Source organism: Acinonyx jubatus, chromosome C1 (genome assembly GCF_027475565.1).
Source record: "Acinonyx jubatus isolate Ajub_Pintada_27869175 chromosome C1, VMU_Ajub_asm_v1.0, whole genome shotgun sequence".
NCBI lineage: Eukaryota > Metazoa > Chordata > Mammalia > Carnivora > Felidae > Acinonyx > Acinonyx jubatus.
The window spans coordinates 95,765,732-95,976,903 of NC_069381.1; the positions used below are offsets into that span (position 1 = coordinate 95,765,732).

Consider the following 211,172-nt stretch of genomic DNA (forward strand, 5'->3'; position numbering starts at 1 on the left):
TGGCATATTTTATTTCCTTAAATTACTGGGAGTGGGGTTACAATTTTTAAGTTCTTAATATAAATTGTGCCCAGTTGCCCACCAGAAAGGTTTCCTTACTATCCTTTCTGCAGAGGAGGAGGGTATTAGAATACCTTGAAGATTCCTTAAGTTCAAATGAATGTAAGCATGTACATTCAGGTACACGTAAACACGTGGCAAATCATCTTGTGTTAAGTTCATAAATATTTACTACAGCTGTGTGGGTAAGGCTTAGCTTGAGTTCCTCCAGGAGCCTCTAGCTGCCTCACTTCTCTGCTCCCCAAAGGTGACTGGGAGAGATAAGGTAGTCTTCAGTATCAGGGCCCCCAGATTGGCACTATCTTCTAGCAACAAGGGAGCCAGTCCATTCTTGGCGTGTGATGTATCACACACATTCCTTGAAATGGAATCTATATGAATTCAGATGGGGGAGTAGAAGCAAATGGCTTTGAGGAATTTAGATGTTGATGGCATGTTTGTGTTTTAATAACGGGGAAATTCCATACTATTCTCAAGTAAATTTGTCCGGCTTATAATAGAGATTGGCAGTTGCCTTATTCATTCAGTATCTCCATAGTCTCAAAGAAAAGTGCTGCATTAATTATACCTAGAAGTAGCCAATTTATTTTTAGAATCTAAGGATGACCCCACAGATCTGAGATCTCACAGTTGGGCTTGAAGATACCGGGAGAAAGGAAGTTCCCTAGAGATCAATTAGCTGTTTCATGATCTGTGGGAAAACACGTACTTTTCCACAAGGAAACTGACGCTAGCTTAAGTCCCTTTGGAGAAAAAAAAATCTGCCTGGCTGGCTTTGAGGGACCATCTCTCACTCCTGATACAGACTCCCCTTTGTGGTTGGAAATGGGAGATAAGTGAGTCTGCTTATTCAAGTAAAGGGATCTGGACTTGGGTTCTCCATGTCAAGACAATTCCCAGGGAGACTGGTTCTCTGTATTCTTGGAGTGCTCCTTAAACAGGAGAAATTCCATCTGGGGGTCCATGCTACCACGAGTGAATTGCTGTCAGTTTGTTACCTGCCTTCCACCCTTTACCCTCCCCAATCACTACCACAACAGGGTGTTTTGTCTTGAGTTCATGGTGCTTCCCACTTCCTCCTCCATGGAACACCCCACTACATTGATACAGAATAATTCTGCTTGCCATTATAATCTTCTAAATTTACAACTCCCTGTGGAAATTCTCAGAATGGTTAAGCTTATCTTTATTTTTTTAACATTTTATTTTTAAAGTTTGTTTTGAGAGAGAGAGAGAGAGAATGAGAATGACGAGCAGAGGAAGGGTAGACAGAGAGGGAGAGAGGATCCCAAGTAGGGATACCCCTGACTCAGGAATTGAGCCACCAACGCATCCCAAGCTTGTCTTTATTTTGATCACAGTGCTTTCATTTAACTATGCCCTTCCACCTTGACCATCTCATTCCTGGGTGATTTGTCTACTTTGAACACATCCTTAACCCACTGGATCACAGAAAGCTCCCAGAATCTTGGGCTTGGTTCTTTTCCCGGCCAGATGGCTTGCTGAATCATCTTTCAATCACACAAAACTTCTGGCTAGGCTTGGGTTCGTCTTTCCCTTATAATATTCACTTATTTGATTTATATTGATCTTATTTGACTTATATTGATTTTAATATTCACATATTTATGACACAATTGTATTATGGCTATTTTACCAATTCTGAATCTTCCCATCAATTTTCAATAATTTGGGGGAATGGAGAATGAAAAGTTTGTTCCCAGTACTATAGTCCCATTCTTAATGTGCTTACTATAAAGTGTGCTTTTGGGCAACAAAGAACATTGGGGGAAGGTCACTCACCCTACTAACCAGGCTCCATAGAAACAAAGCATCAGGGAGGGACTAGACTCCTGTACATAGGGAGTCAGGGATAGAAGGTTTGGAGAAAACCTGCTAAAAGGTTCTGAGCACCCAATTCCTAAACTGGGGGGGAGGGGTGCGCCGTCCTCCACCAACCACAATTCTCCGATACCTGCTGGGTGTCCTGTAATTCAACTCAATTCTGACACTCTCCACGTGAAAATAGCCTCCAATCCCACAGGTTAAGGGTTCAAGACTACAAGACTGCTCTCCTCCCTCTCAGACACCAATTGCAAGCCCAGGTTGTCACCTGTGCTTCTGACCACTGGCTGTCAATCGGAGGTTCCAACGACTCCTCCTTGGATTTGGATAATTTGCTAGAGCAGCTTGCAGAACTCAGAAAAACATTTTACTTACCAGATCACTGGTTTGTTACAAAAGACTATAACTTAGATGGGAGAGATGTTTAGGGCAAGGTATGAGGGAAAGGCAGGGAGTGCCCATGCTCTCTGAGCACACCAGTCTCCCCAAATTCCCACGTGTTCACTTTCTCCTTCACAAGTATGTCTTCACTCTGGATGACTTCAACATTCCAGCCTCTCAAGCTCTTTGACCTCCTCATCTCCAAAGACCTTATTTCCTTCTTCCTCACCACCCTGTCATTAACCAGAAATTGTACTACATCTGAAATCTCGATTTTAAACCTGCTTTTCGCCCACGTTATTTGCTCAAGTACCTCCATTGTCAACGCCAGCCCTCTCTCAGCTTCACACCCCCCCTTGACCTGACTGTATCCCATGGTCCATCGATACAACTCCCTTTATCTCTCTCCCACTCAGGCAGACTTGCCTTGAAAAACTCCAATTCTGAATAAATTATACTATCTGCTCTTTATCTGCACTAGAGCAGCTAGATTTTGTTGAAGCAAGCCCTCAACCAGGCTGGCTGGTTTCATTTTAAATACATGACATCATACATCAAAATGGACTTCCATTCTACTGAGCAATCCTATTGTTTCTTTAGTGGGCTTGGTTTCCTATTTTCCCTCTTTGCTTTCCCTCCCACCCACACTACCAACAGGATTTACCAACGGTAAATCCTGTGGACTCTGCCTTGAAACATATCCCAAATCTTCCTTTTCCTCGTCTTCACCTCTACCACCTTTGTCCAAGCAGACTTTGTTTCATGTCTGAGTTATTGCAAGAGCCTCTTCAACGTTCTCCTTGCTTCCAACATCTGCCTCTTCCCCTGCAGATACACGGTCTCGTACCCACAGCAGGCCTGATATAAGTCATCCCGTGTCACTTCTCTGTTCAAATCCTCAAATGTCTTTCCAGTTCACTCAGAATAGAAATGAAGTTCTTACAGGGGTCTCCCTGGTCCACATGACCTGCCACCTTCTCTCCTCTCCTAGGACTCTCTCACCCTTCGCTTACCCTGCTCCAAGCCTGCTGACTTCCTTGCAGTCCCTCGTGTACCAGGTAAGCGCTCACCTCACTCGTTTCCTCTCCTTACAGTGTTTTACATCCAGATACCATCCAGATGGTTCCCTTACCTCATTCACGGTCTTGCTCAGCGAGACTATTCTTGGTCATTCTGTTTAAAATTGCAACCACCTGGTCAGCCACTCCCTCTCTCCCTTCCTCGTTTTTTCTCCATAGAGCCCTTACCACTTTCTAACACTCTAACAAATGTTGAGATCTTATTGAGGTCACTGTGTACTGTACTAGAATGTAAACTCCAGGAGTGGTTTTTTGTTTGTTTCTTTTGTTCACTGTTGCATCCATAATGTCTAGAACACATAGCAGGTTCTTTTTTTTTTTTTTTTTTTAATTTTATTTTGAGAGACAGAGAGAGAGAGCATGCACTGTGGGCAGGGAAGAGCAGGGGAGGTACAGGGAGAAAGAGGGAGAGAATTCCAGGCAGGCTCTGTGCTGTGGCTCCATCCCATGAACTGTGAGATCATGACCTGAGCGGAAATCAAGAGTTGGACGCTTCATCAACTGAGCCACCTGGTGCCCCAGGCTGTTCTTAATAACAAACATTGGTTGAATGAATAAATTAATGAATCCAGTCAGGTTAATGGGGTTTTAGGGTGATGGTGGGGTTCAGAGCCGATGGCCAAGAAAGAATTCTTGAAGATGTCTTTGGTGCAAAAAGGTGATTTTATTAAGGCATGGGAACAGGACCCGTGGGCAGAAAAGAGTTGCATTGGGGTTGTGACTGATAGCTGATTATATACTCTGAGGTTGGGAGACGGTTACTGACAGCCTAAGTCTCTAAGGAATTCTGGAAGCAAGGTTTCCAGGACCTTGAGGGGCTAGGTGTTGTTAGGAAAATGCCATTTATTACCATTTAGTAAAACCTGTTATGAGACCCTTCAGATGTATATCAGGGGACCATAAGCTTGGAGTATGACTGCAGCATATCTTGGGGGAGTTGAGATAAAGGAAGTTTCCAAAAGAATTTTTTTTTTTCAACGTTTATTTATTTTTAGGACAGAGAGAGACAGAGCATGAACGGGGGAGGGGCAGAGAGAGAGGGAGACACAGAATCGGAAACAGGCTCCAGGCTCTGAGCCACCAGCCCAGAGCCTGACGCGGGGCTCGAACTCACAGACCGCGAGATCGTGACCTGGCTGAAGTCGGACGCTTAACCGACTGCGCCACCCAGGCGCCCCTCCAAAAGAATTTTTATATGTTAAAGTAGACTTACAGGATCTTGAGGGGTCAGGGTAATGTTAAGCCAAGATTCCCTTTTGCTCCCAGCAAAGTGTCATCATCGAGGCAGCTGAGCTCCTAGAGGAAGGTCACTCTGCCTGTTTCAAGGACTTGTCAATGGGCTGTAGGCAGTCAAGGAATTTAATTTTTCATTTGCCTTTGTTTCCCACATCACCACGGCAAGCACTTAAGCCCCCTTTACATCATGATGAGGGTGATATTAGGGCTCCAGGAAACGGAGTCTATAGGTTTCTGGAGATTAGGCTATGGAGAAGATTGCCTTTTTCTTGCAGTTTACTGAGTTATCCATAACTTGAAGGAGACTCCTGTCCTGCATGACTGTGATCTCTATCAGTCAACCATCTGCTTTCTTTCCTTTCCCCTGTTCTGGGCAGCCAGCTGGGAGTGTCCGAGGAATATCACACATATCCTAGCTGGGGGGGCGGAGGGGGAGGTTGGGTGCTGTTAGCCTGTACTTTGCCCTCATCTTGCCCCCACCCTCCCTCATCAAGGTGAAGACCTGGAGGGTAGCATCAGTGCAAAGACCATGTGATGGGAATGAGTTTTGTGTCTAAGGAACATTAAGAAGAGTGTGGGTCGGGGTGCCTGGGTGGCTGAGTCAGTTAAGCATCTGACTTTGGCTCAGGTCATGATCTCGTGGTTCATGAGTTTGAGCCCTGAGTGGGGGCTCTGCGTGCAGAGCCTGCCTGGGATTCTCTCTCTCTCCCTCTCTCTCTCTGCCCCTCCCATGCATGTGCACATGCTCTCTCTCTCTCAAAATAAATACATAAATTTAAAAAAAAAAAGAAAAGAAAAGAGCATGTGTCAGAGGGGGAGAAGAGGAGTTCAGAGAGGAAGGCAGAAGTGGGGTCAGAAGTGACTTATGGGTTAAAGTAAGAAGTTTAGGCTTTAGTCTAAGTGTAAGCTACTGGAGTGCTTTAAAGTAGGGGGGAGATATTATCTGATATATATTTTTAGAAGCAACAGATGGAAAATGGGGCAAGAACGAAAGCAGGCATGCCAGTTACGAAGGGCTTGCAGCTGTAAGAGATACTGGTGAGCTGAACTGGGGTTTCTGGAAGAAAGGGGATTTGCATTGTGTCTGAACATAAATTTATTAGGGAAACCACTTTAGCACAAGCAGCTACAGAAAGAAAGACATACCTTTGCCTCCACCAAAGCTTTCACAAAGGAGAAGTATATATATAACTATATATATACACCAATGAATATATACAGATATTTGGGGGGAATAAAGAAAGGGAGAAAAAAAATGAGTTTATTTTACAAGTAACTGGAGTATTTTTTGAATCAACACTATTTCCTATAATAGACATGTTTTGTAACTATGTACTTAAGAGAAAGAAACATGTTTTACTTGCTTTGGAGTCAACACAAGCCTTGGGATTAAAGGTTATATTTTCTGAGAGACTAGGGCTCTTCAGTTGAAAAAAAAATCATTTTGTAGAGAATAGTCACTTTCTAAATTATTTAAATTATTATAAAGCTTAATAAAATTTTATTGGGAATAACATTAGTCCTGATCTTTGAATATCTGCATCTATGAGATCTAGAAGATAAAATGGAGGATAGGCTACAGTCAAATTTAGTCTGAATTGAACCTTTTTGATTAATTCACCAAGTTGTAATATTCTACATCCTTACAGAAGAGCACCAGAATGAACAGGTAATTTTTGGTTCATGAGAGTACATTCTCTCTCTGTAAGGCTCCTAGTCAATATATTCATAACTAAAACCTGCACTCCCTTTTGATCAAGATAGGACTGAAAAATCTATATTTATTATATTCTATATAATATTTATATTATATAGTCTATATTTCACTTCTGTCTGTGAGATCAGAAAGTCTGTATCCGTGGAGATGAATAGTAGTGGGTTCGGGATATTTTTTGAAAGTAACATTGAAGAAACTTTCTGATGGAGGGAATGAGGAAGGTAAGGAGAAGGTGTTTATCATCTCCATTTAAGAACGAGGAGCACCTGGGTGGCTCAGTCGGTTAAGCGTCCGACTTCGGCCCAGGTCATGATCTCGTGGTTCGTAAGTTCGAGCCCTGTGTCGGGCTCTGTGCTGACAGCTCAGAGCCTGGATCCTGGTTTAGATTCTGTGTCTCCCTCTCTCTCTGCCCCTCCCCTGCTCACGCTCTGTCTCTCATGCTCTTAAAAATTAATAAACATTAAAAGAGAATGAGGAAGGTGACCTTTATAAACATGCCTACTATCACACCCTAGTTACTGGGAGACTCTGGATTCCTACTGACATCAAGGCTCCAAAGCCCATGATTTTCTTCTGTACTGGCCATTCTGGGAGCACTGAGGTTGGTCAGGCAGAAGGCTATTTCATATCAGAGAATTTACCCTTTCGGGTTTTGACAGGGCTCCTCCTCCTATCCCACCTCCAATGGACAGAACCACTTACTAATCCCTTGATGACAGCTTACAGATTTTATAAAAGTGAGTTTCCCAAAGTAATAATAAAAAATAAAGTTAAATTCACAGCCAAAGATGAAGATTGTTATTTTGAGATTTCCAAAACTCCATTGTATAGTTAACTGAATTCTGATGCTTTGACACTGTGAATAAACACTCAGTAATTTACTCAGCCAAATAGTTACTGGTACTGACCACATATCAGGAACTGTGTTAGGCAAGGGATACTTCATTGGGGCGTTTTTGATTTCTGAGTCTGTACGAAGTGCAAAATGACTTAGCACAAATTATATTCAGTGATTGAATTTCAAGTTCCTGTCCTGATTCATAGCCTTCTCCCTTGTGGGTCTCTGTGTCCCTTCCCAGAGCATTTGTTTTGGCTTTGGCTTTGACTTAGAATCGAGAATACAGAAAGAAATATGGAGTGCAGGTGCTAAAAGCTTGTGTAACAGTTGGTCGAAGGTGAGAAGCTACAGAATTTTGGGGGCAGGATAATGAGAAATGACAATGACTCAGGGAAAGCGACAGAAAAGCACTATCCCTTGGTCTTGCCGAATAAAGTGTTGGTATATGGAGAAAGTGAGGGAGTAAGATGGTCATGTGTAGATAAAGGGGGAACCAGAAATCATTAGGGGGGAAGGAGGGTCTGAGGAGGAGTAGACACAGTTGTATGAGTATTTAAGGCACGGCTCTTCTCCCAGAAGTCTCTGGATTGACCCTTGAAAATTAGGAAAACGAGGGATCAAGTCTCTTGCTCATTATCTCTGAATCCTGCAAATCTCCCACCCCCTCCTTTTTTTTGAAGTGAAGGTCATATAACACACAATTAACCATTAAAAAAAAATTTTTTTTTTGTTAAATTTTAGAGAGAGAGAGTGAGGGCGGGGGGAAGGGCAGGGGGATAGAGAGCCCTAAGCAGGCTCCATGCTCAGCACGGATCCCGATGCAGGGCTCAATCCCAGGACTCTTGGATCATGACCTAAGCTGAAATCAAGAGCTGGATGCTCAACTGACTGAGCCACCCAGGCGCCCCACAATTAACAATTTGAGAGTGTACAACTCAGTGGCATTTCAGGCATTCACAATGTGGTGTAAGCACTACCTCTCTCTAGTTTCACCTTCCCTTTCTTTCCATTGGTTGTATTGGACTCTTTCTCTTTAATCCCACAGCTATGGCCTTCTTGCAAACACCCCTTCCACCGAAGCCATCATTTCTGCTGGGGCCCAGTCCCCAAAATGTCCTCTTTTGATACAAAAAAAAATAAGATTAGCAAGACTTACACCTGAGAGCAGGGAAGCCAGGTCCTACCTGCCATTGCATTATTCGGCCCGGCAACCAACCCAGCTTTAGTGGGGGAGACGCTGGGGAAGTTGAGAAGTGTGGGGGGCTGTGAGGGCACCAGGCCTTCTAACAATATAGAGGAGAGACTTTCTCTATAAAAGGAGGGTACTCACCTGATTATCCTAGGCGGATTGCTAACACAGGTGGGTACTTGACTTCTCAGCTTTGTACACGACACTCATCTTCTCTGGTTTTAGTTTCTAACCCCATGGCTCTCAGGCAGGCTAGTAAATACCAATAACTTCTTTCCAAGGAGTACCTGTCATACTTAAGAGCTCGTGCCTCCTGTATATGATAATATAATGGCATATTTATTCTTCTGTTCACATTTTGCATGAAAAAGGTAGAGAGTTACTAAAAACAAAAAACATCTGGGGCACCTGGGTGGCTCAGTCAGTTGAGCATCTGACTTCATCTCAGGTCATGATCTCATGGTTCATGAGTTGGAGACCCACACCAGGCTCGTAGCTGTCAGTATGGAGCCTGCTTGGGATCTCTCTGCTCCTCCCCCACTCACACTCTCTCTCTCAAAAATAAATATTAAAATAATAAATTAAAAAAAACCCAAGTAACATCTCACTGATGGCCTAACCAAAATAGTGCTGCTATCTTCTTTTAAGTCCCTGCTCAGTCAATAGTGATACTTCTAGAAGCTTCTGCAGTGATCTCCAGACAGTTAACTGCTATATTCCTCAGCACTTGTAATGCCACTTTGAGGACCAATCTTGAACTTGTTATAATTGTTCCTAATTTATCTCCTTAATTACATTGAGGACCCAGAGGTCATGAGATGTGCTTTATGCACCTTTTTATTCTGTCTAGCTCAATGCCTGGTACTTATATGCAGTCAATAAATCCTGGAAGGAAATGTTTTAAAAAGGTCCTGTTTAGTCCCCATCATACATGCTGGATTTGCCTTCTATGAAACCAGTTAAGGGGCCAGAACAACCTTTCCTGGCTCCTTCCTGTGGGGAGTAGCAAAGAGAGCAATGAAAATGATTCAGTTCATGATTTCCCAGATGTAGCCAAAGTAGACAGCATGGACCCAAGCAGCTTCCTTGGATATTAAGAACTGAATATGGGAAATGACTACAGTAGATTTTATCACCCAGTTGGACCAAACCATCCTTCCTCATTTGTTAGTCACCACTCATATTAGGAAAAATCCCTTGTAGAAATCACATCATTTCTGTCCCCACCATGCCACTAAAATTGCTCTTACCAAGATCAGCAGTGACTTTCTAATTGCAAATCCACTGGCCACTCTTACATCCTTATTCTCCTTTACTTCTCAGATTGGACACCACCAATTAGCTCCTTCTTCTAGAAAATCTCTCCTAGTTCTCTCCTATATTGCTTAAGACTAATTTTTTTTTGACTGCAAAGAATAGAAAACTTGTCTAATAGTGTTGTTGATACACAAGAACATTTATTTACTTAAAAAAAGAAGTCCAGAAGCAGTGGACAGTTCCAGGTTCATTCAGAAGCTTACCTATGTCATCAAGGACCCGTTCTTTCTATCTGTCTCCTTTGCTGTCCTCAGCACGCTGACTGTGTCCATCTTTGTTTGCTATCACATTTATGGTCACAAGATGGCCATGGCAGCTCCAGGCCTGGTGTCTTTGTTCCTTTGTCTCAGCAAAAAGAGAGGCAGGAGCAAAAGAATTTCTTCTGTGAAGTTCCTGTCTTTTTATACAAAAAGAAAAACTTTCCTAGGAGCCTACCAGTAGGCTTCCCTTCCTATTTTGTTGACCAGAACTGAGTCCTATACCCACCCCTAGATTAGTCATTGGTAAAGAGAAATGGAATTACCAGGACTGGTTTGGTCCACTGTGATTTACCTCCTGATTTGGTGAAAGGAAGCCACCTTTCTTGAAATCAAAGGATCTTCCTTCTATCTGTATAAAACTGGAATTCTATTAATATGGAAGATGTAACATAGGGAATGGCTTTTGGACAAGTGTGACAGAGACTGGCCTAATTTTTCTGAGTCATGTCTCCTTTCCTCTTGGCCACACAGAGAGATTTTGTCATCTCCTAATCTCTCTAGCAGCATCCACGTTCCTGAGTTCCCACCAATGTAATGTGTGCAGAGTAGATCTATGTGTTTGCTACCTGCAGGCCTGGCCTATAAAAACTTCTCACACAAATAATCCATATTTTCTCCCCCCCCGCCCCTTTTTTTTTCCCGGCCAGATACAAGGCATCCAGTGGAGAAATCCAAGCCTCCCAGAAATGGTGAATTTGCAAGGATCAAGACTAACCCAGAATATCTCACATTCAGACATGCTAAAAAAAAAAAAAAAACAGTTTGAAAAGGTACCCATTGACTAGATCTGGAAAATTTTAGCACTCAAATAAAGTACATAAGGAATTATAAATTATTGAAAACCATAATCCATACACCTATGTAGCATTAATAGACAACTAAATTAATTAATTAATGAGAGATAAGGGAGGATTGCTACGAACAAGAATCATCAATAGACGTTAAATCTAGGGGAATCTGTTTAACAAGAAGCAGGATATTTGCATGGTCTAAGATTCTCCCCACAGATTGCTTATTACTAGGAACAAAATAGTAAGTATCCCGTGGGGGAATCAGACACCTCAACTACCAAAATTATTATCGCCCAGTGAGGGACAGTGACATCAGCTGACTTTGGGTTTCATATCCTGGGAAGGACACAATATCAATTATGTAATATTCTGGCCAGGAATGGATAACCGGGATCTAATAATGAATAAATGTGAGACAAACTATAAAAATAACCATTGTGGGGCGCCTGGGTGGCGCAGTCGGTTAAGCGTCCGACTTCAGCCAGGTCACCATCTCGCGGTCCGTGAGTTCAAGCCCCGCGTCAGGCTCTGGGCTGATGGCTCAGAGCCTGGAGCCTGTTTCCGATTCTGTGTCTCCCTCTCTCTCTGCCCCTCCCCCGTTCATGCTCTGTCTCTCTCTGTCCCAAAAATAAATAAACGTTCAAAAAAAAAGAAAATTAAAAATAACCATTGTAAAATGAGGAACATTCTATTGTCCAAACACAGGGGACAGGCTGTACTCTTCAAAAATATCAAAGAGAAAAGCTAGGGAATGGGTGCAGATTGAAGATTACAGAGACAGGCGATGTATGATCTTAAACTGGATCCTATATGGGAAGGGGGAAAATGGTAAGAATGATGTTATTAGATTAAGTGACAAAACTGGGAATATGAATGGTAGATTAAAGTATTATATCAATGTTAAGTCTCCTGGAATTGACAACTGTATATATGGTGTATGTAAAAGAATGTACTTATTCTTAGGACATTCAAGTATTAAGGGATAAAGGAGCATGGTGTATGCAATTTACTTTCCTTTTTTTTAAATAATTCTTTTAAAGTTTATTTATTTTTGAGAGATACAGAGAGACAGACTGCGAGTGGAGGAGGGGCAGAGAGAGGGGGAGCCACAGAACTCAAAGCAGGCTCCAGGCTCTAAGCTGTCAGCACAGAGCCCCATGTGGGGCTCGAACTCACAAACTGTGAGATCATGAACTGAGCTGAAGTCGGAGGCTCAACCAACTGAGCCACCCAGGCGCCCCTGCAATGTACTTTCCAATGGTCAGAAAAAAAAAACGTGTATGTATATTGTCTATCTGAGACTGCAATTGTTAAAGCAAAAGGGGCAAAATATTAATAAACAAATCCAAGTAAAGGATTAAGGATACAGGAGTACTCTTTTTACTATTCTTTAACTTTTCCGTGTGTTTGGAATTATTCCCAAATAAAAAGCTTTCTGGAGACTAGATTTTAAAGGTCATTGAGGATTCCCTCTCGTTTCAAAGGATTTTTGCATGTTTGGCCCCCCATCCTTTCCTTTGGGCCTTTACTCTCATATGGTTTTTCCCTGTTTTAGAACTGTTGGCTTCTGCTTGAAGTCTCTTTTCTTCCTGGCCCCTTGGGTTCACTACTTGTTCTGATAGTTTGACTAGCTTTTTGATTAAACTTTTCTCATGACACAGCCTTTTGGTCAGCTTCTCCTAGTTGGCCTTAAGCTCTGCAGCTCCTGAGCAAGTGACTTCTTGCCTGCAACACTGAATCTAGGCTCTAGGCCCAAGGGGAATGTTATACCCTAGGTGAGATTTAATGCTTCCAACTGGCATCGGCTCCGTCTACTTCTGTGGCTGCATTGATTCTGTCTGGGAGGAAATAGTTCTCAATCTGCCCCCTTTCTCTCCATGTTCTCTGCTTGACCAAACCCTCATCATAGCTTATTTTTATTTTAGAGAGAGCAAGAGAGTGAGCAGGGGAGGCCGGCAGAGGGAGAGAGAGAATCCCAAGCAGAAGTCCAACAGAGGGCTCCATCCCACGACCCTGGGATCATGACCTGAGCCAAAGTCAAAAGTAAGTAGGATGGACACTCAACCAACTGAGCCACCCAGGCTCCATCACTGTAGCTTTCTAATTAGGATTTCTCTAGTGTTACACATTCTACAAGACCAGTGCTCTAATCCCTGAGCTATGGAGCCTTATCCTTAGTGTTACACATTCTAGTTAGCCATCCTCCAGCCACTAGCTCTCTCTTTAAAGCACAGGTTCCTTCATATTACCTGTCTGATTAAACCTCTAATTACCTGTCTGATTAAACCTTCATTGCCTTTAAAACCTGATTCAGGGGGCGCCTGGGTGGCTCAGCAGACTCTTGAGTTCAGCTCAGGTCATGATCTCACGATTTGTGGTTTCAAGCCCTGCGCTGGGCTCTGCGCTGGCAGTGTGGAGCCTGATTGGGCTTCTCTCTCTCTCTCTGCCCTTCCCCTCTCTAAATAAATAAATAAATAAATAAACTTAAAAATCTGATTCAGTTGAGGCACCTGGGTGGCTCAGTCGGATTAAGAGTCTTGATTTTGACTCAGGTCATGATCTCACAATTCGTTAGATTGAAACCGCTCCCCTCCCCCAACCCCGGGAGGTGGGGGAGGCTCTGCTCTTACAGGGAGGAGCCTGCTTGGGATTCTCTCCCTCTCTCTCTCTCAAAATATATAAATATTAAAACAATAAAATCCAATTCAATCTACCTTACTAATTCCACATCATGCCACTTCTCTGCCAAATTGTAAGCCCTTTCAGAGCATGGACCATGTCTTTCTTTTTTGTATCTTTAATTTCTAATACAGTCCCTGGCACACAGAAGATACTCTATTAATAGATATTTGCTGAATGGACAAATGAACCCTAACTACATTAAACTTTGACATTTCTTTGACCATTTTATGTTTAAATATCTCCTTCTCCAAAGTCTTCCCTGGCTCTGTCATTCAAGTCTTATATATGTCTCCATGCATTTTTTTCCCCCCTCACTAGACTGTAAGCTAAAGGAAAAGTTCATGTCATATCCATTTGGCATCTGACCCAGTATCTAAGAGAGTTCCTGGAGTAAAGCAGGTATACAATTTGTTGGATGGATAAATGAATGATATTAGAGAGGGGAAAAAAGCAGATTTTGAGAAGGTCTCCATGCAGTGAGGCAGGCTGAGGAAATGGCTTGAGAACCATGGAAATAGACAAGAATAAACAAATAAGGCACAAGGAAGTCAATTAAGTAGACAGATGACGATGCAGAATTAAATGATTAGAATAAAGTGGGGGTCAATCAGGAAAGGCTCCTTAAAGCTGAATTTTGAGATGTGTTTGAAAAGAGGAAAGGGACATAACTTGAGCGAACAGGGGCCTAGAAGCAGGTCATGGAGTTTGGTTGAGCCAAGTCATGGTGAGCAATTAGTGTGTGTGTGAAGTCTGCCTTTTGAGCACGATCAGTTTCTACACCAGAGCTCAAGTTCTGCCTTTTTCCTGGCTCCCCAAGCGGGCATACTTGCCCACTCTCTCTATTTTGATGTTTCCCAGGTCAGCCCAATGTAGAACTTTATGTTCTCTAAATTCCCTGTGAAAATAAGCAAACAAAACTGCCCCGTGAGATTGAACACTTGCTAACCTTGGTCCCCTAGGGAAATAAACGTCCGGTTCCCAATATAATAGTATTGCTCCCTGTGTTGTTAAGCCAGAAAAGAAAGCCTAACATAGGAACTTAGCATTATCACTTCTTCACAAAAGTATGAACACATTTTCACAAAAATTCCTTTTTTTTTTTTTTGTTTTGTTTTTGGTGAGGAGATGAGGATCCAAAGAGGTCAAAAACCTATAAGTGAGATCTGAGAAGTACAGTGTAATAGGAAAATCTTAACGTAGCCACATCTGTCCACCTCTTCAAAGAGTATATGCAGACACCCCTTGTGCTGACCAGTCACTTTGTAAGGCTCAGATCATTGCTGCCTCCAGCACTTGCGGGATAGAAAAAAGTAGATTATATTATTGTCTCTCTAAAAATGGTCCCTACTTTAGGAATAAGAACATATTACACAGCGGGAGGTACATCTGAAGTCCTACAGTCTCTTGACTCTGGAAGACGGCAACTCTCTTTCTGTAAGGATAACCTAGTTTTCAGTGTCCATTTTTTCAGAATGCTCTGTGCCCAACGCACCTCGTTTCCTGAATACCCAGCCTTACCACCTCCTGGTAGAGGCAAGAAGAACATTACCGTAGCATTTGCTCACAGCTCGTTTTGAGGTGCTGGGTCCAGAGCACAGCTGCTCTTTCTCACCTCCTAATGCAAACCCAGGTTCCTAAGGCGGCAGTGGAAGAGCCTTAGTGAGGGGCTCCTGATGTACGTGGAGGCTTCCAGATCCCGTACATGGAGGCCACTCTGCTAGAACGTCTCTAGCCTGCAACGAAACGTTAAAGCCTAAACTGAGGTAATTCCTCACCAGCAGGGTGGCTTCCCGGGTAGGCAGTGCCTCCCTGCGCGCTGCCCAATCTCTGGGGGTGTCACACTAGACTGTGGTGATGTCACACTGGCTGGGATGACATTTTACAGCTGGACCCCCCCCCCCCCCACCGCCACCAAGCACCTTTAAATCGCCGCGGAGTCTGCCGCGGGGAGGGAGGGGGCGGGCAATCCGGCCCCCGCACTCGATCCACGCTGGCTCCCCACGGAGGTCCTCCCGGTCCCACTCCCATCTGTACTATGTCGTCGTCCTAATCGGCCCGCTCCTCGGCACTTCCGCCTCAGTAGGTGTCATGGCGCGGGGTCGGTGAATGGTTCCCGCGGGGCGGGGCCGCCGGAGGGGGGGGGGGGGCGGTCGCTCGGCGCTCGACTCGTCGGGTCTGGCGACAACGGCGGCTGCGGAGCCAGGGGCCCGGCGGTGGCCCCGGACGGCAGCAGAGGCCGAGGCGGGAGCGCGCGGGGCTGAGGCGGCGGCGGCGGCGGCGGCCAGGGGCCGGGCGGCGGAGCGGGCGGGAGGCTGAGGGGGCGCCCCCCCGCGGGACAGGCGCGGGGACGGCTCCGGGGGGCGGGGGCCGGGGCCCGGGCCGGCTCGCGCGGGGGGTATGATGACCCGGCGGCGGGGCCCCGGATCTCGTCTCCTCCGCCGCCTCCTCACGGCAGCCCCAGCTCGCGGCTGAGAACCAGACCCACCGGCGGTGAGTCGGGCCGGGCGGGAAGGGGCTTCGGCGGGAAGCGAGCTCCCATCCGCTCCCCGAGGCGGGGCCGGCCGGGCCGCGGGGCTCTTCGGGGCGCCCGGCCTGCGGGGGGCGCCTCCCTGGGCGCGCCCCCACCCGGGACCCGGCGCCCAGTCCTGCGGCCCGGTCGTTCGCGGCCGCGGAGGGGCTTGCGTCCTCGGGAAAGCGCGAAGGCTCCGGGTTTGTTTTCGGGGCAACTCCCCCAGCCTGCTGCCACTTCTCTTCGGGGCGTGTTGTTGTCCTTAGATGACAGGGGGCCGCCTTGCGCCTCCTCACCCGGCCGGTTCCCCCCCCCGCCCCCGCACCCCCCGGCCGTCGTGGCAGGTTCCCAGCGTGTGACTTGTGCGTGTGCATTTCACAGCTCTGCTTATCACCATGGTTTTGGGTTATTTGTGCTCTTTGCGACCAGAAAGCGGTGCCTGGAAAGGACGGCAGTGGTGGGGTGGGTGTGGAAGCTTTTTCTGTCCTCTCCGCTTCTGTTCTTTAATCGTTAGGTTTGTAATTTGTAATGATGGTGGAGACTACGTGGGACCAGCCCACCTAATGTGTGTCTGTGCAAGGCGGATCTAGAGGTCTGGCTCAGAGGGAAACTTTTGCTGTCGCCGCTTTCCCAAAGCTTTCGTTAAAAAAAAGAGAGAGAGAGAGAGAAGGTGAGGAAACAACCAAAAACTCTTGGGTAAGGCCCGCACTTTCATAGGTCTGTGGGAAAGAGGCCCTTTTTGTGTTTAGCAACCAAGACTTGGGGCTCGGTCTCCAGGAGCGCTGGTCCAACCTCCAGTTTGTTGTGGTGACAAGTCGTGAGCCTTGGCCTGTGTTTATGCTGGGCGCGTTTTCTTTCCTGTTTAGGTGGGGGAAGGGGGGAGGGGCTCGAGAAGGGGAAAAAACAATCCCAAGCTCCAATTGTCTTTCCTCCGCTTAAGCCTCGACCTCAGTTGTCGATGGACTCGTTTTGAGGCCGCCCGAGGTGCTTTTCCTTAGTGACACTTTGGGAATTCTCAGTGATTGCATCAAAGTATTCATTTCAACTGTAAAAATTCTTCTGCCCGCTCTATCCTTTATCTTATTTGTTTCTTAGTAACTGATGAAAACAGCAGCCTGGCTTCCTGCTCTTGATGAAGTGGGGTTAAATTAAGTGGCTGATGCCCTCAGCGAAACCTACAATTTTGTTCTTGTTTGTGTAAAGCTATTTTAGATTCCTGGTCTGGGGGGTGTGTGTGTGTGTGTGTGTGTGTGAGAGTTAGAGATTGTAGAGAATTCAGATCAGTACCAGTTTTTATTTATGTAGGTCTAACGCTTTCTGTAAAACATTACAAAATCTAACAAGTCCTATTACTTAATAATTGTTATTTAGCTGGTGATTTTGGACCTCCCCACGTAATGGGTTCTGGGTTCTGTGTTACAATACTGGTATCCTTCGCTTTAAGATACTGCTCCTTGCTTGAAAGATATTCTGGTAAAGTCACTTGTGGTTGGGACTGAAGGCAGCCAAGCCAGTAAAGCATCTGATGAGTAAAATGGTGATTGAGATCTTGTAAATGTGTCTACTGGTTCTAGTTGGTAAGTAGGACTTTTGCTGTGATTCTCATAAATAGTTTATACTATTTTTGGATATTATAGGTTTATGGACTGTAGAGTAAGTTGATTGGTAACTCGAGATTGAAAACCAAACCAGAACTCCCTCCTAAAAGAAAAAGAAGATAATCTCAAAATTCACAGTTCTCTGGAAAATCGAATTTCTTCATTCTGTGGTTTTGTTTTCATAAGCACAGCTTAGTCACTGGTTGTGTTGGGAGAAATCAGGGAGCCAGACCTGCCCTGTAAACTTCTTACACTTGGAACTTGTGCAACTTGTTGTTGGTTATATATTGTAACCGGTCCTTTTGTAATTTGAACTAATTTTGCAAACATGAACTTCCTGATCTGTCCTTTTATTTTCATTTTCAAGACTGCATAAAGCAATTCATATTTTTTTAGTTTTTTTTTAAAGTTACAGTTATTAATTTCTCCCTAGTCTCTTCCCTTACATTTCATGCCATTCTGAACACAAGTGATCAAAATCATTTTTCCTTCAAGCGCTACCTCAACAGTCACTGATTTGCTTTTTGTTTCCTTTTTTGTTCCTAATTTCCCAGCTCCCTACATGACTTAAGTATTTTTGTAGAGCATAATTTGGCTCTTTAAAAAAACTTACATCCTGTTTTTATATTTCTCTCTCTCTCTCTCTCTCTCTCTCTCTCTCTTTTTGGTTATATCATCTGAGCAATATTCTAAGCTCTTTGAAGATAGGGAAATGTGTGTATTTCTTTTGGAATCTTTAAGGGCACCTGGTACAGTGCTTTCCCAGTGTTTAGTGGAAAAGAATCAGAAGACCTGAATTCTTTGCCAGCATTGCTACTCATTAGCTCTGTGTAAAACTTGTCTGCTTTTCTTGGGTCTCCTTTTTCTCATCTTGGAATTAGGGGGTTTTGGAAAGAATCTTGTAAGGTCCATTTTAGCTGTCAGACTCTGTACTATTTGCTAGTGTCTTCTGCTTCTCAAATACATCTCCTTCCTAGAAACAGTTTTTCATTTTTCCACATTCCCTGGCATACTGGTAAAAGTTATCTCATCTGAAAGAACTTGTTCTCCCTTCCATCTGCCAAACTGTTGTTACCTTATTTAAATCCTGTTTTCCTTAGGCCTTTGCTGACGGATCTAAACAGGGTCATCCCAGCGTTTATGTTCCATATTCATCTACGCTGTTAATTTGACATTTTCCTTGTGCTTGAAACTCCTCGAGGTATAGCTTTCTTCATTCTAAACTTTATGGGACTTGTAGACTGTCCTGTCATACATCAAGATCAAGATTGGTACTTTTTTACCAAACACAAAAAAGACTGACTTTTCTTTGGTTCTGTTGCTATAGATTCATCATTTCAAATAAATAACAGAGCTGTTGAAATTTAGGAGAAGATGTCCTGCTTAGAAGGAAAGTACCCATCAGCCAGTTTACCAAGATATTACAAAATATTGATTATATGGCTGTAAATTACGTAGAATTGTAGAGTTAGTCTTTCATCAGCTAACACCACTTATTCCACACCCTCTCTTTGCATACTGGTTGGGGAGCTGGCTTGTTGGTTCCTTCTCAAGTAAAGTGCTACAGGAAAGGGGTGGGGAACTTCCATTCAAATGGTGTCCTTAGGGTTTCAAGCTTATTTTTTCCTTTTGTATCACTACACTTAGAAAACTAATCTATATATTCTCTTGTAGGCAAGGGACCATAATTTCTGTCTCACTTGAATATTGCTCTAATTTAGAATGACACCTGAGATCCCCTTATGTTTACATATGGAGAAGTATGTGATCTCTTTCTAGTCATTCATCCTAGCAAACATTTGACACATACTATATGCTAACCATTGTGATAGATTCTGGTGAAAGAAAGAAAGAGAGAGAGAGAGAGAGAGAGAGAAAGAAAGAAAGAAACCTTCTGTGCTACTGAGAATTGTCCTCATGAAACTTGAAGTTTGGATGTCAACTTGGGAATAAATAGTCATACTTAGAATGAAATTTAGGGTGACCTCATGAGTTAATATGTGATCTGACCCTTGTCTGCCTCTTTGGGCCCTGCTTCTATTATTTTCTTCCCTGTTCTATTCCATCCATACTGGATCTCTGCTTCAAATAGGCCAAGAATGTGCCTTGGCACCAACTGTTCTCTTTCACTGGGGTGGCTCCTTCTTGTCAATTAGGTCTTAGTGTAAGTACTACCACCGTACAAGGCCTTCCCTGACCACCAAATCTAGAGTATGTCTCCCCTTCCCACTGTCTCTATCATATTACTGTGTTTTCATCATAGCATTATCACTAGCTACTATTTTCTTGGGTGTGTGTGTGTGTATTTGTCTTCCCAGCAGAAAGTAAATTTTCCAAGAGATAAGGGAACTTGTCCATCTGGAACACCACTTGTTATCCCTAGTGTCTAGAAAAGTGCCAGGCAGACATATTAGGTACTCAATACATGTTTGTTAAGTGAATAAATGAAATAAGTAAGTACAAGTGTGGTGAGTGGTAAGAAGTGGTAGAGAATGCTATGAGAGCCTTTACCAGGAAACGTAAGCTAGTATGAAGTGGTCTGGGCAAGGCTTTCCTGAGTGTATTTGTCAGCGTAAGGCTGACTAAAATGTACATAACCTAGGAAAATAGTTTTTCTCTCATGCAACAGCCTGAAGTAAATGTTCCGGGTTGAACTGAGCATTCGTGGTGGGCAGGCGGCTCTGCTCTGATCATCCAGAGACAGTTCTTTACATCTTACTGCTCTGCCTCCCTTGGACGTGGTCTCATGGTGGAACCTGGGTCTCCATAGGTTCTTGCTGCTGGAAATGGAAAGGAACACCAAGAGCTCACCCACACATCACTTTCTGTTGGTGAGAGGGACTGGTAAACACAGCCATGTGCCTGGGGTGAATGAGAGAGTAGATTTTGATCCAAACCAACATTCTGTACCACACTGAAAGAAGTGAGGCTTAAGCAGAGAGACTAAAAGGATAAGCAGAAGTTAGAAAAAGAGAAGGCTAACAGGCAAAAACAAAGTTCAGAGAGGGAACGTTACGTGTGAAGGAACTAGGATAGGGGAAATTTAGCACTGCTGGAAATTTAGAGATTTTGGACTTTATCGTAAGGTTTTAAGCAGGGGACGGATTGGCGCTTTTTAAAACTTCAGTTGTAAAGAATGAATTGGGGGAAAGGAGCTTAAAAAGGAGGCTTGAGAGTACCATTTGGAGGAGGCAAGTTAGGCTTAGTCCAGGATTGTCAGCAGGGGTGGAGAGAAATGGGTAGAGTGGAGAGAGAGAGATGATATTGCAGTGAAGGAGTTTTCTTCCCAAACCTGCTTGCTTTACTTTCACAGCTTGTGTTTTCTCACTTACCTACTTGAATGATATGAATATTCTTTACATATCAGCGTGCTCGAGAATATGTACATCTGTGTACATGTCAGCCGAGGACAAGTGCCTCAGAGGCAGGCAGTCAACATACAGTATTGATTTTAGGTTATTTTAGGTCACCAATTGTTAAATTGTATCAAAGAGGCAAAGATGATACTAAGTGAAAGCAGTAGGAATTTATTATTGGTGTGGAAGATGGAAGTTACCTGAAGGGTAAAGACAGAACTCTGACAAATGATTATCTTGGTTGCCATAACCAACTGTTTCATTCATAGTTATAATATTTGAATTCTTTACAGTAAGGGTACCTACCTGTGCTGCCCATAATAAATGTTGCTAAATAGATGGGACCATGTCAGGGAGTGAATGGGGAGGCTGTTAATTTTACTGCTTTTGAAAGCCTTGGGTTCTAGCAAGACTCAATTCTGTTTAGCAATTAATACAAGCATCAATAGCTTTTTGCTTATTAGTTCTAGTTCCCAGATTAATGCAGTGGCCTAATTTGTCATTATATTCAGATGGTTAAATACTTGAAAAGTCAGGTATGAAATGAAAAGACTAGTATTAGAGTCAAGAGGTAGGACATTTTCAAGAAGTTAGAAGTAACTTCTATTGGCAGCTGTTCTCATGTGAATTGAGAATATTTGTAACTTAGCAGAGTCTGATACATAGTAAGTTTTCCACGGATGTTAATCCTGTTCCATATCTTCCTTTGGGAGGTCTCACCCTAGGTTGCTTCCCCACTTTGCAAAGGCAAATTTTATGGAACATAGTATCTTTATCTTATGTCTAAAAATGGCTGCTTGTAGCTGAATTATATAAATAAGAGTGTTGATTTTTCTAGGCAATTTTGATTTTGTATCTTCTCCTCACCTAGTGCTTGTTGAGGTCAGGATGAGTCTCAGCCACACTGGCATGATATTGATTACCATACACACATGCTGTGAGGAAGGCCAGTGAATTTCTGGATTGTTCTTTCCCTGTGGGTAGACATAGAAATTTGTCTTACTGAATAAGACTTATATTCATTTATTTATATACTTAAACTTTCAGAAAAATTTCCTAGAGCTTGTGCTTTTTGCAGTGCTCAATGTGAAGATTTGAAACCACCAGTATCTATTATTTTGTGTATTGAGTGAAAGTTGTCCATAACATTACTCTGGTAAATGTAATATTTTAAAAAATATTTCGTTATTAATGTACTTTCAAAAATTTGGCAATTAAACTTCATGAATTCTATTCAGTATTATTACTTTAGGCTTCCATATTCTTAGACATAGCTACAAACTACAAATTTTGTATTCAGATTCTTTCATTAAATATTTTTAGGTATATAAACTTTGTGCTCCTGTTTTTTTATTTTTTAATTTTTTTAACATTTATTTTTGAGAGACAGAGACAGCATGAGTGGGGGAGCGGCAGAGAGAGAGGGAGACCCAGAATTTGAGCAGGCTCCAGGCTCTGAGCTCTCAGCACAGAGCCCGACACAGGGCTCGAACTCAAAAACTGTGAGATCATGACCTGAGCTGCAGGTGGACGCTTAACCGACTGAGCCACCCCGGCACTCCTGTGCTCCTGTTTCTTCATAGATTATTAAAATTAGTAGCTCAACAGATACACAGTGGAAAACAAATTTCAAAAATTTGCTTCCTTTCATTGTTCAAAAATTGGCTCGTTTTATGATAAATATTCTTGCATAAATTTTAATAGGTAAATTTTGTAAAGGTATTACTTTGTTTAACATTTTTCTTCTATTATAATTTGGTATTATGTCAGTGATATAGGCAGAACAAGATGACTTATGAATTCCTAGCTGTGGAGTTAAATTGCACTGACTTTAACTTTTAATTTACACTTTTTTGTCTTCAAGGTTCACGTAAATTATGGAAACTCTTGTTTAAGGTAAATCCAGATCACATTTTAGAAATTGAAGGCTGAGGATTTGTTCTTCATTCCAGCTGTCTAGTCCAGTGCAGATGGTTTTTAGTTACATTCAGTCACAAAGAAATGTACACATTGCTTTTTTATGTCTGTAACATCCTTTGTCACGCTTCCTTCCTTTCTTGTGTGTGTTTATTCTCTTATGACTGGTAAAATTATGCTATGTGTTTCGGAGTGGAAACTTCCCCTGTATCTCAGAGACTGCACACATAAAAGAGAGGGATATTTGAAAAATAAAACCAAGCATTTGAAAATCTTGCAGTTTAATGAGTGGTAGGGAGTAGATAGGAGGTTGGTAGGTAAGAGTCAGAATCATCCAGTGAATACTGCCTGTCTGTATATTGCCAGAGTCTCGTAGTTTCTGGTGATGTAAGCAAACATCAAGACAGATATGGTACCTATCATGCAACTGTCCTGTAGCTGGGAATGTAAGTAACATTAAATAAATAATTTCAAGTTGTAAGGGAGGAGCAGGATGCTATGGGTGTGCATGGTGGGAAGGATGGTGGTGTATGTGTGTGTGAGAGAGAATGAATGGTTTTCCCAGAAGAAAATCTTCAACATATCAGAGGGCCTTCCAAGAACTGGAAGGAGGGCAGCATGGCTGGAATGGGAGATTTTGGAACACAGGAACCAGATTTTTGTAGAGCTTGTTAAGGCAGATTGAGGATTTTGGATTTTATCCACAAAGCAATGGAAAACTTTGGAGGCAGGAGGAGGAAGGTGGTTAAGAAAGAGAGAGCAGTCATCTGATTTGCATAATTTAAAAACAAAGATACCCAGAGTGCATTCAAGATTAGTTTGGAGGCTCCTGGCTGTTTGAACTAGAAAGGTCCCAGTAGGGGTAGAAAAAAATGGCTGATCTGAAATATACTTAGGTGGTAGAATCGGTAGGGTTTGGTTATAGATTAAAGATGAAGTAATAAAGGGAGAAGAATGAATTCCAGACACTAAGAACTGCATATGTATTAAATAATTTAATTCTCAGAGTAACCCCATGAAGTAGGTATTGCTATCACCAATTTACAGATGAGGAAACTGAGACTCATTTCCTCTCTGATTTTTGGCTTCAGATGTTGTATATATGGTGGTGTCTCATAACTGAGACAGAAGACTGGGGGTGGGGTCGAGGCTCATAAATTTAATTTTGTACATGTTAAATTTGAGGTATATTCAAGATATCCAAATTGCAGTGTGGGATTGTTATTTGGAAATAAGAATTTGAAGTTCAGGAGAGAGAAGTCTGAGTTAGAAATAAAGATTAGAGAATCTTTTGCAGATGACTAACCCTGGGAAGTAGTTACTGAAAACGGGGGAAGTGTGGACAAGAGAGGGAGGACTAATGTAGAGCCTGAAGGCATCTGAGTGTTACATGGTCGAGAAGAGAGAAGATAAATATGAAATGGCTTATATGCTATGTCAGTGGTTTGGACTTTATTCTAAAAGTTTTAGCTTTGGGAGTCTTGGGGTTTATTGAGCTTGAGATATTTATGGATGTTCAGGGACAAAAAGCTGGGCTTTTCTCACCCCCTTTCTCCATATTTTTTGTGAGAATTACTTCCTGTGGTTCTTCAGGAGATCCTCTCTATAGGTTTCACATCATTTGATTACTTTTTTCTGATCATTTTATCAGTGGTCCTCTTATATTGTAGTGGGCAGAGCTAAACACTATTAAAATAGTGTATGACCTGAGCAGAGTAGATAGCATTCACTTTGTCCAGCACATTCTGGACACTATTTCTATGAATGTAGCTGAAGATTGAAATAGCTTTTGAGGGGAGGGGAACATTATCATGTAATGTTTCTCTTACCAACTGAAAGTGTTTTTCGTATACGTATGCTCCCGCTAAGCCTTGTATTTCTTATCCTTGTGCTTTGTGGTAGTCATATTTTTTGGACCTAAGTAGGATTCTGTATTTGTATTAAATTACATCTGCTAGATTTGTGTTGTGGTTTCTACCCTATTGTGATCTTTTTGGACCTGTTCCTTAGCAATATATTGAGTATCCTGCCCAAATTTGGTTCATCTGTAAATTTTATAAGCATGCCATCTATGTCTAAATTTAAAGAATTGATCACAAAGCTAATCAGGGGGTGCCAGGGTGGCTCAGTTGGTTTAAGTGTCCGACTTCAGCTCAGGTCATGATCTCATGGGTTTGTGGGTTTGAGTCCTGTGTTGGGCTCTGTGCTCAGTGCTCGGAGCCTGGAGCCTGCTTCAGATTCTGTGTCTCCTTCTTTCTCTCTGCCCCTCCCCTGCTTATGCACGCACGTTCTCTCTCTCAAGAATAAATAAATAAACATTAAAAAAAAAATAGAAAGCTAATCAGGGCAGGAGTGAAGACAGCTGTGGAGTGAGCTCTGGGGCCATAGAGTCTGGGTTTGAATACCTGTGCTGCCACTTAATGGTTGTGCTATTTTGGGCAAGTTACTTTAAACACTCTGTGTCTTAGTTTCCTCATCTGTAAAGTGGAAATAATGTTAGTATATTCTCCATAGGGTGAGAATTAAATAAGTAATGCATGTGAAGTGTTTAGACTACTACTTGACACATAGTAAGGGATCAGTCATCTAAGCTGTTGTTATTATTATCATGCTCATTATTTTATAAACCATCATAGATGTTCATGCTCTTTTAACAATATGACCTACTATTGCTGAGTCTCAAAGAGTGCTTACGGTTGTGTATTTAGACCAGAAGGTTGAACTTTCTGTGCTAGGAAACATGTTTTAGAAAATGTGTGAGATGAAGTCTTAGCCAGATAGTTATATTTTACTTGTGGTTTTTCTAAACTGAAAGTTTTCTTATCTATTAATTGAGGAGTTGTATAAAATTGAGGATCTGATTCTTCCTGTCTCTCGATGTAGGTATGGCATCACAGCTGCAGGTGTTTTCCCCCCCATCAGTGTCGTCGAGTGCCTTCTGCAGTGCGAAGAAACTGAAAATAGAGCCCTCTGGCTGGGATGTTTCTGGACAGAGCAGCAACGACAAATATTATACCCACAGCAAAACCCTCCCAGCCACACAAGGGCAAGCCAGCTCCTCTCACCAGGTAGCAAATTTCAGCATCCCTGCTTACGACCAGGGCCTTCTCCTCCCGGCTCCTGCAGCGGAGCGTATCGTTGTAACCGCTGCTGATAGCTCGGCCGGTGCTGCTACGGCAACCTTCCAAAGCAGCCAGACCCTGACTCACAGAAACAACGTTTCTTTGCTTGAGCCATATCAAAAATGTGGATTGAAAAGAAAAAGTGAGGAAGTTGACAGCAACGGTAGCGTGCAAATCATAGAAGAACATCCCCCTCTCATGCTGCAAAACAGGACTGTGGTGGGTGCTGCTGCCACGACCACCACTGTGACCACAAAGAGTAGCAGTTCCAGCGGAGAAGGGGATTACCAGCTGGTCCAGCATGAGATCCTTTGCTCTATGACCAATAGCTACGAAGTGTTGGAGTTCCTAGGCCGGGGAACATTTGGACAGGTGGCTAAGTGCTGGAAGCGGAGCACTAAGGAAATTGTGGCTATTAAAATCTTGAAGAACCACCCCTCCTATGCCAGACAAGGACAGATTGAAGTGAGCATCCTTTCCCGCCTAAGCAGTGAAAATGCCGATGAGTATAATTTTGTTCGTTCTTACGAGTGCTTTCAGCATAAGAATCACACCTGCCTTGTGTTTGAGATGCTGGAGCAGAACTTGTATGATTTTCTAAAGCAGAACAAGTTTAGCCCACTGCCACTCAAGTACATCAGACCAATCTTGCAGCAGGTGGCCACAGCCCTGATGAAGCTCAAGAGCCTTGGTCTGATTCACGCTGACCTTAAGCCTGAAAACATAATGCTGGTCGATCCAGTGCGCCAACCCTACCGAGTGAAGGTCATTGACTTTGGTTCTGCCAGTCACGTTTCCAAAGCTGTGTGCTCAACCTACTTACAGTCACGTTACTACAGGCAAGTGGCAAATGCTAAAAAGCGTATCTTAGACTAGAGATCTGTCTTTATACTTAAAGGTGTTACATAGGGCTACATATAACAATGAATTTATGTACAGGGTCCAAGATAGAATACTATGTTTTACTTCATACCCCTGTGTGGCATTCCTATATGTAACATTATTTTATTTAACACTGGAAAAATTCAGTTTGATTCTGAAGGTTGTTTCTAGTTGAATGAATACTAGCATCTGGTCCTTTTTTAGTAAGTGCCATTATACCCAATTTTCCCATTCTAAAGAGTCTTTAAAAATATAAAGATGTTCACTTATTTGTAATGAATTTGGGCATATGCTGCTACTTTTTCCACATTCCTATCTTGGCAGGTAGGATGCCTTGGGAATAATTCCAGGTTTTTTCATTCTTATACATTTCCTGTCTTGTGTAATTTAGAGAATTGAGTTTGTTGATTACCAAGGGCTCTTCCTGTTTTAACATTCTTTGTAATAGTTTGAACTTTTTTGGTTATGAGCTTATTTGGTTATCCTAGAATGTCCTTGACCCAAGTGCCTTATACTTCAGTGATTTCTATTTCCAGATTGGTACTTCTAACAAAGCTACCTTTTTAATATATAGTAATTATTGGGACAGTACTTAAAGGGTGGTATATACAATGTTGTTTGTGCTGTTAACCAAGGAGAATTACTGAAAGGAAAGGGGGAAGTCTTTTGAAGTGAGCTTTTATTTCTCAGTACATCATTTATTTGACTAGTTATTAATTTTAAGTAATCTGATAATTTTAGTGATCATTCATTAAATACAGATTTTCCACTCACCCAGTCAAGAAGTGAAACAATAAACAAAAAATAGGTAATCCACAAAACATGTTTATCAGGAGATATGTCCAACATGTCAAATGCCTATATGAAATTTTGAGTAAATAGAAAGTCTGAACTTAGAAGTTTATATTGTGTATGAAAGTAATAGAAGGGTGTTTTAACCATACAGGGGCTCAGAAAATATGCCATCTGCATATTTTTTTTTCTAATGGTGTAAAATCTGCCTAACATGAAGTCTACCATTTTAACCATTTTTAAGTGTACCATTCAGTGTCATTAAGTACATTCACAATGTTGTGTAACCATCACCACTATTTCTAAATTTTTTTCGTCACCCAAAACAGAAATTCTGTAACCATTAAGCAATAACTCCACCTTCCCCCTTCCCCCTGGTAAGCTCTATCTGACTTTCTGTCTCTGTGAATTGGCCTCTTCTAGGTACTGCATGTAAGTGGAATCATGCAATATTTGTCCCTTTGTTTCTGGCTTATTTCACTTAGCATAATGTTTTCAAAGTTAATCCAGACTGTAGCATGTATCGGAATTCCATTCCTTTTCATGACTGAATAATATTCCAGTGCATGAATGTACTACATTTTGTTTATCCATTCCCTTGGGTTTCCACATTTTTGGCTATTGTGAATAATGCTGTAGTGAACATTAGCTCTCAAGTGTTTAAGACCCTGTCTTCAATTCTTTTGGGTATATAGCTAGAAGTAGAACTGCTGGATCATATGATAATTCTGTTTAATTTTTTGAGGAATCACCAAACTGTTCTACAGCTACACTATTTTACATTCCCAGTAGCAATGCATGAGGATTCCAATCTCTCCACCTCCTCATCAACACTTGTTTTTGTTTTCTGGGGATGGGAGGGATAATAGCCATCCTTATGTGTGTGAAATGGTATTTAATTTGCATTTCCCTAAAGATTAGTGATCTTGAGCATCTTTTCATTTACTTATTGGACATCTTTGTATCTTCTCTGGAGAGATGTCTGTTCAAGTCCTTTGTCCATTTTTGAATTGGGTTGTTTTTTTGTTGAGTTGTAAGAGTTCTTTATATATTCTGGGTATTAATCCCTCTGCAGATAGATGATGTGCATATATATTCTCTCATTCCATGGGGTTGCCTTTTCACTTTGTTGATGAAGTTTGCACAAAAGTTTTAAACTTTGATGAAGTCCAGTTTGTGTGGTTTTTTTTTGTTTTTGTTTCTCATGCTTTTGGTATTATAGCTAAGAAATCATTGTCAAACCAGTGTCCTAAAGTTTTTTCCCTTTTGCTTTCTTCTGAGCATTCTATAGTTTTTAGCTCTTATAAGAATATAATATAGACATAGATAGCTCTTGTATTTTGTTCTTTGATCTATTTTAAGTTAATTTTTGTATACGGTGTAGGGTAAGGATCCAGTTTCATTCTTTTGCATGTGGATATTCAGTTTTCCTAGCACCATTTGCTCAAAAGACTATTCTTTCTCCAGTGAAAGATCTTGACACTTGTCAAAATTCATTGACCACAAACACAAGGGTTTATTTCTGGGCTCTTTTGTCCATTGGTCTGTATGTCTGTCTTTATGCCAGTAGCACATCATTTTGATTACTTGTAGCTTTGTAGTAACTTTTAAAATCAGGAGTGTAAGATCTCCAGCTTTATTCTCTTTTAATATTGTTTTGGCTATTTGGAGTCCCTTGAGATTTCCATATAAATTTTAGGATGAATTTTTCTATTTCTACAAAAAACCTCATTGGTTTTTGAAGGGTTGCACTGAATCTGTAAATCACTTTGGGTAGTAATGACATTTTCACATTACATCTTCGAATCCACTCTTCTCTATTTTTATCTTTTCCTTTTATAACTTTGTAAAACTATGGTATTTCTTACTTGAGAGAGATGGAGTAAAGAAATTCCTAGAGCATTGGTTTCTGGTTTCATATTGCTCTAGGCAGTTGGGCTAATTTTGAGAATCTCTCCTCCATTTACTGATTCACTACTTGGAAGATTTAGGTTCTGATTACTTTTTCTTTTAGTTTGCTCCTTTGAGTAATCCCACCACTACCCACTCGTGTGTATTTGCAGAAACACTCTACAGGTCCACTTACAAGCTCAGTTCTGCATCTTGTTGGGAGCCTTGGGGAATTAGGAGGGAGGGCACCGCTGTGGGGTGGGGGCTGATGGGCTCTTGCTTCTTGATCTCTTCTCTAATCAGGCCTGCAGGTGTTCTTTAACTACTTGCCTTGGCTTGTAACGAAAGCAATTTTAAGATAGAAGAAGAGTGATAGAAATAAGAATTATTTTGTGAAATAATTTTGATGGCATTTTCTCTTGAGGGGCAAAGATTTGAGGGGTACATAGTTCTGGCTGCTTAGCGTTCTCCAGTAAGTAATTCGTTTGAATAATTTTCAGTGTTAGGTTGCTGTCTTTGCCCCTTTCCCTGTCCTTTTAAATTCAAGCTGCGATTTGAGTAATTTGGTTGTTTTGTTTTTGGAAACAAATAGGATTTTCAAATTTTTAAGTCCACTGGTGATTACTCTTCAACAAATCATCCTGCAAATCCATTGCATTTAATTGCTGAGTATAGGAGTAATTTTAAATGGAGCGAAGTTTACCCCTTAAAAACAGGAGTTCTTTCTGTGTATTACTGAGTAATTAGTGTGCATACTGAAGTCCAATATCCAGGGCTTGACTGCATTTAGGATTTAGCAGTGGGACTCTTCTGTTTTATCGCAGCAATACTTGATAATGAACCCAAAGCCAATGGAATAGCAGCTCGGGCATTCCTTCTTTATCATTAATTTTATCCACAGTGGTATTCTTCATGTTGCTTTTAGAGGCTATTACGCCCTCACCCTGTTATCTTTCAGAAAACCTCTGTGAAATCCCTTTGGCCATTGAAGCATCCTGGCTCCAAAGCCAGCCTTCCCCTTCCCCTCCTTTTTAGTTTACATTGCTTCATCTTGCTGATAACATGCCAAAATATTATCAGTTGACAAACTTTTGCCACCATCCTGTCTCTGTTAGCAGTGGGCATGGCTAAATGCCTTAGGCAGTGGAAATAATATGCTTTATTTCCTGGCACTTTAAACGTAAATGTAGACTAATTTCAAGAAAAGTTGCTGTCTTTGGGGCTTGAGTTTCAGGCACAAAGGTTTGCCATGCCTACAAGCTCAGTGCTTTTCCATTCTGAAAAATGGAAAACTGGCCTTTATTGAAAGTTGAGATCGCTGTATTTGTTATATATGGAAGGACAAAGTCTAGAGAAGGAAAGCATATTTTCAGTTTATCCTAGACAAATAAACATACTACAGGTTCACTAAGCCACAGATTCAGGAAGTTAAGACTTTATGTAACATATCTGATCTGATAAGTAAGTTTGATGCCTCTGAGATGGGCAGGAAGAAACAAAGAGTGTTCATGAAAATGAGCAGAGAATAATTACTGCTGTTAAGTGAGCCTACCCACAGCTTGCTCTGGGTTCTAGTAAATTAACGCTTTATAACTTTGGAGGAATTTTTTAGTTTAAAGAAGTTTGAAGTTGAGAAATCAAAAGATAGGGATTGCTATTTCTACAACTTGGTTACAGTAATCAGAGCCTGTTTAGTATTTGTTTTTTAAGGATGGGATGTATTTTCAAAGAAAAGACACTCACCACGTCTAAAGTACAATTAATGCCATTTTCCTACAAAAGTGAATATTGTCAGTTTGGATTTTTCCCTCTCTTCCCTGTGTTTCTATAGATAATCTTAAAAATTAAAAAAAAAATTTTTTTAACATTTATTCAATTTTGAGAGACAGAGAGAGATAGTACAGCGGGGGAAAGACAGAGAGGGAGACACAGAATCCAAAGCAGGCTCCAGGCTCTGAGCTGTCAGCATAGAGCCCAACACAGGGGTTGGACTCACGAACAGAGAGATCATGACCTGAGCCGAAGTCGGACATTTAACCGACTGAGCCAGGCACCCCTAAAAAAATTTTTTTTAAGTTTATTTATTTAATTTGAGAACGAGAGAGACAGCGTGAAAGGGGGAGGGGTAGAGAGAGAGGGAGAGAGAGAGAGAAAGAATCCCAAGCAGGCTTCACAGCACTGTCACTGCAGAGCCTGACTCGGGCTCGAACTCGTGAAACCGTGAGATCATGACCTGAGATGAAACCAAGAGTTGGACGCTTAACCGACTGAGCCACCCGGGCGCCCCTCTATAGGTAATGTTTTTTACTGATCAGTTGTTAGAATGTCAGAGCTAGAAAGGGACCTAGAGAAGTAATTATCTCAGTATCATTATACAGGTAAAGTAGAACCAGAATTTTACTGTCTAGAGTTCTTACTGAGGGATTGAAAAATAATGGAGGCCAAGGGGAAAGATGATACAGTAATGAAGATAGCACCAAGAATTATAATCTGAATTCAGAATTTAAAACATTCAGTCTTTAGAGAAGTACCTGCTTTAAATGATGCTGTTCTGTTCAGTAAAAGAAAATAATTTCAATCTTTTTGCTTCTTAGAGTTTAGGTCAGCCAGCATTTCTAGTTTCTAATGGTAGTGAAAAGCTCTCAGTAGACTGAGCAGCCTTATTTTATTTTTTTGCTTTTTTTTTCTTTTGGTACTCATCTTTTTGTATGGTAGATGGGGTAGAATTACTCTTTTAGTGAGTTTTTGGTAAAAATCCTTAGCTGCTTTTGTTACTCCAGAAGCAGAGTGAGACTAAATGGAAAAACTGATTCCAGCCAGTCTTTAGGGTTTTTTTTTCTTTTTTCTTTTCTTTTCTTTTCTTTTTTTTTTTTTTTTTTTTTTTTTGGTCTAATGGAGCTTGGGGTCTGGAATTAGTATTTTTCTTAATTTCTCTGAAACTTTAAGCTTTGGAAGCCTAACAATTACCACGTATTATTGCTACTTTTTTAATGAAGTAAGTTGTTGGGTAGCCTGCCCCTCCCTGTGACCTACCTTTGGATTTTAAAATGTCTTCCTGGTATAGTGAGAATGGCAGAATCAATCTGCTGCTCTTCAGTTGATGCTTAGGAATGTTCTAAGCCCAGTTTTTATTTTGGCACAAAGCCATTTGCACTTTCCCTGCCAGCTATTTTTGGCACTGTCATGAACTTGGAAATTAACGATTCTGCTCACTGAAAGTAAAAATTTTGTCCCTTTTCAATTTTAGAAAAGCTTTTATGTTTCTGGATAGTCTTACTCTCTAGTTTATTAATGCTGTTAAATGTGTGCCATCTTAAAAACATGCTATACTGGTTGGGGTTTAATTAAACTCTGAAACTCTGTCAGTAATATGTGGCTCTAGCCACCTGCAAAGAGTATCCCCTTTGAAGGTTGTTTCTTTGGTTCGCAGAACCACAGTTCACCTCAAATAGCATAAAAACAGGTGATAGTAGTCGTTCTATCCATAGCTGTCAAATAGTGGAAGTCTCAGCAGGCTCGGATCATCCTTCTGCTGTTTCTGTACAAGGGTCAGGAAAGCCTCTAGACCCTATGGAGTCCTCTACTTTACCTTATTTTCTAAGGGCTACTTACTTAGAAAAGTACTTGGGGAGGATATTCTTATTTTAGGAAATATCTTTATACTCTGCCTGCTCAATCCTCCCTGCTCCAGAGCAACAATAAGCACATATTACTTAAAAGTGAAGTTGGGGAAACCTATACATCCCATGAGGGTTCATAGCCTGTTAGATGGAGAGATCTGCTGAGGGGTCTGGAGCTGGTATTCCCTTACACATTCCAATTCTGTGACTTGTAAGAAGGAAAGGAAATTATTTGGAGATGATGATAAAATGTTTAAGAGCTCAAACCTTACATCCACACTGCCTGGCCTCCATCATTTTGTAATTATGTGGCCTTCGGTGAGTTACTTATCTTCTCAATGCCTAGTTTCTTCATCTGTAAAATGGAAATGATACTTTATTACATAGAATCTGATACACCATTGATTAGAAAAAGAAACATTATTTAGGTCCCAATAAGAAAGTAAAAGCACTGCCAGTGAACTAAAATACATCATCATTTGCAAGAATCTTCTTGATTTCAGGGATGTTAAAATATGAAAAAAAACAGGGATGCCTGGGTGGCTCAGTTGGTGAAGCGTCCAACTCTTGATTTCGGCTCAGGTCATAATGATCTTATGGTTTGTGAGTTCAAGCCCTGCATCGGGCTCCCGTGCTCCACGCGGACAATGCGGATGCTGCTTGGGATTCTCTCTCTCTTCTCTTTCTGCCCCTCCCCCACTCATGGTTGCTTGTGTGCTCATTGTCTCTCTCTCAAATAAATTTAAAAAAAAAGTGAAACAAGCATTCATCTTAGAATTGATGACTTAACATTAGTAATACCTACTTCCATAGGATTTTTGTAAAGGAATAAGTGACCACATTTATGAAGGGCTTGTTAGAACATTTAATGGCACAGAGTAAGCACTATATAAGTGTCATCTATAATTATTATTGATATTAGTGATACATATTATCATCACCCTCCCCTTAAAAACCCATTTATCTCATAATTTTAGTCGTGGTTGGAAAATGCCATGTATACCATCAAGCCAAATTGAGTTATATAGGTGGGTATGTGCTTAACTCTTACTTATTTAGAGACAGTACAATATACTCAGTTCTGGGGCCAGATAGCCACCATACAGATTCTAGCTCTGCCACTTATTAACTGTGATTTTGGGCAAATTTTTTTTTGCCTCAGTTTCCTCTATAAATGGGGATAATAATTTTACCTTGAATGTATTCATACATATAAAGCTCTAGGCTTATGGTATTATCTTCGTTTTCTCTTTAAGGTTCCCTAGCGTTAGGTTTTTCACTTGGAGCATTAATGGAAATGAATATTCTATAGTGCTGCCAACCACTATATTTCTGTAAAGGCATTTCTGTTACCAAGGGGTATTTATTGATCAGGTCATTTAATTGATTTTTCCGTAATTAAAAAGGTGCTAAGAGTAAAAAGAATAAATCTGGGATCCCTTATCTGAAATCTGTGATTTCAAAATTCAGAAAGCTCTCAAAATTAAAAAACTTTTTCTAAGTTTGGTGTATTGGCAAAATCTGACTTGAAACAATGTAAGGCCGGGGCGCCTGGGTGGCTCAGTCGGTTAAGCATCCGACTTTGGCTCGGGTCATGATCCTCGCGGTTTGTGAGTTCGAGTCCCGTGTCGGACTCTGTGCTGACAGCTCAGAGCCTGGACCCTGCTTCCGATTCTGTGTCTTGCTCTCTCTGCCCCTCCCCTGCTCATGCTCTGTCTCTCTCTCTCTCAAAAATAAATAAAACATTAAAAAAAATTAAAAAAAAAAAGAAACCACATAAGGCTGCTTAAGGTCTTTATTCACCAACATGGTATGACTATTCATTGACTTCGGTACAGAAGTATTAATGTGTTTGATTTGAGGGTGCTTCCCTAAACTCCATTGGGATTATTATGCAATATGTAGTTTATGCATGATAGTACCTTTCTGAAATTTAAAAAAAAAAAAAAAGTGAATTCCAAAACACAGCTGGCCCCAGAGGTTTCAAATGATGGATTTTATATCAAAGATAGTTTTCAGTTTCTTTAAATCAGTGTACCTTTAGCTGATACTAAAACGGGACTTAGTCAACATAATTTCCCCAGATAATGTTTATTTTTTAATTTGCTATTTTTGTTTTTGCTAGAGCCCCTGAAATTATTCTTGGATTACCGTTTTGTGAAGCTATTGATATGTGGTCATTGGGCTGTGTGATAGCTGAGCTGTTCCTGGGATGGCCTCTTTATCCTGGTGCTTCAGAATATGATCAGGTAAGAGTGTATACTTGAATAGAAAGCAAGTATTTACTAATGAAATAGATTTTAGAGGAAGAGAAGTACTTACTAGTGAAGTTTTTAGATATGGAAAGAATAGTCTAATTAGAAAGGATTTTTTAAGGATACAATTTTCTCTACCTGCTTTTTAGTCTGATGTTACATTCGCAATTCAACAGTTAAGAAAGGTTCTTATTTCATATTACTTTGGTACCTTTCCAGATCTGTGATGATTTATTAGAGAGACTGACTTTGGTTAATAAATGTGTCTTGTGAGTTTTTAAGATATGAAAGTAAAGAAGGATGAGGAATAGGAATTTTAAGAGTGACCTTTGGCTCACTCAGAGCTGTTACTTCCTTTTATACATGCCATATGCTGAAGTACTCTCTACAAATTGAAACACATTGGGCCCTGGAAGCTGTGATATATACTGGGTCTCTGTAAAATACGATTTAGGAGGGAAATCATAGGAGTTGAAAAGTATTGGAATAAATGGTCTATATCTCAAAACAAAGGAGCTTTAGAAAATATGCTGCAATTTCCCAAGGAGCTGGTCCTAAGGGGAAATGAAGGGAAATAAATTGTAAATTCTTATTTCTTGTTCTTTTAATAAAAATGGTTCTAACCACTATGCTGTAAGCTCTTTGAGGGCATAGACTGTTTCATCCCACTAGTATATCTTCAGCTTCTGGTCTGTGTCTGGCACATAGTAAGTACATGAGGCTTTTTAATTTTTTGTTTTAAAAATTTTTTTTAATGTTTATTTATTTTTGAGAAAAGGAGAGAGAAACCGAGTGCGAGCAGGGGAGGGGCAGAGACAGAGGGAGACACAGAATCTGAAGCAGGCTCCGGGCTCTGAGCTGTCAGCACAGAGCCTGACGCAGGGCCTGAACCCATGAACCGTGAGATCACGACCTGAGCCGAAGTCTGGTGCTTAACTGACTGAGCCATCCAGGCGCCCTTGTTTATTGTTTTTAAAGAAATAAATGTTTATCTGGAATTATTAAAAGGCAAAAAGAACAAAACAGTGTTTTTCCCTATTCAACCTAGAATTTTGATTCCTTGATCCATTTTAGATTCACCTTCCAAAAATTTGACTCTTTGGGCACGTCTTTGATTGAAATATAAAAAATGAATTACTCATGTGATATGTAACTAGTTATATTGAACTTTGAAATTTAATCTCTCTTGTACCTTGTGAGAAAGAAGCCAGCTTTCTTATTTTACAATAAAAAAGTGTGAAGGAGATTAAGTGAGGCAAAAACACAGTTGGTTGAACTAAACTATTGATTCTCCTTTTTGAGAATCCGATGAAGTTACGGATGTGAGTCTTCTCAGAAAAATTTGCATATGGTATTTTGAGTACAAATTTAGGAGATTCATGGATCCCTAGTTAAGAAACCTTACTCTGAGCAGTCACAGTCATGAAAGTGCCATCCCTAGGCCAGCCTTCAACTTTAGTAAACAGATTGGTACTGTAAATTTTCCTAGGAAGTAGAACCAACTAAAATTAGATTTAAAAGCTACGGTACGCCTGAGGCTTTTTAAAATAAAGAGATGAACTGGTAGTTTTGAGGATTTTTGCCCAGTGTGCATAGATGTGAAACTGTGGGTGGTAGGAGGAAGTCATTTTTCCCATGTTGAATAAATGGGATACTGCTGTTTTAGAGCAGGATTGAGGATAGGTTATCCTGATGCATCTCTGGTTATACAAAAAGATTTCTGTGGCAGGGTCTCTGTTTTTCCAGCCAAGTTTCTTTAAAACAACTTTATTGAGATATACTTTGTATACCATATAAGTCAGTCATTTAAAGTGTACAACTCAGTGATTTTTAGTATGTTCACAGGGTTGTGAACCATCCCCATAACCAGTTTTAGAACATTTTCATCCCTCTGTAATGAAACCCTGCACCTAATTAGCAGTCAAAGCCCATTCTCCCTTAACCTGTACCCTCTCCTGCCCCTGGCCACCACTAATTTACTTTCTGTCTCTATAGACTTGCCTATTGTAATTTATCATATTTATTACACACAATGTGTAGTTTTTTTGTGATGGGCTTCTTTATTAACATGTTTTCATCCGTGCTGTAGTGTGTATCAGAATGCCGTTACTTTTTTTTTTTTTTTTCAACGTTTTATTTATTTTTGGGACAGAGAGAGACAGAGCATGAACGGGGAGGGGCAGAGAGAGAGGGAGACACAGAATCGGAAACAGGCTCCAGGCTCTGAGCCATCAGCCCAGAGCCCGACGCGGGGCTCGAACTCACAGACCATGAGATCGTGACCTGGCTGGTCGGACGCTTAACCTACTGCGCCACCCAGGCGCCCCAGAATGCCTTTACTTTTTATGGCTGAATAATGTTCCGTTGTATATATGTTCATCACATTTTGTTTATCCATTTATGTTTTGATGGATATTGAGTTATCATCTTTTGGCTATTGTGAATAATGGTGCTATGAACACTGGCATACAGATGTTTAAGTTCCTATTTTCAGTTTTTGGGGGGTATATAGCGAGAAGTGAATTACTGGGTTATCTGGAAATGTTATGATTAAACAAACTGTTTTCCACAGCAGTCATATCATTTTGCATTCCTACCAGCAATACACAGGGGTTTCAATTTCTCTACATCCTTGCCAACACTGGTTATTTTACTTTTTTCTTTTCTTTTCTTTTCTTTTTTTTTTTTAAAGATAGCAGCCATCCTTATGGATGTGAAGTGACCGCACAGAGCCCACTGGGGATTGATTCTCTTCTCTCTTTGCCCTTCCCTCACTCAAGTGCACCCCAGGGGATACCTGGTTTATCTCCTCTAGAGAAGTTTACTTAAGTCCATTGCCCATTTTTGAATTGGGCTATTTATTGTTGTTGAATTGTAGGAGTTTTTACATATTCTGGGTATTGATCCCTGATTAGATATATAATTTGCAAAACTTTTCTCTCATTCCTTGGAGTTGCCTTTTCACTAAGTTGATAGCATTGTTTGCACAAAAGTTTTTAATTTTGATGAAGACCAGTTTGTTTTTCCTTTTGTTACTTGTACTTGTGGTATCATATCCAAGAAATTATTACTAAATTCGAAGTCATGAAGATTTCTCCTGTGTTTTCTTCTGAGAGGTATAGTTTTGTCTCTTGCATTTAGATGTTTGAGCCATTTTAAGTTGATTTTTCAACATAGAATAAAGCAAGGGTTCACTTTCAGTATTTTGCATGTGGATATTCAGTTTTTCCAGCACCATTTGCTACAAGACTTCTTTCTCTGCTAGATCTTAGCAGAGAAAACTAAGATCTTAGCTAGGTCTTAGCATCCTTATCAAAACTCAGTTGACCATAAATACAATGATTTATTTCTGGACTGTCAATTCTGTTCCATTGATCTGTATCTTATATCTGTCTTTATTCTGGTACCACGTTGTTTTGGTTACTATAGCTTTGTAGTCGGTTTTGAAACCAGGGAGTGTGAAGCCTCTAACTTTGTTCTTTTTTAAGATTGTTTTGGCTATTTGGGGTCCCTCGTGATTCCATATGAATTTTAGAATTTTTTTTCCTGCAAAAAAAGTCATTGGGTTTTTTCTTGTTTTTTGTTTTTTCTTGTTTTTTTGTTTTTGTTTTAGTAGTGAGTGCATTGAATTTCTGGAAAGTATCAGCATCTTAACAATACTGTCTTCTGATCCATAAATGTGACCAGATTTTTTTTAGGTTTTCTTTGGCACCTTTTTGTAATTTTCAGAATATAGGTTTTACATTTCTTTTTTTTTATGTTGATTTATTTTGAGAGAGAGAAAGTGCGCACACATCTGGGTGAGCAGGGGAGGGACAGAGAAAGAGAGAGGGAGAGAGAGAATCCCAGGCAGGCTCTTTGTTGTCAGCACACAGAGCCTGACTCGGGGCTTGATCCCACAAACTGTGAGATCATTTCCTGAGCCAAAATCAAGAGTTGGACACTTAACCAGCTAAGCCACCCAGGCACCCCTACATTTCTTTTATTTCTAAGTATTCTGGGGTTTTTTGTTGTTGTTTTGTTGGCTGTGGTGAATGGAATTATTTTCTTAATTTTGTTTTCAGATTGTTTCTAACGTATAGAAATACAGTGAGTTTTGTAATTGATCTTGTATTCTGCAACCTTGTTGAACTCTATTACTAGTAATTTTCTTTCTTTTTTTTTCTTTTTAAAGGTTATTTATTATTATTTTTATTAAGTAATCTCTATACCCAACATGTGGCTTGAACTCACGACCCCAAGATCAAGAACTGTATGCTCTACTGACTGAGTCAGCCAGGCACTCCTCTAGTAGTTTTCTGATAGAACTCTAGTTCTAATAGTTTTGATGGATTCCTTACAATTTTCTAACTATAGATCATGCCAACTACAAATAAAAGTAGTTTTACATCTTCCTTTCCAATCTGGATTCCTTTTTTCTTTTCTTGCCTAATTCCTTTGCAATGAACCACTAATACAGTGTTGAATAGAAGTGTAAGAGCTGACATCCTTGCCTTGTTCTAAGTTTTAGGGGGAAAGTAGTCTTTCACTATAAGTATGATATCCACTGTGGATTTTTCATAAATACTAGAGCTGAGATTATATAGCAAATGTTCGTGAGTCTTTAAATATTAATTAGTTAATAGCTTCAAATTTGTTGGAAACATTTTAATTGTTTAAGATAACAAATGACATGGGAATGCAAGCTGGTGCAGCCACTCTAGTATGGAGGTTCCTCAAAAAACTAAAAATAGAACTACCCTACAACCCAGCAATTGCACTAATGGGTATTTGTCCAAGGGATACAGGTGTGCTGTTTTGAAGGGACATATGCACCCCATTGTTTATAGCAGCACTATTGACAATAGCCAAAGTATGAAAAGAGCCCAAATGTCCATCGATGGATAAAGAAGATGTGGTGTATACACACACACACACACACACACACACACACACACACACAATGGAGTATTACTTGGCAATCAAAAAGAATGAAATCTTGCCATTTGCAACTATGTGGATGGAACTGGAGGGTATTGTGCTAAGTGAAATTAGCCAGTCAGAGAGAGACACAAATCATGACTTCACTCATGTGAGGACTTTAAGAGACAAAACAGATGAACATAAGGGAAGGGAAACAAAAATAATATAAAAACAGGGAGGGGGACAAAGCATAAGAGACTCATAAATATGGAGAACAAACTGAGGGTTACTGGAGGGGGTGTGGGAGGGGGGATGGGCTAAATGGGTAAGGGGCACTAAGGAATCTACTCCTGAAATCATTGTTGCACTATGTGCTAACTAATTTGGATGTAAATTTAAAAAAAAATAAAATTAAAAATAAATAAATAAAAATAAAATAAAATAACAAATGACAGTAATACTTTTTGTTTGTATAAATGTAAGACTTGTTTTTGCTGTATTATAAGCTATATGAAAAGTAATATCTGGATGATAGCTTCCCATTCTACTTTCGCTTAATTTAATTCTGTAATACTAACATTAAAAAAATTTTTTTTAATGTTTATTTATTTTTGAGAGAGAGAGAGAGAGACAGAGTGTGAGCAGGGGAGGGGCAGAGAGAGAGGGAGACACAGAATCCAAAACAGGCCTCAGGTTCTGAGCTGTCAGCACAAAGCCTGATGCCAGGCTCGAACCCACAGACCATGAGATTATGACCTGAGCCAAGGTCAGATGCTTAACCGACTGAGCCACCCAGCCTCCCCTGTAATATTAATATTTTAAAATATTTTTAGTGTTTAAGTGCATTACTATAGAAAAAATAGAAAAGATGCGGTAGGCCAGGAGATAAAACTTTCAATCTCTAGTAGTTCCACCCTTCAGAGGTAACACTATTAGGATTTGGCATATTTTGTGTTTAAATGTATAATTTGTTGATTTTCATCATGTATTTATGGATTACCTACTTTGGACACTGGGGATACAGTGCTGCATAAAACATTGTCCTTGTCCTCATGGAAGCTATAATTTGATGATGAGAGATATTAAGTAAACAATTATATAATACTTTTAGGGGCACCTGGGTGACTCAGTCAGTTAAGCGTCCAACTTTGGTTCAGGTCATGATCTTGCAATCCATGAGTTCGAGGCCAGCGTTGGGCTCTGCTAACAGCTCAGAGCCTGGGGCCTGCTTCGGATTCTGTGTGTGCCTCTCTCTGCCCCTTACTCTCTCATGCTCTGTCTCTCTCTCTCTCAAAAGTAAATAAACATTAAAAATATTTTTAATGATTTTATATATATAATAAATACATAAATGCATAATATATAAATATATAATTGTATAATATGATTGAGATCCCTCCTCCCATTGCTACTACCCTACTCTAGGCTGTCTTGTTAACTTGCCTGGGTTACTAGACAATCTCCCTTTATTCTGACCTCTCTCCAGTTTTTTTACAAAGTGATTTTTACAAAACACATTTGATCATGCTACCTCCCTGCTCTTCAGTGGGTTTTTATACTTTTAGAATAAAGGGCTGAATCCTTCATATGGCCTCTGAACCCCTACATGGGTTGTCTTTCCCCTTTCTCTCTCCTTCTCTAGATTGATCTTACACCATTTCTCCTTGCTTTTCGTGCTCTAGCACCAGCGGCACCATTTCAGTACTGGTTAAGAATATGCTTTTTTCTAGCACAGGCCCATGTACATACTGTTCTCATAGTCTGGAATTTCTGTGCCACCCATTCATTTCATCTAGTCAGTGTCTACTCATTTATTAGCTCAAGTGTTACTTTCTCAAGGAGCTTTTCCTCACCAGTCCTCCATCTAACTCAGGTTCCTTTGTGATGTATTTTTATAGAAGTCTATTTCTTTTTTTCAGAATGCCAATTCAAACTGGAAGTTTGAATATCCGGTGTCTGTCTCCCTCACTTGACTGCAAGGTCTATGAGAGCAGGAACCGTGTCTGTTTTTAAAATCACCAATGCCTCGCTCAATAAGTACTTACTAAAAGAATGAATGAATATATGTGCTATATATAATTCTATTCTACATAATAAACTTATGGATATAGAGGAACATATCTATTTGGTCATATCTAAGACACTGTTGATTGAAATATACACATTTTTCTGTACCTCTAAGAAAGAATGCTGCCAATTAAACCATGATAATTATCAGTTGTAAGATATATCTTGATTTCAGAGATGTTAGTGTAAAAAAATATGCCTCTTAGAATCAGTGAAATGTAATAATTTTTTTAAAAAGTGAGATTATTTCATTTGTAATCTGCTTTTTCTACTTACATTGTGAAATATCTTTATAGGTCAATAACTATACTTCTTTGTTCGTTTTAAATGTCTGTGTAGTATTTTATTGCATAGATTTTATCCTGGATTTAAAAAAAATTTTCATCCTTTTTGTATGCAAAAGAAGTTCACATTTAAAATGTCTTTGGGGCACCTGAGTGGCTCAGTCAGTTAAGCGTCTGACTTCAGCTCAGGTCATGATCTCATGGTCCATGAGTTCAAGCCCAGTGTCAGGCTCTGTGCTGATGGCTCAGAGCCTGGAGCCTGCTTCAGATTCTGTGTCTCCGTCTCTCTTTGCCCCTCCCCTGCTCGCACTCTGTCTCTCAAGAATAAACAAACATTAGGGGCGCCTGGGTGGCACAGTCGGTTGAGCGTCCCGACTTCAGCTCAGGTCACGATCTCACGGTCCGTGAGTTCGAGCCCCGCGTCGGGCTCTGGGCTGATGGCTCGGGGCCTGGAGCCTGCTTCTGATTCTGTGTCTCCTTCTCTCTCTGCCCCTCCCCCCTTCATGCTCTGTCTCTCTCTGTCTCTCTCTGTCTCAAAAATAAATAAAAACGTTAAAAAAAAATTAAAAAAAAAAAGAAATAAACATTAAAAAATTTTTTTAAATGTTCTTATCTACATTAAAAAGTTTTTTTTTCCTGTTTTGCTAATGCTGTATTAGCTTCCCATTACATAGTTCCCACAGATTTAAGAGTAGTATCCTGCTGTTTTCTGGTAGGTAGGCCAGATTTGGCAGATAGGCCATAGTTTGCTGACCTGTGCTTTACACTGTTAAAAAATTGGCGAGGATCTCCAAGAGCTCTGTGTAGTTTATATCTACTAGTATATAGTACAGTAGAAATTAAAACTGAAGATTTTTAGAAGGAGTGGTGGGAAGTAAGATTTATTTCCTTGCTTACACGTTTCTAATTTCATCTTAAGTATAGCCATTCAAATATGGAAGAGGTGGTAAAAAAAAAAATTGCCTGTTGTAACACTCTCAGTAGTGAAGAGAAAAGCAAATCATCTCTTCTATTGCTTTCTTGAGTCATGACAATTGTGCAAGCAAACAAATATGAACAATAAAACTGGGAAATTTTAAAAACATAAGTATATACAAGCACGTTTCATTAACCATTGGAGCAATGACACATCCTTCTAGAAATCTCTATACCCGTAAGAAGGGAATGAAAGGCAGATAACTTCTTAGTATTATTTTAAAAATAGTTTTTGCTTCATGGACTCCCTGAAAGGATCTTAGGGACCCTCAGGGGTCTCCAGACAAGACTTTGAGAACTGCCAGCCTTGTTCATAGTAGGTGTTCAGTAAATGTTGATTGAGTGACCACAGTGCCTGCCCTCTAGTGATGTAGGGATAGAGAAGCTAAATGAAGTATCTAAGTTTATGGTGTGAGAGAGAAGTTCTATGGCAGTTTAGAATAGGGACAATTGACAGGAGCTAGAGTAGCCCAGAAAGACATTTATAAAAATGTTTTCCAAATCTTTTAAATTTGATAATGTATCAACAAAGAAAACAAAAAAAACTCCCAGTGGGTGATCCATTGAATAGTTTGTTGAAAATTATTCTCTTCTGTCCTAGAAATCTCCTGATGTTTTCTGAACTTTGTATCAGAAGTCAACAAGAAAGCAAAAATGGTGGGGCACCTGGGTGGCTCAGTTAAGCATCTGACTCTTGGTTTTGGCTCAGGTCATGATCTCACAGTTTTGTGGGTTCGAGCCCCGCGTCGGGCTCTGCGCTGGCAGCACAGAGCCTGCTTGGGATTCTCTCTCCCTCACTCTCTCTCTGCCCCTCCCCCACTCGTGCTGTCTCTCTCAAAATAAATAAGTAAACTTAAAAAAAAAAAAGCAAAAATGGTTACAAACAAAATTTTCAAAATGGAATTTTCCTGGTAAGTGACATATAGTAACGTGGCAATAACTGAATAAATATTTGGGAATTAACCTGTGAGTGGGTTAGCATATTTATGTATTTACAGATGAATTTCATTTGTATTGACTTGGCTAGAGCAGTAATGTCTTTGTGTAAAAGTTTTTAATATTTCCTCTTTCCACTCTAAATCAACGTTTTAATGATTTTGATGTTTCAGATTCGTTACATTTCACAAACACAAGGCCTGCCCGCTGAGTATCTTCTCAGTGCTGGGACAAAAACAACCAGGTTTTTCAACAGAGATCCAAATTTGGGGTATCCGCTGTGGAGGCTGAAGGTCTGTCTCCTCTACTATACTACTCATTCCTGTACTCCTTACTCCCAACTTTTTAGTTATTAAATTCTTGAGGTGGAGGAGGGAAATGGGGTGGTGGTGGTCGTGATGGGAATGTATGTTTACAGGAGGAAGTACTTGGAAAAAATTATTTCACTGTACACATTTGATCCGATCCTTAGTTAAAAAATAAACTGAACGCCTGTTCACTTGTCTAAGGTTATTTTGCAAATGTGAACCAGCAGCTGAGAAGGGAGTATAGAGAATAGTGCTTCCTATTGAGTCACAGGAAGAACTAGAGTAACCTAGCAATGACTGTTTTTTAGAGAATTCTCAATGGATGTGAGAAAACATAATTTTTTAACTCCCCACATTAAGGCCTTACATATTTTCTTGATCCAAATACCTGTTTTTTACTTCTGACCCTATTCCTTTAACTTGAGAGATCTCTTGAGTAATTTGTGTAACCCTGTGAGTCTCCCTCTGAGTCTGTTAAATAGTTAGCATTTGAAATAATTTCATTTGAATGTAGCTTTAAGGGAAAAATGATAATGTGGCTTCTTCTATGACACCCCTCAGGAGCGGTGCTACGTCATTGTTTCCACATTTAATTTAGCACTGTTGAAGGGGTAGTCAGGTATCCAGGTGCCATCTGTCCACAAGAAGATTTTCTGGTTGTAAATTACTTCCATGTTTGCCATCTCTGGTTGGCAGGGTGACGATAGATACTTGTCTCTTTGTATTCTGGTTTTAATTTAGAACAAAATGTTAGAGTAGTATATGGATGGAATTAAAAAAAATTTATTTTATAGACACCGGAAGAACATGAATTGGAGACTGGAATCAAATCAAAAGAAGCTCGAAAGTACATTTTTAATTGTTTAGATGACATGGCTCAGGTGAGTATAGAAAATTTCAGGAAGCCAGACATTTATGTATCTCTTTAATCAGAGACACACTTCTGTTGATTAATTATATTAAAGATAGATTCAATCTGTTATCTTCTAGTATGTTTTCATTTTTTAGAGAAAAAAGTTCATTAATATTCTGCCATGTATTAAAAGAACATTGAATTTTAACCAAGGACACTTTTAAAATTATTTCTCCTTTGCTTTTGCTTTAACTGGTCTTGTTGCCTGTCAGTATTTTGAAATACCGTTTCTGAAGGTTTCTTTCCTATTTTCTCTGTTAAATACATACTTACATAAGAGCTAACATTTGTTGAGTGCTTATTATGTTCCAAATTCTGTTTAAACACTTTATACTTACTGTGTTATTTAATTTTTTCAACAATAGAAACTTATATATTTAAGTAATAATAATCGCGTTTGTTAACTTGTCCAAATTTTGAATGAAAAGACTTCATTCAGCTTTATTCTACCAACAAACTCAAACGCTACCAAATTGAAGATTTTAATTAGACTGCATAGGAAGAGCTTCCACTTGTGAAAATGATTATACTATAATAAAAAGGATTTCCTCAGGTTTTTCTCCTAGATCTGTATGTGTCTATCTAATCTGTCATGCAGATGTTTAGTGTCAGCATTCAAGATTAAGTGATGAAGTATAATGTTTCTAAATTTTCCTTCGAAGGTGAATATGTCCACAGACCTAGAGGGAACAGACATGTTGGCAGAGAAGGCGGATCGAAGAGAATATATTGATCTGCTAAAAAAAATGCTAACAATTGATGCAGATAAGAGGATTACTCCTCTGAAAACTCTTAACCATCAGTTTGTGACAATGACTCACCTTCTGGATTTTCCACATAGCAATCAGTGAGTATAGTCTGGGGTACTTGTCATGATGTGGTTCTGTGTTGAGTTACCGTCTTACAGCTTAAATGGAGTGGTCACATGTGAGTGGTACTCCTGGTACTTGCATGTTTGGCTCACTGATGCTTTCCTTTCTCATTGAAAAATCATGAGATTAAAAATAAGATGTATGATTTTTTTCTCTTTATGGTTATAAAAACTCTTGATTCATTTTATCTAAATATACTTGGGTAAAAATGTTGATCCACATTCATCTTGAGTTGTTTGTTATCTGTTTAAATCTCAGCATTCATTTTACTGAATCTTTAATCTCTTTTTCAGTGTTAAGTCTTGTTTTCAGAACATGGAGATCTGCAAGCGGAGGGTTCACATGTATGATACAGTGAGTCAGATCAAGAGTCCCTTCACTACACACGTTGCCCCAAATACAAGCACAAATCTAACCATGAGCTTCAGCAACCAGCTTAACACAGTACACAATCAGGTACTTAATAAATGATTTTGGAAACTCAAACCTAAGGAAGGGTAGAAACTAGTAACAGTACAGGTTGAGATAAACCAATCTTTGCTTTGGTGATCTTGTTGCTTCTTATGAATTTCTACTTGGCAAAAGTGATGGAAGACAGGGTAGACTGATAATACCTACCAGTCATGCGTTGCCAAAAATTAGATACACAGGCCTAATCCAGGCCCTCATAGTCTCAGGTTGTCCCATAAATGGACCCTAGCTATTGTACTACTTACTGCTGTTAGTTGTACTGACTTTAGCCAGATGACAGTCTTTCTCTCTGTTGGAAAGGTTTTATATGTCTCGTTACATGTATTGAAGGGTGTTTCCAATAATTTTTTGATGCTGTACATCAGATCCTCAGAACTTATTCATCTTGTAATTGCAAGTTTTGTACCCTTTGACCTTTCACCCATTTTCTCTCCCACCGGCTACCCTGTTCCTAGCAATCACCAATCTACTCACTGTTTCTATGAGTTCAGTTTGGTGTTTCCAATAATTAACTTTAAGAGTGGTTTTGCATTCGTTTGCCAAACAGTGATACTTACATTTGTTTGTTATTGAAGGCGTAAGCTTCCTAATTTCTTAGCTAGATCTACTTTTAAAATGAGATTTGGTGGTATCTCACATCCAGCAACTTTTTGCACAGAAAGAAGAGATAAGGGTTTATACAACCTCAGTTGGTACAGGACCATTTTTTTAATCTTTGTTTTCTTCTTCAACCTTACAATATGCCTTAAATTTAGAGATTGGGAAATTTTCTTGAGCAGAGAGTTATTTCAAAGACAGTTAATATTACATTTAAAACTTTGTTTTAAGTTTTTCTGGGCAGATTCTGCACGTGTAAAAATGTTGTTATTTCCATTTTATACCAGTATACAACTGTAATCCTTTTGTTTTCAGGCCAGTGTTCTAGCTTCCAGTTCTACTGCAGCAGCTGCTACTCTTTCTCTGGCTAACTCGGATGTCTCACTGCTAAACTACCAGTCGGCTTTGTACCCATCATCTGCAGCACCAGTTCCTGGAGTTGCCCAGCAGGGTGTTTCCTTGCAGCCTGGAACCACCCAAATTTGCACTCAGACAGATCCGTTCCAACAAACATTTATAGTATGTCCACCTGCTTTTCAAAGTAAGTGGGGGAAACTGTTATATGAAACCCACAGATCTTGCTGTAGACAGTTCCTTATTGGGTATCTAGTTGTTTAGTTTTGATTTCTGACAGGTTTAAACTCTGACTGTGAAGATAACTGAAATTAACAAAGTGTATCTACCCTTTTTACATTGATTATTTATCTGACTTTGGTACTGTCTGACACATTACGGGAGTTCAGCTAACATTTTCTTATTTGAACTGCCCTGATATCAATTTCTTGCCCATTGAGACCTTCTACCAATGTCCTATATCTTGTATAAGCATGTATCTCTCAATATGCAGGAAATATTAAGCGTGAAGAAATTTGTTGTAAACAGAAGTTCTGTTGAATCTTGTTTCCTATATCATTCCATTATTAAATAAAATTAGCCTTCCAAATAAAATATAATTTTATTCTAAAATGTAAAAATTATGTTTAAGAATGCGGAAACCTTGTGAGTTACATTCAGAAATAAAGAGCATTATTTACTGAACTGAAAAATTCTACAAGTTGAAGTACTTGTGTGGGGAATGCATTAGGATTATCTGCTTCAGCTTATGAATCATACTGTTCCTGCAAATTCCTACCAACAGAGGAACAGAATAGCTGAAGAGGGAGGCTCTGACCCCATGTGTTGCAATAAGATTTAAATTTTCACATTCCTATCCTTCTTCATTTTTTTCATTGTTCTGTAATTCAGTCTGTCCAGTTCCTTTTTTCCTGAAATATGGGAAATGTGTTTATTGATCTGCTGAACCATTTAAAAGGGCACATTATTTTAGGGATGTTTTCTGACGACACACTTGATTTTCCCAACAGAAAGTCAGAAAGTCAGGTTTATACCCTGTGGAAATAAACCAGGATTCAGGCTTCTTATAGCACTTTACATAAAAGCATTTTTATCTTTTTACTTCAGTTCCTTATTGACTGTGACTCTCTTGTTTGTTTGGTTTCTGACAGAGTCGGAGCAAGCAGAAGGAAAAGAGGGGATAGGGGAGACTGAGAGATTACCGGGAGGACAGGAGAGCAATAGCGATGTAAACCAGGGAGAAACCACAGGGAGAGCGGAGGAGCAGATTCAAAACCCGTAAATGCAAATTTAGCCTAACTTACCAAATTATTTTCTGTGTATGCTGCATAGTAGTAAATTCTATACTTTGGGTTGTCATATGTTGAGTGATTCTTCTACTGAATTTAGCAAACTAGCCACATTCCTCCCCCTCATCTTTTCCAAAGTGAATCTCATGGGAACAGTTTTCAGATGTGGGACTTTGAAGTTTTCTGCTGCTTCTCAGATGATATTTATGACATGAGGCAGAACTTCTTAGTTCCTTTGACACAATGAAATATAAACTGGGTATGGAGGGGAGAAGTGGTATAACTACTTTTGATGTAATTAGGTAAGTATAAGCTTTGGAAATTTTTTTCTCCTTAGGAAGTCTAAATAATCTGAGGAGCTAGGTAGAGCAAATTGTAAAATTTCCAAATCAAAGGGTTTTTAAATTAAGGTAATGAGGATGATGATAGTTGATACATACTACTACATGCCACATAATGTTCTGACTGCTTCTACATGTATTTAATTCACCCTCACAAACAACCCTAGGAAGTGACCCAGTGTCATTATGTCCGATTATACATGAGCAAATTGAGCATGATTCTCTCATCTGCCTAAAGACTTAATAACTAGTTAGTGGTGGAATTGCAATTTGAACCCAGGCGGCGGGGTTATGCACCTGGGGTTTGAACCCAGGTGGTGGGGTAGCTTACGCATTTTGAAGTATTCTGTACCACCTCTCAGTATTTAAACTCTGCTGTTAAGAGTTGTCAGTTGATTTGCACCCACAGCCGTATGCTGGATTCTGCCCAGCAGTCCTATATTCCAGGTTGCCTCCTTTTCTTTTACCATCTGCTCTGTTATAAGATGCTATACTTAGAGAAAAATAGACCCTCATCAATTAGACAGTTTTATTCTTCCTCCCATACTTTCCATGGATTTTTATTTAACAAGTTGTATTCATCAAAAACAAAACAAATCAAAACTTTAATCATTTCTTAGTTCAGGGTTCAGGGAGAACCTTCCAAAAGTGTTACTTTTAGTAATTGGTTGTTTCCACTTGTAGTTTCCTGAAGAAGCTAGTTTTAAACTAGCTTAACTGCTGTGGTTTAGCCTAAATTACAATAGCAATCTGTTACTTATTTAGTTACATTTGTAGGTCAGTACTATAAATATTACTTTCTGTACTATTCTGATTGCCCAAAATAGATCTACGTTTTGCTCAGTGGTAACTATCATTCTGTAATTTTGTCCCCTTTACTTCATTATTCTGGGACTCCTAGGTGAACTTCTATCATGAACATTTCTTCCTAAATTTTACCTCCTTTGTTCCTGCCCAGTTGTAGGAGGTCTATGACAATAATGTTGTCTTGTAGTGTTGTGGGAATTTAGACAAGAATTTTGATGTTGCTTAGCTTTCCTATTAGATAGCATAGCCTTAAGAAGAATGGCTGGCAGATTTTTTTAGGTGGATATCTGGATTTGTTACCTTTTATTTTTATGTAAGAAGCACTTTTAAAAAAAAGTTATTGTTAAGAGTGTTTTAATTCTGATTTGACTTGTCTCTCTTACTTTGTGTATTCCTGGATTGTGTTTTCCAGAATGAGATCTTCTAAAATACTTGTAAGTCACTGAAATAGAAAATTAGAAGGCTTGCTGAAAACCTACAGTGTTAGAGTTTAGGAGTTATGCTTATTTGGCATCTCCATAACAATGTTGAGAGAAATTAGCGATGGGTTAGAAAATGTCACTGAAGAAGATCTCTAATTAAAATAACATGTTTGTGTCCCCACTTAACAAAAATGCAGGAATTAGTGAATTAGAGAAACTTCCATTAGTGGGTAATAGAAACTTAAATTCTCCACATTGAGGGTTTTGGTAGGGCAGGTTTAAAAAGCTTTTTTTTTAATTTGTATTTATTTTTGAAGGAGAGAGAGACAGAGCATGAGCTGGGAAGAACAGAGAGAGAGGGAGACACGGATTCCGAAGCAGGCTCCAGGCTCTGAGCTGTCAGCACAGAGCCCGACACTGCATGGGGCTGGAACTCACAAACTGTGAGATCATAACCAGAGCTGGAGTCAGACACTTAACCGACTGAGCCACCCAGGCAGTATAGGGCAGGTTTAAAAGGAAGTTGAAGTGTCTCTTCTCAATGCTTGACAAGAAGGAGAAATATCTTTGCTTCTGAATGAGAAATTCTGATTTGTAGAAAGGATTTATTCAGCATTTGTGCTCAGAGCATAATGAATAAAAAGATAGATATGGTCACTGTTTTAAAGGCAGCAAAAAGTTCTTAATTTTCTTACCTCTCCATAGTTAGTTGCAGAAGAGCCTTACTAAAAAGCTGTCAATAGCAAAAGTAGATTTCTAAAATAAGTAGAAAAAGTGTTTGTGTAAACCAAAATGACTCCTTTTTAATATTTTTTATCCTGGGTTATAATTTCTTCAGTCCACATACCAGTTAAAGATAAAATGTGTAAGTAACTTGTTAACTGGGTTATATTTTCTGAGGAGTAAGGTAAAACATCTTCAAAGGGTAACTCATAACTCAGGTGATAAATTTTTGAGCTTTTCGTATTTTTTCTTAACTAAGAGTCATAATTAAGCAAAAGTTAAAATTATATTCAAGTCATTGCTTTTAATAAATTACATTTAAAAAACCCAAGTTTTTTCCCTCCCCCAATGAATTAAAAGGTGAATGCAACTTAAGTATAGGTTTTTTGTTTGCTTTTGCCTATGCTATTAATGGGAATAGGATGAGTATTATAAGTGTTGTAAGGTAAAAAATAATTTTAGAGTTCCCTTAAACCATCCGTTCTTGTATCAAACATTTTCCCATTAATTTAACCTGAAGGGAGCCAAACCAGTCTCCCCTTTCTTAACTCCCTAGACTTCTATGAAACTCCTTTGTCTTCAGTGTGTACAGCTAACCTGGGTGATGGATTCTTTGAACAGAAAAGCTAAAAACAAACAAACAAAAGCCCCTAAACAAACAACACCGCAGACCCAGCAAAGCAGTTTAACTGTGGTGGTGTTTTCTACAGCTGGACTACAAGCAACAACAAAGCATTCTGGGTTCCCTGTGAGGATGGATAATGCGGTGCCGATTGTACCCCAGGCGCCAGCTGCTCAGCCACTACAGATACAGTCGGGAGTTCTTACGCAGGTAAAAGCCATAGCAGCTTGGATACTCGATGTTGCTGAAGCACTACTGAGAATCAGATATTTTGTCCTGGAAGATGGTATTTGCTTTGACTGTAAGATCTTTCTTGGTCATGATTCAGTGGACTTCAAGTGAAACCTCTATAATAGAATGATGACTCATACCTAACACTATTGTAGCTCTGCTGGTGTCTTCCTTAGATTTATGTGGATAAATACCCAGACCTTGAGAAATCATGTTCTGAGTGAATTGCCTCAGATTCTGTGGGATGAAGTTAATTTTTTGTACATACATAGCAACATCTCGATTCTAAATACGAAGCATTCCCCTTTGGTTCCCTTTAATGTCCCCTTCGCTCACTCTTTCAGAATTACATCATGGCGGAGAGGCTGGATCATATCAGGATGCCTCTTCGAGTATTACAATTCCTTCATTCTGTGTGTTTAACTAGGCTGTAGAAAGCCTTATTAACACTTTCTACGTGCCATGGAACATGCAACTAAGACGGGCAAGAGAATCACGAAATATTCATACAAGCAACAGATACCACATTTTCAATTTTCTATGTGTAAATGTTTGTGGCCCATGACACACAGGAAATCTGGAGGTCCAAAACCCTTATTTTGTGAGGAGGAAGAAGGGGAATTCTTAATACGTGCCTTTGTTGATGGAGTTTTAACTGATCCTCTGAATCTGGCCCAAGAAGGATTCCCATACTTTATTGCTTTAGGCCACTGACATTTGACCCAGTGGGCTGACGCTGTGCAGAGCTGAAGGGGAAGGCTGTGTTTGTACGTGCATTTTAGGTGATACGAAATTCCTACTTGTTGGTAATATCTTGGGGGGAGTGAGAAACCCTTCTGAATCCAGATGACCTGCCTCCGTGTTTGTTTCACTCACCTGCCTAATCTACGTTTCAGGGAAGCTGTACACCACTAATGGTAGCAACTCTTCACCCTCAAGTAGCCACCATCACACCGCAGTACGCGGTGCCCTTTACTCTGAGCTGCGCAGCCGGCCGGCCGGCGCTGGTTGAACAGACTGCCGCTGTACTGGTAATTCCCCTCACTTGATTGTGTTACTAACGGAGTTTCTTTGGTTTCTTTCTTTCTTTCTTTTCTTTTCTTTTTTCTTTTTTTTTTCCTGTTTGTTTTTGTTCTGTTTTCTTCTGGTTTTTCTCATTTTTCAAACAAAAATTTTTTTAACTTAGTCTTTGCAGAGGGCATGGAAGCATGTGCCATCTTGTGGCTGTGTTCTTGCTACATCTTTAATGTCTCATTGTTTTCCTCCCCAACATTTCCTGAAGCACTGTTTGACTCTGATACTCAGTGTGGCTCTGTAAGGAGCCAGGTCCCTTTATTCTTCTTTGCCAGCCTAGTGTGATAAAAGCTCTTGGTGTAGCCTCAGAAGAGCTTCAAGACTTATCTGTTTTCTGCCCTTTTATCCTCTGGTCCCTGAGAATGAAGGAAATGGCTTTTAGTTTGGCTCAGCTACAGGTATCCGGATGGCCAAAATTTGAACTCCTTGGCAAGTTAGCTTCCTTCTTTATTTGCTATTTTAAGCTTCTAAAACTTTTGTGCACGTAGAAATGTTTAAGATGCTCTTAATGTATTGCTTTACCAGTTGATGTTAACTTTCCTAATATGAACATACGAAGATAACTCTTTTTGCCACTTGTGATCCGTGTGGCAGCTTATATTTTCCATGTAAAGATATCCCCTTTAGAATCTTTTGAGATATTTCATTTGTTGGTTGAGATTAAAGGTGAGCTCATTTTTAGGAGTTTATGGAGAAATTAATTACCTTACAAATAGGTCTTTATACAAAGGCAAAAATATGGCTGAAAAACTTTATGCAAATACAAGACCTTTGTTACTAAAAGTCCTGGGGAAAAGCTATTAAATACAGCAGCAAATGTAGTAGTATGGGGCTTAGAGATAGGAAAAACAAGTAGGACTTTGAGGTGTATTTCAGGATTTGTAACCTTTAGAGTGATCTTTGGATGTGTTTTGGTTTATTTGGGGGAGTTAGAATTGTTTATTGGACATCCGGCATTTCATTACTTGAAATTGAAAAGTAGGAAGGCTTTTGAAAACCTTATCGATACTATTGAATACTGATATCTACATCTTTCAAAGTGGCTTTACATTTCTTTTGTTGTTTCTCAAGGATTCGTGTGAGTGTAAACACTTCCAGAGACACACTTTGGTTGTTGGAGTTTGTTTGGTTTTTAGTTTAAAAGTCTTTGTCCACTTCCACATGAATTATAGCATAAGCATAAAACCTGAGTGCAGGGAAGTTAGATATATTTCCAGCTTGATTGATCCAAGCCACTGGTTTTAACTTGCTCACCTATAGTTTTGAGAATGTCAGTTGATACTTCTCCTTTGCTGCTTCTCTTAAGTTTGCACTAGTCATTTGCTAAGCTTTGCATATTTTTGTTCTTCCTCTGTCAAAACAGTTCGTCGCTTGGAACGCCAGATTTCTGCCTCACGTTGGAATGTTATTTCTTGCTCTGTATTAAACTACATGCTTTGTCTTGTGCAGGTGTTGGCTTATGGAAAGACGCATGGTGTGACTTAACATACTTCTCTTATTTTTTGTTATGTTTTATTTTGTTTTAAATTCTGCTTATGATAGCAGATGTGTATGCAGTTTCTCTGCTTTGAAGGCTTCTTGTTTGGAACCGGTATTTGTAACAAGTGGATCTGTTACTTGCAGAAATATTTTTAAAACAGTGTGTTGATGGCCTTGCAGTTTGAAATTCAAGAAAAGAACCATATGTACCCAAGCATTGTAGGTGATTGTACTGTAGAATTTGAGTTTAAAAAGGAAACTTTCAAATCTGTTCCCCTTTTTTTCAGAAAATGCCAGAATTTCTGTAAGAAGTTCAGAAAACATATTTGTTGCTGTCTATGGCAAGTGCTTGTTAAAAACTAGAAATGATGTATTTTCTTATAGTGATTAGTTTTTATGTTGAAGTATGTTTCTGCAGATGATACCTTAAACAGTATATTTTAGGTAACTATTAAGAACAAAATATGGTGCTCTCTGCATCTATTTCATAAATATTTTAATTGCTGCCTTATTTAATTTATCACGTGGCCGTATATGATGAAGTTAGCCTTCTTTTGCTGGCATAAGCTTGTTGGCCAAAGGATTTTGGCCTTTGGTCATCCACATCTGGCTCCATTTTCCAAGTTCTACCCTTTTAAAAAGGCACAATTTTCCCCTCTGTTTTATGGGTTGAATTGACCTCATGTCTTAACTGATTGGCACTTAAAATTTTTAATTCTTATTTTTAATCTCAAGGGAGCTGTCTTAACTCTTTCTAGGGATATTGTTAGAATCGTTGGAAAAATGATACTCCATCGTTTAACCAGAGCTTACCTCTGAACTTTTGGACTCCTTTGCTCTACAGTATAATAGGAACTCTTAACCACAGGGATCCTCTTTTCTTTAATACCCTGGTGGTCATGTTATAGAGGTGGCTGAGAGAAAGCAACATGTTCTCTTTCCCTCTTCACAAGACTTGTAACCTTGAGCCCCTCTGACTTTTCTTTTTTGATCTCTGCAAGTTAACAATCTACAAGCAACTTCTTTAAAGATATGAATTTTTCTTTCATCTAAAAAACAAAAGAAAAAGCCAAGAATGCGTCAAGTCTGGATCTTTTTGTGTGTGTTTCCTTACAGCAGGCTTGGCCTGGAGGAACCCAACAAATTCTCCTGCCTTCAACTTGGCAACAGTTGCCTGGGGTAGCTCTGCACAACTCTGTCCAGCCCGCAGCAGTGATTCCAGAGGCCATGGGCAGTGGCCAGCAGCTCACAGACTGGAGGCAAGTATCCTGTGTTCCTCCCTGGGATATTTGCAAGCGTAGTTCCCTTAGGGTAGGAGTGCTTGATGATGACTGGGACGAAGATAAAAGAGAGATGTATCTTTGTTTCAGATTCTTTAAGAAAAGAACCTTATCAGTCTCGGAGATGGGGTAATGAGAAAACTTTGAATACAGGAAGACAGTAGGTTCCGAGATCAGGAATCGTTTACTTCAGATTTAAAGACTTACGCAATAAGAAACCATATGGTGAAAACTTAGAGCCTTGTAGTCCAGGTGCCCAATTTTAAAAATAAAATGCAGCTCTGTTTGGTTGTTTTAATTGCTTTTAATGCCTGTTTGGTCCTCATGTCCCAGTGTTTTAGGCATTCAGTCTTCTGTGTGTGTTTCTGTTGATACAGGAATGCCCACTCTCATGGCAGCCAGTACAGCACTATCATGCAGCAGCCGTCCTTGCTGACGAACCATGTGACGCTGGCCACTGCTCAGCCCCTGAATGTTGGTGTTGCCCATGTTGTCAGACAACAGCAATCCGGTTCCCTCCCTTCAAAGAAGAATAAGCAGTCTGCTCCAGTCTCTTCTAAGTAAGTCTGTGTGAGAGCTGGTGGTCAAAATCGCCAGTACGAGAGAGATGCTGCCAGCATTTAAAGCGCTGTGGTACAGATGCTTGTGGTGTGAAGCAGCAGGTAGCTGCCATCTGTGCTGGAGCTAACCTTTCTGCTTGGACACGCGTATCAGGTGTGTCCTGGATATGCAGAGCCTCTCTCTGCTGCCCCTCTGAACCCAGGCCTTCTTTAGGCCAATGTGTCTGTTTTTCTGGCCACTCTACAGGGTGAGATTTAACCATGGGCATACCCAAAATGTGTGTTGTATTTTAGGGTTGTTGTCCCCGGAAATCCTGACTAGAGCGGTTAGTTTGTTATTGGAACTTTTGTAGTTAAGTGTATTGGCTTAATGATCAGGTAAAAAAGGAATCAAAAAGCAAGCAAGCTGGAAAGAGTTCTAGGGAAAGATGGATAGTTTTGGGGGTCAAGAACTGAGCGGTCTTTCTTGTGACCTTTTTCCACAGGTCCTCTCTGGATGTTCTGCCTTCTCAAGTCTATTCTCTGGTTGGGAGCAGTCCCCTCCGTACCACATCTTCTTATAACTCTCTAGTCCCTGTCTCAGATCAGCATCAGCCAATCATCATTCCAGATACTCCCAGCCCTCCTGTGAGTGTCATCACCATCCGCAGTGACACTGATGAGGAAGAGGACAACAAGTATAAGCCCAATAGGTAAGTAAGATAGGTAAATGGTTCCCTGGCTCAGTGGCTCCTACCCTTAAGTCTTAGACTCGTGGCTCCCGGCAGGTGTTTGGGCTATTGAAAGGAAGGACTGAAAAAAGGTATTCGGAAGCATGGCCTTGGACGCATGAGTCAGAACACTCAAGTTTCCATAACTGAGCATCATGTTGTCTGACATGTCGTTGACATGTTCCAAGACTGAGCGTCAGTCTTTCAGTTATGTTGGCTAGAAAGTGGATATTAAGTTGCTTCATATTCAGCTACTCTGGTTTGGAATGCACATTATACCATAGCCATGATCCCCTGCTTTTAAGGACCTTTAGAGTCTGAAAATAGATGCCATAGCAGAAGCATATAAACAACAGTGAAACAAACCAGTAGATAGGAAGTTATTTGTAATTTCTTAATCTGCAAAGGCCTCTTTGGAAGAGGTGGAACTTTGAGTAGGGCTGCCTTCTTTTTCTCCTTCTGCCGTATGGTCTGAAAATTGAAGAATATAAGTACCAGATAATTTCCTCTTATCTCAGCACCTTAATCCAAGTTCTTAACTGGGCAGTTAACCAAGAGAGAGTGGATACGTTCAAGAACTGCTACATGCACCTCTCTCTTAGTGCTAGCAGAGTTAACTGCTCTGATTGTTCTATATTGCTTTCTTCATTGGTCCTTTAGTGTTAGAGGAGAGAAGAGAGAATAACCCCGTGTTTCCCTGAGGAAGTAGGATTCACACATGACAGTAACTTATGAGACTTTACAGAGTTATATATAAATGAAACTTAAATGAAATTAGAGAGCGAATTTAGAATGAAGTACTTCAAGAGAGCTGTTTACACATGGTATTTACAAATGGCAAGTGGACTTGAAGTTTTGAAAGCGGTTTCTGAACTGATCTGGGGAAGAAAACTAAACTTTCCAGTGAGGAAAAGTGGCCTTATAGTGGCAAAAATTACATAACCCAGCAGGATGGCTTTGACTGGAGCCAAGCCTATTGAAAAAAAAATCAGGAAAATTAGGAAGGTGGGGTTCAGTTTGTGAAAGTACTTAAAAAAAAAAAAAGTGTGGTGAGAAGTTTGACTAGACATACTAAGGTACCATTTACAGCCTAGCAGGATGCTGTGGGGAAGAGTGGTGCCTGAAGAATACTGTGGAGACAGTCAGGAGCGGAAATGGCTAACGGGCCGTGGAAGAGGTGTAGGAGACGTGTGCTGGCATCATTGTGTCCCAGCTCTGAATCCTGGCTCTACCGCTCATCACTGAGTGACCTTGGCCAAGTGTCTTAATCTCTCTGTGCTTCAGGTTCCTCATCTGCAAAACGGGGGTGATAGTACCAACTTCATAGAAGTGTTGTGAGGATTCGGTGAGACAGTATGTAGAGTGTAAGCATAGTGCCTGATGCATGATAAGCACTCAGAAGTTTGCTGCTGCTAGAATTATTCTACTGTCATAGTCGTCGTCATCATCATTGTCATCATGGGAGGACCGGAGATTATCAAAGAAACACTGCCAGAAATGGGTTGAATTTTCACGTATTTTCTTCTCCTCAGCTCTGGCCTGAAGGCAAGGTCTAATGTCATCAGTTATGTCACTGTCAATGATTCTCCAGACTCTGACTCTTCCTTGAGCAGCCCGTATTCCACTGATACCCTGAGTGCTCTCCGGGGCAATAGTGGACCCCTTGTGGAGGGGCCCGGCAGAGTTGTGGGGGATGGCGCTGGCACCCGCACCATCATTGTGCCTCCTCTGAAAACTCAGCTTGGTGACTGCACAGTAGCAACCCAGGCCTCAGGTGAGCATCTTCACAGCTACAGTTGAATTCTCCTTTGACGTGTGTACCCTTAATACGTTGCTATGACCTACTTATGCCAATAGCAGAGACCAGTTACTTAATTCAGAAATCAGTTGCTTGTTGTGTGAAATTGTTTTTGGCAATCAGTTTATCATACTATGTTTATTTTGTTTGGATTAACATAAAAATGAATTTTGTAGTCCCAGAAATATACTCACTGTTGGTGGGAGAAGGCAGACCAGAGCCATTGTATGGCCAGAAGAATTAGCAGGCAATGTTTTTTTTTTTTTTTTTGCCACAGGTAATTTGAATTTGACAATCCAGTGTGACTAGGAACTGATAATATTAAAAATGACTGCAAAAGATCTTTTAAGAAAATGATATGTACTTAGATCTTTTCTTACCCAGTGTCATAGCAGTGATACTTTTGTGGTTTTTATTATCAACCTAATTTCCACCATCCTTTTTGCAGTTAGGTGCTGGGCTTAGGCTCTCTGGTCCAGTTATCAGGTAAAGCTAGTTGTAACAGCAAGCCCCACATTTCCCTTGGGGACATAATAGAAGTTCGCTTCTTCCTCACATGACTTCCCAGTGCTAGTGCTCCTTCTGGATGGGCCTGTGGTGAGTTAAGGATCAGAGCCCAGAAATCCTCGGCCTCCAATGAGAAGGAGAAAGAGTTTGGAGGAGGGACCCACATTTCTTTACCTCTAGCCCTGGAAAGAGTGGAAACTAATCACATGGCCCCACCTAGAGGCCAGGGGGCCCGGAAAGTGTAGTTCTTGTCTAGGCAGCTCTAGACAGGGGCAGCTCTCTACACCAAAGGAGGGGAGCTTCAGTTTTTGGTGCCAGTATAGCCATCAGCGCTGCACTTACATGAGTTGGTGACTTACTGTGAATTATGCTACTGCCGGAGACATAAACAGGGTTCAGCAATAGGCAGCTGTCCCATTGCAGACAAGGCAGAACTTCCTGATGCCAGGCTACTGAACAACATTGTTAGGAGCTCTTTACACTGTTGGGTCCAAAGAATATAGGCTACTCCACAAATCCTTGAGTAAATGCTCCAGTGTTCCTGGTGGGACCGCAGAAGGAAGCAACAGGTTGACCTTGATCTTGCTTAAAGCTAACTGCCCTGCAGTTTCTTAGAATTTGAAGATAGTGAGTGCCCAAAAAGATCTAGACTTGTTTCAAAGCCCCTTTGACACCTAAATGTCCTAAGTATTACCAGCATCTTACTCAGCTTCCGATTGTCATGTCTGTACTTGTTTAACCCCTTCCTCCATAAGACTCTAGGCCCCTTGTGGGTAGGGACCATGTCCTACTGGTTTTTGTATTTCCAGTAGTGCCTTGCACATTACAGGAGATTAGATAATATTTACGAAAGTGAGCCTTTCGAAGACCCTTTATGGAGCTTTGTAGCAAGACAGAAAAGAAATGGGTTGTATGGTTTTTGTTTCTCTGGTGTAAATGTAATTGAGGAAATAAGATATACATGAAACCTTAACTCTTGCAAACTTTGTACAAACCTGAACTGATTAACGTGGTGCCATCTGAGGTTTAACTCAGCTCTGCCGAGCAGATGTCTACTCATAACTAAGTCAGGTCTGATCTGTTTTTAGGTCTCCTGAGCAGTAAGTCCAAGCCAGTGGCCTCAGTGAGCGGGCAGTCATCTGGATGCTGTATCACTCCCACAGGGTATCGAGCTCAACGCGGGGGGACCAGTGCGGCACAGCCACTCAACCTTAGCCAGGTAAGCGCTAGGGGCTGCTGCCTTCTGTTTGGGGCCCTCCCTATTGTTACTCTCTGGAGAACCCTGCTTCTGGCTGGACTGCTGAATAAAGCCAGATGAAGCCCCTCTTGTGTCAGTCAGTTTGGTGTTCTGTGGCCTGCGTCATACCCGCGTGTGCTGTGTCTCTATTCCCTCTAGAAGTGTGTTGATGTACATTCCAGGTTTTCTGTTGGATTTTGCCAGTCTATCCTGGAAGCTTAGAGAAATGTCTAGCATTCAGAAAGCTTCGGATACTTTAGTCCGTGCCTAGTTCTGTACTACCACATGCTTTGAGACCAAATTCTCTTCCTTTATCTCCCAGGTCATAAATAACCTGAGCCTCACACTGATTACTTGAGGCAAGAGACAGTGAAAAACTGGTTCTAGTCCTATGTGTTGGCTTGAGTCTGGGATTTGCTTCCTCCCCCCGCCGCCCCCCCGCCCCTACTATCCGATTCTCCGATGCAGCGGGGAAGGGCACTATTCACTCTTTCCTCAGCTAAAATTCCGGTGCTTGTATGATGTCTACCAGTGGTGAGAAAGTGTGTATATGAGGGGGTAACTGTGAGTGAGTATGTGTTGTGTGTGTGAGAGAGAAAAGCACATGCAAGTGCAAATGTAAGTTCGAGTTAGTGCATGTGTTTTAGGCTCCACAAGCCAAGAGGGATATGAAGAACTTAGAGGAGAACAAAAGAAAACAATGGCAAGAAAGAAAGGTTAGGAAAAATTCAAATTCACTGGCGCCAGAATAGGGTGAGTTGAGTCAACAGGTACTGACTTGCAGGAGCGGGTAACCCTGTGACCTCTCGATCCCCCTCCCCCCCCCCCCCCCAACCCCTTGCCTCTGTCACACTTAAGAGCAGACTGCTGCTGTCTGGGCTGGGTTAGGATCTGTTCTGCTGAGAGGTGGAGGGATGAAGGCTGACTTCTGACGGCATTGCCAGGCTGGGAGATTCTGTGCTGTGGCAGCCCAGGAGCAGTACAGGTTAGAACCTCAGCTCTCAACTTGGCCTTTGGTGCTCTGAACCAGAATGACCTCAAGGTTCCTCACTCCCTTCTTCCTCCTTCCAGAACCAGCAGTCATCGTCAGCTCCAACCTCGCAGGAGAGAAGCAGCAACCCTGCGCCCCGCAGGCAGCAGGCGTTTGTGGCCCCGCTCTCCCAAGCCCCCTACGCCTTCCAGCACGGCAGCCCGCTACACTCGACGGGGCATCCACACCTGGCCCCCGCCCCTGCTCACCTGCCGAGCCAGCCTCACCTGTATACGTATGCTGCCCCCACCTCTGCTGCTGCATTAGGCTCCACCAGCTCCATTGCTCATCTCTTCTCCCCCCAGGGCTCCTCAAGGCATGCCGCAGCCTATACCGCCCACCCGAGCACTCTGGTGCATCAGGTCCCCGTCAGTGTTGGGCCCAGCCTTCTCACTTCTGCCAGTGTGGCCCCTGCTCAGTACCAACACCAGTTTGCCACCCAGTCCTACATTGGGTCTTCCCGAGGCTCAGCCATTTACACTGGATACCCACTGAGTCCTACCAAGATCAGCCAGTATTCCTATTTGTAGTTGGTGAGCAGAGGGAGGGAGGTGTCATGGCTGCCTGTTCCTGGCCCAGAATCTTTAGTAACAGGCTATGATGAGCTCCTCCCTTATCCCCTCTTGAAACTCCTTAGCCAGCAACTTGTTCTGCAGGGGCCCACTGAAGCAGAAGGGTTTTCTCTGGGGAAACCTGTCTTCGTGTTGACTGCATTGTTGTAGTCTCCCAAAGTCTGCCCTATTTTTAAATTCTTTATTTTTGTGACAGCATTTTTGGTATTTGGAAGAGTTCAGATGCCCATCTTCTGCAGTTACCAAGGAAGAGAGATCATTCTGAAGTTACCCTTTGAAAAATATTTTCTCTCTGACTTGATTTCTATAAATGTTTTTAAAATGAGTGAAGCCCCTCTTTATTTAACTTTGTTTTATTGTAATTGCTGGTCAGAGGAAAAATGCTGATAGAAGGACTTGAAATCTGGTAACAAGTGAGAAAAGAGAAATCGATACTTTGTACTTGTTTGAAAACCAAGACTCACTTGCCTGTTTTAAGCGCAGCGCACCCAAGTCTGCATTTGACTATCAGGCATTTCTCCTCAAAATTTTACCTTTCTTTATGGGACATTAGACTTAACGGCGTTTCAGTTTTGTTTTCATGTCACATTAAACGTACTGGGCAATTGTTATTTTTGCAAAACTGGTTATATACGGCTCTCTGTGTTACTGTTGGGATTCTCTCGGTTGCTCCTGTGTTTATTTTAAAGTGTGTTAAAAAGGCAGCTCACCATTTGCTGGTAACTTAGTGTGAGAGAATCCATACCTACCGTGAAAGCACTAGGTGTTCTTTTTAAATGAAGTACCATGCATTCTTCTTAAGTTATTTTTTAAAAGTCCTTCTCTCTCTGATTCAGCTTAAATGTTATTATTGGAAAAGCCATTACGGTGGTTATTATTGTATGGTGGTGATTGTCTTATTATATGCAAAATCTCTTTGTATTATGCGAGACTGGTATTGATGAGCTTTGCCTAAAGGTTGTTGGCATCGGTGAGCTTTGCCTCAAGATTAACATGAATTTTCAATAATACACCTCTCTCTCTTTGCCTCATCTCTCCCTTCTGTTCTATGTGATTTATTTGGGGAGAAAGCTAAAGAATATGAAACCAGATAAGAACGTTGTGTATAGCTTTTATACTTTAAAGTAGCTTCCTTTGTATGCCAGCAGCAAATTGAATGCTCTCTTATTAAGACTTATACAATAAGTGCATGTAGGAATTGCAAAAAATATTTTAAAAATTTATTACTGAATTTAAAAATATTTTAGAAGTTTTGTAATGGTGGTGTTTTAATATTTTGCATAATTAAATATGTACATATTGATTAGAAAAATATAACAAGCAATTTTTCCTGCTAACCCAAAATGTCATTTGTAATCAAATGTGTAGTGATTACACTTGAATTGTGTATTTAGTGTGTATCTGATCCTCCAGTGTTACCCCGGAGATGGAATTGATGTCTCCATTGTATTTAAACCAAAATGAACTGATACTTGTTGGAATGTATGTGAACTAATTGCAATTATATTAGAGCATATTACTGTAGTGTTGAATGAGCAGGGGCATTGCCTGCAAGGAGAGGAGACCCTTGGAATTGTTTTGCACAGGTGTGTCTGGTGAGGAGTTGTTCAGTGTGTGTCTCTTCTTCCCTTTCTCCTCCTTCCCTTATTGTAGTGCCTTATATGATAATGTAGTGGTTCATAGAGTTTACAGTGAGCTTGCCTTAGGATGGACCAGCAAGCCCTTGTGGACCCTAAGCTGTTCACTGGGATTTATCAGAACAGGATTAGTAGCTGTGTCGTGTAAATGCATTGTTGTCCGTTTTCCTGCCGACATTGAAAAATAAAAACAGCAGCTTTTCTCCTTTACCACCACCTCTGCCCCTTTCCAATTTGGAATCTCAGCTGGGTTCTCACAGAAGCATTTTCCCCATGTGGTTCTCTCTCTCACGGTGCATTGCCACCTTGCTTCTGGGGGAATTTGGGAAGCAGGTGAGAGGAGTCAAGCCAATATAAAAATATGTGATTTTTTTCTTTTTCTTTTCTTCTCTTTTCTTTTCTTTTCTTTCAGAGTATGTGCAATCACTTTTAGAATGAGATTTTTTTTTTTCCTTTTCCCATGTGGCAGTCCTTCCTGCAAATAGTTGACATTCCTAGTAAAATATTTGCTTGTTGAAAAAAACCTATAACAGATCTGTTTATACCAAAGAGCCTGTTGTATTGCTTACCATGTCCCCATACTACGAGGAGGAGTTTTGTGATGCCGCTGGTGACCGGGAACTCACAGAAAGGTTTCTGAGCCGGTGAAGAATATTAAGAAGGAACCAAAGCCTGTTCAGTCATCAGGCTGTTGAGGTTTCTTTTTAACAACTTGTACATTCTTGGGGCTGTGAAATTGTCCTTGTACTCTCAGCTCCTGCATGGATCTGGATCAAGTGGAGGGTCCTGGGGATGGGGATGTTTCCTGCCCATAAAAGATTTGGGGGAAGAAGGTTAACTCTGAGATGTAGAAGTGTTCCATCTGAATTGAAAATTTTGTACTGGAGGGCTAAGTCTAGGACTGGTTCCTTGTAGAGATGGTGTCAGGAGGTGCAGGATGGAGATGGGAGATTTCATGGAGCCTGGTCAGCAAGCTCTGTACCAGGCTGAGCACCGAGGAGCTGTCAAGGTATTTGGAGTTTCTTCATTGCGAAGAGTAAGGGCTTCCACGATGGGGCATAGTCAGTACAGCCTACCAGGAACATGTTGGTGTTTTCTACTTCCTCTTTTTTCTTTTTTCCTTTTGGTCATTCTCTTGAGCTGTGTTTGCGCCACCGTATTGGTGAAGATACCCAAGCAGTTTGTATAGTTTCCGTCACTTAGCGTTATACGGTTTTCTGGTCAACGTGTGTGATCTCTGTTTCCTTTTTTGCCAAGCACACATTGATTTTCTTGCTCAAAGGCAGATCTGGTTTCTAGTAGAAACATGTTTTGTCCCTTAGCTTTCCTCTACAAGGGATAAGATTTGTTGTTTTTGTAACAAATGAGATGCAGGAAAAAAAAACAAACCACAAAACACTCCACTCCTGCCCCCCTGTCCAGTAAGTAGTTACCAGTTAAGATACGAGTCTCATTAACTTCATGGGGAAAAGACAATAAATACCAAGAACTTGTAGGGTTATCTTAATCACCTTACTAGCTGTGTGTGTGGCTTTAAGAATTTTAGAAATTTTCAGCCTTAGTCTGCAAATTGGCATTTCAGATTTACCAAGATAAATATCCATCTGTGTCTGCTGAATGTATATGTGCTCAATGTGGCTTTAGATTCTGTCCCTGGGGCTTATTAACATTGCCAGCCCTGACAGGGCGGGGGGAAGCCCTGCGAATTCGGTGAGCAGCCCGCCTGGGTTATAGCAGCCTAACTTCAGACCAGCATAAGGCTCTAAGTCCTTTCTGAACTTTGTATTTCCAGCTTCTCCCCTTCACGGTGAGAGGGAAAGCGGGGACGGTCTAAGTACAGCCACTCTGGGCTCATCGGGACACTTGATCACTCCAGAGCTTAAATAGCTTCCAGGAGGGGATACTGCTGTCAGTGCTCAGCTCAGATACCAGCCCCAGGAATAAAAACTCCATTTCAAACAGTTCTGGCCATCCATCGTCCTCCACTAGAGGGGCTCAGCTCGACTGCCCTTAGCCAGGCAAGCACAGTAATGTGTGTTTTATTCAGCATTATTATGCAAAAACCCACTGGTTAGGTTGGTTTGTTTTAGGATAGGAAATGAAATTGCCTCTCGGTGACAGGAATGGCCCAAGCCTGCTTCCTTATTTTGGTTTTTGGTTTTTGGGTTTTTTTTTTGTTTTTTTTTTTTTAACTGATGGATGGTGCGGCATGTCTACATGGTCGTTTGTTGCTAAACTTTATATAACGTGTGGTTTTGATTCAGCTTGAAAAATAATCTCACTACATGTAGCAGTACATTATATGTACATTATATGTAATGTTAGTATTTCTGCTTTGAATCCTTGATATTGCAATGGAATTCCAACTTTATTAAATGTATTTGATATGCTAGTTATTGTGTGCGATTTAAACTTTTTTTGCTTTCTCCCTTTTCTGGTTGTGCGCTTCCTTTTACAACAAGCCTCTAGAAACAGTTTCTGAGAATTATCGAGCTATGTTTGTAATGCAGATGTACTTAGGGAGTATGTAAAATAATCATTTTAACAAAAGAAATAGATATTTAAAATTTAATACTAACTACGGGAAAAGGGTCCATTGTGTAAAACATAGTTTATCTTTGGATTCAATGTTTGTCTTTGGTTTTACAAAGTAGCTTGTATTTTCAGTATTTTCTACATAATATGGTAAAACGTAGAGCAATTGCAATGCATCAATAAAATGGGTAAATTTTCTGATTCATGTGGCTGTTTTTGACTTCTGTTTAGAGGGGTGCAAAGGGGATGAACAGACGGCATCTTTGGAGTGGCTAAATGCGTTGCATCCGAACATGAGTGGCATGTTAGAGGCAAATCCGTCTTTCGTACAAACCTCCACGACCGAGGCAAATCGGGGCTTGGCAGGAAACACTTTTCACAAATGGAGTGTCCAGGGCCCTAACTTAAGCTCGTCTGGTTCTGGCCCTTTGAAAGAGGCAGAAACTTCTGACACGGGATAATTAAACTTTGTTTCCTAGCGCGTTCCACCAAACATCTGAAGTATCATTGCTGGAGGTCAGAACACCACAAGAAGATGCTATTTTTCCCTCCTTTCAAGCTGCACTATTAGAAGCATAGTCCTTTTGGAGGGGGAGCCCTTCTGATTAGATCTGCCTTGATGCCAAAGTGAATAAAATTTGTCTAGATTTGTCTAGATTGATCACTGCAGGTCTCTGAATATATGCTGTACTCGTTTGATTTGTTTTGACACATGCGTTTCAGGCCACATCGACCGTAGAGTGGCCATTAATTAATTGTGGGGTCCTGTAGTCATGGTTGGGAGATAGAAATGAGACACATTTAGGGTTTTGGACCATAACCAAGAGAAATGATCAATAGGCTGTTCTCTCCCATTAGCAGGGAAGTCAGATACATTGATTTTGATTTAGACTGCAACATCTAGATTTTTCAAATTTTTTTTTTTCCTGAATAAATGAGCATAAAATGAGTGTGAACTCACTGAACATTCCCCAGTTTTGGTAAGAGAATACACCTGGAAACATTCAGGTAGAAAAGAAAGGCCCTGCTGTCGATCTCACTTCCAGATAATCAAGGATTAATTTGCTGACTTCTCAATGATCTGGGGTTTTTTTGTTGTTAGTTGTTTAAATCTCAGTGATATTCTCTTACTTAAGCTAAATGAGAGAGTTGGGATAACCCCTTGAGTGAGTGGGTAGTCTCTGGGTTAATCTGTGTTTAAAAAAAATTTTTATTAATGTTTATTTATTTTTGAAAGAGCGAGAGCAGGGGAAGGGCAGTGAGAGAGGGAGAGAGGAGCAGAGGATTTGGCTCCAGGCAAACTCCAGGCTCTCAGCTGTCAGGGGGGCTCGAACTCATGAACTGTGAGATCATGACCTGAGCCAAAGTCAGATGTTTAACTGACTGAGCCACCCAGGCACCCCTTAATCTGTGTTTTAATTATGAACACCCCTGTAAATTCAATCCGCTTGGCTTGCTTTGTGGAAAAATTTCCACAGGAGGTGAGGTCTAAGCCATGGTTTCCCTAGGAATCCCGTGATGACACCAGGTGCTTATCACAAGATGGCGCCAATGAGCTATAGAAGAAGGTGGACAAGACTTGACCACTGTGATCTTTTTCCCCCCCACCTCTTCCCCTCCAACCTCATCTCCCCTGCTCCCAGCTTCCACTGAAAAGGCAGAAAACAATCCATGCTATTATCGCTGGGCAAGGAAAAGATTAATGAAGGATGTTTCTTAAGAAGCCAGCACTGGAAGGAAGCAGGCATTCTGGAGCAGAAACAGAGTTTGCCGAGTGTACTCTGGGACCCCTGCCTCCCGCTGCTGGCTCCTTTTACTGGGTGACTGCTCACAAGGCCTCTGCCCTGGGGTTTCATCTCCTTCCCCTCTCCTGGTGAGCCTACAGCCTAGGCGAGAGGTGGTTAAGGCTTCTGGCTGCTTTACCATAGGGCCATCTGTGTTTGATCAATCCAGGCAGAGAGGAGGGGGTGGGGGAGGTAAAGAGACTGTGAAAGCATTCCAGAGTAGTGAGAGAGATCCGAGATCCAGAAAGGGAGAAGGCACCGCCCCCACCCCGCCTCCGAAGCTGACCGGCGGGCTTGAGTGGAACAGGCACAGGACTGCACGCTCCTTCTCCTGCTGCCATGGGGCCCTGCACGCCTCTCCTCATCTTGTTCCTTTTGTCACGGCTGCGACCCCTTCAAGGACAGCAGCACCACCTTGTGGAGTACATGGAACGCCGACTAGCCGCCTTAGAGGTGAGTGACTCCTTTCTCTCCTGGTCCGGGCGGGAAGGACGCCACATCTCCTGTTGAGTCACCCCGCGTGTTACGGATCTGGGGATGACAAGATGGGGCTCTGGAAGAAGCTACAGAAAACTCTTATCTTTTACTAAGAATATCCTTGCAATTGCAAGCCCTCCTCCTTCCCCATGTCCACAGAGCAATTCCCTGTGGACAAGCTCCCTGTCTTTTAAACAGTTTGAAGCCTCTGGTGTTCCCAAGTTGAAGTCTGTCGATTCCCGAGGGAAAACTGCACAGTGGAGCAGAGACCCCTTCCTGCCCTCACGCACTTAGGCCGCCCCAGAGGCTCAGATGACTCAGTGGCGCTGCTCACAGAGAACATGGGCTGGAGGACACGAAGCGGGGCTAGGGGCCTAGGTGATCTGAGCCGGGCGTTTTACACATTTAGCATCTCTGAACATCTGGTTTCCTTTCTGTGGGGGTTGCAAGGGAGTTGATGCCTGTCTGAGTTTGTGCCTTTTCCCGTTCCTCTCTCCCTGGTCGGGCCTCTCCCTGCCTGGGAGTTGTAACCCCTCAGCCTCTCGTCTGGCCTCCATCCCTGCAGGAACGGTTGGCCCAGTGCCAGGACCAAAGTAGCCGGCATGCTGCTGAGCTGAGGGACTTCAAGAACAAAATGCTGCCGCTGCTGGAGGTGGCCGAGAAGGAGCGAGAGGCGCTCAGAACTGAGGCTGACACCATCTCGGGGAGAGTGGACCGGCTAGAGCGGGAGGTTGACTATCTGGAGACCCAGAACCCAGCACTACCCTGTGTGGAGGTTGATGAGAAAGTGACCGGAGGCCCTGGGATCAAAGGCAAGGGCAGAAGAAATGAGAAGTACGATATGCTGACAGGTAAGCGGTCCAAAAGCAGGCCCCTAACACTCTCAGAACCTGTATGTTTCCTTGCTGCTTCCCCTTTTCTCTCCTTGTCCCCCAGTCCGCTTTGGCGCTATCTTCTGGAATCTGCTCTGGGAAATCTCTACAATGAATGACAGGTCCATTGCAAGAGTTTCTGGGGACCCAGGCCTCGGTGGCTCCCTTTTTCCTGTCCTCTGTAAGAGTGGAGGCATCCACTGGCAAATGCCCACTGTCCTCCAGATGGCCCCACCCCGGGGTGTTCCTACAATGGGCCTCTAACTCTTGCCTGTATTTCCTTGCCCTGTGCTTTTCTCCTTCCAGACTGTGGCTACACAATCTCTCAGGTGAGATCAATGAAGATCCTGAAGCGGTTCGGTGGCCCTGCTGGTCTGTGGACCAAGGATCCAATGGGGCCAACAGAGAGGATCTACGTGTTAGACGGGACACAGAACGACACGGCCTTCGTCTTCCCGAGGCTGCGGGACTTCACCCTTGCCATGGCCGCCCGGAAAGCTTCCCGGGTCCGGGTGCCCTTCCCCTGGGTAGGCACGGGGCAGCTGGTCTATGGTGGCTTTCTTTATTATGCCCGGAGGCCTCCCGGAGGACCCGGAGGGGGAGGGGAGTTGGAGAACACTTTGCAGCTCATCAAATTCCATCTGGCAAACCGAACGGTGGTGGACAGCTCAGTATTCCCGGCGGAGGGTTTGATCCCCCCATACGGGCTGACAGCGGACACGTACATTGACCTGGCAGCCGACGAGGAGGGCCTCTGGGCTGTCTATGCCACTCGGGAAGATGACAGGCACTTGTGTCTGGCCAAGCTGGACCCACAGACGCTGGACACAGAGCAGCAGTGGGACACCCCGTGCCCCAGGGAGAATGCCGAGGCCGCCTTCGTCATCTGTGGGACCCTATACGTTGTCTATAACACCCGCCCTGCCAGCCGGGCCCGCATCCAGTGCTCCTTTGATGCCAGTGGCACGCTGACCCCTGAAAGGGCGGCACTCCCTTATTTCCCCCGCCGATACGGTGCCCACGCCAGTCTCCGCTATAACCCCCGGGAGCGCCAGCTCTACGCCTGGGACGACGGCTACCAGATTGTCTATAAGCTGGAGATGAGAAAGAAAGAGGAAGAAGTCTGAGGACCTAGCTTTGGGGTTTGAATCTCTCTCACCTCCACACATTTATATCCCCACACCATTTCCTGCTTCTCATTCTCCAGATGTGGGCAAGTTGTGGTTCCGAGCCCATATTGGCAGCCAATGGAAGCCAGATTCTCACAGCCCCTTCGTTTCCTGTGGGACTTTAGATCTTGAGAAATCCTTTCAGAGCTAAAAGAGAGAAGACCCTAAGCGTTCGCTCCTCTCCTGCCTTACGTCAATGAATTTCGGACCAGAGAGCACAAAGACCCAGAGCTCTGACCCTTGTATGGGGGCCACCCCAGCAAATGAGCCAAAAAGTATTTCTTGCCTCAGTGTGAGTCCGGGCACGTGGGGTGGGGTGGGGTGGGGGGAAGGTGGTTGGGGGGGTGGGCAGAGTTCTGGGAGGGGATTTTTCAACTCTGCCCTGCCTCCCTTCTCCCCTTAGCACCCTGGAGAACACGACTTTCTCCACGTCGTTTTGTATTGCAACATTTTGCATTAAAAGGCACATCCACTGCTCCCTGCCTGCGTTTGTTTGGGGGTAGCCCTCAGATCAAGTTTCTCCCCATGACCCTCCATTTTCCTCCTCCACCCCATTGCCACTCCTTAAGCCACAGTAGGGACTTGGCTGGGCTTCCTTGCTGAGGGAGAGGGGACTTCTCCAGTTACAGATTTTACTGTGAGGCGCCTGGGGAAGCACAGAATCCCGCCACTTCAGGAGGCTGGGAGAGAGGCTTCTCTCCACACCCACCTCTGATCCACGGCGGCCCCTCCCAGAGCCCAGAGCCACTCTTGGTGCCCCACCCCTGGCCGAGAGACTGAGGCGAGGCGGGCAGAGCTTCTAATTCTTCTAGTTCTCAGAGGTTTGGGACCAGAAAATGGATTCTAGTCGCCTTGGAGTGTAGGGCGAAGACCAGAGCCCTGAAATGTGTTTCCAGAAGGAACTTTTAGTCTCATTTTGGAGGTGGACTCTGTCCTGGCCCCAGACCCCACTCCCCTCTCCAGCTTGGGGCGGTCCCCAGGGCTCGGTTACACAACCCAGCTTGCTCCCAACCGCTCTGATTTCCCTGCTGCCACGGCGTCTGCGGTTTGGGCAAGGAGGAGGGGCGATGACCATGCCCCAGATGTTAGTTTTCCCAGTTTCCCAACACAGCCCTCTGGTCACCCCCACCTACCCGCTGCAGTCCTGGAACCTGGCTGGAGTCTGTCCAGGAAGTCCTGGACACCTAACCCTTTCCTGCCCTGGCCACTGGCTTGGAATTATAGAAGGCCATCTGGGGAAGGGAGAGGGAGCAGAGGAGGAGAACCCTGGGTTTTGGACTCCTGCCTCCAGGAATGTGCTGAGCTCGGGGCCAGGCCCCACCCAGCCTCATGCCCCCATTCAGCGCTCAAGGCCATGTACGTGTGATGGACAAGACCTTGTTGCCTTTATGGGGGGGAGCAGGCCTCAGGAAGCTCTGGGAGTCCTCACTGTGGGGAGGAGAAAGGAGCACATCTTTTCCCTGAAGTGCACCCGCTCCCCCACCCCACGCCCAGGATAGGGTGGATCAGCCAGGGCCCTGTGATCCTCCTTTTGTCTTCTTTTCTTCTCTCCCCGGGGCAGAGCTGCCCCTGACGTAGGTTGGTGAGGAAGGAAAAGAAAGGCAGTGAAGCACCTCACAAAGGCGCTATTGTGGGGAGCCCGGGGCAGGAGGGGGGCTCTCTCCCATTCAATTCTCTCCTAATGTGGGGCTGGCAACGGTAATCACCGCCTGTCACACACGGAGGGGGCTGCCCACGGAACATCTGGCTCCTGCATGCGGTGCACAGGGGGGCTGTGGAGGAGACGGGGAGTTCTCACTGGAGGCCTGGGGAGAGGGGGTCCCCGCCCAGCGGAGGGGCAGCGTGGCACTGTCGCTGTGTGTGCGCGTGCGGGTGCACCTGGGGAGGGTGGCCTCCTTGCCCGCGTGACACTGTGCGTCAGTGTGATCGGAAGCTGCCAGGGGCTGGGGCCGAGTCTGTGGAGTTACCTTGCTGGGGTAGCAGACATCAGGAATGGCTTTTGGAGGACCCTGAGGAGAGAACAGCTCTGAGACGGCGTGTAAATGACATCAGCCCGAGGAGCAGAGTTTAAAATCCTGGTCCTTCTGCCTCCCGCGTGTGGGCACCTGTCTTTAGGGGCATCTTTCTTGGCCTGAATCCTCAATGAGAAAGACAAAAACAGCCTTTTCTTTCTTTTTTTTTTTTTTTCTTTTGGCTTAAATTTTCTTCAGAAAAGTTCACTCAGACTTTTCTGAAAGGGCAGAAATCTCCGGGGCCTTGTCATTTATTACTTTTTGCTTTTTTTTTTTTTTTTTTTTTGGCTCTTGTACAATAGCTAGTGCTATTTTGGAAGCGTTTTGGAAGGTGAGTGGAACTGTGTGGGCAGATCCAGTGAACTGTCCAGATTCATTAAACTAAATTATCTGCTGCTCAAGGAGAGAGTCTCGGCAGCTGAATCCTATCATCAGACACCAGCCTCACCGCCCCTTGTCGGACCCTCCATAACCCGTCACGTGGCAGAGACAGGTGTGACCTCTGGTTTGGGTTGAACCAAAGACAGTGGAAAGCAGAGGTCCTAATGGTGGAGAAGGGACTAAAAGCTCAAAGAGTAGCTCCACATTTGCTTCCAACACCCGGCCCTACGACGGTTAGCGGCCCAGGCCTCCGGGTACAGCTGTCAGCCCAGATGGGTAGTCTAGACGTTGCCCCCATCACAAGGCCGGGTGGAGAGGGCTCCCCTTCCCCTACTCTGGCCCCCAGTCTCCTGCCCTAACTCCCAAGCTCTCCGCTCTGTGCTCAGTATCTTCTCCTCCCTGGTGCTGGTCTTCATGTCTGCCTGCCGGAGAAACCAAAGTGATCGTCTTGCCATTTTCATCAAGGATAAGCCAACGTTGCGTGAGCCCTGGATGGCGGGGAGGGAAGCGCAGAGATGTGAGGATGAAGCAGTTGATTCAGGTGTCGGGGCTTCCTCCGGGACAGGGCTGTGGGCTAAGCAGGAAGCAGAGCCCTTTGGCTCGTCCTCCCCAGGCTCAGTCCCTCTCCTTGTGCACACGCCCCTTCCTTCCCTCAGGCTCCTGGGATCCTCCCCCAACAGTGCTCCCATTCTTTACCTGTTCAGGTCAAAACCCGCTCATTTTGAGAGCTGCTGACACTCCTGATAGTTCTCCCAGCTTTCAGGATGGCTCTCTTGAGGACCCGCCGTCCAGCCTGTCTCTGGCTGCCTCTTCAGGCAGTGGTCTCCAGTGCAAGAGCTTTTCTGTCGGAGGGCAGGCCAGGGGGTCCCTCCACCCTTAGCCCCTATCAGCAGCTGCCGCCTCTCCTCCCTCTTCCTCCGCCCCAGCAGCCTGGACGCTCTTCCCTTGCTACCCCCCTAACCCCCACCAAACCAACGTTGATGAGCTCTCCTCTGCCTGCCCTTTAACTTCTGCCCTCACGATGCAGAGCTTAAAAGATTAAATCTTTATTTATGGATTTAATAACGCCACAGAAGACTTATAAATGCGAAGCCAATGTATTACTTTAAAGGGCAGACCTCTCAGCACCGTCTCTCCAGAACATGGGTGCTGACAATATCTAGAGCTGGACACCTCTCCAGAGCACTCCAGCATGACCTTTGGGGGTCTGCCCAGCCACCCAAACTCTGCCTTCTCTGAGAATGGACACCCACACTCCCTGGCCTTAGCCTTGTGGCCCCAGGGGAACAAATCACATTGTCTCCTGGGGACTTAGAATGGCAGCTCAGAGATGTTAGATCTGAGCAGGTGTTTGGAAGCATCTTCGGCCCTGCTACCTACCAGAGGCAGCGAAAGCCAGACTACAGAGAGGAAAGATGAACAGGGTGGAGACTGGGCGAGACGGCCGCTGAGTGATGTCCCCCCCCACTCCATCCCCCCTGTGCTCACAATGCACTTCTAGCCTGGGTTCTGTGAAATGCCTGACTTCTTTAAAGAAACACTCCCTTTCTTGTTTGTTTTTCTTTTTTTTTTTTTAATTAATGTTTATTTATTTTTGAGACAGAGAGACAGACCGAGCACGAGCAGGGGAGGGGCAGAGAGAGCCAGAGACACAGAATCCAAAGCAGGCTCCAGGCTCTGAGCTGTCAGCACAGAGCCTGACGCGGGGCTCGAACCCACAAACCGCGAGATCATGACCTGAGCCGAAGTCGAACACTTAATCTACTGAGCCGCCCAGGAGCCCCACGTGTTTGTTTTTCTTTTCTTTCTTTTTCTCAAGTTAGTATGAGTGGGTTTCAATTTCTTACAACCTAAAGATGATGCCTCATCCTCACCTTACCTCACCACCGAAAACACTCACCTGGTCTAGACTGCTGGGCAGATGGCCTTGACCCTCCAGGATGTTCCTCCCCGTCCATGACCCAGAGGACGCACCAGAACAAGGAAAGAACCTGTGCAGGCCTGTGATGCCTTCTCCACATCACCTTCCAGATGGCAGGGCAGTGCCCCTTCCCTGCTGTGTTCATCCACGGTGGGCTGTTTCTGTCTCCAGCGGAGCGCTGCTGGCCCAGTGTTCTCTGCGGCAACCCTGCATGTTAGAAAGAGCACAAACTTTAGAGTCTGGTGAGCTTGGAGTCCGAGCTCCTGGGATCAGCATCAGGCTCTGCCACTTACTGCTGTGATACCTCCAGCAAGTTACTTAATACTCATCTATAAACTGAAAATATCTGCCCAATAGGATTGTTGCTGCGAGGATGAGAGGTTATATACATGGAAACTCTTTAGCAGTGTGGACAGTCAGTACAGAGCTCTGAAACCCCACTTCCTTGGGGAGGCTCTTGGAACCTGTTCCACGCCCACCCAAAAGGGTCAGGTGCCTCTCCTTTGGGCCCCGATTCACCTGGACACATCCTCATTGCGGCCCGCATCACAATGTATTGTATCTTGCTCGTCTTTGTGTCCCCGGGACGTAACACAGAGCCCGGCTCATAGATGGGGCTCAGAAAAATACTAGTACGGGTTCCCCCACCCGACTGTGAACCCTCGGAGCTCTGGGCCTATTTGTCTCCCAGCTCGGGACCTCACGCAGGAGGGGCACATCCCCAGCAAGCGGTTAATGTCCTCGGCAGCATCTTTCAATTCAGTTGGACAAAGACAAGCTACAGATAAAAACTGAAGGCAGTCTCCTTCAACTACAGATCACACAGGACTTCCCACAGTGACAATTTCTCGCTCCAGCATCTAAGGGGAAAGTCTCAAACTAGGCCAGTGCATCTAAGCCCTGTGGCCACAGGGGAGGAAGGCAATAAAACCACAGAAGGTAGTGGGAAGACCTTTCTTGTTCAGCATCTGGTTCCTGGTGAGGGCTCTGGAGTAGGTTATGCTGCTCACCCCTCCCCCCCCTTCCCCCCCCAACTACCCAGCCTGGCCCCTGCTGCTTGCCCCTTACTTCACCCCTGCGAGCCTCCGTTTCTTCACTCCTAGAACGTGCGTCATAGTACCACTTCACAGATTATTGTGAGAAGTAAATGAAACGAGTCTTGCAAAGCAGTGCGCCCCATGCCTGGCACATAGTAGGTGCTTGGTAAGTGTCGTTATTGTTAGCAATGTCGTCATGATTGCAGGAGAGTCTTTGCAGAGAGCAATGTGCTCGTGCATTTTGTCTCCTTTGATCTTTACAACAATTCTGAGATAAGCTGGTCTCGGGAGCCAACGGGTTTGTCTAAGTCCACAGAGCTAATAAGTACTGGGGCAGAACCTATGGCTTGGAGGCTGTGGGAGGAGTGGAACCAGCTGGGGCTCTGAACTCAGGCTGAGTTCGAATCCTTGCTGTGCAACTCCATAGCCAGGTAAGCCTGAGCGAATCCATTCTCTGGGCTTCAGGGAATATTACCCACCCCGGAGGCATGGATGAGCCCATGTTTTAAAACAGCTAAGAGAGCATCCAGGATAATAAAGATGCTTAACCCAAGCTCATTCCCCGGGGCCGATTCTTGCTGTCTAATCATGGGGAGTGTGCTGGTGGCCATCTCTGGTGTTACAAACCATTTGTCTGGATCCAGTGGCTCTCTGACTGCCTTCTCTCTCCATTTGTACATTGTCTGTAGAAAGACATGCCACCTGTTGCCCAACCATAGATCTCTGCATTACTGGTAACAGCAGGGTTGACAGATATCCTGCGCCTGCCGTCAGAGAAAAAAGCAGGGTGTATGGAAAAAGCACCCCTTTTTCTCTGTGCTGAAATAACTCTGCCAGCGGCAATGTGTGTGTTTGGTGTTTAGTTGTCTTTCTTCTCTTCTCTTCTCTTCCCTTCTCTTCTCTTCTCTTCTCTTCTCTTCTCTTCTCTTCTCTTCTTTTCTTTTCTTTTCTTTTCTTTTCTTTCTAAACACAGTACTCCCAAGCTGCCTTTTTCCTTCGACCACATTTTCTCTCAAAGATACCTTTGAGCTGTTTCATAGCTGTTCAGCATGTGTCCCTGGTAGACATCACTATTGACTTTTTTGACTTACCTTGCTGTTGATCTTGACAGATCCTTCAATGCCATTTTGGTTGTATTGGGTCTTCCGGATATTTATTGCTGTCCAGTTGCACATGGTTTTTGTTCTGTAGCTGCTGAATGTTGTATTCCAGATGGGTAAATCCATGCACTTGTCAGATGCATGGACTGTTCTGGACTGTTCTCCACCTATTTGGCCTGCCCTTTTGGAGGAAGGAAGATAGTGCAGAGAGAGCCCAGGGGTGAGGAGAAGACCCTTCTAGTGGGTGTGATTGGTCCATGGGGCTGACTGTCCTGCCTCTCTGCTCCTCATCAACTGTGTGACCTTGAGCCAGACACTAACCCCTCTGAGCCACGGTTTGTTCATTTGCAAAACAGGATTATGGGACCCGGATTACCACCTCTTAGGATTGTTGAGGTTCAAGCCCTAATACATAAAGCTTCTGTGTTGGGATCTCTAGGAAGGAATCTTAGGAATCACTGAGTTTGGCTCCCTCATTTCACAGCTGAAGAAACTGAAGTCGAGAGAGCCTTTTGAAGGCAGGGAATGTACCTCATCCATCTTTCTATCCCTGGATCCAGAGTCAGATACTTACTAGGTGTTTAATAAGTACCTTGTAAATGAGTTGAGTGACCAGCTCATGATTTAATCTCTCTCGGTGACTCTGTTGTTATCAACATCAATTCCTACTGTGCTGCTCTGCCATGATGCCTTCGGAACCAATTAGGCTGTAATAGAATGTGGCTACTATGCTTTTCCGCTTAATGTTTCTTCTCTTACCTCTCTTACTGCTACCTATCGGTTCTTCCTGGAGAACTGGATTGGATCCCTTAGAGGAATCGGCATCGCTTTCTAATTGGCTGTTCTCTCTAGGCTGGAGCAAGAGTGAAGGGCTTTGAGGGATTTAAAGTTGGTACCTTTATGGGAGTCACAAGGAGCATTGCAAAATATTCCACAGACCAGAAGCACAGCCTCTTTTAAGCTGGAAGTTGTCTAAAGTCATCTGGTCTCACCCGCTAAAGTCATGCAAGTATTTTCTAACTCACTGCACCCTTTCTGGTGCCTTCTACGCATGGCATGACTAGTTTACTCAGTGAAGCAGGTGATGGTAGTGGCTGGTAATGGCCGAGGAATGCACTGGCTTCTATCCCCTGGAATCTCTATCCAGTGACCTGGATTCTTAAGTACTTTTCTCTCCCAGCGTAGGGGAGGTAAACACACATAGATGTGGATTTCTCCTCTCGTTTCTGATTATGACCTAGTGAATTCCCTTCTCTTGTTCTCTCTGTCCTTGCCAGCCCTCCTGAGTCCTGATCAAGGTGAAATATTCTTTACTGTTATAAACTAGTAAAGGTATCCACACTAGTTTAATAATAATTCAGTAGGTAAGGGGAGACATAGGGGAAATGTTAGTTGTATCATTGGATTTTAAATTGAGATAGGAGTAATCTCATTTAGACAAATTTCAATAATCAATTGAAAGCCTGTAAGTTGCAGATAGATTACCAGCCGTAAATTGGGATTTATGTTCTGTGGGTTTTTAATGAGGGCAACTCAGGCAGCTCAGCACTTGAACTGATTCACGTCTGGAAAGCACCAGCTGGCTCAGCCTCGCCGCGGGCAGTGTAGCAGAAGGGCACGGAGCAGACATCAAGTTCAAGTTGTAGGCAATATCAATACCTCCCTCCCGGGGATGGTGTGATGACTAAATGAGATCATGTATGTGAAAGGGTTTTGTAAATCATAAAGCACACAAATGCCAGCCGCTCACAATACCTGTTTCAAAATTAGCATCAGTGTCTCGTGTCTGTGCCGGGTTTTGGGTAGACAAGGAACAGGACAGACCAAGGAGCCTATCTGGCAAGAAGCAAAGGGATGCTGTGCGGATGAACAGTCGTAATTAGGGGAGTTGATTATTACAAACAAAGGGAACGTGTAAGTATCCCAGACTCAAAAAGGGGATATGAAGTCTATCTTACCTGGACCCTGTATGGGATTGAACTGCTGTAAGTGGTCATCAGCAGGCAGGAAATACAAAGCCAAAGAAGGCATTCAGAGTGCATGGTTCGGAACACCACGAGAGAGCAGAGTGAAGCCCAAAGCCTAGTTCCCGGAGCAGGAAGAAAATCAGGGTGAGATGCAGGTTGGAGTCAGGAAGGCCACTGAGAGACGCTGAAGTCTGAATGCTGCCCATGTGAGAGGCAACATCTGTGGGAACGCTTCAATGTCAGAGCCAACTGGGACAGATGATTGATTAATTAAAAATGTTATGAATATTGATGCAGTATTTACTATGTCCTACATGCTTATTTACAATATTGAATAAGACAGATATGGATATGTCTTCACAGCCTGGGGACCGGTGGGATAAAGGGATGAATAAATAAACAGGCAACTATGTTACACTGTGGTGGGATTATGGGATAGGAGGACCTTCTGTCCTAGCCTTGCCTGGGGGAGGGGTGAGGCAGCTACTGGAGGCTCCTCAGCCTGAGCCGGAGGGCCACCCAAGCAGGCTCCTCCCCACACCATTGCCACTGCTGTTGCCATCACTCAACTGGACCATTGCAAGAGGCTCCCGATTGATCACCTTCTCCAAGAGTCTCTCCCGGCTCCCACACACGGAGTCAGTCACTGTATGTCACTATTTGTTAATGGACCCATCCCCCCGGATTAGCTGTGAAACTGCCCCGTCTGTGGGGAAACAGCCCCTCGAGAGCCAGGACAGGAACTTCCCCTTTATGGCGTCAGTACCTAATGCTCAGGGAGTGCTTGTGGAAAACAGGCATAAAGGCCCACAGAGAGAAAGGAGGGTCTTTACCGTCCAGGGGGCTGTCCTCTCCCCGCAGGGATGTTCTCCAGGAGCTGGAGAGGCAAGTGCCCCAGACACGGGGTTTTTTCACAGGTGTAAGCTCTCCAGAAGCAGCCGCTCCTCTCTGGAATGTGGAAACGTGCCAGAGGCCAGCTGCCTGAGGGCCAGAACCCAGAGGCGATCTTTTGTTTTGCACGCCATTTTCTTTGCAGCTCTTCCGGGGACCTTGCTGCCAGCCCTGCATGCCCTGGGGCCCAGATTCTCTGGACACCCCCACAGTTCACATGTGCTCTGGGCTGTGGCTTCTGCAGGGCACCCACCTCTGGGGCGGGCCACCACAGAGAAATAATAAACAGCAGCACTGCTTCCAGAGCCCTCTGCACCCGCAGGGCACGGTCTCACTTAACCCTCGAAACTACTGGTCCCACCGACAAGTATTTAACGAGAGCCCGTTTGCGCTGGGGGTCGAGAAGGACACGGTGATGCATTTTGTGCTTCAGGAGCTGACAATTCAGGTGAGGTGGGGGCACGGGGCGGGGTTACAGGTAGGATGGTGATAATAAGGCGCACGTTTCCCTCAGCTCCCTAAGACTGCATGGGTGGTTGACATTTAGTACCTTGAAGGGAGGGTGCTTCATAAGAACTCCAAGGAGGAAGCGGTCATACTTCCATGAGGGAGATTTGAAGAGGCGCCATAAAAGGGGTGACGTGTGAGGTAGGCCTTGGAGGGAGGGAAGACTGGACATCAAGAACGTTCCGGGAGGAAGGACTAGCGCGAGCAGAGGTGTGGACTATGAGAACATAAATTGCCTCCAATTGTGCAACAGGTTTAAATCAAAAAGGCTTCAGGGATTTTGGTTGATATCAGGTTTATGCAGGCAGGTACTATGAAGTGTGGCTGCTCCAAAAGATGGTACTTCTTAGGCCGAATTAGTAGAAGCCCAGCATTAGCGTGCTGGGGGAAACAGTCCTGTGTCACTCCGCTGTGGTTAGGCCACAGAAGCAGTGTTCCCTTCTGCCCTAGGGGAAGACGATATTTAGAGGTGCTATGACTTATTAGGCACCTGCCATGTGCTAAGCTCCTGTGAGATGTCTGCATGCATTCTTTTTTGTTTTCTTTCAAATTTTTATTTAAATTCTAGTTAGTTAACATAGAGTGCGCTATTGGTTTCAGAAGTAGAATTCAGTGATTCATCACTTACATACAACACCCAGTGCTCATCGCAAGTGCCCTCCTTAATATCTACCGCCTATTAAATGCACCCTCACCCTCCTCCCTCCATCTTCCCTCAGTTTGTTCTCTGTCTTTGAGAGTCTCTCATAGTTTGTTTCCTCTCTTCCCCCACCCAGTGTGTTCATCTATTTAGTTTCTTAAAATCCACGAATGAGTGAAATCATGTGGTATTTGTCTTCCTCTGATTGATTTATTTTGCTTAGCATAATACACTCTAGCTCTATCCATGTCATTGTAAATGGCAAAATTTCCTTCTTTTTGATGGCTGTGTAATATTCCATTGTACATATATATATATATATATATATATATACACACACACACACACACACACACACACACACATATATATATATATATCTTCTTTGTCTAATCATCTGTCAATGGACATTTGGGCTCTCTCCATAGCTTGGCTATTGTTGATAGTACTGCTATAAACATTGGGGTACAGTCATTCTTTTTTTTAAAGCCTAAACCCTTATTTATTTATTTTAGAGATAGTGAGCGGGGGAGAGGGGCAGAGGGAGAGAGAGAGAATCTCAAACAGGCTGCACACTCAGCATGGAGCCTGACATGGGGCTCAATTCCATGACCCTGGGACCATGACCTGAGCTGAAATCAAGAGTGGGATGCTCAACTGACTGAGCCACCTAGGTACCCTGCATGCATTCTTTTTATCCCCAACAGCAATCCTGAAAAGTAGATGTTACTATCTTCCACTTTACAAGTAAGACAACTGAGGCTCCAACAGGTTGTCATGGGCCAAGTTCATTGGGCAATGGAGTAGCTCACACCCACTGAGAAGGCCTATGGGAAATAAGAGCCCTGCCTTCAAACGTCAGAAGGGTCACCATAAGGAAAAGAGATAATACTTGGCCCCAAAGTGTAAAAGGTGCTCTCAGTACAAGTTAATTACACAAAAGGAGAGAGTTCCTAAAAGAGAGAGGAAATTATAGTCAGCCCTGTGCCAGAATGTTTTGTGTTATCTTTGGTGGTAGTGAGCTCCCTGTTCCTGGAGGTGGTAAAGGCTGAATGAATGTTGGATGGGGCTTTACAGAGGATGCAAATGTGAGAGGAGTGGAACCAGATGCCCCTTACAGTGTTTTCCAATATTCAATCTTTGTTCCACTTTTCAGCAAGATAAAAAAAGAGGAAAAGTCAAGAGAGAAGAGATTCAAAGAACCTGGGATGGCTGGCCATAGGGCAAACTTTCACATCCTGCATGTTAAGAAATGAGTGGGCGGGGGGGCACCTGGGTGGCTAAGTCGGTCAAGCCTCTGACTTCGGCTCAGGTCATGATCTTGTGGTTCGTAGGTTTGAGTCCCATATTGGACTCTGTGCTGACATATCAGAGCCTGGAGCCTGCTTCACATTCTGAAGAGAGGCAGATTCCCTCTCTCTCTCTGCCCCTCCCCTGCTCATGTTCTATCTCTCTCTCTCAAAAATAAATAAACATAAAAAAGAATTTTTTTAAAAAATGAAAAACAACTATTTAAAAAAAGAAAAAGAAAAAAAGAAATGAAAGGGGTCCTTCTGGTCATTGGGTGAGGAGTAGAACTGGATCCCTACCCCACCCCTGACTTGGCTCAGGTGAAGTCTGAGAAGCTAGAGGAAGAAGAAATTTAGTGTGTGCATTTCTGCCCAAGCAACTCTGCATCCATTTTTCACAAGCTCTGGCTCAGGCAGGTGTCTGGCTTAGTTTGAATCTGATTTGTTTGCATTTCTGCAGCAGGCGGCTGCTGGGACTGGTTGCAAAGGGAGAGATTTGCTTTGCACATAATTTAATACAAGGGTTAGTTAATGAGTTTGCTCCCCCTCAGAAAAGGGAAATCAACATGCTTCCTCCAACCTTGCCCTTGCTTGGTCATTAGCAGGGATGCTGCTCTGTGAGCCTTGTTAGATTCATGTGATCACAATTCACGGGTGATTTACTGGAACTCCTGATATTAAAAAACCTCGGAGAGACATGTGGAATGAATAATGCTCTGTAGTGAATTTGTTAATGAATTTCCTTTCTGCTCCCCAAAAGAAGGGACTGGAAAAAAAGGGGAGGGGGGATCTTGGACCAGGGAAAGACCGTAATACTCCGCAAATCAAGGTTCTTGATGATTCTGAAAAGAAAATAATCAAAAATTGCTTTTTAAAGAAAATACTTCTGTTCTCAGTAGGGACTGTCATTAATTTCAGGGTAGAAAATGGGTTGGCATCTTTCTGGTGTCCTTAAAATAGAATAAATAAGCAGTCACCTTAAAGGGAAAAAAAAGGAGGTTTTGATCCAGGGTTTAAGTGATCTTGGTTGGCTTCTGATTTGCATATATATATATGATAAAGTATGCCACTGTCCCAGAGGTTGATTGCTGGGAAATTGGACTCATGAAGAATGAAAATCTGTTCAGCAACAGGTGAGGAAGCAGTGGGAGCTCCTGCCAGTTCCTCCGGACACGGTGCAGGTCTGCAGACCCTCACCTGTCATGTCAGGTCACTGACTTGGGCTGGCTTCCCGGACATGAGACCCCTGCACTGGCACAGGGCTCCCCACTCAGAAGGTCCCTGCACTTCGTTTAATGCTCGGCTGTTGCTGTCTCAAAAATCTTAATGTTTGAGAAAGGAGCTCCTTGCTTTCATTTTGCACTGGATCCTACAAATTATTTAGCTGGCCCCACCAATGATTCTTTCCTCGATCAATGACCTGCCCTAATGTTCACCTGCCTTTTCCAACTCTGGCTTTTCTCAGGAGGCAAAGTAATAAGAACTCTGCTCTGTAAGTATGTGTATTGGATAAAGTATGTGGCTGTCTTTTATTTTATTTATTTATTTATTTATTTTTAATATATGAAATTTATTGTCAAATTGGTTTCCATACCCAGTGCTCATCCCAAAAGGTGCCCTCCTCAATACCCATCACCCACCCTCTCCTCCCTCCCACCCCCCATCAACCCTCAGTTTGTTCTCAGTTTTTAACAGTCTCTTATGCTTTGGCTCTCTCCCACTCTAACCTCTTTTTTTTTTTTTTTTCCTTCCCCTCCCCCATGGGTTCCTGTTAAGTTTCTTAGGATCCACATAAGAGTGAAACCATATGGTATCTGTCTTTCTCTGTATGGCTTATTTCACTTAGCATCACACTCTCCAGTTCCATCCACGTTGCTACAAAAGGCCATATTTCATTTTTTCTCATTGCCACATAGTATTCCATTGTGTATATAAACCACAATTTCTTTATCCATTCATCAGTTGATGGACATTTAGGCTCTTTCCATAATTTGGCTATTGTTGAGAGTGCTGCTATGAACATTGGGGTACAAGTGCCCCTATGCATCAGTATTCCTGTATCCCTTGGATAAATTCCTAGCAGTGCTATTGCTGGGTCATAGGGTAGGTCTATTTTTAATTTTCTGAGGAACCTCCACACTGCTTTCCAGAGTGGCTGCACCAATTTGCATTCCCACCAACAGTGCAAGAGGGTTCCCGTTTCTCCACATCCTCTCCAGCATCTATAGTCTCCTGATTTGTTCATTTTGGTGTGGCTGTCTTTTAGAAAGGTGGACAATTTACTGTTTTTGTACGCTGATTTAAAAATAATGCGTGTTGCGGTGCCCGAGTGGCTCAGTGTCCGACTCTTGATTTTGGCGTGGGTCATGATCTCAAGGTTTGTGAGTTCGAGCCCAGCATCGGGCTCTGCGCTGACAGTTCAGAGCCTGCTTGGGATTCTCTCTCTCTCTCTCTCTCTGCTCCTCCCCAACTTGCACTGTCTCTCTCTCTCAAAATAAAAAGATAAACTTAAAAAAAATAATGCATGTTACTTGTGGACAATTTAAAAAGTACAAAGAAGAAAAAAAATCATCCATATACCCCCCCACACACACAAAATATCTTTCCAGTCTTTTGTGTGGTTTTTGGTACAGTTTTTTAAAATTTGTTTTGCTTCTTTATATCATTCGAGATGGTGTTTTGGAAAATGCTTTTTAAAAATTCTCAATATGGCATGCATATGAACTTTTCCCCATATTTTTTTTCTCTAAGATTTTATGGTATTCCAGTGTCCAAAAATACTATAATTTATTCAATCCCTTCTGTTGGGTCATTTATATTTATTACGGAATAACACTTCAAAGAGAACACTTAAAGATTTAAGACGAAACAGATTGTTTTCCTGGGGTAGATTCTTAGAAGTCAGACTTAATAAGAACTTTGGCACACATCGCCAAACTCTCTCTGGGAAATGGTTCCAATCTACAGTGGGGAAGGGAGGAAGGAGGCCCAGGGAGGGGGTAAAAGAAATAACAGAGGACAAGGAAGCCCCGCCTGTGTTCTTGGGCTCTGTGGGTCAATAGTTGAGTTTCTTTCTTTCTTTTTTGTTTAATTTTATTATTTTTTCTTCTCCAAATGTTTATTTAAATTCTAGTTAGTTAACATGCCGTTGAGTTTCTCTTTAGGTTCTGATTGCAGACACTGCAATGACTTTGAGCTGGTTTCTCCACTAGACCAAAACTCCTCCCTGGCAGAGGCTGGTCCCAGGTTTTCTGCCCCCACCAGCGCTGCCCCAGGGGATCTGCCGGCCCCAGGGAGGGGAGCTCCCCGGAACTGCTTCCGCTCATTACTCAGGCACTGTGTGCCTGAACATTTTAGGGTGCTAGGCTTGGCTTAATGTCTGTACTCTTTCCAAAGCCCATTGGGAAGAGCAAATGACATTCCAAGCTTGATAGCCTCCACTAAGGGTCTCCAATGAGAAAACAGAGCTTCAGAGAGGCCGCTGCCCATGGCCCTTTGCAGCCCCATCCTGCAGGTAAAGGATCTCCATTCGTATTCGCAGAACGAGCCTGCCCATATCTGTCATGATCATTTAGACTTCTGTTTAGGATTTGGGGAGGGGAAATGGTGAGCGGTTAGTGTGTTTACTACGGAGGCCTCAGCCTGTCTAAGTGGGGGGAAGCTGCCATATGCTGCAGATGGGGAGGAAGCTCTCGAGATCTCTTTGAAATGCAAGTTGGGAAATCTCCAGATGTTTCCACTCTGGGTCTGTGGCCAGGGTGACTCCCAGAAACAGGATCCTGCCAGGGGAGAGGGGAGGCGAAGAATGTGTTCTGGGCAGCGTGGGGTTGAAAAGGCATTTAGAGAGCGGCTGTTCAGTGCACCCCAAGGGATCCTCAGCCCCTGCAGGGTCTCAGGCTGGGAGGGGGGCCCAGAGGGTCCTTCTTTATGTTTAATTGCGTGGGTCTCTGCTTGGAAGACCCCCTCTTGCCTTGGCGATTTTTCCATTTGCTGGAGATAGAAAATTGCTCAGTTACATTGTTTTCCCTGAACTTCTTTCTGCCGCTGCCCACAGTCAATTTCCCCCTCTGTCTTGTGCAAGGCCCTGCTGGCTCCAGGGTCTAGTGGGAGGTTGCTCACACCCGTGGGCTGGACCCACACCAGGCTGGAATTGCCAGGGGGCAAACCACTGGCCTTTGGGCTGCTCCTCCCTAGTCCCTCCCGAGTGGGAAGAACAGAAGGCTCTGTCTCTTCAGACCACCGCAAAGAATGTCCCCTGGAAGGAAACCACACTGCTGGCCATGGAAGTGGCCTCTGCCTCCCCCTGACTTTGGCTCCGCCCTGAGTCCGCTTGGTAAACAAAGGCTCCTCAGACTGGGGTCTGTGGACGGTCTTAGCTTCGGCACGTTCTTCAAGAACTGCTTTAATATTGACTTCTCGACACGATAAGCTTTACAACATTTTTACTCCATTTATAAAAACAAAGCTTATTTTGAGCCAGTATTTTTGTATATGCGTTTTCAGGGATCCTATGAGAGGTTCCCTCCTTTAAGTGAGACTCAACTTCCAACAGTTTGAGAAATACTACACCATGCCTCGCATGATTACAGCTGCCTTTGTTAAGCCCTTCATCAATGACAAACCCCGCCTGGCCGCTCATTTAACTCCCTCAACAGTGCTCTGAAATAGGCATCACCCTGACCACCACCCCCATTTTCCAAAAAAAGGAGAAAAAGGCTTAGCAGTAAAAGAACTGGCCAAGGCCACACAGGCCAGGAAGTCAAGATGCAGAAATCCTATCCCAAAGCCTACACACTCTTGATTTGGTTAGAATCCCTCCATGAGAGGCATCATTCTAGGTGCTGTTGTGTTGATTCCAATGTTCCTGGTCAGTTTATAACCCGGGAGGGATTATAACACGGGTATACACATAACTAAGGAAGGTCGCACTGTGATAACTGCTCAAAATGGAATGCGAGGAGGTGCTTAGGAGCAGAGGAAAGATGAATTTTAGCTTTAATGGGTTGGGTTAGAAGAAGATAGGGAAGAGATCATTTGTTTTTAAGCTAAAATTTAAATGAGCTGCTACTGCGTGCAAAGAATTGTGCCGATTGCTGGAGATACAGAGATGAAAAGGGCACGTCCAGCCTTCAGAGAACTCTCTAGGGCAGCGGGACGAATGGGTGGGCAATGAGAAGAACGTTTGGAAAAGCGCTGGAGTGGAGATAAGCGCAAGATGGTACTTTCTGGGGAACGTGGATGCTCTCGTCCCCCTCCAAGGTCCTTTGGGAAGCACGGGAGCAGTCAGCAGAGAGGAAGCGAAGGGGGATAAACTCTGCACGCAGAGATAGCAGCTGGAGCAGAGGGTCAGAGGCAGGGGCCCATACAGGCAATTAGAACCTGTTCTATATTATTGAGGGCAGGGGGTGCTCCTTGGATATTGACTGCAGAAAGATTAGAGAGGTGGGTCTAACTAAGCTCAAATTACAAAGTTTTAAAACCTCACCAAGGAAACTGACATTTTCTGGCAACAATGGGGACCTACCTGATAAACGTGTTAAGAACGGGAATGATGTGTGGCCTGCAGAAAGCTGCCTCGGGCAGCACTGCCAGGTGGGGCAGGCAGGGTGGAAGGAGAGTCTGGGAAGACAGATAGGAGGCTATGACAGTAAGGCAGGTGAAAATGGGTAAGTCTCAGTTAAGGCTTCCCACTGCACTCAGAGTAAAGACCAAAAGCATTACAATGACCTACCAGGCCCTCACAGGCTGATCCCTTATTTCTGTGACTGCATCTTCCACTTATCCTTTCCTGGTCCAGCCCCACATTGACCTGCTTAGCTGCTCCTTCAACATGCCTAGCACACTGACCTCAGGGCCTTTGCACCTTCTCTTTCTTTTCTCTGCGATGGGTTTCCTCCAGGTTCACGTGGTTCACTCCCTTATCTCCTTCAAGCCTTTGAAATTTTCTTTTCAATGAAGCCTTTCAAATAGTCCCTCCACCTTCTACTCCTATGATTTTTTTTTCCATCCCCCACACTTTATCTTTTACTTATCTATTTTCTGTCTCCTTCCAGTAGAATGGAATTTCTTTGAGGGCAGGGAAGTTCCTTAAGAGAAATATTGCTCCCTGCTGTCTCTGAGGTGTCTCCTCAGTGCCTGGCACATAGTAGGTATCAATAAATATTGGCTAAATGAGTGAATTACTGAATTTATGGGTGAAAGTAAAAACTTATGAAGGTGGAGGCAATAGCAGTGGGGCTGGGAAAAGAGGAGAGATGGAGAGAAATCTAGGAGACTGTTCACGGGACCTGTGATTACTGAGTATGGTGGGAGGGACGGGAGAGGGATCAAGAATGACTCTCACATGTCTGGCTCCGGCACGGGGTCAGTGGAGGGCTACCGCAGTGGTTTTAAACTATGTCCGGTGGACCTCGGGGGGTTTCCTGGAGCCACTTCAGAGGCCAGAGAAGGGAGGAAGGGGGGGGGGCACTCCAACCAGAGACAATCTGTGTTTCTCTATTTGTTTTTGGCTTCCTTGTTTTGGTTTGTGTGAGATAATAGAAAATCTGTACGTTGATCTTTGCCCCCAGTTCCTGACACAGGGGCGCCTGAACCCTTGCAAATTCCTCAGCGATAAGAACACCAGCAGCATCTTTTGTTGTAATGAGGTCATTCTGTGTGGCCTCCTGGACGGCTCCTGGATGGGGGCTGGTCACCAGAAAGACTAAGTCGTGATTAGAAGGTTGGAATTTTTCAGCCCCACCCCCCATTTTCCAGAGAGGGGAGAGGGGCTAGAAATGGAGTTAATAACTGATCATGTCTATTTAAGGAAGCCTTCATGGAATACCAGTAGTGTGGGCTTCTGCCAGAGAGCTTCCAGATTGGTGAACACATCCATATACCAAGAGGGTGATGCACTCCGACTCCATGGGGCAGAAGCCCCTGTGCTATTCTCCTAGACCATCCATTTGGATGTCCCTCTCTTCCATTTGGATGATAACCCATGAAAGGGTTATCATACCCTTTTTTGATAAACCACATAAACGCGAACTGTTTTCCTGAGTTCTGTGAGCACTCTAGCAAATTAAACCTGAAGAAGGGGCCATGGAAGTCTCTGGTTTGTAGCTGATTTGTCAGAAGCACAGGTTGTCAGAAGACAACCTGGCATCTGAAGTGGGGTGAGGGCAATCTCGGGGGACCGAGCCCTTAACCTGTGGGATCTGATGCTATCTCTAGGTAGATCACGTCCGAACTGAGTTAAACTGTAGGCCACCCAGCTGGTGTTGCAGAGAACTGCTTGGTGGGGGAAATGCCTGCCCCCCCCCCCCCATCTGTTGTCAGAAGTGTTCTGAGCATGGTAGTCCTATGAGAACGAGGAGATACATAAGAGGGAAGACTAGGAGGATTTTTCCAACTCAGTTTGGTTTTACTTCTAAAACACTGAGGTTACGGTTATTGAGTCCTTACTATGTTCTGGATATTAGGCAAGGTAAGCATTAAAAACTGGATTATCACATTTCTTCTTCATGACAACTTGATGAAGGAGACACCAGTCCTTTAAAGAAATGTTTTTTAATGTTTATTTTTGAGACAGTGAGAGAGAGAGAGAAGGAGTGCGAGTGATAGAGGGGCAGAGAGAGAGGGCGACACAGAATCCCAAGCAGGCTCTAGGCTCTGAGCTGCCAGCACAGAGCCCAACGTGGGGCTCGAACCTATGATCTATGAGATCATGACCTGAGCCAAAATTGGTCGCTCGACCCAGGCATCCCAAGGTGACACCAGTCTTATCATCCCCTTCCTACACATAGGAAACTGAGGCAGAAAAGAGATGAATTGACTTGCCTAAGGTAACCCTGCTGGTAAGTGAAAGGCAGTGTGATTCGGGATTAAAGAGAGACAACGGGCAATGTGTAGACTGATGGAGAACAAAGTTTTACCTTAATTACCTGCTAAAGCTCTCACATGTGGAGCAAAATGGGGTCCTTCGCCAGGAGCACCTGCCCCACAGGGCCTGAGACTCAGCCAAACGCGTGTCCTATGGGCACAGGGCTCAGAGCAGGAAGGATGGGCGGGAAGCAGAGGAGGGGCGGAGCCTGCCTGGTTCCCTCCCCCCCCGAGCCCATCCGCCAATCAGGAATGGGGGCGGGGCCAGGAGGGCGGGGCGGTCGCTCAGGTAGGTCCCTCTGCAGGTAAGGAAACATCTACATTTGGAGGCAGCCAGTGTGAGGGAGGGTGCGCTCCCGTGTGAGGGTGAGGTGCCAGGTGGAGACCGTTAAGTAAACTTGGAGAGAGCCTGGCCTGAAACCTGTGGAAACCAACTGCTGGGAGCGCAACATCACCCGTTTTTGAAGACCTAAAACACAGGACCTAAACCAGGGTCAAGAAGGCAGCCTAGTCAAAAAGAAATTGGTCTGTTGGGGACTCTGGGGAGCCCATGCACCATCTGAAGGACAACTGCTGTCCTGGTTTAGTCAATTCCTGCCACCAGGGAATGTGGGCTCAGGGTTGTCTCATTTTCCAATAATAATTTTAAAAAACCCTAGAAATAACTATTTTTGTGTAAAATTCTCTGACAATGTTGCCAACATTAAATGTTGCCAACCCCCCTCCCCCAAAACACTGTGCCGTCCAAACCAACAATATCAGGGGGCCACATCTGGCTTGCAGACCCTGATTTTTGTCCTCTGACAAGGATACTTAACCTCTTTGGGTCTTGAGAATATGATGAAAACTATGGTCTTTTTTTCAGGGGGAAAAATATGCCTGAACAAACACCAAAAATTGTGGATATTCTTTGTTGGGGTCTTTGAACTCCCAGAATCATTCTTTTCTTTCTTTTTTCTTTAAAAAATTTTTTAATGTTTATTTATTTTTTGAGAGAGAGAGAGAGAGAGAGAGAGAGAAAGTGGGAGAGGGGCAGAGAGAGAGGGGGAGACATAGAATCCGAAGCAGGCTCCAGGCTGCAAGCCGTTAGCACAGACAGAGCCCGACGCATGACTTGAACTCACAAACTGCGAGATCGTGACCTAAGCTGAAGTCAGGCACTTAACCCACTGAGCCACCCAGGCGCCCCCAGAATCATTCTTTTCTTAAAGGCACACTTTGTAGAGTCAGAAGTGACAAGGGTTGCTTGTGAATGGATCTGAGGCCTGAGAAGGTACAAGCTGACCCAGCGGTATTTGAATGAGGGGTGTCCTATATCTGAATAAGATGGCAGAGTTTGGTGGGGTCAATACTTACCTGTACACCTTGTTCATTACACTCTGTACCCACCTTTCCTCCTCAGTCTTGGTTAATTTCCTCTCTGTCGTTAAGTATGGGTCAGGAAGGTTGGCTAAGGGGGCAGAGAAGGGGCTGGGAGTCTGGGACACTGGCTTGGAGGAGGTGAAAGAGCAGGTATGGAGGAGGTGAGGGAGGCTTGTTGTACAGGGAGCTTTTGAGCTGGACTTCAGAAGGTTGATAGAACTTTATTTTTTATTTTATTTTTTTAATTTTTTTAAATGTTTATTTATTTTTGAGACAGAGGGAGACAGAGCATGAATGGGGGAGGGTCAGAGAGAGAGGGAGACACAGAATCTGAGTCAGGCTCCAGGCTCTGAGCTGTCAGCACAGAGCCCGACACGGGGCTCAAACTCACGGACCGTGAGAACATGACCTGAGCTGAAGTCGGACGCTTAACTGACTGAGCCACCCAGGCGCCCCATGGTTGATAGAACTTTAAAAGAGAGAATGAAAAGGCACCTGGGTGACTCAGTTGGTTAAGCGTCCTACCTCAGCTCAGGTTATGATCTCATGGTTCGTGGGTTCTAGTCCTCCATTGGGCTCTGTGCTGACAGCTCGGAGCCTGGACCCTGCTTCGGATTCTGTGTCTGCATTTCCCCCACTCACATTCTGTCTCTCTCTGTCCCTCAAAAATAAATAAATGTTAAAATTTTAAAAATAAAATAAAAGAGAGAATGAGCAGTTTTCTGCTCCTGGGCAAGGAGGAGGGGTGTGAGATTTAAAGTTGGAATGCCCTAAATGCCAAAGCTGTCTGCGTGTAGGCCAGGTATTACATTCAAGACGCTCTCCTTCCAGCCACGCATGTGTCCCAGTGGGGCTCCTGAACTTTCCCACGTGGATGACAGCCCATCTCCAGCTCAGCCTATTAAATAAAGAATGTGGATCTGCCCTTAATTGGTAACAGGGTGGAGCTGAACTACATGTACTTGTCAGCTAGCATAACATTGAGCTCCCAGCAGCTCAACATTTATCAAATGCTCGGTTGCAAAAATTGCATTAATGGAGGCAAAAGACATGCATTCCCACCATTCATCTAGATTCCCTAGGTCTTATCCATGGGTAAATCAGACCTTCAGAGATCTTCAGAGAGCTGAATACCCAGACACATTGATCTTGGTCTTTGGTTGGCTAGCTTTTTGGAACAGGGCTTTACTGCTATGCCACTGTCCTAACAATGATGTACTTATAAGCATGTTAGGGATGAGGTTCACTTCATTAGCAAGTTTCTACTTTTTGAATAGTTGTGTGGCAGGCTCCAGTGATCCTGGCCTCCTGGTGACTCATATCCTTGTGTGGTCACCTTTCACAGTGAATAGGGCTGACCTGTGTAGCCAGTAAGATATACCTGGAAGAATGGAGTGTGACTTCTGAAGCCAGGTCATTAAAGGTACTGTGGCTTCCACCAGGATATTTCCTATACTGCCCACTCTGGGGGAAGTTGGCCACCATGTTGTAAGGCCACTCAAGCACCCCTGTGGAGAGGTCCATGTGGTGAGGCAGGGAGGCCTCCTGCCTACAGCCAGCAACAACAGGCCAGCTGTGTGAGTGCCATCTTGGAAGTGGATCCTCTGGCCTCAACTTCCATAGCTTTTTTTTTTTTTTGGTACTCACTTTCATACCTCTAAATAACAAGCTTCTACAGTGACTTCCTGATTTTTCTGTTCTAGGCCTTATCTAATGACTTCCCACCTTTTCATTTTTACAGTGAGAAATACAAATAACCTCAAAAGTTAGAGACTAAATAAAAAAAAACCACTGTCTCTCATAGTCATTTTCTTCTCCTCCTCTTAATCTATTATAGCACAAATTTGATCAACATTTATGTTGATCTCTGATGATTACATTATTAAGAGTGCAAAAATCCTATGCATGGCAGTTACTGGTTTTACTTTTCTTGTACTTTAAAAACATACTGGGTATTTTTAATAATTATTGTCCTGTCATTATGCTTAATTTCCATGAATTTTTCATTACTTCATGCTGAATTTCTCCTTCGTTGTCTAAACTTTGCAATACTTTCAAACATATCAGGTATTCCATCCAGTTTCCTCCCATGGAGACGGCTGTTTGGAGACAGCTCCCGGAATGTTCCTGTGCTCTCCAGGCCTGCTGCATGGCTAATACCCTGGGATTTTCCTTTATTCTCATGCTGGAAGTTCCCTTTGCCTCTCTTTCATCCTGAATTCGTTTGGATTTTTAATACATTTGTTTTTATTTAAAAGCACACTGAATTGCATACCTCATGTTTCCTCTTTACATTAGTTGCCAGGAAGCTCAGAACTCACTCCATGACCATTTAAAATAAAGTGTGCAGAAATGGATGGAATGTACTTTTGGCATTTGCACCTTACTCTTGGATTTCTCCTATTTCTTCTAACTTTGCTTTTTCTTCTCATTTATGATCTCATTAAAAAAAAATCTTGTTATAGTCAATATATCTTTGTTAACCACCTCAAATCCCTTTACCTGAGACAGACAAAAACTAGAGTGTCAAAGTATGGAATACCAGAAAACACTCTTGAGGAAGAGCCAAGAATCAGGGGCAGAAATGGAAGAACGCCAAAGCCAAAGGAGCAGGAGTAAGCAAAAAATTGAGAGGTAGTTCCGGAGTTGGGAGGCAGAGTAAGTGAAAATGGGTTTAAACCATAAAGAAGTCAGGAGAGTGTCCCCACAACTTAGCGAGGATTCTCAGCTTGCCTTTTGGTCCATGGAAGCATTGCATTGAGGATAATGAGATGCGGATGTCTACATTCACTACAAGCTGGAGTCCTTTGTCTGGTCCCCATTTCTCCTGGCTCCGGGCCTCTGGCCCTCCCTCTCGCCTCTTGGGCACCTCTGAGTTCTTGCCCTTATTGGAGGAAGTTGGGGGAAGAGGAAATGAAGAAATGGAACAAACCTCACAGTGATCTCAGTAACAGACGCCAGCCTTATTTTACAGGGAGCAGGGAGCTATGTTTGCAGTATCATTTTAGGAGAGCTGGGAAAGTCACTGCATCTCGGGGAAGGGGTAGCCCTTTTCTAATCCATGGGAACCCTTTCAGCTGTGCCCTGCACCCCATGCCTTCCCCAGGGGCCCCTTCCATCAATTTTGTCTTCTCTCCTACATCTGCAGCCTCTTCCTCTCTTCCACATCCCTTTCCCCCTGTAGATACTCAAGTTGTTCTCATCCTTGGAAAGTCCCATCCTTAATTCCCTTCTCTCTCTCCTTCCTTCCCTTTCGAGCACGGTTCTCTCTCCTTCCTTCCCTTTCGAGCCAGATTTCTGGACTTTTCCACACCTGCTGTGTCTACTTTCTGTCTTTGTTTCTCAATCTGCTGCTGTGTGGATCCACTCGTTGTTACCAGTGACCTTTTGGTTGCTTTACTGATTTCAGTCTTCATGTTATTTGGCCCATTCACACTACTTGCCAACCCTCGCTTCCTCCTGCTTGAACCACCCCCACCCCCGCCCTTGATTTCTAGGACTCGCTTACTCTCTTCCCCAGTATCTTCTGTTCCTCCCGCACGGATTCCAGTTCCTCCCTCCCCTTAAATGAACAGTCCAATCTTGGCTGCCTTCTCTTTCCACCCCTAACCCCTTCCCGATGTGTCCATTCCTTCAGTGGCTTTACATTCCAGTGCTGCCAAATGCACCTATTTCCATCCCAGAGCCCTCTCCCTCCTTGCGTGCGTGTGTGTGTGTGTGTGTGTGTGTGTGTGTGTGTGTGTACCAGCTGCACCCTATACCTCACCCTCCCCAAACAGAATCCATTGCTTGCCCAAGCCTGTCCATCTTCCTGGATATCCTATCCTGAAAATGGAATGTCAGCTACCTCGGTTCCTGACCAGAGGCTGCGACATCATCTCTGACCCTCTCTCAGCTTCCTCTACCCCCATCCCCAGCCAGACACCAGTCAGCATACTCCCGGGTTCTTCCTCTTACTGTCTCACAACCTCAGTCTCTTCTCTCCATCCCCGTGGCCACTGCCTCAGTTCAGGCCCCCAGTTCCCCAGGGGGACTCCCCTGGGCTCACTTGTCTTCACCTCTGTCAGGCACTGGCACTCCCAGTGTAATCTTCCATTTCCTGGTCTGTAAACCAGGGTGCAGGAGGGTAGGATCTATTTTTTTAAAGCTCTCTAATCCTAGTAACTGGCACAGTTTGGCCAGCTGTAGATGCCTAACAAACGTTAATAGAACAAGCGAATAGAACGAGCGACAAGGCTGCCTTGTCGGAGAAAGTGTTGTCAATACTCTTCACAGAGCTGATGCTTAGGAAACAAGCTTCCCCCGCTGGAAATCCCACTGGGTTTCAGTGTCCTGAAGTTACTTGATATGAGGATCAGATGTCACACACTGTCACTACTCGTCCATGAAGAATTCTTGCCATTCGTTCATTCATCCATTCATTTTATCCCCGTTCCTTAGTACTATTACCATTCTAATTTGTTTAATGTTGAATCTTTGAAAAACATGCATGATTGTTTTGTGAGCATGTGTATTTTTAATGTATGTGAATTGTTTTGTGTTATACAGCTCATTATGTCTTTTGCATTTTTTTGTTCAGGGCTATGTTTTGAAGATCCAGCCACGTTGCTATGTGCACAGGTAGCCTATTATTGCTTTTAACAGCTTTATTGTTCTCCTAAAAATGAATATTTTAACAGACTTTTTTTTATTCCCATGATTTGTTTTGTTTTGTTTTTGTTTTTTAATTTGATCCTCATATCAGCAAAGTAAGGAAGTCAGGACAGGTATTGATATCTCCATTTTACTGGAAGGAAGTTGAGGCTCAGAAAGATTAAGCAACCTGCCAGAGTCACACAGCATTTTTGCGGCAGGACCTGAACAGAGTTCCCTGTCCTCTAACCCCGAGTTCAGCGTATGCTCGAGGATAGCACTCCTTTCTCAGCATGAAAGTGGCCATTTCTGTACCTAAGGATGTTGGAGATCTGAGCTTGCCCTGATAGTCAGGGGCAAGAGGGTCCCTGGGGCAAACCTCCCTGGGTGTCTCAGCATTTCTGCTTCCTCAAAGTCAGATTGAAACAAGTGTCTGGGCAGCTGGGAGTGGAGGCAGGGAGGAAGACACTATAAAAGGGCAACAGCCTTTTTTTTTTTTTAAACGTTTATTTATTTTTGAGACAGAGAGAGACCGAGCATGAATGGGAGAGGTTCAGAGAGAGAGGGAGACACAGAATCCGAAACAAGCTCCAGGTTCTGAGCGGTCAGCACAGAGCCCGACGCAGGGCTTGAACTCAAGGACCGCGAGATCATAACCTGAACTGAAGTCGGACGCTTAACCGACTGAGCCACCCAGGCGCCCCTGGCAACAGCCTTTTGAATCCGTGTGGGCCAGGATTGCAATGTGATTGCTAATTATGTATAACGGACTCTTGCCTCTTCCTTCTTCCATTATTTCCCTGAGCCACTGTTGAGTTACCTACAGGGAAACGGCCCCCCTCTCCACAGCACAGTCACTGGAATTTACCCCATCTGCCCCCAGCCTCACTGCCTCTGTCTCAGGTGCAGGTGTTTGGGCTGCAAGTTCTGATAAGTGATATCTGTGCTTGTTACTCCAATTAACGAAAATGATGAAAGACTATAAGTGAACCTCCCAGAAGAAGCCAGGTGAGCCCTCTGTAGATACTACCTATGAGGAAGAGTTTCTAGGGGCTCAGGCCACTGCCTTTCACCCTGTCCTCTCCCCATTGCTGAAAAAATACATAATTATAATCCAAATTAATAAGCACTGTTTACAAAGTTTCTATTACTTCATCTAATACATCTCTAACACATGTTAGGGATGAGAAAAATCAAGGTTCAGAGAGGGTAAATAACTTTCCCAAGGTCACACAAGCAAACGCGTAGCCCAATTGGGGCTCAGATCTAGATCCTCTGATCACAGATGCTATGCCTTATCCACTACACCCTCTCAAGGGCAGAAGTCCAGTTTTTCTGTAGGAGCATTCCAGGTTGGTGCCTGAGAATGACAATGATCCCCTAAAAGGAAATTGCTCACATCTATCCAGTGAGTACCCTAAAAGGAACAACAGTACCATCCATCATTTAGCAACTATGCCCTGAGCCCCCACTAGGTGTGCAACCAGCTCTGTGTAGGTGACAAACTTTCAGGTCTCCTTCTGTCTGCAGAGTAACAAAGCCATCTCGCAGTGAATCATAGATGACTAATTAAAACGCATGCTGTCCTGAGCTCCCTGGTTCATTCTTTCCTAAGCCAGGCAAGGGTGGGGGTGAGGGCAGAAGATGGAAAGAAAGCAGAGAAAGAGCAAAAGAGATGAACAAAAGGAATGGAAGGAAAGGAAGGCAGAAAAAGTGAGAAGGGAAGGGAGGAAGGGAGGAAGAGAGGCAGGTAGGAAAGTTTACCTAATTTTTAAAATAAAAACAGGTAGACCCAAGTCTCTAACAAATTAACACTTACTAGCATTTTACAAAGAGCTCTCAGGTGTGTGGTCCTCCTGGGCCTCCTACAAGACCTTGTGTTTTAAGCAAAATTTATTATCCGACTTTACAAATGAGGAAGCTGAGATTCTTGGAGACTAGGGATGACTTAACCTTGAAGATAGCTTAGCACTGGAAAGACCTTGAGTTTTGATGCCCAACAGACCTGGATTCAAATCCAGATTACTTGTGAATGATCAACCTGGCCTTTATCAAGTTACTTAGCATCTCTGAGCTTTGGTTTCCTCTTCTGGAAAAATGAGGATGATAATAGCACCCGTGCCTTAGGGTTATTCCAAGGATTAAATATGATATTGAAAGAGCTCTTTAGAGGATATCTTGTTTCTGTATTACTATCATTACTATTCCTACAGTATCTGGAAGAACTATTACTTATTCACATCCAACAAATGTTAGTTCCCCCTACATAACCCCACGCCCCTACTTCCCTATGGTATCGTAGCTAGTGGTTGTTGGAGGCAGGCTGGCCATGGCTTTGGACTTTAGTGCTGGTATTCTTCCACAGTATCTTGCTGTCCATCTTTCTATTTAGAACCTTAAAAATGCAATTAGACCATACTATATATCTCCGTGACATTAATATTCTTTCCTTTTCAAAAAGGATGCCCAGATACCTTAAGATCAGTTCTTTGGAATATCCATTTATCCTCTGCTGCTTGGGGAGGGACCTGTGTGCCATCTGTATGATAGCCTAGTATGCCAGGGTGTGATGTTCTCTCTAATTATTTTTAAGTTTAAGTAGACAATCAATTCTGTAGAAACAATAAACCAGGAAGTCTGAAAATAATGGGAAGCTTAACGTCGAAATTAATCTTAAGGCAGAGTTAATCAACACACAATCATCTCTGTGCTACATGGTGATTAGGTATAAATGAAAGCTATTTGTGTAAATGAAAATAGTCAGTAATATTTTGTGCAATCAAACAAAGTACTTGCAGGGGCGTGTAGGAGTGAGCAGCGGCCCTGAATGTGGGTGGATAATAAAGTTACAGCTCCCAGTGTCTCTAACTTGCTTGAGGAAAGTGTTAGCCACCAAGTCCCTAAAGGTGCTTACTGCAATGCCTGGCACTCATAAGTGTGCAATATATGTTCACTCCTCCTCTTCCATGTCTATTTCTTCTTCTTTACCTACCCTCTTCCTATAATAATAATAATAATTATTATTATTCCTTAGCCTTAACTAACACGGTCCCAGGACAGCTACTTTAGTTCCTAGTGTTGGAGAGCAAGTAACTATGATCGAGGGGCTTGGAGACCCCTGTTCAGACATTTGCAAAGAGGAAAAAACTACTCTGGAAAAAATGATTTTAGAATTCATTAGAAAGTTCTAGTAACAAGTGATACTTTCTCAGGTAAAGAGAGCAATAAATAAAGAGCAAGATTATAGTAATTTTTAAAAACTCAGTGGATGGAGTTATGGGAATAGAACAGCAACAATGGCGAAGTGAAAAAGTGGCTCAGTTCATGCAGGGTGATAATATGGTGTAGATAGTGTGGGGGATTGCTTCCTGTTCCTTGGTGACCCTTAGTCTGAGAATCCTCCCAGCCTCGCCCTGTCTACTCATTGGGATGTGTTGGTATATGTTCACTTGTCCAGGTTTGGAGTGGCTGAGGACTCTGGTACTTGACTCAGGCTGAGCCAATCGGACTCTTGGGGCTGTCATTCAGGGACAGTGAGCTCCTGTGTGTAGCTTGAATTGGTAACATATAAACCTGAGAGTCAAATGATGCCTGTCAGGTAGAGAGAGAGAGAAGAATGGAATAGAGGTACAGAGAGAAGCAGAGATGATGGTCTATGAGATCCTACAGTAAAAGAGAAATGGAAAATGGCTGACTGGGTCTCTCTCTGTGGGTTTTCCAGCATCTGCTTTGGATTCTCCAGACACCTAGGTCCACTTCCCAATCTTGGGTTCTGTGAGAACTCGTATATCTACTTGATCCGTTTTCCTGTTTTCGTGAAGCTAGCTCAAATGGGTTTTTGTTATCTGCGACCAAAAGAACCTTACCCAAAACACCTTGCTTAGTCAGATTGCTTTCCCAACAGCTTTCACTGAAGGAAGAGGAATTTGTATAGTTTTGTTGAGAGATGATAAAATAGACCCTGCCCCTTCCTTCTTCGAGGCTAATGCCAAGCTTAACTTTCTTTAAGTCATTTTGCTCCTAGGTGTCTAGGTGGCTCACTCGGTTAAGTGTTCAACTCTTGATTACGGCTCAGGTCATGATCTCACGGTTCATGGGTGTGAGCCCCATGTCTGACTCTGTGCTGACAGTGTGGAGCCTGCTTGGGATTCTCTCTCCCTCTCTTTCTCTGCCCCTCCCCAACTTGTACTCACATACATGTGCTCTCTCTCTCAAAATAAATTAAAAAAACATGAAAATAAACACATTTTTAAAATCATTTTCCTCCTTCTCTCTCCTGGTCTGAAGAATTAGGTCAGAATGGGAATAGGTGAATATTGTGGCAGTGGGGCAGGGACAGGATAAAAACAGCTGTATTGGAGACTTTATGTCCTGGGTAGTGTTGAATACTCACATCTCCAACACATGTTGTCACTACTATCCCTGTTTTTCAAGATGAGAAAATTGAGGCTCAGACAGGGTAAATACCTTTCCCAAGGTCACACAGCAGAAAAGTAGGACGATTGGGAATCAGATTTAGATCCTCTGATCGGTGACTGTACAGGACTCATCATCTAAATCTCAGACTCTCATCTGAGTCTCATCTGACTCTGCTTCCTGCAGACTGTTCAAGGGTCTCCAGGAACCTGCTGCCACAGTTCTAGCCACTGGACCTGGGTAACCACTGTTCCCCACCAGTGGATCTGCAGCTAAGAACAGCTTTTGGAGGGGCTTAAGAGTCAGTGGGCCAGCAAAAACAAAGTACTAAGGGGAGTGAATAAATCAGTTTGCAAGAAATACAAGTCTACTTTTGCTTATTACAAATAGATGCAATGATTTTTAGAATAACACCAAATATGGACTTCGTTAAAGAAAAGTCTTGGGGCACCTGGGTGGCCCAGTCGGTTAAGTGTCCATCTTTGGCTCAGGTCATGATCTCACTATTCGTGGGTTTGAGCCCCGTGGCGGGCTTGGTGCTGAAAGCTTGGAGCCTGGAGCGTGCTTCAGATTCTGCGTCTCCCTCCCACTGCCCCTCCCTCACTCACAACTCTCTCTGTCTCTCTCTCTCTCAAAAACAAACGTTAAAAAATTTTTTTTAAGTCATTAGTTTTCTTCTATGTCCCCTGTTGCAGGAAAACTCATTTCTCCAAGTAGTTTGCAGTGGTAAGAGACACAGAATGAGTGACAAGGGGATCCAAATGTGTTCTATGTGTTGGACGTAATTAAGAATCCAGAAAATATTTCCATATGGGAGCTTAGTTAGGACAGAAAGTTACCAAATTTGAAGCATGTGTGTGGAGGATGAATCTGTCCCATTGAACAGAGATTTCCTCTAGAGAAAAAATTGAGGACCAGTTTTCTGAGTCCCATCCATGTACATGGTGTGGAAGATTTCTGCATTCAACAAAATCCTGGGACCGCCCAGAAAAGTCTATATTCAAGACGATTAGAAATGATAGAAGAAAAGTTTCTCTGGTCATCCAACCAGCAAACATTTGGTGAACACCTGCTTGGGCCAGAGCACTGAACTGGGAGCAGAAGAAGACATGAGAAGGTCATCAAAAGCTGTGAGCCCACTTTGAGAACTTAACGTGTCACTTATGTATCCAGGCAGCATTTATGAAGTACCTGCTATGTGCCAGACACTGGTCTAGGTGTTGTGTTGGAAGAACACGGTGAACCGGGCTAGATGAGGTCCCACTGCCATGGAGCTTAAATTCTAATGGAAAGAGACAAAAAACAAGCAAGAACAGAACGGAATAGAAAATAAACATATATGCTAATTTTCAGAGAATAAAGAAAATAAAACAGGGTAATGGGATGAAGCAAGGATGGAGAAAGGGACTATTTTAAATACGGTGGCCTCTGAGGCCTGAGTAATGAGGAGGCAGTCAACTGAAGCTCCGGGGGGAGCATTTTAGGTGAAGAAGACAGTGCAAAGCTGAGGGATATTTGAGGACCCCAAAAGCTAGCAGCACAGCTAGAGAGTGACAGGCGGGGCCTGAGCCTCGCAGACCACGGAAAGAGTCAGGTGTTATTCTAGGTGTAATCAGAAGACTTTGAAGGGGGTTGGGCAGGAGAGTAATAGGATCTACTTTGTTTCAAGATGTGGAAGGCCATTCTGGACGCCTTGTAAGAGAATGGGCTCTGGAGAGCAGGAGAGGAAGTTACTGGAAGGGACACTAGTTAGGCTACAGAGGAGGGGTAATGGTGGCTGGAACAGAGGAATCATCATCTAAAGCTCAGACTCTCATCTGAGTCTCATCTGACTCAGTCTGCTTCCTGCAGACTGTTCAAGCATCTCCAGGAATCTGCTGCCACGGTTCTGGCCACTGGACCTGGGTAACCACTGTCCCCCACCAATGGATCTACAGTTCAGAACAGCTTTTAGAGGGCTTACAAGTCAATGGGCCAGCAAAAACAAAGTCCTAAGGGGAGTGGAGAAATCAGTTTCCAAGAAATACAAGTCTACTTTTGCTGGCAGTGGGGCCAACGAGACGTGAGTGGATTTAACATGCAGCCTGAGGGGACAGGACTTGCCAGATGTTCCTAGGCTGGGGAGGGGGGGGGGGTGGCTGCAGGAATGGAGGAGGACTCAGGATTTGGGCCTGAGCAAATGCACACAGCCACCAACTAAGGCTGGGGAGAAGTGGGTAGGAGATGTTGTAGTGGGAAATTGAAGAAGAAGTTTGGAAGGAAAATGATGAGCGCCATTTTGGACATGTTACATTTGATTTTGATGTGCTTTTTGATATAGCGTGGTTGGACAAACACATCATAAACAGGCAAGACAACTCAAGTAGTAGAGAAAGCGTGGTATCCACCAGAGGCCTTGAATATATAAAATCCCCTTAATACTTCAGACCCTTCCAACAAAGGGTCCTGTACCTCAGAGCTCCAACGATTTACCAGATGATTGTGGGCTTGTGCTTAACTCCTAACTTTATATTCTCCACCTATAAAACATAGATAAAAACAGCATCAACTCCATAGAGTTGAGGTGAAGATTAAAAGGGATTCTGCACATAGAGTACTTACTACAGCTCTTGGTGCATGGTAAACATTCAATAAATATTAGCCCTTAGTAACTGTATTGTTTTCTTAGGGCTGCTGCTAACAAAGTCCCACCCACTGGATGGCTTAAAACAACAGAAACGTATTGTCTCACAGTTCTGGAGGCCAGGAGGTCTGAAATCAAGCTATCAGCATGGCTCTTCTCCCTTTTGAAACCCATGGGGGAGAATCCTTCGTTGGCGCCTCTAGTTTCTGATGTTTGGGGGCAGTCCTTGGCTTGTAGATGCATCTGCCTCTGTTGTCACAGGCTGTCTCTTTCCTGTCGGTTTCCTTACAAGAACACCAGTCATTGGACTAAGGGCTCACCCTTCTCCAGGATGATCCCACCTTAACTAATCACATCTGCGGGGACCTGATTTCTCAACTAAGGCACAGAGGCTGGGAAGAGGGACAGCATTCAGTCCATGACAGTAGTATTAATAATATCACTGAGAAGTTACTTCCATATCTTGGTAGAGGGCCATGCCAAACAGAGTCACTTCCGATCAGTTCTTCAATTCATGTAATGGTCTTTGTCTCTCAGAAAGAACTCGATTGTGTGTGGTTGGCATTTGGACAGAAAGCGAGTTGAAATATTCTATTCGTACTTAGAATCGTAGAATGACTTCGTCTCACTGCTTCACCTTGTGAGTGAGCCAGCCAAAGCCTAGGTGACATGATCCTGGCAGGGGGTGCATATCTTCACAGCAGACATGCTGAGTCTGGGAAGCTTGGCTTCTCTCTTCCAAGCTGATGTTTCCCTCTCTGTACTCGTTCGGTCCTGTACCCAAATGGCAATGGAACCTCACTACCCTCACCCCTTCCTAATCCCATCTCCCCATCCCACCACCACACCAACCTAGAATCCAAACCTATCTCCTTCTCCAGCTGGATTCAGGGCACTTGTTTTTCACTTCCTGTTTGAGTCTGAGGACGTTGTCTGAGGACAACTGAAGGTTGTAAAAGATAAAACTCTAAACAGATGTGGTGGGTTATTATGACTTTATTCAAGCAACTCGCTCTTTAAAAAGCAATTCTCCGGGGCGTCTGGGTGGCTCAGTCAGTTAAGTGTCTGACTTCTGCTCAGGTCATGATCTCGTGGTTCATGAGTTCGAGCTCCGCGTCGGGCTCTGTGCTGACAGCTCAGAGCCTGGAGCCTGCTTTGGATTCTGTGTCTCCCTCTCTCTCTCTGCCTCTCCCCTGCTCATGCTCTCTCTCTCAAAAATAAATAAACATTTAAAAAAATAAAAATAAAAAGCTATTCTAGTGTAACAAGACAAGCTGGCATAAGAAGTTTCCCCTAAAGTGATGACTTAAATGTCATACTGATTAGGAAGCTTTCAGCTGCAAGTAACGTGACATCTGAATACAAGTGGCAGGAACAGTAAGGGGTCTGTCTCACATAATGAGAACATCAGAGCGAGGCAATTCAAAGGGTGCTTAACTTGGTATTTTAACCAGTTTAGGAGGCCTGAAGCGGCTTCTCCAGAATCCTGCTGGCTTTTTCCTGTGGTCCCAAGATGGCTGCAGCAGCTCCAAGGGCACTTGCGTTAATTGTGCCTTTCTATTTTCTGTATTTCTGATGCTTTGACCTCTCAGAGCCGTGCTGACCGTGGGGAAGACGCCCCTCGCAGGGCTAGCTACTTCCTAGAGATGGTAACCACCTCCACGCACCTGTGAGGATGCCTTTCACATGCAAACCGAACAATCCAGACCCCACACCCCAACTGCCTCCTCTATCAGACTCTCACAGTCTGGGCCACCATCCACCTGCCCTAATCACCTCAGCACCAGGTTCCAGGCGACTAAGGACTTCCCTTAGCCCTCAGAGCCTTGCCGAAATTATTCTAACTGACCAATCCCAAGGCCGCGTACTCTACCCCACCTGTTCTGTCCCACAGAAAACCACAGTCAAGGCTCTTGTCCATATTTTCCCCTGCTCCCTCTCCCCCCCACCCCCAGACTGACCCTGGTGCTTCCCCATGTGTCACGGTGTGCTCTGTCCTCTCCCCTAAGAGCTTTGAGAAACACACTGTCTTTTCAATGACAATTGTCCCTGATCTGTTGGCCTCACCATACCTGCAAAATAATAAACTTGGATTTTATTTATTTATTTTTAAAATGTTTATTTATTTTGAGAGAGAGAGCACTTGCATGGAGGGGGGAGGCAGAGAGAGTGAGAGCAAGAGAGAGAGAGCGAGTATGTGTGTGTGGGGGGGACACAGAGAGAGGGAGAGAGAGAATCCCAAGCAGACTCTGGGCTGTCAGTGAGGAGCCCAACGTGGGGCTCGAACTCAAGAACTGAACTGTGAGATTATGAACTGAGCCGAAATCAAGAGTTGGATGCTTAACCGACTGAGCTACCCAGGTGCCCCATAAACCTACATTTTAAAAACAGTTATATCCTCACATGATAAGTCCAAAAGCATAAATGAGCTGGAGAATGAGCACCTTCCTAGAGCACAGGGGAGGGTGAATATTAGAACTAGAGCAGAGTTCTGATGACAAAGGCAATGGAGGGATCTTGGCTGTTGGGTAGGCAATCCACACTGTCACAACCCTGAGGGAATACAAGTAAGAGAAAGGTCAAGATTGGGTCAGTCTGATGAGGAAGACTTTCTGGAGGGCATGGGCTTCAGTGAGATCTAGGAGTCCTAGATGGACTTGATATGTGTGGCATATGGAAGTGAGAAGTCAGTAGAAGGAAAGGAGAAACAGAAAACAAACGAGCTGCACCTTGATGATGGTGGTAGACACACGTACTTGATGTGCAGAGTGGGGTAGCCTTGGCCAAGGATATTGTTTGAAGATCCCAGCTGGCCTGCAGTCCTTCCTTCCTTCCTTTCTTTCTTTCTTTCTTTCTTTCTTTCTTTCTTTCTTTCTTTCTTTCTTTCTTTCTTTCTTTTTCTCTCTCTCTCCCTTCCCTCCTTCCTTCCTTCCTTCCTTCCTTCCTTCCTTCCTTCCTTCCTTCCTTCCTTCCTTCCTTCCAAGTATAGTTGACATACAATAGATCCTGGTCCTTTCTGACTTTAAGTCACTTGCCTATGGAATGGAGAAGGATGGCTATGCCATCAAATAAACCAACTTGGCTGCAAGGAGCACCAGCACCCATCCCTGCTCAGGAGTCCTGGTTTAAAGATGCTACAAGACGTCTGTGACAAGGAACAGTGGGTCATAAGATCTATTTCTGCCTGCTGCCTATGACTCAGGGGATGACTCAAGATGAATCTCAACCCGTCTCTGAGTCTCTGGCCCCCATCTGTGCAGAACAGAAGACCACATCAGTATTTCCCTCCGGCAAGGCTGCCTGTCCCTGCTGCTGACTCTCTTCAACCTTTCGGGCTCTTTCTCCCCCTTTCACTTCCCCACTTTGTTTTTCTTTTTCTCCTTTTCCAAATAGCACTGCTCTGAAGCAAGCCAGGCATGTGTCCTGGGGATGGCTCTGCAGGCTGGCCCTGAGCTGCGGGGGCAGGCTCACGAGGGCTCCCTCCATTTGCTGGATAAATAATGTGAACTTGAGTGCTGGCTCCTGCGGGCGGGGGCAGATTTCCATTTTGCTGGGGTCAGCTCCCATTCCACTAGGGAGGTTTTGAATGTTAATAGGTATTTCTCTCCTGGTGCCCAGCTCCTGCTCTGTTCTTTACAGAGCACCAGTCCAAGAGAGGGGCCTTCTGCTGGAACCCTACTGAGAGACTATTACTCTTCTCATTGTTTTTCTTACAAATTAGTTTCTGGCTTTAATGGCTCTGGTTGCTGAGCAGACTTCGAAAACTGGGGCGGAGCGTGGGGTGGGGTGAACTGGAGGCCTGCAGGAGTGTGTGGCTTGGGATTTAGGTGGAATTAACTCTCACTGGTTTCTTGGAGACTTGGGGGATAGCAGTGGGCTTTGTCTTCCCTTAGAAGGAATTGTGTTTCTGTTATTGTATGTTTAAGGAATTTTAGCACTGGTAGCCCTAGAATACAACAGACTGAGAACAAAGATCTCAATGGGATGTGGGGAGTGTTGCTCAGCTGTGGGAGGGTTTGGAGTTAGAGTCAGAGCTGGGGTTTGAACATTACTTCAGGGCTGTCTTGTTTAATCCCCCCCCCCCCCCCCCCCGCTGCTGGAGCATCAAAGGAAATAATCCAGGGACGCACTGGGGCTAGGAATGTGGGAACAAGTGAATGCAGGGTGGGCGGACAGGGACAAAGTTGAGAATCAACTGGAGGACAGTGGGGGCCCAAGGAGGTCACACGTCTGTGAGAAAATTGGTTGGAACTGGTAACCTGAATGATTCATTTTGTGTTGAGGATGTGTTAGTCATGTCTGCAGCGAGCTGGGACGAGAGGTGACCTGAGGCTAGAAATTGCGGATGAGTGGAAGATCCCACCAGGGCCTGGAGCTTCTGTACAGCAAGATGGGAGTGGATGGTGGGGTGAGCAGAAAGAATAACAGCTATTATTAAAAGAGAAATTTGGGGATGGGAGAAATTATACTGAGGAGCTGCCGTGAGTCTCCTTTTCAGTTAAATGGAGATGTTTTGGAATAAAAACAGGCCCAGAGTGGGCAAATGGTCCTTTAGCATCACAAGGCTGGCGTAATTACTCCCAAAAAGTAGGGTCAAAGTTGTGTTTGTGGGAAAAAAACGCGCCTTCCTTATGTATCTCAGGCCTCAGGCTTTGGAAGAAAATTAATTTGTGCTGTAGCAAGGGGTGTTTGCCTTTAGGTCATTCGGGGAAAAGCAGCCTGCAGCATTTGCTGGGGGACAGAAGCTGGAGTTGAGACACCTATCATCTCCTGCCATCCCTCCCAACCCACCCAGCCGTGCACACAGTTCTCAGAGGATGAGCAGAGCGCCGGGGAGAGGAACACTCACTGACAGACTGACAGACGGCAGTCAAGAAGAGAATGGCCTGAGTCTGGCATCGCCCCACGGGAGGGGAAGGCTATCCCTATAAAGGAAAGGCTTAATGGGAGCACATTGTGGGAGGCTGAAGTGGAACAAGGGAAAGAGAGAACTAGGAACGTTCTGCCAGGGATGTTCGACTATGCCTCCTCTTATGTGCAAGTGATAGGAGCTATCATTTCTTAGACCGAGTCTGTTCTAAGCTCCTTTTTTAAAAATTCTTTTTTTAAATGTTTATTTATTTATTCTGAGAGACAGAGAGGGAGAGAGCACACACGCGAGCATGGGCAGGGGAGGGGCAGAGAGAGAATCCCAAGCAGACCCCACGCTATCAGTGCAGAGCCCGATGCAGGGCTCGATCTCACAAACCATGAGATCATGACCTGAGCTGAAATCAAGAGCTGAACACTTAACCGACTGAGCCACCTAGGTGCCCCTGTTCTAAGCTCTTTTAAGTTGATGGTCTCATGTAACCCTCACCCCAGTCCTAAGAGAAGGTACTATCTCTGTTTTATAGATGAGAAATGAAAGGATTAAAAAAGTCCATACGACCTGCCCAAGGTCATTCCACTAGCCAGTGGTGACACCAGGATCTACCTCAGGCAGTGTGAGCCTAGAACTCAACTCTCAAACCCTGCACTGTGCTGGTACAAGGAGCCAGAAACAAAATGGTTGCACCTGCAGTGTGCGGGGTCTTTCCAGCTTTGCACACCTTTGACAAATAATGAATTCAACTGCCATCAGAAATGTAGCTATAGGGCACCTGGGTGGCTCAGTTAGTTGAGTGTCCAACTCTTGTTCTCAGCTTAGGTCTTGATCTTAGGATCTTGAGTTTGAGTCCCGTGTTGGGTTCCATGCTGGGCATGGTGGAAAAAAAAAAAAAAAGAAGCAGAGACTGACAAAGACTGGTCAGGCCATAGTAGGAAAAGGAGAATCCTTTTAGCAGTCATCTGACAGCCTGGTCTTCCACCTTGCTTGCCTAGACAGAGAGGATGAACAGATGACAAGTCTTGGAGATTTGGAGGGACATGTCCCATGGGTTACCTCGCTGGCGATGGTGGTGGCAGTCTCCCACATCACATGACAGCTACTGAGACTCTGCTCTGATGGTGGCCCAGGACAGCAGAAGAGCTGAGCCCACCTTGGCACCCATGTGTCCATTAAATCAGCGTTCTTCAGGCAGCTGTATGTGACAGAAACAGGCCAGGGCCAAGGCAGACCTTCCAGAGAACAGAGTGATGGACACCTGGAGGAGAATGGTGGAGGGCCTCTGTTCATTCATTCATTCGTTCAATCAGAAATGTTCATTGAGCAAGTACTCTGAGCCAGGTACTGTGTTACATGGTAAAAATACATGACTTGGTTTATGCCTTCAAGGTTTTAATAGTATAGATAGACAAATAAGCCAAATTCAACTGAGTATGAAAAGTGGGGGAGCAAGTACAGTGGGCCATCTTGGGCTAGGGTGAGGTCAAGGATAAGTTCCTGGAAAAGGTGATATTCAAGCTGACACCTGAAAGTGAACAGGAGTGAGATAGGCCTGGGGTTGGGGGTGGTGGCAGGAAAGATGAGCTTTCCAGGTAGAACCAATAGCATGTGTAAAGGTCCACAGGTAAGGCAGAATGTGGACAATCTAGTTCTTTCTGGTTGGAAGCTGATGTCAGGGGAGCTGAGCCAAAGCAATACCATGAATGGCTTTGTAGACTTTGTCAAGGAATGTGGACTTTCTCCTGGGGCAATGGGGAACCCCTGAAGAGTCTCAAGAATGAGAGCAATGAGATCAGATATACTTAGCAAGATTACTCTGACTAAGGTGTGGAGGGTAGTTTGGAGGGAGTCCAGTTAGGGGGTTATTGAAGTTTTCCAAGCAAAAGATAATGGTCTGTGACCCTCAGGTCTGTGTAAAACACCTCAAAACCAGGGGAGAAATCTTTTGGTGTGATTTGAGGACAGGCCTTCCTTTCCCAGTGTCCAGAGATCAGGGCACAATCCCTAAGTGCCAGCACGGGCAGCTGCAGTTTACAAACAGAACAGCTCAAGGCTAAAGGTGCCCACAGTGAGAGAGGAGATTTGAAAGAAGGTTCCCCAGAAGAGACCAAAATTTCCATTAGATGTAGAAGAGGTGTCAAAACAGATTTTCTGGGGCTCAAGCCAAGTGGCATGGTCTGCCATTCAACCAGATAGGAAGTGCAGGTGAATTTCTAGGATGGGAACTGATTCTCCTGTGGGACCATCTGAGCGGGAAGCGGGGACCGGAGAGCCACGGAGCTGAGGCCACAGCGGTTTCAGGGACTTTATAATGTCCCTAGATTTGCCATTTAAAAATTCGGTTGGATTGCTTTTCTGTAGGAACTAGCAATAAAACCCTGAAAATACAAAGGGTTATTACTTATTTTGCGTGCAGGCTGGTAGGTGTGACTGGTAGGCTACACCCTGCTGGGTGTGTGTGGGGGGCGGTTTGTGGTGAATGGCAGTTTGATAGTAGGTGGTAACTGCTGGAAAGACGAAAAATCAGTTTGGGGGCCTGAGGAAGAGGAATTGTGGTTGTTTGAAAATATGTCCTCAAATTCTTTGACATTCTGTGCTTCAAAAGTGGAGTGCTTCCTGTCCCCTTGCATGTGGGCCAAACTGAGTAACCTGATCCTAATGCCTAAAATGTGTCAAAAGCGACAGTGTGTGACTTCCCAGGCGAGGCCACAGAAGGTGTCATGGCTCTCTTGGCATTATTCCCTCAGGGGAAAGCCAGCTACTGTGTCTTGAGAAACTTCCAGCAGCCCTGAGGAGAAGCCCCCGTGCAGAGGAACAACTTACCACCACCATGTGGGTGAGCTGCCTCAGAGGTGGCTCTTCCACCCTCGCCCTCAGTCACACCTGCAGATGACTTCAGGTTCCAGCTTGCCAGTCATCCAGGTGAGACCCCAGACCCCAGAGGGAGATAAGTCATTCCTGATGTGTCTTCTCTAAATCATGACACACAAAAACTGTGAGATAATAAGTGAAGGTTGTTGTGTTACACCATTCAGTCATGGGCCAGTTTGTTGCGCAGTAACAGATCCTGATACAGGGACGAAGATGGCCTGGCCTGGGACTTAGAGGTGTGGCTCAAGGTTTAATTGAAGAGAGGATCTTTTGTTCCTTTACAGTGGGCTTCCCCACCTCAAAGCTTCATCTCTGTATTCATTCACACACACATCCATCCATCCATCCATCCATCCATCCATCCATCCATCCGTCCATCTGTCCATCCATCCGTCCATCCATCCATCTCTCTGCCCATCCATCTCTCCATCAATCCATCCATCCATCCATCTCTCTATCCATCCATCCATCATCCATCCATCCATCCATCCATCCATCCATCTCTTCATCCATCCGTCCATCCATCCATCCATCCATCCATCTCTTCATCCATCCATCATCCATCCATCCATTCATCCATCCATCCATCTCTTCATCCATCCATCTGTCCATCCATCTGTCCATCCATCCATCTCTCTGCCCATCCATCTCTCCATCCATCCATCCATCCATCCATCTCTCTATCCATCCATCCATCCATCATCCATCCATCCATCTGTCCATCCATCTGTCCATCCATCCATCCATCATCCATCCATCATCCATCCATCATCCATCCATCCATCCGTCCATCCATCCATCATCTATCCATCCATCCATCCATCTCTCCATCCATCCATCCATCCATCCATCCATCTCTCCATCCATCCATCCATCTGTCCATCCATCCATCCACCCATCCATCCACCCATCCATCCACCCATCCATCTTTCCATCCATCCATCCATCCATCCATCCATCCATCCCTCCCTCCATCCATCCATCTCTCCATCCATCCATCCATCCATCCATCCATCCATCCATCTCTCTGTCCATCCATTCATCCATCTTCCCACCCACACACCCAACCCTCAAACCACCCATCCATTCACAAAACATTTAGAGTATAAGCTCCAGACCAGAAAGAACTCTGTCTGCTTTATTTGTTTTCATGTCCCCAGTGTTTAGAGCCATGCCTCGCACATCGTTGGCACTCAACGTGTATTTGTTAAATACAGAGAATTCATTGTTCCCCTCCTCAGAGAGTTCTCAGTGTAATGGTAGCAGACAAGATGTCAGTAATTGGAACTCAACAATGTTATGGTAGAGATAAGCACGGGGTAGGGTGGAGGACAGAGGAAAGGCCGGTACCTTGGAGTGACAGGTGCACAGTGGAGTCAGGAAAGGCTCCAAGGCCTGAGCTGAGTTTTAAAGGATGAACAGAGTAGCCCAGGAAGTTGAGGCAGGACTGGCGTGAGAGACAGTGGACCATCCAGAGAGCAGCAGAGTTCTGGGTGTCTGGAACTCCTTGGGCCCTTTGCCTGAAAGAGTGAGGAGTAGTCAGAAGGCACAGGCATGGGCAGCCAGCCACCTGACCTGGCCGGGGCACTGGGTACAGCCTCTTCAGGGTAGTGCTGGACCGTTAAGGAAATTCAGCCTCGCTATGGGTATCTCCACCCCACCCACACCACCGGCTTATTCTCGTCCTCACCTTACCTTCTATTTTCTCATCATTTTGGTCTGCTCACAATTTCAGTTCATTTTTTTCTGTGTGCTTAACACACAGTCACCCTTCAAGATCCAGTTCAAGAATCATCTCTTTTATGATACATAAAAGATCAATCTGCCCCTCTGGTAAAACTGACCTATGCTTACAGCCTCAGTTGTGCCTTTCATCCTGTCGATTTCAACACACACCACAGATGGACCCATTCTGTTGGCTTTCCCTGGTTCAAATTCCTCAGAGAGAGAAATCGATTGGTCAGTCTTATTTAGTTACAAGTTACTAGCCACCCTAAAGTTTAGCTGCTTTTGGGATATGTTGTGGCCTGAATGTTTAATGTCACCTCAAAATTATTTTTTAATGTTTATTTATTTTTGAGAGAGAGAGAGAGAGAGAGATAGAGAGTGAGCGGCAGGGCGGGGGGGGGGGGGTTGCAGAGAGAGAGAGAGAGAGAGACAGAGAATCCCAAGCAGGCTTTGCACTGTCAGCAAGGAGCCCAATGCGGGGCTCAAACTCACAGACTGTGAGATCATGACCTGAGCCAAAACCAAGAGTCGGACGCTTAACTGACTGAGCCACCCAGGCCCCCATCACCTCAAAATTCTTATGTGGAATCCCTAATTCCCAATGTGATGGTATTTGGAGGTGGGGCCTTTCAGAGGTAATTAGGCTTCGATGAGCTCACGGGAGTGGGGACCCCATGACGAGATTAGTGTCCTTATCAGAAGAGGCCAGAGCTCACTGGCTCTCTCTTTCCCCACCATGTGAGGATAGAGTGAAAAGATGGCCATCTGCAAGCCAGAAAGAGAGGCTCATCCGGAACCCTGATCTTGGACTTCCCAGACTCCAGAACTATGAGAAGTAAATTTCTGTTGTTTAAGCCGCCCTGTCTGTGGCATTTTGTCACAGCAGTCAGAGCTGACTAGGACTGGACAGGTGTCTGTCCTTGGCCCGATCAGCTATGGCACAGGGAGGCGGGCAGGGCTGCAAAGTACGAGAAGAGCCCCCTAGGGCAGCCTCTTCAGCAGAGTCCAAGCAGGGAAAATTCCTTTCGGAGGGGTTCTGAGCTATGAGAGTACAAATGGCAGGCAAGAGGTTTTGGATCTTGTAGCAGACAGCTTTTGGTGCGTCGTGTTCACCTCCCCTTGGTCCACCCCTGATTTCAGTTGCTGCAGTGGTGGATGTTCTGTGCAAGCTCAAGATCACTGCTCTACAACAGGTCCCGCCTCCAGCAATGTCCACCTTCTCTCTCTGAGCGGCTCCGAGGCCACAGGAATTCTCTGCTGGGGGAGGAACGAGTGGGTAGTGTCCCGCAGGATCCCTTCATCAGGGGAGGGGCTGGAACTGGGGGATAAACGCTGGAGCCTCCTGTCGTACAGGTGGACAGTTCTGGGAGTGACTCAGTAAGGGGTCTTTGCAGAACTGAGCCCCGTTGCCTTCAGCAGCGGTGGCCCACGGCAACCACACGTGGGCTCGTTCTCTTTGTCTCTCTCTTCCTGCTCCCCCACGCCTGCTTTCTGGACAATTTTATAAACCGTCTGCACCCAAGTCTTAATCTTATGCTCTGGTCTCAGGGAACCCGACTGAGATTTACTCCGAAGGCAATAGGGAGAGCCCTTGAAACGTTTTTTTCCCCCCTTTCTAATAATAATCCTCTAATGAACTCGAGGCACTCTACCGAGCAGAGAGGTTACAAGTACAATACACTGTGGTCCTTGAACCTCAGGAGCTTATCACCTCCTCCTCCTATAACCTTTTCAGTGTTTTTATTTCCATGATCTCATTTGGCCCTCTCAGCAACCTTTCCAGAAATGTAGTGCAAACATCATTATTTCCACCTTATAGAAAAAGCAAAAGGAGGCAGAAAGGTTAAAGCAGTTTGCAAGGTCAGATAGCTAGCACATGGCCTTTTAAGCAATTAAAATCTGTGGCTGGGTTTATAAATTATCATAGGTACTCAGAGAAAATATAATGTTAAAAGCAACACATTTGCCATAATTTAATTATTCACTTGCCTTCATTATATTTTCTTTGCTTTTACTGTTTCTTCTCAACTTTCCAAATATTGTACTGGCTGTTAATCAGTGCTATATAATTTCTTCTGTGAAATTAGGTCAATGTACAACGTGTTAACATAACTTTCCTTTTATAGTTTAAACAACATTTTAGTAAAACTGAATCTTAACAGGAGAAGAAAAAAAAAAAACCCTTTGATTACCACTGCATAATTGTAAACAGAAGGAAACGATGGGATTTGCATTTTAGAACACCCTGGTCTGAGGGCAGCGGGGAGAGACTGGAGGGGCAAGATTCTACGTTCCCTCTCTAGGCAGTTCCATTCCTTTCTGTGGCTTTAAATAACATCTGTGTGCTGATGACTCACGCATTTACATCTCTAGCCCCAACTTCTCTTCAGAGCTCCAGATTGGCAGATCCAGCCCTTAACTGTCAGCTCTATTTGGATGTCTCACAGGAGCTCAAACTTAGTGTGTCCACAGTAAACTCTTGGTTTCCACTCTTCCCCCAAAATGTCCCTTTGAGACTTCCAAGTAGAGATGTCAGTCAGAGGGCGTGGTGAGTGGTATCGCCGTAGCCCCAGGGGCTCAAGCCAGAAACCTGGAAGTCATTCCGGATCCCCTCTCTCTCACCTTCTGTATCCAGTCACTTAGCAACTCTGGCAAGCTATGTATTTCCTGAATGTGTCTCAGATCTGTTTACTTCTCCCCATCCTGGCCTCCATCACCTCTTGCCTGGAGCAGGGTCGTCGCCCCCTAACAGTTGTCTCTCCTTTCTGTTGAAATAGGGGTGAGGGGAAAGCGGAAGTTTTCCCTCTGATTGGCTTCATGCTTCCATATGGAGCCACCTCCACGAGATGAACAGTACTGGCCTCTCTCCACCATCTGACTGGTGAGTTTAGGGACTGGAATAGTCCTGAGAGAATGGCTTAGCATTCTCTCAGATGATCTGCCTGGCTCAGGAAGGCTGTATTCGTCTTCTCATGCTGTGTAACAAATTACCACAAACTTAGCAGCTTCACACAGCACACACATATCATCTCGCAGTTTCTGTGGGTCAAGACTCTGGGCGTCGTTTAGTCGGGACCTTCGTGTAGCTTTGGCAAAGTCGCAATCAAGGTGCCAGCAAGGACGTCTTCATCCGGAGGCTCAACTGGGGAAGAATCGGCTTTCTTTGGGTTGTTAGTGGAATTCATGTACTTGAAGTTGTATGACTGAGAGCCTGGCTTTTTGCTGGCTGTCAGCTGGAGACCATCCTCAGATCCTAGGGGCTACCCACATGTGGGCTCCCTCAGCAAGGCTGCTTATTTCATCAAGCCAGCAAGGAGAATCTCTCGATCCAGCCTGCTATGATAAAGTCTTATATAAGGTTATGTAACCATGGACATGCTATCACCTTGGCCATAGTGCAACCTAACTGAAATCGCATCACCTTTGCCACATTCTATTGGTTAGAAGCAAGGCAGGTTCTATTTGCACACAAGGGAAGGAATTACAGAAAAGCCTGGTTAGGAAGAGACAGAAAAGCACTGGGGGTCACCTTAGGGTTTAACTGCTACAGAAGCATGTGCCGTGTTCTGCTTCTCCACCGGGAGGTTTATAGAATGGCCCCTTATAAGGGAGCCGCTGTCATACAGAACTGCCTGGTCCTGAGGGGTTAGGGGTTGGTAACTCTGTATAATTCTTGGACAAAGTATGAGAAGGCTCATTGTTGCCACACCTAAGCCACCTTCTCCAAACAAAAAAACAAAAATTTTATCAGTTATGCAGATGCTATTTTGATTTCCTATTGTATAGGTGACTCTAGAGGCTCTCACATAATTCAGAACCCAGTTGGAGGATAGACAAATGTTATGTTTCTACTCCCTCAAGCCCAACATCCTCACCATTCTATTTTCCACAGAGAAGACAGATTGATCTCTTAAAAACATAAATTATGGATATTAGGAAGATAACAAGAAAATACTATGAACAACCTCATGTCAATAAATTCAACAAGTCAGATGAAATGGACAAATCCCTTGGAAGACACAAACTATTGAAGCTCTTTCAAGAAGAAATAGTCTTATATCTATGAAATATATTGAATTCATAGTTACAATTTTTTCTACAAAGAAAAATTCAGGCCCAAATTGTTTCGCTGGTGAATTCTACTAAAAATTTAAGGAAGAAAGAATCTCAGTTCTATACAAACTCTTGCATAAAACCGAAGAGGAGGAGCTATGTCCCAACTCATTGTTCGAGGCCAATATTACTCTGAAGCCACAGGCAAAGAGATTATGAGAAAACTATAGACCACATCCCTCATGAAGAAATAGGCAAAAAGTCTTAAAATTGTGGCAAATCAAATCTAACAGCATATAAAAATGATAGTAAAACATGGGGCATCTGTGTGGCTAAGTCAGTTAAGCATCCAACTCTTGATTTTGGCTCAGGTCATATCCCAGGGTTGGGGGATCGAGCTCCAGTGTGTAGACCGCTTGGGCTTCTCTCTCTCTCTCTCTCTCTCTCTGCCCCTCCCCTGCTTGTGTTCTTTCTCTCTCTCTCTCTCAAAAATAAATAAGTATACTTAAAGAAATGATAGTAAAACATGACCAAACATGTTTTGTCTCAGGAATGCAGGGTTGGTTTGCCATGAAAAAACCAGTCAATGTAATTCACTATATTTACAACCTGAAAAGAAAAGCCATATGGTCATCTCAATAGATGTAGGAAAACTCTCAAAAGCCAGGAATAGTATAAAACTTTCCCAACTTGATAATGGGCATCTATGAAAAATCCAGAGCTAACATCATACCTAATGATGAAAAACCAAATGCTTTCCCACTAAAATTAGGAGATAGTAGACCAGACAACACTGTTAATCGGCTTGATCTAATTACATTTATAGACTATTACACCCCAGTCCTCTCTCACCACTTCTAGTCAACACTGTAGAAGTTCTGGCCAGTGTAATCAGAGAAGAAAAGAAAAGAAATAAAAGGTGTACAGATATTAGAAAGAAATAAGTAAAACCACCTTTATTGTCAGGTGACATGATTGCCTATGTAGAAAAGAGCTACTAGAACTAAGTGAGTTTAGCAAATTTGGAAGACACAAATACACAAAATCCAATGTATCTGTATACACATTAGCAGTTAACAATCAGAAAGTGAAATTTATAGAAAACAACACCACTTACAACAGTATAAGACATGAAATACTTAGGGACAAATCTGAGAAAAGATGTGAAGGATCTGTAAGCTGAAACCTATAAAGCGTTGTTGAGAAAAATTAAAGAAGACCTAAATAAATGCTTTGCTCATGGATTAGAAAACTCAATATGGTTATGATGTCAGTTTTCCCCAAATTGGCCCACAGACTCAATGTGATCCCAATCAAGATAAATTCCGGAAGGCTCTTTCTTTCTTTCTTTCTTTCTTTCTTTCTTTCTTTCTTTCTTTCTTTCTTTCTTTCCTTTCCTTCCCTTCCCTTCCCTTCCCTTCCCTCCCCTCCCCTCCCCTCCCCTCCCCTCCCCTTCCCTCCCCTTCCCTCCCCTTCCCTCCCCTTCCTTTACCTTCCCTTCCCTTTCCAGAAAATAATGAGTGGATTCTAAAATTTGTATGGAGATTCAAAGGATCTAGAATAGTTAAAACAGATTTGAAAAAGAAGAACAACACTAGAGGTCTGACAACACTGAGCTCTGATACCAAGAGCTGAGCTACCACAACTGCCCTGTTTTTGATGACTTCTTCAGCCTGCTTGGGCTCCAAAACTGCACATTGGCCCACCCCTAAGATCAAAACCCACCTCATTCCTCCCAAGCTCTGATACTCATTCTGTGATGTCCCCATTCCCATGTGACTATCCTTCTCATTCCTCTCAGGCTCTAAACTCTGCCACAGGTCAACTTTTTATCCAAAAGCTCCCTTCATCAGTTTGGACACCCACTGCCCCAGTCAAAGGAGGGACCTGGAGACTGGGAACACAGGCTTTAATCAACATTCTTGCAAGAGTGGGTGTCTGATGGGCAGGCACACTCAGGGCAGTTACAGCAGACAATTCATCTCCTAGCGTGAGTTCCCTCCCCTGATTCCTCATTGGCTGAGTACTACATTGGTTACAGACTTACCCAGAAGTCGCCTATGCTCATGTACGGCAAAAAATAGTCTGATTGGAACAAATGTAACTTCCTTGAGGTGACACAGACTCTGGTTCTTTGGCGCATGCTCATCGCAAAGCCTGTGAAAAATAAGCCTGTGAAATGGAGAGGGGGAAGAAGAACCAGGAAGTGGGGTGTCTAAGGGTTTGGGACTCCATTGTGGGGATGGGGGAGGTGTTCTAGACAGCACAGCTTTTATCTGGTATTTCTGAAAATGAATCATCTCATTTACTTCTCACACTGCGTGGCTGTGATCTCAATCAGTTAACCATTTGTTTTTCCCTTTCCTTTGTTCCTGGGCAGACAGGAGCGTCTGAGGAATGTCAGACGTATTCCACCTTGGGGGGCAGGGGTGTTTGTTAGCTTGTGCTTTGCCCTCAGCTTGCCTTATGATCCCTCCTTCATCAATTAGGCTCTAATTGTTGTATCCATTTTATGAAAAATCTGTCCACACTGAAAAGGATTGTTCAGGTTCAAACCTGAGTACCACTGGCCACTTTGGTGTGGTCTCTGCACAAAGTAAAATGGAGTAGAGAGAAATGAGTAGGGGGAAATAATGAGCCATAATGAGTAACCCATAATGAGAAACACATATTTCTCCCTACTTATTATGGCTCATTATTTCCCCCTACTCATTTCTCTCTACTCCATTCTTTGTAAAACTTTTTTACTCTCACTCCAGAATCTTCCAACCCATCTGGCTTCTTCTGCACTCCTCCCTATTCCACCCCTTCTTGTCTGTTTGTTAAGGTTCTTTAGATATCATCCAAGCCAACTCAAGCTAGTTTAAGTCAAAACGAGAACTTATTCCAGTCATGGAATCCAAAAAGGAGTTGACCATTGAGGTGCCTGGGAATAAGGACAACTCTAGGGGCTTACCATCAGATATTTGTGGGTCTGTCTTCTGGAGCAGAAGTCTTAAAATTTTTCACTGTGACTCACTGAAGAGGAGCGAAAACCTTGAAAGCTTTCAATTATTCCCAATTTCCAGAAGACAAAAGTCAGTGCAGCATGAATGATCACTGTACTAATAAAATTGCCAGGGAGAATATACATGCATATGCATATACAGAAGCATGATGATGCCATTTGAATTATAATGCATAGTTTTAAAGTCTAATTATTGAAAAATGATAGGCCCAAAAGATCACCACACAACCACCACAATAAACTAAGCTGGTAATTATAAGCTAAATAATCAAGAAGCCAAATTTACATTTATTTATAATTAATGTAATTTATAATTAATGACCAATGTAATTAAGCCATTAAAACCCACAGTCAGTTCTACACAACATCGATGAAGCACTGATGATGAAGTGTCATTACCCCAAATTGCAGGAATCCCAGTGCCCTGTGTGTCTGTGCCGTGAGAGCATCCCATCATTGCCAACTTGGCCCGGCAGACCGCTTCCTCAGCACAACGTCAAATTAGAGTTCTCAGAACATTCTTCTAACAGTCACTTGAGTTTATGAATCCTAAATTGTAGCAACCCATAACGACCCATCTGCTAGATTATTAGAAAATAGCCCCTCATTTTACATAAAAATTAATGGCATTACACAGTAAAGTCATTGCAAAGTGCAAGCCAAAGGGCTTGCACTTTGGGTCTGTTAGAGGCTCACCAGGGGCTCCCGTCGTACCTTGGGAGTCACTGCGCTGGGAATCGGCCATGATTTCCAGCCACGAACAGCTCATCTTCCTCCGATCAAAATCTCTAAATCCTAAGAGAGATTCGAATTGGCCCAGCTTGAGCTAGCTTGAACCAGGTGTCCACCCTAGAAACCAATCACCCGTGGGGTTGGAGAGCAGGGAGCAGGGCCTCTCAACAGGAAGTTGTTTTGTTTGTTGCCACTGCCCTGTGCACGTGGAGGTCAATTCCCACAGAAGAGAACTCCACCGATGATAGCATCCACTAAAATAGCAACAACAATCAAAACTGAATCGGGGTCCGGGTGTCTGGGTGGCTCAGCCGGTCGGCTCAGATCACGTTCTTCCGGTTTTGTGGGTTTGAGCCCTGCTTCGGGCCCTGTGCAGACAGCTCAGAGAGCCCGGAGCTTGCTTCAGATTCTGTGTCTCCCTCTCTCTCAGCCCCTCCCCTGCTTGTGTTCTGTCTCTCTTTCTCTCTCAAAAATAAATAAACATTAAAAGACCCCAAAAAACCCTGAATCAGGGTCATAGACTTATGCTGCCTTGGACGTCCAGAAAGAATTGGAATCTTTGTTTAATCAGCCTCTAGGTAGCTGGGAGAAAAATCTAGATTCAGTTCCACAGAGAGCAGTAATGTAAACAATACTTCTAGGCAATACACACTCTCTGTGTAAAAATGCTCAGTCTCCCAGATTCTGGAGTCTTTTTCCTATTCAGCCCTACTTCTACCGCCCCCTTGGAATCAAGTGGCAGTGTCCCTGGTTTCTGGAGTCTTCAGGACTTTATCTCTGGGCCCTGATTCTGGTTGCCGCTTACACTGCTAAAGCTGGCAACTAGAAGAATTTGTGATCTTGTCTCTCAGCCTGGGCAGGGCCCTACATTACTCCTTGGCTAACTCGGCCTCCCTTTAGAGTTACTGGCTGGGTGGAGGTCCTTCTGAGTTTCTATCATGTTCCCCACCTGGCTCCCCAACGCTGGGGGTCCCTCCCAATCTTCTCTAGACCCTCGCTCTGCCTGACATAGCTACTTGGTTCTCATTAGCCATGCCTTGCCACCTGAGGTCTCTATGTCCTTAGAGCTTTTCACTTTCTGGATGTTTCAGAAGGTCAGCCCCAACAGTTGGTTGTGTGTGTGTGTGTTGTGGGGGGGTATGTGGTGCGTGTGTGTGGAGTGTGTGATGGGTGTGTATGTGTGTAAGGTGTGCATCGGGGGGGGGGTAGTTTTCTCCTTTCTCTCTTTCTCACCTCCTCTTCCCATAATCCCTTCGGACTGAAAAGAAAGGCTTTTATCACTTTCTGTCTGACATATCCCTCATCTATCACAGAGAGAGCTTTATGGCTCCATTGAGACTCTAAGAGCTGGTTTTTGATATGCTTAAAGAAGAAGATAAAGGAATTTTGAAAATGATTATTGAATACCGTACTTGTTACGTCCCAGGCACTTTCTAACTACCTCTAAGTGTTACAGTGCTTGGTATCTAGAAGCAATCCAATTTGTTGAATGCATGCTTTATGTATATTAGTGGGTTAAATTCTCAAAACAATCCTCTGAGGTAGGTACTATTATTACTCCCATTTTACAGATAAGGAGAATAAGTCATAAAGAAATCCACTAACTTGCTCAAGGTCACATAACTGGTAAATGGCAGGATCTGGATTTGAGCCCAAATATTGTACCTCGGAGTCTGTCATTTTAGCCAATTGGCAATTATAACTCTCTCAAGACGGTAGCCTGGATCTAAAGATAAATGTCTTGCTGAGAAATCTCATTTTAAGTGTCAATAGCAGAATATTAATTCTTTATTTCCTTTTGCCTTCTTTTGTGACAATTTAATCTTTCTGCAGGCTGATGGGTGCTTAGGGCTAGCAACGGGAAGGACAGATCCTCTGCAACAAAAGAGGAAAGCACATTAATAACTTTTCCAAATATTGCCTTCTCGCTAGTAATAAGAATAATGGTAATAAGGGCATAGAAGCATTGAAAATAGTAATGTAATGGGGAAATATAGATGGTACCTGTCTAAGCACTGGTTTGGGAAATGAGCTCTTGACCAAGCAGGCATACTGCTAAGATCTTCTTGACAAGAGCTACTTCTGAAGCCTTGAGAGGTCCTCCAGCTACCTGGCTGACAGATCTGTCCCGAGATGATGAGATCCCCTAGAACTGTTAGGGGATTCACCTCTCACCCAGGACTTTCTGACTACGTGGCCTCTCAAGGCAAGAGGATGCACTCAAGTCTCTAGCCTGACTGACAGTTACATTTTGCGTGGTGAATAAATAAATGGGTTTCCTGCCCTGATGAGCCTGGGTAGCACAAACTGCCCCTGGGAGATAGCCCCTATTTTGTTCTAAAAAAAAAAAAAAATCAAATCACTGAACCAACAAGATTGAGGGCCAGACATGGAGAGTGGTGAACTGACCGAGACCAATGTCCTGCACGGGACCCGTCTGGGCAGTCAGGAATTCCTAGGGCTCACCCTCTCTGTCTCTGCCAGAATCTGACACCCCCTAAAAGACAAGGCAGAGACAAAGGCTTAACTGGGAGATTTTACTGGAGAGTGGGGACCGGAGAGACAGCCTCAGTGAGAGTCAGAGGGAGTGGAGCAGGGATGGAGAGAGCGAATTCAGAGCTGATTCGCACTGCCAGGCATGCGGCCTCCTGGTGGCCTGACTGTGTGGGGGCTGTCGGTAAAGCCACTGACAGAGGGGTCACAGCTGTCTATCAGGAGGAGAGAAAGAGAAAGCACTTACCCATCAGCTTCCATCCTCTCTGGTCCGTCCCTCCACCAGCTGGCCAAGGTTAGCCCCCCAGCACATCAGGTTCCCCGTCACGTGGGTAGGGAAGTGCCAGCTGGGAAGCCAGCAGTGCTTCGGTGACAGCTATCAGGTTTAGCCTGAAGACGGTCTTAGGCCACAGAGGACTGATGACCGCACAAGTGAGGGTAAGGCCAAGAGTTCCAGAGAGGTGTGCCTGCGGTACCTGCCTTCCTTGAGCCGCCACCACCAGTCGTGTGAGCTCAGGAGGGTCACTGGAGGCCTCAGGGCTTAGAGTCCTCATCCATGAAGGCAGGGGAGCAGGAGTGGGGTGGGGAGACGAGGCAGTAGACTCCATCATTAAAGCCCCTTGGACCCACGCTCCACAGAGAACAGAACTTCCAAACGGGACCTGAGGGAAAGGATGGGCCAGCTAGCAGACTGGCAGGGAGGAAGGAGAAGGCCTCCTGGGGAAGGTGCGTCTGGGGAGGGAAGAGTGGGGGGCAGTTGAGACAGAAGAGGTGCAAAGGCTCCCAGGATGTGGGGACAAGGAAAATTCAGTTTGTGCACAACAGCAGGTGACTTGGGGACTGAGTGGGGATGGCAGCCTTTAAAGGTAGAGGCTTTGAAGACATGTGGTGTGATAGAGCGGGTGGGTGTCTGTGCCCTGATGCCAGCTCTGCTGTTGACAAGCTATGTGACCTTGGGCAAGTGAAATGCCAGGCCCCAGGTCTTTATCTGTAAAGTGAAGGAGGTATCTTAGGGCTCTCAGGGTCCTTTGCTCACAGCAGGATGGGTCAGAGCTGAGGGGCCTCACTAGCTTTGCAGCTGACCCAGCTCTGGGGGGTGGTGCAGTCCTTTAAAAAAATTTTGTTTTAATTTATTTTAGAGAGAGAGTGTGTGCAAGTGGGGGAGAAGGGCAGAGGGAGAGAGGTAGAGAGAGAGAGAGAGAGATGTAGAGAGAGAATCCCAGGCAGGCTCCATGCTCAGTGCGGAGCCTGACATGGGGCTCGATCCCACTACCCTGGGATCATGACCTGAGCTGAAACCAAGAGCCAGACAGCCAAGCGACTGAGCCACCCAGACACCACTGGGGGCGGCCTTTTTACCCCGCAAGGACGAGGAGTGGTCATCTTACTGATGTGGCAGGCAGATATTCAGGTGTGGGGCCGCTGATGAAACAGCAGGGTTTCTACAAAGAGCAGGGACCCCTGAGGGGAAGCTGGACTAAGTAACAGCTGGTACTGGGGACGTGAGGCTGGGGCTATTTGGGCCCAGAGAGCTGGCTGGGCTCATCCTCTGGAGGAAGACTTACTTTTGCAAGCGAGACAGAAGGTAGCCAGTCCTTCTAGTGGCTGCTGTAACTGACCACCCAAGATTCAAGCTCTCCTTCCATGATGTAGAGGCACTTCTGGCATGCGGCTATCTGGCCAAACACCATAGTTCTAACCCACTTGTCTCTGGCTGGGCCCAGAGGACTAGCTGTGGCCAAAAGAACCTAAGGAGAAATGATGTGTCTCATTTCCCAGCTGAGGGGACTGATGATCACTGTGTCTCCTCCAATTTCCTTCCCTTCCGCAGCCTCTGAAGGCTGCGTGTTAAAGATGGCACCATTACAGTAGGGCCGGAGCCTGGATCCCTGAGGAACATTGTTTCCCCAGGAACATTGTCATTGGACTTGTCGGGAGCAAGAAATAAACTTGCATTGCGTTAGTGCAATCATATTTTGGGGTCATTGTCATGGCAATTAGTCTATCTGCTATAGCTATACTAGAAACTTCCAATAAACCCCAAGGCAAAGCTCAGCTATTTGGTGACCCACCACTTGGGGAACCTAAGATTGAGCCCGCTCATCAGCCCTGGGTGATATTTATTTTATTTATTTATGGAGAGCGTACCACAGGGCAGACCCTTTGTCCGTTCTGGGGATGCAGTGTTAGGATGACAAAATCCACAGTCCTGTGAGGCTTACGTGCCGGTGGAGGGAGACAGATAACAGGCTGGGGTGGGAGGAGTCCATTCTCTTGGAATGACTTAGAGGATCAAAACATAACTGCCTTTGCCTTCCCCTGCCCATAAAGTAAACTCAGCGGTGGTGATTTTCCTACAATAGAAATGTGCACAGATCTCACGATTATTCTGTCCACGCCTGGGTTATAGACAATTCTCCTGCCTCTTTAAGTTGTAAAACAGCCTCAGTTTAAGAACTGGAATTTCAGGTGCAAGATAAAAATGGAACGTTTCAATTTCACCCAACGGTTGAACTAAAACCTCTGAGTTTTGACCTGTTGATGGCTTCCTGCCTGCAAGGAAAGGGGCGTGGCCAATTCCTGCTTTCTCTTCCTTCATCTTCTACGCAGTCTCAACTTCTCATCCCTTCCTAGCTAGTGTTCTGCTCCTTTCAGGGCAGGGGTTGTATGTGTGAGGGGCAGGGGTGTGTGTGGTAAGGGAATGGGGCAGTTCTTTCTAGACTGGGAGGTTTGTGTTCTTTGAGTTTGGCAGATGTTTAAAGCTTACTCTTTGTTTGGAGAGTCCAATCAATGCCATTCTTTTGGCCCAGGAAGATGCATCTTAACTGTGAGGGGTTATTTTCTACTCTTTCGTAGCCTCTAGGAACCTGGTCTTCTTCCTCAGCTTCTTGTTGCTGGAATGGATCACTGAACCTTCTAGAAACCCCCACTGGGCAGAACCCAAGGCAACCCCTCTCTGATTTTTCTCTTGTGGTTTACATGGGTCCCCGGGAAACACTCGAGCATCTCTCATTCCAGCAGGTTTTGGAAGTGCGGACTGAACCCAGAAGAACACCCTCTATCCTGTTTTCCCAGACTAAGCACCTTAGTTTTCTCAGGTGAGAGTCAGGCACGAGTCCAATATCTGACACCTCTCCTCCCCTCTCGCCAACCTGAGAGGATGCATAGGAAGCTCTCTGAGTGGTCCTCTAAAACCTCTCTCTGGGCTTGGGGGTGGGGGGTGGCTCTCCCCATCTTCCCCTTTCCCAAGGGTGGGAGGAGTCCACTCTCTTAGTGACTCCTCAAAACTCCTCCAACAACTCCTTCCAAAGAAATCCTCTACAAATCCTTCCTTTTTCATTACCTTACCTCTTTTTTCATATACTTCATGTGGCCGAGAGAACCTACAATCATGGAAACGTTCTTGACCATTTCCTTGGTAGATTTTGTAGACGATTATCGAGCTTTGAAATTTCACATCTATCGTCTCTTGGTGTTTCAGTGGAAACTTCTACTTTAATGTCGTGTTAACAGGTAAACAAACAAATGACGGGGAAGGAAATTGAAAATAGTAATCAGCTGCATGAAGAAATGAGGTCGGGTTGATGGGACAGAGAGGCCCAGGGAAAGAAGAGCTAATTTAGAATGTGTGATCTGAGAAGGCATCTAGCTCTGAGAAGGTGGCAGTTTGATCTGCGGCCTGAAAGACACCAGTTTCGCCAAGATCTGGGTATGTGTGTGGTGGGGGGGTGGGGGGAGACAGCATGTCAGGTGGTGGGTACAGCAAGTGCAGAATCCCAGGTGGGAATGAGTTTGGTGTGTTCAAGGAAGGATCTGGGGCTGGACTGAATCAGCAAGTGACACAGAACATTGGAGAGGTGGGCAAGACCCAGATCCCACAGGGCCTTGGATGTGGTAAGGGTTTTGGGTTTTAGTCTAACTCCAGGGGAAGCTACTGGAGGTTTTTGAGCAGGGAATGACCCCCAGGGAATGACCTAATCTGATTTATATTTAAAGAGAGCAATCAAAGGCATTGGAAGAAAGGAGGAGAAACTATTATAGAATAAAAGAGCCTTAAAGGACATAATGAGGGGCGCCTGGATGGCTCAGTTGGTTAAGTGTCTGACTTCCGGCTCAGGTCACGATCTTATGGTTTATGGGTTCAAGCTCCATGTCAGCACCAAGCCCGCTTTGAATGCTCTGTCCTCCTCTGCCCCTCCCCCACTTGCTATCTCCCTCAAAAATAAACATCAAAAAAAAGGACCAAATGAAACACAATGTATAGACCTGAAACCCTGCCCCATAGGGTTAATGAGGTAAAACTCACCAGCGAGACCCCCCACCTGACGCCTCCTTCTTCTTCATAGAAATGTTAACCTTATCTGTTGGAGAAAAACAATGGAAAGAGCCTAGATTAGTTTGAGCTCAACCACATAAACCTGCACGATGATGGACCATGACTCTCGGAACAGTTACCTGTACCTCATTATAATATCAAAATCTCTGCCCAAGGAGGAGCACAATTTCATTAACATAACATAGGTTGCATGCATAGGCGTGTTTTCTGCCTGCCTTGACTTGTGGTGAGAAAACTCCCCTTTCTGTCGGAATATCCATCCTAACCCTAAATAAAAGGAACTGGTTCACCTTTTCTCCCGAGAGTCACGCTCTGCATCTTTTTATTTGCTGCAAACAAAGTTTCCTTTGTGGGGATAAGCCCACCTGGTGTAGTCTCTGTCTGTAACTCACAAAAGAGCAAACTCACATTAGTTGGGTTACAGACTGGGGCGCCTGGGTGGCTCAGTAGGTTAAAGCAACTGACTTCAGCTCAGGTCATGATCTCATGGTTCTTGAGTCTGAGCCCCACGTAGGGCTCTGTGCTGACAGTTCGGAGTCTGGAGCCTGCTTCGGATTCTGTGTCTCCCTCTGTCTCTGCCTGTTCTTGCTCTGTCTCTTTGTCTAAAAAACAAACATTGGGGTGCCTGGGTGGCGCAGTCGGTTAAGCGTCCGACTTCAGCCAGGTCACGATCTCGCGGTCTGTGAGTTCGAGCCCCGCGTCGGGCTCTGGGCTGGTGGCTCAGAGCCTGGAGCCTGTTTCCGATTCTGTGTCTCCCTCTCTCTCTGCCCCTCCCCCGTTCATGCTCTGTCTCTCTCTGTCCCAAAAATAAATAAACGTTGAAAAAAAAATTTTTTTAAAAATTAAAAAAAAATTAAAAACAAACATTAAAAAAAAATTGGGGTTACAGACCTAGTTTGGATCCTTATCCAAACAAACTACTTGTGAAAAGAGATCTTTGAGACAACCTAGCAAATTTGAATACGTACATGGTATCAATTGATATTAGATAATTATTGTTAATTTTGTTAAGTGTGATAGTTGCATGACTCTTAGGTTAAAAGAAAGTCTGTATTAGTTGGAGATGTATAATGCACAGGGGTTTAAGGGTGAGACGCCATGATATCTAAGATTTGATTTGACGAATCCTACACGCACAGAAGTCACAGAGGCTTTATTATACGTTGCTCTCTACTTAGGTATGTTTTTAAAAGTGTATATTAAAAGTTGCAAAGAAAATAATTTGGCTGTGGTGTGGAGAATGGGTTGCAGGGGCAAGAGGGGAAGCAAAGAGAGCAGTTAGGAGGCAGTAAATCCAAAGAGGGGAGAGTGGGGGTGGTGGATTAGAGCAGGGTGGGAGGGTGCGGGTGCAGGTGGAAATAAAGACCCAGAGATTTTAGAGACAGAGCCAACAGAACTTGCAGAGCAGGTGTGAGGAAAATGGGAATAGCGTGGGTAAGAATAATGAGAAAGTGACTTTGGGGACAACGAGGGTGCCCATCTTTCCACACCACTACTTGCATTCTCAAATTCATCCCCATGAGACTGGGAGTGGCGAAATGGGGAACTAAGTCTCTTCGGATTATTTCTGTCTCATGTCAAATTTATGTTCTTGGGTTTGGGGCTGGGCTGAGCCCAAGTTAGCAGCGCAAGTGTGGGGAGCTAGCAAAGAGGCAGGCAGAACAGGAAGACTGGCTAATGCGTCTGGAATAGTTGGGAATTCTGTAATTCTACACAGTGGGCAATGGGAAGAAATCACTTCCCACTAGGAGTTGTAGTCCTAAACTGTCAGGTAAAACATTTGGTTTACCCATCCCTGGAATGAATGTTTTTTTTCCACACTAGGGCCACACTACTGCATTTCAGCAGTAGAGCCCAGAAACACAGATCTCAAATTGACTCTTGGTTGGATCAATTATGCAAACACCCGTTTAGCTGCTAGAACACTAGGGAGCTTTGATTCAGCCACAAGGGCTGGTCCCAGCAAATGAACTCCTGACTGCCTGCGATCTGCCTCGAGGCAAAGCTGTTTGTGGGTAGGCATTTGTTTCTGGTGTCCCTCTTTCCTTTTCCTTTCTCTACAACCAGTAAGACAAATGGAGATGTGCACCTGTCCCTATGGATCTATCAACGGCTTGGGTTTTCTGGATATGATCTTGTCTAATGGGGCCAGCCCTTTTTCGCCTGTGTGTTTCCACCTATGTGTGAAGCAGTTTTTGTTGTTGTTGCTAAAGCAGTCTGATGTCCTGGCACTGAAATACACACGCACACACAAAGTACAAGGTGCTCTCATTGATCGTTAAGAGCAGAGGCTCTGAATGGTGCTTGGAATAGAGTTGGGACAGTGTTGAGTGGGATGGCCAGACCCCAAGGGCAGCAGCTGCTTGGCCTATTCTGTATTCTAACATCCTACTCGATCCTTGATGGCCTCCCTCCACTTGGCCGTCCTTGTCATGTTGATCTCTAGAAAATCAAGTCACCCTGTACCTAACTTGCCCTTGGCCAATAATTTTTAGCTGCTTATTGAACTGCTGGTGGTGTATCTAATCCTTGCTCAGCTTATCCATGTGTGCTGCCATTAGAGGACGCCATAAATCATCACTTAAGGACCATAATATCCACTCTAATGGTTAGAACACAGAGTCGCCCTCTCCCTTGTGACCCAGTGGCAGCGGCAAGCTCCTGGAATAGATCCTCTATTGTTTTCTTAACAACGTCAGTCTTCGGAGTTAGAGTCTCACATCTCCCTACTCATAGCGCATTTTTCTTTAGAACCTGCTCACTCCTGTGCTTTCTCTGCCACCAGAGACTGGCACCTGCTTTTCAGCTGTCACTTAAGGATACTCCGTTAAGAAGCAGCCCTAGCAACCTGCCCTCAGACGAATCATTTAATGCGTCTGAATCATATTTCCTTCTCAGGTAACTAAGAGTAACATTCTTCCCTTCCTCCTTTCTCGGCATTGTGCTAGGGCCGGAGGAGGCGGGGGTGGGCAGAGGTTGCTGGAATGACCCAATGAGACGTGACTTGCGAATATCCTTTACAAGATACAAGACCCTGCACCAAGCTAGCAATCGTAGTAATGAAGAATTGTCGGCAGGAGTTGGGACGTATACATACAGCAACAGATAAGCATGTCTTTTTTACTCAACAAACCTGTATCGAGAATGTGCCAAGCACTGTGCTGCATACACCTAAGAAGATAGGTGCTTACAAGCCAGAGTGATAAGATCTATGGTAATGCCGAGTCCCTGATGAGAGTGCACAGAAAATACATCTAACCTGGACTAAGAGAGTTCAGAGGAGACCCCCCCCCCCCGGAAAAGGTGTTGCGCATGTGCAAACCTGAGCCAAAAGAGAGACTGGAAAATCGTGGCTTCCGGGAACTGGGAACTGTCTGGCTCTTAGAGTGCAGTCAAGCAGGAGGGTTGGAGAAGTAGGTAGAGTCTCAGTTATGGAGGGTTTGGGACATCGGGGCATAATTGAAAGTTCTCGCTAGAGGCATGATCAGCTTTGTCAGCAAACCATATGGGGAACATTTCAGAAGGAGGAAAGACTGCCTGAGGGAGATCAGTGAGAAGGCTACTGGGATAAGCTGGTTAAAAGATTTTAATAGCATGATCTAAGATAATGCCGGAGGGTTGAAGAGAAGTGGATGGGTTTCAGGGATATTCGGGAGGCAAAATCAATGACGTTTGTTGTCGAATTTGATATGGGGATGGGAGTAGAAGGGATGGTGAAGGGTGACACCCCGATTTCTAGCTTGGATGGTGGTGCCATTCATTCAGATCAGGATTAAGGAAGAAGGATTGCCATATACAGTGATCATTTTGATGTGGGCAATGATTCGTTTTCCGGGCCTATGGATTCCATGTAGAGATATACACAGTATTTGGATATTCTGCCATTTGTTCCGTGATGCTCACCTGCCCGTAACTCCAGGAAGGGACAGAATTACAGTCCACATGGGTCTCACATGACTGCCAATGCTGACTAGACATGTAATACAGGTCAGACACAAAGGCAGTGAATACAAGGGCTGACCGGTAAGTTTTTGTGTGTGGTCTGACTCAAATGAGTGAGTTATGCAAATCAGATTGTCTCTGTTTGCCAATCAGATTTTGCGAATCAGCTTCAACCAAGCCACCGAGTCTTGTCAGTCATTAATGGACATTGGTGTTGGAAAGTTTTAGAGTCAGGGGGTTGTGGTAGCAGCCACTGGGGCCACATGTCAGTTGTTGAGAGGGTAGTAAATGTTTAAATGTTAAATAAGCTTGCATTTAACTTTTTTACTTCAGTTCTTTTAAGTGTGTAACCAGAGAAGTCACAATTAGAATAGAAATTGGTACCAGGAGTGGGGCTCAAACTGATAGAGCCTCAACACAGGAGACTAGCTATGGTATTATCGAGATGATATACGATAAAAAATTGTTTTCATTACAGGATAGGAAATTTGCAGTCTGTGATTTTGGGTGGAAAAACAACTAATTAGGTCGGCATCTGCTATCCCTTGAGACTCAGGCCATATGCATACCAAAGGTGAAGCTTTGGGAGGCTTGATGCCTGAATGTAAGGATAATGAAGCAGATTATTTATTGCTTACAACCTTAGATAATGGCCAGCAGCAAAGAGACAGTTTCTGTCAAGAATGCCTGTCTGTGAGCAACTAAGAAAAACAGGGGGATTATGTAACCCTGGTGCAGAAAGCCCATTTTGCCTGTAGCTGGAGCTCTCTGATTGCTTACAACCGAGTCCAGAAACCAAACTGTGGTCTTGCCAAACTGTGGTCTGGTCCTAATTTTCCGCCTCATTGAATTTCTAGTGCCAAAGTTAGAGCTCTGATTGACAAAGATGGATGTCCAGGCCATTGGAAAAGAATTCTTTGGGAGGAGGAGTTGCTGGGGAACATGACGCCCCTCAATGCCCCTCCCAGGCATTTCTCACTCCATCTTCCCCACAAAACAAGGAGAATCTTCCCACTGAGAGGCAAGTCTCACAGTGAGGGTGGGAGTACGGATAAGGAAGACAGAGGAGGAAAGACATTCCACTTGAGGTTACAGCCTTTCTGTGCCATGAGGCATCGGCTATTAAGAAAAGGACAGTCAGATGAAGAAGCTAATCCTGGGTTCTAAACAGCAAAAGATTTGGGAGCCTGGTCCTCAGGATTCATTTGGGCTGTTAAGAATAGGCGGTCTTCTAAGGACATTGGCTTTACTGTGTCAGCCAGGGGTCCTCTGTTGCTATAGAATTTGACAAAGGCTTGGACCAGGAGCCACTGTGTGGTTCTTGCCCCAGAGATCTCTTCTTGCCTCTATTTTTCTTTTCTTTCCTCTACTTTTCTGAGTGATTCTCCCCCGCCTCCCCCCTCCCCCCCACCCCGCAACACCCTGTGCTGTCATTCTGTTTTTGTCCGTTGCAGGATATTGGGGGAATGGCAGAGGTTAAATTTACCATTTCATTCATAGATTATAAGAAAGTGAGGGGTCATGTTTGGACAGGACCCCTCAGAACTGGAAGAGGAATGGACAGAACCTGAATATTGTGGATTCTGAGGCCAGCAAGCAACCTCTACAGCAGCCTCGGGACACTCACTGACTCTGAATGAGGAGCAGAATGTGACTTTCCATTCTGTCAGGGAGACGCATGATTTATAGTTGTAAATGACTGTAAAGTTGACTTATAGTTGTAGATGTGATCAAGTTAGATAAGAACATTCTTGAAAATATCTGAATAGGGGCGCCTGGGTGGCTCAGTCGGTTAAGCGTCCGACTTCAGCTCAGGTCAAGATCTCGCGGTTTGTGAGTTCGAGCCCCGCGTCGGGCTCTGTGCTGACAGCTCGAGCCTGGAGCCTGTTTCAGATTCTGTGTCTCCCTCTCTCTCTGCCCCTCCTCACTCACGCTCTGTCTCTCTGTCTCTGAAAAATGAGTAAACCTTAAAAAAAAGAAAAGAAAATATCTGAATAGGGAGAAAGTTATCTGTGCCAGGCAGAGCAAGCAGAAGAATACAATTGACAGGCTTTTATTATTTGTCCTGTCCAGTGAGACCACAAGGGACAGCTCTATATGCACACGAGCCCCTCCCTCTCATAGAGCCAATAGTTGGCTCTCTATTGGATCTGCAATGGACACCTAACCCTGGGCAGCCATCCTCTGACTCGTTGTCTGGATCAAATGGACAGACTCATCCAAGAAGACTTTTTCTCCCAACACTTGAACCAGGAGACACGGAGTCTATTGCCACTTGCAGTGGGCTCTGGGCTTGGGTCTTAAACCCTTGGGGGCTGATAAGTAGGTAGAGGTAGGTGGTGGGGGGCAAGAGAACAGAGCAGACCCTAAAGCCAGGGAGACAGAGTTGCTGCTTCCATTCTTAATGGGTTGGCCTGGATCTCAAGTGTAGATCCTCTCAGATCTGACAAGGTTTTACTTTCTGTCCTTGAAGTTCATTGGATTTCTGCCTTCTTACAATGAGTCTCAAACTGTAGTGGAAAGCTAGAGTTCAGGAGAGAGATCTGGATAGGAATATGGTTTCCAGACCCATCTACATTTCCATGGGATGAAGACTTTGGGAGTGGATGAAGTTGCCCCAGGGAATGTATAGAGGGAAGCAGAAAATGTTGCCATTCTGCTCGTTGTAAATACATTTCATGCTTGAAAAGACTCTAAATGCATGTATGTATTATTTTACTTACCCTTCTAAACAACTCTGTGAGGTAGCTGGTATTACTATCCTGATTTTACAAATAAGGGCAGGTGATAAAAAGGATGAAGTCCTGTTGCCCAGGTCACACAGCCTTAGCAACAGCAGCAATGGGTCCTGTCTTCTGGCTGGTCCATTCTCTCCTTGAGTGGGCAACACTTGGTAACTCGAGGAACCGGCATTGCCAGATATTTGCAGAGAAGTTGGTGAGAGAATAAATGAAATGAGGGACATTTATGCCCAGAGCCCCCTTGTTTCCCTTTGTGGGGTTCTTCCTCCCTGGCCCCAGTGACCAGCCTACTGCTCTATAGCACCTCTTGGGGAGACCACTGATGCCCCATCATCAGAGCAGGGAGGGGTCTGTGCTCCAGTTATCCCTCCCAAGGTCAATTCCCAGTCCCCCAGGGCCATATTTAATGCTCCCAAATTCTACTGGTTGGGGGTGGGTAGTGGGGGAGAGATTTGCTAAGTAGTATTTTGTGGAAAAAGGGTTACATGATCAGATCGTTTGGGAAATCCCAAGTTAAATAAACACAAAAATTCCTTTATTCTTCTCAGAGCATTAAATGTATTAATGTGCATCTCCCCAAGGGGCATATCATTGGAAGAATTTCCCAAACTTACTTGACCACAGAATGACTTCTGAAAGTGGTGGTGTTCAAAGCCATCATGGGGAAGGGGAGAAGGACAATACGGAGGTAGGAGGCTGGAGGCCTACAAGAACATCTCATGCCTACCTTCAGGGTTAGCAATCACCTACTCCCTACATGCTAGGGCTGGCCTTGACTGGAAATCTCCACTGATGTGTGTGTGTGTGTGTGTGTGTGTGTGTGTGTGTGTGCATGTGCGTGTGTGTGCGTGTGTGTACGTGTGTGTATGTGTGTGTTGAGCAAGTGTGTGTGTGTATCCATGCATCCATGCACATAGGCATAATTCCTGGCTCTCAGCTCAGAGGCAGGAACCAGACTGATTTTTAACACTTAGTTCTTAAGGTCTCTTATCCCCTAATATTTGTTCAGGTCTCTTTGAGGCCTCTTTGTTCAACAAGGCATACATAAGGCCTCTCTTGGGCTCTGGTTGGTTGGAATGTGGCGGGGCCAAGTGGGGGGCTTATTCTTCCAAGGCCAGAAAGGAGAACTGGCCAAGTGAGGAGGGCACTTGCCCTACTGCCAGCCCTGACCCCTTGGGGCCTCTCTCTTGGGACTGCCCTGCCTACTGAGGATGGGTTGGGAGAAGCCTTTGCAGAGAACTTCTCTCAAATTGACACTCTCTGTTTATTTTTGCACCCCTAATTACCCTTTCAACTTGCCATGGCTTATTTTTAGAGGTTTCCCATCCACCTCATTAACAGCTCGTAAGAGTTCCTGTCTCATATTTCTACCGTTTATACCCTTAATTAAACACAGCGGCCTTTGTTATCTCTGAGTAGTGGCCTTGTTAGAATTTAAATAGGATGCCTTGCATATTGGTTAACTGCTTTTTAAGCATTCCGTCCCTTTCCTCCAACCCTTTTGTGTGCCACTGGGATATCTAGAGCCCTGTCTCCCGGGGGCTCTCTCTGTTCCCTTTGGTTATTCTTTTCCTAATCAAGGGCTGGTGTACAAGAAGCTTTGGGTTCTGGCTGCTCTGTTTTGTGGTTTGGCTTTGTTTTCTTTATTTTTTTTGGTGGGGGGGAACCCTTGGCCTCCTTCCTCTCCCCCTCCTGGAGTTACCAGGGAAGAGGTTGGTTGGGACTTTTTCAAGCTTTGCCATCCCATGTGTGACCAGAACAGCGATAGTTAATTAAATGCACACCAGGACTCAGATCCCTGACCTTAACACCTGCTGATCCTCCCACCTCATCAGGAAAGCGCTGCCTAATTACCTTTTCCTGCTGGCCCAGTTTATTTTCAAACCTTCTTAGTGGGACTGGCCAAAATATTGAAGGCATCCATCATCAGAGGCACCCGATCCCAGGTACCACCTCGCAGAGAGAGGGAGGCCGGCATGGCACAGCGACAGCTCTCTGGGGACACAGTGGCATGGGCCCAGGTTGTTGGGATAGGAAGGAAGATATTTCCCCAGCAGTGTCTGGGGGACCTTGGAGGAACCTACGCTTTAGGTAAGGAAGTGCAGTGGTCTGGCCCTCATGGCCTGGGCTCAGTCTGCCTGTGGAGCTCACAGCCTCTCTGGCAAGAGATAAACATGTTGTTGCACTGATGGCTCAGGGACAGCCGGTGGGATGCAGGTGGAGGGGGTGCCTGAGCCCTGCGGAGTCAGGACAGAGCAGTTAGGGTCGGAGTCATCTAGGCTGGAATCTCAGCTCTCCCCCTTGGCTTTGGGCGATCGACTTGACCTCTCTTGCTTGTTTCCTTATGTGTATTATGAAACAGTACTTATGCTACCTACCTCATAGGACTGATGTCAGAACCAGTCAGGTCGTGCATGAAAAGAACCTAGCATGGAGACTGACACATCACAGTCACTTAACGGATGACAGCTGCTATGATTAATGTTGGTGTTATTGGAAAATAGTGGTCACTGCAGTCCTAAGTGGCCACTCTAGACCATAGGTGCAGTGTAAGGACTTAAAGAACCTTCCAAATATGCATTCTCTTTAGCCCATTTCTCCTAGAAACAACCCTGGGTTCTGTGGATGGTGTAGGATGATTCTGGGACACTGTAATGATGTTGATTTTAGCCTGTAGGAGAGAGAGGTCATCTACTCATTCATTCATATTCCCAATTTATCCAAAAAACATTTATCAAGCACCTACTAAGTGCCCGACACTGTGCAAAGTACAGTAGGGGCATCAGCTCTCAAGTGGCCTCTGCCCTTTTGGGGAAGACCCTCCCTATAATGGACATCAGAGTGAAACGTCTTCTAAAAGAAGAAATGAACACTGGATTTACAGGACAGAGAAGAGGGAGCTGACCTGGGACAGTTAGAACTCAGGGAAAATGAGGGAAGGACATTTGAGCAGGAACGTGAAAGACCAGAAAGGTTTTCAGGGGCAAAGGAGGGGTTAGAAGAATACTCCAGAGCAAGGGAACAGCGTGAGCACAGGTGTTTGGAAATGCTGCCTGTGTGAAGAGAGAAGGTGAATGGGTAGGGTCATGTGGCACTGAACCAGAATGCCATAGAAAGGAAACTGAAGGAACGGGGCCAAAGAGAAGGGACAGTGGACAAAGGCTCCAGAGAGCTCGCTAACTAGGACTGTGTGAACACAGACTGGGTCCCCACCTTTCATGACCAGGGGACCCCTCCCGTTAATTTACCCCCATAGATCTCGTTGGATTTCAGCCGTGTGACAAATCATATTTTTTTTTAATTTTTTTTTTCAACATTCATTTATTTTGGGGACAGAGAGAGACAGAGCATGAACGGGGAAGGGGCAGAGAGAGAGGGAGACACAGAATCTGAAACAGGCTCCAGGCTCTGAGCCATCAGCCCAGAGCCTGATGCGGGGCTCGAACCCATGGACTGCGAGATCGTGACCTGGCTGAAGTCGGACACTTAACCGACTGCGCCACCCAGGCGCCCCAAATCATATTTATTAATATCCGTGAGGCTGTATTGAGGTAAATGTACAGTTTCTAGTAGTTCTTTTAAATTTTTAAAAATACTTATTTGAGGGGCGCCTGGGTGGCTCAGTCAGTTAAGCGGCTGACTTCAGCTCAGGTCATGATCTCACGATCTGTGAGTTCAAGCCCCACGTCAGGCTCTGTGCTGACAGTTTCAGATTCTGTGTCTCCCTCTCTCTGACCCTCCCCGGTTCATGCTCTGTCTCTCTCTGTCTCAAAAATAAATAAACGTTAAAAAAAAATTTTTTTTAAGTATTTATTTGAGAGAGAAAGGGAGTGTGTGAGTAGCGAGGGAGTAGAGAGGGAGAGAGAATCCCAAGCAGTCTCTGTGCTGTCAGTGCAGAGCTGGATGCAGGACTCGATCTCACAAACCAGGAGATCATGACCGGAGCCGACATCATGAGTCAGACGCTTAACCAACTGAGCCATCCAGGCACCCTAGTAGTTCTTTTAAGTTCTTTTATCCAGGATCCCTGGATAATCTGTAAATGTCACTTTGGGAACCAAGGTGGGTAGAGAAGTCAAGGAGCAGAGCTATACAGCCTCCTTAGTAAATGCCTGCAGTCATCTGGGTCCAGAGGTGAAGGGGCAGAGGTGTGGTTGCTGAAAGTCAGGACGGGTATGAGACCGACTGGGTGGGATGGACAGGAATTGGTGAGTGACTGGGGCTGAGGAGAGGGAGGAATAGAAAACGATTTGGAGGCCCTGGGCCTGGTGGTAAGAATATGAGCGGTGCCATCACCAAGAGAGGGGGCCCAGGAGGGCTGGCAGCCAGAGGGAGGAGAGTTGAGAGTAGGCCGCGCTGAGTTTGAGGTCCCCAAAGTCACCCACCTGGAGTTCTCCCACAGGAACTTGGGAGCTTGCGAGGCATCTCAAGACATTTTCTCATGGCAGGAAAACAGACTCAGCTGACCTCCCGTCCTCAGACCCAATGCATAGGACTAGTAGGTGGGACTAGCACCCCTCTCACCCTCTGCTCCAGTCAGTCCCTGATTGCAGAGACTTCCCTAAAATTCTCTAGGATCTGTCCGTTGGAAAAGACTGGGTTAGGGAGAGGGGTGGGGGTGGGGGCTCTGGAAGAGGTGCCAGGCCGGGGCAGCACTCCCACTCCACCACTGCCTCCAGTCCCTGCCTGTGCCCAGTCTGAAGTCAGCTAGTTTAGAACAGATGCTCACAGTCATGATCAACCTGTTTGCCTCGGCTTTTCCTCCGTGGTGACGCAGAACAAGGGTGCAGGGAGGGAAGCAGATGGCTTGCCCTGCTGCAGTAGGGACTGAATTGCAGTGTCATGGGTGGGGGGGGGTGGTGACTGTTAGGGCACCGGGCAGAGCTCCCACCTTGGGTGCCTTTGCCGCTAACACCCCCTCCTGTTCAGACTGACAGTATGTGGTCCGTAGGGCTGCCGGACAGATATCCAGGGTGGGAATACACCCACGCCGAGACTGCCCAGGAACACAGCCCTCAGTGACTACCCACCGTGTGGAATTCAGAATATGGTCACCCTGTGAGCCGGGTCTGGATCAAGGTCTTCATGATTAGGAACAACCGTCCCACTCCAGGTAGAGCCAAATCTCAAATCCTGGGACCAACTGTTCCTCAGAGCCTGGGTCTGGAATTTACTGATATCGGAATCATCCACCAGCTTGTTGATGCACCCATGCCTAGGCTCTACCCTTGGTGCAGTACACCAGGATCTCTGTGGTCTGCAATTGACATTTGGAGCAATGGCTCCAGGCGGTTCAAGTACGCAGTAAGGTTTGAGAGCCGCTGCTGGAAACCTTCGCCATTAGCGTTATGCTTGGGCTTCTAGAAATTATTTTCTCAACCACACACTTGCCGTTCTGAATCTGGATACCTGACTGTGGTCTTGGCTCACGTGTTCCCTCCCAGGCGGCAGGTGCTTCCTCTCTAACAGGCCCACTGCAATGGGGCACCTGAATGTGTAGGGTGGTGGGAGGGAGCCAAACAAGGAAAGACCTTCGATCCTCGCCACGGGTGGAGGACAAGAGCACGTGTGGAGACAAGGCAGGGCATACCGGGGCACATAGTATGGGCCAGCAGCTGCTTCAGGACTGTGGTGGGGGTCTCCCCTGCCCCAGGCTGGGGAGGCTTTTCCAGGAGGTGGCCTTAAAGACTGAATGTTTATGTTTATATTTCCCAGGGGAGAGGAGGGCATCCTGATTAAAGAATCTACATAAGTAAAGCCTGAGGAGAGGCGGGGTTGCCTTTGGAAATGGCAGTGGGGACCCATGAGGCAACCTGAACGCCAGATTAATCCATTACCAGTTTCATGTAAAGCAAAGTCCTTGATAATATTTAACATTTTATGCAAGCAGTAATCATTCCTTTCCCCCCAATGGGCAAAAGGGGAGTCAGTAACAGTTTCTGAGTAATGGTGGAATGTATTCTAAAGGTGTGATGATAATGAAACTACCAGGGAAGTGAAGACTGGCGTTTTAGGGGCTGAGAAGTAGTTGTCTAGGGGCCAAACCTGATCAGTATGCCTAGTGGGTTTTGTTTTTTTTTTTAATTTCAATTTGAATGTCTTTAGATAGAGCTTGCCCCCTCCGGTGCCCACAACCTGCCACTCTACCTTTGATTTACAGCCTTACACATTTATGCCACCTGCTTAGCCCCTGACGTCTTCGTGTTTCCAATCGCTAGATGGGCACAGAGGCGGGAGAGAAGTGGGAATCCCAAGCAGTGGAGACTATGGCAGTAATCTAGGAGGGAAGTGATGGTCTAGAGTGGGGTCAGTGAGACAACACAGAGAAAGAAAGAAATGTGGCATTGTGGCGCACGCAGGGAGAGAAGGGAGTCCAGGATTAAACACGTGGGGGAAGGCTACTGAAGTCCAAAGACAGCAAGAGAGCCAGCTGGGCTGCAGCAGGACGTCCAAGGGCCTTGTGTATGGCAGGTGGCAGTTTGGTGCTCTGGAGAGTAATGGCAGCTGGGGATGGATAGGCAGCAGCTGGAAGTCGTATGGGGCTGGGGGGTGGATGAAATTGTGTAGACAGCTGGGGGGAGGCCAAGGACTGGGCCTGGGGGCCTTTCCTCTCTACGGGTATATGCCTAAGAGTTGGGGTGGTTGCAAAACTGGCTCCGTGATAGACGCCGGAGTCAGGAGAGAACCTCCAGGAGGGAGGGCGAGCACACAGGAGACGCTCTGCGAGATGGACTGTGAACACCTGCTTGCTGTACTGAGCTGTGGCTTTGTGTACTGGTGGGAGGGCCAGGGGGGATGGTGTCCCTGTGGTTTGGCTCTGCTCTAAGCGAGAGCACCCTCAGGTGGTGGGGCTCCCGTGTTTGACTTCGCCCCGGGGGCTGCACAGACCCCCTGCGCAACCTGGCTTTGAACCGGACCGTGGAAGGGTGGCTCTCCTCTGACACGTCCCTGTGCGTTCTCCGTGCAACTGGGGTTGGCCAAAGCTGAGCTGTCGCCGTTCTGGGCTGGCTCACCCTGTCCTGCTCCCAGGCAGCCTAGAACGCCGTGGCCCTCCTCTGCTCCTCAAGCTCTGCGAGGTAAGCGGGGCTTGCAGGAACTTTCAAGTCTGCCTCGGTCACTCAGACTTCCACTGGCTGGTTTTCCATGTGGGTTTTAACCGCTCCGTCTCCTTGTACCTTGGTGCCCATAAAGTTGTGGACACCGGCTGCTGAGCTGTGGATGACGGTGGGAAAACCCACTTTGGGGGTTAGAGATGGAGTCTGGGATGAAAACTACTCCGTGCTGCTTGGCTTTACATTCTTCCCCAAAGCGCAAATCCAGCTGGTTTTTTCCCCGGGTTTGTCTCTGAGCAGTAGATCTGGTATTTATAGAGGACCGAACCGAGGGCCAATCAGCTCAGAATGGAAATTCCTGAGCCTGAAGTTCTCTGGAGGAACTGGCTTTTGGCTTTCCCTCTCCCTGGAGTTCAGCTAAGGTTTTCTCTTGCAAACTTGTAAGCTCTGAGGAGTTTGAAGAGGCCTAAATGGAGGATCTCCATGAAAACACGGACTGTCCTTCTCTTGGCATGGACACCTGGTGTGCTTTTCATAGTCAGTGGCAAGAAAGTGGGCAAAAGGCAAGGAGAAAGGAACCCGGGGCTGGGGGCCAAGGGGGAGCTGAAGCGGCCGGCTCTCTGAGGGTGACGGGCATTGTCTCCCATTCCTTCGGCCTCTGGGACCTCCCGCTTCTGAAATTATGTGCCCGTGCTAACCCACTGGGCAGCAACCAGAATTGGTTGTTTGCACAGACCTTCCAGCTGCAAGGAAAAGGGATTGTGAGCTCTCTGACATTTCAAAAGACAGCTGGAATGAGTGAGATATCAACGGACACATTCGTTAAATGTCACCACTTTTGTTTCTCCTCAACGCTCAGTGCTTACGTTGTTCTAAATTAATTACCCAGCCACTTGATTTATTCTGTACATCCCCCTCCCCGCTCCCTCCCACCCTCTCCAGGCTTGGGAGCGGCAGGCAATGCAGTGTCACTCCCTTTGTTCTCAAGTTACTCAGCTGTGAAAGGTGAGCAGGCCTTCAAGGAGGGGGAACGGGGTCCGGGCGACGCTGGCGCCTGCGGTTTGCTCCCGGGCTGCAGACCCGAAGCTGAGCCTGACCACCGCAATCGATGCAACTCCACCTCTGGCTTACGGATGGGGGAAAGAGGCTCAGAGAGGTTGAAAGACCTGCCCAGGTTAGACCGGGCTGAACCCAGATCTTCTGGCTCTGGAGTTTACCAAATGTGATGGTGGTGAAGAGATGACTCTGTCCTCACGTGGCACATCTGGTAGGAGGCAGCACGGCACGTCGGGTAGCCACTGGGATGGAAGAGAACGGAGAAGACAGTTCTACCCTTAGTTTCCTGGCCAGGGAGAGAGCAAGCTGGAACATCAGGGAAGCCACGGGTTCAAGACCAGGAGGCACAGGAAGAGCCTCTCTGCGTAAGAGATCAGGCATGTTTGGACCATCTGGAAGAGAGAGTTGGCGGTCATTTAAGGAAGACAGTTGGGAAGCTCTCTGGTTCTTTGATTTCACAATCCATTTTAACTGTGCAGTGTCATTGTCAGTAATGTCTCCAGGGAGATGAAGGACTGTGGTCCCAAGGGGCAGTAGGCCTTCCCACCGTGATTAGCAAATCCTCTGTCATCTCAGAGACTCGCGTTTCCAAACACACTGAGAATTTCTAGCCATGGGTTTCCATTCCTCATTGTCGCAGCCCGAAGGATCCCCACACACCTGGCTCAGACATAGACCGCAAGGTAAAGCGACAGAGAAAAGAAGAAATGCTACATGTCTCAGGATGCCTGAGGCACCTGCCCACATCGGTGCTCTGCGTCTCTTGGGATAGTCCTTGATGTGTCACCAAACTCCCCCAGTCTGTGCAGGAAAGAGAGTCCCCTAGGGTAAAGGAGTCACACACCTCCCCAGTCTGCCCCCCGGTACTAATTTACTGCCAGTGAGCTGTCCTCAGCTGGGGCCTCTGCAGGAGGCTCACCCCTCTGGTACTGAACAAGAGAAGACGTAAGAAAGGAAGAGAGCTGAGCTAGCCCGGATGCGTTCCTATTTGTAGAGTTCCTCTGAACCCTCTGAGTTCTTCTATCTGTTCTCTCCCGTGGCAGCTCACCGTCGATTTCCCTTTTCATCAAGTCTGATGGCACAGGCTTTGTTTGGAGCTGCGTATCATTGAGCAATGAGCCCTCTTGCTGTTTCTGAGCTTCCCAGTGGAGCTGCTAAGTTACAGCAAGCTTTCACTCTTCCTGGCATTGTCCGACACAGGACACGTTTATGAGGTGACTGACTGGGGTTGGGTGTGATGAGCGGACTCCACAATTCTTTAGCTATTCCCGGAGGAGGAACTGATGTGAAGGATCAATGCATGTGCACGAGTGCTGGTTCACAAAGAGGCCACTGAAGGGCTCTCTCCAGGAAGGAACGAAGTTGAGGTCTCAGAGGATACATTTAGGATTGCATCATGAAGGGCATATGAATAGACAGATGGGTTAGGCAAATCTTCTCCAGGCTTACCACATTTAAGAGTAATTTTCTATTTATGTGTGTGTCTCCCCTGAATTGTGAGCCCCTTGAAGAGCTGTGTTTTATTAGAGGGCAGTTGACCATCATGCTTAAGCACGTGAACCATGGGGTTTAGTTATCTGGGTTCAGTTGTATGACCTTGGCCAAGTTTCTTGACCTCATAGGGTTAAAGAGAAAATTAAATGAGAATGGATGGAAGGTGCTTAGGACAATGCCCGGCATATGAGAAGTGCTTAGTGTTTGTTAGTTGTTATTACTAATGTGTGTGCCCTCAGCCCTAACATGTTATCTGATGTATACTAGGTGCTCAACATGTTAATTGAGTGAATACCTACGTGCATGCAGGAAAAGAGATTAACCTGCATTCATAGGAGTTAGTGCAGCTGAAGTTCTTGAGTGTTCTGGGGCTGAGTAGGGCAAGAGAGAGAAGTCGGGCTGTGGGGTTGAGTTTGGTTAGCAGGTTGGGAGTTGGTCCAAGACATCTGCAGTTGGGGGAGATGAATTCCACAGGAAATTGGCAAGAATTGGGTAAAAGGTCTGGTTAGCCAGTTACACCTCCATCACCATGCTTGGTCCTGCACCAAGTAACAAAACATTTGTTTATCAGCCAAACCCCAGAGGTAAGAATAGGTTTGTGGACAGAATGTTAGCAAATGGCACCTTACAGGTGACTCCTATAGGACACTTTACAGTGCCCTCAAAAGTTGGATCCCTGTTAATACTACCTAAAGGTATGTATTGATTCAGTGCAAGCCCTATCAAAATTCCATTTTGGGGGGCATCTGGGTGGCTCAGTCAGTTAAGTGTCTGACTCTTGATTTGGACTCAGGTCATGATCTCTCGGCTCGTGGGTTCGAGCTCTGCACTGTCAGCATGGAGCCTGCTTGGGAGTCTCTTTCTCCCTCTCTGTCTCTACCCCTCCCCTGCTCATGCACTCTCTCTCTCTCTCTCACACACACAAAACAAGCTTTTTTTTTAAATCCCATTTTTTTGTAGAAATAGATTCATGCTAAAATTCATATGGAATCTCAAGGCACCTTGAGTAGCCAAAACAATTTTGGAAAAGAACAAAGTTGGAAGATTCACACTGCCTACTCCAAGACTTCCCACAAAGCTCTAAGTAATCAAATTAATGTGGTACTAGCATAAAGGCACACATATAGGCCAATGAAACAGAATAGAGAGCCCAGAAATAAACCCTCACATATATGGTCAAATGATTTTCAACAAGGGTGCCAAGGTCATTCAATGTCGAAAAGACAGTCTTTGCAACAAATGATGTGAAAAAACTGGATATCCATGTGCAAGAGAATGAAGTTGGACTCTAATCTTACAACCTCTACAAAAATTAACTCAAAATGGATTGAAGACCCATGAAGACCCAAGTATAAGAGCTAAACCCTATAAAACTCTTAGAAGAAAATATAGGGGGAAAGCGTCATGGGATCGGATCTGGCAATGATTTCTTGGATATGACACCATAAGCACAGGCAACAAAAGAAAAAGTAGACAAATTGGACAACTTCAAATTTTAAAACTTTTGTGCATCATAGGACATCATCAACAGCAACCCACAGAATGGGAGACAATACTGTATTGGTAAATCATAAATCTGACAAGAGATTAATACCTTGAATATAGAAGAATCCTAAGAACAACAACAAAACAAATTCAGAAATGCGCATTGAATCACTATATTGTGCGCCTGGAACGAATATAGCACTGTGTGTTAACTATACTGGAATTAAAATTTAAAGCTTAATAAAATAAAATAAAAAAACAAGCAAAGGACTTGAATAGACATTGTGCAAAGAATATATACAAATGGCAAAAAAACACATGAAAAGATACGTAACATCGCTAATCATTATGAAAATACAAATCAGAATCACAATTAGATACCACTTCACACCCATTAGGATGCCTGCCATCAAAAATACATAAAAAAAATATAACAAGTGTTGGTGAGAATGGAGAGAAATTGGAACCTTTGTGCACTGCCTATGGGAATGTAACATGGTGCAGCCACTATGAAAAAGGATAAGGCAGTTCCCCAACATATTAAAAATAGAATTACTACATGGTCCAACAATTCCACTCCAGATATATACCCCAGAGAATTGGAAGCAGAGACAGGAAGAGATGTTTGTACACCCATGTTCACGGCAGCATTATTCACAAAAGCCAAAAGGTGGAAGCAACCCAAATGTTCACTGACAGATCAATGGAAAAACCAAATGGGGTATATCCATACAATAGAATATTATTCAGCTTTAAAAAGGAAGGAAATTCTTGACACATATTACAACATGGATGAACCTTGAGGATACTCTGCTAAGTGAAATAAGCCAGGCACCAAAGGACAAGTATGACATGATTCTACTTATACGAGCTGCCTAGAGTGGTGAAGTTCATGGAGACACGAAGTAGAATGGGCGTGGCCAGGGTCTGGGGGAGGTTGGGATGGGGAGCTCTGTTTAATGGGCACAGAGCTTCAGCTTTGCAGGATGGACAAAGTTCTGTGGATGGCTGGTGGTGATGCTTGCACAACAGTGTGAACATAATTAAAGCCGCTGAATCGTACGCTTAAAAAGGGCTAAAAGGGTAAACTGAAGGTAAATGTATTTTACCATGCACGCACACACACAAAAGGCAAGCACAGACAAGGGGAAAAAAAGAGGCGGGTCCCTGCGAATGTGGGTGAAAATAGACTTGCGAATCAAGTTAGGTTCAAGCGCTTTGGATTAACTTGTGAAGAATCGTTTTATGAGGCCTTGATTGATCTGTTTTTGTTCACCCGCAGCCTCATCGATCAGCTTTGCTTGGGCACACCTCCATTATTATTCACGTCGCTTTCTTTTTCCTTGACCTCTAAATCTTGATGGTTCCCGAAGAAGCCCTCTCTGAGACTCTCCTTGTCTGCTTGTACCAACGTGGCCGTGTCAGCCTCCTGTCCACATCTCATTTGGGTGTGTAAGCTTTCTATAAATTAACATCTCACGCCCGACCTCTCTGCCAAGCCGCATCACCAACTATGGCTGTCGGCTGCACATCCCTCCCGCATCTCAAATTCAGCTGGCCAAACCAGACTTATCGTTTTCCCTTGTTCTGCAGAGTTTCCAGTTTCTATGGAAGCCTCCATCATTTTTCTGGTGCCTCAAGTGTGAAAGCCTTCAACACTCTTGAATGCCCTTTTCGTCTCCCTGCCTTCCAGATCTGCTCAGCTGTCCGCCCTGCCATGCTGTCCATCTGTGTTCCCCATGTCCCATACAGGTGCCCCTGTCTCCCTGTGTGTGGCCTAGGCCTACCTTGGCCCTTCGCCCCCTCTTGGGTGGATGGCTGCAACTGCCTGGAAGCCCCTTTGCCTCCAGGCTCTGTTTGTGGGCTTGCCACAGGCTTGCCGGTGGTGCTGCTGTGAACCAGCCAGAGGAAAGTTGGGGGAGGCCAGTCCCGTGCCCTGCACCAGGGCATCAGACATCTGGATGGGGCTCACTGCAAAGAGGGGTGGGACACGGGACAAATCCTGAAGTCCTGAGTGGCCTGTAGCTGCAAAACAGCCTGAGGCGATGAGGCTGGGCGAGGGGATGAGGTGTGGCAGCTAGACAGATTCTTGAAATCAGGCAAATCTTGCAGTTCTGGGTGATCAGCCCGTCTGAGAGCGGAGGCCAAGCCAGCAGTGGAGGAAGGAGGGCAGCGAGCCCACTTTGTGGAGGCAGCTGGCAGGAAAAAGGCAGGGGCCAGGTCTAGAGCCTGGTGGTGCAGGGCTCAGAGTAGGGGAAGGGAAGCCTCCCCGGGCAGGCATCCAGCGTCTGGCTGGGGCTGACCAGCACCAGCAAGGTGGCGGCTGTGCTCAGGGGTTCCTTGTCTCCCCCAGATTCAGGTGCTTGGTGGCCCTGGGGATTCCTCAGCTCCGGGCCTTCACCAGTATGGACCCCTCAGCCTGGAATGTGCTCCCCCCTCACGACCTCCACATCCCCAAATCCTACCCATCCTTTAAAGCTCTAGATCAGATGCCCCTTCCTTCTCGAAGCTGTCGTTCTGCCGAGCTATGATATTCTTCTGTGGCCACAGAAGTCCACACCTCTCGGGGCGCCTGGGTGGCTCAGTCAGTTAAGCGTCCGACTTCGGCTTGGGGTATGATCTCACAGTCCGTGGGTTCAAGCCCCGCATCGGGCTCTGTGCTGACAGCTCAGAGCCTGGAGCTGCCTCGGAGTCTGTGTCTCCCTCTCTCTCTGCCCCTCCCCTGCTGTCTCTCTCTGTCTCTCTCTCTGACTCAAAAGTGAATGGACATAAAAAACAAAAACAAAAACAAAACGGAGTCCACACCTCCTGTCCCGCACACACCACTTTCTACCTTGGACTATAGTTACTTACATTGCCAGTTTACTAGACTGGAGCTGTTTGTGGGCAAGATTCCAGTCTGAGGCTAGCACAGTTATGTGGCTTAATATAGTCCTTGATGTCATTTGACAATGAGTAGACTATATCTTCTCTTTATGAGTTTCTCTGAATCAGATATTCAGTAGCTGTCACCCCCCACGGGTCTGCTAACCTCACTGTGGTCATCCTGAGTGCGCACCGATTATTTCCAGGTCTTCATCCCCTTGGCACTTGAACACCTATAATTTGGGTGGCCACATGAATAGTTCTGGGCAATGAACCGTGAAGGAAAGGGACATGTGTCACCTCTGGGCCAGAGTGTTGAGGCCAATAGGAGAGCCTTCAGAGAGCTCTTTTCCCTCAGGCAATGTTTGAGATGTTGGCTGCTCTGGTGTCCCAAGTTCCCCTGAATACCTCCGATGAGCAGAACATTCCCCCCAACCCCTTGCTGACCTGTGACGGGCATGGAACACGAATGAGAAGTAAGCCTTTGTTGTTTCCAGCCACTGAGGTCTGAAGGATGCTATGGCTGCATAACCCAGCCCGGCCAGCCAGACACATTTACCCCATCGCTTGATCTGCTCTAGATACGAGCCAAGCTACACATCACCGAACCCCGCGGCTGACAGGTGACCTGACGGGAGGCAGAAGCCAGGGGAGGCTGTGCGTTTAGGAAGCAGAGTGCTTCTCTCAGCAGTTCGGCTCCCTTGGTGGCATCTCACTGCAGAGCGCCAGTAATTCAGATGCGGATGCGCAGGAAAGGACAGTACCTTCCACTCTCCTCTCTGTGGGCTGCTTCCTAAATTAATTAAAAGCTGGGGGTGAGTGGAGAGGATATTCTATTAATTCAGAATGTTCTTTTAAAAATTTCCAGCCTGCAGTAGGATTTTTCTCCTCATTCAGCCAAGTGGTGTTTCATGAGAGTAAGCAGGATTCCTCTCTGGGTGGGCGAAAGCATGGCACTTTCCAGGTTCGAGCGTGCAACCCGCTTCCCTGGGCATCTGGAGGGGCCGTTCGCTTGTGGAGTTGAACAGCTCAGGAGACAGCACAGCCCCATGCACCAGATGCTCTGGGAGCCATCAGCCTGACAAAACGCAGGTGTATTCCAGGCTCTTGGGGTATGCAGGGATTCCTTGGGCGGAACAAAAACCAAACAAGCCCTACCGCTGTACCTCGGACGGAAGGGAAGTGGTTATCTCTGTGAAACAAAGCTTAAAGGTAAAAAAGCTCTGCAGTGTCCTGTGTGCATGCAGACGGCTAAACCTCAGGAACATACAATGACAGAGAAATAGGGGAGAGACGGATATTTAATTGAATAAAAACTCCAGGCTGTGACAGGGGCAGGGAGACACGAAGCAGTAATGAACAACATAATTTTTTAAATGATGATGCAATTAGTTAACATCCTGAATATGTGAAGGAAGGGGGAGAGGCATCTTTTAGCCCAGAAACACTGCTAAACAAAGAAGGGAACTTTGCTTTAAAACAAAAACAAAACACTTCTATATGCAAAAGGCCCTGATTATCATGACTTGAGCAAAGCTCAAAACGCCAAGACAGGAAAGAGGTTTCTCCTGGCAGAGAAGCTAACAAATGAATCAACTTTGTATTTCATTTTGTTCTGAAACTTGTAATTCATTTTATTCTCATCCGCGAGGAAGAGGTAGTGGGCTAATGACGTTGGCAGACATTCAGGTTCATTCATGCTGTGGGTTGAGGACTAGTCTCCCCAGAAGATGCTTGGGGGGTGAGGCTCCTGCTGCTGAGAGCCTCCCTAGCCTGGGCTTTCCAGGCTGTAGAAACTTACCAAGGCTGCGACAGTGGAAGTGGCAACTGGGTCGGTGGTGGGGGGCAGACCACAATCTGCTCAGGAAACCATCTCCCAAAACCACGGGGAGGTTCGCTTGTGTGGGTCAGCTGCTTGGACATAAAAGGAATGTCTGAGAGCAGTCACTATCCCACCCTTCACACCGATCACACTCCCTCCTCCGAAAGGGTCCAGTGGTCATTCTCATGTGCCTAAGGGTTATGAGGATGGCAGCTGGACATGTGTTTTGAGCTCACTTCTGGAAGGAACCTCTCACACTAATTTCTGGGCTGTGACCCAGGAAACTCAGCTGTCCCCTTCCTAGTTGCAGGACCCACAGCATCTGCCCAGTGATTGAGATGGCCCTCTTTATGGAATCAGTCTAGAGTCAAGAGGCAGAAGAAAGTTTATGGCCTGTTGGAAGTCTTGTCATGACAAGAGGTTTTTTGTCCTTTTTTGTAATGACATGAGGTTTTTTCTCCTTCTGGAAAGAACATCCAGCCACAGTACTGCCCGACCAGGATGGCCTATCAATCACAAGACATTTGGGGAGAACGCTTATCTTTATACAATGACTCACATTAGCTCCTAGCCTAAGGCTCAGTACAGAATAGAGTTTGGGTTTATCTGCCTTTACTTTTATGGCTGAAAACTTCTCTGGCCACAATATCCTGGTCATCCTCATGTCTAGTCTGAACTCTGGGTAGAAGACACTGCCCAAAGTCATATCAGCAGAGAAACCTGAAAACTTGGCTTAAAGTGAAGGTTACTTTATTGAGTTTCTGCTCCTAAAGCACGTGACATATACAAAGAATAAGACACAAGGTGTGTGAGTAGCTTTTCCGTTCTTGACCTTCCCAATGGCAGAAGAAGGGGCTCTTCAGCAGACTTGCCTCTTGAAAGTCACACACACACGACTCTGGAAGTTGGCATTGTGTATTCACAAGATACAGTGGCAACTCACCTCCAGGAATTTACCAGGGCTATACAGACTGAGATTAAGCAAACCAACTTGAGTTATAGGGGGTTGGTGGGAAGGCCACTAGTAACTCAACAAAAACGTACTATGACAATGCAGAACACTTGAAACATTTTTTTTTTTCCTAAACTGAATTTGGCCTAAAGTAGAGGTCTAAAGGAGAAAAAAACCGAAACCTTCACTACCACTGAAACAAACACTGAAGTACTTAGTAATTTATAGAACTAAAGTTGAAGATGAACATTGTCCCAGAGTCAAGAGGGGGTGGAGGGCGCTGAAATACTCTTAAGTTGACTTTGTTTCAATCAAGAAGATTCTCTTCAGAGAAAAATGGATTCCAGCTCTGACTTGGATTAAAACTCCCCATTTTCCAAAGAACATTTTATCCAGGTTCTTCTCTGATCTACTGAGGCATTTGAAACAGTTGCTTGATACTTCATGGCATTTTAAAGCTATGCATAACACAGAAGTCATTCTGGAACCTGGGTGCCTTCTTTTCTTTACCATGAAGGTTATTTCTGAGAACAAAGATCTGTTTTCAAACAACTGTGGTCATTAACTGTGGTGTGCCAGAAAACATAGGGCATGTTTAGTGTCGGCAGAATCCTTCCTAAAGAAAGTGGCTAAGTTCCCATGAGGAATCGAGACATTCATTCAATGCATGAGGAAAGTCAACGAGGAAGTGGGGGAAGGAGCCCTCACAACCAGCGGAAGGTGCACAGACACCTTGGAGCCCCAGTGATTTCAGCGCAGGACCAGGAGTCTTCATCTCGGTCTGTGTCGCATCAGCGAAGAGTTTCCAAGGGTCATAACTCACCTCGTAAAGGCTCGTGGCCCGATCTGCACCCTTCGGCGGGCCACTGCAGAAGCAGCCATTCTTCCAGTCTGCTTCCTTCGTCTCCAGGGTTGTGGAGCTTGGTGGAGACACAAAACTTCAGGAACTCAAACCACCTCCCCCGAAAAGGCGACTATTTTACATTGTATTTTATATGAACCAACCTCTGGGCTCTCCACTCTTCTTTCTTTCCTACTATTTCCCCCTTCTTTTCTTGGCAGCAGATCCATAAAAAGTGAAAACCACAGAAAACATCACCTTGGGAGACAAAAACGACTAAGACAGGTCCAGCCGCTCGACAAATGTCTTGGCCTTGACCTACACAGGAGCGGTTAAGACTCGTGCTACCGCTGCCGCTGCTCCTGCGTAACACTGTGTTTGGACAGTTGAACAAGTGCAAAAAAGAACGTCGCGGAGTCCCCTCGGTGTCGCCCGGCCGCGCAGCTCATGGTGTGGGAGGTGGTTTCGGGGACGGGCAGGAGCTCTCACTGTCAAAGCTGGCAGCCCGGCCCTGCCACTGCGGAGAGGGGAGAAGGCTGGTTATTGATCGCCAAGGGGGTTTGCATTTCAACTTTCAAAACTTCTCTGGCCCATGCACTGAATTCACCTTTCCCGGCTTTTCATAAGCTTTCTGGAATTTTGCTGTCAGCCATGCAAAAACAGAAGGAAAAGAGCTGTAGGGCTTCTAGTTTGGAATACCTGATTTTTAGAAAAGACCTACTGCAGAGATAATTAAAGCTTTCTCCACTGTGCAGTGTGTGTGTGTGTACGTGCGTGTGTGCGTGTGTGTGCGTGTGTGTTAATGAGGTGCTATGACTGGGCCATTTCTGAGTGCTTCAGCCATTTCTCACACTGAAAATCAGATTATGTTAGCAGCAAAAGAGGCAGTCTACAGAGTATGCCCTTATTGCCAAGAACCCATGATCATGAATTATTAGCAATTTGTCTGGGGGCTGTTAGCACAGCTACAAACCTGATATTGCTTTAGCTCTGTGCTCTCTTTCTTAGGCTTAATGCTTCCTATGGGCATTCGCACCCACCTTGTGAGGAGGTGGCAGTGTGAGGGGGGCAGCCCGTTCCCCTTTCTGGGGCATCCCCTTCCTTCTCCCATCTCACAGGTTGCCCCCTCTCAGCCCCACCCTGCCCCTGCTGTCAAAGTCGGTGACGTAATGAGGCGTAATGGAGTGAAGGAGAGGGCTGAGGATGAATGGACCCGCGCCTGAGCCATTCGACCCTTCCTTCAATTGAAAAGCCAGTCATTCTGGAGCAATGCATTCTGGGCAAAGATCTGACCCCGGGCATATTGTTGACCTGTCTTGCGGCTGTGTAACTTCAAAGTGAGGCAGTGTCCACTGCTCATTCCATCTTTCTTGTGAGCTGGGAAGACCCAGACCTCTCCCAGGTGCCCGTGGGACAGTGCTCCAGAGAGTCAGGGAGGGAGGGGGTCGAGATGGCCCTTCGGCACTGAAGTACAGCCCTTCCACTTCCCCCGAACTTTGGGGGTCTCCACCGTGGAATGATGGGCCGAGTAGAAGCTATGCTGTGCATTTATGCATGAACGGGGGGCGGGCTGGGGAAGGATGCAGTTATCCCCACAGCACAGCCATTTCTAGATAGAGCTGAGCCGCCTGAGGAGCAGACCATTTGCCAGCCAGCATTTCCTACTGGAAACCCACCGTGCTGAGGAGAGACCCAGACCAGTGGAGAACCTCCATGCTCCCAATTCTACGGAAAGCCCCTGCCACCTTCCCTGGACTTGGTCACTTAGTGCTCCCTGTGCTGGCTAACCAGCAGATCTTCATGACTAGCCAAACACCGGACAATCCGGTACTGATGACCACTGCCACGTGTCCTAGATCTGAGTGAGCTTAGCATGCCGGACCTGGAGGCAGGCCCAGGGGGTCATCCAGTCCGGAATCTCATCCTTGCGGATAACAGAATCAAGACACAGAGAAGTCAAGACACAGCTAGTCAAGGGCAGAGCCAGGATGTGAAACCAGGTCTCCTCATTCCCAGCTCGGCGTTCTTTCTGCTCCGTTCCGCCACCGCCTTAGCATCTGGCCACACCAGGGGAAGGAGATGCGACTTGTGAGAAGAAACCTAACCTCTTTGGGTCCATACCGGGTACTTACTCCTAACTCCAGGTGGTAGTCTCTCTGCTTGCAGCATCCACGTGAATGAAATCACAACCGAGGGTTTCCCTGGTGAAATATTTTAAATACATGAATGCCTGGTTGTTGAGCCCGCTGTGACCTCTGACTCAAGTGTTTCCTAACCAGAAGGTGACACGAGATGATTACTAATGCTTGCATTTGACACACCTTTACTTTAGGAATTGTACTCTTTTCTGCCAGGACTTTTGATGTCGGTGCAAGGTACATTGTAATTGCCGGCTTCTCCCCTGGGGAAGCATGCCACCTAAACAATCTGATTGGTAGGCCAGTTCAGAGGAGAAAAACGAAGTGGCTACACAGAGTACCTTTTTTTCTCTATGTAATAGCCCAAAGAGAAGTCACACAGAGCGTAATTGTTAACCCGGGACAAATGAAGAAGGCACGCTCGCTCCCCTGCCAGCCCCTGATTTTTTCTATGAAGATAAACAGAGGAGGGAGATGGGGTCCGTGGACGATGGGAAAGTGAATGGTTCTAGCAGGCTTATCATGGCGGCTCTGAAATAGCAAAGAACTGACCCTGGCACACAGGGCGGCTGTGTTCCAGTAAGCCCTTTTATTGTTCTGAAATGGGTCACGTTCCAACAGATCTAAAAATCTCCGGAAGCTGATCTAAACTTGGTGCTCCATGATAAAAATGCCTTGGAGAAGGCTGCTGGTCAACCCGGGCTCTGTGTGTGGTGAAATCAATGATACGCAGCACCGGGCAGGAGTGCTCAGAGAGAAGAGGGCCATAGCCCCCGCCAGAGAAGGATGCTCGCTGTGGCTTAATCAATTTCTACTCAGGAAAACATCCCAGCAGGGAAAAATACCTTTTCAGTTAGTTTGTTCCCCTCAACCTTATTTTAAAACCCCAAACAAGCGAGCAAGTATGGTGCCCTCTTGTTCTCATTAATAAAAAAGGAACGATCACAGCGCTTGAAACTCTTCTAAGAAAGGTACAATATAAATAGAGAGCGCTTTACAGAGACGATGCCATTTATCTGCCCGGGAGCTGGAGAATAAGATTTCTTTATGTACTATAGAAATGGGAGAAACAGGTTCCAGGGGCAAGGTTCTTGCTCAGTGTCTAGCACAGAACCGAGGAGGCGAGCTGGGAGCTCTAAGGATGACTGAGAGGGATAAACGTTCAAGTACGATGCATCACGTGAGCCCAAAGAGGGTTTACTTCATATCTACCTGGTAGGCTTTTAGATGCATTTTTGTTAAAGATTCTCAAACTGTGGGTGCTAAAAGTGTAGGTGAAATCCTAAGTTGCCAAGATGAATGTCATTTTCAGCTTCTTCATACAGAGAACTGATCAGCTGAGCGGAAAATGGTAGGATAATGAGTGGGGGAGGGGCAGTCTCGGGAGCTTGGTGTGTGAGGTCAAGAAAAAAGTAAGCCCAAAGGATAGGAATCAATGTATTCTCTTTTCGTTTTCCATATACTGTTACTTTCCCTTCACTGTCTCATCAAATATTCATTTTCAAGGGCTTGATTCCACTTTATCTTTCTTTCTTTTGTAGTCTGGACTAGTGAGTCAGGGTTTTCAAAGAAACGGGACTTGGAATCAATTCTTTGGCTTAATTAGGTTGTATTCATCATGGAGTGATTCTGGAACCGAGTCCCGGCACCCTCGTGCCACTCTGCACCCACCCCAACTCCAGCCGCCTCCGGCCGGTTGCTTCCGGTTTGCGTGGACAGACCAGCCCAGTTATAATGCCGGTTATCTTTCTGAGGTGGTGCAACGGGAGGGCTCACTGGGTCCACTAGTGATCATTTAAGGGTCCGAGTTTCCAGAAGAGCAGAGATGACAGGAGCCTACCGCCTCATTTACCAACCCGGAAACGGGAAACCAGAAGAGGCAGTGAGTTGCCTGAAGCCCTGCAGCCCGTCAGGGACCTCTCAGCTTACATGTCCCTCCCCCTAATCCATCCTGAACACTTCAGTGTACTTATTCTACTCAATGTATCTCCAATGGATTTAAAAATGGGGGAGGGGGCAGGGCACCCTCCCTTGGTTGATTCAACCCTGCATTCAAGTGAGGTACCAGGTGTGGTCTCTGGGCACCTACTGTTCTGTCTAGGAGCTGCCTCCTGAGTAGGCAGAGGCTGGTCGTGGGTACCGCACACACACCCTGTAGACAGAGCCTTCTGGATAAGAGGAGGCAGAAGATCTCCTGGGGGAAGGGAGCCGGGGAGGTGAGGGATGGGACTGGCCTCAGTCATTTAAGCTTCACAGAAGCTGTGGTAGAATCAAGGAAACCACAAGACAGAAACATGAGGCCTCAGATGACCAGGAACTTTGTGTCTATGACTTACTTCTCCACACTGGCCTTGAAGGCACGCCTACCTGAGTAGGTAAATCAATTAGGTTGGCTCCTAGAACCTTCTATCCCCCACATGATTCCACATGTCCAAATCCCCTCAGCTCCCAGTCTCTCTTAAGACACCTCATACTGCAGGGGCGCCTGGGTGGCTCAGTCGGTTAAGCATCCACTTTGGCTCAGGTCATGATCCTGAAGTTCATGAGTTCGAGCCCCACGTCGGGCTCTGTGCTGACAGCTCAGAGCCTGGAGCCTGCTTCAGATTCTATGTCTCCCTCTCTCTTGGCCCCTCCCCTGCTTGCTCTCTGTCTCTCCATCTCTCTTGAAGATAAATAAACATTAAAAAAAAATTTTTTTTTAAATAAAGTCATCAGGGAGAGAAAATACATTTACAGTACTGTACTGTATTTGTATATATAAAAAAAGTCCACACCTAAGTGGACCCACACAGTTCAAACCGTGTTGTTCAAAGGTCAACTGTACTGTTTTTAAGGTGACTGCTTTTCAGCTGAGGGGCCACGTGGTGTAAGGGTTAAAGCTTTATTTTTTTCATTAGATTTTCCAACTTTATGCTCTAGACTTCCTAGGCTTGAAGGCTAGGATGAACAAGCAATCACCTGCTGTTTAGGATATGAAATGGGTATGAGATACTCAAAATGAGGCTTAAAGCTCGCCTGGCGACCCCCGCATCTCAACCCATTTGAGAAAAAGCAGGCCTGGGAGCCACCAGGGTGATACATAGCAGGATCTTACATTGGCAGAGTTTGGCGGAAGGGAAGCCAACTGTCAATGTCACTGGAAGGGACATTTTCTTTGCAGTTGAGAGAAATGATTGGCTCCAGATTATTATATAGCAAGGCCAAAGGGGCCAAGATTGGAGCCCAGGGCTCAGGACTCCTGGGCAGTGCTCCATCCATCATATCTCTGTTAGGATGCGGTCACACAGTGTGCCGCCTTGAAGCCACACTCCGTCCAACAACGGGAGAACCGGCATTCGTGGTGGCAGGATCTGATCTCTGGCCATCTGCATCCAGACAATGAAGACTGCCTTGGGACCACCTGGCTAGAGCCTCAGGGAACCTAGTGCTTCCACGGCCACGTTCTGATCTCAGCCTCTTGGGGCTTTCTCCCAAAGGACTGACTCGGCCCCGGGGGCTTCGTGAAAGCATCCTGGGCCTGGCACAGTGGAGCTGCTGGGAAGGCTTCCTCCAAGTTCTAATTTTCCGTTTAGAACTCAGTGTCGCTTTCAATATGCTCGACATCAGAGGCTTTTTGTCAGGCAGCTTCCCACTGTCCTCCTCCATTTCCTTCCTGCCTGTTCCGCACTGGGTGAGAAGCACGTAGCCCCCGCACACCCCGGAAAGGACCCACGAAGGCGAGGTCGTACAGCCGCCGACTGCCATTCTCCAGCCCACGCTGCCATGCGGCAAACTTGCCAAGGGCCAAGCGCGACCTCACCCACCTCTTTGAAGGATTTCTTTACCTCCACCAAGCAGTGCCAGTGTGCAATGGGCTTCCGTGGGTACGCCAGCATCTCGTTCCAGTGGTCCCTGCCCAGGCCTTCGGCATTGATCCCCACACGACACACTCCTATGATCTCATTGTGGCCCACTCTGAGGGAGAAACAAAGGGCCTGGTGCTGGTGACCAGACACGCTGTCAGAAAGGGGGGTCCTGGGGGCTGGGATTCTGCCCAGCAGATCTAACTCAGAATGCTGAGCTCTGAAAACAGATGCTTGGCAGGGCCTCGGGGTGCCGGCGGCAGTGAAACTTTGCCCACCCTCCTTGGGTGGACACTGAATCAGACAGATGAGAAAAAGGTGACAAACTGCTGGGCAGATGGCCGGACTTTAGGGAATGGGAGAGTTTAAGTCTCGTCCCTTATTGGACTCTGCTAGGACATCACAGCCTTGCTTGAGATCTCAGCATTTGGAAATAAATCACCCCTCTCTGAGTACTCTTTCTCCATACCCCCAAAGGCTAGAATGTGATTGATTCACTCAGCAAGAACATCAATCACCACTCAACTATGTTCAGCGAGCACCTACTATGCCTGAGAACTTGTGCTAAAAATCCTGGATGGAGGGTTTACTGCATGTTTTTTTGTTCTTCCTTCAGCTAGAGTGACACCTGGAGAGAAGGTGTCATGGTGGCTGGGGTGGTTGGAAAATATTTTTGAGCCGACCCTGACGGAAGAGAGGATTTGGATAAGTGGAAGAGAAGAAATATATCCAAGAAAGGGGAAATTAAGTAGGATAAATATGTTGGGTCCAGATTCTGGAAGGCCTTGAGAAGCTAGGGGAAGAGCCTATATAACAGGAGCCATTGATGGTTCTTGAGAAGGGTAGGTGCCAAAGAAAGTAGTCTTTTAGGAAGGCGTGCTTCTAGTGTGTTGGCAGGATTGAGCCAGGGCGTGATGGAGGCAGGGGGCAGCTGGGACGCTGCACAGCCATCCCTGAGTGGGAGTGGTAGCAGCACCAGAAATGGAGAGGAGGGAGGCATTTTAGAGGACAGATGACAGGACTTGGTGGCAGGGGGAGCAACAGGAGTAGTCAGGGGCAAATTCAGGGAAACTAACGGGTAGATTGGCCCTTGATGGAAATGGGCCCTGCTGGGAAGCAAAACTTGAGCTTCTGCTCAGGGGAATCCACACTCTTCCTCAAACTTCTGCACCCTTCTTGGGTGGAGCCATATTTGAGGCCAATGGGATCCCGAGCCCTGAACCACAGGGTACAAGGTCAGGACACCCTGTGCTGCATTGGTGTGGGCGTGAGGGGCAGCGAATCGTGGCCCTCTGGGACCAGCACCTACCGATCGTAATCCATAACCGAGATGAGCAGGTTGACTTGATCCATGTTCTCTGGGGGGATGTCAAAGATGATGGCTTCATTGTAGACAGGGTTGAGAGTGTTCTTCTTTATGGTCGTTTTCTTCTTCTTCAGTCTCCTCCCATCACAAAGCAGGGACACTTTGACATATGGATCTGTGCCAGTGGAGGGGTGATGGGAAGGGAAAGGGGCATGTTAGGGAGCATGTTAACCAGATGTCCTCGAACATCATTTGCAGCAGAGGGACGGAAGCCACAGACCTACTGTTGCTCATAGATGGTATCAGTGGGTTGTTAAGATAATTAAACCACCTTGTATTTATGTAGCACACCTGTCTCTGAGGACACTTCGTGCTTAATAAACACAGAGTCTTTAGCGACCTCAGGATTATTGGGAGAGTGCCTAATGGACTTTCACTAATGGTGAAGCTGGCCTCAAATCAGACAGGACACCTGCCCATGGGTATGCAGATCACGGCCCTAAATCTCAGCTCCGTGATGGCCGGCTGGCTCCAAAGGGTGGTGAAGCTGAACGAGGCACTCGGTTCCTTTCCCCGACTTGGAGTCCTTTTCTCTGGGGGTTTGTCAGCATTATTAGCCAAAGGATAAGGGAGTAAAAATAGATGTCGATGACACCCAAGGAGTAGCAGCGTGTCAGAGTAAATGAACAGCGACAATCACAACGCTGGTCCTGTCCTCCCCACCTGACAACAGGATTATGGGTCTCATTGTCCCAACAAGCTCATTTCCAGCTGGCATCAAGAAAGGCCCTGCTGTCTGCTTCCCCGGAAGCCCCTTCCTGCCCACTTCTGGGCAGAGGAGGAGGATGGGGCTGTGGCGGGGGCCGTGAGTAAGGCGGCTTCCTGAGATTCGGGGCAACCAGTTGACATTTCATTTCTCAGGGGGATCTTGGATTCTCTCCATCCCCAGAGGAGATGTCTTTTTACTGAACCTCCATGTGTCTCCCATCCCTGTCTCTTCTTTCGTTTTCTGAATAGGTATTTTGTGGTCATCCTTCTACCCTGAAATTTTCCACTCATCCAAGTGAAGTGACACCTATTGTATCTCATAGCACAGGTGTCTTAGACACCATCATAATTGTTATTTATGCCGCACAGCTCAAGAAACGGGAGGGCAACTCACAGGTAATAACAGCTTTTGAGACGCTGATGTGCCGAGACACCTTCTTGCCCAGAAGCCAGGGTTCATGTGAATCTGTCAGCAGCTGTGGGCCAACCAGCCACTGCCTGGCGCCTTGATGCACAGGCATGCAGTTCTATCTCCTGGGCACCTGAGCACCCACCAGGCCCTCAGGCTCCCCGGGCATCGCTCAGGGGGCAGCTGGGGCACCTCACCATGCAGAAGCTAGAGAGAGCCGATTAACCAATGTGACAGCGGCAGCTATGCCTTAACCTTGGGGGCACTTAGGTTTATGGGGGCTCTGGGGGGACCATGATTAAACAGTAGGTGTTTAATCAACCCACTGTCTCCAGTGGCCCGTTTGGAAGGGCCCTCTCTTGGGGATGTTTTCAGTAAAAAGGAAGGCAGAGTTCCTAGAACCTCTGTGAGACAGCTTTCTGGTTTCTATAGGCTCTGTTGTCTAGGGATGTGCCCAGGACAGTGTTCAGGTCCAGGCGGTCAGGTAGGAAAGCTTGCCCCAAGACCTGTCATTAACGTGGCAACTTCTAGACTCCATAAGGTATACACTGCCCTGGAAAGTGTCTTCAGGCTTGAGGCTGTTCAAGTGCTGGCTTGTTGCCTGCCACGCCCATTTCCATGTACCTCCTAGACAACAGATTCCCATGTCACCAGGCTTGGAAAAATATGGCAGAGCCACCTGTCCCAATGGCCACTAGGCAAATGCTTATTACCGACTGGGAGATTCTCAGCTTCTTTCCCCAACTCTGTTTACCCCTCCGAGGTATGTCCATTTACAAATTTCAGTGGGTGTATTTCCCTTGAAGAAATCATCAATCTTATGACCGTCCAAGAGGCTAAGCGGAGAGATGACTGTTCCTTTGGATTCTCTGGGGCAAAAATTTGTGGCTTCTAGTGGAGTGCTGGCTCCACAAGACCTTGGAAGTTGTTTCCTCTCTAACAGCCTCTGATGTGCTGTGCAGCTGAGGGAGAGAGCATGAAGGCTGGCAGTGTATTTCAGCCTCGTTGTCGTGAGAGCCATCATAGTCCAGCATTTACCAGACACTGTGCTGAGATTTATGTACATCATGTGTTTTAAACTTCCCCCCACCCCCATAAAATATTTATCATCTTCACCCCCTTTTATAGGTAGGGGAATTGAGGCGAGAGAGATTAAGGAACTTGCCTCAGGTTTGAACCTAGGTCTGTCTGTCTCCAAAGTTTACATTTTAAACCACTAGACTCAAATCAGTACAGACCGGATGTGGTGGAGATGGGTGGGTTTTGTGGCATCCGGACCCTTATTATTCTGTGTTATTTTCATTGTCATCATTGCAGTGTATGGGCTTAGAGAATTGGTTCATGACTGGTTAAAATCAAGGAGAATAGGAAGACCCATGGGTTCAGGGGTCGATGGCATAGAAATCAAGAACAGGCAATAAACTCTATTTGCCCCCTGGTTTAGTCCAATATCAAAGCAGTCTGAGCTGACGGCAACCTCAAACTCATCCTCAAAAACAGGAGATCTAGGCTGAGAGGCCCCTGCCACGTATGCCCCCACGGTATCACCTGCTGACAAGGCTCCTCATGCTACATATTCATTCAGTCACTCATTCAAAGCATATTTATGCAATGCCTATTGTGTTGCCATGCACCGTTCCAGACATTTGCTTACATCTGTGAACCAAATAGACAGAAATCTCTGACAAAAAGAGGACCCCTGAATGTTCCGTGTCAAGTTGAGATTTAATGCCAGATTCCAAACCCAGGTGGCAAAGGGGGTCAGTTGCGAGAGGGGGATTAGGATTTGGTGTGAGAAAAAAATCTCTCCCCCACAACCTTCTGATGTGGAACGGCCGTTATGATTACCTCAGTGGCTTCAGCATAAGCTCTCTCTCTAGCACATCAATTTAATTACACCGGAGAAGATAGTGTGGGGACTTAGGCAGCAAAATCCTATTTCCCTCAGCAGGCTGGAGAGTCCTCGGTGAATTCCTGTCCCTGGCACGCACTTATTTTGATATTAAAATGAAATCTACATCGGCTGTATTTTTGGAGGAAGCTGGCTTGCTGGGACCTAAGAGCTTTTCACATGTCGGGAGAGGCTCTTTAAGCTTCTCACCACAACTCCCACCCCCCCCGCCCCCCACCCTGCGAAGAGCAGTGGTAGCTTCAGTGGAAGGAGAGGCATTAGGGTGGGTGACATCTTGGGGAGCTTTTGGTCTGGAAGACATGAGTGCCGCCCAGAGACAGTGGAGGCTGGGAGCAGAGGCTCCGAAGGATTCAGAGCGGCAAGAAGTACACATTACTTCAGTGTTTTCCAACCGTCTTTCCTCAAAGCCTCATTTTTCGGGGTCTAATACCTCATCTTCTTCTACCTACACCAGGTTGCACCTGGGCACAGATGTTTGCGGCTGGACCGTCCCCTCTTTATGGCCCCTGTGACAATACTAAGGAGTTTTCCAGGAAACAAATAATTAATGGATAAAAGCGAAAATCTCCCGTATACTCCCACCCAGGTTCAGAGGCACCTCTGGAGTGGTTTTCCACTGGAAACCAGATTCATCACAAGCGCCTCTTGGGTGATGGGTCTTGGAAAACAAGCCTTTTCCTCCATTTGTAACTCTGAGCGCAGCTCAGACTGTTCTGTAAGTCTGCTCTTTGGGACACTTCACCCCATTTCGCTTCTCGGGCTAATTTGAGCAGATGAGGGAAGGAGGCTCCTGGGACCCACGCTACTCCTCTGCTTTATCAAAACTCAAATACCTTCTCTGACAACAACGTTGTCATGGGAAAGGACCTGTCTCTATAGCTGCCCCAAGCAAGCATTTCCTCGGTTTCTGGAAGAGGACTCATGCTTCCTGCTCTACTTAGCAGCTCTCCTGGCACTGAGGCTGGGGCCAGGAGCCCTGCAGGAAAAACTCAAATACAAATGCACTTTGCTTTTCAGTGGCCTCGCTCCTTTGACTAGGTCTTCGGGGCCGCCACAGGGCTGTGCGGACCTCCAAACATTTACACACTCAAACTTGACATAACCCTTCAAAGTCCTGGGGCCTCCTATAACTAGAAAAATTTTCCTTATTTATTTTTTTTTCTCCTACTGTGTTTATTCCTTATTCTCTGCCTCCTGAGGGAAAGAGCGATGGGAGTAGCTAATATCTACTGAGTGCTTATTGCGTGTCTGGCACAACTGTAAGGACTTAACATGAATCAACACGTTTATCCTTCAAGCAAACTGTGTAAGTTCTTTTTTCAGATTAGAAAATCAAAGCATTGCACAGCAAGGGAGTGGCAGAACTGGAATTCAAGTCCAGAGTTGGGGCTTCTCTTCTAAGAACACTGACGGTTCCGGGCACCTGCGTGGCTCAGTAGGTTGAGCATCTGACTTTAGCTCAGGTCACAGTCTCAGGGTTCATGTCGGGCTCTGTGCTGACAGCTCAGAGCCTGGAGCCTGCTTCGGATTCTGTGTCTCCCTCTCTCTCTGCCCCTTCCCGCTCGTGCTCTCTGTCTCTATCTCTCTCTCAAAAATAAACATTTAAAAAAAAGAACACTGATAGTTCTCCCTTCTCTCTAAACACCTTTCCAAGTCCTAATGTCTGGGTGGCCGGAAGGCCACATGGCAGACCACTTGGGTAGGAGAGGTACCTGAATAGCCTGTAATGTCCATCGCCTTGAGGTTCCGACATTTGATCACTGTGAGGGTGAGCCTGCCTGCTGTGGGCAGGTAGCACAGCGAGAACATGATCTCTCCCAGGTCCACGCTTTCCTGCAAAGAAGCAGACGAGAGGGCAGATGAAGGGTGCACAGGCCCCTGGGAAGTTGCTGCAGGCCACTCTGGGGCCCAGGAGAATGTTCTTCGAGGCAGACTGCTATGTCTGTCGGACCCGAGGGTCTGGCCTCCATGCTGGGAGTAGCTGGGACTAAACGATCACGATATTGCCTCTTCAGTAGAATTTGCCCCCTTCATTGTTCCTTCTGAACTCTGCTCGGATTCTGGAAGGACCTCAGGGTCCTGCTTTGTCCTGACTGGCCCTGCATGTGCCCCTCAGCTGCAGCCTCGGGACCAGCAGCCCCTCTGTGGCCCGGCCCTGTTCCCTTCCAGCTCGCCCTTCTGAGTCACTGGTCCCCTTGACTCCGCACCCCAGCCCCTTGCCTGGCTCGCGGTCGTGACTGTGTCCTGCACAAGACCCACCTCGGCCATCCGGTGCTCTCTCCCAGCATGTCTGCTTCCAGCCCTCAGCTCAGCTGTTCCTCACCAGTCCCTCCACTTCCTCGCCTGTCTGGAGACCCACCCAGCTCTCTCGCCTCCAGGCCTCAGTGTGGAAACACAAGGGATCGCGACCTCACTCTGGCCATTCTGGCCTTCTGGGAATTCTGGAATTCGAGCCCAGAGCTGGCCATGCCGCAGACCGAGGGGTGTACACTCCCCGTCCCAGGTTTGTGCCAGGTCTTGGATCCACCTTGTCCTTTTTCCTTAAATGTGGTCATCCTTCAAAAACGACCCCAGGAGAGTACACGCTCTGCTGTCTCTCCTAGGGGTCCTAATCCTAGGAAGTTTCTGAGCAACAGGGAAGAGGAAAACTTCAAACAGGGTAAAGACGTCTGTCTGTCAGTTACATAGTTCTTCCTGGACTGCTTCCTCTTCTTGCCCCCCACTTGATGAAGGAGAATGCTGTTGCTCTGAAACCTGCCCTGAGGCCCTGGGGCTGGCCTGGTGCCCCCCCCCCCCCCCCCGCCCCAGGTGGAGGAGGAAGGCAGGGTTTGGGGGGGTGGCTCTGATCTCAGATGGGGCCATCCGCTCCTTCAGTCATTCGTTCAGTCAACAAATGTTCGCTGAGCACCTGCTGTGTGCGGGGTGTTGTTCTGGGAAAGAACAAAATGCACAAAAACCCCTGCCCTCACGGAGCTTACATTTTTACTTGGGTAAAGGACAGGAAACAAAGGTAAATAAGTCAGTAAAAAGTACCAAGGAGAAGGGTGCCCGGGTGGCTCAGGGGGTTGAGCATTCAACTCTTGATTTCGGCTCAGGTCATGATCTCACAGTTCGTGGGCGTGAGCCCTTTGTCCAGCTCTGCGCTGACAGCTTGGGATTCTCTGTCTCCCACTCTCTCCGTTCCCCCTGCTCCCCCCCCCCCCCCGGTCATGCACGTGTTCTCTCTCTTAAAATAAATAAAAACTTAAAAAAAAAAGTATCAAGGAGGAAAAAGTAAGGCAGGTAAAGGAGATAGTTAATGTTCGTCGGGGAAGCCATAGCTCTTGACGTTTTAGACAGGCTGGCCAGGGAGGGCCTCCTTGAGGAGGGCACTTATGAGAAGGAGAGCAGTCAAGGATGACAGCAAGGCTTTTGTCCCTTTTGACAAAGAACTCCCCTTGACTGTGCACTCCTAGAGACACCTGATACCTGGGCCCAACTGGAGAATAACGTAAGACACTCCCAACCCCTTCCCGAGCTTGTGGGCCCCATGCCCTCCTCTAGATGGAACCTTGCCCTAGCCCAAGATTTGTCTTGGTAATTTTACTCGCCCCACAATTAAATCCCAGAGTAGCAGAAGGAGGGGGTCTGGCTGGGGCAGAGCTGGACACCCTGGAGAGGCGGGACCCCCTCCAGCACACAGAACCCTGTGGCACCAAGGACCCAGCAACCCCAGACCAACACCCACCAGCTCCTGTGTTTGCAGGAACTCTGCAAGGCAGGGAGTGCTGTCACCATCCCCTCCACTTCGCAGACGGAGAGCTCAGGGTTCAAACTCCCATCTCAGAGCTCTGCCCAGGCTTACACAGCTGGTGGGAGATACAGCGGGACTCCCGACTCTTAGGAGAGTGCTCCTTACACTCACTCCATCCTGGAGCACCTTCCAGCTCACTGAGGAAGCACCTCAGGGTGACCCTGGGTCCTCTAGACCTTACACCACAGCTTCCTGCAGCTGTCCATTTGTTTGTCAGTTCACGTTGACCAAGAACCTGCCGGAAGCACTGTGCTTTGTGGAGAGTAGAAAGTCCCCCCCTCAACACGCACACAGTCTAGTAGGGTGTCACCAGTTAAAATAAGGTGCCAGGATCCCCACCTCCCTCAGGGGCGTCTCTTGTCTCCCTAGCCCTCTAGTCCAGGGAGGGAGGGAGACACAGGAAACGGCCCTGCGACATGGTGTCGAGGGAGCGTGATGGTCCCCTCCTGCAGCAGGTCCCCAGTGCACCTGGCTGAAAGTCCTATCTCTGACCAAGGCACTGAGGTACGAGGGGGCCCCCAGTTCTCTTCATGTCCCATATAACCCTCCTCAGTTCATTCCTGCCCAAAGCTAGAGAAGCCTTTCCGACTCAGCGACAGCAATGAGAACTAACACTCCTGCATTGCTACCATGTGCCAAGTCCTTCAAAGCCAAATGATCTCAGGAAGCCTTGCCACAGCCCTATGAGGTACGTGCTCTTATTATCCCCACTGCAAACAGGAGAAAAGGACTGTTTGGTGAAGTTAAGTAGCTTGCCCGAGGTCACATGCCTAGTGAGTGCTCTGGTGCCAGATTTACACAGATGTGCTGCTGCTCAAACACCCCCAGTGGCTCCCCTTGTTCCACTTCTGGAATCAAAGCCCATCTTCTTAGCTTGCATTAAGGACCCTCAGCAACAGGGTCTTGTCTTACTTCCTCACCTGATTATTTCTCCCTATTCTTCTAGGCCGCTCCCCCTGCTCCACAAGACTGGTGGGCCTCTTCTTGTCTCTGTTTGGACAAACCTATGCATTTTGCAGGGGTCCTCGTCCAAGGTCCAGCCCACAGAGAGCATGTCTCACCTCTGCCCCCCCCCCCAACACACCCCTGCAGCACCTTCTGCCCCTGAGCCCCTCAGATGCATTACCAAGTCCCCCCTCTGCTGCCACCGTGCCCTCCCACTAGCATCTAGTGACCGGAGGCCCTTTGGGGCCAGGCTTTGCTTTACACCTACTCGAGCTTCAGAGGTGGCCAAGCATGAGAGGAGCTGCATGAATGCATGTAGAAACAGATGGTTGTATCTCAGCCAGGAGAGCCCCAGACAGAGTGGTCCTCAGTGTCAATGTTACAATCAAGGCAGGGCCTGAGAAGGAATCCTGTGGCCCCTCTGAAGGGAGCAGCTCCCTTACGATGTAAAGTGGCACTTTCGAGGGCTGTGTTGTTTGGGAGAGTCCAAGTGGATTTGTTTACGGCCTGGGGTGTGGGGCATCTCTCATGGTAAATGGAATAATTTGGGGCTCTATGCACTGGTCCCAAGGATGGCTCCTTCCTGGGGATCACCAACCCAGCAGGGTGCCCCTCTTCGGCAGGGGTGCTCTTTCTTGACAGGACTGTGGCAGCTGGGGAGCGTGCAGAGGGCTGAGTTTGCGGCATGCTGTGGGGGCCCCTAACCCCAACCGTGGTCCCTGCTCCCAACTGTGAACTTCCTTCTCCATCACTGGTAAAGGGAACGGGCCAAGATCCCCCCCATGACTTGCAGGAAGAGAGAAAAGAGAGGCCAAGAAGCTAGTTCCAGGACCTTCTGCTGTGGGTGACTGAGCCTCATTGGGCCTGACTGCACATTGGCTGCTCTTGGCTCAACGTATCAAGGGAGATACTGTTCCCCTGCGCACACACACACACACACACACACACACTGCAGAGGACTGGCTTATCTGAGATATGAAAATAAATAGGTTACTTTTGAGTAAATAGAGGGATGGGGGCCAAGCAAACAGAGTCAGCACCTCCTGGCAGCCACCTCCCTCTCTGGAAAGCTGGGGCCCCAGCTTGGACCCTCGGGCCACCTTGCCAGATCCTGGTTCTGCCCCACCCCCTTTCTCTGGAGGCTTCAGCCCCAGATCCTATGCTCCCCGCCAGCCTTTTATCCTCATTAGTGATGCTTGAGACTTTGGCTTTAATAAAACCAGGGTGACCAGGGGCTGTGGAACAGCTCACACTTTATTGTTTTCATCTTCACTTGCTGTCAGGGGAGGCTGCCTTAGGGCCGCTGAATGGTAATGCGCTCCCCAGTGATGGAGAGGTCACTGCTGTCCAGAAATTGGCAGAGACCGACTTGGCTCTCTTGACTACTAACCTATGGGCCGATAGGGTGGATCCGGGCCCAGTAGCAGCTGGCTTTAAGTCCTGGTGTTTGGAGGGAGCAGACCTGCTGTCAGCATAGGGAGAGTCAGGGTGTGGGCTCCTGGAGAAGTCTGTCCTTAGGTGCAAACTGTCTGGGCAGTAAGATTCTCCAAGTCCTGTCCACTGCACACCATTGCTCTTGTCTGCAACAGCTCACTGAAGATTCCCTTCCCTTTGATGCACTCACATAGCCCCAGGCATAGAAGAGAATTCCTATCTGTGGGCTGCCCTGGGGAAAAGCACAAGTCAGGAGACTCCGGCTTTAATTCTTCAGCCACTAACAAGCCACAAGAGCTTGGGCACGTCATTTCACATCTCTAGGCTTCAATCCGTAAGATGAGATGATCGTTCTAAATGTTCTAGCCTTCGGATCCTTCCCTGCCAGCCAGAAAAGACCAAGGATTCACACTGAAAGACCTAACATCAGTATCGCCACTTGGGAGGGTCCAAAGGTGCCTGACTGTGTCCACTGCCGGCCTCAAGGAATCCAGCAACTTTGTTTTGAGATCCAAATGCTCTCATTCCTTCAGTCCCTGCTGCCCCCATGTGTTTTTGTCCTTCTCCAGGGCTACCCTCCTTCTCTTCCTCCCAAAGAGGCAATGAGTGGTGTCAATGCCTCCACGTCTGTCTTGGGAATCCAGGCTGGGCAGAGTAAGAACCATGCTCCCCCATCTCTTAGAGAACACTTCTAGTCTCTTAATCATTAAGTGCCTTGTCTGAATCTCTCATCATCAGCAGAGAAGCATCCGCTACCCTTTCAGGAAAGCCACAGGAGACCTAAAAGGATCTCTGAAGCATGGGGCAGGAAGTGCTGTTAAGCTACCCTTGGGCAGGGGGGCCTGGAAGAGAGACAGGGTGGAAGCCAATCTGGCTCTGATGGGTAGAGAATAACATCTAGTGAGCAATCCCTCTGCGAAGGTCTGAGGCTTGGAATTGGTGGGGGAATCAGGGACGGAGGAGGGGGAGAGCTGAGTCAGATGTGGAGGCGGGCACTTGGGGCTGGGCCATCTCTTCTGGGATCTGCCCCCAAAGTACCACAGACCTCCTCTTCCATAGCCCATGTCACCGCCATAACTTTCCTGTTGCTTGTGGGGATTATGTGACGAATCCTGTGTTCTCTTTAGATTGTGGGCTCTTTGGAGGCAGAAATGGTCTAGTCTTCCTCATCATCATACCTGCCATGTCTTACCCAGTGCCTGATACACAGTATGTGCTCAGTAAATACTGGCTGATGAGCACAAGGTTGAGAATATGGATTTGGAGTCAGGCAGCTCTGGGTCCAAACTCTGGCTCTGATGTTTATGAGCAGTGCGGTTTATTTAAGCCTTTCATTAAATTGAAAGTCTTTCAAAGTCTCAATTTCCTGATCTGTACAATGGGGCTAATAACAGTACCTTCCTCTTAGGGTTGTTGTTAATATTAAATGAACTAATTTGTGTAAAGTGCTTAGCATGGTGCCTGGCACAGAGTAGGCTCTCAGAAAATATTAGCTGCTATTATAATTATTACTTCTATAATTACAAATATGATAAAGACCTCACAGTCTTGCGGTAGGGACAGGGGAGAGAAATGTTGCTTTGATCAGTGTTTTAAGAGAGGTGTGGGCAAGATGTGGGGGAGCGGAGGAAGGAATAATAAACTGCCCAGGGTTATAGGTAGACTGCCCAGAAGGGGTGATATTCCACAGGGTCTGGCAAGTGAGCAAAAGGAGTTTGCTGCAGAGAAAAACAAGCGAGGACATTCCAGGCAGAGGGAGGCAGCGCGAGAGTGTCTGTGTGTTAGAGGGTGAGACGCAGGGTGGGGGTTGGAATAGCCCAGGGCAGGCTGGGAACAGGGCAGGGCCCTGCCCATCCGCCTCACGGCCCCCACTTAGGAGTCCGCCCTGGCTCCTGCCCCACTTAGTCTGCAGTGTCACCTTCCATCCAGACACCCACACCGGAGACCAATTTCATGGGTGTCATTCGTTGGTTACCCACCTACTAAACGTTCACGGATATGCGATATGAACGTACAGGGTCCCAGCCCTCCAGGAGTCTGTATTCTAGGAGAGGAGCCACAAAGAAACTAAGCAAGAGAGGCTCCGAGGGCGGTGAATGAAACTGTGACATGATGGGGGCTGGGGGGGCACTTTAGACAGAGTGGCTGGAAAGGCCATCAGACCGGAAAGAGGGAAGGGGTGGCCAGCCACGAGGAAGACGAGGAGACCGCGAGGCATGCCGTGGGTCTGGACACACTGGTTCGGGGCAGCTGAGCTGGAGAGCAGCGGGGACCAGGACAGGGCAGGGGAAGAGTTGGGGGGGAGCCAAGGGAGGCAGGGCGAGATCTCAGAGGCCTTGAAAGATGTTTACATTTTATTCCCTGAGAAAAGCAGAGACCTCAGGAGGCTTTGGAGAAAGGAGCGCAGGGGGAGACAGCAAGCCAGAGAGCAAGCTTACACGCCCTCCTGCAGGATCCATACCCAGTTGTACACGCTGTTCTGCCTTCCAAGTGTCCCCAGACTCTGGGGCCTCTCTTCCCCTCCCCTCTGCACAACCTTCGCTCTGACCCACGCCGCCTCTCGCCTGGACCTCCGAGCTTTCTGACCCCCACCTCCACTTGCCTATCCTCTGATATCCCTCCTTGCTGTAAATGGGGGGCCATTCGCCTGCTCCGAATCCTCCAATGGTTCCCCATTTCAATCCATTCTGGAACTGGAAAACCTCTTCTTAATCCAGAAGCACAAATATATACAACAGATAAACAGTGGCTCGGAGCCTGGGCACACAGGGCTCCTACCTTCAGCCCCTCAGCCTACCTCCTTGAGCTTCTGGGAATCAGCCTGAAAATCGAGTAGCAGAATCGATTAGCAATCGATTAACAAAATGCAGAATCGAGTAGCATTCAACTTTCTTCATGATTTGGCCCTTGCCTTTTTTTTTTTGTGCCAGCCATTCTAGTTCAGGTGCCGTAATATGGGCCAATCTGTCCCAAGCGCTTAAACATATTAAGCCATATAATCCTCATGTAAGCCTACAAGATAGTCACCATTATTGTCCCCATTATCTACACGGGGAGACTGAAGCACAGAAAGGCTATGCAACTGGCCCAAGGACACACAGCCAGTAAATGGCAGAGCTGAGGTCTGAACCCAGGCAGCCGGGCTCTAGAGCCCACAGTTTTAGCCACCCCACCATCCTGCCTCCCCATGACTCCCTACTTCCCCAAACCCTCCAGATGCTTTTGCACCTCCATGCTTTGGCCCGGTTCTTTCCACTGCCTGTAACAATCTGTCCCTACCTCTGATGGTCCTGGATGACACTTGTCTTTCCTGGCCAGCTGTTCTGTTCCCTCCTCTTGCATTGCTTCCCCCTCACTCCCCTGGTCTGGCTTGGGGGTCCCCATCGCCCCTGGGTCTAAAGGCCTGGGATCAAGTGTTACAAATGCCTTGAAGCAGAGGCAAGGCGTTTCTGAGACATAGTCAGCAGGTTCTAGTGACCGGCTGCAGGGGAGGAGAGAAGAGACTGACACCGTGCCGCCCAGCACCCCAGGGCTGACTCCACTCTCTGCTGGAAGCCAAGGGGGTGGGGCGCTTCTTCCTGGTGCTGCCAGGATTCCCGCTGTGAGCGCTGGGCCTGGCCCCTCCTCAGGCCTGGGCTCCAGGGCTTTGGGGAGAATGCTGGGGGTAGCCGAGGTGGAAAGGCGGATGTGAGGGCTGGGATGCACCGGCTCCCTGTGGGGCAGGGTCCATTTGTTCTGGGTTCCATCCCTGCCTTCTTTTTCTCTCAAGTGCTTTCTGCTCCAAGGCCTTTGCAGCAATATGAATAAATGGTCTGGCAGGATAGAGGTGCCTTAAATGAACTCCACGGACTCCAGCTGCAGCCTGTGGTGTGGCATAGACCCTGAGAGCCAGGGATGGCCCCCGGGAGGAGGGAGACTCTCCAGCTTTCGTGGGGCACGTGGGAGGAAGTAGGTGAGATCCGTGGGCTGGGCTGGGTCTCTGGGACCTTCGAGAGATTAAAGTACATCAGCAGGAGGCAAATGTTACTGTATCTGCGCATCTTCAGGGAAACAGATGGTTTTATTTAGCAAACTTTTTCTCAGCCTCTCCTTCGTGAACCTGCCCTTGAAAAGAGGTTTAGTGTTTCACATGCACCATTACTTTTGGGCAAATATCCGTGAGTCAGAATCACACTGGGAGGTACAGATCTCTTCCTAATGACTTTTTAAAAGGTGGGCGGAGAGGGAGAGGGGCTGCGAGGGGGTGGAAGGAGCTTGAGGAGAGCAGAATTTGGGGAAGTTCTAGAAGAGAGGGAGGCAATGCCTGGTCAAGCTGGAAAGTCTGCTCCATGGGTGCTTGTCTACGGGAGGCCAGGGCCCCCACTCTGGTCCTTCCACTGGCACTTCATTAATGAGACAGAGGAATAAATGGCACATTAATGAAGTTAACGATGAGAATCTGTCTTCATTTCTTGCCTCCAGTTGTCCTGCTGTGTGGCTGTCAAACAGCTGTCAGTTTCCCCCGGGAAGGGTGGGCATCTCAGCAGTGAGTGATCTGATCTCTGCCCCGGGCAGGGCAGTGGCAACAGGGGCTCTCAGCAGGAGGGGAGATGCCCTGGTCCCAGGGGGTTAGTCTCCTGGAGCAGCTGAGGGGCATGTCTGTAAATAGGTCCTCTGGGGGATGCCAAACCGGCAGGGCTTTGGTTGCAGCCAAGGGCACATACTTGAAGAGCCAGTGACAGGGGCTTTATCTTCCTCATTGACCGGAGGGTGGAGGGCTTCACCCATTCCTGCTCCAACACGCAGGAATCTGTTGGTCTTACCAGGGTGTGGCTGTTCTGTTTGCAGCCTTCCCTGCGGTTGGCCATCCCGCTCTGGACCACCACTTCCTTCCATTCTCCCACTCCTCTGGCTTCTCCCTCCCAGTAGCAGCAGGATCCTCCCATCCCTGCCTCTAAACAGTGCACTTCTAAACACACACACTCTCTCTCTCTGATCAACCGTAATGTTAATGCCCATTTCTATTCTCAGGACTCCCAAATGTATGGCCCCTCATGGACCTCTCTTCTAGACTCCAGACTCATACATCCCACCTGACATCTCCATGTGGATGTCTCACAGAAATCTAAAATCTCTCAGATGCTCAAAGGTGGACTTTGATCTGCCATTTACATCCTCTTCTGTTTCTGCCTAACTTGGCAAATGGCGCCTCCATCCACCCAGCTGCTCAAACCAGAAACGAGGCAATATTGTCGATGCTTGCCTTCCTCTCTCCTGTACAAGTAGCTCACCACCGAGCCCTGCCAATGCCACCTCCAAATTCAGTCTCAAGCCTGCCCCTTCTCTCCGTCTCCAAGGGCAAAACCACCTCTCATCTGCCTAATCACAGCCACCTCCTAACAGACCTCTCTGCTTCCCTGTGTTCACCTGCCCCACTTTCCACATGGCGGCGAGTACTCTTTCAAAATTATAAGGTGAAGCACGTCACTCCTTTGTTTAAAACCCTCCAATGGCTCCCCCTTGCACTGGGAAAAAAAATCCAGAACACTTGCCAAGACCCATAGGGCCCTACCTGATTAGAGTTCAAGCCTTCCTCCTCACCCTCCCAGAAGAGCTGAAATATTCCAGGGTCTCCCTGTTCCCAGGACTGCGTATTCTGCTCTCTCCATTTGACCATTCTTTCCCCCAAGTCTTCACATGGCATCCCTCAGGCCTCTTCCTCCAAAGCCACACCCCGCTCTGGACTGTGTGTTCCCGAAGGACAGGGAGGGGATCTGTTTTACCAAGAGTGGGACCGGAGTGAGGCAAACCAGGTGCCCAGGGTAGAAAAGTGAAGGAGGTTCATGCATGCCTCCAAGAACGTGGGCCTCCTTAAATTTTGCCCCCTAGGTACCTTGTTTCCCGTACCCTGGTCTTGGCTCTATATTTTACTCACCGCTATATTCCCAGGACTGAGCACAGTGCCTGGTATGTAACACACTCACCAAATATTTGTTGAATGAATGAACAACCTAGCTGTGTGGGATGCACCTGGTTAGGAAGGTGGTGAAAAGGGCTGGTGTGAGGAGTGGACCACCCTTTGTTAACTTCAGCCTCTGGTCTGTCCAGGAGTATCCCTGCGGGTGACGAGACGGCTCCAGGGTTGAGCCTCAGCGTGTGGTCTGAGGAACCACGGGAATCTCCTGTGTTGGACCTCCCTTGGGGGAAGTGGAGGCTTGATTCTTGAGCTGTGCCCAAGACCTACTGAGAGAACCTCCGAAGTTGGGGCATGGATGTGTGGGTGGCTGAGAAGCTTCCCAGGTGATTATTACGTATCCTCAGTTTGCAACATAAGGCAATTGAGGGGATTCTGAGGCTGCCCTGGATCAAACCCTAGTAGAATCGCGGTGGCGTGGAACATAACCAGCGTCATTCAATATCAATGCCGCCAAACTAAAGTTAGGATGATGAAAGGGCTCTCTTTTGTTGGGTGCAAACAAGGGTTCTGATGGATCAAAGCCATGCCAGATCCTCCTGGGGTGGCGTGCTCACTCTCCCTCTTTACCTTTTCTTGACGCACCATAGGTACACTGGATAGCTAAATTTTAACAAGAAGATGCTTCCCCCCAAACTTAGAGAGTTTAGGAAACCTGGATAGGGTTTTAAAAATGTCTGACACTATTCTGTAAATACTCCAATTGTAGTAGTTTTCCAAGTGTGTTTCCCTGGCCAACAGCATCAACACCATTAGGAACTTGCCAGAGATGGAAAATTATCAGGCCCCACCCTCACCAGGGTGAGAACCACTGCCTTTTCCATTTAGAAGAACCAGTTGAGAATGCACACTCTGGCCAGGATTTTGAAGTTGCTTCGACTTCCTTTAACCTACTTATTTTGGTGATCAAAGCCAAAGTCAAGAGAGAAGGAGACTAAGAGATATGGAGCCCCTGGATACTTAACATACATCTACTTCATCTCATTCATACCACATTCCTCGGAGAAGCCCATAATCATTGCCATCTTGAGGTTCAGAGAGGTTAAGTAACTTGCCTAAGCTCTTGGAGTGATTGACCAAGTCTGGATTTTAGACTCCTGTCTGTCGACTCTAACGACCTTGCTCTTCTCCACCATGTCACTGAGCCTCCTCTGGAACTGTGCGTGCACCACTAACTCCCTTCCACCCTACCTTCTGCTCCGGGCTGTTAAGGACCAGGTGGGCTAAGGACCTATCTGGGCCTTGAACGTGAAACTTCCAGTTGTTCTGGTACCTCCTTCTGCTGCTTCCTCTAGAAAGGAGACAAGTGGGTGGTGTCAGCCAACATTACAGATTGTGAGGGGATCCATCTCATGAGCACTTAAACCAGCCAGTGCTGCCCCCCTGCCCTCAGCCTGCCATTCGTCACAAAATGCACCTGTACGTCAACGTCTCATGAGGTACTCAGTTGCCCCCCCGGACACTGTCTCGTGTCCGGGAGAAGGTTGGGAGAGGAGGAAGCTGGGCCAGTGGCAGGCAGAACCCCTGGGCCGGAAGTTCTGGTCTCCATGCAAGGACCCTACACTCTCTCTGCACAGATCTTCCCACCTGAGCTTCTCCAGGGTGCAGACACCAAGACTGGTGGAAGGGGTGGGGGTGGGGGGAAACCTTTATATGAAGAAGTTTGTCTCCTGCAGAATGGAAGGTATTTTCTTCACTTTCATTTTCTTGCTTCCTTAGGTTTTGGGGCGGGGGTCGGGGGTGGTTTGCAGTCCCTGTGGGCTTCTTGGGAGAGTTGCAGGTGTCCTATGTGGGGATTCATCCCCTTGATGAGGAATCTTTGCAGATGTAAGGAAGACAACCCCAATCACATGTCTCTAGGCAGCAAGAGAAACCACAAGTGATTGGTCAACTCATCCAGTCCTAGCTTCTAAACAGGACGACACTAAACTGAACAATGGAGCCCTCTTTTGAAAATATCACTCATACTTTTCCCAGTGGTCCACCATCCTGGAACTCAGGAAATTCTCCTGATGTCCAATGCATGTATGCCCTTCCTTCCCAGTTCCCACCTACTATTTCACCATGATGCAGACATTACACCTTCAAAGTCTGGAAGATTATCTCAATTTTCACTGAATTATCTTCTCCAAAGCCAAGAAATTCAGTTTCCTCGGTCTTCTAAAGCTTCCAGGCATTTTAATGCTCCTCATGGAGACCCACAATAATCAACAAAGAACTCTCAACTGGGGGTCTGGTGGGAAGCTGGGGTCTTGGCTCTTCATCCAACGAGAGGGGAGGGAATCACTAGTCTGTTTCAAGAGAATTCGTATAAACAGCCCTGGTGGGGGTGGGGGAGTGGGGGAATACATGGGGTTTGGGGCAGAACCTTGGGTTCAAGTCCCCGCTCTTCTGTTTTCCAGCTGCATGACTGTGAAAGTCATCGAACTTCTCTGACCTTGTCTGACCGTGAGCATCAGCCATCCTCAGGGTGAGTTCCTACAGGGCAGCTGCTCTGAGTCCCAGAGTTGGAGGCGTACGAGGAGACCACACAGTAGAACTACCAGCTGCTAGTAGAAAAACCACAATGCACATGAGGTAAGCATGCAGTCTGTAAACCTCAATTCCCAGCCCTGCAGCCTCTGGGCAGGCTGACCAAAACCCACCTGGTGGCCTGAAGGGCCAGGTGTGCCCCCTGAATGTCTGGGTCAGCAAGAGGAGAAGGAGGGCCGCCATGTCCCAGGGTGGAGGGCGACAGTGAGGGCTTCTTTTAGCCTGGCTTTTAGAGACCAGCTCCTGGCTCCAGGGCCCACAGAAAGCTGTGCTGGTTTGTAGGTGGCCTTTATCCTGTATCCCAGCCTGGGCTTCCCCACCCATAAGCACCTTCAACAAGCAGGGTTGGGGAAGACATCTCGTAGGTCTTCTCAGGCTGCAGGTTCCAGCTTGGGTATCCCCAGCACTAGGATGAACTTAGAGCCAGGAAGCTTGGGTTCAAATCCCAACCCTGATGCTAACCAGCAGAATGATCGACGGTGAGTCACTGTGGCTCCCTGAGCTGCGGTTTCCTCAGCTGTAAAATGAAAGCATTGTACTGGATGACTTTGCCTTCTCATCATAAAACGGGATTAACTGTGCGGCTGAATGCCTGTGTGCACTTTACCCGCTGCAGGCCGACTCTTCAAGCATTTCCGCACACTTTCAAACCCCTTTCTGCTTTGTCCTGCCGTGGAGCTGTCTCTGGCAGCTGACTGGGGTTGGCTTCTGACATCTTCAAGCTGCATTCTGACAATGCATCACTGGAAGGAGAATCAGGTAGCAGGGAGGAGGCCGAGGGACAAGGGAGCACGTCTCTGAGGCCCCTAAAGATGCCCACGGAGCTCTGCGCCGGTGGTTGTTCTGAACCAGGCCCCAGGCCTCTCTTCCCCGTCTGCTCACCCAGGAGTACAATGATGAAACACCAAATTAGCTCCATTATTGTAACTCCACAAATTATAGGTCACTTGTTCCACCAGAGCCAGCTAATGTCTCCCACCCATGAGCAGGTGACACTAATGGGTGTTTCCTCCCTTCTAGGCACCAAGTGCGGAGTGGGCAAAAACAGGATGAGGCTTGGGCTGGGAGGCAACTCGGAGAGTGGGGATCCGAGGAGCCCAGGCTCCCACCTGCTCGTGTAACAGAGCCACGGCTAGTGGGGGCCTCGGCTCCACTGCAGAAGGAATCCAGCAGCCAATGCTTCCTTCTTACCCTTCCTCCCTACCCGACTCCCATCTGCCTTTCCTCTTACACCACACAGAGCATCTCCTGTCCTGTCGGCGGAAGCCACTCTTCCTCAAGGGGGGAGGCCCCAAACGAGAGTGGAAACAGTGTGTTCCCAGGCAGACCCAGGCCCCTGACCTCCAGGCCAGGCAACGGGAACTGACAGAACCCATGTTCACTGACGTCCACATGGCCCCTGGCTCTGCAGAGCGCCCAGCCACTCCCCTAGCCCCGTGCCTTCTTCAAGACTAGGGTGGGAGCTGGGTCTCTTTAAAGGATTCCCGACCAAGCACCTTCTGCAGTGAGTAGTTTCAGAGTAAAGCCCTCTCTGTGGTAATCAGTGTAAGAGCTCGGGAGGCCTTAGATATTACAAAGATCTCTTCTCATTTTACAGATCAGGGAAACAAGGCTTTGAAAGGCTGTGTGGCCCAGGTGACACTAGAGGGAGTTCCCCAATTCCTAGACCACTTTGGAACCCCTTTCTCTCACTTTCCAATTTCACCCCACGTGTATAAATTGAGTACCTACTAGATGCCGGTTAAGGGCTAAAGGTTACGAGCTACAAGGGACATACAAACAAACGAGACCAATGGGTGGCAGGAAGAAAGTCAAAATCCCCAGATGCCAGGGACTGCCTACCTCTACCACAGTTAAGGATGATTACAAGGAAAAACAGTCAACCCACTACCCATAGCCAGCATTCACTGAGAGCTTGCCATGCTCTGGGCACTGGCTAAGCCCTCTGTGTGTTTATGGAATAGGAATTATTCTTACCCGCATTTTACAGGTGAGGAAGCAAGCACAGAGAGAGTCACAGAGATATAAACCAGAGATATCAACTAAAGAGCAGGTGCATGTGGCTTGAACCCACACACCCTCTTAATCACCAAGTCAAACCAGCTTGATTTTCCGAAAGGTCGCCATAGGGATCAAATTCGTCACACTCATTACCCAACGTTTGGGATTCCCCCAAATGCTTCTGGATTCCTGATTAAGTAGTGAGTGACAGAGCTTTACATACATGATCTCAGTTACTCTTTTCTTTTTTTTTCTTAATGTGTATTTATTTTTGAAAGAGAGAGAGGGAGAGAGAGCGAGCGCAAGCAGGGGACGGGCAGAGAGACAGGGAGACAGAGAATCCCAAGCAGACTCTGAGCTGTCAGTGCAGAGCCCTATGCAGGGCTCAAATCCATGAACCAAACCATGAGATCATGACCTGAGCCAAAATCAAGAGTCGGACGCTCGACTGAGCCACCCAGGCGCCCCCAGTTAATCATTGTCATCAATCTTTTAAAGAGCATCTCATTTGTCAAAACAAATTTAGTCAAAACTAGGTCTTATGATTACCCCCACTTTGCAGATGAAGAAACTGAGGCCTACAGGGCTACAGTTTTGGAATTCGAAGGCCACGCTTTGAACAGCCCCCATGATGTTCATTATTCTTTCCTGTGCTAGGGCCAGGGATAGCTTTGCTTTCCCCCAAGCACGTGGTCTGTTTTCATGGACACAGAATTCTGGGACTATGTTTCCCTCTTTGCATTAGCTGCTAGAACACTCCAGGTCAAATGTGTGCCTACTCTGGACGGTGGACAGCAGGACCTGCTGTGCTGTGTAGAGGCTTCTCTGAACTTCATTTGACTGTCCTTCATGGATCCTTTTGCTCTATTTGTATGATGTTTTAAACTTAGTTTTAATCACGGTATAGGTCTTACGAGCTAGCTAAATCCGTTTGGGAGCAACACAAAGTAACAGACAAAAATAAATGAAAGTTTCTGCTACTCAGGGTGCAAACTTCAGACAGTTCACTTTGTCTCTCTTAGCTTAATTTGCTTTATCTGCAGACTTAGGATAATGCCCCTACCAAGACTTGCTGAGGATTAAATGAGACAATGTGTGCAAAAAGCTCTTTAAATCCAATAGTGCCATATAAAGGCAAGCAAGACCTGTCAGTAACATTATTATTAATGACAAGACGGGCCCGTGCCCCGGGGCACCTGCACCATGTATGGTCTGGACCCAGGGACTGGTAAAGAGGGTCTAGCTGGATGGCACCCAGTCCAACATGGTGGAAGACTCCCACAGCCATCCTGCTTTCTCAGAGCGGCCTGATGCTTCCTGGGTAGGGGAATGGACCTATACCAGACCTCACACCTGCCACATCTGGAGGCAAGCCTTAGTAGAAGCTGTCCCTGCTGCACTGCCCACGGAGGAGCTGACTGGGGTCCCCCATGGGAAGGTCAGCAGTTCACTGTGAGGTTCTAAGTCTCCCCAGAACCCTCCAGGGATGTGTCAGCCTCGTGACCAGCAGCCCCTCCTCCTGCTCACACCTCAGGGTGCTCAGGGTTGGCTAATAATAGATAAGGAGTGGCCGTGGTCTGTGGTGAGAAGGCAGGCCTGGGGCCCACCAGACCAGTGAGTCTGGCTTGACTACTCCACCTCTGAGCCTCGGACCTACACTTCTAACCATCCCCTTCCTCTTCTTCTCCACACACATCCTTCCCTTCCTTCCAGCATTCTTCCAGAATCACTTAACCCCAGAACTTCCAGGCCTCGTCTAGTCAATGCATCAGCACTGTCTGAGTCTCTGCCGCATCCATGTGATTTTTTCTCAGCAACAGGAGGACTTTGGAGATCATCAAAATAGTAACGGCGGTTATCTCAGGACAATGGGCTTATGGTGAACAGTATTTCTGTTTTGCGCGGCTTTCTGTATTTTCCAAAATATCTAAAACACAACTGTAATGATTTGCCTTGAGGCAAGGAAGGATGAAATATATTACAGCCATACGCCTTTTAAAGAAAAGGATCTGTTTTGGTTTTCTGTTCTAAAACCATGTGTGGGTGGCTCAGTCGGTTGAGCATCCGACTCTGGATTTTGGCTCAGGTCATGATCTCACAGTTCATGGGATTGAGCCCCACGTTGGGCTCTGCGCTGACAGCTCAGAGCCTGCTTGGGATGCTCTGTCTTCCTCTCTCTCTGCCCCTCCCCTGCTCATGTTCTCTCTACTTCTCTCTCAAAATAAACGTTGTTTTAGAAATTAAAAAAAAAAGAGTAAAAAATGTGATTCCAGAAATTTCCTCAGTTTGCCTCATCTATAAAATAGAAATACTGATTTCTTACTGGGTCATGAACTTGGAATGCGGTCATAAACTTGGAAAGTGCTTTATAAGCATGTTAGGTATTATTGCTGTTGGCATCAGGAGCAATCACCTATGGCAAGAAGCTGTGAAGGTCCTTTCTCATTGATACTTAACACAGCCTCACTGCAACCTTGTGAAATACAGGTTGTTTTGCAATTTTACTAATGAGGAAACAGAGAGGGGACATGATCCATCTGAGGCCACACAGCAGAGGCAGGAGGATTCAAGCCTTGATCTCCCGACTCCAAGTCCTGCTTACCTGCAAGTCTTTGAGGGCTGACACCATATCTGCTAAATGCCTCGTGGGGCCTGCCCAACAGCCCCGAGCTGACTGTGTGGCCTTAAAACAGCTGTACCCCCTTATCCTCAGCTTCCTCACGAGTGAAACCAAGAAATAATCTTTATCCTCTTTTCTCGACTTGTGTGAGACACAACCTGGAGCAGTTGTGGGCTTATTATAAGCACTCGTATGGGCATTGATTAGTAAGCTGCATAATCTTTAGGACTCAAGGTCTTCCCCAGAATATTCTTTTCCAAAGGGAGTTTCTTAGGGCAGCTGGAGCCCTCTGAGGAGGGGAAATGACAAAAAGCTAATCAAACAAGCTCGTGTCGGGGACCCACACTGTGTGTGTGTGTGTGTGTGTGTGTGTGTGTGTGTGCAGGGCTGCCTGCTGTGGTCGGGCCCAGGGAGGCCCCTGCTGATACCAGCTGGCCACACTGGAGGCGGCAGGACACTGCTGAGAATCTCCTTCCCATCTCACGCAAGAAGAAACAACTGTTCCGCCAAAGTTTCTCTGGTAAACAGCGCCCAAATAGTGTTGGGTGATTATTTTTTCCTTAGGGAACACTCACTCCCTAAAGACAGCTGCGTGTCTGCCCAGACTTGGATAGGATTTACTAATATATATTAAAAAAAAAAAAAAGGTCCTGTCAGCAGGAATTGGAATTACAAAGGCGCTCGCTGCCTGCCTTTTCCCCTGGCCTCTTTTTTTCCTCAGACCTACCAAAAAGGCCCAGAAGCAAGACGGAAGTTTAGTGCCCCTGTTTCTCCCCCTTAAAAGCCACCCTGGAGCCCTAACCCCTACCTTCAAACTGTCTGTCCAGGGTCTGCCCTCCCAGGACAACTTGCCGAATCACACCCCCTTTCCCCGCTGCCCTCGAGGCTCTCAAAACTCAGCTGTTCTACGGCCTTCCTTCCTGCTCTTCCACTTTCTGCTAACTTGCAGCTAATCTGACACATGATTAATCTGATGCATCTGATGATACATTTGAGGACGTGGTAGGGGGGGCTCCTCCGAGTGTCACTTCAGCGGGGACCTTGGGGCAGGTGGTGACTCAGCCAGAGATGGTTTCTGCGATGCGGGGGGAAGCGTTTTCCAGCAGGTGCCTCAAATCACAAAGCCAGCCTGTCTCCAGCTTCTCAAGAAGGGCAATGCTCATCATGTTTGCAAGATACACTACCAGAGCTGTTTTCTCTCTCTGGATGTTGGACTGTTCCTAGCACACGGTCCAGTGTGTCACTACCAAGACGTGAGTCAGCCAAAGGCTCTCGGGAGGAATGGACTCACTCAGCCCCCTAGGGAAGGAGCCCCACGCAGTGCTCTTCTAGGGGGTGGGAGGAACAATCTCTCCCCATCCTGCCCCACAAAGACAGGACTCCCTTATTCAAAGAAAGGGGCTCTGGAGAGGACTTGCCAGGCGAGGAGGGACTGAAGCTCCCTTCGTTCCCTCTGAGTTCCCCCTTCTTCAGGGTTTTTTCTCTGGGTCTAGCTGCCCCCTTGAGTTCTGCCTGTGCACTCTCATTAAAGCTCAGTTGGTTGGGCGTCCGACTCTTGATTTCGGCTAAGGTCATGATCTCATAGTTCGTGAGTTCGAGCCCCACATTGGGCTCTGTGTTGATGATGCAGACCCTGCTCAGGATTCTCTCTCTCCTTTCTGTTGCTCTGCCCCTACCTTGCTTGCTCTCTCTCTCAAATAAATAAATAAACTTAATTAAAAATTTTAAAAATAAAGCTCTAATTCAAGTGCAGACCCAAATCTTGTCTACTCCTGGTTCCCACAGCATCCCTGAAATGGCCTATAGGAACTTCTCTAAATACTAAGAGTTAAATGGAAATAACCACAGACAATGCAAAAGGCTTGCAGGTAGAATGCTTTTGGAGTCTTTAATCTTTGGGCTCTAGCCCTGAAGGGCTGGGACAGCCTCGCAGGCCCATCCCTGGGGTTTCCCCTGGCAACTCTCTGCCCATTTCTGGGGAGTGGCATCCTTTCTTTTCTCAACACTCATCTATGGTCTCCTAACAGCCCGTATCCTTCCTGGCTGAGACCCCATCCAAGACATATACCAGTCTGGCGCCTCCCTTGGTGGGAAGAGCTCAACCCACTGGCAGAACTGGGAGGGCTGAGATGGAGGGTGTCTTCCCCTTTCCTATCTTGGTGGTCCCTCTGCCTAGCCCGCTAAGGAGGGACTTCTTCCCGCATACACAGGGAGGGCCCCACATGCCATTTTATGGGCTCACAGAATGCCAGTGGCCACAGCAGTTGTTAGGTAACAAGAGAAAGCAAACGTTACTGAAAACCACAATTGCCTTCTCTGGAGGGTGGAGCCTGGGAAAGGCAATAAACCAGTCTCAGGCTTCCACTGCTCTTGGAGAAGATGGTCCATCATTACTCAACTGAATACTCTGACGGTTTTGAATGTTCGAAGATGGAGCTGGAATCTGGCCCAGGCATAGGAGCTGGAGAGAACTAATTGCCCAGGGCAATTTAAGGAGGGCCTTTGTTTATTTGTTTGTGCTTTGAGTCTTGGAAGCTGAGAAAGATGGAGAGGAGCCCAGAGAAGGACGGGAGCCGGCAGTCTATGGAGGCTTGGTGGGAGAGGCCCTCGGAGCGGGTGCTCACCAGCAGTCCACAGGGTTTTGCCGGGTTCTCCACTGGGTGGTGGGGGGAGAGATACAGTTCCCATGACAGCAAACCTCCAACCAAAGTGTGGCTATTCACTTTGTTTCGCCTGGGGATGGGTGGACCGGGCTTATGTCCCATGACTGGGTCAGTGAAGGAAGAGCTACCAGAGGCAGAGAGGAGGACATTTCAGAAGAGGCAGGAAATTAGAGTGAAAGGGAGGACATCTGCTTCCCCATCCCCGAAGAGGCAGGACCTTGGGGACAGCCCTCCCTAGCCAGCTCCTGAGAGGCAGCAGAGGGGAGGACTGGGGCACATACAGTACGGCCAGGTCACCTGGGTTTGGCTCCTGGCTCTGTATCTCCCTGGCTTTTTGCTCTTGAGCAGGTTGCCTGAGTTTCCCCTCCTGAAAACTGGGGACAACAGCAGTATCCACCCTGCAGGGACGTGGTGAGGATGAAAGGTAAGCTTTGTCACCCGGAGCCTGGCACATAAGAGCCAGAGAAGCCCTAGCTGATGCCCGTTTACACCTGTAATCGGACTCCCCACAGACAGTAATCTGAGCCCTGTTCTTCCGTCCCTTCTGGCGCCTTGACCCCACTGCACAGACTCAAACACATGCTTTCTGATCACAATATAAATTACCTCCCAGAGAAACCAGTGTCATAGTCAGGGATGCTGGTGCACTCCCTGAACGCCAGGCTGTGCCCAGGGTGCTCTCCCTGCTTTGAGTCCTTGTCTCTAGGCCAAGTGGACTGTGCCAGAAACTCTCACTCCCAAGTTTCGCTACAGCCCTAGAGAGACCCTCAAGGTCTCAGAGACTTTGTCCAGAGAGGAAGGCATTGAATATTCATGGAGAATGAGTAGGTGTCATCTCAGACATAAGAGGAAAATGTGCCTACAGGGACAACCGATGAGGATGAATGAGGGCCAGATGGGCACGGGCTTTGCAGGGGAGGGAGGGTGGGGAAAGCTGTCTGCTGGAGAGGCCACATATTTCTACATAGTTGCTGATGCTAAAATACCCTAGAAACATGCTAGCAACTGGACAAGGTTGACCTAGACCCCCTACGGCTAGCCCTGCCAACTTCCTCCTCCAAAGGATAAATATTTGTGTGCAATGGGGAGGCTTTGAAGTCGGGCTTAGTTGACTTTGGGTCTCAGGTACTGTGATAAAGGGCCTCTCTTTCCTCCTTGGTTTTTGTGCTGACATTGCTTGTTGGTTTGCCCTATTTCCAGTCTCAGTGGAGACTAGAAGTCTCTTCCAAGCAAGAGGCTAACTGTGGGCAGTGAGAACGTGGTCTTTGCCATGTGCCCTTTGACACTTCGTGCCTTGGACTCCTGGTCATCTCTTGACCCTCTTCCTTGCAGGATTCAGAGACTCACAGGCATAGAACGAAGACAGCCAGTAGGCAATGACTTTGGAAGGGAAGGGGAGAGATGACAAGTGAGTAACAGAAACCAGGGCAAGAGAATTCCCCATAAAGGGCAGTAGCCAGAGCACAGGATGAGATCTTGGGTTTGGGGTCCAGATTTGCATGGACTCACCGAGCCACCCCAAACAAGCATGACCTCTCTGGTCATGACTTGATCATCCGGAGGAGGAGGACATGAGGCCAGATAGGTCATCTCTGAGGCCCTTTCCAACTCTGACCTTCCCCAAGTCCATGAGAACATGAAGTGCTAGCACTGTGGTCCACAGAAACCCCTCAGAGGCTGCCCCAGTTCTCCCAAGGTGGTTGCTATTCTGCTCATGGTTACATCTAGTGACCCCAGTCTCTGCACTTATGCCAATCTAGAGGACCCAGTACAATCCCTTCCTCCTGAACGAATTCTGGAGTCTGAATGTCCTTGACAGTGTCCAGAGGGAAGGTTTGGCTGTTGCTTCCCTTGTGACCAAATAATCTCTCTCCAGGAGAAAATGTCACTGTGGGTTATCAGGTGACAGAAGCGACAAGACCCGTGCATATGCTCTGTGCGGCAAGGTGGGGGAAGCGCAGAAAGTGCTCCAGTGTTAGCGGAATAGATTTTGGTTGATGCATGAGCTCGCTGCCTAATGATTTCCCATTCATTCTCGTGTAAGGCAAAGATTAGATATTTATACTATTGAGATGCGCAGCATACTAATGAAGTGCACAAGGGGCTGTGGCAGGGCAGGGGTGAAGCCACGAGCGGAGGAGGGAGGCAGAGCAAGGCTCCAGTCCAGTTGCCAGTGGGAGCTGGGCTCTGCAGGAAGCGGAGTGGGCAGCGGGGCTGTCTGGATGCTAGGAATTTATCAAGGGTGAGCTCCACCGTTCTGAGCCTCTGGCAGCCTCTTAAGGCCGTATCCTCTGAAGCCTCGGGGAAGGCTCTCTTACCAAGAGAGAACACCCAAGGCCAGTGAAGCGGTTATTGAGCAACTCTGCTTACAGCCAGGTCAGGGCCCTGTCTGGACCAATTAGCTTTGTTTCGCAGCACCACAGGGGAAACCTTCAACCCCATGTACCCGAGAACGGCTCCTGGTCCCAGCTGGCTCAAGTGAGGGGGTGTGGAAGGGGCAGTGCGCGCCCAGCACCTCTGCTGGAAGAACTCGCAGACCTGGAGCACTGACGGGCATGCAGGGCCCTGCTGCTGCTCTGGGAGTGTGTGCCGTCTCCCCAGCACGCTGCCTGTGCAATGGAGCTCGGACCCCACGCTCCACCTCTTGCCCTGGCTGGGCTCCTGATGGATTTTCAGCAGTCCTTGTCTAGGAAAGCCTCGGCCCTATTGGCCTCAGAACCTGGGACCTAGAAGGGTGAGCCACATTCTCAGGATCTGAGCTCTGAGCATGGAGGAACCCTGGGTGCAGGCCCTTCCAGTGTCCTCCCAACACGAGCTCGGAGGGTAGGGCTGCCGTCCTGGCTCTGAGCTGGAAACATTGCTCCTGGCTCTGATGCCCTCATCTGATCAAGACGTCCTTCCAGGGAGGAGGCCAGGCCCTGCCTCTCCTCCCTTCTTCATGGAGGAGAGCAAAGGAAAGACCCCACCCAGCTGTCCTCTGCACTGGCACGCAGGAGCGAGATCTGGACATTTCTGCGCACCTGCCCGAGGGAGGGAGTGTGGGTCGAGAGCTCGGGGCTCAGCATTCCAGATAAGAGTAAGGATAATGGGGTCAGGCCCAAGGGAGTGTGGGGGTAAATGAACATTAGCAGTCCCAGGGAGCAGCATTCAAACAAGGGAGCCTTGCAGCCCCTCTTGACCCGGGTGACCTCTGACCCAGGCGCAGGTCAGGCAGCCTGGAGGGCTCACTTGGGGCCCTGGCCGCTGAAACAGCGAGCAGGGATGACGGCTTCATACATTATTCAGAGCATCTCCAGCAGAACGGCTTGGGGAGCAGTCTTTGCGGTTTGGGCAGGCAGCCCAGGCCGAGGCTTGCTCCCTCCTACTTCCCGTGCCTTCTCTGTGACCCCAAATTGCCCCGCGGGCCTCTTTTTGGAAGCTCTCCCTCTCTGCTTCTAGCCTGGCTTCGTCCTGCCTGCAAGAGTCCAGACACCTGGGAATTTAAGGCAGAATTCTAGGGATACTGAGCCTTTGTCGCAAACTCCTGATGGAATGTTTTATTTTGGCCCGAGTTGCCCTGCATGGGCTGATGCCTCTCACCCCGCCCACCATCCCAGCCTGGCCTTCCCCAAGGCATGACCCATGCCTGGAGCCAGCCTGACGACACACTGCCAAACCTTCTTAGTCCTTTAAATCACATTGGGAGGGCCAGTCGCTCTGGAAAATTCCCCTAAAACGGTACATCCCATGTCCCAATCTTCCACACGTGACCTCTTCCCCAGATGAGCTCTTGTCACGTGATGTTGGGAAAACCAGGAAGGCCTCAGGGTGTCTCTTACTGGGCCCACCTGATACCGTTGGTCTTTCCCTCTCATCCTGGAAACACTTTCTCTGTTTCCCAGGGTACCGCTCTTCCCCGCTTTTCCTCCTACCTCACCGGCCCTTAGGGGTCCGTCATCTTTGCTGATTTTTCCTCCCAGTCCCCACAACGAGAGAGGACAGTCCCAAGGCTCAGTCTAAATGTGGCTCTCTAAACGTGGGATTGCAACTAGTCTCATGGCTTTTAACGCCATTTATATGCTGACTTCTCCTACATTTATTTTTTTTAATTAATTAATTAATTTTGAGAGAGAGAGAGAGACAGCAGGAGAGGGGTAGAGAGAGAGGGAGGGAAAGAATCCCAAGCAGGCTCCGTGCTGTCAGTGCAGAGCCTGACATGGGGCTTGATCCATGAACTGTGGGATCATGACTTGAGCCCGAAATTAAAAGTCTGAAACTCAACCGACTGAGCCACCCAGGTGCCCCTACATTTATTTCTTTAGCCAAGGCCTCTCTCTGGACCCTAGGCTCTATATCCAAGTTCCTATCCAACAACTCCGTTTGGATGTCCCAGAAGTATCTGGGAATATAACGTGTGCAAACCTGAGCCTCTGATCTTCTCTCCAAATGGATCCTTCCTCCAGGATTCCCCAACTCTGTGAATGGTGAGTCCCTCCCGAGCTGCTCAAGCTGAAAACCTTGATTCTTCTCTTTCCCCATACCCCAAACCCTATGCCCAATCTGCCAGCAAATACTGCCTGCCAGTTCCGCTTTTACAATATATGCAGAGTCAAGCCAGGTCTTAGGTCTCCACCATCCTTGTGCAAGCCACCGCTGTCTCTTTTTTACGGCAATGGCCTCCCCACTGATTTCTCTGTCTTCGCCCTGGTTGTATAGTCTGCGCCCGACCTGCCAGCCACAGGGATAGTTAAAAATGTGTGACTGTGGAGCCCCATTAAGCTTTCCCACCTCTTTACTCCTCTCCTTTCGTCTTTTGCTCCACGCCCTCCCCGCCCACTTCCGCTTCAGCCACACTGGCCCCCTGACTGCTCTCTGACCAAGCCAGGCGCCCTCCCATCTCAGGTTCCTTGCATTTGCCTTGCTCTCTGCCTGGACCTCTCTTCTTCCAGATATCTGCATGGCTCTCTCCTGGTCATCGTTCGGATCTACTCAGAGGGCGCCTCTCGGGGAGGTCTCTCCTGACCAGCCTGACCAGACCCCCTCTTCCCCCGCCCACAATCCTTTCTTCAGACCGCCCTCCCCACCATACTTCCCTGCTTTGCTTTCTCCACAGTATCCTTCTGACGTACTGTTTGCCTCACCAACCCATTTGTGTCCCCCAACCCGAGTGTAATCACCTTGAGAGCAAGGACTTTGTTTAGCAGTGCAGCCCCAGGGCCCTGGACCACGCTCGGTGCCTCATGGACAGTGAGGACAGATCCCTGCCCGACTGTCTTTCCCCTTGCTTCCTCAGTCCTCTTTTCTCTTCGGTCTCCTCCTGATTCCTGCCCTTTGCCGGCCTCCTCCTCCATGACTGTGGGTGTCCCCAAAGCTCAGCTTTTGCTCCCAACTTCTGCCAACCGTACCCTCATCCCAATCACCCGCCCTCCATAATCACTTCAAACTATTGTGTTCTTTTGATTACATCGACTTGCTCTGACACCTTCCTTCACTCAGCAAGCCATAAGTTCCTTGAAAGCAAGGCCTCTATTTGCCCTTTCAGTTGTTCTTGGACCCACATAAGTTCCGTGAGGGATCCCTGAAGGTACGTTGAGCAGATGAAGATTCATCATGCTTCCCTCTTGTCCCGCCCACCTTCCAGCCGGGATGGCCCCGTGGGCCTGAGATCCAAGGTGCGAGCTGCATCCAACGGCTGGTCAATGAGCCTTGGGGAGGCTTCATCCCACGGTGATTTAATGAGTCACTGTGGATCAATTTCGCTGATTCTTCAGCTCTACTTGAAAAGGCCTTTTGTGGCTACCCTTGGATCTCATTTGACTTGAGTACGTGGGCGTGAGAAGGGGATACAACTGAACTCTTTTCTGGCGAGAGGCAACTGCATTCCAGGAGGCGAGCCTTCCTCAACATGCTGGGTTAGTGAGGACCTGCACGTCCCTTGGGATGGCAGAGCTGCCTCCCCCGTCAGACTATGAGGCTTTGAGGACAGGACTGGAGTTTAAGTCATCGAATTCCCAATGCTAAGCTGGTGCCCAGTATATAGTTAATTACACAAGTAGTCTGGCACAAAGGGAAAAAAAACAAACAACAATCTGATGTGAGAGAAGTTCTTTCTGGATCCTTCCCCCAATCTGGAGAAAATAAAGAAACACACTCCCCTACCTCTGTTACCCCCACTTTTTAGCACGCCCTACCCTCACTGCCATCAAGGCCTAGCCTAAAACTTTCCTTTTCTGACTCTGATTTCTCTTCTCCACTTCTCCACAACATTTTTGCACAGGGCTTGTAGTAGAGCACAGTTTTGTTGCAAGTGTCCTGAACTTGTCTGTCCCCAAGCATGTGCCGTGTGTGCGAGGGGGCTGAGGGGCCACTGGGTTTGCTCTAAGGTGCCCATTAGCCTGGGCATTCCGAGGTGAAGGGCTCTTTCTCTGCCACCCTTTCCACAGCCAGGTCAAGCTTCTACACCCAACAACTGCTTGGTGATGTAACTGACCACACACACTTGAAGCTCCATAAATGTTGGTTGAACAAAAGAGCTGTGAATGTCAGGCCACTTCCCACAGGAACAATCCTGGGGAGATGGTAAAGGAGTCCCAGTGTCAGGACAAAAGCCACCCCCCGGAACGAGAAGAAGGAGAGAACTTAACCAGGGCAAGGAAAAAACAAAGCTCTCTTCCAGATCCCTTGATGAGCCACACAATCTCAAGATCTGTCTTCTGCCCCAGGGAGCAATGTAATCCTGCTCCGCTCCAGCTGTGCAAGGAACACAGGCTTGGTTGAAGATCCCGATCTGAATCTTGGCTGGTTACCACCTTCTCTCCGGGTGACGGGTGACGCTGGTAAGTCACTTAACCTGATCCTTCATTTCTTTGTTTACAAAAAGGGGATGATAATAAGTCTTGTGGTGAGGATAAAATGTGATAAAGTTGTTTGTGCTCTAGGCCCCTGGTTGGAGCTCAAGTCAAGGGCCACCCCCCACCCCCCACCCCGGTAAACAGGGACGTGAAAGGAGGTGGATGAGGAGGGAGCTAAGTCCCCTCCACGGGACTGTGCCTTATGGGAAAAGGAGGAAGACAGCTTGTTGGTGGGGAGTGGGGCTTCCTTGTGGCAGGAGCCCCCTGGAGGAAAGACGTCTCCCAGGGGCTTGAAGAGAGGACTGACTCTTACTGACACTTCAGGGAGGAGAATTTGTCTGGAAATTCTGCCCAGTGGCCTGTTAACCTGAGCTTGAGGCACACTCCCAGGGACTGGGTAACTCTGCTCTGAAAGCAAGAGAACCCCACACTTCTCAGTAAGACCAGCCAAGAATCTCAGAGTCTCAGAAATTTGAAGCTGGTTTAACACTGAGTTAACTGCAGCTCAGAGGGGACAAGTCACTTTTCCAAGGTCACACAGAACACATATGGCATGGCTAAGACAAGAAATAAGAATGAGAATAACCAACAACCTGTCAGAATAGGCGGTCTGGACCCAAGTGGGGGGTCAGGTTTGAGAGTGGTACAGTGACCCACAGGCTGAGCTAGAAGGGAAGTCACTGTGACAATGGGGCTTAGGGGCTCTGTGACAGTGTTGACCTAGGCTTCTCAGGTATGTTTACTTTTTTTGAAATGTTAATTTATTTATTTTGAGAGAGAGAGAGAGAGAGAGCATGTACATGCATGCTAAAGTGGGGGAGGGGCAGAGAGAGAAGGGGAGAGAGAATCCCAAGCAGGCTCTGTGCTGTCAGCACAGAGCCCAACGCAGGGCTCAAACTCACCAAACGGTGAGATCGTGACCTGAGCCGAAATCAAGAAACTGACTGAGCCACCCAGGTGCCCCGACTTTTCTACATAAATATCGCTACAGGCGATCTACCTACCAGTATTATCCGGTGTTGCTGATGTGGAAACCAAGGCACAATTTAGGTAAAGTCCCCGAGGTCTCAAAGCCAGGAAGAGCAGAAGCAAGAATACAACCCAGGTCTGTTTGGCACCAAAGCCCGAGCTCACTCTGTACAGCCCTGCTCATTCCCAGGCTGGAGACTGTTCTGCCACATATGGCCTCTCTTCCTCCCCGCAGACTCTGAGCCCAGGGTCCCTGAGAGCACACCATCACCCCAAACAACCGTCACCCATGCGCACACACACCCAGACCTGCTCTCTCCGGCCTGTCAGGGACCTGGTAAGGCAGGAAGATGGCTGAGTCCGTTAATGCCACCAAGCACAACACATATTTATGGTCCCAATTACAGGCTTCACCTTCCCCCGCCACCAAGGAGCAGAAATAGCGACAGAACAGTTGTGTGCAGTGGGGTCTGAGGCCTCTGTAGCAATAACTACAAGATTACAGGGATGTTAGCAAACCCGGGTGACAGCGGCTCTATTATAATGATAAATCTACAGCTTTATATAGAAATAATGAGACTGGGGTAGAAGGTGGGGGAGGGAAGGGCAGAGGGATTTCAGCCAATCAAAGTTCTAGGCGGAGGGAAACCGGCAAGCCGCTGGGAACGCCCAGGAGACCACCAGGGGCGCTTAGTCAAGCCAGGCAGGAGTGGGGGGCAGCAAGAGCACGGCGGGGGGGGGGGGGGGGCGGGGGGGGGGGCACCCCTGCCTGGGGCTGGAGTGGATTGAATGAATTTCCACAATTTCCTTCCCACTCTGAGCTCCTCGATTCACTGGAACAGAAGAGGCCTCCAATGACTCTGGCACGTCCGGGTTGCCGGCTTCTCACTCTCCAGCCTGGCAGGTGTGTGCAACCTCCATTGCTCCCAGGCTTCCCTCCAGAACAACGTGGGCGCGGTGAGGCAAATGTCCCTCGTGGCTTAAGATGTGCAATGAACCAAGAGCTAGATTCCCCAGAAGTACACCTCCCTTTCACTAGCCTGGGAACTTCTTATTTCAGCGGTTGTGAGAAAACAGTAGGAATGTCCCAGGCTTTGCTACTTCACACCAACTTGGGCTGGAGCCAAAACGAGGGACACACCTGGTTCTACCTGCCAGGGCTGAATGTGATACCCCAATGCAAGTGTAAGGACCAGCAAGGAGACAGCATTCACAGACTCACAAGACCTCAGAGCAGCCTCCTAAACCCCTGTCCTCCCTAACCCGCGGGTCACTGACCCCCCACTTCAGTCCAGACCCTCTGATCCAACAGGTTAATCAACTTGCCGCTCCAGACACAAACCGTCTCCCTGAACCATACCTCTGAAGGGCTGGACAGGCTGCCTCTGTCCCCACCAAGCCCGGCTCTACCCAGTTTTCAAAATACTATTTGCCCTTCTCCAGGAAGCCTTCCCAGATTAACCATACCCGATTCCCATTGCTTCTTCAAGAATCCTTTCTTGGTGTACCAGTATATAGTTTTGATGGAATTAACTAAACCACTGGTCATTCAACAAGAAAGTGCTGATTCTCACGTTTGCAGAAAATGACACACTCAGCCCTGAGGAAAAATACAAGAGAAAGTCAAATGTGGGACAAAAGGTATTCCTGAGCCATGAGGAGGACTTTGCAAGACCGAATATGATTCGGGACATATCTAGAGGAGCAATTTTGGTAGGAGCGGAAGGACTCAGAGAACTTTGGAAGGGGGATTGGTCTGGGCCAGGCAGAGCAGTGGGGTAAAGCCTGCCTGACAGTGGGAACCTTGTGAGCAAATGCAGGACGCAGGAATGTTAGCACGTGCAGGGGAGCAGCCTGCAGGGCAGAGGTGCTGCCAGAGTTCTGAGCAGAGCAGGGCCTGAACGCCACTCTAGGAATGGAATCCGGCACGCAGGGGAGATGGGAGTCCCTGTGCTCATCTGTACTGCCCCCACCACGCTGGCTGCAGGATTTCACATGCGCTCAGCGCTCATTCACAGTGACTATGATTTGTGTCTCTCTGGCCCCCAAATAATTACAATTTCAGAGTCAGCTCCAAAAAACAGGTAAAAGCACCAACCTTCTTACTTCTTACTTCCCTTTCCTCACCCTCCAGGAGGATGAGCCTACTCTTGAACGCCGGCCCACGGGAGGGGCTGCAGATTGGAGGGCCCCAAGGGCCTCCTGTTGGCAGAACATCAGCTCAGACTGCAAGCAAGACAGGGTGTGTGAGTCCAGGCACCTTCAGAAACTCCCGCGCCTGGCCTCCCTGTGCTCCTGGTGACTATGCAAGCCCTTCTTCAATCAGATTAGATATACTTCCCCTCCCCATCTATCTTCATTCCTCCTTATCCGGGAAATATTCCCGGGCTGTCCCAACCCGCAGTTCCAACTTCACACAGAATGCACTCTTCATTACTTAGCGTTACTAACTGCTGCAGGGACGTCTCTTGTCTCCATAAGTCGATTGTACATTTCTGTGTGGGTCGAAGGGGCTGCCTTCGATCCCAGCCCCACTCACTCCCCAGTGCCTGGCACAGTGTTCTGCTTAGGAAGAGACTGGAACAGTACTAACTGAGGATGATGAGGATGATCACTATCTACCCAACACCTTTTGGATGATCTGCCATTTTCTTTCTTTCTTACTTTTTTTAAAACATTTTTTCAACGTTTATTTATTTTTGAGAGACAGAGATAGAGCACGAGCAGGGGAGGGGCAGAGAGAGAGAAGGAGACACAGAATCCGAAGCAGGCTCCAGGCTCCGAGCTGTCAGCACAGAGCCCAATGCGGGGCTCGAACTCACGAACGGTGAGATCATGACCTGAGCTGAAGTCGGATGCTTAACCGACTGAGCCACCCAGGCGCCCAGTGATCTGCCATTTTCTAAAGCTGGGCCCGGAGGGCAGAGGGGATGGGATGAGGGCAAGGATAGCCACAGAGTTCTAGTGTCTAGGAAGTTAGCTTCCCTATGAGGAGTGGGCTTAAGGCAACAACTGTCCATTCCAGGCCCAGGTCTTGCATCATACCTGGAGCTAAAGTCCAGGAGAGGGAGCAACCAGGAGAGGGAAGTGGCTGCTTCCCCAGCCACTGGCCCTCACTCCTCCGTCTCTTGGAACCTCTGGGCCTCCACCTCAGCATGGGAAGGACCACGCTGCTTTTCTCTACCTGTGCAGTCACCATAATGAAGCTGCTGCCTGATGAGACCACAAGGGAAGAGCTGCACCAGATGTAAACTTCATAGTGATTTATAGAGCAGAGCTCTTGGGCTCGCCGGTGCGCAGCTGCTGTTCCAGCCCGCCCCGTCTGCCCGCCCCGTCTGCCAGGCCCCGCTGCTGGTGCTACTCTTGGGGATTTCATGAAAGCAAAGGTGGGGGATGCACTGGGGGATCAGACTGATCTGGTCAGAGTCAGCACCAGCTGGGAGAACGGGGTGTCTCAGAGTCCTTCCCTAGGGCAGAAACGGAGCCCACCAAGCTTCGAACAAATCAACTTTCTTATACTTTTCCCATCAGAGCAGGGAAGATTTTCCTGGCCTCTCTCCTCATAAATTCAACACATAGAGATACTGAGAATTGGCTGTTCAAAGGGAGAGTCTGCAGACCGAGTAGGGTCATCCCTGCCCCAGAGAAAGAGTGCAAGAAGTATCCTGGGAGACACTCAACCAGCTAGCAGCCCTCAAGACCCAGACGTGAGGCCATTGGTATCTGATGGGTACACTCAACCTAGCTCTTAGCTGCCTGGATGGGCTTAGAGAGAGGCACATCAACCACACTTGTGGGATCTACACTGGGTGGACCAAAGGGCTCTGGATATGCCCTCCTCATTCTCTGTGCCAAACTTGTCCTCCCTCTGAAAAGCCAGCTTGAGCCTCAGCTCCTTGGACTCTTCCCTGGTTAACTGCAGTTGATTGTGAATAGCTCGGCACCCCCCTGTCCTACGTGTGGACTTGGGTTCCCTTCCAGGCTGGCCTCCGCCATCGCTCACACTGGCCTGGGCAGGCAATGCCTGAGAACAGGGGCTGTGTGGCAGTCACTAGTGTTGGTCACTAAGTTCTCCTCCTGGGCACTCAGTAGGACTTCTTTGCCCTGCCCTCCTAAGTTGCCGTGTGTCTTGCTTTGGCTAATGAAATGTGAGTAGAAGTCACATGGATCGCTTCGCCATGGAAGCTTTAAGAAATAGTGCATGGTTCGCCACCTCCTTTGCCCTGATATGGTACCTACAGGAGCACACCTCCAAACAGAGCCTCTGTTAGCCTGGACCCCTCAGTCACAAGGTAAAGCAGAAACCCAGCCGAGCCGCAGAGTGTGTATAACCTGAACAGGAGCTAAATATTGATTGCTTTAAGCTACCAAATCCTAGGATTATTTGTTGCTGCAGCATAACGTCGTGCACCCCGATTAATAAATATGCCCTGTTCCTGATTGCCTTTTCCAGGCTTCTCGTACACATGGATGCCCTTGGCAGATGCCGCTGTCTGATTCAGTCTAGAGACATGGCCCAGTCCTTAGCCATGATCAGAGAGGTAGATAACCCTACGGGTGGTAGACCTAAGGCCTAGCAGGTAGAGGGAACCGCCCCAGAACGTGTAATCAGAAGCAATGGGCAAAAATTGTCTTCCCTGCCAACCCACGTGGGAGCTCAGCTGCCCCCACCCCACCCTGGAACGGAGTGCAAGGACTTCCCCAGGGTGGGCTGAGCCACTGCTCAGTTTCCAGAGTCCCCGCTTCACATCCCGAAGGGCAAAGGCCCGCCTACCTCCAGGGGTGAGGGGGACGGGCACACACCCCACTCCACCCAGCACTAGGAATCCTCCAGAAGCCCAGGAGGCAAGGCTGTACTCACACTGGTGGCATACTGGATGTCCTTCCAGATGGAGGTTTCCCGGGACAGGTCGGAGGCCTCAAAGAGGTTGTCCAGGATGACCTCTCCGATCATGTCATGGCGGGAGAAACGGTCGAAGTCGAAGACGCTGAGATGCAGCTTGCGGTCTGCCAGCTCCTCGTAGGGCACGGGGAAGTGGAAGTTCTCGTCGAAGGTGGGGTTCAGGGTCTTGCGGTGCACCCGCGTCTGCAGCTTGCGTTTGCGATCAGGCAGGAGGTAGATCTTGACGTAGGGGTCAGAGCTGCCGCAAAAGTCCTTGGCGGGGAGGTCGAAGGCCCTGAGGATGCGCACGATCAGGGTCTCGCTCTCGTAGTCATAGCGCAGGCTGAAGTTGAGTTTCCCGCAGCTCTTGGCAGCCTCGGACTTGGCATCATCCCCGTCCACCGATTTCTGCTTGTAGAGTTCGGGCTTGATGCGGCCAATGCTGGTGGGCTGCTCCGCCGCGGGGGGCAGCTCGTTGCCGTAGTCCACGCTGGACACGTGCATCTGCCGTGGCAGGTGGCGCTTGAAGGACGTGTGCCTGGCGGAGGGGGCAGAGATGGCGTGGTCAGGGCTCGGGGGTGGGGGGAAGGGCATGCAAGCCGACACCTCCCACGGCCCTGGCTCATCCTACCCTTTGCAGGGGGCGGGGAGGGTCGACCCTTTCTCTCTCTGCACACACTTTGTGCCGGTGGCGGTGAGCGTCCCAAGTCTTAGCATGTGTGAGGTACTTGGAATGGGGCCTCGTATATCATAAGCTCGATACACGCTACCTTTTGCTGTTATTTTCTTTTCTCTTTTTCCTGCTTGCTGTTTTCTACGTTTCTTTCCTAGCAGATGTGACCCTGGTTCCCCCCTGACAGCATGAGATCCCTTAGGAGGAGGACCATCCTTGCTTGCCCTGGTCCTTCGTCATCATCGCCACCGCTACCACTGCCACTGTAGTTAACATTTATTGGGCTTTGGAGCCAGACTGCACAGATTGGCTCTGTGAGTGTCTAGCCGTGTGACCTTGGTCAGGTCGTTTAACTTCTCTTTGCCACAAAATGAGGATAATAAAAGTAGCAATTGCACAAGACTGCTGTGAGCACGAACTGGATTGATACATACAACAAGTACTTAGAACACAGCCAAGTGTAGAATAAGCCATCTATCGTCAGCTCTCATGATCACACAGATTCTTTCATCGGCCCCGCACTGCAACCTTATGCGTCCTTAGCCCTACCGTATAGTCGGGAAAAGTGAGGCTTAAGAAAGGTGGGCAACCTGCCCAAGGTCAGATGATAAACTCTGAAAATGTGACCCCCAGCACTTTCATTCCTGGACTCCCATCTGAAGACCAGGTCTCCTTCCCTTCGGCTGGTCGCCTGGGAGCCTGGGGAGACACTGCAGGGACCCGGGAGCCCACCAGAGCCCTAGATAAGTACAATGCCTCATACTACATGCACCACTTCTTTTAAAACTGTTTCTGAATGTTGAAGAGGTGTTTGTCATTATGTGGTGGTGGTGGCTTTTTTTTTTGTTATTGTTCCATTTTATTCTGTTTTCAGTTAAAGAATGCCGTGTATACAGCTGCTGTCTTGCAGGGGACTCTGTCGAAGGTCACAGAGGAATCCTCATTCTCAAAGTGTTAGGAACCTCTTGTCTCCTCTCCCATGCGCCGCAGACTCTGTGAGGCTTTGCTGGCATATCCCTAGACACACCATGAACTTTTATGCCTCTGGGCCTTTGCATTTTCTCTTCCCTCTGCCCGGCAATCTCGCCTTCGCTCCCAACACCCAGCACCCCCACCCACACACGTCCCAGTGCACACCGCAGAGCACAGCTCCCTGCCTCAAAGGTTCCCCTTGCCTGCAGCCTTTCCCGGTGCCCACCCCCTAGTCGGTTACCCATCACAGAGCACATCCTCTGCTATAGTCTCCAGCCCAACCATAGGTGTTCTCATTTCCGGTCTCTGCACCCCACAGGCTGGAATCACATCAATGTATTGGATAAGAGAATGTGGAGGCGTGGAGGTTAGGGAAGGGAGATGTCCGCCCTCACCTGGTAGACGATGCTGGCTCTGTGGTCTGTCGCTGCAGCCGCGTGTGACGCATGATGTGCTCCTTGACCGACATCTGCACCTCGGCCGGGATATCTGGGGACGTGTGGCTGATCTTCACGGCCGCCTCTAGGAAGCCGAGGCTGTTGGTGTCCTTCAGCTTGTCCGCCATGTTGCCTCCGGAGCTGGGGCTCTGGGGGGCCTCCAGGGGAGGGCTAGCAGAAGTGGGACTGGAGGCCTCCTTGTTCCTCCAGGGCATCCAGCACAGCTTCCAAAAGAGAAAGAGAAAAACTGCCACCAGGGCCACGCCACACACAATAACTACCACTGCGAGGAGGCTGACAGAGGTGCCTGGGCGCGGCATGAGCCAGGGCAGGGAGGGACAGAGACAGACAGAGGCGGCGGAGAAGCAGGAAGGGGCAGTTGGAGAAGGGGGCACACAGAAGGGACAAAGACGGAAGAAGAGAAAAGAATGGTCATGAGAAAGCTGCCAGCCAGGAGAGGCGGTTTTAGGGCTGACGCTCCACAGTCCACTTTGTGTAGTATCTGCAGCCTGGCGCCCACCTCGGTCTGACGCCCCCCAGCATTGCCCCCTCCCCCACTGCCAGCTTGGGGAGCACCTGCGCTGCCTCCCCTACTGCCTATTGGCATGTGCACGGGGAAGGGAAAGTAATTTAAATAGCAGCCTAAGCAAATGTGCAAATTCGTGAAGCGTTCACATTTGGATGCTGTTTGAATTTCTATTAGAGCTGTTACTATGGCCAGACTTATAGCGGAGTCGTTTTTGGTATACAGCTCTCTCCCTCAACAGGCTGTGCGGCCTTGGGGACCAGAGGCTCGGCCAACTCAATCTCTTCCCTTCCCCCACCCCCATCGAGCCCAGAGCAGGAGCTCAACAGTCGGGAGCTTGAAACGAATCAGACGGAGCATAACCTCCTTGAGGCCGGGAGTGGGTCTCCTGTTCCTTCTGTACGCTCAACTGTGCACACAGTAGGCTCAATAAATACTTGGATTAAGTTGGAATTTGACCCACACGGTGTATTTCAAAGCTACATACAAGTGATTCCTGTAACTGTCTTTTCCCATCCCGTAGCTATTTGAGAGCTCTGCTGTAAAACTGGTAATTTGTTTAAGGTGATTTATTTTGAGAGAGAGAGAGAGAGAGAGAGAGAGCACGGCAAGCAAGAGAAGGGCAGAGAGAGAGAGAGAGAGAGAGAGAGAGAGAGAGAAGAGAGAGAATCCCAAGCAGGGATTCAGCCCGATGCAGGGCTCGAACTCACGAACTGTGAGATCATGACCTGAGCCAAAATCAAGAGTCCGACACTCAACCGACGGAGCCACCCAGGCGCCCCTGTACAACTGGTAATTTTGAATGTCGTGGTTGGTTCTGAGGCAAGCGCTCACTGCGTCGCCCCCAGCCAACCCTGCCTCCAGAAGGATGCCCATCATCCCAGGAGAGCTGTGGGCAATGCCTCCCTCTGGAAGCAATGAAGAAGCAGATCTCTTACCCCTCCTTAAGGAATGACCCTTAGAGCCCAAGGTCTCTTCTCACTCTGACTAGAGAGCTCAGAAGGCTCTGAACCAGTGGCACACTTGGCAGGGTGTGCACACAGGTCATTTGCGAACTTGTGAACAAGCGAGCCGAGGAGTCTTGCATGGCTTGCGTGGCAACTGAATAGTTGAGCAATTCCACCGCCATCATCATCACATCAAATTTCTGGAAACTCTGGGGGAGGCCAGCTGGCTTGGTCACTAGACCCGTGCTCCTGGCTGGTGGCAACCGGCATTGCCTTTGGAGGGGCATGACCTTACCTGCACGGCCACAGCAGGCTGGTGGGTTTGCAGGCTCTGGATTATCCTGGCCCAGTGGCCGAGCAATCTTAGGATCGAAGGTGAGAAATGACCCTAGAAATACTGGGGCCAGGCTGGGCTCTTGCAGACAAGAGCAGTGGTCCAGAGAAGGGACTTGCCTGGGTTCACAGTTCAGACACACAGCCTGGACCAGGGTGCAGATGCCCACCGCCCAGCCTGGGGCTCTTCACACTGTCCCAGCCTGTCTGTCGCTGACTAAACTGTAGGCCATTGTAACTCTGCGTTCTTATATTTGTCTGACTCGTGGCCTAGCACAGAAACGCACGCGAGAATGAATGAGTGAGCACAAGAATGAATGGCGCATAAAAGGGCTATAATGATCTCTCAACCAGCATTTACTGAGCAACCTGCATGTGTCAGGTGCTAAGCTAAGATTAGAGTACCGAGATGCCGAGTCCCTCCTGGGGTGGGAGTCGGGGGGGGGGGGCATCCAGAGTACTCTCATGCACACAGGCACCAGGAAAAGCTGTCTCCCATCCAGAGGGACCTGGGAAAGAAGTGAGAACATCAGCTATCCTCTCTGGGGAGCCGGCACTGCCTCCTGACTCTCCAGATGCAGGGTACTGGCCTGAACCAACTACAACAGCCACCTACCCCAGGCCCCTGCACAGAGATATCGGGGCCTCTTCCTGGTCAGAGGAGCCGGGGTTAGTCCTCCACACAGAGACTGCCAGGGATCCAGAAAGCTGATTCTAAGTTAGCTTCTAAAGTAAAGCTTTCTAGTGTGTGTGCATGAGTCACGGGGGCACAAGAGAAAAAAATACCAGATTGTTCTAATATTTATTTATTTATTATCTTAAAAACAATAAATCACAACTGCAATATACAGGTTGATAGTAATAGAAATGATAGCATTTTATTATTGGATTTAGTTTTGAACATTACTATGTCCAAGGTACAAAGTGCTTTTTATACATTTGCTCATTGAATAGTCTCCAGTGAAATAGGTGTAATTATTACTTTCATTTTGCAGATGAAGAAAGTGAGGCACAGAGGATTAGACTGCCCAGGGTCACACAGCTAGGAAGCTGTAGAATGGAGCTACAGCCCAGATGTGTAGGCAACATGGGAACAAATATACATTGGAGGCATTAAATGAAATAATTTGTGCTCTTATGAGTTCATTACCTAAATGGTTTGGAGACTGTTTCTTTAGGCCTTTATGGCCCTGGGGTTCACCAGGAAAGCTACCGCAGATCCTACGGGTCCTTATTCTGAGTATCCAGCCATCTCTAGACCCCTTCACACCTGTTCTCGGTTACAGCTGTTCTGGAGGCATTCTCTACAATATGAGTCACCTTAAAACAAAAAAAGGTATTTCTAGGGCTTTGCTTCCCTTTGATCGTACATCTTACTTGCTCTGGTAATAATTAGAATTTTAATGAGAAAGGGGGAGAAATGGGGGAATCCAGAGAGCATAGAGTGCATTTAAATGTTCAGCCTGACAAAAAACTGAATTCATAAATGAAAAGAGAGGTGGGGGAAGGGGGTGGGCCGAGGGAATCAGTTTTTCCTCGGTGTGGTTGCTATTTTGAATACTTGTGCACGTGACCCCCGCTGTAGTTCCCTCGGAGCTGTGATTAGGGCAGGCAGAGGTATGGATTATTGGGAATCAGCACCCAGTGCTCAATACCGGTTATGTAAGACCAAGAAGCCCTCCCTCTGCGTGGAGAAGCTCCTTCCAGGATGCCTTGCCGGGACTGACTGCAGGAGAACCGGGTCCTGTTGCTGAGTGGATTCACCCTCACTGGCGATACGAGGTGGTTAGCAAGGCTGGTAAGAGCAGAATTAGGCCAGGGCAGGGAGTGACTGAACAGGATTTAGCCCCTGTAAAATCACTATACGTGGCCTTGAGCTCAGCCAGCCGACATATCCTGGTTGAAGGACCACTGGGGCTGGGAGGCATAGTCTCCTGTATGGTCTAAGGACTGTGCCAAGGCCCAGATCAGCTATGATGTGTGCCTTCCTACCCCAGGCCTGCTGGGGTCAGGCCACCAGGACCTGTTGCTCTGTAGCAAATCGCAGGTGCACAAGTAGCCTTCAAAGCCTTTTTCCTACTCATCTTGTTTGAACCTTGACACTGTGAGCACTGTGAGGTAGATAGAGTTTTGATGGCAACACAGCCGTCTTTTGAGTCCTGATCCGGTGTTCTTCATATTTCATAGCACTATCAGGCACTAGCTTCACGACCAGAGAGAGGCAACCCTCCAGTAAGGGAAGAAGCCCTTACTATAGCACTGAAAATTAGAAAGTACTTCCTAAATCTTTGTATTCTTCCTCTCTCCCTCCTTCCTTCTTTATTTCCTCTTTAGCCTGGAGGGAAAGAATCACAGTCCTGGGGTCAGACTGGGCTCATTCAATGTCCATCTCCACCAGCTTTAAACCAAGCCACTTAATCTCTCAATGAAGCCTCAATTTCCTCTTCTGTCATATGGGCATACTAATAGCATCTACCCCATAGGGTCATTGTGAAGTTTAAAAGAGATCAGGGGCGCCTGGGTGGCTCAGTCAGTTAAGCATCCAACTTCGGCTCAGGTCATGATCTCACGGTTCATGGATTCCAGCCCCTCGTTGGGCTCTGTACTGATAGCTCAGAGCCTGGAGCCTGGAGCCTGCTTCAGACTCTGTGTCTCCTGCTCTCTCTGCCCCTCCCCCACTCACACTCTGTCTCTCTCTCTAAAAAAAAAGAGAGAGAGAGATCAAAAGTGCTGAGGACAGTGCCTGGAAAGTAGTAAAAAATATAATAAACATTAGCTGTTCTATTAGAATCACCTAATTCTGCCAAGTCTAGCTTTGAATATACCCTAGTTTGGAAAAGTTTCGTTGGCAGAACTGCATGAGGCATATTTTGCAAGTCATGAACGCTAATAGAGATAGCTTTAACTTTATCCTTACAAACTAGGGACGATCTTACTAGCAGAAAGAATATAAATATTTCATATATAGCTAGATCTCAAGACATAACATGTACTATATTAAAGATCTCACATCTCCAAGTTTTTCTGTCAATACCCATTTGCTTGCTATGTGTCCAGTTTCGTTGTTACTGTCCACAGGTGGGAGCTCCAAAGGAGTAAAAAGAAAATCATGGAAGAAAAATCAGCAATTGCAAGAACATGCCATGCTTCTGCAAAGTTTTCTTGGAAATCTGGAAAAGGAAGTCTGGTCCATTACTCAACATTAGGTGTGAAACATCTTTATTCAGGTGTCAGAAGAATCCAGTATTCCATGAGCACCTAGTTTGGGAAATCTGACTGGCCAATTACCCAGCAGCCTCTGGGAGAGCAAGGAGCCGTGGAACTAGGCTTTGGAAACACACCTGGACCTGGCGTGGCACAGGTGCGTGTGGCTTCTAACCGTGGCAGGGAAGCTGACTTCACTGAGGGCTCAGACACTGGGCAGATACCTTAGGTGAGTGCCAGCACCAGAATGACCACAGAGAGCATTCATCCACATTTCTAACTGTGTGACCCTGAGCAAGTTACTTAACTTTCTCCAAACTTTGGTTTCCTCTTTTATTTGATGGGGATTCTAATTATTCCTACTTTACAGAGTCATTAGGAAGATGAAATAAACTAAGACTTTGAGCATAGTTCCTGGTATATGGTAAATGCTCCCCAAATGTCAACTATTTTATTTCATGTTTTGCTTTTTGTTTTTCCATGCAGAATGAACCCAAAGCTGGGCCTGTGGAGACAAGGAAGGGGGACACCAGACCACAGGGCAAAGCATCTAAGACACCTCAGGCCCCTCTTCTCTCCAGAGAAGTTAAGATCTCCCTGAAGCCTATGAGGGCAGGAACTGCTTGTCACCTTAAGTGAGACTGTCCGGCAGGGGTAATGGCTCATGGCTTCCCTCTCTCCCTGGAAAATGCTGGGTTATTAGTTAGCAACCCAAGGCTTGCTTATCTCTCCTCACTGACACTTCTTTCTCCAAAGACAGAGCCCTGGTGCCCCCTCCCCTTCTCTCCACCCATAGTGTTAAGATTCATCAGCAGTTCTTATAACTTGCTATTGTTCCCATTTTTCTAATGGGTTTCCATGTCAGGAAAACCCATTTTGTAACAGTAACAGGCAGTTTTGCTAACAGACTGTAATTGAAAAGATAAACTGGGGAGAGGAAGTGAAAAGAAAGGACCCTTTTCTCTGCTTCCTCCAGAGCTGGAGAAAGCTGGCTTCAGAGCTTGGTGTTGCTGAAACCGTTTGGTGTAAGGGCTGGCCTGTGCAGAGTAGAGGCTGCCTGGGCTGAGGGGGTCTCATTTAGACATAGAAAGAGACATAGACAAATACAACCCAGAGATCAAACAGCAAGAAATGCAGAGACCCAAGAGACTGGAAAGAATAGTGTCACGTCTGGGAATGGAAAAGACTCTCGGCAGAACCATTAATATTAATTAATATTAGTAACCATTAATATTATTAATACATTAATATTAATAATTATTTGTTATTTATTTCTACATGGTTAGCACTGTGCCCCTTACATTCTCTCATTTAATCTTTACAGCCTCCCTAAGAAATGAGCATGCACCTCACAAAGATAAAGTAACTCAGTTTAGAGGTATTAACTAATTCAAGGATACATCACATTAAGCAGAAGAACTGGGATTTAAACCTGGGATTTTCTGATGCCAAAGTCCAAGCTTCTGAGCCAGGCCCCTGAAGGGACTGGGGGCTGAGTGGAAAGCTGGGCAGGGAAGCTGTGGGGGAGGGGGGGCAGGCACTTCTTTGTTATAAACCAGGAGAGTGTGGGAGGCATTCTCAACTATTTGGCCTGATCCTCTGTACCTCGGTAAAAACCCAGAGACGAGGATTATGAACAACCTCCTCACCCCCCATCTCTTCCTTCTTCCCTGGAAAGTATAGACACTACAGGTTACCCACCAGGCACCAGGCAAATAACCAGTGGCCCCTGGAAACACCTCATCCAGAGATGTAGCAAAGAAATACCTGACAGTGTGTGTGTGTGTGTGTGTGTGTGTGTGTGTGTGTGTTGCAGGAACAGGAGCTATTCTGTTCTAAGGCTTACAGACGTGGTCCATTAATAATAAACTCTTCCGTGGCTTGTAAATTTATTAGGAGAACCTGGTGTAATTAAAATTCAGGGTTAGGGAAGAGGGGAGCAGAGAACCTTTGCTTCCATTCCTTCTTTCAGAGATCCAGGCTGAACTACCGATGGGGATAATTAGCAGAGTCCAAACAGAGAAGGAATTAACGCTCCTGAAAAAGCTGTGATGAGGAGAGACAATGCTGGACTAATTATGGCCGCACAAGCTTTATGACTGGGCACCGGCTTCCACCATTATTAGGGGATTCAGAGATAAATCGGAGGCTAATGCGGAGTGCTATAGCTAACAGAGCGTTGGCATTAATTTAGCAATTATTAGTATTATTATTTTGGCAGATGGTAACTGTACCTTTTTGCTTGATTGGTCAGGGTTTGTGGCCCCTCTGAGATGTGTGGAGATCAAGGCTGGGGTGATTGGGGTGGGGACAGACAGAAAGCCAGAAAGAGTCTTTCCCTCTACCCACCCCCCCTCCTGTTTATACCTGCAAGTACTGAGAGGAGAGGTCTGCCTGGGTCCACATGGAGCAAGAAAAACAGATCAACAAAGAGAGAAGGGAAGGATGACACTGTCATATACCTAGAGCGTCCACAGCTGGAAGTCCTGTTCACCTCCGCTTTCAAAGCCCTCTCAGATTAAAGTTCCTAAGTGTGACTCAGTCCTTCAGGGCTCAGAGACCTCTTTTCCTAAGCAGGACCAGCAGGGGTGCTGGCTAGCTGGGGCAGGACTTTCTTGTACCCTGCTTTTTGCACACTCCAGACAGCCTTCCACAGACCCTAAAGAAACCTGGCTAGATACAGATGGCTCAGTCTTAGCCCTAATTTTTTGCAGCCACATTATACCCCCAACTCTGTGGACATGGAGGACAGAGAACATAGTCAGAGGTAGAAGAAAACTTCTAGAACCGTAAATCCAAGCACTCTGCAACTCCTAGATACTTTCCCCTGGTTCTAGAATCTTAAAGCTCAAGACACTCCATAAAATCAGAACATTATCTCAAGGATGTACATTCTAAAGGATTGTACATTGCACCTTTCCTCAAAGAAGGCGAAATCCTCAGAATTTCTTCCTTTCAGCAAGGAGTGAGGGAGTAACTGATTATTTAGTTATAGAAACAGGACTTTCCTGTTTTGATTAAGTGCTATGCATTTAACCTCCCATCACAAGCAGGAGAAATAATAGTATCTGTGCTGCAAAAGGCCAACTTAAAATCCAGGTAGCTGAGTCACATAACATCTCCAGTCATTAGAGAAATGAACAAACATTACATACATCTCATGGCCACACATAACCTAGAGAATAACCATTCCTGGCTGCCAGCCTGGAAGGGGCAAGGCAGCTCAGGATCTCCCATCAGGCCCCTGAATTTTTTGGAATACCTCTGAACCTCTGCTTATTACCTCAAATCCAGAACTCTCCCTACCCACACCCAACACTCTGCAATTTGGCCTGTGGAGCAAACTCATTCATCTCCACAAGGCAAATGGCATGAAGAAGGTAGGGAACTGCCTGTTAGTGTCCACTTGAGGCAGGGGTGGGGGTGTGTATTAAGGAAGAAAGCAGACACTTTGCCTTTAGAATTTTTAAAGAAAAATGGAACTTGCTTTTATCTGGGACAGTTTGTGTAGAGGTATTTCCAAGTCATGAAAGCTAAGGAGATCTGATGGAGATTTCCTGTGCAACTCCTAGCACAGACCATATACAGAGGGGGTCCCAGTAAATGACAGCAGAGCCCGAATCTCAATTGTTGAATCTCGGGGTGTTACTAGAGATCCCGTGAGCTAGAGACTTTGAGTGGGAGGATGGCAGGGGAAAACGTACAGAGGTAAAGAGAACTAGGCGTGCTCTAGTCACTTGCATTTTTCACTAAAATACAAATGAAAAGATCCAGCATTTCTCTGACTGTAGAATCTGGACCCAGGCAGTGGCTTTGGGATGCAGGGACTAAGCTAGGAAGTAGGATACCTGGGGGCCTGGTCCTGAGCTGAACAGCATCTCCCCAGACCCTGTGCTCACTTAAACCCCAAGAACTCAAAGCCACTCTCAACCATTTTCTTTTGCTATGACCAAGGGTCTCCTTCTGCCTCCTCCTTTCAGCCCCCTAACTTGGCCCCCCAGGGGCTTCCTGAGGCTTGTGACTCAGCAGCCAAAGTTAAAGTACCCCAGGGCTGACAAGTCAAGCTCGCTTTGTCAAGCAGCCTGCAGGGAAGGCACACTGATTCATCTGGGCCTGCTTGCTCACCTTCCTCAACCTTCTCTCACCCTCAGCCTGGCCACAGGTACCTGTCATTCCAGACTGTGGGGTTTCCCTCTGGAGTCAGAACACCAGAACACCTGCATCAGAATGTTTCACACACATACACCCTCCCCACAACGCACACTGCCCCCTGCCCTCTGTGGTATTTCTGCTCTGGACGGACAGGAGAGGGGGGCAGCCTCCACACCAGGTGGAACTCGACAGGTGTGTTCTCACCTTGAATGATCCCCTTTAGAGTTTGAGGGTCAGAACCAACATAGAGGGCCCCACTGGAAATGAATTATTGCAGGAAAGGAGGAAGGGACCTGGATAGGCAAGCAGGAAGAGACTCCCTAACTTGGGGAAAATTGTGTATCTGGGGGGTATGGGGAGTTGGGTGGTGTAGATGATGGCACCAGAGAACCAAAATCTAATACTTGCTGGGCCTAATCTATTCGGAGATTCTTAAAGACGGAGAATTACCTCTCCAACATCCATCCCTGTACCACCCTCTGAAAGTTCTTCTTTATGTCTAACCTCAGTCCCTTCTGCTGCAGTAATCAACCCATTGATCAAACACTGCCAAGGCCATAGAGAGCGCTTGCGCGAGAGCAGCGCCCCCTACAACCCCCACAGGGCTGAGATGCGCCCAAGGCTGGGCACAACCCCCTCACACACACAATCCTCCCCTGGGTCACTACCCTCCATCTACTCCTTCTCTCCCTCAGCGGCCCTGTTGCTAACCTAGGACCCACCAAGAGCTCTGACCTTTAACCTCAACTGAAAACAGGGCCCTGAAAGCTGTTGCCTCGGGGAGCTTACCCCACCTGTACCTGCTCCAGGAACCGCCTTTCCAGTCCCCGGCTTCTGGTCCCTTGAGACTCGTCTGGAGACCAAATTCCCGCCTCCCGCGGCCCCTTCCTCCCTTTCCCGCGCTGTTGGTGCGGAACCGCAGGGGCGACCCTCGCTTACCCCTAGGCCCAGCGCCACCGGGGTCAGAGTCCGGGGGACAAGGAGGGGTGGTGTCTGCGGAGCCAAAGGAATCCCGGCGCCACGGTCCCTGCAGGATCTCCCCACCCCCACTCTGCATCCTCTCGAGGCTTCGCACTGCCCCCCAGCCCCTCCCCTCCGGAGGGAGGACGACCGGGTGCTCCCTGCCGCCCAGGACCCTCCAGGCGTCGGCATCCGGACAAAGAAGCCCGGCTGCGGCGGGCGAGCGCGGCCGCACGGCGCTGGTGCGGCAAGTAAATAACCCGGGCCGGCTGGCAGCCTATCCTCCCGCGGCTCCCGCCGCCAGGGCGCGACACGCCATTGCCGCTGTCGCGACTCCCGAGAGACCCCGCAGCCGCGCGCGCCGGGCCCGGGCCCCGCGGGGCTCGAGCTCCCGACTCACCGGCTCCGGCGAGCTCGCCTCGGCTCGGGCTCCCGCCTGGGCTCGGCGGCCGCCGGGGGCTGCGTCCAGCGCAGGGTCCGCGCCGTTCGGGCAGGAGGCGCCCGTTTGGCAAAGTCGGCGGGAGGCACCGGCTCGGTCGCGCACCGGCCCCGAGTCCGAGTGAGTCAGAGAGAGACCGAGGGAGCGAGTTATAGGGGCGAGGGTGGGGGAGGATGCCGAGACACCCTCCCCCACCCCGTCCCCCGTCCCCCCGCCCCCCCCCCCCCCCCCCCAGTGGAGACGCAGAAAGCCACTCGCAGCCGGAGAGACGTCCGGACACAAAGACCTCGTGCGGCTCGCAGACCTAAGTTTCTCCCTGAGACCAGGGGGCTCGGACGGGTTCCCCGAGAGAACAGACAAACGGACGCGCGGACCGACAGACGGACCTTGGGACCCTGACAACCCAAGAGACGAGTTGCTACTTCCTGGTCTCCTACTCGCTCCACAGACCCCTTCCCTGGCAGATAGCCCGCAGGGTGAGCGGAGAGACGCCAGGGAAACTGAGGCCCCCGAGGGGCACGGCGCCCGAGGAGCGCGGCTTTGCGCTGGAGTCCTGTAGAGTCACACGGAGGGAGCTCAGGGACCCTCTGCCTCCCAGGTCCCCTTCACGTCTCTCCGTTTGCCCTGTGGGCGGTGGAACGGGGCACAGGCTGAGGCTCATTCCGAATCCAGGATCCTGAGCTGGAGTTCTCTGTCTAGATTAAGGGGCTCCCAGTGCCGGGGCTCTGGGGACAGAGGATGGTCGGGGCGAGAACCCAGGAAGAGAGGGGGGCTCGGGGTTCCCGTTACCTGTATCGGCCGCGCTCGGACTCCTCTCTGGGGGCTGTAGCTCGAAGCTCCGACAAGTCTCCACGTCCAGCCCGAGAGGGGGCGGCCGGGCCCGGCACAGAGAAGCCAGGACCGCGAGCGCCGCCTGGCACCGAGGCCCCCCGGTCCCCCACACCCCGCTCATGCCCGGGACACCCCGGCTCTCCAAGCAGCCGCCTGAACCCGTGCTGCCGCTGGACTGGGGCGGGGCTAGGCGGCCCCAAGAAGACCCTCCCCGCAGCGGCCCCCTGCGGCTCCGTTCAGCTTTTAATCATTTCCCCGCAGGGTCTCCGCCCCTCACGTGGTATCCCGCGGCAGCTGGCAAGTCTGGCGCCTCACGGCCGCCCCCTCCACGCCCGGGGACAGGTCTGAGTCCCCGCGGGTTCGAGGCAGGGGAGCCCGGTTGTCCAGCACCCTGGAGGGTGGAACCTGGGATCTGACCCCACACGTACTGCCTGGTGTGACCTTGGGCCTCTCTGAGCCTCAATTTCCCACTCTGTAAAAGGGGTATAATGATAACGAGTGCAGCACAGGCTGCCTGGGAATATAAAGATAGTGTTTGCGAAAACACTGGGT

The 211,172-nt window shown here is 46.6% G+C and overlaps 3 protein-coding genes and 3 long non-coding RNA genes across 29 annotated transcripts; 3 read left to right on the plus strand and 3 right to left on the minus strand.

Moving 5' to 3' along the window:
* Positions 1–3,709: 3,709 nt before the first annotated feature.
* On the minus strand, positions 3,710–15,323 carry LOC113599182 (uncharacterized). Its single transcript, XR_008295160.1, has 4 exons — positions 15,008–15,323; positions 9,866–10,059; positions 8,487–8,658; positions 3,710–3,832 (listed from the first exon to the last, which is right to left on the minus strand). It is a non-coding gene; the product is annotated as an uncharacterized LOC113599182 (long non-coding RNA).
* Positions 15,324–15,342: 19 nt separating this feature from the next.
* On the plus strand, positions 15,343–67,070 carry HIPK1 (homeodomain interacting protein kinase 1). 8 transcript variants are annotated; one of them, XR_008295148.1, is made up of 18 exons: positions 15,637–15,885; positions 25,659–26,736; positions 35,207–35,330; positions 44,674–44,793; positions 45,603–45,689; positions 46,384–46,568; positions 46,887–47,049; positions 47,977–48,202; positions 52,308–52,429; positions 53,347–53,481; positions 56,120–56,262; positions 56,661–56,843; positions 57,329–57,535; positions 59,086–59,327; positions 61,022–61,077; positions 61,743–61,811; positions 61,959–62,080; positions 62,167–62,303. XR_008295148.1 is itself a non-coding variant. In XM_027058297.2 (16 exons), the coding sequence occupies exons 2-16, from the start codon at positions 25,661–25,663 to the stop codon at positions 62,653–62,655; spliced, it is 3,633 nt and encodes a 1,210-aa protein (XP_026914098.1). In that variant the 5' UTR covers positions 15,343–15,474; positions 25,659–25,660; the 3' UTR covers positions 62,656–67,070. The 8 variants fall into 8 exon arrangements, 4 of the variants coding, with proteins under 4 accessions (XP_026914098.1, XP_026914100.1, XP_026914099.1 ...); XR_008295147.1 differs by having other exon boundaries at positions 15,638–15,885; positions 60,947–61,077; XR_003419902.2 differs by lacking the exon at positions 61,743–61,811 and having other exon boundaries at positions 15,638–15,885.
* Positions 67,071–68,559: 1,489 nt separating this feature from the next.
* OLFML3 (olfactomedin like 3) lies at positions 68,560–71,647 on the plus strand. 2 transcript variants are annotated; one of them, XM_015066115.3, is made up of 3 exons: positions 68,560–69,106; positions 69,696–69,981; positions 70,309–71,647. In XM_015066115.3, the coding sequence occupies exons 1-3, from the start codon at positions 68,993–68,995 to the stop codon at positions 71,127–71,129; spliced, it is 1,221 nt and encodes a 406-aa protein (XP_014921601.2). In that variant the 5' UTR covers positions 68,560–68,992; the 3' UTR covers positions 71,130–71,647. The 2 variants fall into 2 exon arrangements, with proteins under 2 accessions (XP_014921601.2, XP_053070609.1); XM_053214634.1 differs by lacking the exon at positions 68,560–69,106 and adding an exon at positions 69,428–69,502.
* On the minus strand, positions 71,533–79,796 carry LOC113599180 (uncharacterized). Of its 3 annotated transcripts, XR_008295153.1 has the most exons (4): positions 79,581–79,796; positions 77,614–77,803; positions 75,465–75,681; positions 71,533–74,406 (listed from the first exon to the last, which is right to left on the minus strand). It is a non-coding gene; the product is annotated as an uncharacterized LOC113599180 (long non-coding RNA). The 3 variants fall into 3 exon arrangements; XR_003419899.2 differs by having other exon boundaries at positions 71,533–75,681; XR_008295152.1 differs by having other exon boundaries at positions 71,533–75,692.
* LOC113599179 (uncharacterized) lies at positions 77,506–200,395 on the plus strand. Of its 8 annotated transcripts, none has more exons than XR_003419897.2 (8): positions 77,506–80,237; positions 80,626–80,928; positions 177,052–177,226; positions 180,896–184,889; positions 188,791–188,928; positions 191,121–192,601; positions 193,086–193,172; positions 194,402–197,723. It is a non-coding gene; the product is annotated as an uncharacterized LOC113599179 (long non-coding RNA). The 8 variants fall into 8 exon arrangements; XR_008295157.1 differs by lacking the exon at positions 77,506–80,237 and adding an exon at positions 199,111–200,395 and having other exon boundaries at positions 80,248–80,928; positions 194,402–194,506; XR_003419898.2 differs by lacking the exon at positions 77,506–80,237 and adding an exon at positions 174,784–174,975 and having other exon boundaries at positions 80,248–80,928.
* SYT6 (synaptotagmin 6) lies at positions 149,820–210,909 on the minus strand. 7 transcript variants are annotated; one of them, XR_003419896.2, is made up of 8 exons: positions 210,579–210,906; positions 199,187–199,535; positions 197,126–197,684; positions 164,237–164,357; positions 159,439–159,610; positions 158,112–158,241; positions 154,282–154,350; positions 149,820–152,666 (listed from the first exon to the last, which is right to left on the minus strand). XR_003419896.2 is itself a non-coding variant. In XM_027058288.2 (7 exons), the coding sequence occupies exons 1-7, from the start codon at positions 210,739–210,741 to the stop codon at positions 152,595–152,597; spliced, it is 1,566 nt and encodes a 521-aa protein (XP_026914089.1). In that variant the 5' UTR covers positions 210,742–210,907; the 3' UTR covers positions 149,820–152,594. The 7 variants fall into 7 exon arrangements, 2 of the variants coding, with proteins under 2 accessions (XP_026914089.1, XP_026914088.1); XR_001429376.3 differs by having other exon boundaries at positions 158,091–158,241; positions 210,579–210,905; XM_027058288.2 differs by lacking the exon at positions 154,282–154,350 and having other exon boundaries at positions 210,579–210,907.
* Between the last annotated feature and the right edge of the window lie 263 nt (positions 210,910–211,172).

What these genes read in the sequence shown, in the direction of transcription:
- HIPK1 (XM_027058297.2), top strand. Translation starts at nt 25,661, where the DNA reads ATGGCATCACAGCTGCAGGTGTTTTCCCCCCCATCAGTGTCGTCGAGT. An exon ending in TTACAGTCACGTTACTACAG is followed by an intron (nt 26,737 to 35,206) that starts GCAAGTGGCAAA and finishes TGTTTTTGCTAG; the next exon opens with AGCCCCTGAAATTATTCTTG. An exon ending in GTTTAGATGACATGGCTCAG is followed by an intron (nt 45,690 to 46,383) that starts GTGAGTATAGAA and finishes TTTCCTTCGAAG; the next exon opens with GTGAATATGTCCACAGACCT.
- OLFML3 (XM_015066115.3), top strand. Translation starts at nt 68,993, where the DNA reads ATGGGGCCCTGCACGCCTCTCCTCATCTTGTTCCTTTTGTCACGGCTG. An exon ending in GCCGACTAGCCGCCTTAGAG is followed by an intron (nt 69,107 to 69,695) that starts GTGAGTGACTCC and finishes CCATCCCTGCAG; the next exon opens with GAACGGTTGGCCCAGTGCCA. An exon ending in GAAGTACGATATGCTGACAG is followed by an intron (nt 69,982 to 70,308) that starts GTAAGCGGTCCA and finishes TTCTCCTTCCAG; the next exon opens with ACTGTGGCTACACAATCTCT.
- SYT6 (XM_027058287.2), bottom strand. Translation starts at nt 210,741, where the DNA reads ATGAGCGGGGTGTGGGGGACCGGGGGGCCTCGGTGCCAGGCGGCGCTC. An exon ending in GAGCCAGCATCGTCTACCAG is followed by an intron (nt 197,685 to 199,186) that starts GTGAGGGCGGAC and finishes CCCCTCCGCCAG; the next exon opens with GCACACGTCCTTCAAGCGCC. An exon ending in TAAAGAAATCCTTCAAAGAG is followed by an intron (nt 152,667 to 158,090) that starts GTGGGTGAGGTC and finishes CCCTCTCCGCAG; the next exon opens with TGGCAGGGCCGGGCTGCCAG.